At 39.7% G+C, this 246,074-nt stretch overlaps 6 protein-coding genes, 3 long non-coding RNA genes and 2 pseudogenes across 17 annotated transcripts; 6 read left to right on the top strand and 5 right to left on the bottom strand.

Annotated features, from left to right (window-relative positions):
- Positions 1-12,428: 12,428 nt before the first annotated feature.
- Positions 12,429-13,293, bottom strand: LOC112864977 (microtubule-associated protein 1 light chain 3 beta pseudogene; annotated as a pseudogene).
- A 3,265-nt stretch (positions 13,294-16,558) lies between these two features.
- Positions 16,559-24,163, top strand: SIKE1 (suppressor of IKBKE 1). Its single transcript, XM_025935191.2, has 5 exons — positions 16,559-16,795; positions 17,033-17,138; positions 18,006-18,148; positions 20,256-20,369; positions 22,208-24,163. Exons 1-5 carry the CDS (start codon positions 16,637-16,639, stop codon positions 22,307-22,309), a joined length of 624 nt encoding a protein of 207 aa, XP_025790976.1. The 5' UTR covers positions 16,559-16,636; the 3' UTR covers positions 22,310-24,163.
- A 10,624-nt stretch (positions 24,164-34,787) lies between these two features.
- On the top strand, positions 34,788-73,489 carry CSDE1 (cold shock domain containing E1). Of its 4 annotated transcripts, none has more exons than XM_025912329.2 (21): positions 34,788-34,942; positions 43,710-44,096; positions 50,314-50,460; positions 52,123-52,321; positions 53,591-53,700; positions 54,101-54,193; positions 54,812-54,909; positions 57,779-57,860; positions 58,213-58,341; positions 58,451-58,576; positions 59,434-59,646; positions 61,279-61,419; positions 61,503-61,667; positions 64,011-64,118; positions 64,714-64,889; positions 65,447-65,559; positions 66,688-66,807; positions 69,612-69,790; positions 70,504-70,667; positions 71,661-71,793; positions 72,162-73,489. In XM_025912329.2, exons 3-21 carry the CDS (start codon positions 50,323-50,325, stop codon positions 72,207-72,209), a joined length of 2,535 nt encoding a protein of 844 aa, XP_025768114.1. In that variant the 5' UTR covers positions 34,788-34,942; positions 43,710-44,096; positions 50,314-50,322; the 3' UTR covers positions 72,210-73,489. The 4 variants fall into 4 exon arrangements, with proteins under 4 accessions (XP_025768114.1, XP_086574031.1, XP_025768115.1 ...); XM_086717904.1 differs by having other exon boundaries at positions 34,894-35,038; XM_086717905.1 differs by lacking the exon at positions 50,314-50,460.
- A 122-nt stretch (positions 73,490-73,611) lies between these two features.
- Positions 73,612-84,172, top strand: NRAS (NRAS proto-oncogene, GTPase). Its single transcript, XM_025912206.2, has 7 exons — positions 73,612-73,744; positions 74,249-74,376; positions 76,569-76,747; positions 79,422-79,581; positions 80,083-80,206; positions 80,545-80,586; positions 80,694-84,172. The coding sequence occupies exons 2-5, from the start codon at positions 74,266-74,268 to the stop codon at positions 80,200-80,202; spliced, it is 570 nt and encodes a 189-aa protein (XP_025767991.1). The 5' UTR covers positions 73,612-73,744; positions 74,249-74,265; the 3' UTR covers positions 80,203-80,206; positions 80,545-80,586; positions 80,694-84,172.
- An 11,788-nt stretch (positions 84,173-95,960) lies between these two features.
- On the top strand, positions 95,961-119,334 carry AMPD1 (adenosine monophosphate deaminase 1). Of its 2 annotated transcripts, XM_025912185.2 has the most exons (16): positions 95,983-96,071; positions 97,391-97,402; positions 100,830-101,010; positions 102,110-102,275; positions 104,632-104,797; positions 108,999-109,218; positions 109,736-109,865; positions 111,341-111,535; positions 111,830-111,961; positions 112,608-112,771; positions 114,694-114,820; positions 115,003-115,166; positions 115,842-115,962; positions 116,624-116,797; positions 117,056-117,166; positions 117,525-119,334. In XM_025912185.2, the coding sequence occupies exons 1-16, from the start codon at positions 96,050-96,052 to the stop codon at positions 117,681-117,683; spliced, it is 2,244 nt and encodes a 747-aa protein (XP_025767970.2). In that variant the 5' UTR covers positions 95,983-96,049; the 3' UTR covers positions 117,684-119,334. The 2 variants fall into 2 exon arrangements, with proteins under 2 accessions (XP_086574027.1, XP_025767970.2); XM_086717901.1 differs by lacking the exon at positions 97,391-97,402 and having other exon boundaries at positions 95,961-96,071.
- On the bottom strand, positions 99,083-120,333 carry LOC112848463 (uncharacterized). 3 transcript variants are annotated; one of them, XR_015255013.1, is made up of 5 exons: positions 119,900-120,333; positions 111,413-111,533; positions 103,535-104,295; positions 99,630-99,809; positions 99,083-99,295 (listed from the first exon to the last, which is right to left on the bottom strand). It is a non-coding gene; the product is annotated as an uncharacterized LOC112848463 (long non-coding RNA). The 3 variants fall into 3 exon arrangements; XR_015255014.1 differs by lacking the exons at positions 99,083-99,295; positions 99,630-99,809 and having other exon boundaries at positions 102,060-104,295; positions 119,900-120,066; positions 120,156-120,313; XR_015255012.1 differs by lacking the exons at positions 99,083-99,295; positions 99,630-99,809 and having other exon boundaries at positions 102,060-104,295; positions 119,900-120,316.
- Positions 120,334-120,426: 93 nt separating this feature from the next.
- DENND2C (DENN domain containing 2C) lies at positions 120,427-210,974 on the top strand. Of its 2 annotated transcripts, none has more exons than XM_086717900.1 (19): positions 120,427-120,558; positions 169,624-170,635; positions 171,157-171,293; positions 171,888-172,000; positions 172,641-172,811; positions 177,378-177,474; positions 183,029-183,073; positions 185,822-186,009; positions 189,023-189,132; positions 191,126-191,195; positions 191,818-191,895; positions 192,494-192,634; positions 193,262-193,410; positions 194,124-194,301; positions 200,058-200,099; positions 201,009-201,114; positions 207,101-207,337; positions 207,577-207,663; positions 209,096-210,974. In XM_086717900.1, exons 2-19 carry the CDS (start codon positions 169,815-169,817, stop codon positions 209,125-209,127), a joined length of 2,802 nt encoding a protein of 933 aa, XP_086574026.1. In that variant the 5' UTR covers positions 120,427-120,558; positions 169,624-169,814; the 3' UTR covers positions 209,128-210,974. The 2 variants fall into 2 exon arrangements, with proteins under 2 accessions (XP_086574026.1, XP_086574025.1); XM_086717899.1 differs by having other exon boundaries at positions 207,098-207,337.
- On the bottom strand, positions 158,431-158,747 carry LOC147578271 (cytochrome c oxidase subunit 7C, mitochondrial pseudogene; annotated as a pseudogene).
- On the bottom strand, positions 207,501-211,852 carry LOC147578270 (uncharacterized). Its single transcript, XR_015255015.1, has 2 exons — positions 211,405-211,852; positions 207,501-208,193 (listed from the first exon to the last, which is right to left on the bottom strand). It is a non-coding gene; the product is annotated as an uncharacterized LOC147578270 (long non-coding RNA).
- A 72-nt stretch (positions 211,853-211,924) lies between these two features.
- Positions 211,925-221,621, top strand: BCAS2 (BCAS2 pre-mRNA processing factor). 2 transcript variants are annotated; one of them, XM_025934826.2, is made up of 7 exons: positions 211,936-212,127; positions 212,236-212,328; positions 215,500-215,570; positions 217,442-217,603; positions 219,058-219,108; positions 220,228-220,308; positions 221,318-221,621. In XM_025934826.2, exons 1-7 carry the CDS (start codon positions 211,966-211,968, stop codon positions 221,442-221,444), a joined length of 747 nt encoding a protein of 248 aa, XP_025790611.2. In that variant the 5' UTR covers positions 211,936-211,965; the 3' UTR covers positions 221,445-221,621. The 2 variants fall into 2 exon arrangements, with proteins under 2 accessions (XP_086574029.1, XP_025790611.2); XM_086717903.1 differs by lacking the exon at positions 219,058-219,108 and having other exon boundaries at positions 211,925-212,127.
- A 104-nt stretch (positions 221,622-221,725) lies between these two features.
- LOC147578269 (uncharacterized) lies at positions 221,726-229,925 on the bottom strand. The gene is made up of 2 exons (XR_015255016.1): positions 229,848-229,925; positions 221,726-222,293 (listed from the first exon to the last, which is right to left on the bottom strand). It is a non-coding gene; the product is annotated as an uncharacterized LOC147578269 (long non-coding RNA).
- Between the last annotated feature and the right edge of the window lie 16,149 nt (positions 229,926-246,074).

Below are 246,074 nucleotides of genomic sequence, written 5' to 3'. Positions count from 1 at the left end.
GATATATTGTTCCATTGTATGGAACATTACTCAGTCATAAAAAGGAATGAGGTTCTCCTACACACCACAATATAGACAAACCTTGAAAACACTATGCTAAGTGAAAGAAGTCAGACACAAAAGATATATATTCTATGATTCTGTTTAATCTGAAATACTCAGAATAGGCAAATCATTAGAGACAGAAAATTGATTAGAGGTTGCCAAGGACTAGGGTGAGAGGGAAATGGGAAGTGACTGCTAATGGTTATGAAAGAAATTTCAGGTAATGAATGTCCTAGAATTAGTGTTGATCAATACACAACTTCTAAAATCTACTAAAAACCACCAAATTGTATGCTTTTAAAGGGTGAAATTCATCATACATGATATCTCAATAAAGCTAGTATTAAAAAGTAAAACAAAAAACATGACTTGGGTTATTGCTGAGTGAGGTTATATATAATCTTTAATACCCATGTTAAATCAATATGCATTTATTTGCTGCAGAAATCTGTTTAATTTTGAGTACTTCCCCAGACCCTGCCAAGGGTGTTCTATAATATCAATATTATAGATCTCGGTGCCTCCGTAAAATCTTAAATTTTCTGAATCTCAGAATACATGGGACCCAAGATTTTTAGTAAGGAATTATGGGATTGTATAACCAAAACCTGACTTATCATAAAAGTCTGAGCTTGACAGATAATACTAAAGCTCTTTCATGCATGAAGTAGGAAATAAAAGTATCTAATACATGGGGCTGGTCCGAGTGCAGTGGTGTTTATAATTAATTGATCATAGCCAGTTACAGATTTCTTTGTTCCCTCTCCACTCCCACTGCTTCACTCAACTAGCCTTAAAAAAAAAAAGAAAAAAAGAAAAAAAAATCTAACACATAGGATAATCATGAGGATTAAGTAATTAATATAAAGTCCTTAGAACAGTGACTGGCACATAGTAAGCACTTATTAAACATCAGTATTGCTATTATTCTTGTTGAAGTAGGAGTTTGGTTCCAATGACAGCTCTTCTGGATCTAATCCCTTCCATTAGACCAGGTATCAGAGATGTTTATGGTTCTATAAAACCAGTATTCTCTTCTGTAAACTTTGGCTTCCCATGTCAGGAGAAGGGGGGCAGGATGTAGGCCTCCTGAGACACAGTACAGAATGGTAATAGGAAAAAATATCACAGAATAGCATAATGAGAGGTAGAATTCAATGGAGTTGGTTATCTCTGTGGCTTTGAATGGACCCAAAAAGTCGTCTTCCAGATTTTGATAGGAACAGATTGTACAAGCATAGCAAAAGAATTAGACAGGGACTTCCACAAGACTGCCTCTCCTGTAGGCCACTCTCTGTTGTGCATACTGAAGCACTCTGCTTTGTATAATGTAGATGTGCTGGAGGGTTGTGGTTCAACAGTGTGGGAAATTGTGGGAGAGTACTGGAATTGTGGGCTTTAGTAAAAAGTATATTAAAGTATTGTTTGCAGTTCTGCAGTGGTGAGGTAGAAGGACCAGCAGTGTTATCTAGAGTAGATATGGTAGTGGAATTTGTCTTCCAGAATTCTGTTGATATAATCTGTTTGGCAAATTGGTCCTAAGGTGATTGGCAATGGACATGTGGACATACACAAAGGAATCTGACATGATTACCAGAGTCATAATAAGTCTGAGGGCCACAGGTAAGTTGTTAGTAAATCTCTGGAGATAACTCTTTAAAACAGTGGAGATGACTACATCAATCAGGAATCTAGAATACGGGCCTTTTGATTAGAACCATTTCTTTCAAAATTCAAGGGGGAAACAAAAACAGTTTAATGTATTTTTCAGCTAGGGCTGAAAGCTGCAGAGTTTTCAAGAGTTCTCAGGGAACCTGCACGGCTTTTTGTCAAAGCTTATAAACAAACCTACGTTCCCCAGTTCTGGCTGTATGCATGATGTGAAAGGCAAAACTTTGATAAAATTGCCCATTTTATCTGGCATAGGCTAAGCATTTTCATTTTTCTCTGAGTTGATGCAAACCAAGGTGGTCAGACTTCATCATCTCAGGATTCCCATTTCCTTCAAAGTAGTTTTGAAGACAACTTGACTATCTTCTTACCACTTCACAGCTTTGCCTCAACCAACACAGTCTTCCTTACAAAGGCATAACAGTTTCTTATAGAGTAGACTCTTAACATTCCTGAGTGAAAAAGCCTGAGACTTTTATGATACTGCAAATTTGAAAAGATGACTGCAGCATATAATTTTCCCCACAAAATGAATACAAAACCACATATGCAACAATAAAATGGTGCCAGTGCAGAGTTAAGTTGTTGCTTAAACCAACTCACTAGCTAAGCAGAGACCCTACACACTAGCTTGTAGTAGAAAAATCACCATACTTCATGGACTGTCACGATCTTTTGAGAATACTCAAAGGTCACGAATGCTAAATCTTCAAATTCCAAGAATCTTCTGTGATGTGGCTCTCCATACGATGGAAGGGGATCTGTCACTGTTGGTTATATGTTTCCATAATTTAGGGACACACTGATCAGTCAAGGATGAGGGTAAGGGTGATAAATCTTTTGAATCAGAACACAGTGCCTACCCATTTAGGTGGGCCCATGTTACAGAGTGAACTATTTACAATCTCATTCATGTTTTACGGAACATTCAGTAGGCTTTGGAGCCAACTTTGCCTCTTAACCCAGGTTGATACTCTATATTATACAGCGATTCATATGTCACCTAATTCAGTGTTTCTGCTGACAACTAACTCCATAACTTCATAACATATATTGCATTTAGAAATAATACCTCATTTGCTTTCTTATTAATCAACTGGCCTCTCTTTCCTTTCACTTTACAGTTCCAAAAAGGAGGGAGGGGATACTTTGGGAGTGTCCAGGCCTGAGAGGAAGTAGAAAAAAAAATCTTGCCCTTTCTGTCAGGGTGGACTCTGGGAAAAATCAGAAGATTGTGGGAAGACACAGACACATACAGGTCCTGACCTTTCTTCTGTGAAGTCCCAGGTTAAAGTCCAAAATAGAAGAATGTTTTGTCCTGCTTCCCATTTGAAATTCTATGCAGATATAAAGCATTCCATTCCATACCCATTATTATTTCTTCTAGTAAAATTTGACCTCATCGGGTCTGCTCTCTCATATAATACTAATTTAAATTAAATTAAAATTAATTAGTTAAAATTCCAGAATCTAACCTTCTTAATGCAAGTTTTCTTTCTTTTTTTTTTCAAGTTTTAATTTAAATTCCAGTTAGTTAACATACAGTGCAATATTACTTGCAGGTGTAGAATTTTGTGATTCATCACTTACATACAACACGCAGTGCTTATCACAAGTGCCCTCTTTAATACCTATCGTCCATTTAACCTGTCCACCCCCACCCCCGACTTAGGTAGATTTCTTTTAAACAAAGAGTTTGATAATCTGTATCTCGTTAGTTAAAGAGGAGGACTCCTTGCTGGCCCCACAACAACCATTGCTGACATAAAGAAGAGAAATGGTGGGGCACCTGGGTGGCTCAGTCGGTTAAGCATCTGACTTAGGCTCAGGTCATGATTTCACGGTCCGTGGGTTCAAGCCCCACATGGGGCTCTGTGCTGACAGCTCAGAACCTGGAGCCTGCTTCAGATTCTGTGTCTCCCTCTCTCTCTGCCCCTCCACTGCACTCTCTCTCTCTCTCTCTCTCTCAAAATATTAAAAAAGAGAAAGAGAAATGGTGATCACAACATGGAAGACACCCAGATGTTCCCACTGGCCTCTAAGGAAATGAGAGCAGTAGCTGAGAAACTGGCTAGGAAACTTACCAGAGGAATTCACTGCAACATCAGGAGGTACCCAGGTGGTCCTATAACTAAGGATTCCAAATACTGCCTCAGCCAGGAACCTATTGAGAGGTATGGCCTTAAGGAGGTATTAGATGTATAAACCCCTCCCCACTGCTGCATATGGGTCAGGGAGGACTACTAGGTCCCGAGTCTAGAGAGGAAAGACCAAGCTTTCTGAGGGATGGAACCAGACCAACCACAGACCAATCACACCTCCAAAGCCTGGGGTTTGCAGGGGACACTCTTTGCCCAACACCTCCAAATACCCATACTCCATCATGGGTCGAAGTGGGGAAAGGGGGATGAAATCTGAAAAACAATCACACATAAGAATCTGATTTAGCTGAAGAAACTGTTAAATTACTTAATTAGACTAAGTTTATCAGACTCAACTAAAAGCTAGGGTTGGGGTTTTTGCCCTATTTTACCTAATAAGGTGGGCATGGGGGTTCACAAGAAATTGCAGATTACAGAAAATAAGCTACAGTTTGTGCACATATCTGTAATAAAAGTAAATTTGTGACCCTATTGCATATAGTTTTACAAATTGATCAGAATTGGTCAGCACACTTGTGAAAGATTTGGAGCACATTAGATGATAAACACTGGATTATACACAGAAGTGTTTTTTAAAAATAAACAATTAAAAGCATAGTCAGCCACCCTTTGGTCTGCAATGACTCCACCATTGTTAATAGGACTTTGGGGCTGCATTCACCTGCCTTCCCACTCTGCCAGGGAAGCAGATTCAGCAGAGTCTAATCCAACAAGAGGTAGTTTGGGTTTCATAACTAGGACCACCCATCTTGCTGTTCTCCCAACATTGTGATAATACCCCAAATGCCTGTTTCTTGGATTCCCTCGTTAATTTAAATAAGAATAGGCTGAGATCGGGAGGGAAGATGGCGGCGTAGGAGGACGCTGGGCTCACCGCGCGTCCTGCTGATCACTTAGATTCCACCTACACCTGCCTAAATAACCCAGAAAACCGCCAGAGGATTAGCAGAACGGAGTCGCCGGAGCCAAGCGCAGACGAGAGGCCCACGTAAGAAGGTAGGAAGGGCGGCGAGGCGGTGCGCGCTCCACGGACCGACGGGAGGGAGCCGGGGTGGAGGGGCGGCTCGCCGGCCAAGCAGAGCCCCCGAGTCTGGCTGGCAAAAAGCGGAGGGGCCTGACGGACTGTGTTCCGACAGCAAGCGCGACTTAGCGTCTGGGAGGTCATAAATTAACAGCTCTGCTCAGAAAGCGGGAAGGCTGGAGGACAAAGGGAAGGAGAGCTGCTGAGCCCCTGGACGACAGAGCTCAGTTTGGTGGGGAACAAAGGCGCTCGTCAGCGCCATCTCCCCCGCCCATCCCCCAGCCAAAATCCCAAAGAGAACCAGTTCCTGCCAGGGAACTTGCTCGCTCCGCGCAAACACCCAACTCTGCGCTTCTGCGGAGCCAAACCTCCGGCAGCGGATCTGACTCCCTCCTGCTGCCACAGGGCCCCTCCTGAAGTGGATCACCTAAGGAGAAGCAAGCTAAGCCTGCCCCTCCTGCCCCTGTGCACCTTGCCTACCCACCCCAGCTAAGACGCCAGATCCCCAGCATCACAAGCCTGGCAGTGTGCAAGTAGCCCAGACAGGCCACCCCACCCCACCCCACAGTGAATCCCGCCCCTAGGAGAGGGGAAGAGAAGGCACACACCAGTCTGACTGTGGACACAGCGGTGGGCTGGGGGCAGACATCAGGTCTGACTGCGGCTCCGCCCACCAACTCCAGCTATACACCACAGCACAGGGAAGTGCCCTGCAGGTCTTCACCACGCCAGGGACTATCCAAAATGACCAAGCGGAAGAATTCCCCTCAGAAGAATCTACAGGAAATAACAACAGCTAATGAGCTGATCAAAAAGGATTCAAATAATATAACAGAAAGTGAATTTAGAATAATAGTCATAAAATTAATCTCTGGGCTTGAAAACAGTATAGCTGACAGCAGAGAATCTCTTGCTACAGAGATCAAGGGACTGAGGAACAGTCACGAGGAGCTGAAAAACTCTTTAAACGAAATGCATAACAAAATGGAAACCACCACAGCTCGGATTGAAGAGGCAGAGGAGAGAATAGGTGAACTAGAAGATAAAGTTATGGAAAAAGAGGAAGCTGAGAAAAAGAGAGATAAAAAAATCCAGGAGTATGAGGGGAAAATTAGAGAACTAAGTGATACACTAAAAAGAAATAATATACGCATAATTGGTATCCCAGAAGAGGAAGAGAGAGGGAAAGGTGCTGAAGGGGTACTTGAAGAAATAATAGCTGAGAACTTCCCTGAAGTGGGGAAGGAAAAAGGCATTGAAATCCAAGAGGCACAGAGAACTCCCTTCAGACGTAACTTGAATCGATCTTCTGCACGACATATCATAGTGAAACTGGCAAAATACAAGGATAAAGAGAAAATTCTGAAAGCAGCAAGGGGTAAACGTGCCCTCACATATAAAGGGAGACCTATAAGACTCGTGACTGATCTCTCTTTTGAAACTTGGCAGGCCAGAAAGAATTGGCACAAGATTTTCAGTGTGCTAGACAGAAAAAATATGCAGCCGAGAATCCTTTATCCAGCAAGTCTGTCATTTAGAATCGAAGGAGAGATAAAGGTCTTCCCAAACAAACAAAAACTGAAGGAATTTGTCACCACTAAACCAGCCCTACAAGAGATCCTAAGGGGGACCCTGTGAGACAAAGTACCAGAGACATCACTACAAGCATAAAACATACAGACATCACAATGACTCTAAACCCATATCTTTCTATAATAACACTGAATGTAAATGGATTAAATGCGCCAACCAAAAGACATAGGGTATCAGAATGGATAAAAAAACAAGACCCATCTATTTGCTGTCTACCAGAGACTCATTTTAGACCTGAGGACACCTTTAGGTTGAGAGTGAGGGGATGGAGAACTATTTATCATGCTACTGGAAGCCAAAAGAAAGCTGGAGTAGCCATACTTATATCAGACAAACTAGACTTTAAATTAAAGGCTGTAACAAGAGATGAAGAAGGACATTATATAATAGTGACAGGGTCTATCCATCAGGAAGAGCTAACAATTATAAATGTCTATGCGCCGAATACCGGAGCACCCAAATATATAAAACAATTACTCATAAACATAAGCAACCTTATTGAGAAGAATGTGGTAATTGCAGGGGACTTTAACACCCCACTTACAGAAATGGATAGATCATCTAGACACACGGTCAATAAAGAAACAAGGGCCCTGAATGAGACATTGGATCAGATGGACTTGACAGATATATTTAGAACTCTGCATCCCAAAGCAACAGAATATACTTTCTTCTCGAGTGCACATGGAACATTCTCCAAGATAGATCATATACTGGGTCACAAAACAGCCCTTCATAAGTTTACAAGAATTGAAATCATACCATGCATACTTTCAGACCACAATGCTATGAAGCTTGAAATCAACCACAGAAAAACGTCTGGAAAACCTCCAAAAGCATGGAGGTTAAAGAACACCCTACTAACGAATGAGTGGGTCAACCAGGCAATTAGAGAAGAAATTTAAAAATATATGGAAACAAACGAAAATGAAAATACAACAATCCAAACGCTTTGGGACGCAGCGAAGGCAGTCCTGAGAGGAAAATACATTGCAATCCAGGCCTATCTCAAGAAACAAGAAAAATCCCAAATACAAAATCTAACAGCACACCTAAAGGAAATAGAAGCAGAACAGCAAAGGCAGCCTAAACCCAGCAGAAGAAGAGAAATAATAAAGATCAGAGAAGAAATAAACAATATAGAAGCTAAAAAAACTGTAGAGCAGATCAACGAAACCAAGAGTTGGTTTTTTGAAAAAATAAACAAAATTGACAAACCTCTAGCCAGGCTTCTCAAAAAGAAAAGGGAGATGACCCAAATAGATAAAATCATGAAGGAAAATGGAATTATTACAACCAATCCCTCAGAGATACAAACAATTATCAGGGAATACTATGAAAAATTATATGCCAACAAATTGGACAACCTGGAAGAAATGGACAAATTCCTGAACACCCACACTCTTCCAAAACTCAATCAGGAGGAAATAGAAAGCTTGAACAGACCCATCACCAGCGAAGAAATTGAATCGGTTATCAAAAATCTCCCAACAAATAAGAGTCCAGGACCAGATGGCTTCCCAGGGGAGTTCTACCAGACGTTTAAAGCAGAGATAATACCTATCCTTCTCAAGCTATTCCAAGAAATAGAAAGGGAAGGAAAACTTCCAGACTCATTCTATGAAGCCAGTATTACTTTGATTCCTAAACCAGACAGAGACCCAGTAAAAAAAGAGAACTACAGGCCAATATCCCTGATGAATATGGATGCAAAAATTCTCAGTAAGATACTAGCAAATCGAATTCAACGGCATATAAAAAGAATTATTCACCATGATCAAGTGGGATTCATTCCTGGGATGCAGGGCTGGTTCAACATTCGCAAATCAATCAACGTGATACAGCACATTAACAAAAAAAAAAGAGAAGAACCATATGATCCTGTCAATCGATGCAGAAAAGGCCTTTGACAAAATCCAGCACCCTTTCTTAATAAAAACACTTGAGAAAGTCGGGATAGAAGGAACATACTTAAAGATCATAAAAGCCATTTATGAAAAGCCCACAGCTAACATCATCCTCAACGGGGAAAAACTGAGAGCTTTTTCCCTGAGATCAGGAACACGACAGGGATGCCCACTCTCACCACTGTTGTTTAACATAGTGCTGGAAGTTCTAGCATCAGCAATCAGACAACAAAAGGAAATCAAAGGCATCAAAATTGGCAAAGATGAAGTCAAGCTTTCGCTCTTTGCAGATGACATGATATTATACATGGAAAATCCGATAGACTCCACCAAAAGTCTGCTAGAACTGATACATGAATTCAGCAAAGTTGCAGGATACAAAATCAATGTACAGAAATCAGTTGCATTCTTATACACTAACAATGAAGCAACAGAAAGACAAATAAAGAAACTGATCCCATTCACAATTGCACCAAGAAGCATAAAATACCTAGGAATAAATCTAACCAAAGATGTAAAGGATCTGTATGCTGAAAACTATAGAAAGCTTATGAAGGTAATTGAAGAAGGTTTAAAGAAATGGAAAGACATTCCCTGCTCATGGATTGGAAGAATAAATATTGTCAAAATGTCAATACTACCCAAAGCTATCTACACATTCGATGCAATCCCAATCAAAATTGCACCAGCATTCTTCTCGAAACTAGAACAAGCAATCCTAAAATTCATATGGAACCACAAAAGGCCCCGAATAGCCAAAGTAATTTTGAAGAAGAAGACCAAAGCAGGAGGTATCACAATCCCAGACTTTAGCCTCTACTACAAAGCTGTCATCATCAAGACTTCATGGTATTGGCACAAAAACAGACACATAGACCAATGGAATAGAATAGAAACCCCATAACTAGACCCACAAACGTATGGCCAACTCATCTTTGACAAAGCAGGAAAGAACATCCAATGGAAAAAAGACAGTCTCTTTAACAAATGGTGCTGGGAGAACTGGACAGCAACATGCAGAAGGTTGAAACTAGACCACTTTCTCACACCATTCACAAAAATAAACTCAAAATGGATAAAGGACCTGAATGTGAGACAGGAAACCATCAAAACCTTAGAGGAGAAAGCAGGAAAAGACCTCTCTGACCTCAGCCGTAGCAATCTCTTACTCGACACATCCCCAAAGGCAAGGGAATTAAAAGCAAAAGTGAATTCCTGGGACCTTATGAAGATAAAAAGCTTCTGCACAGCAAAGGAAACAACCAACAAAACTAAAAGGCAACCAACGGAATGGGAAAAGATATTTGCAAATGACATATCGGACAAAGGGCTAGTATCCAAAATCTATAAAGAGCTCACCAAACTCCACACCCGAAAAGCAAATAACCCAGTGAAGAAATGGGCAGAAAACATGAATAGACACTTCTCTAAAGAAGACATCCGGATGGCCAACAGGCACATGAAAAGATGTTCAGCGTCGCTCCTTATCAGGGAAATACAAATCAAAACCACACTCAGGTATCACCTCACGCCAGTCAGAGTGGCCAAAATGAACAAATCAGGAGACTATAGATGCTGGAGAGGATGTGGAGAAACGGGAACCCTCTTGCACTGTTGGTGGGAATGCAAATTGGTGCAGCCGCTCTGGAAAGCAGTGTGGAGGTTCCTCAGAAAATTAAAAATAGACCTACCCTATGACCCAGCAATAGCACTGCTAGGAATTTATCCAAGGGACACAGGAGTACTGATGCATAGGGGCACTTGTACCCCAATGTTCATAGCAGCACTCTCAACAATAGCCAAATTATGGAAAGAGTCTAAATGTCCATCAACTGATGAATGGATAAAGAAATTGTGGTTTATATACACAATGGAATACTACGTGGCAATGAGAAAAAATGAAATATGGCCGTTTGTAGCAACGTGGATGGAACTGGAGAGTGTGATGCTAAGTGAAATAAGCCATACAGAGAAAGACAGATACCATATGGTTTCACTCTTATGTGGATCCTGAGAAACTTAACAGGAACCCATGGGGGAGGGGAAGGAAAAAAAAAAAAAAAAGAGGTTAGAGTGGGAGAGAGCCAAAGCATAAGAGACTGTTGAGAACTGAGAACAAACTAAGGGTTGATGGGGGGTGGGAGGGAGGAGAGGGTGGGTGATGGGTATTGAGGAGGGCACCTTTTGGGATGAGCACTGGGTGTTGTATGGAAACCAATTTGACAATAAATTTCATATATAAATTAAAAAAAAGGTCAAAAAAACACTGTTTTTTCATTGTTAAAAAATAAATAAATAAAAATAAATCTTTAAACCAAAAAAAAAAATAAATAAATAAATAAAACATTGTTAAAAAATAAAAAAAAAATAAGAATAGGCTTTTTGTTTACTTAAGAAATATACCCATCACAGTTTTTGTTTCTTTGTTTTTAATCTCCATACATGAAGGAGAAGAAGGGTGAATAATGGAAAGGCATGGGATAGATTTCCTCAGAGCCTCCAAAGGGTATCAACCCTGCTGACACCTTGACTTCAGACTTCTGGCTTCCACACATGTGAGAGAATAAACTTATGTTGTTAAGCCACCCAGTGGTAATTTATTATGATAGCCCTACAAAACTGATACACACATATAGTTGTTTTGTTTTTTGTGGGTTTTTTTAAACGGAATCAGAAGAACATCGCCAGTGATCACCAATGATGTTCTTCTGATTCTGTTAAAACACACACACACACACACACACACACACACACGCACACAAAACAACTATATATGTGTATCAGTTTCGTAGGGCTATCATAATAAATTACCCCCGGGTGGCTTAATACAACATAAGTTTATTCTCTCAGATGTGTGGAAGCCAGAAGTCTGAAGTCAAGGTGTCAGCAGGGTTGATACCCTTTGGAGGCTCTGAGGAAATCTATTCCATGCCTTTTCCCTAGCTTCGGTGGCTGTAGGCAAACCTTGGCATTCCTTGGCTTGTAAACACACCATTCCAATTTCTACTTCCGTCACATGACCTTCTCCTCTTTTTGACTCTGTGTGCCTTCTTCTTTTCTGTCACTCTTTTTTTTTTTTTTAAGATTTTATCTTTTAGGTAACCTCTACACCCAACACTCAAACCCACAACCCTGACATCAAGAGTCGCATGCTTTACTGACTAAGCCAGCCAGGTACCCCCTTTTCTGCCACTTCTAAGGTCGACTGTCATTGGATTTAGGGTTCATCCTAATCCAGGATGATCTCATTTTGAGATCCCTTTTTTAATTACAAATGCAAAGATCTCTTTCCAAGTAAGGTCATATTCACAGGTATAGGAAGTTAAGGCTTGGACATATCTTTTGGGGAGACATATCATTTGGGGAAAGATCTCTTTCCAAGGAAGGTCACAGTCACCAGTACAGGGAGTTAGGGCTTGGACATATTATTAAGTAAAACAGCAAATCAGAATTACAGACTTCATAGATGTTAAAGGTTATTTTCACAGACCATAGCAACAATCTCTGAAGTCAGGGTGTCTCTTAATTAGAATTAACATTTACAAGAAGTTTTATGATACAAAATGAGTATCTGCTTTTCTGACTTTCTAGAAGACTAAACATTTTTCCTTATCTTACTGAGATTTCTTTTACCATAATTATGAAGGTCTGTGGTTTTTCAAGACCAAGTCCTAGAAAGCCATTAGTTAGCAACAACATGAAAAAAAAATAGGTATGAGAGCTCAAAACTTACCATATGGAGGACAAAGGAGCAAAATAAAATAGACCCAGTTTTCTTTTTTTTTTTTTTTTAATTTTTTTTTTCAACGTTTATTTATTTGTTGGGACAGAGAGAGACAGAGCATGAACGGGGGAGGGGCAGAGAGAGAGGGAGACACAGAATCGGAAACAGGCTCCAGGCTCCGAGCCATCAGCCCAGAGCCGGACGCGGGGCTCAAACTCCCAGACCGCGAGATCGTGACCTGGCTGAAGTCGGACGCTTAACCGACTGCGCCACCCAGGCGCCCCAATAGACCCAGTTTTCTAATCTTAGACCAACAATTTCATTCCAAATGTCTCCTAGAGGCATATACCATATACCAGAAACCATTTTCATGCTTCTCTCTTTCATACACCTCATAAATTGGCATGGATCCACTCACCATGCTGTGTCCATTCACAACCAGGAAGAAGACTTGATTAGCATTGAATTGTAAGAGCCTGCTAATTATTTTGATGAGTTCACTCATTTTGATGTGATCAGGTGCAAAGAACTCAGTTTTATCCAGGATAGGAAACTGCTTCTCACCCTTTCTTGGTTCTATTATCACCGGGATTTGGGTAGGATACTGCTCTTGGGTAAATTTGGCATCTTTTATTCTTTGTTGCAAGGTGCAGAGCCACTTGAAGGTCTTCTCCAAGATCTTGGCATAGGAGATTGAGATAGGATGGCAGCAGCAGTGGCTCTGACTGTGGAGATAGTAACTCCTGAAAAAATTTATTAAATAGTTACTATGTCCCTTTTCTTCTGGTTCTTCCTCCTTCATACGTCCCCCTCCTCTCTTTTAACTCTTCCTCCATTGGATCCTTCCCATATGAAGGCTATAAACATGCTCAACACTTGTTCATAAAAATAAAAGCAAAAATGGCAACAAAAACCCTGTATCCTGTTTTAACCACTACTAGAATCATAGTATTGGTCAAGGGTTGGAGTTTACTGTTTGCATTTGGCTTTTTAAAAAAGTGCACAGAGGCACCTGGGTGGCTCAGTTGCTTAAGCATCCAAATCTCAATCTCAGCTCAGGTCCTGATCTGAGCCCTGTGTTTAAGCCCCATCTTGGGCTCCACGTTGGGCATGAAGCCTACTTAAAAGAAAAAAATATATATAAATATACACATATATAGTTAATAATTAATGTATGATAATTATACATAACATGTAACATATTATATAATAATATGGCTTAGTATATATAATAATTAAAATATATTATTGATCATTATTAACTATATGCACAGAAATTAAGGGTACTAGAGAGACTGTGGTTCACATTGGCTATCATAAGCTCCCTGTCTATTCAGGGAAAGAAAATTAGAGCATAACAAAATAATCTGATAGGTAGAGAGATTATGACATATTCAGAAATGAAAGAGCTGGATGAGGTCAAAGAGACAATAGTGGAAGAAAAGGCTGCAAGAACTAGACAGATTAAAATAAAGGTTGCAGTCAAATGATTAGATATGAAAGTTTAAAATCCTTTTTTTAAATGTTTATTTTTAAGAGAGAGAAAGAGCACAAGTGGGCGAAGGGCAGAGAGTGAGGGCGACAGAGTATCCAAAGCAGGCTATGCACCAACAGCAGCGAGAAGCCCCATGCGGGGTTTGAACTCAGGAACTGTAAGGTCATGACCTAAGCCAATGTCAGATATTCAACCCACTGAACCACCCAGGTGCCCCTGAAAGTTTAAATTCCCGATGAGGAAAAATTCTTAGTGAATGATCAAGGGTGTGGTCATGGATGCCCAAAATAAATTCAATGTCTCTTGAAATGAAAAGGCCAAGGAAGACATTATATAAATTGTCCACATAGACATGAATGTCACCCAAGATGAGAGCAAACCAATGAAGTAATCAAAAAGACTGTAAGCCAATTCCTTATTCCTACGAATAAAGGGGACTATCCAAGGTAGTCAGTAACTGACAACAATGAGGAGGGACAGACGATTCTTCAGCTGCATGATGTAAACTTCAAATAAAGTAGAGGTTGTAATTACACAACCAAGTACAAGTAATGGTTTGGCAGTGTCATTGGGGAATTACAATGACAGTCTAGTTTTCAGCCCTAACATGGGTGGGGCATAGAAGAATAATTGCCACCATGGAAAGGGCAGCATGGCTTGTGGTGTCCTTAAGGGAGAGCTATTAGAGAAGAAGAAGACTTGAGGTAGGGACAAGACCAGTTGGGAGACTGTTGCTGCATCTGGGTGAGAAAGGATGATGGCCCAACTACCCAGTAGCAGTGAGAATAAAAAGAAGGAAATATGTCCTAATGGTATAAAGGAGATAGACTGCTTTGATAACTAATTAAGTGTAAAGAATAAATAGGAAGGATAAAGGACAACTTTCAGGATGCTCTTTTGGGCAAATGGATATATGAATATGCTCTTTACTGAAACGGGGAAGAGCAGGTATATAAACATCAATAATGAGATCGGGTTTTGATCTTCTCCCTCTGCGAATACAAATATATTCTAGGTTCATGGAAAAGATTGGGGCTACAGAGATGAATTTGAGAACCATCATCCCTGAATAGAAGTCAAAGGCAAATAAGTGAAAGAGATCACTTAGGGAGGGTATTTTGTTTTGTTTTAATGAATGAATGAAACCTCTTTGTATCTGTGGCTCTACATTATTCTTTATTCTGTCGGTCAGTGGTCCTGATTTGTTATCTTTGTTTAACTTGTTCCCCATCACCCTCTTGACAATCATTGAATGTCTCCATTGTGCCATGTGTTGAAATACAAAAGTAAAAAGCATAGTTCTTTCCCCGCTGCTTCTCTAACCTGTCACTACTTCTCTGAGGCACTTGCCTGTTTTACCAGCCTCCTTATGCTGTCATGAACTTCAATTATTCATAAGAGTATGAACTCTTTCTCCCATTAGAATATAAACTCCCTAAGGGCAGAGACCTTGTGTCATTTTCTGAAGCATTCTCAGACACTAAACAGTGCCTGAACCAAAGTAGTCTCACCAAAAATATTTATTAAAGTAATGAATGAAAAAGAACAAAGATTGGCATACAAGCTTGATATGGTAAACTCTTATAAACCAATATAACAAATAGTATGGAAGTCAGTGCCATTCTGGTTAAATTTATTATTTGTTAATTGAATTAGAAAGGAAAAATAAGCAAGCAGAAAATAACAATGACTGCATCTCATACCCATGAAGATGGCTATCAAAAAAAAAAAAAAAAAAAAGAAAGAAAGAAAGCACCAAGTGTGGGCAAGAATGTGGGGAAATTGGAATCCTTATGCAATGTTGTTAAAAATGTAAAATGGTACAGCCACTGTGAAAAACAGTATGATCTTTCCTCAAAAAAATCTAAGGCAGAATTATTATTATATGAGCCAGCAATTCCACTTCTAGTAAATACCTAAAAGAATTGAAAGCTGGGACTCAAACAGATAAGCAAACATCCCTGTTTACAGTGGCCAAAAGGTGGAAGTGTCCCTCAGTGGATGAATGGATAGGCAAAATATGGCACATACATTTGATGAACTATCATTCAGCCCTAAAAAGGAAGTAAATTCTGAAATGCATAGATAAACCCTGAGGACACGTTAAGTGAAATAAGCTAGTAACAAAACAACAGATATGATTTGTATAATTCCACTTACTGTACTTGAGGTATCTAAAGTAGTCAAATTCATACAGACAGAAAGTAGATTAGTGGTTACCAAGGGCTGAGAGGACTGCAGAATAGGGAGTTAGTATTTAATGGACATATTGTTTCCATTTTGCAAGATGAAGAGTTCTGGAAATGGATGGTGGTGATGGTTGCATAAGGAAGGCAATGCACTTAAACAGTACTAGAGTATACATTTAAAAAAGGTTCACTGGGTTAAGCGTCCAACTCTTTATATTGGCTCAGGTCACGATCTCACCGTTGGTGGGATGGAGCCCAGTATCCGGCACTGTGCTGACAACGTGGAGCCTGCTTGGGATATTCTCTTTCTCTCTCTCTCTCTCTCTCTCTCTCTCCCTCTCTCCCTCCCTCCCTCTCTCTGCTCCTCTCCGACTTGCTCTAGCTATCTCCCAAAATAAATAAACATGAAAATGCTTAATATGCTACATTTTATGTGTATTTACCACAATTTTTAAGAATTAATTTTAAAAAGAAACCAAGCACAATTAAAAAAAAAAAAAGATGACTGAACAGCAATCCACATCAGTCAGAACCCACTGGGAAAAAAGACACGGACCAGAAGCCAGCTTGACTACCTGGCCATCGGAACCAGAAGCCAGAGGCGGGGCCAGGCGGGGCCAGGCCCTGGGGCTCCGCGCAAGGCGGGGCCGCACAGCGAGGCTGCTGGTAAACTGGGTCACCGGCGGACTGGGCCGCCACTGCGCAGGCGCATATGGCGGCTGCCTAGGCGCCTTTTAAACATACCGGAAGTGACGTCTGTAACGCTGAGACAGGTTCAGGGAAGGTTCGTGTAGGTGAGCAGGGCGGGGGGCCGTGGTCCTGGGCCGCTATGAGCTGCACCATCGAGAAGATCCTGACAGACGCCAAGACGCTGCTGGAGCGGCTGCGGGAGCACGACGCGGCCGCAGAGTCGCTAGTGGATCAGTCCGCCGCGCTGCACCGGCGGGTGGCCGCTATGAGGGAGGCGGGGACGGCGCTTCCGGACCAGGTCGGGCAGAGGGTAGGGGGCCGTGCCCGCGGGTTCTGTGCACCGGGAGGGGTGGAGGGCATAGGACGGTGGGAACCCGGCTTTAAATTTATGCCTGCTCTCAGAGGGCGGCGGTGAGACCTTTCTGCGGGGTCGGGGCTGAGAATGTTGCCCTGGAGCCCCGACCCCAACTTCTTCGGTTGCATCCGCGGCTGTTTTCCTGTTAACGGCGCGCTTAGTCTGTCTCTGTTTGTCCAGTATCAAGAAGATGCACCCGATATAAAGGACATGTCCAAATTCAAACCTCACATTCTGCTGTCCCAAGAGAACACACAGATTAGAGACTTGCAGCAGGAAAACAGAGGTTAGTCAGGTCTTTTTCTGTAGTTATTATTTTCTAATATCCAATAATGTTTCAAAAGTTCTTGCCAAACTAACTTCACATCTTATATATATCTCCGGATTAGTACTTTGAAAAAGCGTTATCCCTTGCTGGCCCAGTAACAATAAAGTTTACGTTACCCTTTTTAAGGTCATCTGACTGATTTTGGCATTTATAGGCTGCTTACCAAAGGGGGTGCTTAGTAGAGTTGAATTATTGCATGGCTTATTTGTGTGTCCCCATATGGATATTTGCATAAGAAAAGAGTTAATATCCTCAAGAGCTTAAATTTTTTTTTATTAATTGACATAAACACTAAGATTGAAGAAGTTTTTTAAATGTTCTTGTGCAAGGTGGAAGAAATGAATTTTATCCTCAGGGTATATATTCTCAGGTTTAATGAGTAAATTATCAATGATAGTATGAAGTTATTTGTATGTCAGTTTACAGAGAGCTTTCACATATATCATCACATTATATTCTCATATCTTCATTTTGAGGTAGATAAGCCAGTATTTAATATTACAATGCAGTTAATAGGCTCAGAGAGGTTAAATGATTTGCATAGGAGTAGTAGTAAGCTAGTAGCTCACAGAATTGAACCGAAACCCATGTCTTCTGGTTCTACATCCCATGTTGTTTCTACCAGACTATGCTGCCTCTGCCTAGAAAGTTATTTTTCAGATAGACCTTAACTGTTGAGTTTTGTGGACTTAAACACTGAGTTATAACTTTGCATTCACAATATCTCATGGACTGTCATAAAATTCCAGCTTTAAGAGCTTTGGCTTTGAGAGCTCTCTCTCAGACATCACTGCCAAGTGATTTTATTTATTTATTTTCTTATAGAGCTATGGGTTTCCTTGGAGGAACACCAGGATGCTTTGGAACTCATCATGAGCAAGTACCGGAAACAGATGTTACAATTAATGGTTGCTAAAAAGGCCGTGGATGCTGAACCAGTCCTGAAAGCTCACCAGTCTCACTCTGCAGTAAGAAATTTTGATGAATAAGTTCTAAATGAACAGGATTGAAATCTTGAATTGTTTTAAATTGTTTGCTTGTTTTTGAAGAAAAGTAAGCTTGTTTTCCTTTCATGTTTATCATATTTGCTTTGATTTCCCTATACCTTTGTAAGGATATGAATAGAAAGAAGGGGGGTAAGGGACTGTTCAGGTGCTTTTCTCTGAGTGGGATTAAGGTTCTTCCCTTCCTCACCAAGATCTCTTTTCAAGATTAATGGATGCTTAGGGGCGCCTGGGTGGCGCAGTCGGTTAAGCCTCCGACTTCAGCCAGGTCACGATCTCGCTGTCCGTGAGTTCGAGCCCCGCGTCGGGCTCTGGGCTGATGGCTCGGAGCCTGGAGCCTGTTTCCGATTCTGTGTCTCCCTCTCTCTCTGCCCCTCCCCCGTTCATGATCTGTCTCTCTCTGTCCCAAAAATAAATAAACGTTGAAAAAAAAAATGTTTAAAAAAAAAAAAAAGGGGGCGCCTGGGTGGCGCAGTCGGTTAAGCGTCCGACTTCAGCCAGGTCACGATCTCGCGGTCCGTGAGTTTGAGCCCCGCGTCGGGCTCTGGGCTGATGGCTCAGAGCCTGGAGCCTGTTTCCGATTCTGTGTCTCCCTCTCTCTCTGCCCCTCCCCCGTTCATGCTCTGTCTCTCTCTGTCCCAAAAATAAATAAACGTTGAAAAAAATAAAAAAAAAAAAAAAAAAGATTAATGGATGCTTAGTTCCTTGACCAAACATAATGCCAGGTAGTGCTGAAGGTGCTCAGTAAATATTTGGTTGCTTATTAAATTTTTTTTAAATGTTTTATTTATTTTTTGAGAGACAGACACACAGAGTGAGCAGGGGAGGGGCTGAGAGAGAGAGAGAGACAGAATCCAAAGCAGGCTCCAGGCTCCAAGCTGTCAGCACAGAGCCCAATGCGGGGCTCAAACTCACAAATCACGAGATCATGACCTGAGCCGAAGTTGGACGCTCAACCCACTGAGCCACCCTGGCGCCCCAATATTTAGTTGGTTATTATTGTACTTTCACTAACCTATAAGCTTCTTGATTGTAAGGAGCATGAATTCTTCTTTTATCCCTAACATAGTACCTGGCACATAGCAGGCAGTCAGTAAACCTTTATTAAACTGAACTACATAGCATCATACTATGTTGTCAGAAGTATGGTTTTAAAAAAATACATGGCGTAGTTTCTATAGTTTGGTTGCTTATGATTTAATTTGGGAGACCTAGTAATTGTGCTTATGTTTGTAGAGTGCTTCATAGTTGTCATTGTACATTCACATGTACTATATCATTTAAAACAGGATTAAAAGATGGGCACCTATTTGCTCCAGGGAATTTATGAAAGATAAGTTGCATCTTATATTCCTTTGAAAGCATTTTACTGACTTAACAAAAGTCTTAGGGAGCAGGAATATTTTAAATATGTGAATAGCTCTCATCTAGAAGAGAAAAATAAACGATTTTCTGTTATCTGGAGGAAAAAACTTGAGCCTTAAAAGAGACAGTTTAGTTTGGGGCGCCTGGGTGGCTCAGTTGGTTTAGCATTGGACTTCAGCTCAAGTCATGATGTCACGGTTCATGGGTTCAAGCCCTGCGTCAGGCTCTGTGCTGACAGCGCAGAGCCCACTTTGGATCTTGTCCCCCTCTCTCTCTTCACCTCACTCACTCTCTCTCAAAAATAAACATTTAAAAAAGAAAAACAAAAAATACAGTTTAACTCACATGAAAAACTTGCGAAAAGATATGTCCAATGATAGAATAAGGTACCTTGGAATGCGGTGAGCTTCCTGCCAATAAATATACTCAAATTTAAGTTAAACAGCCACTTAGAGATGTTGTTCAATGGCCAGTGGTTGGTTAGACTAGAATCAATCTTTTGAAAACAAATTATTTATTTGTGAGTACCACAAGATAACTTGATTATGTCTTTGCCTCTTCAGACTCCGATTGTGATGAAACTCCTGTGTAACTTCTATAGCATAGATTAAAGGAATTTTTTAACTCATAATGCATATGTTCTCGTGAACATCTATAGAAAAGATAACTTTTCACCTTTGTCTTTTCTTAATCTTAATCTTTACAGGAAATTGAGAGTCAGATTGACAGAATCTGTGAAATGGGAGAAGTGATGAGGAAAGCAGTTCAGGTGGATGATGACCAATTTTGTAAGATTCAGGAAAAACTAGCCCAATTAGAGGTAAGATTGTTGCTATTATAGGGTCACAATATTCAGGGAGTTTTCTTAGAGTCCAGAAGGTATGCCATTGCTATCCTAGGCAGTGTATTGATGTTTTCTGTGTGTTCATGATTTAAAATTAAAACTCCTGTTCTACATCCTTTCCAAGAAAGTAAATACAATCAGCAGCAAACAATGAAAATGCCAACTATGTATTGGCTAGAAATTGAGATATTATCATATTGAGAGGGTAGAGAGAGTAGAAGAGACAGATTACATGTGAGCTAAAATCCCTCCTCTGCTATAAAAGGAAGTCAGATAATGTCTTAAATTGATCATCAAGAAATAGCAGTACAGGGGCACCTGGGTGGCTCAGTTGGTTAAGCATCCAACTTCGGCTCAGGTCATGACCTCACGGTTCATGAGTTCGAGCCCCACATTGGGCTCTGTGCTCACAGCTCAGAGCCTGGAGCCTGCTTCAGATTCTGTGTCTCCCTCTCTGCCCCTCTCCCACTCACACTCTCTCTTTCAAAAATAAACATTAAAAATATATATATAGCAGTACAGGCATAATAATTACTATTAATTATTCATTTATTAACTATGGAAGTAAGTACCAAAAGAAAAGATAAAAGTTTTAAAAGTAGTTGCCCTTGGGGAACAAAGCCAAGGGCATGCTATTTATTTTATAAGCCTTACAGTTTTGATTTTTTAAAGGCTCTTTTCATGTAATGTTTTTATTATAATAGCAATAATTTACCAAGGGGAAAAAAAAGACCTGGAGGTATTAGAATCCCATAAAATTATTAAGAAAACACATAACAGTAAATCATTTGAATGTTGCTTATTACAAGATGCTGTCATGGCCCCTTTGAGAAATATCAGAGAGAAAGAGAGGATCCCTGCACAGAGTCTACTGAAAGGAATAAGACTAGTACTTATATGATATGAAATGGTTTGTACATGCTAGGAGAGATGCACAGTACTAAGGGAAGCACTTTATATGTTAGACGATTTAATGACCATGGACGCAGACTCTTGATGAAGCCTAAAAATGCTATGGTTTCCTAGAATTTCCTACAGAGAGAATGAGGATACAGAGTGCAAGCTGCCCTAGCTGGAAATCAAAGGGAGAGACAAGGTCCCAAGTAGGAATTAGGAGTTAGTTAAAACAGTAGAACAACCTTGTCTATACTATCCCTGATGTACCTCAACTATGGAAATAGCCCTAAGGAAATGTGGAACAAATTTTACTCAGTATTTTAAGTGGAAAGGACACCAACATCAGATTGAAACCCTAGCAGTATCACATCCACGTTGTCTGCGTTTGGACAAGTTTTTGGACTTTGGTGAGCCACAGTGTCCTCGTCTTCTAGAGAACATGGATGTAGGGAATGGTACCTGCCCTACATGTTGTTGTGAGATGATATATGTAGGATACCCACTGGTACCTGGCTGTGGACCCATGAGTAGTTTCTTCTCCTTTTCTTCCTTCCTCCAAAACTGTAGCACATTCAGGAGAAAAGACTGAGCACAGTAAAAATATTATTAGGAATTTAAAAGGTAGAAGAAATAGTAGTAAAACTAGTGGGAACCACAAAAAGTACAACAAGCACCGAATACCTCAGGTGGAGAGAGACTTTGGTTTTTTTCCTTGTAATCCTAACATGTGGTTTATATAAATTACTCAGTAAATGTATATTAAATGATTAATAATTAGTATTTTAGGAAATTCTCAGTTATTTTGTTTCTTTCAAATGTTTAAAATTAATATGCTTTCTGTTCCTGGCCCAAAACAATGTATTCTGATACAGTTTGACAATCAAAATACTGAAATAAACATACCGTTTTTTTTCCAGCTTGAAAATAAGGAACTTCGAGAATTATTGTCCATCAGCAGTGAATCTCTTCAGGTCAGGAAGGAAAACTCAATGGACACTGCTTCCCAAGCCATCAAATAACTCCACTTCTGAATGACAGCTGGAGATTGTCAAGGAAGGAAGTTATTATCTTTCTATTTGAGTATTGTCCATGTAATGTCTTGCCTCAGACTTGATTTAGTGTTGATTAAAGGTATCAGGTGGCAGTTCAGAAATTCGAAATCAGATTGGCTGTCCACAAAACAGTTTTTGGGTGTGTTCGTGAAAATACACACTGAGTTTCACCATTCCTTTCTCTGAGAGACTACTTTTAATTTTCAGTTCTGGGACCTTGATTTATATAAACTGTGTTACCAGTTCCTTTTTGTTTGTTCATATCTCTGAAACTTAGAGCCTTTTATTATAAGCCAGCAATTTTATTTTATATAGGATTGTAAATTACAATTCTAAAAAATTTTTAAAAGAGATTAGCTTTTTAAATCTACTTGGCATACACCTAGATTTTTTTTCCAGTTGAGAAAAGTAATACAATTCCATAGAACTAGATTAGTAGATTCTCTGATTTGTAACATCATTCACCTCCCATGAAGTTTTAAGTCTCTCTGGTGCTAAGAGTTGGCACTTTATGACCTGGTGTCTTTACTCTTAATTTGAGAGAACCTACTGCTAGTCCCCAAGAAACATACTTGAAAATAAGTCCACCTTTTTTCTAGTGATAGTAAAGTCATTGTATTGTTCAAAGAATCCTGAGAAATTTGTCCCGTGTATGTGCATATACACATGTACTCTTAGTTAAATCCTAAAGGTAGCTTTTATTTATTCTATTTGATATTAATAGTCAGTTTTTCAATATTGTCCTCGTAGGAAATCTTCAACTTGGGTGATTCACCCAGTTGAAGAGCATACAATAGGTTTATTCACATCATGGTTTTTAATGTACAACATTCTGTTTACTATACATAGAACTTCTTTTTATAGTTGAGTACCATCACTTACTTGGATGTCTTTCATTATTAGTACTGGCAGTTGGCTTTCTTTTTAGATCCACTTTTCACAAGGAAGCAAAAGTTTATCACCTAATGAGAGTTATTACATTCATCGTGTTGTGCAGACAACAAAGCAGTGTTGAGATTCAAATGCTGAGTGGTCAACTAGGCTCACTTATCAACTCATTCTCCCATCTCAATTTAGTCACATGTGATATTTACAAATTACTTCATGTTATACTGTCAGATTAGGTTTGCCTAAAAATAATTGAAATAACAAATCCTAAACCTGTCCACATTTTCCAGTAGTACTAAGCACCATACTGCATAGGAGAGACCCAGTATTAAAAAGAGTTGTTTGTGCTTTGTGTGATGTAAACTTTCATACTGCCATAAAGAATTAATTCCAATTAAAACAATAAAACTTCACTAAGATATCCTAAAAGCATCTGATCCCAGTAATACTGAAATTACTTTGCCTATAGTGGTGGTCTTTAATAATCAGGTATTTTAGAATTTGTCAAATTTCTATTCAAAGTCCTATACAGAATTTGAAAAATACTACCACCCCCAGTGTAGGCATTTTTATCTTGTTTTCCAAGAGTAAGTAAACCTTTAGTCCAGCCATTTGGCTTGAAGTATATACCCTAAGTGCCACTGTGTGTCCCACAGTTCCACTCAGGAGGCAGTGGACTATACAGGGCCATCAAATGGCCCATTAAAATATGACATGGTGTCTCTTTATCTGCCTTATGTTCCTTTAAAGGTGTTTATAAAGTACTTTACATCTTAGATATCAGGATAAATGTCTATGTTAACTTTTCACCCTGGCAAATCAAAAGCTTGAAGTCTGAGTCTAAAGAGCTCTCAGCACCCTACATAATGTAATTCTGGCTAGTGTTAATATGAATGTTTCTAATAAAAACTTCATTTTGAGAATAACAGTTAATTTTATTCCGCAGTGAGTCTAATTATCAGGAAATACAAAGGTCTATTTTTCACATAATAGCAACATGTCAAGTAGACAGGGCTTTTCATAAATATTTTATAATTAGCATAATGTAGTCAAATGTATAAGTCTACAAATAGTTGCATCTAAAATGGTTTTAGAAGGGTACTTCCATGGCTCAGTCGGTTGAGCATGATTCCAGCTCAGGTCATGATCCCAGGTTTGTTGGATCGAGCCCCACATCGGGCTCCATGCTGAGCTTGACCCTGCCTGAGATTCTCTCTTCTCTCTCCTTCTGCCCTCTCTACCCGGCTCATGTGCTGGCTCTCTCTCTCAACTAACTAAACGAACAAATAAATGAATAAATAAAATAGTTTTAGAGATTTCCTCATGATTTAGAAATCCAAAATTATATGATTACAAATCAAATTACAAAAACTGAGTTTAGAAGTACCTTGAAAAATGCTTAAATATTACTGATCTTACCTTAATACCTTTTACCTTGACTTATATTAATAATTTTCACATAATTTGATTCAAACATTGAAGGTCCATTCCGTATTCCCCAAAATTGTTTGCTGACTACTGAAATAGAAACTTAGGAATGGGATCCAGGAATTTGTATTTTATAATCATCCCAGATAACTTCTACGGATACTAGTTTGAGAATGTCTAATCTGCTATGTACCAGGCACTTCATTTGGAGTTACGAATAGAAAAAAGGTGAGGGAAAGGCGTTGACACTGTTTTTGAAGAAAAATTTGGTAGAGGAGACAAGTATACATATAATTACAGGGCAGTGATAAATCCAATATGAGAATGTATAGGATACAGAGAAGGCTCTATGAGGAGGAGAAAGCTTGGTGCTTTCTAGTTATTCTATCATCCATTTCAACTATACCTCATTTTACATACACTCAGGCACAAGGAGGTTTTGCTATCTGTCTAAACTGGAACCAAGATTCCAACCTAGAGAGACCCTTAAACATACTCTTAACCACTAAGTTAGGATGCCTTTAAATGCCAAATACGGGTCAGAGTTCAAGTGGTTCTTGATTGGCAAAATCTATTTTTACTAATAGTGCAAAAGAAACACCACAGCCCATATGTTAGAAAATACGAATTCAATAAATGGAGTCTTAACTCATGAGACGTAATTGTCCTCTCTTTTCTTTTTTTTTTTTTTAATTTTTTTTTTCAACGTTTATTTATTTTTGGGACAGAGGGAGACAGAGCATGAACGGGCGAGGGGCAGAGAGAGAGGGAGACACAGAATCGGAAACAGGCTCCAGGCTCTGAGCCATCAGCCCAGAGCCCGACGCGGGGCTCGAACTCACGGACTGCGAGATCGTGACCTGGCTGAAGTCGGACGCTTAACCGACTGCACCACCCAGGCGCCCCATGTCCTCTCTTTTCTAGAGTGGTGCAGCTGAGACCATGTGTACATACGATTAAACAATGTTTAATTGGTGGTCTTACCTACATACAAAGAGTGCAGTGCTGTCTTTCAAATCCGCCTCCTGAGCACGCCATTTTTCATCCTTCATGCTCTTTTCTTGTGGTTGCAAGTTCGGTGCTGTGCCAGATTCCATGTCCCTACTGAAGGCAGGAAGATAAAGGGAAATGGCCTGTGCCAGCTCTGTGTATCCTCTTTTACGAAGGAAAGCAAAGCTTTCCCCGAAATTCCAGACAGATTTCCCCTTGTCTTAATTTGCCTGCCTCTTTAAATGGTAACTTCTATCTTCAAAGGAGGCTGTGTACATAGCTGCCTCAGATAAAGTCGGTATTCCATTAGCAAGGAGGAAAGAGTATTGAGAAAGCAACTAACAAGGTCTGACAAGTCCTTTTACTCTGAATCATTCTTAATAAGTGAAAGTTGAAGGTGTTGGTGTTGAGTGGCCAAGAGTGGCTGTGGCAGACAACTGTCATTTCTTTCCTGGCTGCCCAATATCATTCGTATCCTGTTAGGGAGTCCCTCACCTAATGAGGCAGAGGCCTTCCTCCCTCCTAAGAAATTTAAGTGTCAGATGTTTTCCCAGCCTCTTTTGCAGCTAAGGAAGATATATCTGCTTTAAACTTTAAAGTTAGGCATACAAAGAAGCAGGGAACTATGCAGAATTCCTTTTGAGTAAAGGCCTACAACACTGGCTACTATGTCCAGTTCCACAGAGGAACAGCCCAAGCGGCTTTAGTGACAACATTTCAGTATCCAGTGTCCGCAAAGTCAATGGTGCGGCTGCAGTGTCTCTGCCACACAGTGAGATCGTCAATGAAGCAATTATCTGAAGTGATTAGAGGCTCTGTAGCCTCTCATTTTGGTTTTCTGCCTGTCTTAGAGATCCTGAGGATTGCCTTTTAATAAAATCACTTTTTGTTAAAATTAACCTGACTTGCCTCTAATTAAGAACGCTGATCAAATAAGCATAGTCTAAAAAACAACTGTGCAAATACAAATTTTGCCAATACTTTATACATAATTTTGCACTAACGTTTTAATATTTAACACTTAGAAAAGGATATGTAACATGCAAATAAGCTATCAAACATAATCATTCATCACCTAACTTAAGAATTAGAACATCACCCATACTTTGCATTTATCTAAGCTCCTTTCCTATTCTCCCCATCTCCCTACTCCCTCTTTTTGATAGTTCTACCACATGCAAAAAGACCTAAAATATGTATGCATCCCTAAAGTGACATTTTTTAGTTTTGTTTCATTTTGATTTCTATAAAAATGGTACCATATTTTACATAGTCTATAGGGATTTGATATTTTCAACTGAACATGTTTCTAAAAATAGTTTTGTACATAGCTGTCATTTATTTCCACTGATGTTCACTATTTCATTGTGTGATCATATAATGTATTAAGAGATACATATATAATACTACAATTATGCATTTTGTAAATCCTTGCTAATATCTGACTTCCTGAATTTTAATTCTCCGTCCACCTTTATATTAGATACATTTCGCAATAAGCAGTTATATTGCACATTTTTCAGTATTTCACTTGCAGGTGTCTCAGCAACTTTTAGAGGGAATTAGGGACTATTATCTGCTAATATAATGGAAAGCAGATGATGCCTTTTCTTTTGTCACCCACAAAGAATGCTAAAGAGGAGGCAGAACCTTCAGAGCTGAATGAACTGCAATTTACTCAACATTTCATCTAGCCTAAAAATACAAGAGGAATTGATGGAAGTGGATTTCTATATGTTATTGATCCTAAGCTTGATTTTTATTTCATATGTTAACATCCCTGTAATTGGGATATGTCTTACACATGTAGGGGTTTGTGGTGTAGTTGACTGTAAGCATAAGCATAATTGGCTGTGTTCCTGGTGGCATGACTGGACAAAGGTAAGCTCTTGCTATTTTGGTCAAGAAACTATTTTAAGCACTATTTGAGAAGGGAGTAGGGGTTCAGCTGTTTTCTGTGAACTTTCCATTCATGTGAACCTTCTGGTAAGATCAAGAGAGTGCCAGCATAAGAACTTGGGAGTATGGCTATATTCATTCTTTACTGCTATATAACAGATGACCACAAATTTCCCACCTTAAAACAATGCCCATTTCTTCTCTTACAGTTCTGTAGGTCAGCAGTCCATGCAGGGTTTAACTAGGTTCCCATCTAATGATGTCACAAGGCTGAAATCAAGGTGTCAGCATAGGCTAGGCATCTCATCTGAGGCTCTGGGCCCCCTCCCAAGCTCACATGGTTGTTGGCAAAATTCATTCCTATACAGGTGTAAAACTCCCAGGACTTCAAGGCCAAAAGGAGATCACTCTCCAACCTTCCTTGTCTCCCATCTCTAGACTCCCTTTTAAGAGCTTACGTTAGGCCCAACCAGAATAACCCCCTCTTGATTAACCCAACTGATTGGAGATCTTAATTACACCTGCAGTAATCTCTTTGCCATAAAGGAGATATGAGGTATCCTCTAATATCCACAGGTCTAGCCCATGCTCAAGGGCAGGGGACTATACACAGCATGTACACCACCAGGTGGTGGGATTCTTGGTAGCCATCTCACAGTTCTGCCTGCCACACAGCTTTTGCTAGCTTGAAATAAAATTCTGGACACCACAATGAAGCACTCTTAGGAAATCCTGTGTTACCAGTATTTTTGGTGGCCTAAGAATAATCCTGTGTGGAAAAACCTGCACATCTATGAGCCAAAAAGAGATTCAGTAAGATTCATCAATGTATGCTGTAATCAGTGAACTAAAGTGTTTTTTTTTTAACATTTATTTATTTTTGAGAGAGCACACATGAGTGGAGGAGGGGCAAAGAGAGAGGAGGACAAAGACCCAAAGTGAGCTCTGTGCTAACAGCTCAACTGACTGAGCCACCCAGGTGCCCCTAGTGAACTAAAGTTTAAACAGAAAAAGGTATTTGCTTAGCTTCTATTAGTTTCCTAGAGTTACCATAACAAATTACTACAAACTGGATAGCTTAAAACAACAGAAATGTATTCTGTCACAGTTCTGATGGCTAGAAGTCTGAAATTAAGGTGTTGACAAGGTTGGTTCTTTCTGGAGGCTCTAAGGGAGAGTATGTTCCATGCCCTTTTTCTAGCTCCTGCAACTCTTGGCATTCCTTGACTTCTAGATACAGCACTGCAATTTCTACCTCAATCTTCACATGATTTTCTTCCTGTATGTGTGTGTCTGTATCCAAATATCCCTCTTCTAAGAACAGTAGTCATTTGATTAGTTGTTGCTATAATTCAGTATGACTTCATTGTAACTTGATTACATCTGCAGAGACCCTATTTCCAAACAAGGCCATGTTCTGAGATTCTGAGTAGATATAATTTTGAGAGGACAATTCAATCAAGTCCCAAAGTATCTCCCCCAAAACATTTAGTAATTATAATGGAAAAATAACAAGTTTACTATGAATAATCCTGGCAGACACCACTTTAACCAACTGATTAACGTAAACATCACTAATAATAAATTTCAACATCTTATGCCCCCTGGTATAATGCAATGAGAAAGGTACATCACCTCCATAACATTCTTTCAAATAATGCATCACCTCAATCTAACCCAGGGAAGCATCAGACAAAAACAAGTTGAGGGATGTTTACAAAATAACTGATCAATGTTCCAAAGTGTCCAGGTCACGAAAGGCAAGGAACTGTCACAGAATGGAGGAGAGTAAGGAGACAACAACTAAATGCAGGGTGTGATCCTGGATTTGACTGTGGAAGAGAAAATGGATATCAGGGAAAGAACTCATGAAACCTGAATTAATTTTGTAGTTTAGTTAATATTGTGTCAAGGTTAATTTCCTCGTTTCGAAAATTGTCCTATGGCTAAGTAAGCTTAACATAATGGAAAAGTGGGTGAAGTGTTTATGGGAACTTTCTATATAGTTTTTGTAATTCTTTTGTAAGTCTAAAACTATCTCAAAACAAAAATGTATTCCCTGGATTACTAATGAGGCTGAGCATAATATCAAATGATTATTTGCCTAACAGTTTTCTTTTTTCTAATTTTAGAGAAAGAGAGAGAGACAGAGCTCGCACACGCCGGTAGGGGTGAGGGAGACAGAGAACCTTAAGCAGGCTCCATATTCAATGCAGAGCTCCATGCGGGGCTCAATCCTGTGACCTTGGGATCATGACCAGAGCAGAAATCTAGAGTCAGACACTCAACCAACTGAGCCACGCAGGCACCCCGTACCTATACAGTTGTTCGTTTGTTTGTTTTAACATTTATTCATTTTTGAAAGACAGAGAGAGGCAGAGCATGAGCGAGGAAGGGGCAGAGAGAGGGAGACACAGAATCTGAAACAGGCTCCAGGCTCCGAGCTGTCAGCACAGAGCCCAACGCGGGGCTCAGACTCATAAACTGCAAGATCACGACCTGAGCCAAAGTCAGACGCTCAACCGACTGAGCCACCCAGGCGCCCTTAACGTTTTTTTTAATGTAGACATGCAAGTCATTCCCCCATTTCTTTTCTTTCACTTTTTCCTATTTATAGGTATTTAGTATATATTTACGAGACTAATACATTATCAGTTTTACATGTTGCAAACATATATATTCTAGTTTCTTGATTTTTTAAAGTTTTTAATGCTGTCTCTTGATGAATGGAATTTTTAAAATACAGTCAAATTTATTACTACAAAGAAAGATTCAGAAGTTAGGTTTCGTGAAGAAGTTTTAGGAAGACCACCAATTTACTTTGCTTATTTTTTTTTTCACTTTATATACACACAAGAGTGACACATGATGAAAATGTTTTTAAAGTTTTATCTAATTAGACCTAAACCAGGTCTAAATAACTTTAAAGGAACTCCATTAACAAATATAAAAATTGTAACCAATGACAGTATTATGTCAGAGTGAAAATGGCAACATATTTTCTTCTTGCTGATGCACAAATAACGATGTATGGTACAATCAATAATGTCTTAGAATTAGTGAAATGGATAATTCATCCATTCGATGAATATTATTAAGTACTTACTGTTATGTCAGTCCCTGTCCTAGATTTAGGGGATGTAGTGATGAACCAGAGAACTGAAACTTGGACTATTGTTTAGAAAGAAGGGGAATAAACAACTAAATTCATAAATGTGTTAATTTTGGACAGCAATACATATTATGGAGACAATAAAACAAGCTAATACTGTGGAGAGCGATGGTGATAGTGGGTACTTTTACTTTAGAGAAGATCTTTGTGAGGCAGTAACATTTAAGCTAACAAGTTACTGATGAGAAAGTCACAAAGTGATAATTTGGGGAAACAGCATTCCAGACAGCAGCAACAGTAAATGCAAGTTCTGAGTAGAAACAAATCTGCAATGTGGGAAAAACCAAAATAGCAATGGAATTGAATCACAGTGAACCAGAGGTTAGAGATTTAGTGGGAACTAGGTCAGTTAGGGCCTTGTAGGCCATGGTAAAAGAATTTGGATTTTATTCTGAGTACAATTGGTTTCATTAGGATCTAAATTAAGTTTAACTAACAATATTCTTTTGCTCCACCCTTCCCTCTGGCTGATTCCCAGAGCTAAAGTGTTATGGTGACTACTTTTAATGCAGCAGCTTAGCATATAATTCTTCTCTTATGTGCAGTGTTGACACTTTAAAGGGAAGCATAGGGGCACCTGGTGGGTCAGTCGAGCGACTGACCTAGGCTTAGGTCATGATCTCACGGTTTGTGAGTTTGAACCCTGCATTGAGCTCTCTACTGTCAGGGCAGAGCCCACTTGGGATCCTCTGTCTGCCATCCCCCACTCATTCCCTCTCTCTCTCTTTCTCTCCCTCTCTCTTTCAAAAATTGAAAAAAAAAAAAAGGGGGGAAGCATTATACAAAGTTTTTGCATTATTCTTATTTAAATTCTAATATTTTATTACACGTTGTTATCCTTATATCATTCTTATTTACATAATGCATTTTAACTGTTAGAGGCTTGTTAATGAATAAAAAGTTTTGGAATGCAGGGTTCTAGGATTAAATCTTATTTACATTCTTGTGGAAATAATGATTCCTTATGAAAGTTTCTGCTCTAAATTGTGTTTTTCTGTTCTGAAATCTTGAATGTGGATACCTTTACCAACCACTATTAGCAAAATTTTATAAAAGTCCCCGGGGGTGCCTGGGTGGCTCAGTCAGTTGAGCATCCGACTTCGGCTCAGGTCATGATCTCCCAGTCTGTGGGTTCAAGCCCTGTGTCAGGCTCTGAGCTAACAGCTCAGAGCCTGGAGCCTGCTTCTAATTCTGTGCCTCACTCTCTCTCCGCCCCTCTCCCACTCATGCTCTGTCTCTCTCTGTCTCAGAAATAAACATTAAAAAAAATTTTTTTTTTTTTAAAGTTCCCTTTAGGGGCGTCTGGGTGGCTCAGTCGGTTGAGCATCTGACTTCAGCTCAGGTCGTGATCTTGCGGTCCGTGAGTTCGAGCCCCACGTCGGGCTCTGTGCTGACAGCGCAGAGCCTGGAGCCTGTTTCAGATTCTGTGTCTCCCTGTCTCTCTCTGACCCTCCCCCATTCATGCTCTGTCTCTGTCTGTCTCAAAAATAAATAAACGTTAAAAAAATTTTTTTAATTAAAAAATAAATAAATAAAGTTCCCTTTACCTCCCCTAAATAGGAAAGACATGTCAGAATGAAAACAGCCCTTAGAATCTTGAATAAGTTTAGCCTTATTTTTTAAAAAATCTCTACATTGACCTAATATTTCTCATTTCACAGAGAACTGACAAAAATCTCATCCTATACAGTTGCCATCACTGCTCAAGAAAAACTTACAAATGTGTAAAAGATGCTTTTGATTGTCAAATAGATTCGAGAGATATGTGCTTATTGATAATTGTAGAGAGAAAAAAACACAATCATAATCAATTTCACTATCTATTTAAGTTTCTCAGGGAAGAAAAATTGGGATGATAAATACCAAAAAATAATGTAGGCATTTTTTTTGTTTCAGTTTATTCCTTACTAGAATAAATATCTCCTCAAAATCCATAACTACCCCATTGCATAGGAGATGGTTTCCCAAGTGACTTCACAAGTTTCTGCTTTAACTTTGGTTTTAAAAAATAAACATAACATGATAACTACATTTCAGTTTTTTAATTTCACTTCAAAATTAATCTGAAAAAAAATTATTGCCCTAAAATGTAGCGATCTTCTAAAAATGAAACCTACCTCTAGTTATGGGTAATACTTGTAAAAAGAATAAATCACATAAGCTAGTGATTTAAATCAAATGTTTCCATCTTTTACTTTCTTTAATGCCTTCGATGCTAAAATGTATGCTTCTGGGTGTATGCATATTTGCATTTTGTGTTTAATGTAAATTGATACTAATTATGGATCATGGAGGAATTTAAAGGCAATTGAGACATAATCAGAATGATGAGGATGAATGGTTGTATGATTTAAGAAGGCATTTAGAAACTATGTGTAATAGTAGAAATCAAGACTTATTCTTTCTTATTAATAGGGATTGTATATATAGAATTTAATGAGACTATTATTTTTTACATTGCCCATTACTGTGATATTTGAGAATGCGTGCTCTTAGACCTAATTCTACTTTTAGCCCAGCTTCACATGACCTTGTTTCTAGTGCAAGAGCCCGGGGCAGTTTCTCTGTAACATTAGATTAGAATATCCAGACTAGATCTATTGCTGAGAAGGAGAGATCTCAATTTAAGAACTGGACAAAGGAAACAAAACAGCTGGTTTGATAGATGAAACGTTTTGTACTTCCCCAACAGAACACTCTAATTTCTAACAACATCCTACACTATTGTTCAGTGCTACTCATTCAACAAGCTTTTGAGAGTTGTCTATGCCAAGTACTGTCAGAAACTAGGGATGCAAAGATGAATGTCATTGGTCCTGTCGTAAAGTATCACTAGGTGGTATAAACCAATAATTACAATAGAGTGAGCTATGAAAACATTGAAAGCAAATATGAAGCAAATATCTTACCTTGGAAGCATGGGAAGGCATCAAAGAGAACAAAGGCAGCTTGGAGGTGGAATGGAATTGGACTAATAGCAACAGAGTTCAGAGAAAAATCTTTTAACATCATAACTAGAATACTGCCTCCTCTTAGAATTCAAAATAATTTGCTCAGAATTGGAGGCTATTTACTCTTAACTCTGTGCATCTTTCCTTCACTGCACTTATGTCTCTGTGTACGTTTAAATTTGTTTTTGTGATTACTTAATGGTGCTAGACTGAAAGTTCCTTGAGGCCAGAACTATATCCATTTGTCTTGAGAACTGTATACACCCCAATGATGACAGATATGAGATGCAGAATAAATGTATCTTGAAAGCGAAAATAAAGCGTAGGGGAGTTCTCAGGAGCGTGACTGGTCATTGTTTATCCAATACTGTCAAGAGGGAGAGCCACAGAATCTGGGGAAAGCATTCCTCTCACCAGAGGGTACTGCCCTATTGTTTGACAAGGGATAACTCATTGAACTTTTCTGTGGCCACAATGAACTATTTTCTTTCTTCCCCATACCCCGTTGGATTAATCATCATTTGCCCTGATTTCAACCTTTTGGTTACTGATTCAGCCTTTTTGATTACCAGATACAATACGAATATCTTCTGGTGACTAAAAGGTCAGTTGAAGGAGTTTTTTGTTTGTTTTTTGTTTTTTAATGGTTATGCTGCCTTGCTCACTCTTGTCCGTCTGTTGCAAGCACTGCAGTTTCTTCGAGACAAAGGTCTCACGTAGAACTTCCAAACTACCTTACTAAAACCTACTCTATACTAACGAAAATTCCAGTATATTATAGCAGACAAGAGAAAAAAAGCCTTGCGCTGTGAGGAGAAACTGGGGTTTGGGGCTTCTGAATGATGTCCGAGAAAACAGAAATCCTTTATATGACATTCCTGCATATGCCCTCCAGATTGTTCCTCCTCAAAGTTTAGCCTGGTCTCTCTGTCTAAAGCATATTCAGGTTTGCAAAGATCAGAGACGCCGAAAGTTACCCGCCACCCCGCCCCATGCGTCCCAGCGGAGTCAGTAAACACGGAGATTGCTTCCCGCACCTCAAGGGGGAGGGAATGTAAAGGAACGTGGGCACCATCTTGGTTGTGGTTAAGCGCAGCGCACTAGTTGGCGTCATTCAGACCTCATGCGCAAGCGTATTAGGAATACGCTCCCCCTCGCTTCCCGTGCACGCGCTTAGAGCCCGCAACTCTCGCGAGAGAAGCGAGATTTATTCCTACGTACCGGGCCGTGCTGCTTATGGCGGCGCTGGAGAGGGGGCGCTGAGCTGTTGGGGTGAGTACGACCTCAGGGTCCAACTGGGGGTAGTAAGAAGCCAGGCTAGGTGCGGATGAGAAGACCAAGACTAACAGGAGAGACTTCTGAGTCAAGGTGGGCACTCCTAGAGCTCTGGGCAGGGAAGGTTTCACTCTGAGTCTCTACCCCGGCTTTTCCACCTGGCCCCCGTTTAACTGTCTAAGCCTCACGTCAGGCCGCAGAGCTGAAAGGAAGAGTCGAGGCCAGGCAGCCGCGCGTGGTGGTGGTGGTGGTGACTAAAGTGGGGGGAGGGAGCGAAAATGGAGGCTCCGACCGCAGCCAAGATGGAGGCAGGGGTGCGGGGCTCGGGCGCGGAGGCTGCTGGGAATTGTAGTCTGGCCACTTCCTCCTCTGCGGCTTGGCGGGGGAAACGGGAACTACAAGTCCCGGCGGGCGGGGCGAGGGGGGGTGGTGGCGCGGTCCTTTGTGTGAGGCTGGAAGAGCCGGAGGCAGAGGGGCCTGCTTTGACTCCGGACCCCATAGTTTACTGGCAGTCACCTGCTTGGGGATCTGACTACGAGTACCAGAGCGCAGTGCGGTAGTGGCGCCTCCTTTGTGTATGGACTGAGACCCCGCTCCGTCTAAATGCTTAGAGACACCCCTTTCCCCAGCCACGTCTGACACAGTAGCGTAGCCGAAGTGTCATCTTTACTTCCACTCATCTAGAGCTGTCTGTCTTGATTCTGAACACCCAACATTCCCTTCTTCGCTTACCCCTCGGCTTCTTGAGAAAGGGAACCAGCCCCTAATCGTGGGCACGTGGCTCTCATTCCTTCATCCTGGGGTTAGGGCGTACTCTATTAGAGCTCTGTGGAATCGTCCTTAGCACCATCTCTGCCGCTTATGGTGCCAGAGCCTGGCCCCTGTTGAGCAGCGAACGACTTGGCTTCGTCATTCTCTGTAGAGTGAGTTTTTTTAGAACCCTGGCAGGAGACCCTTGAAGATTTTAACCATCGATCGATATTTTATCAGTAGGAAATTTGAGGCGCCTGGCTGGTTGAGTCGGTAGAGCTTGCAAACTCTTGGTCTCAGGGTCGTTTTTAAACCCCACCTTCGGTGTAGAGATTACTTAAAAATCTTTAAAAAAAAGAAAAAAACACTATGACAATTTTAGTGCCTTGGTTCTTTTGGTTTCAGGTTTTCCTTTAGAAACACCCAGATGGCTCCTCTCTTGCTTGACTCAAAAGTGAGGCAGGGAACACTCCCTAAAACAGCCTTCAATCTGCAAACACAAAAATCTGAACACTGTTGTAGGAGGTAGTTGTTTTGCACCTAAAGTGAGTGAAAGAATGGTCCTCTAAAGAGTTTAGAGACAGGGTTAGAGGGCGAGGGAGGACGTCCAAAGACACTGTAGTAAAATTTCTTTTGAGAGACATAGTTTTTTATCAGGATGATATGAACTGCCAGCTCTTGACCAGAGCTACTGGCCTAAAAAATGCAGGTACCAAATTATAGCTCATAAGTTATTCAATATCAAAATGCTGAGTAATTTTCATTTTGAGTTTCTAGAAGGTAGGCATTTTCAATACTACATGGAGGGGCAATATAATACCTTGGTGCTTTTGGGGTACTAATGAAAAATAGGTGTTCTTGGTGTGGGTTAAGAAGAGGGTTTATATGCCTGAATGGTTGTGTGTGTATGTATGTGGATATATATATATATATGAGTCATAAAATCTGGGTAAATATTCAGCCTTGTTTCTTTTTGTTTCCTTTTAGCCTTAGGCTTGAAATAAAAGAGATGGTAGTGGTTTGAGTGATTTTGCAGCTGCTCTGGATGTTTACCATTGGGATGAGTATTTATAGCAGCTGAGTTGAAAAGTAAAGTATTTGAGGCGCAGAAGATAGGTTTTCTTTTTTTGTAAATAAGTTCTGACTTAACAAGTATGACCTTTAGAGTGTGGTTGAAAATTCTGGTAAATTCCTGCAAATCAAAAAAGGAGAGCGTGAAAGCTGACATACAGTCCTGCTTTATTCCACTCCTGTTTTCCCCTCCATCCATCTAAAGACATACTGTGCAGAGCCATCCAACTTGTAAAAAATATTTTTTCTGGGGTGCCTGAGTGGCTCAGTTAAGCGTCTGACTTCAGCTCAGGTCATGATCTCAAGGTTCGTGGGTTCGGGCCTGCCTTGGGCTCTGGGCTGACAGCTCAGAGCCTGCAGCCTGCTTGGAATTCTGTGTCTCCCTCTCTTTCTTCCCCTCCCCCACTCGTGCTCTCTCATGGTCTCAAAAATAAATTATAAATGTTAATAAAATTTTTTTAAAATATTTTTTCTTCTAAGTTGTCGAAAAATATACATAACATAAAGTTTATAATTTTAACCCCCCCTTTTTTGTAAAGTGTATGGTTCAGAGATAATAACTTCATTCACATTGTTTTGAGGACCATACTTTTGGCAAGGTAGCTGAAACATGGAAATGCTGTTTGGACAGATTTTTACGGAGCTGAACTGTAGGACTGTATTATAAAATAAAAATCTTGATTTTGTTAAATAAACACAAAGAACTCTGCCTTCTTAGCTTTTGTCTTTTCAAAAAATGAAAGGGAAACTAATTTGAGATCTTTGACTCAGACTGTCTTACGGAGAGCTGTAAAACCTGGAGGATTTTTCATAATAGAGAATTACAGCGACAAAAATTACAACTTTTTAAAGACTTCATAGCTAGAATATCTACGGGGTGAAAATGCTTTGGTAGGAGTGACTTGTTTTCTTGAATTCCATCATTTCTTGATGTTAAATTCTTTTTGCCAAGTCAGGATTTTAAAAATTCCTTTGTCTTGATACTGGAATGTTTCCACTTCTATGTAGGAGTACCTAGTTAAAAACAATACAAAACTTTTTTTTCAGTTCGTACTGCCAAGTCTGAGGAATTATAAAATGTATTTTTCATTAAGGTTATTAAACTGGGGTATGATGTTCTAGGCAGTATTCTGTTGAGAAGTACTGAATGGGCATTTTATTTTTGAAGCGTTTTTATATTTAATATGTCCTTTAATGCTGAGGTTTAACTGTGTAGTTGAAAATAAATTGATTAGCAGTTTCTTCATGGTTAACATGTTGGCTATCCATTGGTTTGTAGCCCTAGCCAATAAATAACCAGTTAGTTATTTACACTTTTGCTTCTCAAAATGCAGTACGTACAAGCTCTTGCTATGGTCAGGTTTGCTAGATACTGCCTCCTTTTATCTGTGAAAGCCATTGCCAAAGAGCCTTTTGTTTTCTGTGTATTGGGCATGCCAGTACCTTTTTCCCTCATGAGTCTGTACCTGCTGTGACCAATTTGGTAGTCATGTATGGCACTTAAACTGTGCACAATTCTGAATTGAAATGTGCTATAATTGTAAAATAAACATCAGATTTCAAAGAAAACTTTTTAGATTGACTACATAGGGAAAATAACATGTCAGATGTATTTGGTTAAATAGACCTAATAAAAATTAGGTTCACCCTTTTCTCTCAATTTTAACATGATTACCAGAAAATTTTAAATTACATGCATGGTTTTGCACTATATTTCGCATGAACAGTGCTGGTCTACACTATTTTCTGGTTTTGTGTTTGGAGCATTTAGCTCCTTCCTACACTGGCATTTGTCCTATTGCAGAGTGCTAGTGTATTATAAAAGCGGTTAAGTGATAGATGTAGATAAAACTTTAAATGTCTTAGCAGCTATTCAGGTAACTAACAACCCAGCGTAATTGTTCTTACTGAACATATAAAAAAAGATAGTTGCAGTAATTTGATTTTCTCTAATTTCTGCCTGATATGATGGCTTAAATTGGTTAATTATCTAAACTTTATCATTTTCCTTAGATTCTAAAGCAAAGGTGAATTATAATGTTAACCACTTCAGTTATACAGGTAATAGCAAAATATGACACACTTAAATTTGTCTTGAGCTAAAGCATCTAGAAATATGAACTAGTGCTGCCTAATTGGATCGTTGCTCTTCTCAAAAAAAAAAAAAAAAGTATTTTCTGGGCACCTGGGTGACTCAGTCGGTTAAGTGTCCAACTCTTGATTTTGGCTCAAGTTATGATCTCTCAGGGTTTGTGAGTTTGAGCCCCGCGTCGTCCGGCTCTATGCTGACAGCGCTGAGCCTGCTTGGGATATTTCCCCCCTCCCTCCCTCTCTCTCTCTCTCTCTCTGTCTCTCTCTCTCTTTCTCTCTTTCTCTCTCTTTCTCTCTGCCATGTCCCTCTCTTACGAGCACCCACACGCGTTCTCTAACATTTTTTTTAAAAAAATTAAAAAAAAAACTACTTTCTGAACAAAGTGGGTTAGGTGGGAAGACTTACAGCCTAGCCTGTCATTAACATTGTCTCCAGGTGAGTGCTGTACAGACTTTGAGAATAACTTGTCAAAATGACAAACTGGGTTATGTGATATATTTTAGATGGATTGTTGGCCACGTAAGTGTAGTGGTTCAACATTTATTATTTAGTGCCTGCTGTTTGCTTGTCTTCTACTAGGCCTTTTGAGATAAAACAGCAAACAGGTGATGATAATTTTAAGACCGTTGAGATAGGAATACCTATTTGGATTATCAGTTCAGTTAAAAGAATTAGCTTTTAACTTCCGACTGAAGCTGTGTGACATAATAGTTGATAATTAACTAGTGGTGATACTGTTTCCATACAAAACAAAGGAAAAGGGAATTGATTACTTAGCAATGAGGGAGGCTCTGAGATCAACATTTAAACTGTTCCTTAGTATTTTGGTTGGTACTTCTTTCATGTGACTTAAGTATCTAGCTTTTGGGGGCTAGAGGGAATGCACTGCATTCTTAGGGTTAAGGCAGAAGAGTTGTCAGTACCGCCCATGAATGTTAATAATCTTGGCATGAGTGCATAGCCAATTTTATTAAAATGCCCAATGGGTACTTTTTAAGTATTTCATTAAGTGTTAATTTGACTGAAAAGTGTTTTGTTAACCATAGAAGTCTCACAGCTGTGAAGATACTAATGAAGTAAAATTCAGCCACTTTCAGTTATTTTTGATAGCTGGTGCATTTGTTTGAGCTTTAATAGATCCTAATAGGCTTCATTAGTGCCCCAACACTAACTCTGCAATGCTCCAGATTTTAGATTCTGGAAGTCTCATTTCTGTGTTACTAAGTGACAATCTGGACAGTTCTTAACATAATACAACACCCTAGAACTGGGTTAATCCAAATTTTTCAAGATAAGTTGTTTCAGAAAAAGACAAATATCATATGATTTCACTCGTGAAATTTAAGAAACAAAACAGATGAACCTAGGAGAAGGGAAAAAAGGAAGCAAATCCTAAGAGACTTAATGATAGAGAACAAACAGGGTTGATGGAGAGAAGGTGGGCAGGGAATGGGTATTAAGGAGGGCACTTGTGTTGAGCAATAGGTGTTATATGTAAGTGATGAATTACTAAATTCTCCTGAAACCCAATATTACAGTATATATTAACCAACTAGAATTTAAATAAAAATTACCAAAAAAAAATTCTCATCTCTTTTATCAGATAGCACTTTTGGGGTCTTTGGGTTTGTAAATAGAAGTTGGTAGAACTGCTGCACTTGAATTGTGGTGTCCTTTTCCTATTATGGACTAACTGCATTTTTTGCTGTGGTAGTTTCTGCTGTGCTTAAGTTTGGCAGTGCTGGATTAGGTGCTGAAGGGGGCTGTGATACAGAAATAAACTTGTGGGGCACCTGGGTGGACTTTTGATTTCAGCTCAGGTCATTTCACGGTTTGTGGGTTTGAGCCTCGAGTTGGGATTCTCTCTCTCCCTTTCTCTGTGACCCCACTGTCCCCCCCCCCCCCACTCATGTACACTCTCAAACTTAAAAAAAAAAAGAGACTTGTTTCATAATTGGAGGAACAAGACACATAGCATGAAGTAAGCAAAGTGCAGAAATGACTTGGTACCAAAAAGGATGATATGATGTATGCAGTGGGAGTTACTGCCTCACATAGTGGGAATTAAGGTATTAAGTCTGTACTGGAAATGGTACAGAGGAAGCTGTTTTGTCACTTTGAAGATGGTAATATTATCTCTTTGTGGGAAGACCCACATGCACAAAGAAGGCTAGAATTCAGGAATCTTCCAAGGGTTATGTTTAAGAATTAGGCAGGAAAATGCACCTATCTAGGAGACCTGGAGAGCAATTGAAGGTAAAAGGTGGAAAGGTAGAATAGAGAACACCTTAAAATGGTAGTTCTTAAATCCTGCCACGAGTCAAAATCATACGGAGAAGGGAGAGAGAAAATATACCAATTCCTGGGATGTAACCCTCGTGAAATTGAATTAGAATCTCAAGGTAGGATCCAGGCTTTGATTTTTTTTTTTTTTTTTTTTTTTTTTAGGTTGCCCAGGTGGTTGGGTTGGATGTGTAGCCAGGATTAAGAATTTCCCATCTAAAGTGCTAAAAAAATAATTGAAGATTTAGGACAATGAGATGAGGTGAAATTGGAGTTTTAGATCAGTCTGGCAGTATTGTGTGACAGAAAATGGAAAGAGTTGACACTGGAAATTAGAAGATGTGTTAGATACTTATACTAAAATATGTGTCATTTAGGTATCTTGAAGGAAATATTGATAAGACTTGCGACACTGGATGTGGAAGTAGAGAAGGAGGAATCAAAGATCATAACGGAAGTAGCCTCACTTTAGGCCAATTAAATTACTTTTTTTTTTTAATGTTTAGTTTTGAGAGATAGAGCAGGGGAGGGGCAGAGACACAGAGAGAGAGGGAGGGAGGGAGGGAGAATCTTAAGCAGGCTCCTCATTTTCAGCACAGAGCCCAGTGTGTGGCTCAAACTCACGAATCGTGAGATCATGACCTGAGCCAAAATCAAGAGTTGGATTCTTAGCCAACTGAGCCACCCAGGCACACCATAGGCCAATTAAATTACTCTTTGAGGGGCGCCTGGCTGGCGCAGTCGGTTAAGCGTCCGACTTCAGCCAGGTCACGATCTCGCGGTCCGTGAGTTCGAGCCCCGCGTCAGGCTCTGGGCTGATGGCTCAGAGCCTGGAGCCTGTTTCCGATTCTGTGTCTTCCTCTTTCTCTGCCCCTCCCCCGTTCATGCTCTGTCTCTCTCTGTCCCAAAAATAAATAAACGTTGAAAAAAATAAAAAAAATAAAAAAATAAATTACTCTTTGAGTGAGGACGGGGCTTAGGTATTTTTTAAAGCTTCCCAAGTGATTTGAGAACCATTGGCCTAAGAAATATCTAGTCTGGGAAATAAAATGATCCAAATAAAAAGAACAGTATATAACAGCATTTGATATTTCAGGTAATAATACAAAGTCAGGGAACGTAAGGTATAGCCACAAAAAAACAAAAAACAAGCCACAGATCAGCTCTTGATGAGTTTTCATTTTGTGTATGAGAAACCAGAATTTAGAGAGATGAAATGATTTGTTCAAGCATTTTACTAGTAAGTGTCAGTGGATGGACTGGGGCTCTCCTGGTCTAAGCTATTTCACAATCTCTGACCTCTCACCTTATAGACATTCTTATTTCTGAGGTTTCTAAAATACACTATTCATCTCTCAGCATATCTAAAACCAAATCTACCTTTTTTTTTTTCTCCCTGTGTAAATCGTTTTGCTAACAGCACCAGTTAATATTTCGGTCAGTACAGAAGAAACGCTTTTATGGCTAATATAAAGCACGATTCTGTGGTTTTACCTATAAATATATTTCGCTTCCCATCTCTTCTCATCTTAATTGTTTCTTTTTTATAGATATTTTTCTCTATTTCTGGCAACAGCTCAGAAATAGAGATTTCTCAGAAAATGAGATTTCTGTTACCTTCACTAACTTATCTCCCATAGGATTTCAAGACTTAATATCCTTTCATCAAGAACTAAGGCTCTCTATTTCCTGTTATATCAAGTTGAAATACGTCATAATCTGACTCCACTACACCTGTCACACCACGTATCCCATTTCACTTTAAGCCAGCCCTCTGTTCTGGCCAGACTAGACTGTTGATTCCTCTGAAACAACAAGCTGCACTTGTTGGCCATAGTCATTCATGTAATAATAAACCTCCCTTGATGTCAGGCATCAAAAATCATATACATGGTCCCTGCTTTCAAGGAACTTATGATTCAGTGGCATACCCTGGCTTCGCATACCCCGACATGCCTAGAATGCTTGACTGTTTTATTTCTTTTAAAATTTGCCTATGTCTCTAAATTAAGCCTGTCTCTTATTAAACTCCTTCTCTGTGCTCACCATGTTGTTTCAATGCACTTACAGTGGTGAAGAAACAACAAGTAGTAGCTCTAGTATACTGTATGTCATAGTACTCCGATATTGGTTGGGCAAATTAATTTTTGGCATTTGGTCCTATATTCTAGTTTTTCTCCGTGTATAACTTATCTTCTCTGCAAGAGTGTAAGTTATCTGATGGCAGGAACTTCTTTATTTTCCATAATACCTACCATAGTACTAGATGCTTATAAAACACTTGTATTCAATTGAATATTATGCTTTATAACTTAGAACTTAAGGTGTGGAAGTGTCAATTAAGGACTGAAATTCCTGTTTTGAGTGTATGACACCAAAGGGGGTATCCATTAGCACTTGAGAGATTGCTCAAATAACATCAAATGAGTGTGCTTTCAAGTTTCTTGCATTCCTTGTTTAGCCAATGAGTGATTCTAACTTTATGAAATGAGCTTGTCACCTCTACCCACCCTCTGTCTTGGTTCTTTTATGTAAGTTATACTTAATGTCTTCATTTTTTATCTCTAGTATGAAGTGTAACAGAACAGATTTTACCACCTGAAACTGCTGCTTCAAGTTCAGATCAGGCAAGGAACAAACCTCGAAACAACCAACAAGACCAAAGAAGAGTACACTTAAGTTGAAGACACAACACTTGATCTGAAACAAGAAGTTTGTGCCTACTCAACAGCTTTGAAAGAGCACTTCCCAACGCTGCTAGTAGTCTTTGTTTTCTTCAGTGCTGTACTGTGAGATTGCCCGGTGCAGCAGCAGTTGTATTCTTTATTAGCTTGATAGATCATTTTCTCTCGCTCTTTTTTTTAATACTAGCAACTTTCATCCTTTGAAACGTGTGCTGAAAAAGAAGAATCAGCAAATACTACTGAAAGTGCAATATTTGATTATCACTGCGAGGTAGGTTTGTAGTTTCCTTTTGGCAAAGGATCTGTTTGTAACTTCAGAAATCCTGATTGTTTTGGCCAAATATAAAATCTTATTAATGTCTTCTTTTCTAAAGCTATTCTGAAAACAATTTATATTCTCAGCCATTTAGTCTGAAAATGTCAACACTAGATTATTTAATTTATTATCTCTTACTGGACAAGGACAATATTGATGGCCAAACTATGGGATTTTTCAAACAAGATTACATTTGTTAATACATGTGGATCTCTCTTAATGTATCGGTCTCTTAGAAAGGAAAACTCCCATTGCACTGTTTAAAAGTTAGAATTTCAGTTGCATTCTGTTCAGCGATCTCTGTAAAGGTAAAGAAAGCCTAGAGAGAAGGGACATTTGAAGGCGAATAGTGCTTTAAGAGGGAGAAGAGTCTTCGTAGAGGCAACAGAATGAGCAGATTCAGGGAGATCTGAAAGCATATAGTATATAATGAGTGGTCTATTATGAACAAAGTGGGAGATACAGTTTTGTGGGTAGAGAGAGTAACTAGAAAGGAAAACTTGCTGGAGGAAGGTTCTGAAGGTCCCAATGTATTTGACTTCGTTCTATAGAAAAGTCGTCAGATGTTTATATTTGTAAGCAAGGGCTTAATGGGTTTTTTAATTTCAAAACTGAGATAGCTTTATTGCTTCAGGTTTTAAAATTATATTTTCAGAAGTGTATCTTTGAAAACAAGTAGAACAACTTTTTAAGAGATAGACTGAGGGTGGGAAAACCTGTTAAGAGCAATGGATAGAATATAAGGAAGATAAAAGCTAGGGTATAGGCAGAGAAAGAGACAGTAGGTGTTTTCAGTGGTAGAAGTGATAGGACTTGATAACCAACTGAATGTGAAAATGAGCCTGGAGGGAATTGACCTAGTCTACCCAGTTATAGAAGCTTGAAACCTTTTTGTTCATAGGACTGGGGAACTTTACATGGGGACTTGTTGAAAGCATAATATATTGTGGAACTCTAGTGCATTCATTAGATAGTAATCTGAAGTTGAGGAAATATGCTAGCATGGAATATTAAACAGTGGTTATTTGGGGAGGGAGGATTATAAAAGGCAATTGTCCTTTTTAGTCAGCTTTCTAAACTGTGTAGAAATAGAAGCTTGGAAATCAGAAAGGAGTCCTCGCTTTATAAGTAATAAATGAAGAAGTACCAAAGAAGAGAATGTTCAAAGAAATAAAGGTAGCCAGGAAGGAACACCGAGGAAGATCATTTTAAGGAGAATTTGGTTGATAACCCTTTTTTAAAATGCTGCAGTAATCAAACAGAATGAGGAATGAGAACATTAGGTCATTCCTAGGTTGTCATCCTACAAAAGCTTCCTCACCATTTCAAGAAGCACTTGGGCCTTTAATCTGTAATTTATTTAAAAGTTGATGAGCCTGATGTGGTAATGATCATACTGTGGACCAAAATTATTCCTTAACTGTGAAAATTACCAATCATACCAATTTATTTAAATTATCTGTGTTCTGTAAACAGACAGTTACTCAGTTTTAAAGTTATTGTACCATTTGCTTCTTCTGTTTGTTTCTTCTTAACCTCCTCATTTGATTTTTAAAAAATAATTTTAGATTGTTATCAGTTGTGCTGGATTAGATAAGGTAATGCAAATTGAAACTGTACCATTTTCTTTAGTCTTCAGAAGAGTAAAAGACTAGGCACCCCAACATGAACTTTTTTTTTTTTTTTTTAGTGTTTATTTTGAAAGACAAAGAGTACATTCATGAAAAAGAGGGGCAGACAGAATCCCAAGCAGGTTCCACGCTCAGCAGGGAGCCGGATGTGGGGCTCAATCTCACGACCAAGGGATCTGAGCCAGAATCAAGAGTCTGTTGCTTAACTGACTGAGCCTTCCAGGCACCCCTCCAATTCTTCTTTGGTAAAGGGGTGGGTTAACGTTAATGACTTTCCAATTTTAAAAATAAATATGTAGGGAAGTTGGGAATTTTTATCTGTTGGATTCTCTATATGAACGCAGCCTAGAACAGTATTGATGTAGGCACTAAAATTCTTTCATGTATAAGGCAGCGGTTAAAAATGTGGGCCATGGGGGTGCCTGGGTAGCTCAGTTGGTTGAGCATCCAACTCTTGATCTCAGCTCAGGTCTTGATCTCAGGATCTTGAATTCAGGTCCCACTTTGGGCTCAGTGCTGGGCATGGAGCCTACTTAAAAGATAAAAAGAATGTGGGCCATGGAGGGGTCCTGGCCGGTTCAGTCAGTAAAGCGTGCAGCTCTTAGCCTCAGGTTGGTGAGTTCAAGCCCTATATTGGGCATGGAGCCTATTTTAAAAAATAATAATAATACGGGGCCATAGTATCAGTACTGTATTCTGTCCCCATTTACCATTTTAAGACACCTTCCAAGTGTTCTCTTGAGAAATCCGTGAGCATTAGATTAGACTTCTCTGGTCTTTTTAAAAATACATTTGAAATCATATTGTATAGATAATCTCTCTTATTTGTCATTTCATATTATAGCATAAGCATATTTGTCCATCCTTTCTAAAGACTGCATGGCATTTATACAAATTGTTGTGACTTGACCCAGTGTTAGACTAGATTGTTTCCAGATGTTTGTTATTAAAACATATCAGTGAACACATTGGTGCATCAAGTGTCATTCACACATTTCAGATTGCAGGTTTCCTGCATTGGAATTATTAAGGAAAACAACTCCACATTTTGATTCATGTTGCTGCATTTCAGAAAGGTTGCACCAGTTTACCAACATAAAAGTATTTGAGCATATTGTTCTTAGCCTACTTTCTCACTATTTTTAAATCTTTAATCTTTGGTCATTTGATAAATGAATAATTTGCTTTATCAAAATTTTGATGGTCAAAACTGAAGTTTTTCTTGTATTTTATGTTAAATGAGTGGTCTTTAAGACTAATTTATTTGTCTAAATGCTTGCAGTATTTGACAAATGAGTGCCTAATATGTGCCAACAACTGTTTGTCTAGACTGTAGGAATTTAACTTTGAACAAAAAGTCCTTGCCCTCATGGAGTTTATAATCTAGTACAGTAGGCCTCCCCTTATCAACAAAGGGATATGTTTCAAGACTCCCAGTGGATGTGTGGAACCTCAGTACTGAACCCTGTATAAACTGGTTTTTTTCTATTCCTACATATCTGTGATGAAATTTAATTTGTAAATTAGGTGCAATAAGATATTAATAGTAATTAACCCAATTATATCAGTATACTATAGTTAAAGTTATGTTGAATGTATCTCTCAGAACATCTTATTGTACTGTACTTGCCCTTGTTGTAGTGATGTGAGAAAAAATGCCTACATGATGAGCTGAAGTGATGAATGACATTTGCATGTGGTATAGTGTGAGGCTGCTATTGACCTTCTGACAATATGTCAGGAGGAGTATCACATGCTTCCAGACTGTGGTTGGGGGGTAGGGAGGTGGGTAACAAATTGCAGAAAGCAAAATGTGGAAAAGGGGTGACTTATAGTTTAATTCCACTGATTTGCTTACATTTCCTTAATAATAATGCTGATACCTTTGTGTTTGCATTTGTTTTCCTTAGGTTTGGGTATAGAAGGTTGTCCTTTTTGTATGTAATCATTGACTCTTTGCAGTTTTTTCTGTTTTCAAATCTAGAAAGTCTTCCTTCCAAAAATTTTATTAATATGCATGTTTGTATTTAATATCTGTTAGGGTATTTAGGTCTATCTTGATTATATTTTTGTATGCTGTAAGGTGAACAACTAAATTGTTCCCCCGCCCCCATTTAAAAAAAGCCAAATAACATTTACACTCTGGTCCTTTCCTTCCATTCCCCCTCCCCCCTTTTTTTTGATGTGTCTTTATCTTAATTTTTTACAAAGAAGCATCTGTTGTTGAGCTATCTGTTTTTTCCATTGGACTTAACACTTTTATGTAATTGGCGTTTTGTGTGTGTGTGTTTAATGAACTTTCTTTTTGTTTAATGGCACTTCTTTAAAGTTTTAGTGGTGCTGGTTAAGAAAATCTTACAGTGCCATAGAAATGTAGTTCAGTCTGAATTGTAAAGAATTCTTTGAAGAGAAGGGTGTTAACATATTGCTTTATCTAAAGTTGCTCCAGTGCCATGTTTTTCCTAAAGGAAAGATGAGGCCCCCCAAATGGATAAAGGCTAGAGAAAGAAACTTCAGTCAGGAAAGATGGGAGGAGAAAGGAAAGACCCTTTTTCAATTCTGCTTTGATACTCATTTTGAGGTGAGATGAGACTAAAGAGCAATACAGTCCAAGTTCCAGAACCTTTGTTGGGGAATAATAATCTTAGAGGGAAAGGATAGCTCTGATTCCTTGTATTTCTGTTTCATTTTCCCTTAGAAAAACAAGTCTGACCTTGTACCTGCAGGAATATGTGATAGGACTGGAGACTTGAGAATGTGGTTTTTGGGACTTCATGGCCTGTGTGTTACAAATCACAGTATTGTGTTCTTACCTGTATGGTAATAACTCTAGTCCAAATAGCACAGCTTGAAAGTCATGATCCAAGACATGTCTTGGATCTAGAATATGGTCTTCAAATTAGTTTGATCATATTGTTAGTTAAAGCATGTATAGTCAGTGTGTATATGTGTAGATACTTCTAAATCGTGTAATTATACTAGACACATCGCATTTGTGTTATAAAACATAGTCCTACAAATAAGGAAGATAAAGATGGAAAAGGTGCCTGGTTGGCTCAGTCAGAAGAGCTGGCAACTCTTGATCTCGGGGTTGTGAGTTTGAGCCCCGTGTTGGGTGTAGAGATTACTTAAATGAATAAAAACTTCAAAAGAAGAAAAAACATCTAACTTACATTTTGGGATGTCTGGCTGGCTCAGTCGATAGAGCATGTGACTCTTATTAATCTTAGGATCGTGAGTTAAAGCCCCACATTGGGCATGGAGCCTACTTAAAAACAAAAGATGAAATAAACAATACCATAAAAATAGTTTACCTATTAACAGTACAGAAACTTCCCCCTCGCTAAAAATGTTATGTCTAAATGCTTAGTTTATAAGTGTTTTAAAAATGTATACCATCACGAATTAATATCAGAGGGACAGTTTATGTGCAGTGTGTTTTATTGCTACTAGTATAAGTCTGTATCATAGTCTTGATATTAACGTTTGGCAGACTTATCAGATCTTAAATTAGATGATCATTTTACGTCATGTAGAGGTTAAAGAACTAATACTAGGATTAGAAGTGTCAGGGCCCATTTTCTTTGCTGGTGCTTGCCTTATATTAACATTTTTTTTTCTATCTAAGAGTCTTGTGTAGCAATCTTTTTCAACCGTTTGTCTTTTTGTAAAAAAAATTTTTTTAACGTTTATTTTTGAGACAGAGACAGAGCATGAACGGGGGAGGGTCAGAGAGAGAGGGAAACACAGAATCCGAAGCAGGCTCCAGGCTCTGAGCCGTCAGCACAGAGCCCGACACAGGGCTTGAACTCATGGACAGTGAGATCATGACCTGAGCCGAAGTCAGACGCTCAACTGACTGAGCCACCCAGGTGCCCCCTGTTTGTCTTTTTGTGAGGGCTGTTTAAACTAGATAGCTACGTTTGTCCACTTAATTGGGCAAATATAAATTGTAATATACTGAAAGTAAATGAATGAGGGCTTCACTGTCAGCCTCTTGTGGAGTTTTTCACCCTCCCTCAGAACACCTAAGTAATGTATGCGCAGTGTGATATTATCTAACATACCACTCAGTCCTTTCCTGAAAATATATGATATTTATAATAAAGCTAAGTTTATCTATGGGCAAGATAAATAATATAGTTGTAATATTTTCTTCCACATCCTATTGGATTATTGTTGTGCATACTCTGAAGAGTCAAATAACTGAAAATACTGGATTCCGCGTGAAGTTGTGAGACGTTGAGAAGAAGTTGGGCTGAATTGTGTCATTGTAGCAACCACCAGTGACTCATTATGGCATTTAAAAAATTGTAAATGTTGTGGATTAGGGATTGTGAAAGGGCTTTAAAAGATACATTTTAGCTTGACCTCTTAATGTTAACACTATAATTTCTTTTGTCAATAGAAACCTGATTCAATGAATTCTGTTTTGCTGAAGTAACCTAAGGGTAAATCTGTAAAGGTATAGAAGTTGACTATCAAGTGTGTGTTAAATTGTTATTGATCATAGTTATAAACATTGTGCTATGTTACCACAGCTGTTTGAGATGGAGAACGTTTTTACTGTATCATCAGATCCTCATCCCCCTCCTGCAGCCCCTCCTTCACTTTCTTTACCTTTATCTTCATCTTCTACCTCATCTGGGACTAAAAAACAAAAGAGGACCCCCACGTATCAGAGATCTGTAAGTCAGGGAAACAGTCATCCCAGCTCATTTTGCTTTGTGTTAAGAGCATGACTTAGGAGGGCCACTCACTTTGGTTGAAGTAACCTGCAAACTCACTTTCTAACTTCTCTAGGCATTTCCTTCACCCTGAATCATGAAAGATAAGTAGTTTAGGCCTTGCTACTCATAGTGTGTCCAAGAATCTAAAGCATTGGTACCACCTTGGGAGCTTGTTAGAAGTGGAGAATCTCAAACTTTAACTCCTGCCTCCACTGCAATCAGTATTTTGTATTTTAGCCCTAGTTCAGAACCCAGATTGTAGAGGTAGGCCTTCTTGGTTTAAATCCTCTACCATTTAACTTTGGCAAGTCATTTAACCTTTCTGTGTCTGTTACCTCATTAGTAAAATGAGGATAATATTACTTTCTCTTGGGCTTTGTAAAAAATTAAATGAGTTCATGCATGTCAAACAGAAGAATGTCTAGTATGAAAGAACTAGAACTTAATTACCTACAGATTTAATGGCTTTGATTTGCATGGTTTGGCCATCCCATGTACTGTTTAACTACTCATACTTGGGTTTATTGTTCTACAGTCTTAGTCTTTTTATTTTCCTAAAGAAAAATATTTTTATTAATAGTGCCCAACATCACATTTAAATGAAAATGCTTCTTAATAAGTCAAATTTTCAATGGAAGAGTCTAAAACTAGTAAAGATGTGGATATGTTGCTGTCATAGTAAATCAGTTACAGACCTAATCTCTCCTAGGGATTTTTCCTCTTTTTATCCATCACTTACATTAATAATTTGTTTTTATGGTTTTACTCAAATAAGGCAAAATGAAATCTCCAATGTGATAGACTGTATTTGATGATCTAACATGTTCCATTGCATTATATTTAAATAGCTCTTTTCACTAAAGAATGTTTTCCTTTGTTTTACCTGATCGTAGAAGCAAATGACAGTATTTAGAGATTTCATCAGCATCTGAAACGGGTGAAAAGATTTCTTTAAATATACTGTGAAATGATTAAAACATTTTTAGATTTGAAGAGTTTTTGTTGTCATGGACTTCTGTCTTAGAAAAATCCTGTTTTCTAAGGGTTATCTTTCACTGAAGAATCTGTTGCATTACTCTAATATTTTGTAGTTTGAAATAAGTATTGCATACAAAGTTTGTTTTGTTTTCATCTCTACTAATTTAAGTAATTGCCTTTGGATGCATGGCTTACCATATAGTGTTGATTTCTATTTAAGTTTCAAAGTAGGTGTTAGCAAATTTCTTAAAGAAGTGTTTTGGTAGTCTGGGTTGCCATCCCTTGAATATCAGTTACCTTTGTTCTGAAATTATTGTTTTAGTAGTAATTTGAAGTTAACATAAAGGCAGCTTATACTTAACGTAGTTGCTTTACCTTAACACTAAACTCCAGAAATCCTATTTGTCTGGTAAGTGAAAATTCTACCATAAATTGGGGCAGTTCCTTAAAATAAATGGAATTATTTCTTCTGAAATATTTTATTAGCTAAACTAACATTTCAATAGTAAAATCCCATAAACTTTGCTTTACCGATTTTATCTTTATTTGCTTGTTTATATTAAAAATTTAGTGATTTGTTAATCATAAAATGCTTTAATGTACAGATCTGAATATATTAAGTTCTTTTTCTTCTTAAAACAGATGAGCTTTGATCCAAACCTTCTCCATAACAATGGACACAATGGGTACCCCAATGGTACTTCAGCAGCACTGCGTGAAACTGGGGTTATTGAAAAACTGCTAACCTCTTATGGATTTATTCAGTGTTCAGAACGTCAAGCTAGACTTTTCTTCCACTGTTCACAGTATAATGGCAACCTGCAGGACTTAAAAGTAGGAGGTAATCTGTCATTGACTATTCTTTTTAAAAAACTAATCACAGATTTCTCTTGCATATCATCTTGCTCGTGACAGTGTTCTACTACTTTTGGCCTTTTCATTGTCCCAGTTACTGAAATGTATCTCTGTAAACTAACAGAATCCTGATTTCTCTTGTGGTGGTGTCTTTTTGAGGGATAAAGGACTAATTGACTTAAAGATATCTTTGAATATTTTTTCAATAGATACTTGGAAGATCTAATTGTTCTCCCCCATAATAATGATTTTAGCTGTATATTAGATTTTAAACCAATGAAAATATTAGACTTTTATAGTGTTAGTTTTGACTATTTTATTAAGTACTAATTTTGGTAGTACCTGAGAAAAATAACTCCTACAGTGTCACCACTTGAACTATTCATCTTGGCTGACACCATAGAAATTACTTTCACATGTGAAAATGTATGGCTTATTGGAAGACTGAAGTTACAAGGTGTCAAGGTGTGTGTGTTTAAAGATTTTATTACAATTTTTTTAATGTTTTTATTTATTTTTGAGAGAGAGTGAGGGAGCATGAGCAGAGGAGGGGCAAAGTGGAAGGGGACAGAGGATCCAAAGCAGGCTCTGCACCTACAGCAGAGAGCCTGATGCAGGGCTTGAACTCCGAAACCAGGAGATCATGACCTGAACCGAAGTCAGACACTTAGATTCAACCACCCAGGCACCCCCTCGGTGTGGTTTTTTTTTTGTTTTTTTTTTTTTAAGTATATTTGGGAAAAAAGAGCAGTAGTTTACATGCATATTTGGCATACCAAATACTCTAAACCCTGCAAGAACATTATTTTGGTTAATCCTTACTTTGCAGATGAGGAAACTGAGATACAGAGAAGCTTAAGAAAGAAGAAAAGTTGCCAAAGGTCATGATCTTTATATCGCCTCATTTTCAGTATTTGTTAAATGTGAAAACTAAGACGTTTCTATCTTAGAATAAAACAGTGGTTCTGAAGCATTAGTATGTATCAGAATAACCTGGAAGGCTTGTCAAAACAAATTGCTGTACCTGGTGCCTAGAGTTTGTCTTTCAATAGGTCTGAAGTGGGGCGGGGCCCAGGACTTTGCATTTCTGCTAAGCTACCAGGTAATGTGCTGCTGCTGCTGCTGGTCCAGGAACTGCACTTTGAGAAGTCACTGGTCTAAAACATCTCAAATGCTACATTAAGTTTGGCTTGAAAGTGAAGTACCATTTTGCCAAAATTAGTCCAACACATACAATACTTATACTTTATTTTAGATGATGTTGAATTCGAAGTATCATCTGACCGGCGGACTGGGAAACCCATTGCTGTTAAACTGGTGAAGATAAAACCAGAAATCCTCCCTGAAGAACGAATGAATGGACAAGTTAGTGGCTTTGATGCTTTGTGTTTTCTTAGGGCCCTGCATTTGCATATCTTTCACATTAGAAAAGGAAGATTCTCCCCATCTCCTCAGTTTGCACGCAAGAGAGCTATAGTATATAAAGATTACTATCTTAAAATTCTAACAGAAGCACTGGCATTTCTTGACCTGAAATAAAATATGGTCAAGACTCAATTTGGGTTTTTACATATAACCCTAAGACTACACTTACAGTCAGCTTATGTACTGTAAGTTTGAAACTTGGCAGCATGACATCCTCTTGTGGATCATATTAAAATGCATCCCTATGTATAGTATAGAGGATATTAAAATTCAGTTAATATTGCACAGTGCTGCTCCTGAAATGATTAGCAATGGAAATTTTTTTTTTTTTGACTGGTAGGTTGTGTGCGCTGTTCCTCACAACTTAGAGAGTAAATCTCCAGCTGCCCCGGGTCAGAGTCCAACAGGGAGTGTATGCTACGAACGTAATGGGGTAAACTTGTGTATTTTTCTTAAACCTTTGCCTGATCCACCATGTGATCTATAAGCGTACTTTAAAATTCAAAATAGAAAACGTAAGCTGCAGTTGATAAATTCAGTTTTAAATTTGGTTTCTAAGAGACTTCGAGTGCAGCATAATCAAAAACTTTAAAAGGAAAAAAATCCTTAGGACTTCCAAGTGTCTTAGCTTGCCCAAGTGTGACCTTAGTTAGAACATTAAGGTAAAATGTTCCTTTTACTCAAATTTTTGGGGGTTGTGGGAGGGGATCTTTTTTCTGGTTCTTTTTAAGCACTAACTCCATCTTTTTTGTTTGGAATGCCTTACATAAAAATTGTTTTTTTGAAATGTAACTACAGTCTCTGGGCAAATGCTTCCACGTGTGTAAGCTTTTTGAAGTTGGATTGCTGCTCAGCTGTGGACTCGCAGAAGTCATCAGCATCATGGAGGGGAAGTGTGTGTTTATATGAATAAAACAATGTACTTGTCATAAAGCATTGTTAAGACATTTGGTTTAAAATGCCAGTTTAAGAGTTATTTAACAAAGTAAATCACAGTATACAGAGAATATGCATCCTGCCAGTATAGTAATAACAACTTATTAATTCACAGGAAGTGTTTTATCTGACTTACACCCCTGAAGATGTCGAAGGGAACGTTCAGCTGGAAACCGGAGATAAAATAAACTTTGTAATTGATAACAATAAACAGTAAGTTCTTTTTTTCCACTTAAGTTGGGAGTTTTTGTTTTGTTTCTTTTGTTTGTGTGTCTTCCTCCTCCCCCCAAGGAGAAGAAAATTGAAGTACGTTGAAAACCTAACTTGTAAATTTGGATAATTTTAATGATAATTTTCATGATCTTTTTTTTTTTAATGTTTATTTATTTTTGAGAGAGAGAAAACACAAGCAGGGGAGGGGCAGAGAGAGGGAGACACAGAATCTGAAGCAGGCTCCAGGCTCTGAGCTATCAGCACAGAGCTTGATGGGGGGGCCCAAACCCACAAACCGTGAGATCATGACCCGAGCCAAAGTCAGACGCTCAACCGACTGAGCCACCCAGGTTCCCCTTCATGGTCTTTTAAACTTTTCATCAGCTAAGCATTTGAGGGTCTATGCTATGATGGGCACTGTGCAGCTGTCAAAAATAGGAATATAAAGTTATGGTCCGAGCTTTCAAGGAGCTGTTCTAGAAGTCCGTGAAAGTTGCGCAGTGCTAAAGAGAAGTTTTGAGGGAAATGGTGTAAAGTCACCAGGGAGATGAGGGGGAGGAAATAGCATTCTGAGTAGAAGTGTAATTTTGAGGAAATGGCCAAAAGTTTTGAGTTTGATTGAATTGATTGGATCATAGGAAGATGAAGTTTGAGCTTTATCCCATAGTCCTAGGACTCTGGAGGGATTTTAAATTGGGCGGGGGGGGGGGGGGGTGGCGGCAGGGTAGGAGCAGAGATGGAGGTATGATTGGTTTAGATCATTGAAGTGGTGGAGATGGTAGACTTTTGAAGGGTAGGTATACGCTAGACTAGAAGCAGTGACTTGAGAGTTAATATGCAAGATGAGTGTCTATGCGTAGGCCAAGGATGGTTAGGTGGAGAAGTTAAGCCATTGATTAGATAGAGGTGTATATTGGAATTAAGGAGAGTTCCAAATGCCACTTTTCTGGCTACTGGACAGATGATGTCATTAACCAGAAGATACAGCAGAAAGTACTAAATGTGGGAGAAGAATTATACTTATTTTGGCATTTTTTTAAATAAATGTTTATTCGTTTTTGAGAGAGCAAGAAGTGAGCAGGGGAGGGGAGGGGCAATGGGGAGGAGCGGACAGAGGATCCGAAGCAGACTGCGCAGAGAGCAACGAGCCTGATGTGGGGCTCAAACTCATGAATCGTGAGTTCATGACCTGAGCTGAAGTTGGGCCCTCAACCAACTGAGCCAAACCAGGCTCCCCTTGTTTTGGCATTTTATGTAGGTGAAGATCATAAATATGTAGTTGCATGTAGAAGTCTGAAACAAGCTTAATGGACAGGATATACAGCTGTTGAATTCATCAGCATGAGCAGTTAAGGAAAGTGTAGTTAAGAAAGCTTAAGGATAAGGGGCACCTGGGTGGCTCCATCAGTTAAGCGTCTGACTCTTGATTTTGGCTTAGGTCATGATCTCATGATTGTGGGTTCGAGTCCCACATCAGTCTTTGCACTGACAACGCCAGAGCCTGCTTGGGGTTCTTTCTCCCTCTCTCTGCCCCTCCCTCCCTGCCTCCTCCCCCCCCCCCTCCTTCCCCCCCCTCTGAAAAATAGGCTTTAAAAAAGAAAGAAAGCCTAGGGAAAATTATTTTTGTACAAGCACAGAAGGAAGTTAAAAGTGGGAAGTTGGAAAAAATGCTAGGAATGCACTTTACAATAGTGTAGAGAAAGCAAAGTCCCAAGAGCATGTGCAGAATTATTAGCCCTGAATCTTACCTCTTGTCAGACTAAAAGGAATCAGATTGAGTTGGTGGGTATGTTAATAGTTTCAGTCTAAAGCCCTCCATTTGATCTTAGATAGGAATCTAGGGGATAATTTATTAAGTTCCTGTATGCCGAGCACTTGTACTAAATGTATATAATTGTTACTTCTGAGAACAGCTTCACCTGATCAGTGTCTTCATCTGTAACACAGAGTATGTTCTCATAAAGTGACTTGCCTAAAGTCATACAGCCTGTAAATAGCAGGTCTTTGAACCCCAGTCTGGCTCTAAAGTCTTTCACTGTAGTAAGTTGCAAAGACAAATAGTATATTTTCCACTGTCTTCATTAGTCTGTTAAATTTTTGAAATAAAAACCCCAATTGGGTGACAGTTTGTCCGTGAAGAATTTACTTAGTCTTTACCTTTTGTTAAAACAACTACACCAATAGCCTGCACCATCTTTAAAATGAAATCAGATTTACATTTTCCTGCTCAAAGATGAGGACAGGATAACAACATGTAGGGTCTAATGGGTTTCAGTGAAGGTGAATGTCTTGTTTGTTTGTTTTTGTTTTTAAAGCATAGGAAATTTCTCCTTTAATCACATTTATTCAACCTTCTTTTATGGCTGTTTAATCAGAAATCATTGATGGGATAGCTAGTAAATTCAGCACTCGTTGCAAACAGGGACCACCAGTCCGTATCCATCTCTATATCCCCGGTACCTTTAGTTTGCGGCACAAGATACTCAAATGTTTACCCAATAAATGACCTTCCTAAGACTTTAGATTACCCTATTTGGTTGCATTCAGTTTATGACTTTCTTTTGTTGTAATAGAAAAGCATAGGGTATCTGTGATACTCTTTTAAGATTCTAAGAGAAAAATGATATATATGTGTGTGCCCAATTTAGAAGGCTAGAGAATTTGAGCAAAAAATCCTTTGCATATGAAGCCATGTGAAAAGGATCATGTGTCAAAAACTTTATATTTGCTCTTTGTGTTGACATAAAATTGAGCTCTCAGAAAACTAATTGTTTCTCTAGATTCCTCATATCTAACCAAGCCAATGCATTTTTTTTTTTTTTTTACCCCTTTTTGATCCCCCCACCCCCACCCAATTATTCCTTTCTAGTACTGGTGCTGTAAGTGCTCGTAACATTATGCTGTTGAAAAAGAAGCAAGCCCGCTGTCAGGGAGTAGTTTGTGCCATGAAGGTAAGTGTCATCAAATGTGAAAAATTTGAGGTTTTTGTTCTTTGACTACTTTCAGTCCATACTTCAAACCCAAGCCTTTGGTTCTTTCTTTTCTTTGTCTTCCTTTTAAAAATATTTCACTGGTAATGTCAAAAGTAATCTTTTAAAATTTCTTGGTTACTAATTCATATTTTCTTTACAATGGGCCATGTAATTGATACTGTTAATATTAGACCTAGCCAAATATATTGTTTCCAGGGCAGTATAATTTTACAACAAGGCTTATTGACTGTAAATTGTAATCATAAATATGTACACTGAATAGTACCTAATGTTCCTATTATTTTTTTGGGTTTTGCTTGTTTGTCTTTAGGAGGCGTTTGGCTTTATTGAAAGAGGTGATATCGTAAAAGAGATATTCTTTCACTATAGTGAATTTAAGGGTGACTTAGAAACCTTACAGCCTGGAGATGACGTGGAATTCACAATCAAGGACAGAAATGTAAGATAGTTGACTAACTTGATCTTCCGCCTTCTTTTAAGGTCAGTAGTGAATTACATTTTTAGGAAACACTTAAAATTATATGATCTCCTCCTCCCTTCTGATTTAGGGTAAAGAAGTTGCAACAGATGTCAGACTATTGCCTCAAGGAACAGTCATTTTTGAAGATATCAGCATTGAACATTTTGAAGGAACTGTAACCAAAGTAATCCCAAAAGTACCCAGTAAAAACCAGGTAAATAGTCTTTTTCAGAAGAGTTTTCTATTGTCTCATCAGTAGAACAGTTTGATATACAGAAATTTTATTCAATTAATATAATTTTATGGTGGTGGAACAATTAAATATTTCTCTTTTTATTTATTTTTTAACACTTATTTATTCTTGAGAGAGAAAGAGCATGAGCGGGGGGGGGGGGGGGGGCAGAGTGAGAGAAGGACACAGAATCCAAAGCAGGCTCCAGGCTCTGAGATGTCAGCACAGAGCCCAACACAGGGCTCGAACCCATGAGCTGTGAGATCATGACCTGAGCTGAAGTCACACGCTTAACTGACTGAGCCACCCAGGCACCCCAAATATTTCTTGATATATATAATTAAGCTAAACGAGGGACCAGTGATTGATATGTCCATGAATAGGTTTTGTTTTGTTTTGTACTGGGTGATCAGGAGAAAGGGAAAAAAGAAATGCTGGTTAAATTGGGAAAAACCATTTTAGGTATGCATTTATTGGGGTTCTCTCCCACCTCCTCCCCCTCCTCCTCCACCAGTTTGTTTCTTTTATGTGGGAGGTAAGGTGAGGAGAGGAGACTGCTGGCGTCATTGCTAAAGAAATGTGAAACCTAAAAGACAAATTCTTTTCCTTAAATAAAATATCTCTGTCAGAGTGCAGGATCTTAACTGCAGTGTTGTGATTTTATCATGTGACCACAGAACACAAAGTTTGCAAATTGGGCTTATGTTGTCAACATTTTTTTTCCCTGTAGGGAACTGTTTATTATAAATAACATGGGTTTGCTGTGTGTTCTTCTTGTTTGACTTAGAACTAGGAAGGATGAGAAATCTCCAGCTAAAATAGTTTTTCCTTCTCATCAGAATGACCCATTGCCAGGACGCATCAAAGTTGATTTTGTGATTCCTAAAGAGCTTCCCTTTGGAGACAAAGATACAAAATCCAAGGTGACCCTGCTGGAAGGCGACCATGTTAGGTTTAATATTTCAACAGACCGACGTGACAAATTAGAACGAGCAACCAACATAGAAGTTCTATCAAATACGTTTCAGTTCACTAATGAAGCCAGAGAGATGGTGAGTGTTGGATATTATTAGATATTTGTATTCAGTATGGGGGCCTAATATTATATTCAAATTTGTAATGCTATACTGAAAAGCATTTAAGTTAATGATGACATGGGGAAGCTTCCTTGTGAAGTGACTAAGAACCAGATATTTCAGTCAGTCTGGGTTTGGTAACTGACTCTGCCAGTTATCTTGAAACAGATGTGAAAAAGTTTCAGAATGGAAATGTGTACAGGAGGAATTCTAAGATCTTTTGAGAGTCTGTTACTTTGTGGACCTTAAATATGAAGACTGAGAAAATTCAAGTCTATCGTTGTAGAAAACAGATCTTCCCAAACTGTTCCATGTTTAGTAAACACTTGATAAGGTTAAGTAGGTTTTGGATTTTTGGCTTTTACGGCAGGAATTTGCAAATTCTTTTCAGTGGGTATATGTCCAGGAGTGACCTGCACCAGAAATGTTTCCCAAACATGTTTTATAAGCTCTGTTTTCATAAATTAACTGCCTCAGATGTAATTTATAGTTCTGTTGGGATCGTAACATGAGTGGTATATCTCCGTGCGGTCAATGGAACTGGGTACATTCAATGAAAATTTAAGTTTCTTGGGACTTAGAACCTTTATCTTTGGAGAACTGATCTTGTTTGATACTTGCAATGTGCTTTTAACTTTATAAATTTTGAGAACCAAATGAATGGGGTGTGTGTGTGTGTGTGTGTGTGTGTGTGTGTGTGTGTGTGTGTGTGTTTTAAACAAAAAGCTTCTCAGGTAGGGTCTATTTTGCTTGACAGTATAGACTACATTGTCGAGTAGCTTGGCTGCCATCAAGATTTAGCCAAAGATTAAATGTCAGGATATTATTTATGCTATATTCAAAACTGGTTATAGAATAGTCGTCAGTAATAATACAAATAAATATGCAACATGTAAGTCATTGGTAGGTTGATAATAATTGTTTCAGTAAACTTCTGAGTACCTGCCATGTGCCAGCTAACTCTGGATGTAATTGCCCTTACAAAGCTGATAATTTAGTAAGGGGGAAAAATGAGGAAAGGATTTCGTATATTTTGTTTATTCTTCAGACCTTAATCTTAAGCCTTTCCTGCACCTAAACTCACATAAAAATTTTTGAGATTGAGACTAAAAAAAAAGTTCCCTTTAGTCGACTTTGGAAGTATTTGAAGTATTTGTGTAGATTTTTAAAATTTCTAGATGTTGTCATAAAGCTTGGGCCTTAGGATCCATAGATTTAGAATCTTTGTTTTCTACCACTTATTAGCTGTGTGCTTTGAACAAACTGCTTAACTTCAGCCTCGATTTCCTCATCTTGCAATACAGGGTAATAATACCAAGTTCACAAATTTGAGAATGAAAAGGAGTATATTGTGTGCATGTGTTAACACTCAAATGTGATAGTTTTTTCTATGCATGCTGACCGGGGGGTAGCATCTCAGACAGTGGCTTAGAAGTTAATTTACTGAAAGCAATGAGTTTGTATTTAAATAGAAAAATTAAAAAGTGGGTACAGATTTTGAGTCATTAATTCAGAGAATTCCTAATGAGTTTAACTTGATGCCTCCAAAATTGAGTATTGTTTTCTTGGCAAGCTTCGCAGCCAGTGAAAATATTATCTGGATTTCAGGGTGTAATTGCTGCCATGAGAGATGGATTTGGTTTCATCAAGTGTGTGGATCGTGACGCTCGTATGTTCTTCCACTTCAGTGAAATTCTGGATGGGAATCAGCTCCATATTGCGGATGAAGTAGAGTTTACTGTGGTTCCTGTGAGTACTTTTTGAGAAAGAATGGGATGGTTTCTTGATGCTTCCTTTTTCAGTTTAAAGTTACTTTTGTTTATCATTTGTAGGATATGCTCTCTGCCCAAAGAAATCATGCTATTAGGATTAAAAAGCTTCCCAAGGGCACGGTTTCGTTCCATTCCCATTCAGATCATCGTTTTCTGGGCACTGTAGAAAAAGAAGCCACTTTCTCTAATCCTAAAACCACTAGCCCAAATAAAGGCAAAGAAAAGGTAAGTTTTACATGATCAAAATGATTTGTGTAGCTCTTTATTCCTCTCTTTCAAGGAAACCACTGTCCACACAGTAATGGAATGAAGTATTGTCTCTTTTGGAATTCTCTGTAACATTAAAAGTGAACTGATCTAAAAGAAGGTTTTTAATCTCCACATTATGACTTGGGGGGTGGGGGGCTGTTCTATGGATTGTGGGATGTTAAGCAGCATCCCTGACCTTTACCCACTGGAGGTCAGTATCTCTCTTCTCCCTCTGTGTGACATCCGAAACTGTTGCCATATCCTGCAAGACATCCCCTAATCCCCAATGAGAACTGCTCATCTAAAATGATAGTACTGATCTTCCCAAGCAGTTTAAAACTTCCAAATTTGTGTGGACTCCATTTACACATTTGAACTCCATTTTGAATAGTCCACAGAATAAAGATAGAATGATGTCTAACATGGCTTTTGCTCTCAAGTAAATAATAAATTGAGGGTTGTACAGAAGCAGGTAATTCATACAAAATATAAAATATTGCCATAAAAGATCAGTGAGAGCACTGTGGCGAAAATAAATTCTAATGTGGCAGGATCTGGGATGGTATCACTAAGGCACTGACACTTAATAGGTGGGTATACATGAAGAAAGAACATTCCTCACAGAATAGAGGTACAAATGAGAAAAATTCAGGATTTCTTTAGAAAGCACTGAGTAGTTAAACAGGAAGATAGGGTTTTTCTTTGGTGGGTAGAATAGGGGAAATAAGATGAAAAATCAGGATACAGCTAGATGGAGAAGGTTCAATTGCTACTCTAGCGAATTTAGACTTTGTTCTGTACTCAGAGAAGATTTGTGGAAAGTGACATCAGATACGCACTTCAGGAAGAAATGGCATAGTATGAACCCTAGATGGGGGTGGAGAAAGACAAAAGATGAAGAGGCCTGATACGAAATGAGTTTAGGTAGACCTTGAACTGGGAGCAGATATCATGGATCTAGACAAGAGCAGCAGGTACGTGTGGGAGATATTGGAAGGTAATGTAATTTTTAAAATGGCTACTTAGGATCCTGAGAGAACTGGAACAACATCTTGCTTACTATTTATTTTGTAGCTTAGGAAATCACTTCTGAGCTTCAGTTTTTAAACTGAAAAAATCATAGTCTCCTGTTACGGTGAAAAAGCCCTCACAAGGCCAGGCCCATAGTAGGAATTTCACAAATGCTGCATTTAACAATAATAAAAATAAAAGAAAATCAGTGGGGCTTGTTTTTAATGGTTTTTAAAAAGCTCTTAGAATGCCCTGCTTCCCAAATGGCTTTGACAAAACTGAGTTGATCAAGACAGCCTTTGAATGAGACTTTTCCTGCCCTTTTATTGTTCTGTTCTTCTTAGATCAACACTAGACCCTAGTAAGTCCTTCTGTCATCACGCTTATTTATAACAGTGTATTACAGTAAGGAATATGAATGGTAGAAGACTAGAAATTAATTGGTTTTGTATAGTTGAAACCATAAAAGTGGTGTAATTTGTGAGGTAGTTGAACAGTGTCATTTACAGTATGATTCTGTATGGTATACCAGAAATTTCTTAGACTTTTGACGAGTGAATCTTTCTGGTAATCAACAATGTTTTAAATTCTGTAAGCGTTGAATATCAAATGCTCTGAACTGTGCTAGATCCTCTACCGAATTAAATTTTCGTGCATTGGTAAATACGCTCTCATACAAAACACTGTAAGGTACTATGGGAGATTCAAAATAGGTGATACAAAAAGCTTCTTGCCCTATAGAATTTCTGTTTATTAAAAATACATGCTAGGGGCTTCTGGGTGGCTCAGTCGGTTAAGCGTCTGACTTCGGCCCAGGTCATGATAGCACGGTTTGTGAGTTCGAGCTGCACGTCAGGCTCTGTGCTGACAGCTTGGAGCCTGGAGCCTGCTTCGGATTCTGTGTCTCTCTCTCTCTCTCTCTCTCCCCCTCCCCAGTTCATGCTCGCACTGTGTCTCTGTCAAAAATAAATAACCTTTAAAAAATTTTAAAAAATACATGCTCAGTTTAATTTTTGGCTGGCTATGAGAAGTATAGAATGGGTGTGTTATAAATTTTCAGTAAGCTTTCCCTCCTCAATAATAAAAATTAGATTCTCGGAACTAAAAGACCCAATTACAGTATGTTGAATCAGTCCTGGGTTTAAGGTAAGACTATCTTTTATTCATATGAAAAATTGGTTACTGTTAGGGAACCCCAGAATAGGACATTTGTACAGCTGTGCCAATTCTTTAGCTCCAGGGTCTAAAAACTGTAACTGCTTATTGCCTTTTTGTTCTTGATTCTTTTCATTGTATCCTGTTTTGTAGGAGGCTGAGGATGGTGTTATTGCCTATGATGATTGTGGGGTGAAATTGACTATTGCTTTTCAAGCCAAGGATGTGGAAGGATCTACTTCTCCTCAAATAGGAGATAAGGCAAGATAATTCTGCTTATTTGAGAGGAGAGTTAAAGGTTGTCATCTTCATCATAAGTCCTGCAAAATGTCTTTGGGGTTTTTTTTTAATCTTACCAAGTTTTGCTAAAAAAAATTGTGTGTTTACAAGTTTAATATAAGAACGTCTTCCCATTTACAAGCAGCTTATTCAGAATAGGGTCTAAGACACCCTTTGTTAAAAGCTTTCTGAGGAGTCCGTAAGCACTAGAGAAGATCTGCCTAAGTCAATTAACTTATAATATTATAAGCTAAACCAGTTGCTGAAACATTATCAAAGTAAAATCATACCCAAGATTTTATATGGCTGTGCATTTTTCTCCTCACTATGTCTGGTTTTCTGATAGCCCTGCTTTAGAGAAATTGACAATCTATAAGGAATACACACTGGAGAACAAAACTTGATCCCCTTATGAAAAGTGTGAATGAGACCTAAAAGTATTAGTTTTGGTGAAAATCTCTTCCATCAGAGTATTTAACACAAAGGATATTTGGAGTGGGAAGTTGTAGGTCCTAAGGTAAGGAGCTTGGTGTGGGAAAGACATGATATTAAATATGAGTGTCCTTATTTTTCACAGGTTGAATTTAGTATTAGTGACAAACAGAGGCCTGGACAGCAGATTGCAACTTGTGTTCGACTTTTAGGTCGTAATTCCAACTCCAAGAGGCTCTTGGGTTATGTGGCAACTCTGAAGGATAATTTTGGATTTATTGAAACAGCTAATCATGATAAGGAAATCTTTTTCCATTACAGGTGAGGAATGCCTTTTAGGAACTTAGAGCTTACTATCCATTGTTTGGTTTTGTTCGAAAACATTTAGTATCGGGTGGTTATATATTTTGTAATTCCAAATTTCATATTGGTAAAATTATGGCACTATATAAACAAAAGTTAATCATGTGTATAGGGAACATGTGGCCGGAAGATAAAGGCCTGTACCTGCTTTGAACATTGGGCAAGAACTTTCTGCTTCAGTAAAAGAATACTGTCTTCTATGTTGCTACCAGAGAGTTGTACATTTAATATGTGTCAGTTAAGGGCATGGGCTCTTAGATGGTTCAGGTTTGAATCCTGGCTCTGCCACCTAATTAACCTCCTAGTATTTTAGTTTCATTGTCTTGAAGCTGGAGATAATGGTGCCTTTTCATTGGGTGTTTCTGAGGATTAAATGAGTCACTGCCTATAATGTGCTTCAAACAGTATCCAGCATAAGTAAGCACACCATGAATGTTGTTACAGAAGAAGTAAATTTATTTGCTACCGTTGATGTTTGTGGTGATTGCTTATTCAAATGTTTCCTTTCTTCCCAGTGAGTTCTCTGGTGATGTCGATAGCTTGGAACTGGGGGACATGGTCGAGTATAGCTTGTCCAAAGGCAAAGGCAACAAAGTCAGTGCAGAAAAAGTGAACAAAACACACTCAGGTAATGAATTGTGGTTTCTACTTATTTAGTCTAGGCTTTTGGTGGGAGATGAGAGACAGCATGGGAGAGGAAGCAAAAACCCAAGATTAGTGGTCCCCCAGGTGTGATACCCAGATACAGTAGCATCACCTGGCCACTTAGAAGAAATACAAGTTCTTTGACCCCACCCCAGAGCTACTAAACTTAGGATGGGCATTCTGTTTTAACAAATCCTTTAGGTGATTCTGACGTACGCTAAAGTTTGAGAACCACTACATAGATAGTTTAGATCATTCACTTTATTTTCAATTCAGTACCTCTTTCTTAAAAAATAACCCTAAGATGTAAATATCCATGGGAATGGGGAAAGAGGCATTCTTCGAGGACGCTGTTTTGGAGAAGAATGAGAAAAATAATGGGAACTTAAAATGGTTGCTGTTTAGGATCTCTAACTTAAAAAAAAAAAAAAACCCGCAACTTTTGACTTTGATCTCAACTCCTCAAATAATACTTCCTCATGGTGAGACCTAGAGAAATGACAGCCAAGAACGTTCATTTCATTTCAATAAATATCTAAGCACATGCTGTGCTTTAAGTACTGGGGATACAGCAGTGAAGAAATCAAAGGCAAGAAACCTGCCTTTGTTGAGTTTATTTTTTAGTTTGTATTTATAGGCAAGCAAGATGAGTAAAATTTTGTGCTTAGAAAGAAAGATAGTAATATATATTACTAACATATTGAGCTTAAAATAAAGGGAAGTGTATAAGTGTTGGGGTTGCATTTTAGAGATTAGAGAGAGAGAGAGAGAGAGAGAGAGAGTGCGAGCAGGGGAGGGCCAGAGAGAGACAGGGAGACAAAGAATCTGAAGCAGGCTCCAGGCTCTGAGTGTCAGCACAGAGCCCGATGTAGGGCTCGGTCCCATGAACCTTGATGAGCTCATGACCTGAGCTGAAGCCCAATGCTGAACCTTCTGAGCCACCCTGGCACCCCCAAATTAACATTATTTTCATGATAATTTAGCAATAGTTCAAGAGTAGCAGACCAGCCAGCAACCCTCTGTTAACATTTGTTCTGATGATTTTTGCTTTTTTCCCGTGGAATGGAGTTACAATTGTTGAATAAGAAGTATACATGCTTTTGCTTTGTAGTGAATGGCATTACTGAGGAAGCTGATCCCACCATCTACTCTGGTAAAGTCATTCGCCCCTTGAGGAGTGTTGATCCAACACAGACTGAGTACCAAGGAATGATTGAGATTGTGGAGGAAGGTAAGAGCAGCCCTATCAGATTGTTTAAAATTTGTTTTACCTTTACATGAGCACTTGGAACATTTTAAAATGTGGTGGTGTTGGTCGCAGTCGCTTTCAGACTCCTTAGAAACTGAAATTAAGGAAAAGTGCCTCTTCCTATCCTCCCCCCCCCAACCCTTGGTTTTTATGATCATCATCCTGGGTTTATGTTGTGAACAAATGACTGTTATGTGAGCAACTGAGTTATACTGAAATAGAACAAAATCTCACACTAAAAGTACTCATCTAATGTTGGATGATAATCAGATATTTACAGTTGGCTGCATTTAGTACAACTTTACAGTTTTCTTGTATTCTGTAATTATTTACATCAGTATTAACAAATTTTCCTAGTAGCCAATTCACTTCTATAAATATTTTGCTTTCTGTAAATGTCCTATATTTATTTCTTAATAGCTAGGGTTCCATGTGGATCCTAACAACTTGTTTCTGGGCCATGGCTCTCTATGTTTTTCATTTACTGCTTTTTTCTCCCCATCTTCAGTAACTCCCTGATTTCTGGTGTCATCCCAACAATTAGTACCAAAAGACAACTTTGTTCATAAAATAAGTTTGCAATAGGAATGATCGTAAGGACCACTGATGATTAGTAGAGCTAAATTACCATAATGATGGGGTTGATGAGAAGAGGGTTTGAATTTCCAACCAAAGATGATAGCTTGACTTAAGAGAATAAATTTTGTGTTATCTAGGAGTCAGAGGGCATAAAGTCATTTGAGAACAGGTTATTTGAGAGAAAGAAATGAACCTTGATAACATACATGCTCCTTGTATGAGGCCCTTAGGAGTTTCCGCTTTACATAGAATCGGAGTACATCCAGTTCTCCCCAACACACACACCTCCAGATAGGAATAGATTTTATAGCAAATCAGTCTTTCATTTCAATAAATCACTCCTTTAGTTGATTCAGATCTAATTCAAATTAATTTTACTTTTTTTTTTTAATTTTTTTTTTCAATGTTTTTATTTATTTTTGGGACAGAGAGAGACAGAGCATGAACAGGGGAGGGGCAGAGAGAGAGGGAGACACAGAATCGGAAACAGGCTCCAGGCTCTGAGCCATCAGCCCAGAGCCTGACGCGGGGCTCGAACTCACGGACCGCGAGATCGTGACCTGGCTGAAGTCGGATGCTTAACCGACTGCGCCACCCAGGCGCCCCTCAAATTAATTTTAAAATAAACTTCCTTTGTTCTGCTTTCTCATCTTATAGCTGACCCTGGTGGTTAAACACACTATTTTTTAAAAATCATTCGGTACAAATCTGGTCTTTTGCAAATCAGTATTTTAAATGAATGACATGATTACACCATACTCCTAAAAGGGCCGTGGGGACTGGGCAACTTACTCACCTTTGCAGTACTTCCTCTGTAACATTTCACTTTGACTTCTTTTTGTGTTCCCAACCCCCAATCCACTTACTCTTCAACTCTGGCTCTAGGATATAGTCAAGCAGTGATTTTGTGGGAAAGGAAACTTTTCTGAACTCTAATAGACCTTAGAGGGTTTTGAGACTAGACAGGTTACATTTTCCCACTTGATAGTGAGAACAGCTCTTTCATTCAGGAACACTTTGAAGTAGGGCAAGGCCTAGATCCGAACACCACCTCTTCCACTTCTACCTGTATAACTTTGGACAAATTACTTAAATCTCTCCTAGCTTAGTTTCTTCATCTTTAAAATGAGGGTAATTTCTTTGAGAAGATTCTAGAATGATTAAATATGAATCTGTAAATGTTTAATAAATGACTGCTTTAATAAAACTGAATCAGACCAGCTGTCTCTAGAGAATGCTTGTGTATGACTTTGTTGGAAGTGTATCCTCAAAAGTTTGTGGCTCCTGTATGTTTGAAAGGAAAACCTTCCCTTACACCTTATAATCTATAAAAGAATTGTTAAAAGCATTTCCAGTTCTGAAGCTTCCACTTCCACCTCATGTTTTTTTCTCCTCTTCACCTTTGTTGATTCAGTGGCTTCCCGTTCAGATGAACTGATATGATAAGCAACTGAACCTTCGGCACAGTTCTTATTCCTAGCCTGCATTCCTCTCCAGCCAATATTTTAGTCTAGGGCAGAGCTCAGCAAATAGGGTGGTTTGTTTCTGTAAGTAAAGTTTTCTTAAAACAGCTATGGCCGTAGTTTACATCTTGTGTTTGGTTGCTTTCCCACTACAACAGCAAAGTTGAGTAGATGTGACAGAAATAGGATGATTTATAAGTCTAAAATATTTACTGTCTTTTCAGAAAGTATGCTGAGCTCTGAACTAGGAGAAAGTGCCTGTTGGTTTGAGGGAGCCATAATCAGAACAAAGAAAAGAGATTAGAATGCCAAGGAAATTTATCCACATTGTTTTTGCCTGTGCCTGGCTTGTTTAATGCCCAGTTGAGTATGGGTCAGAAATATTTTTGACTGGTTGGCTCATACTGTGAACTGGGGAAGAAGATAATTCAGAGGATCATGCTAGCAACCCATTCTGCTTAAAATGCCCACATATTTAGGTAATGAGGTTGAGTGCCAGTGTTCCTTTTAATTTCGTAAGGATGGTTTAAAACTGTTCATTAGCTAGTAAAGTACTACTACAAGTTCTCATTTGTTTTCTTGGTAATATTTCATTGAAGCTTTAAGGTAGGAGTTCTCAGGTATTAAAACATTTTTCTTAGGTAAGAATACATTCTTAGCAACTTATCTGTAAACTTATGACCATCAGCATAGGATCATTCTAAACTATTAGTTTTCAGACTTTATACCTGTCTCTCATTACAGGGGATATGAAAGGTGAAGTCTATCCATTTGGCATAGTTGGGATGGCCAACAAAGGAGATTGCCTGCAGAAAGGGGAAAGTGTCAAGTTCCAGTTGTGTGTTCTGGGCCAAAATGCACAGACTATGGCCTATAACATCACACCCCTGCGTAGGGCCACAGTGGAGTGTGTGAAAGATCAGGTAAGTGGTAGTATCTCTGGATCTGAATTTGATCCTTTTATGAGTTGGTACACAAGTGGTAACCAAAACCTTGAAATTTTTTCAGCCAAGGGAGAACCATCAGTACTCATTTCTCCTTTTTTCATTGATTTGAGGTAGCTTGTAAAAATATGAAGAAAATGACATGATGAAAAGGAAAAAAATGGTGATATGAGCAAAAAGAAAGTTAAGAGTGCTATTGATAACATTACATGACAGGGGAAATAAGTTCGGAATGAGATTTTTCAGAATAGAAAGACTAGGATTTTGTATGCTTGAGCTCGGGACTTCTTTTGCAGACCACACAACGAAAGCATATGTAAAGGTGTTCATAAGATAAGTTTAGGGCAAACAAAACTATTCCTCATATTGAAATCTCAGTGTGATTTTGCTTAATTCAAAAACTTCATATACTATATGAAGACACAGGCAACCTTTGTTTCAGACAGGCTATGATAGATTGAATGGCAGTGATTTCAAAGATACATTTCCTGACAAGTTTTTCAGACCCATATGCTGTTACATTATAGCATGAGCAGTTAAACTGGAGTATCAGCATTAATACCATGTTTAATAAATCCCCTTCTAGTTAGGTATTGTGCTTCATTCACAGTGAGGTACTTTTCCCCTCTGTAGTATGTCCTGTTTTTAGTTACTGTCTTTTTTAATTTTTCCCTCCCCCCACCCCCCCTCAGTTTGGCTTCATTAACTATGAAGTAGGAGATAGCAAGAAGCTCTTCTTCCATGTGAAAGAAGTTCAAGATGGCATTGAGCTACAGGCTGGAGATGAGGTGGAATTCTCAGTGATTCTTAATCAGCGCACTGGCAAGTGCAGTGCTTGTAATGTTTGGCGAGTCTGGTGAGTTTGTTGTTGTTGGATTGGTAAATTCCCTGGACTGTCTTTAAACTTTCATAAACTCTGGTTTAATCACACTTGTTCACTTTTCATCGCTCCTCTTTTTATCCTGCTACTTTCTGGCTATTTCTTGATCTTTCCTCTGTGTGTGTGTGTGTGTGTGTGTGTGTGTGTGTGTGTGTGTGTGTGTAGTTTTTTTGTTTTTTTTTTTAATAGGTTTGATTTTTTTTTTTTTTGAAAGAGTACAAGTGGGGGAGGGGCATAGAGGGAGATTGAGGATCTCCATGCACTGACAGCAGAGAGCCCGATACAGAGCTCGAACTCCAACCATGAGATCATGACCTGACCTGAAGTCGGACACTTAACCAACTGAGACACCCCTACTGTGTCTTTTTTACCTCTGGCCTTCATTTTCTAAATTTTAGTCTTACAAATCTGGCCTAATGAAACATTAATTGGGTACATTCTATGTAATAGAACTTATAATAAGATTATGTAGTCCTTATTCTTCAAGGATTCTGCTTAGCTTTTTCTTCCATTAAGTTATTTATATGCTACTTAAAATTCTAATTTTATAGTTTAGCAGTGCTTTCTCTGTGCTTTAAAAAAATTTTTTTAATCTGTAATATTGTCATGAGAGGAGCTGGGAGTCTCTTGAAATACTTCATATTTAACTTGTCTAAGGTTTTTCACATCTTATTACCTCGTTTTGTGTGTCTGTGGAACAGGTTTTTCTAGGTGCAGACCAGTCCAGGGATGACCCTCACCCAAATGATTCTTCCGTTCCTCCACAGTGATAAACCTTGAGTTAGGAATAAAAACAAACAAACTTGTCTGTCCTGTCTTGCTAGCTATAGCTAGGTGGCTAGATGAGGCAAGAGTCTCCTCATTAAAACTGAGTCATTTGGGTAGTTAGATAGAAAACATACTCCTCTGCAAGTACTTGCTTTCTTCCCACCAAGAGTTGCTGCTTCTCACCTCTTAACTTCATTACAGCGAGGGCCCCAAGGCTGTTGCAGCTCCACGACCTGATAGGTTGGTCAATCGCTTGAAGAACATCACCCTGGATGATGCCAGTGCTCCTCGCCTAATGGTTCTTCGTCAGCCAAGGGGACCAGATAACTCAATGGTATGAGGGCATTACAAGGTTTGGGAGGTGGGAGTAGGGGCAGCTGACAAACAATATGCCTATCAAGTTCCTATTTCAGCATAGCTCGGAGCTTAATGGCACAGGGAACTTCAGTTTTCTTTTTCAGTGTTTCAATATGCTTATAACTAGTTAAAACTGCATATACATTGGTTCAGCCCCTAACAATAATGATTCCTCACAGTAAGCAGCACATTTTCTGGTCTTCCTGATCCTTTGAACATAATAGATAATAGATCAGGAGGGCTTATTAGGGATTTCCTCCTCTGGGAAAGAAGTGGTGGTGGTTACGATGATTAAAAAGAAGTACTGCTTTTGTAGTGATTAACTGTAATTTTACTTCTTCACAGGGATTTGGTGCAGAAAGAAAGATTCGTCAAGCTGGTGTCATTGACTAACCACATCCACAAAGCACATCATTAATCCACTATGATCAAGTTGGGGGGATTCTGGTGAAGGGTTCTGAATATCCTCCTCTTCATCCCTCCCAAAATCTGGAATACTTATTCTATTGAGCTATTACACCAGTTTTAACACCTTCCTCGTGTTATGTTTAAAAAAAAATAAATTAAGAAACCATTTTAAAATTATGCACAGTTGCAGCCTGGAAAACTTAAGGTGGCGCCTTATAGTATCAATCTTAGGAGCTTTATTTGGTGCATTTAACGCAACTGGTAATTGCAAAATCCACTTCGCCTGTGTAAGTGAAAAATATAGACTGTTATCTTGTTGGCCCTATGAAATTCTGCACTTGGTATTTAGCATATACTCTACCTTCATTACTATCTGGCAAGATGTTCTGCCTTAGCACTCAGCTGCATTCTTTTCCTTTTCTTTCCTGTTCATTATGCTTTAATTCTGAGGACCATATGAGGGTAGAATATATTAAAAATTACAAAAATTATAAAAATTTGTATAGGCAAACCATTTCCTTAAGTTGATGGCCAAATGTTAAAATGTTATTTTTCATATCATTTATAATCTTGTCACAGTCCACTTAACAAAGTTTGGTTAGATTTCAGTGAAAATTATCTTCCAGAGTAGTTTTTTTTTTTTTTTTTTTTCCTGGGATTAGGGAGGGGGGTAACTTTACTGCAATTAGTATGTATGGTGCAGAATTTCATGCAAATGAGGTGTGCCAGCAGTGTGGTAATTTAATCGTATTTAAACAAAAACAAACAAAAAAAAAACGAATGCACAAACTTGCTGCTGCTTAGATCACTGCAGCTTCTAGGACCCAGTTTCTTTTACTGATTTAAAAACAAAACAAAACAAAAAAATAAAAAAAGTTGTGCCTGAAATGAATCTTGTTTTTTTTATAAGTAGCCGCCTGGTTCCTGTGTCCTGTGAAATACAGGCACTTGACCCTTGGTGTAGCTTCTGTTCGACTTTATATCACGGGAATGGATTGGTCTGATTTCTTGGCCCTCATCTTGAATTGGCCACATCCAGGGTCCCTGGCCAGTGGACTGAAGGCTTTGTCTAAGAGGACAAGGGCAGCTCAGGGGATGTGGGGGAGGGCGCTTTTATCTTCCCCGTTGTCGTTTGAGGTTTTGATCTTCTCTGGGTAAAGAGGCCGTTTATCTTTGTAAACACAAAACATTTTTGCTTTCTCCAGTTTTCTGTTAATGGCGAAAGAATGGAAGCGAATAAAGTTTTACTGATTTTTGAGACTCTAGCACCTAGCGCTTTCATTTTTGAAACGTCCTGTGTGGGAGGGGCGGGTCTGGGTGCGGCCCGCCGCGTGACTCCTGGGTCGGGGGCCCACGTGGCTGGGGCGGGGACTCCGACGCCCCGGGCGCCGACTGATTACGTAGCGGGCGGGGCCGGAAGTGCCGCTCCCTAGTGGGGGCTGTTCATGGCGGTTCCGGGGTCTCCAGCCTTTTTCCCAGTTGTTCTAAATCAGTTGGAAGCGGAGGCAGCGAAGTTTGAGGTAAGGCTCTGTTGTGTTTAGCGTTCGTCTTTGGCGCAAAGAAGCAACTCGTTGTTGCCAGGAATCGAACGGAATCTGCAGGCTGGAGACAAAGGCCCTTGGGCGGGGGTCCTTCGTTTTGAGCGTTACGGGGGAGATCTTTGAAGACCGGCGGGGGAGTAAGACGAGGGGATGGCCAGGAGGCTGCCCCACCAGAGCGGAGAAGACTTGGGGGAGGAGTAGGAAGAGGGGTTTCCTTTACCTTAGGCTGAGGGCGGGGCCCAAGGGCTGTTGAAAAATACCGAAGGGTGGGGGTAGTAGCTAGGAGACTAGCCAGAATTCTGAGGCCCGCAGTAACCTGCCAGTGCTTTTGCACTCCTGAAATCACTGAGAACCAAGTGGAGGGTCACGTGTATGGAACCCACATATTTCAAACTCGGGCTTTAACTTACTATTGATTATAGAAAGCTTTGAAGTACTGTGGATGTGACTCGCCAGTTAACCCTGATTGCTGCTTTCCCACAGGTTCTCGCTGGTGTGAAATGACTGAGTACAAACTGGTGGTGGTTGGAGCAGGTGGTGTTGGGAAAAGCGCACTGACAATCCAGCTAATCCAGAACCACTTTGTAGATGAATATGATCCCACCATAGAGGTGAGGCCCAGTGGCAGTGTGCTGACCCTACCTCTGGCTTTTGGCTCACCCTTACCCATATCCTTTAGCTTGCTGTTTAGCTAAAGGAATAATCAGGAGACAGAAGTAAAAGTTATTTTGGGTACTGCGTTCAGCAATACAGTAAAGCTTTCCATGTTTGTGGAGAAGTGTTCATTTTTATTAGCTGTTAGACTTTTTCTAAAAACTTGACAATTTAGCAGTTTAATAAACTGTTGCATACTCGTTGAACTCCTATATGACAGCTCTATTAAAAAGAAACCAGCGGTGGGAAGAGTGACTGAGTAATAGGATGGAGATAAAGGATTCAGAGATCTAGATAGTCTGCAATTTTCATTAAAAGTTGAAGCAGCTGAGACTGGGCTGGAGTAAGAAAGAACATGAGATTTTGAGTCACTACCTAGATTTTTTTCAGTCCCTGTTGGCAGTTTATTTAGTTATGTTATATTGAACAAAACACTTAAACTCTCTGAGCCTCATTGTCTTCGTCTATTAAATTATTATAAACATGTCCTGCCTATCACACACAGGGATGTTGAGAAAAATCAGTATGTTTAAATTTTTTGTGAGTCCACGTTCTAGATTGGCTTGAATAAATGGCATCTAAGGTCCTTTAAAAAAGGTTGTGTAATTTTATTCAATTTAGAAATGTCTGACTAGAGATTTTTTATTTTAATCCACATCCTGGTCTTCCTACCCTCCCCCCACCAGTTGGTGAGTGTTTAATGGAAGCTAACATAGCCATTATTAAAAATTAGTAAGTCCTCGGCAAAATTTTATTTAAGCTAAACAGCTTTAGTGTTAATAGTTAGAACCTTTTAATATTTTGCTGAGTTTTAGTTATTGAAGGGTAACATACATACAGTAAAATTCACAAGTATATCTACAGCCTAGTGACTTAAAATTTCTATTTTAAGTACTTCCATAATCACCACTCAGAAATATAGACCGTTTCCAATACTCCAGAGAGTTCTCCCATGTCCCTTTCCAGTCAGTAAACCCCCACACTGCCAGGAAATAACCACTTCTCTCTGACTTCTATTAACCTAAGTTAGTTTGACTCAAACCTACCTTATAATTTTAATTTTGCTCATTTCCTCGAACACTCGTACACTTAACCATATTTCATACTTCAGGCAAGTTTTGGCAATGTGAAGTCTATGTTAATTTGAAAGTATATTATAGTCCCACAATGAAGTTGAGAGGCACTGATCAATGAACTGGGAAACCAGCTCGCATTTGTTTCTGGAGCTAGATCTTTACCAGGTGTGATGGGTTGTTTTCTTTGAACTGAATTCCCAAAATGTAAGTATCAAAATACAAGTAAAATTTTTGCCTTAGAGACAAATTGAAACCATGTATATATTCTATGCATGTCTGTCTTTCTAAGGAATTATAACTATATACAGTAAAACCTTGGTTTGCGAGGTTAATTCGTTCCAGAAACATGCTTGTGATCCAAAGCACTTGTGTATCAAAACGAATTTCAAGAACCATTAACCAAGTTGTGATCGTGTGACATTCGGCATCACATATTGCAAGATGTTGCTAGTTAATAAAGTTAAAATTTAGTATAAATGTTTGCTCGTCTTGCAGAACACTCACAGAACAAGTTACTTGCAATCCAGGGTTTTACTGCACCTTGTTTGGAACCTTTAGGAATTTGATTCCAGAATATTTTCCAAAGGTAAAAATCCACTATGATGAGAAAAATATTTTGGTGTTATAATTTTGTCTGAAATGAAAAGTATTTGTGTGTTTAGTTATAAACACAAATGATACTGTGTCCAAGGCCTGGTATAACTGGTGGAAGTATGTTTAGAATTTAAATGTACAATAAACAAGAAAATTCCAGTTTATACCTTGGTAAAATAACACCTTGAATGCTAATCTCTAGTCTAACTGCTGTATAGCTGTCTTTTGAATTACCAAACTTTTTTTATCTTTTCCAAGAACAGAGTGACCACATTTTCCTTTCTGTAGGCTTTTTTCTTAGGGTGACATTAAGTACGTTCTGTTTGTGATTATATATTAGGAGTTTGAGGGACAGAGAGATGGAAATAAACTTAGGAAGGAGCTTATCTAACTTTGGCAATAGCATCGCGTACCCTGTGGTTTCTAATAAAAATGAAATCTTCCTCTCTCCCTGCCGTCTCCCACCCTTCGCACCCCAGGATTCTTACCGAAAACAGGTGGTTATAGATGGTGAAACCTGTCTGTTGGACATACTGGATACAGCTGGTCAAGAAGAGTACAGTGCCATGAGAGACCAATACATGAGGACAGGCGAAGGCTTCCTCTGTGTATTTGCCATCAACAATAGCAAATCATTTGCAGATATTAACCTTTACAGGTACTAGGAGCATTATTTACTCTGAAAGGATGATTGATAAGTGTGTTCTGAAGCTTTGTGAGGGGATGAGGATACCACACTAGGAAAGATAGCATCTTTAATTATGAAGAGAGTTGGTTTTAGGTTGTTTAACATTGAGGATCTGGGGTTACAACTGGAAGTTAATATTGTGACATATTTTATATAATGCACTATGGCTGGAATGTGAAGCTTCCTAATGGGATGATTCAGGACCACAGGTGGTGTTAGAGATCCCACAGGAATTTCAGAGATGAAAACACCTCTGAGAAGCAGTCGTCAGTATGTGACAGAAGATAGAAAATGGTAGGAAGAAATGAACAGGCAGTAAAGAGAGATGAAAGGTGGTCTTTCTCAATAGAACCATAAAGTTTCAAAGCTCAGTCAGACCATAAAAAATTCTGGCACAACATTCTTGTTTTACAGAATCAGATATTGAGTTCAGAAGGTGTTTTGTTAGGTTTTTAGAGTCATGGTTGTTATTAGTAGCAGAGCGGGACCAAAAACCCAGGGCTCCTTTTTCTTAGCTCCATGTTCTTTGAGCAGAGTAATAGAACAGGTTGAAACTTGGCTCCATCATCCATTAGCCATGGGACTTCGGGGCAAACTACCAAATGGCTGTGATGCAGTTTCCTTATCTATAATATGGAGGTAATAGTACCTACCAAGAGTTGTTTGGAAAATTAAACAAGATAATATAACATGTTAATCGCCCAGAAAAGTGCCTAGCACATGGTCAATGTGAGTGTCCTTCCTACAGCCTACAGGCATATTATACTCCATCCATTGAAGATGTCTGCTCATGGAAACAAACTAGTCCAGAAAAGTCACTCAGCAGGGAGAGTGGTTCATTGGTTTCTTTCTTTCTTTTTCTTTCTTTCTTTCTTTCTTTCTTTCTTTCTTTCTTTCTTTCTTTCTTTCTTTCTCTTCTCTTCCTTCCTTCCTTCCTTCCTTCCTTCCTTCCTTCCTTCCTTCCTTCCTTCCTTCCTCTTCTTTCTTTTGTCTCTCCCTCTCTCTCTTTCTCTCTTCCTCCCTCCCTTTTTCTTTTTTTCTTTCTTTCTTTCTTTCTTTCTTTCCCTTCCTTCCTTCCTTCCTTCCTTCCTTCCTTCCTTCCTTCCTTCCTTCCTTCCTTCCTTCCTTTTCTTTCTTTTGTCTCTCCCTCTCTCTCTTCCTCCCTCCCTTTTACTTTTTTTCTTTCTTTCTTTCTTTCTTTCTTTCTTTCTTTCTTTCTTTCTCCCTCCCTCCCTCCCTCCCTCCCTCCCTCCCTCCCTCCCTCTCTCTCTCTCTCTCTTTCTTTCTTTCTTTCTTCATCTTCTAGAGAGTGGGAGGAGGGGAGGGGCAGAGGGACAGAAAGTGAATCTCAAGCAGGCTCCACCCCCAGCACAGAGCCCCAATGCAGGGCTTAGTCTCAGAAACGTGAGATCATGACCTGAGCAAAATCAGGAGTCAAGACACTTAACCAACTGAGCCACACAGACACCCCAGAAACAAACTAGTCCAAAACTGACTTTGGTGGGGTTTTTTCTGCTTAAACCTGCTCTGCTTTCCATTTGCTGTCTGGAAATAATAGCAATGCATAAGAAAATGTCCAGTACTTGGCAAGTACCTAATGTTGAATTTCTAGAAGTCATTTTTCCTCTTAGGCTGTGTTGTCTTACATTATCCTTTAAAATAGGCTACTGCCATTACTCCAAAGGTCGGTTCTGCAGATAGCCAGTGTAATGAATTTTAGGTGCATGATTGTGTGTGTACCCAAGGGTAGAGTCTGGAGTAGTGCTGTGCAGTATGGTAGCTACAACCTTACGTGATTATTTCAGTCAATTAAAGTTAAATATAATTGAAAGCTCAGTTCCTTGACCACATAACAACTGACTTCTTAAGTGTTCAACAGCTACATATGACTAGTGGATATAGTTGGACAGCACAGATAGAGAATATTTCCATCATCATGAAAAGTTCTGTTGGACAGTATTGGTCAAGAGAAGCTAGAGCAGTAGTTTCCAAACTGCTGTGTGGTGTGTCTTACATGTCACTGAAAGGAGTGCTGTAAGTTGGGAGTTCCCAGATCCTTTAGTCCCCCTTTAAGAAGAGCACTTCTGGTGTTTTCTATTTTATATCTCGGACTTCCAGCGATAGTATCGTTTGAAGAAAATGTTTGGACATCACCCATCTAGAGAAGTGGATAGACTGTCTTTCATTAAACACTGTCACTCAAGGAAACTTCAAAAAGTTATTTTGAGGCAGTAAGCTTTACTTTTCATACTTTAGATCTTAATCTAGAGTATGATTTCAGGTTGCCAATTAAATCCAGAGCCAAGCTCTTTGGAGAATCAGGGAGTGTAACAGGGGTATGCGTCAAGGTAGAATAGCCATCCATTTCCACTAGAAGGTGAACCAGTACTTGGCTGCCTTATGGCTGCTGCATCAAGTCTAAACCAGTCCACTGTTGTGCATGGTTTTTTATAATTAAACCAAAAGACCATTAGGCATCATCTTTTATAATCCGTGGTGGGGGGAAAGTGAAACTCCATACTAGATCAATACTAGAAGCTAACAGGCCTAGATAAAATTGGTTAGATTCTTTTTCCATCTGTTCATTTCTTCCTAAAAACTTACTCTTAGGTAATGATGATATGTTCCTTTTTTTTTTTTTTAGGGAACAGATTAAGCGAGTAAAAGACTCCGATGATGTACCTATGGTGCTAGTAGGAAACAAGTGTGATTTGCCAACAAGGACCGTCGACACAAAACAAGCCCACGAACTGGCCAAGAGTTATGGGATTCCATTCATTGAAACCTCAGCCAAGACCAGACAGGTACAGCAGAGCTTTGAACACCTGGCAAGCATTCATTTAAGGCAGAAGAATTTGATTACTAGAGATAATGATCTGCATTCTTTGTTGTTACGGAATTTTTTGTATTTTATTTTTTTTAATCCTTCGTCTAAACCCCAAATGAACCGATTAATATTTTGGTGTGGCATTTTAGCCTCACGTTAATATGCACAAATATTACTAAAATGAAGACCCTTGATTAAAATTAGTTACAAACATTAGACCTTCCGCCATCAACACCAGCTAGTATTTAGGGATTTTGCTCTCGTGAATGGAATCTTTAGATCTGGTCGTTCTCTATGTCCCACGTTACCCATTTTCCTGTGCTTGAGTATAATTTTTCAAAATTTGCCATTTGTATATATCAGTCTGTTGATGTAATTCAATAAAAATGCTAAATTTGGTGTCCCCAAGAAGTACAAGTGAGATAGTTCACATCTTGGATCGTGTCTATTAAGCCGTCTTTATCATTCTCTTTTACAGGGTGTTGAAGATGCCTTTTACACACTGGTAAGAGAAATACGTCAGTACCGAATGAAGAAACTCAACAGCAGTGATGATGGGACTCAAGGTTGTATGGGGTTACCGTGTGTGGTGATGTAACAAGGTGAGCATGCGGTCTCTTGGCGTCATAATCATAAATTTTATTATTTAGCATCAGGCAGTTTGGAGGAGATTGCTGTTATTTTTTCTGTGTTGCTATTTGAGAGTTTCTACTTGCTCACAGCTGTAAAATATTTTCCTTATGGCACCCTTTCTGAGAGTACTTTTAAAGCATTTAAGTATTTTATAGACATCATTACACTTTCAATAACAGTAGAAACCAGAAGACATTATTATGAAATGTATGCCTACCATACCATATTCTTGCACTGATTAGGAATTGGAAGAATCATTACATCAAAACTAGATTATAATGACATGGTGTGTGTTCTTTTCTTATAGATACTTTTAAAGTTCTAGCATCAGAAAAGAGCCACTGTCAAGGTATGACAAGCTTGGAAGCGAATGTGTTATCGTTCATGTTGATTTCTTAACCATGTTTTTCTCATAATCTCCATGTGCCATTTATACAGATTCTGTCTTTATTTTAGCTGCACTGACACCCTGGTCCTGACTTCCCTGGAGGAGAAGTGTTCCTGTTGCTATCTTCAGTTTCACAAAGAAGCTCCTGCTATTTCCCCAACTCTCTGTAGATCAGTACATTATTCTCTGTTTGAGAAGTTCTCCGAATAACTACCTCCTCACTTGGTTGTCTGACCAGAGAAATGAACCTCTTGTTACTCCCCACTGTTTTTCCACCCTGGTTCTCCCCCAGCACATATAAACAAACCTCCCAGGTTTTTCATCTGAAAAGTAATTCATGCTCTGAAACAGAGAACCAAACTGTAGACATGAAATTCTGTAGGAAACAATGTCTTGAGCTCTAAAGTAGCAACTGCTGGTGACTTTTTTTTTTTTTTCCTTTTTACTGTTGAACTTGGAACTATGTTGGTTTTTGGAGAAATGTCGTAAGTTACTGTTTTGCTGAGTATATAGTTAAGTTTACCATTCGGTTTGTTTGTAATGTTATTGGCTATACTCTATACCTGGCATCTGCTCTGCATTCATAAAAACAAAAGTGAATTCTGACTTTTGAGTCTATCCTAGTGTTCTCAACTTCCACATAATTAAATCTAACTTTTGCAGCAAAGTGCCTTTTTCCTAGAAGTGGTTTGTAGATTTGCTTTATAATACTTTGGTGGAATAGATGTCTCAAAAACCATTATACATGAAAATGAATGTCTGAGATACGTCTATGATCTGTCTCCCTTTGAGGGAAAGATATACCGACATAATAGCAGATGCCGTGTCTTACGTGTATGAAGTTGGATTTCCAGAGACCTGATTTGGGTCTCTTCCAAGAGAAAGATGAAACTGGAAACAATTATGAATAACTTCACTTAATTTTTACCTAATCTCTACTTCGGGGCGGGGGGGCAGGGAGTAGGTTACCACTTACAAAATATATGCAATTTGTTTCTTCTAGCTTACTGATAATGAACTTCCATTCATATTTAAATTTAGGTCATATCCTAAAGCTTTACATTTGCAGGTGTTCGAAATTGTAAGTTTAATGCAGTTTTATTTAATAGCTATGATCAATGATTTTCAAGCCTCAGAGGTATTAACGGACACATTTTCACTGCGTATTATGATATTTTAAGGATGTATATTATAACTGCCCTCATTCCCCTTCCCATCCCACCGCAATGGCGGCTTGGTTATTTCAGTTGAGTACAGCAAGGTGCTAATAGACCAGGGTCACAGTTTCAAAACTTGAGCAAGCCGGTTAGCATTGCAGAGAGAGAAATTCTTCCACATTTGCTCATTGCACCAGTAAACTCCAGCTAGTAGTTTGGCCAGATGCACACTGTTAGTCCTGCAAGGAAAGAAGAGGTCAGTTAGCACAGATCCTTTACCATGACTGGAAAAACCTGCTGTCTTGAGGAGGGTCAGCTTAGAAATTTTTATAAATAAAATCTGTAGACCATTTTTAGCCATGTGGAAACTCTGAATTAAACCAATATTTTTTCTCATTATTTTGAGAATGAGGATGCCTCAGATCAAAATTTTCAAAATTTTCTTTCTTCATGATGTCCTTTGAAGGGTTTAAAACCAGATGTTGATGAATTCGTCTGTGTATACCAGATAATAAGCTGATGGAGTTTGCTCAGAAGAGAAGTAGCCTTTCTATAGAAATTGCTGTTTGAGAAGGGACTGGGAAGTAGAACTAATTGTTAGTTATGAGGGTTTGGAGGTACGGCGTTTGCATTTGCAGATAATTTCCTGGTAATTCCAATGAAAAGGAGACTTGGATAACTTTTGATGAGAGATTAGTTCCCAGATGGCCGCTTCCTGTTCTGGTCTCCTCTGGTGTGTACTTACTGAGGTCCTCTATCTTCTCAAACGAGCTTTCATTTAAGGAGACTCCACACTGTCTCTAAATGGATTCAGAAGAGGGCAAGAACCTGCACTGTGCCCAGAGCGAACAAGCCCAGAGAGTTGTGTTCCTTAGTGTTAACTTTGAGAGCTTTCACATACTGTCAACAGCTGTAAATAGAAACTCCCGCTGCTGGGTTTCTGCTCCTTTTGGAACATTGCTGTGTGACTTTCTTGAGGCTAGATGGAGTCTTGTCACCTCAGCTGTCATTGTCTTCCACCTCTTCCTCCTCTTCTCATCTGTGTGACTGACAGTATGACCCTTTTTGTAATATCAAATTTAGGGAAAAAGATACTCATTTTTGCCCTTATATGTATGTACCTTACAGTTTTTTCAAGTGTGTCCTAAGCACAGAATTATCTAAATGGGGCCAAAATTCAGACTTGAAAATGTTCTTTTAATAGCTTGTTAAGAAGTTACACATAGGTGTGAATTTTGGCACGATAGAGTGACAGACTTACAGTTAAATGCTGAGTAACTTCAGTTGGTGTGAAGTAAAGTGTGGTTGTTTAGAATTTGTTTGTAATTGCTGAAAACAGTTCTAGTTTACCTCAGAATCTGAAAAGTCTCTTCCCCCAAGTTAAGTGCCTGGCCAGCTGTCATGAATTACATACTACTTTATGTGTGTTTGTGTTTTAAGGGTTGCACACCCAAGAGTGTGAAAATAAGATGTTCTGTGTAAAGGCCACCATGCCTAGTCTGTAAATGAAACTGTTAAGTGCTGTATTTGCTCCAGCAGCTTACTCTAGAATGTTACTTGGTAATACAATATCATGCTTCTTACAGTTTTCACTTTAGTGTAATAGGTAAAGTTATTCTCAGTATGTCTTTTAGCAGGCCCATGTTTAGTCTTTCATCATCCCTTAAACTGCTGTGAATTTTTTGTCTGACTTGAAAGCAAGGATGGAGAAACACTTTGAAGAGACATTTTCGTTTTTTCCCATTCCAGAATTTGTGAGCATGGTCATATTTTGCTTTTACATTTACAGTCATGAACTCTCAAGCTGGCAGCTACAACCAAGAACCAAAAAATGGTGCATTCTGCTTCTTGTAATTCATCTCTGCTAATAAATTATAAGAAGCAAGGATAATTAATTAGGGAAAATATTTTATTTAGGTGGTTTCTGTAAGCAAGAGACTATAATTCTTGTACATTATTTTTCATCTTCGCTGTTTCTTTAAGCAGTGTAATGTGCCACAAAATTATTTTTAAGGTGTTTCCTGTTAGGAATTGTTTTAAACGTGTTCTCATTATCAGAATAGTTGTAGATATGTTTCAGAATACAACTGGTGATTTTTAAAGGCCTGAGTACTGACCTAAGAAGCAACTGGATGAATTCTACTCTGGAGGGAAGGGAGGATCTCAGTGAAAGTTGTATGACTTTTATATTTCTGTGCCATCAGATATAGGTAAAAATACCAATTGTGCAATTCTGTTGTTTAAACAGAACTATTGGCCTCTTTGGCCCTAAATTAAGGGGCTGATATTTTAAGTTGACTATTTTATTGTAAATTAATCCATCCTAATTTTTAAAAATTTGGTTGAATGTTTTTCTTGTTAAATGTTTAAAAAATAAAAACTGGAAGTTCTTTGCTTAGTCATAATTCTTTTTTCTACTGAAGTGCCTTTCTTGAAAGTTAATATTAATTTTAGATTTGGTTTTTTTGTTTTTTTAAATAAGTTTTATTTTTATTTATTTTGAGAGAGAGAGAGAGAGAGCACGGGAGGGGCAGAGAGAGAGGGAGACAGAATACCAAGCAGTCTGCCCTGTCCTCCCAAACCCCTAAGGTTCGAACTCATGAACTGGTGAGACCATGACCTCAACCAAAATTGAGAGTCAGATGCTTAATTGAGCCACCCAGGCGCCCCTAATTTTAGATTTTTGGATGTGACATTTGGACAGTGTTCGAAGATCTGAGTTCCTCATTTTATCTCCGTGTAAAATATGTCAAAGCCTGCTTTTAAACTCTTACCTTGGGGGTGATTCATAGCCATGATCCATAGCTATATGTCAGATTCTAACATAATAATATAAAGTGCTTGAAACTATCTTTGGAAATATTTTTTCCTGTTTTCACATTTACTGCACAGTCTATCTACCAACCTTGGTATCATTAGAACATAGTTCTAGGAGCCAAAGAACATGGGTTCCAACTATAATTTTGCTACTCTGGCCCATACATAGTTTGTTCATTTGCAAAATAGGAAAGTTGAATTAGCATGTTTCAGGTTTCCCAACCCTAATTAAGGAGATATAGTTCTAAAAAAACCCAAACAAAAACTTCACACCTAGAATTTTTCACCTAACACTGAAATACTGTGATTATGAGGATCTTGGCTTGTTCTACCAAAGACATCATTTTTACTTTCACCTTTTCTTCAAAAGGGGGCAAAGAGGGATATTGATACTTGGCTGAATTAAACTTGAGAAAAGCAAATTTAAATGACAAAATATGTTTCTAGATAGGACTACTAGGACATATAAACATTTTAGAATATAAAATATAAGTGAAAAAAATTATGGGCTTTGTGTATCTAAAGCATTTGCACCTAAAATTGATCCCCTATGCCTACCATCATTTGTTGTTTGCTAATTTTGGACCCGGTGGTAACTGAGAAAAGAATGTAGAAGAGGATGTTTTCTGGATTCTGCTGATGGCTGCTAATTCTGTTTGGTAATATGAAGCTACAAAGAGACAAATGGTGAAAAAGTAGCGTAAGAAGCTTGTTTCTTTGAAATATGTGGAGACTTCCCACGCATCTCCGTGCTGTTAAGATTTCTGCCTTAGAGCAAGCAATACTGAAGGTTATTAAAAGGACAACATAGTTACATGAGTTATTTATATCCATAGATACATGTAAAGGGGCCAAGAGGCCATGCTAGTGATCACTTTGCAAAACTAAGACATTTCAGAGAGTATCCAACTCCTGTCATGACCCGAGGCCTAGGATCGATGTCCAGTATCCAAGTGGGAAGAATATGCTTTGTATTGCTTTAAAGTTGACTCTGGGCAATGAAATGGGGTCTGGAAAAGAAAACTAGACCTCTAGGAACATACGAAATACAGGAAACAAATACCCTTTTCAGTGCCAAAATGAGCATTAAAAGTTTCAGATTCATGAACTAGAAGGAAACCTGGTGAATTGATCAGTCTTATCTGGAGAATTTGTATCCATGATTTACTTCACACTTGCACCGAAATAGTTTATTAACCTGCATGTTATTTTTCAATTTAAAAGGATGCACTTAGTCTCTTCTTAAAATAATAGTATAAATAGGGGCACCTGGGTGGCTCAGTCGTTAAGCATCTGACTTTGGCTGGGTTCATGATCTCACAGTCCATGGGTTCGAGCCCTGCATCAGGCTCTGCGCTGACAGCTCAGAGCCTGGAGCCCTGCTCCACATTCTGTGTCTCCCTCTGTGCCCCTCCCCCACTAGTGCTCTGTCTCGCTCTGTCTCCCAAAAATAAATGTTAAAAAAATTTAATAATAATAGTATAAATACAGTGTACCCTCAGTTTACAGGCATGTGGAAAGAGAACGAGACCTAACACCCAATGTTGGGAGTTAAAATGATATTAAATGTTTCTAAAATGTTTCTAAAGATAGAGGTGGCTTCCAGCACAACTGTCTAATGGGGGAGGATGTGGTTGGAACTGAGCAGGTGCCTCCTAGAACCTTTAGGCACTGGAGCCTGAAATGTTATCCAAGTTAGGAAAAGAAATCTAGGATGGCTTCTGTGAACGTGATAAAACTGGCACGATGACCCTTTCTGTTAGAACTACAGATGTGCAAGTTACACTGAATATTTAAGTCTGAAAAAGGAAATTTGTGCATTATTTTAAAACATCTTAGTACAAATTGATTCTCCACGTTTACAGCTGAGACCCAATATCCCTGATGTTTTGTTTTTTTTTTAATCACTGGAATGAAGTCTAAAGACCTCTTCAAAATTAGATCGAGAACTCTCATAAATTTATGCTTGTTTTGCCTGTGAATTTGAGGAGTCTGACATTTAACAATTAAAGTCCAAAATGAAACTCTAGAATAGCATATGAACTAAAATTACCAAGGTCTGTGCCCGTGGCATCCCATCATTCTGTATCTGGTGTGACATTTCCTCTCAGAGAACCACATTTGGATCCCACCGTGACACAGAGCCACATGCTCTAACAAAATATATTTGGTTTGTTGGCTCACTCAATTTTCCTTATGACTTTCCTTCCTAATTCATTTCGCAAGTTTTTACTGAATACCTGCTATTGTGCCTGGGCACACCACTGCTCCGGACGTTTAGTAGCGAACCAGATAGGCATTGTTTTCCTATTCATCTTTTCTATTCTATTGAGGAGACATCACTAAAACAAAATTTCTTCGTTAGAATTTGGTGATCGTTTCAAAGACTCTACCCAGCTTTTCTGACTTCTCTGACTCCTTCCTGGTCTGAGAATGCTCAGGGATACCCAAGATGCACTAGAAACTATCTCATGCCTCATTGCCACTTGGGGTTCTCCTTTTTAAGTCAGGTCTTGGTAGAAATGGAAACTATACATTGCTTTGCGAGTTCAAAGTGGTGCTCTTACGGACTTCATCTCATTCAATCCTCAAGAACAAGGTAGCATAGGAATGGTCTCCCATTTTACAGGTGAGAAAACTGAATCCCCTAAAAATGGATGGATTTATCTTCATTTGAGCCCAGGTCTCCTGATTTTAGATCCCTTGCTCTTTGATTCACTTAGAAGTTTTCTTTTTTCTTTCTTTCTTTTTTTTTTTTTTAATGTTTATTTACTTTTGAGAGAGAGCACTAGCATGTAAGTGCGGGAGGGGCAGAGAGAGAGGGGGGACAGAGGATCCAAAGAGTGCTCTGGGCTGACAGCAGAGAGCCGAATGTGGGGCTCGAACTCACAAACCGTGAGATCATGACCTGAGCTGAAGTCAGACGCTTAACCGACTGAGCCACCCAGGTGCCCCTGATCCACTTAGAGTTTTCTTTTTCTTTCTTTCTTTTTTTTTTTTTTTTAATGTTTATTTTTTGAGAGAGAGCAAGCAGGGGGGAGGAGTAGAGAGAGGGAGACAGAGAATCTGAAGCAGACTCGGTGCATGGCAGCACAGAGCCCGACTTGGGGATCGAACCTACAAACAGTAACCGTGAGATCATGACCAGAGCCGAAATCAAGAGCCTGGGCGTTCAACCGCCTGAGCCACCCGGGCGCACCCACTTTGTAGTTTTCAAACCATGTTTCTCCAAGCCCTTCCAGTCCCATAAAGACTTCCGGGAAAGCCTGAGTGGGTGGAGCCCAGGCCTTCCTCCTTTGTCCCCCTACTTTAACTGAAGCAGTCCACTTCTGTCTGTTTTTCCATTTTAGGCTTTCATTCAAGATTTAATTTGAAGATTTCATAAGAAAAAGTTTAAATACCACTTGATGTCACCAATCTGCTTCTACAACCATCTATCACCAAGTGGGGAATCACTAGGTCATACCCTCACGTCTAGTCCAGAACCCAGTACCCTCTAGGTACAGTCATGGTCATTGTACAACTAAATGGTGAGGCAGGATATAACACAGTGGTTCACAGGCCCCACGCTGCAGCCGGAATACCTGGGCTACCACTGACCACTAGCTGTGAGCCTTTGGGCAAGTCAACTTCTTGTAAAACGGAGGTAACAATAGTTCCTTAAAACACTATAGTGAAAATTAAAGGAATTGATATATGCTTAAGGGGGGGGGGAAGATACTTGAAACAGTACTCAGCACAATCACCATGGCATGGATCCTATGAGCATGCCTCCCTCTTCCAACAGAACCGCTGTGTGCTGTGAAGTTTAGATGGTTTTGTTGAAAGCAAATTGCTGAATTTCAGTTCCATTCAGGAGGCAGGAAATAGTCAGTTTGTCTCATGGAAAAGGATGAGTCTTATAAATTTGACTTCTTTATTTTTAGGCACGTATGGGAAATTATTACTGACAGGAAAATGAGGCTGAAAAAAATACCATAAAATTCCATAGGCTTGGTTTTACGCCAAACTAAAACTGACTACTTAGGTAAAAACTAACTTACATACCTGTAACAGGGTAACAAAAACAGCCCATGGTTGCTGCTGGCAAAAGAGGTATACTCCCAAACCAGAAGCTGTAATGAGCTCAGAACTGCTCCCACTGAGGAAATGTAGCAAAAGATTAAGCTGATCCTGAAAGTTCACTCATGGCAACCCTGAGCCCCATAGGCAGCTTTGGTAACTCTGAGCCATGAGTGACCGAGGGCATCGAGCAGGGTGGGATGGAAGGCAGGTTGGAAAAGGGTGGGGATGCCGGCAGGTTTCACAGCAGGGAGGGAGGTCTGCTATAGCAGAACAGAGGGGCTTGCTGGACAAAAGAAGGCAGGCGGCAGTGATCTGTTTAGAGCCGATTCCCGTAATGTGTCTGTCATCTCCTTCCTGTACAGACTCAGGTTACCGATCTCTCTAACTCAATGAAATTCAAGAGATCTCCCCCTTTTAAAAATGTTTGTAAATTTCTTATTTGGAACTCTGGATGTTTTCCATTGGAATAATATTCTAAGTGATGGTTAGGTTCCCAGGTTGGCTCCAGCTAATGTAGTCCATAAGGTAGCTGAAATATTCACATTAACAATTTACAAGCATGTTTTTAAATATTTATTTATCTTGACAGCGAGGCAGAGAGAGAGCATGCAAGCAGGGGAGGGGCAGAGAGAGGGAGAGAGAGAATCCCAAGCAGGCTCCATGCTGCCAGCACAGAGCCTAATGTGGGGCTCAATCTCACAAACCCATGAGATCATGACCAAAATCAGGTCGAAATCAAGAGCCAAATGCTTAACCAACCGAGCCACGCAGGCACCTCTCATATTAACAATTTTTAAAAGAAAACAAAATAATATATTTTTTTTGCTAAAAACTAAAGCAAAAAATAGAATTAAATAAGACTAGTTTATCTTATATATTGAGGCTTGAAAAAAAAGCAAGCTTAATTACAGAAAAAGTATGGGTAAATAGAGACTTGTCCCATTGAAGGAAGCTTCTGAGGGTTTTCCCTTAAAGGCTGTAGGTGAGGACAGGATCAAGATTTGTTTTATTTCATTTTCCTTTAAATTCAGGTTTTATTTTTCTTATGGTATAAATAACACTTGTTCATGGTAGAAAATGGAAACAAGCCAAAAGAAAAAAGTAAAAAATCACCATCATCCCACTACCCAGACAGAACACAAATGTAAGTCGCCCAGGCAGTTTATCAATGTCTGTAGTGATATTTAAATTAAATACCTTTCGTTTGTTTACACAAACAAGCTTATACTAGGTATACATCTCTGTACTATGTTTTCTCACTTAATAAAATCTTTTATTTAATGTTTCCTATGTTACTATGTATTCATTCACATCACTAAGTTAATTACTGTTATTTTGTGATGATTGCACCATCCTGTAATCAGTCTTCTAGTTCAGACCTCTCAGTTGTTCCTACTTTTTGACTCTAGTAACGATTTGGCTACAGTTAACATTTTGAAGGACATTTTTGAGTACTTGTATAATAATTTCCTTAAAATAAAGTCATAAAAATGAAATCGTATCAATGGAGGAAGCACACTGTTTAAGGTTTTTTTGGTAAATATGCTGCCAAATTCCCTTCCATAAAAGCTAAAATCTTATACTTTCACACCATTATTGTGACTGTTTCCCTATATATTAAGCATTATTATCAAGAAACTGGTTCCCTTTTTATATCAAATTCATTTCAAAACTGTATGGGAAACAGAAACAAATTGCAAATGATTTAAAACACACACACACACACACACACACACACACACACACACACACACACACACTAAATGTTAGAAGATAGGCCATTTTAGAAATTCCTCAGAGTATAATGAATCTTATTTTTCAAAGCTGTATCAGGTGGAATTCACCAAAAGACAAGTCTCTTCAGATCTTTTCATTTTTAACGTGATAGTAAACACTAAAGATAGTAAATCTGTTCTTCTCTTTTCCTAATTACTTACATCTACCACCTTGTGTCTGGACATCTCTATGTGCTAACAACTTTATATTCATTAACTCATTTACTCAGTGAATCGGGAATATTAAAAATAACACAGGGCTTTAATACCCCAAATACTATCCCCATGTCGCAAAATTCTCTCTCTCTCTCTCTCTGTCTCTCTGCATCCTTCTCCCTTCCTCCACTCCAGACTCAGAGGAAAAATCCCTCTCTTTTCTTCGAGTCTCACTTCCCCCTCCTCCCATGTCCTTCAAGACTGGAACCTTGTTCTGTCCTTGACGTTCCATTCTCCGGTGATGTTTATATTCCTCCATCTATAAATATATTCCCTTGACCCTAGATCCCTCTACCTGTCTTTCTATTTTTTCTCCGTCCACTCTCTGACATTGTTAGGAAAGAAGGGTCTCCACTTCATCATCTCCCATCCATTCGTCAACCCACAACCACCAAACCTCCTCCACTCCTATGACTCCTCTAAAACCTCCCTAACAGTTTGGCAGCCACAGAGCCGGGACAAGAGGTTCTTGAACTTGACCTGAGGAGCAGGCTGACAGCTTCCAGCTGCCATAACGTTTCATTTGCAACCCTGAAGCCATGCTCAGTACCCACACTCCCTACCTCACAGTCAGTGACTGAACATGGTGAGGGTACTAGAGTGGGGCCAGTTTTCTCCCTACAGGACTCCTTGAACGGGCAATCCTTGTGGGGAACGCCCCGCTGGCCTGGCCAAGACTTTCCCAGACTAAAATCTGAGGCTCTTTCAAGTCATCCTCCTTCCTTCCTTCTCTCTTCTTATACCTGTCAGATCATCATCGCACCATTGTCTGAAGACTTTCCCTGCCTACCCCGGCTCCCTCCTCTTTTATCCTTCACAGGCATTACCTTAAATGCAATAAATCTCTTGTATGTCTCATTCTCTCTGGGCATCTTCTTAAAAGGAGCTGAACTGACCCATGGTGATCACCCACTTTCCTAATCGCCGAACCTATGAACTATTTTCTGTCCTTTCATGAAGTCTCACAACATTAAGCCCCGTGACTTGGTTTCAGATTGCTTTTCTCCCAAAGCTTCCACGATACAGTATCTTCTTCTTCTCCTCCTTCGTCCCCCATCATTTCAACTTTTTCTGTGGTCTTTTCTTTCTACAACCAATCCTTAAATATTGGTTTTCCTTAAGAATCTTTCCATGGCCCTCTGCTCTTTGCACACGTTCTGTCTCAGTGCTGTAACTGATTATCAGAGTTTTAACCAAGATCGTTGCTGATGACTCACAAGTATATCTCCAGTTCAGGATTCTCTCCTGAGTTCCAAAGCCAAATATCCAACTGCCAACTGGACATTTCCATTTTGAGGAATTAAGCCAAATACATTGGTTTGGGCTTTAATCCTATCTATCCTCTTGTATTATCTTCTTACCAATCAGTCACAAGGAAACTTAAGACTTATTCTCAACAATTCCTCTTCCATCACCCCTATATCCATTTTGTGGTTTGATAGTCTTGTCTTCAAAATAGGTCATATCTGTCACTTCTGCTGCAGTTCTACAGTGATTGTTTCCATTTAAGCCTTCATCATTTTTTTAAAAACTTTGTAAAATGCTCATTTTTGAGAGAGAGAGACAGAGACAGAGACAGAGCACGAGTGGGGGAGGGGCAGAGAGAGAAGGAGACACAGAATCCGAAACAGCCTCCAGGCTCTGAACGGTCAGCACAGAGCCCGATGTGGGGCTCGAACTCACAAGCCATGAGATCAGGACCTGAGCCAAAGTTGGATGCGAGGTATCTAACTGTGAGGTATCTAAAAATCTACACTAGTAGTCTAAATAGTTCTGAGAAGAGACCTACTCCTGTCTTCAGTTATAGAATTCTCATCAATAGAAATCACCTTGTTTTGTTTTCTTCCTAGCATCCATTACTACCTGAAATTACCTTATTGTATGTTGCCCATTAGAATATAAACAGAGGCTGTGTGTTTCTTGTTCACCACCATACATATGCCACTGCCCAGGACAGTGCCTGGTTAGGTTTGCAAAAGTTGAGGCCACACAACTAGTAAAAACAGGAGATAAGACTGGAGCCGAAGTCTGTCTGAAATTACCCACAAACTCGGTGTCCTTGAGTACCCAATAAATATTTGTTGAAACAACAAATGAAGTCAGTGAACTTTTGTAAGTTTATTTATTTATTTTGAGGGGGGGGGGAGAAGAGAGAGGAGAGAGAGAGAACCCCAAGCAGGCTCTGCACGGCCAGCTTGGAGCCTGAAGCAGGACTTGAACCCAGGAACCGTGACATCATGACCTGACACAAAACCAAGAGTCAGATGCTTAACCAACTGAGCCACCCAGGTGCCCCTCGGTGAATGTTTTTAAATGGAGAGTGTAGGGGTGCCTGGGTGGCTCAGTTGGTTAAGCGTCCAACTTCTGCTCAGCTCATGATCTCACAGCTCATGGGTTGGAGCCCTGCATTGGGCTCTGTGCTGTCAGTGCAGAGCTGGCTTTGGATCCTATCTCCTTCTCTCTGCCCCTCCCCAACTAGAGCGCACGTGCACACATGTTCTCTCTCTCAAAAATAAACATTAAAAAAATGGAGAATATAGTGGTGTTTTATTTGTTTATGTTTATTTATTTTTGAGAGGGAGCAAGAGAGAGTGCATGGATGCATGTGAGCGGAGGAGGGGCAAAAAGGGAGAATCCCAAGTAGGACCCTCGCTGTCAGCATAGACCCTGACTTGGGGCTCTATCTCACGAACCATGAGATCATGACCTGAGTCAAAGTCAAGAGTCAGACAACTAACCAACTGAGCCACCCAGGAGCCCCTCAAAGTGATGTTTTAAAAAGATTTCATCGGGAAGTATTTTGCAATGTGATTTGGAGGCAGCAAAAATAATTAAGAATCTATTGCAATCATCTGAATTTGAGGTGACTAATGATTTATGAAAATTACATTAGCTGCTAATAACCAAAAAACCTGAGTAATCAATTTCTAAAACAAATTTATTTTTCTTATATACAGGTAAGCCTTGAACAACATGGATTAAAACTGCCACTTATACACAGATTTTTTTTTTATAAATACTGTAGTATAAATGTATTTTCCTTATGGTTTTCTCTTCTTTAGCTTACTCTATTATAAAAATACAGTATACAATATATAACATGCAAAATATGTGTTAATCAACTGTTTATGTCATCAGTAAGGCTTCTGGTCTGTAGTAGGCTATTAGTAGTTAAGTTTGGGGGGAGTCAAAAGTTACATGCGGATTTTCGACCATACGAGGGGGCAGCGAGAAGGATGTCAGTAACCCTAACTCCAGCGCTGTTTGGGAGTCATCTGTTTTAGAAAGCCTGCAGGGGGGCAGTCCAGGGCTAATATGGCGACTTGAGGATATCTTCAGGGACCCTGGCTCTTTTCTTCTGCTCAGGTATTTCTTCACATGTGGCTTTTGTCCTGCTCATCACTTGTGTTACAACAATGGTTGATTTGCACTCACCCAGATATATATATATTTTATTCCAGAGAGGAAGAAGAAGACTGGCAAAAAAGCAGAACGTATGCCATGGCACCCAGCAATTCTGTTTATATCCCATTGGTCAGACTGTACTTCATGGCCACGTCTAGCTGCTTGGAGGTTTAGCAAACACAGTTGATTTCGGCTGAGTACGTTAGTGCCCAAACTAAAAAGGGCTTTATTAATAAGAAAAAAAAAGGGAAAATGACTTTTGAGTAGATAGCTAGGGTATCTGTCACAAATGGAAGGGGAAAATTGAAGGATAACATATAAAGATAAGGATCGCTAAAGAGGAAGGAAGATTGGGGAAGGAAATGTTTAGTTTGGATATATCAATTTGTAGATACCCCTGGGAAGCCCAGGTGGAAATTATCACCAAAAAAGTTGGAAAGGAATGAACAAATGTTTTGGTTCAGTAACACCATTGTAAATGTGTTTTCATGTTGCTGATGAAAAGGAGGCGATCGCCAAAAACGTAGGCAGCAAACTATTCAGTTTTGCCAACAAAAAGGCTTGTTCCAATTTTCCATAGGAAACAGTTAATAGTGAAAAGATTATTCAGTCTACATCCACAATTCTGTTGTAATCTGAAGCTCCAACTTGTGCTACTGTCTTTAATATAAACTGTTACAACTGATAAACTCTGCTGAATCTCAGAAATACTTTCTTTACCTAACAGTAATTATCACATAATTAGCCACAGCAAAGACTCTCTGTTATTGTCGAAAGATCCTAAGATTTTGGTCCAGAGGGCCTTAGCTTTGCCATTTATGAGTAGAAAGCCTTCGGGCAGGATACTTCACTTTTCAGAGCCTCAGTTTTCTCATTTGGGAAGCAGGGATAAAGTACTTATAGGATTGTAATTAGGATCCAAAAGATAATGTCTGAAAAATGCTTTATATACTATAAAATGTTATATAAAAGGAAGATATCATTCTTTTTATAACAATATACAAAGGAGGGGTAAATGAGCACTCAAGATGGAAGTTTAGTTTCTCTAAGATTTGAAGTAAGTTTACTACCTAATTCATTAAATAAATTTTGTCAAGGGGATTTCTGTTAAACATAGCCCATTTCTTCTTTTTTTTTTTACTTATTTTTAAAATTTGTATTTAATTTATTTTTTTAATTTACATCTAAGTTAGTTAGCATATAGTGCAACAATGATTTCAGGAGTAGATCCCTTAATGCCCCTTATCCATTTAGCCCATCCCCCTCCAACAACCCCTCCAGCAACCCTCTGTTTGTTCTCCATATTTAAGAGTCTTTTCTGTTTTGTCCCCATCTCTGTTTTTATATTATTTTTGCTTCCCTTACCTTATGTTCATCTGTTTTGTATCTTAAAGTCCTCATATGAGTGAAGTCAGAAATATAGCACATTTCTAATGAAAGTGTGGGTGTGTGCATGTGCACACACGTGTGTGCCTGTGTGTGTGTGTGTGTGTGTGTGTGTGTGTGTGTGTGTGTGGAGAGAACTTGATGAATACACCAGCATATACATCAAACTCAGCAAGCTGTTCTCATGACTGAAATCCTGAGGACTTTGACATCCAGAGCCTATAAGACTTTGCTGTATTTCACCGGGGTGAAAAATAATCATCACTGGTGAAATCATGTAAGAAAACTACACCTGAGGAGAATCCGATGCATAGGAAGATTTAGAAAGTACTGAAATGCAATTCCTGACCTAGCACATATCTTTTCTGAAATCCCAGGGTAAAGACTGAAGGCTTCACCTGTTTTTCTCTGTCAATTGCCTAAAGCTATAAATAGGTCTAAAACTCATCTCTCTCTTTTTAGCAGAGAAGGGTCAGATTACAGATGCAAAGCAAAATCATAAAATGAATGTCAGGGTATTTTATAGTGTCAGGCAGTCATCCCCACAGCCTCCTCTCTCCTCCTTTCTACTGTGCTATCCTAGAATCAAGGACCCCGGCAACAATGCCTCTGTTGAAACTTCCAGGTAGGTGTGCAAAAGTGTTTTGAGAGCTCAATTCTTTTAAATGCAGCCATTCCTTTGAGTATATCATGTCAGCTTTGACAATCCTTTATTTAGGGTTCAGAGTACCACTTAATTATACTTTTCAGGAAGAAGCAAGACAAGATTTTCAAGGATTTTTTCTTCTTCTTAGTTTTGGAAGGGAGATAATTTTCTAAAACTGTATCATGTGGTAGCATCTTTGATGATCCCAGGAGAAAACGGTGGAAGATATTTAAAATCTACTCTGCTAGTCTAAACAAAGCCTGTGCCTGTTAGAGTTCACAGCAGTGTCCTATATAACGTCTCTAGCTATAGTGTTAGTTGAAAATCACAAGCATGATGGAAATGTTAACCCAATCTGTGTATTTTGATGGCTCACGATCCAGGTTTGTACACATAATGATTTTTAGAATCATACTAAGTCTTTTTCATTAGGAAGGAAATACATATCTCCTGTGAAACGAGAAATAGAAATTCCACTGAACATAAAAGTAATAACACTCATTTAGAGAACACGAGAAATTTAGGAGAGCAGTACTAAGAAAAAAACAACCACAGTCCCATCATCCAAAGATACCACTTTTCACATGTTAGTGTTTTTCTTTTCAATCTATTTTCTATGCAACTTTAAGGAATTTGTAAAAAAACATAGCTGTGATTATATAATACATGTCACTTTATAGCCTGTCTTTTTTTTTCCCTTAACATTATGACTTAATCATTTATCATGGTATTCTAAACTCTTCCTAAACATCATTTTAAATGGCTGGGTAATATTCAAATCTTCTTAACTAATCCCTTAGGTTCTTTACAGTTGGGTAAGTAAAATTGTATTCTGACAACAGTATTTGTACATAAAGTTTTTGCCATTTTTAAGAATGGAAATCAGTAGGGTAGATTGTCAGAAATGGCTGTTTGGTAGGTGTTGCTAAATTGCTTACCAAATGAGCTCCTTCAGTTTGGCTGAAACCAGCATCGTATGAGAGTTTCCATTTCTCTAGAGCAGATGTCTTTAACATCACATTTTACAAAGCGTACCTCTTTACGCTTATAAACATAAATTTAAGGAGCCATATTAGAAAGGGAAAGAAAAGAAAGGGGTGTGTAATGACCACATTCCCAGAGTTTTTTGATGACAGCAAATTGTAGGTAAATGGAAGAATGAGCTGTAATAACACATTCCACCTCCCCCATTTCTTGTACCAATCTACACATTTCTACCCCAAAGCACAGATTAACAGCCACTATGATTTCTGAAAGTTGTTTATATATTTTATCTTGTTTTATTTTACTTCAAACAGCTAAAGAAAAACGTGAGTATTTTGGACAATTTTTCCTGCCATTTGCCAAAGTATCAATGAAAAATAGTACTACTCATTAATTCAGAAACATGAGTATTTTCCAGCAGTGTTTATTAAATGATACCATTGAAAGCCAACAAAGATTAATAATAACCATAGATATCCCATAGCATAGCAAATGAACTCATGGATTTTCTGGACACCCCCCGCCAAAAAAAAAAAAACCAACCAAATCCATTTTTTAAACAGAACATCAGAGGGGCGTTCATCTGATGTTTTAAAATAAAATAGTATTCTTTAGATATAGGTTAGCCAGCGGGGCCTATTGAGTCTTGCCTTAGGAAATCCTCAACTCCAAAGCAAAACATTTCATGGTAAATTTCTGTGACCGGGTCAAATAAAATCTCACTTCAGATAAAACTGGAACCTTAAGTTATGTTTCAAATTAGACTTGTCCTTAGGCTGACTGATAGTAAGTAGGTCTGCCTCGGAGAGGCATAGAGGGGATGAGATGTGGCAGATGAAACACCTACGACCTGTCTTTTCTACCCATCAATAAAGCACTGCTGGGAAATAAGCATGCTCTTCTGGGTCTCAACGTTGAGTGAAGAAGCCAGCATGACATTCCCCTTCTCAAGAGCCTTGCACTTCCCATGTTAATAGTAATAATCCCCAACTTCTATATAGCCCTGTGTCATTTTTAAAGGATTTCTTGTTTAACATTTATGGCAATGCTCTGAAGTTGACATTATTATTATTAGCATTCTCTTGTTATGATGATGAACACTGAGGCTCCTTGTGATTATGTGGTTTCTCCAAGGCCACCCAGCTGTCACAGACACTTTTCCTCACTCCTAGTTCAGTGTTCACTCTCCTTCATCTTTTTACCACTTGTTTCTATTCTCGTGTCTACTCCACATGTAAATGAAGATGTCCTGTCATCCAGACATTTCCACTCAGGTGCTCCATTATCTCAAATGTAATATGCTGAAAAAAGAACCCAACAATCAGCTATACAAACACAAGGGACTCATCTCCCCTTTACTCCCTGAATTCAGAAGTGTCACCAAATCTTATCCACTCATCTTTTGAAATACCAGTTTCACTCTTTCTTTCCCACAATCATCGCCACTCCCTGAAATATTTTTGAAAGGCAGAGCTCTTGAATGAGGAGTCAAATTTCAGCTGTGGCTGCATGAAGTCAAAACAACTGGTTGATTCAGTGGAAGGAAATATCAACCATGTAATTTGGGGGCATCATGCAAACCACATCTTAGAGTAGAGTTTCTAACTTTTCAATCATCTCTAGTGGCTTAGGGAGATGGAACTCAGTAAAAACAATAACATTTAAAACTATGAAACAAATGGATACGTGCAGTCCTAGGTAATGACTGTTTGTTCTGGACAAGCCAGATCTCAAGCAAGTAGGATTTGGTTTCTGAGCATCCATTTCCATGCCGTCCTTCCTGAGGCCTCCGGCAGCATTGTCACAGACCCATCATGACAAGCCAGTTGCATCCTTGTCCTCATCATCATCATAACCAACTAGCCCCTTTTCATTTGCGTTTCATGGTGCATGAAGCCTCTTCTAACTTCTGCTTGCCATTCATCCTTGAGGTGCATGTGCTTGCTTGCATTCCTGGAGGAATGACACTAATCTCTGGGGATCAGTTGGTAGTGGGGTGGGGAGGCATTCTCAGGCCATCAAACATATCTATTTAGAGTCCCATTTGGTCCTTTGTGGAGTGTGGTACTTGTCAAAGAACTACTCCATAGCATCCAAAGACGGTCTTCAGTTTCAGGAAGTGCTTGAGTTTAATGAGGCAGACAGATGCATGAAGTTCAGCAATACAGTGGGTTTCTGTTATTCTTTTGTGATAAGCCAGGTTTTGAAAATAGGCTGACCTGACAGTGGTGATGAAGTTATGATTTAATTACTATCATTTCCAATGTACGCTTCAGCCTATACTAAGTCATATCATTTATCATTTCCTTAATAGCCCCAAACTAACCCCAAATACCAGATATCTGTCTGACCAATGCTACCAAATTGCATCATTCAGTTTGATCTGGTGCTTTGTTGTCTGTAAAGTATTTCCCTGTACATTATTACCACAACAGCCTCATGAGTGAGGTTCGGTAGGTACTAGTATTCCCACTTTACAGATGAGGAAACTAAGACAGAGGAAGGTGGAGGTGTCGGTAAGTGCAGAACAAGGATTTGAACACATGAACTTACTCAAGTCAAAATCGAAAATGTGGCATTTTGGAGATCTGTAAGGACACTGATGGGGCGGCAATGAGGGGATCTTTCTCTTTGCATGCAGTTTGCTCTGTCATCATTTGAAGAGTGTTCTGTCTTCTGTTGCTCCAAATAGCTAACTCTTTGCCATTCTCATTATTTGCTACCTGCTCTTTTCTGGAAATATGAAGAGATTTTAGAAGTATTAGAAGTAATGACTATTCAGATGAAAACAATTGGGTATGTGGAAAATGCAGTGGAACTTACCAGAAGAGCAGATACTTGATGGCCATTACTACGCTGTATGATGAAATTAGTTCCCTTACATCCGGAGAGTCTTGGGGTTATTCATTGCCAAACTAAACGTCACCCCTCCACCCATTCTAAGAATGGGAATATTAAGGGTGCCTCAGTCGGAAGAGTATGTGACTCTTGATCTTGGGGTTGTGAGTTTAAGCCCCACGTTGGGTGTAGAGATTACTTAAAATAAACTTAAAAACAAAGGATGGGAATATTAAGGCATGTAAAAGTAAAATTGGCTTTCCAAGGGCCATTCGTTATGAAAAGCCACATGTCCACAAGAAGTGGGACTCCCAACACTGGGTAGTAACTTTCAATGGCCCCCTTCTCCCACATACCAGCATATCATCAAGTTGTCAGGATTTGAAATAATGTATGAGAGAAACACAGTATCTGTCCTATGAAGAAGAAAGGCCCAAAGTACATGTTTATTTCTCAAAACTACCTAGATCACTACAATCTTTCTAGAAAGAAAAGCTCCAAAGACCAACAATCCTATTCACACCTTCACAGCCATCGGAAAAACTCCACCAGTCTAATGAGAAAGATTATGCTGCATGGTTACTATGAAATCAGACTTAGCCCTGCCAGAAACAGGTGATCTTACATTAAGTGCTAATCTTGCAAGAGACCAATCCCACCTTTAGGACCTCCTGAAATGTGCTGCAAGAATCTGACCTGTGTTTCTGAGAATGGATTTCCAAGCTACCCACACAGAAACCTCTAAAGAGACAGTAGAGCGGCACTGAGCTTTGACATGCTTCTGGGGCACTGGTTAGAGTATAGGGGAGCCAGGCACCCAGGGCAGTCCTTAGCACTGTGCCTCACACATAGCAGGAACTCTCTGATGACTTCTGAGAAAGGGCTTGAATACTAATCCATGAAAACCTCTTTTAGAAATTGATGATGAAATACGTAGCTTGGCTGAAAAAGTATTTGCCTCTGAAGTCAAAGACGAGGGAGGCCGTCAGGAGATTTCCCCCTTTGATGTGGATGAAATCTGTCCAATTTCTCATCATGAGATGCGAGCACACATATTCCACCTGGAGGCCATGTCCACCTCCACAGAAGGCAGGAGGTAAGTGGTGTAAGGGAATGTTGGGACATTGGGACACAGGAAGGAGAATTGTCAGGGCAGCTGGTTCAGTCTGTCTGAATGATGGTTCAACTTGGAGGAAGAACTCTGCCAGAGCTAAAAATTCTTCCCTTTCACCTATACCCCCCACCCCCGCACTGTGTAAGCTAGGGCAAGGTTAGCAATGACTAAAAAGAAGAGAAGAGTAGACATCCTGTGCTCATGCACATCTTCCTTTAGTTGAAGCCTCCCTATCTGCCCAAGCAAGAGGACATGAGCTCCTGTGCAATTGTTCCAAACCAAGGTAGGCTGATGGCTGCTGGGCACACACTCAACTTACACAGAATGGGTACGGAAACCAGAACTCAAGAGCCTCATCTTCAGAGTTCATTTTTAGCCAACCTTCGCATTGTGCTATCTGATATGAATATAGCCCTCAGGCCAGTCTGACCTCCTCCAGGCCCCAGGGATACAACACTCCATTTCTGCCTTCCTGCCCTGGCCATCCTCTTTATTTTGTCTTTAAGGAAAGAACAGTGATCCTCCTTGTTCAGCATGCCCCATAGGACCTAACGTAAGTCTTGGGTCAAAGCAGAAACTCAATAAATACTTGTTGATCTAAGGAAGTAATATTGACTAAGCAACTTATAAACTCTGTACACTAAATCTCACAGAATTCCTTTAAGGTAGGCATTATTACACTATTTTTTTCATAGGGGGCAACAGAAGCTCACAGAGTTTCAGAACAAGCAGAAAACAACACAGGTAATAACTGACATAGCCTGTGCTTGTTGTGGTTCCCAGACTGCCCATCTGCTAGGAGTGGACTGCCCGTGAAGAATAAGGTCATGCTGAAAGCCTTCTTGTATGTTCCCAAAGGCCAACGGTCCCAAAGGATACCGGGAAGAAGGGAATACAGTCATGTGATACCTCTTCCCATATGGTTGGATCCTGTTTCTGACAGACAGCTGACATTTTAATTTGCACTTTTTGTCCTCAAAATGAAATTGGATAGTGAAACACCAATCTATCACAACGCAACTCCCAATGAGTCCCAATGAGGACCAAGTTAAGTTCTTTTATTTTTGTGTTTCAAACCCAGAAAAAAGCGTTTCCATGGACGGAAGACTGTTAATTTGTCCATTCCACAAAGTGAAGCATCTTCCACTAAACTGTCCCATATCGACGAATACATTTCTTCATCTCCAACCTACCAGACCGTGCCTGATTTTCAGAGAGTGCAGATCACTGGCGATTATGCCTCAGGGGTGAGTTGCTCTTTTTCCCTTCAAATGTCGCTGCTGAGAAGACACAGCTTGATTGTTTCAGCTTCCTTACCTTCTTGCCTTTCCTTCTGAGGAAGGTGTTAGTTCACTTGTCCTTTGCTGTACTTCATTATTGCATTTCAATACTGATTTGCCATGACTTATATTTCTATTTTGTTTTATCATCCCACATGATCTATCCTTCTCTATTCCATTTGCTTGCACATGGACAGTATGTAGTGGAATGCAGTGTGTGTGTTACAGAATACACTAGACAAATTTTGGCACAAGAAACAAGAGAGCACCTGGTGGGCTAATCTCACTGAGGATATCGCAAGACAAGACAGGGAGCCTCGAGGAGGCACAGGGGGCTCTTGGGAAAAGATGGATCCCGGGCAGCCCTAGAATAGAGACAAGGACTTCAGGGAGCATAAACCAATCCAAGAAAACAGCTTGGAAGAAAGAGAGGGAGATGAGAAAAGAAGAGTGGAGAGACCAGAGAAAAGAAGAAAGATGAGAGAGAGCCTAGGAGATTCTAACGGGGCTATTGTTTTTTTTTTTTGACCAACGGTCATCTCCAATTTCATTGCAGATGCTTACACGGTAGATTATTGCCTGGAATAGACTCTAGTTATGCCACAGGGATAGTAAACTCCTGTCACAAACAACTTGACCTTCCTGTCCTGTCCAGGACAGTTGGGCAATTAATAAATCTCTGTCACATGAACTTGCAGAATCAGCATCATATTGGTGAAACTGATGTGTAGCTATCAGTCTATGCTCCAAATATAGTTTTAATGACCAATCCTAAGCCCCCTTCTCATGTAACTGACCCACTTAGGGTCAGTCCCAAGATATTTAAAAAGAGACAGAGCAAGGAAACAAACACAATTCTTGTTTATTCACTTTCTGTGTGATGACATGACTGCAAATGGCAGGCATTTTAGATCATAAATGACTGAAAGGAGATGTTCAATAGAGCTGCCGTTTGGAGAACGCAGGAGTTCAAAAAAACATAAAAACTAAGAGGCAAAGTTGATACTGCTTGTGCTTGGTAGAAACAAACACAAACGAAAAGAAAGAGGATGGGAGGAAGGAAAAGGTTCACAGAAGTCAGGGAGTAGCTGTTTCTCCTCTGAAAGCTGGAGGGCACCTGAAACCATGACATGGAGTCTTTGAAGAACCAAGCGTGTTGGCTGAATGTGGCTGAGCTGCTGAGCAATAATCAGCTGGTTGTATTCTGTGCCCCCATCCATTCTCACCTTGTAACTGAACAGAGAGGTAAGGGGGATCAGGACTAAGTTTCCAAGGCCATCAATCCCTGATAATCAGTTGACTCCATGTAATCAATTCTTATTGAGCACCTACTGTGTGCTATGCATTGTGTGCCAAATGCTGAGGACACCACGGTGAATAAGATCCAGCTCTTATCCTGGAGAAGATAGACCGGTGGCCCATTAGGTGGCAAAGGAACAAGCATGCCATTAGAAGCAGACCTCTAGTTCCAGCACCTGTGCCAGAATCTCTCAGCCAAGGTCAGCAAGCCTTTAAAAAGAGTTCAACTGGTTAGGATCAACATCCGGGCCTCAAACATTCGGAACAAGCTTACATTGGTCCCAGAAAGTCTTTGGGCTTTGATGACGATCATTCAGTGATTTCAAGTTATAACTCTTTGGGCATGCCGTCCCCAGCCCGGAGTCAGGGATGGGGCATGGGAGACAGACCAGCTTAGGAAATTTCCGGCAGTTCTGAGAAAATTTTATTCTAGAATCTCTCCATTTTTAGCCACAGATTAAGTTCTCTTTAAAACCATCCAAAGGAATGATAACTTATCATAAGATGATGTTCTGATCCATCCATAACGACAGAAGGCAGGGCATGCATGATAGGGTTTGAGGGATGTGTGACACCTTATTCATCCCCACATATTTCCCCCACTGACCAGAAAGTGGTTTGAATTCTCAAATTAGAGTCACATGGTCTTTCAGTTGAGATACCGTCTTCAGAAGCCCGTATGTAAAACCTGGAAGGAAGAAGGTATTTTCCATGTTAGAATGGGTTCTTTTAATCACACTCACTAGATAATCACTGCTTTCTAGCAAACACCAAACAAACACAAGACTGTCAGGAAAGACTTGTAGACCAGGTGAGTTTTAGTAGAAATGAAAGAGGGCAAGAAACTTCAGGACCTGCTCCTGGAGGAAGACCCAGGGCCCAAGTCACGTAAGGGAGCAGCCACATGGGCAGGTGGGCTCAGCACGGGCTACAACACCCGGGAGAGAGCAGGGGCATACCCAAGACAATCCACTTCTTGGATTTTCACAGGAGTGACTCTGATGCTCTAACACTTTCTTGGCAGGTGACAGTTGAAGACTTTGAAATGGTTTGCAAAGGTCTGTACAGGGCACTGTGCATACGGGAGAAGTACATGCAGAAGTCATTTCAGAGATTCCCTAAAACCCCTTCCAAGTACTTGCGGAACATCGATGGTGAGGCTTGGGTAGCAAACGAGAGCTTCTACCCAGGTACGTCAGAAGTAATTTTCTTATGCAGCATATGAAATAGATCTTTTGGTTTAACTACTCAATATTAAGTATGTCCCTAAATTACAGTAGTCTCCCCCCACCACCATTCCGTGATTTGGCTTTCTTCAGTTTCAGTTGCCTGCAGTCAACCGAGGTCCATACATAGATGGTCCTCCTGATTTATTGTCAGAAGGTCAGCAGTGGCCTGAGGAGTCCAGGTGGCTTAGTCGGTTAAGCATCCAGTTCTTGATCTCAGCTCATGTCTTTTTTTTTTTTAAGTTTATTTATTTACTTTGAGAGAGAGAGAGAGTGGGGGAGGAGCGGGGGGCAGGTGGGGGACAGAGGATCTAAAGCGGGATCTGTGGTGACAGCAAGAGTCTGATGTGGGGCTCGAACTCATGAACCGTGAGGTCATGACCTGAGCCGAAGTTGGACTCTTAACACACTGAGCCACCCAGGTGCTCTCAGCTCAGTTCTTGATCTCAGGGTTGTGAGTTCAAGCCCCATGTTGAGCTCTGCACTGGGCATGAGGCCTACTTAAAAAAAAAAAAAAAAAAAAGAGGTCAGTGGCCTACTGCTACCTCACAAGGCCTACCTTATTCACCTCATTTCATGTCACATAGGAATTTTATCATCTCACATCATCACAAGAGGAAAGGTGAGTTTAGGGCAATAAGATATTTTGAGAGAGACCATGTTCAATTAAAAAAAATTTTTTTTAATGTTTATTTTTATTTTTGAGAGAGAGAGAGTGTGAGCAGGGGAGGGGCAGAGAGAAAGGGAGACACAGAATCCAAAGCAGGCTCCAGGCTCTGAGCTGTCAGCACAAGGGCTTGAACTCGTGAACCATGAGATCATGACCTAAGCTGAAGTCAGACACTTAACCAACTGAGCCACCCAGGCGCCCCTCCTAATTTTTATTACAGTATGTTGCTATTATTGATCTATTTTATTATTAGTTGTAGTTGTTAATTTCTTACTGTGCCTAATTTATAAATTAAACGTGTAAGTTGATAGACCAGTGGCCCATTAATAGGTATGTATAGGTATATATAGGAAAAGACAGTCTGTACAGGGTTCAATGCTATCCACAGTTTCAGGCATCCACTGGGGGTGGTGGAACATGTCCCCTATGGATAAGGAGGGACTACTATCTAAGTAAGCCAGTCTAAAAATATCATAGTCGTCTTTGGCTCCCTTCTCTCTCCTGTCCACGTGCACATTCACATAATTAATTGCGTACAATACCTTTCAAAATCTCCCCTCTTTGCAATTCCCCAAACCCTAATTTAGGTCTATCTTTCACCTTGTCTAGGCTATTATCATAGTTTCTGACCCATTCTGTTAAATTCTTATCTCACTGTCTGTTGGTGAGATTCACTTAGGTCCCAGTTATTAAAACACAGATCTGAACATATCCCTCTCCTATCACAGACCTTTAATCGCTCCCATTACCTTCCAAATTGAGTCCAGTCTTTAGCCTGGCATTCAAGGCCTGCCACCAGCTGGCCTTCTAACTAGATTCTCAACCTATTTATAAACTTACCTTATCTACTCCACCTCTGTTCTGGTCGGAAGTGTTTCCTGTCTGCCTTTTGGTTCAGCACTTTCCTGCCCCTGTACTGTTGTCATGCTGTTCCCTGTGCCTGGACTGCCCTTCACTTTTTTCACTGTATGTCCATACGTCCAGATGCAACCTCACCCTTTGACGTGCAGCCCAGATGCTATCGTTACCTTCCTTCCTCTAACCTCTGGAGAACACGAAACTATTTGTTTTGACTTTCCATAGTACTTCATTTCCGTCTCTCACTTTTTACTTTCTGCCTTGTATGAAGTGAAGCACATGTTTTTAAATAATCAGATTTATAGAACTTCTCAGATTTCTATTGTATAACTGTATCATGTTTTATTTAACCAATTCTCATTTTTAGGCATTTAGATTTCCGACTTTTAAAAATTGATTTCCATTAAGGTTGCAATGAACAGCGTTAGAGAAACATCTTTGTGCAGTTGCTCGACATCTTCTGGAGTACACTTCTAGGTTTGAGATTTCAAGGGAGACAAATATTAAGGGTTTTTGAACTTGCAAATTGTTATGTCATTAAAGCTTTCCAGTTCTGTAACTTCTTCTCTATAATTCCTTTTAATATTAAAATCAGAGTAAACATGTATCCTGTTTGGCGATACATAAAATCGGTTTACCTCTTTTCTATAATACTGTCATTAAGATATTTGTTTTGTCTTTGCTTCTTCTAAATTGTGCTTTATCTATTATGTTCAAGTATAAAGATTCAAAAAATTAATACTCGACATAGCAAAATACTGTTTCACTTCTTTCGTGTTCCTTGTCTCCTAGTTTTGAATAGAAAATGCATGACTTTTTTCTTCCCATATTATTTTTCCCACTGTGGTTGTGAGTCATCACTGGCAAACTGGAGACTTTTCTGCTGCCTTGGGCACTTACTTGTTGAAAGTAGAAGGTTAAGCGCTTTTTTTTTTTTTTTTTTTTAAATTTTTTTTTCAACGTTTATTTATTTTTGGGACAGAGAGAGACAGAGCATGAACGGGGGAGGGGCAGAGAGAGAGGGAGACACAGAATCGGAAACAGGCTCCAGGCTCTGAGCCATCAGCCCAGAGCCCGACGCGGGGCTCGAACTCACGGACCGCGAGATCGTGACCTGGCTGAAGTCGGACGCTCAACCGACTGCGCCACCCAGGCGCCCCGAAGGTTAAGCGCTTTAAAGGCCATGACAACGTAGAATTTCTTTCTGGCTTTCTTAGGTTGAAACTGTTAGCACTGGAAAGAAGGGGGCATTTACCCACAAAATCCCTTCTCATTCCTTTGTAGGTGCTTTAGAAGGTGGATAGTATGTTATAATTACAATAAGAACTGGAATTCTTCTAGTAAGACTTTATTTTATATTTCCACTTATATTAAAACCAGTCTAGACGGAGCACAAAGGGTCTTTAGGGCAGTGAGACCATTTGTATGATACTCTAAGAGTGGATACATGTCATTGTACATTTGTCCAAACCTATATAATGTACAGCCCCAAGAGTGAACCCTAAGTTAAAGTATGGACTTTGGGTGATTACAACATGTCAGTTATGTTCATCAGTTGCACCAAATGTACCCTCTGGTGGAGGGTGTGCATAGTGGGGAAGGCAGTGCCTGTGCGGGAGTAGCAGTGAGTATATGGGAACTGTGTATTTGATGCTCAATTTTGCTATGAACTTAAAACTGCTCTAGGGACACCTGGGTGGCTCAGTTGGTTAAGCATCTGACTTCTGCTCAGGTCATGATCTCCCAGATTGTGGGTTTGAGCCCTGTGTCAGGCCCTGCGCTGACAGCTCAGAGCCTAGAGCCTGTTTCAGATTCTGTGTCTCCCTCTCTCTCTGCCCCTCCCCCGCTTGTGCTCTTTCTCTCTCTCTCTCTCTCTCTCTCTCAAGAATAAATAAACATTTAAAAAATATTTTAAACTGCTCTAAAAAATAAAGTTTTTTGAAAATAACCACTCTAAATTAAGACTTCTAGAGAGGTTGGTTTTATTAAGGACACAATGCAAATTCTACTTTTCAACTGTAGTTTGATTTTATTTCTATGCAAATATCTCATAAGCTAATAAAATGTTCTAAACAGGAAGCCTTTGATAAGCTACTTTAGTAAATAAAATTATTGGTAAGTAGTGTATCAATCATGTAAACAGTACTTCTAAAGGACTTGAAAATCATTCTTACACTAGATAAAATCTTATAGTTATTTTAAACTACTAATTTGGTCAGCTTTGAAAAATAATGTAGGAGCGCCTGGGTGGCTCAGTGGGTTAAGCGTCCGCCTTCAGCTCAGGTCATGAACTCGCAGTTTAAGGGTTGGAGCCCCGCATTGGGCTCTGTGCTGACAGCTCAGAGCCTGGAGCCTGCTTCGGATTCTGTGTCTCCCTCTCTCTCTGCCCCTCCCCTGCTCACCCTCTGTGTCTCTCTCTCTCAAAAATAAAAATATAAAAAAAATAATAATAAAGAAAAGAAAAGAAAGAAAAATAACGTAAAAATAAGCTTTAGCTTAGCTCTGGGTAAATAATTATAACTTATGACGTACAGGATTCCAAACAAATGAGATCTTACAGCATTTCATATTTTGGTTATTTTCATGTGGTCATTTGTCTTATTTCCTGATATATTACTCTGTGTTTCATTGAGAAAGTCTTTACCCCTCCTGCGAAGAACGGAGAAGATCCCTTCCAAACAGATAACCTCCCGGAAAACCTGGGTTATCACCTCAAAATGAAGGACGGTGTGGTTCATGTCTATCCTAATGAAGCAGCAGCCAGCAAAGATGAACCTAAGCCACTTCCTTATCTCGATATGGACACCTTCTTAGATGATATGAATTTTTTGCTTGCTTTAATTGCCCAAGGACCTGTGTGAGTGTTTAGTGATGCTACCACCACGAGTACTAACACTGCTCTTAGTAAGAATGAGTATTTACCAAGTGCTTACAATGTTCAAATACTGTTAAGCCCTTCAGGTACATTATTTCCCATCTCCTCACAAGCATTCTGCGAGGTGGGTAGTTTTATAATTGCCGTTTTGTAAGCGGAGACTCTGATGAGTTAAATAATCTCCCAAAGTCACACAGCTCCCTGAGATTCAAGTCTGCATCTGCCATCCCTAAAGCCAGGACCCTTAGCCTTGAGCAACGCTGTCTCCCCGGGGCTGTTAAATGCCTTCCCAAGTCTTCCCTCACTATTCTGTCCAACATGGATGAAAAGATTGAGCCCCTGGAGCCCAATACTTCTCAAGTGAGATTAACTGCAAACTGAAATGTTTGTTTCAATAATTGCTTCCTATGGGTAATAAGGGTCCTGATGGTTTTGAAACTGTGTCTGTTTTCCTTAAGTGTCTGAATGATTCAGAATTATGTGATTTAATTTTCCACAGTAAGACCTACACCCACCGGCGCCTGAAGTTCCTGTCTTCCAAGTTCCAGGTCCATGAGATGCTCAACGAGATGGACGAGTTAAAGGAGTTGAAGAACAACCCCCACCGAGATTTTTATAACTGCAGGAAGGTAAACGTGGGCACTGCTCAGGGGCCAGCGCTGGGCAAAAACGGGAGCCCAGTTAGCTCTTGAGTGGGACAAGAAAGAAACTGTTTTTAGTGAGAGCAAATGAATTATTCTAGAAAGTTAAAATGCCATTTCTACTGTTTTCTTTTTTTTTTTTCAACGTTTTTTTTTTTTAATTTTTGGGACAGAGAGAGACAGAGCATGAACGGGGGAGGGGCAGAGAGAGAGGGAGACACAGAATCGGAAACAGCCTCCAGGCTCTGAGCCATCAGCCCAGAGCCTGACGCAGGGCTCGAACTCACGGACCGCGAGATCGTGACCTGGCTGAAGTCGGACGCTTAACCGACTGCGCCACCCAGGCGCCCCATTTCTACTGTTTTCTACACAGAAGGGTTTACCACATTCTTGCCACAAAAAATTATAATGATCGTGAACCACAAAAATAACAAAAACGAACGAAATCTCAAAAACTGCTATTCCAGGCTTTGGAAGACCTTTCTTCTAGTCCTTTTTCTTCTACTTCCTGACTCTGAGATATAGCGGGTGATGATTAAATATTTCTGAGTTTGTTTCCTCACTCGTAAAATTGGAAAATATATCTGCTCAGTCTAGCTCACCAGAGGACGGTGGGCATCAGATGCGCTAATAAGTGTAGAAAACGAATCAACTTAGAAACACCTCTGAGATGTGTTCCGACCATTTGGGTGATTGAAAGAAGTGAGGATAGAAAATATACGAGCAAAGATTCAGGACCAAATCCTGGCTCAGCTGCCTGTATAACCTTGGGCAAATTCATCTATCAAATCTCCAGGCTATAAAATTATAATCATAAGAATATCTAGCTCAGGGGCGCCTGGGTGGCTCAGCCTGTTAAACATCTGACTTTGGCTCGGGTCATGATCTCGAGGTTTGTGAGTTCAAGCCCCACTTCGAGCTCTGTGCTGACAGCTTGGAGCCCAGAGCCTGCTTCAGATTCTGTGTCTCCCCCCTCTCTCTCTGCCCCTCCCCTGCTCGCACTCTGTCTCCCTCTCCCTCTCTCTCAAAAAGAAATAAAACATTAAATTTTTTTTTTAAATATCTAACTCATAAGTTCCATCGCTGTGTCAGTCATGGCTTTGACATGATTTTGATCTTTTCTCCCTTTGGGGCTGAAAGCTGTGGCAGCTAGTTTATTTCAGGGGTGGAGAATGGTCCCCGAGAATTTTGTATGGATCAAAGGTAGAGAGTTAATTGGATAGGCAGATATCCAAGAGAAATAGGCATTATAATTGCATCGCCCTAAACTTTCACATTCTCGCAAGGGTACAAAAAGGTGCTGCTGGTTCTTTCCTGCCGGGCCACCTTCACCGGATGTCAGGTCACATCCCTCTACTTATTCCTTTCTCTTGCCTCAATGGGGTTTGCAGGCACCATGGCCTCTAACAGAGCAGCATGACTAGGGCTGATTGTTGGTTTTCTTTCTCTGAATGTACACACAGGTGGACACCCATATCCATGCAGCCGCTTGCATGAACCAAAAGCACCTGCTGCGCTTTATTAAGAAATCTTACCAGATCGATGCTGACAGAGTGGTCTACAGCAGCAAGGAGAAAAATCTGACCCTGAAGGAACTTTTTGCCAAATTAAAGATGCATCCCTATGACCTGACGGTTGATTCTCTGGATGTTCACGCTGTAGGTTGAAAAAGATGATGTCAGCTTCATGCTCATACTCAGAACCGCACATGCCATTCTCCTATAACCTCCCACTTCTCAGAGCCCTCTTAACCGTGTTGGCTGACCGTGCTGACTGAAAGCACCCACAGACAATTTTGAGGTTCACTCATTGTCAACTGTGCCAGATTCCTTTCTTGGAGCCCACCCCCTTCCCCCCGGTTCCCAGGCCCTGTTCCTTGTGGCCATTCCCTCGCTCTCCATGTCCCAGCAGCTCTGATAATAATATACTTGTGTTCCTGTTTCCTGATTCAGGGACGCCAGACCTTCCAGCGTTTTGATAAGTTCAATGACAAATACAATCCTGTAGGAGCAAGTGAGCTACGAGACCTCTACTTAAAGACAGACAATTACATTGATGGGGAATATTTTGCCACTATCATCAAGGTGAGGAGGACCCAACCAGATCTATGGTACCTGGCTTGGTTCTTGAGGAGGGGGAGGGAGAGAAGGAGGAAAAGAAGGAAGGAGAAAAGAGAAGAGGAAGGAGGAAGAGAGGGAAGGAAAGGAAGGAGGGAAAGGAAGGAGAAAGGGTGCTATCCTTGGGGAAGCACCACAGACATGAATGCAAGAATTTCTTCAGAGGTGTCCACTGTAATGATTTAAAAGACTTGTATTCCGAGGCTAGAGAAGCTGAGGGTGTGGATTTGGGACTGAATAAGGACTCTTTCAGGCTCATGGCCTGAGCTCTAGCATGCAGGAATGACACAGTGGACTTGGGAGATGTGCGTTTTGGAAAGTAGGGGGTGTAAAAAGAGCTGAGTGCCGTTTGCAGGCCCCTTGGATTGGATATTTCAACATCCTTTCTCTGACTTTTTCACTCTCTAGACTCCATCACTATCAGTCTCTTCCTGACTACATTCCCCTCATCTCTCGATTTCCTTAGATCTTAACCTGGAATAGGTTCCCTCTGACCTCCTTTTACGCTTCCCCTGTTCTTGGTACCCACTTCCTCTCCCTAGACCCCACAGATTTAGACCCCTGAGGGACTTGTGGAAATTCCTGGCTTTGGACTCCTTTGTTGGCTTCGCAGGAGGTAGGTGCAGACCTGGTGGAGGCAAAGTACCAGCACGCCGAGCCCCGCCTGTCAATCTATGGCCGCAGTCCTGATGAGTGGCACAAACTGTCCTCCTGGTTCGTCCATAACCGCATCTACTGCCGCAACATGACCTGGCTGATCCAGGTCCCCAGGATCTAGTATGTATCTTCCCATCCGAGACGCGAAAGCCTGACTTCATCCCGCCTGCCTCGCCTTCTCTGCACAAACAAGAAAGATGTAGCGCCTCTAGACACAAAAAAGCTTTGTTAAAGCGGAGCTCAGAACAGGGTCCTGGGTGCTTGGTTTTGTCCAATCTGGGTTCAGCACTCCTGACCAAAGACAGGAATTAGGAAGATCATTTCAGTACAGTTTTCTAACCAAGTTTTGGGGTTTTGTTTTTTAAAACATGGGACTTCACGCAGATCACAAAATAACTTATTGAGAATATTTGAAAGCTAGGATGAGAACTATGTACATTTTACTATACTTTCCCTTTCTCCTGGTCTTTCTCTCTGTGTCCAGTCATTCTTTCCCATGCTTATCTGGACTGGGATGTAGCTTTCTTGTATCAGAACCTTTATTATCGGGATGCCGGCGTGGCCCAGTTGGTTAAGTGATTGACTCTTAATTACGGCTCAGGTCATGATCTCACGGTTTGTGAGTTCGAGCCCCACGTTAGACTCTGTGCTGACAGCTCAGAGCCTGCTTGAAATTCTCCAACTACCTGCCCTCTCTCTGACCCTCCCCTGCTCACCCACTCTTGCATTGCACTCTCTCCATCTCAAAATGAATAAACATTAAAAAAAAGAAAGAACCTTTACTACCATCTGACAATTGTCTCATTTACAAGTGTTCAAGTCCTCCACAATCAATGAGTATGTATCAATGGTATTACCATTGATAATTACTCATGACCCTCGGGGATGCTCAGCATCATTGATCTTCTATCTAACTTAAATGTTTATATATTTTCTGGCCACCTGCCTCTGTATGCCGCCCCTGCCCCCCACCCTTGTCAATGCAAGAGTTTTATCCTGTCTCTTGAACCAAAAAAGTAACTTTTTGACTGGGGTAGGGCTTCCTGTCTAATATCATTAAAGCAGAGAGGCAGTAGGTGTGATAAGAGCATGGACTCTGGACCTAGACTGGCTGTATTTGAATCCCAGTTTTACTATTTACTAGCAGTGTGACCTTGGGCAAGTTTCATGAGCTCTCTGCCTTTGTTTCATCATCTTTACAATGAGGGCATCTGGTTGGCTTAGTCAGTAGAGCATGGGACTCTTGATCTCCAAGTTGTGAGTTCAAGCCCCACATTAGGTGAAGAGCTTACTTAAAAATAAACTAACTAAAAAATAGGGTCATAATGGTAGCTAACATACTGAGTTGTTATAAGGATTAAATTAACTAATATTTCTGGCTACTTAAAAGAGTGGATGGCCATATGCTGAGTGCTATATAAGAGTTAGTTCGTTAGATTGTCCCTGGCTAAAGCATATCAGAAGTGTTTTGTTTTTGTTTTTCTTTTTTGAGAGACAGAGAGAGTGAGAGAGCGCACATGTGAGAGCTGGGGAGAGGGGCAGAGGGAGAGAGAGGATCCTAAGCAGGCTCTGCACTGAGTGTGGAGCCCAACATGGGGCTCGATCCCACTACCCTGGGATCATGACCTGAGCTGAAATCAACCAACTTGAGCCACCCCAGGCGCTCCAGAAGTGTTCTCGATAAATGTATCATGCTCACCATCTTATATACCACAAATAAGTCACCCAATCTTTTGCGACATAGTTCCTATATATACTCTTCATTTTCTATATGGATTTAGCTGTGAAGGTTAATATTTTTACTACAGAGGTTTTGTAGAAGAGATTGAGGCAACTGGTCCAGCAAGAAATGTATGTCTCTATGCCTCATCTAAACGGAATCCCTCTTTATGGGTAGCCAAAAAGAGTGTACCGGAGTGGACCTAGAATGGACACACTAAGTCTTTTTCTGAACATGGCATCTTGCCCTCTGATTCCTTCACACAGGGGCTGTTAATACTAAAACTATTTTCCTCGTAAATTCTCTTTATTCTTGCCTTTAGCGATGTGTTCCGATCGAAGAACTTCCTCCCACACTTTGGAAAGATGCTGGAGAATGTTTTCATGCCAGTGTTTGAGGCCACCATTAATCCCCAGGCTCACCCAGACCTCAGTGTCTTCCTTAAGCATGTAAGCATGAGCCTTTGGGCCTTCTCACTGCTGTGCGTGAGCTAGTATTGCCACAAGCTGTGATTCATTTTTGGTGCTTATCTCTGACGTTTGGTCCTTGCCTTTGGGAGCTGAAAGGTTTTCTGAGGACTGGGATCCTGTAGTCGAACTGACCCCATTGCATGGCCTACTTTTCCGGACAGATTACTGGCTTCGACAGTGTGGATGATGAGTCCAAACACAGTGGCCACATGTTCTCCTCCAAGAGTCCCAAGCCCCAGGAGTGGACCATGGAAAAGAACCCGTCTTACACTTACTATGCCTACTACATGTATGCAAACATCACGGTTCTCAACAGCCTGAGAAAGTAAGTAGACAGAACTGGAGCTAGAAGGAGATGATTCTATTTGACACACCTCTTTTGCTCAGACATTGGTGCCTTGGGTGGTCAAGGGCCACTGCACTGCACTGCTAGGACACTTTCAATTGGCCCGAATCAGAAATATCTTTCCCTTGTCTTTTTCTTTGGTTTCTTTCTTTATTTAGTAGCAGGAATGGATGTTTTGGAGCCTTCAGCAACTTTCACAGTTCCTTTCTTTGCAAGTTTAGGAATTTTCACTAATCACTGCACAATTTATTATCATACTCCATACACTTCACCCTTCTTGATATACCTGGGTAAAGAATAGAGGAATATTATAACGGGGTTTTCTGGAAACATCTCCCCCCTCAAGTGTGAGTAGGAGAAATGACAACATGGTACTTTTGGTAAATTTCCTGTTGAAACTGAAGGTAATCAAATCTTGACGTTCCTCCATACCCTCATATCTTCTGCTGCCTCTTTTTTCAGAAGGCTACGTTCGGGAAGAATTAAGATCATGACCTGGAATTGCCAGTTTTACCGAATCCTTTGGATGCCCCACTCTCTTTCAGAGGGTTAATTCTTTTCTTACCGATTTTCTTATAAATTACTCCATGCCCCAAATTGCTGCCGGGTCCTAGCCAGCCACCTGTGATAACTATGGCAGTTGCCTTTCCCTAGGGAACGAGGCATGAATACTTTCCTGTTCCGACCTCACTGCGGGGAAGCGGGCGCTCTCACCCATCTCATGACAGCATTCATGACAGCAGATAATATTTCTCATGGCCTGAATCTAAAGAAGGTGAGTTGGAGGCTCTCTTCCTAATATTCACTTTTATATTGGAGCTAGAGGAATAATTTTTTCCGTATCATTGTCTCCCAAGTCATTATCAACACTGGAATCAAATTAAAGTAGAGCAAAAAAAGATTTTTGAGGTTATTTAGTACAGTTCATTTCACAGAAGCCAGACAAGTAAAGGGAGCTGCTTACGATTACCTAACCAGTTAGCAGCAGAGATGAGTTAATGCAGGTCTTTTGACTTCTATTCTAGAACTCTGACAAGGGAGAATTCAGAGGTGCTTGGCTTATCTTAAACTAGTTTTTGCCAGATTTCTTGTTATAGCATGTTTTCAAATACCTCTTGTGAGAGTCAGAACTTTCTTATGAGGGATAAAAAAATGTTTCAAGGTGAAGTCTTTTCCCGAGACAGACCATGTACCTTAGGCAACTAAAACTCAAACATTTAGTTTGATTCAAGGCTACTGAAAATTGATGATCCCAAATACATGTATTCTAAATAGCATTTACATTTAAAATGATTATTTGTCTGTCCTCAGGGACTGAAAGAACATATGATCATTCTTTTGAAAGCTAAAACTTGCAGATCATGTAGTTATAACATTTCTCATTTGTATCCCTTTTTCAGCATCCTTAAATAATTTTTTTCGCTTTTCCTTTTCAGAGTCCTGTGTTACAGTATTTGTTCTTCTTAGCCCAGATTCCCATCGCCATGTCGCCATTAAGTAACAACAGCTTATTTCTAGAATATGCCAAAAATCCTCTTTTAGATTTCCTCCAGAAGGGACTAATGATCTCACTGTCGACAGATGACCCGATGCAATTCCACTTTACCAAGGTACACATATGGAATCTTGAGCAATACAGGCATATTTGGAGGGACTGTTGTTTTCCATCCAGAATTTCAAAGTCAAATCAAGGTGTTTCAATATACTTTTTCTGCTGGATGCTTGTTATTTTTTTTAATATGCTTCTTTTCTTCTTTCTTTCTTTCTTTCTTTCTTTCTTTCTTTCTTTCTTTCTTTCTTTCTTTCTTTCTTTCTTTCTTTCTCTTTTTCTGTTTCTTTTTTTGCCTCATTTAAATAAATAACCTAAGGAGCCCCTAATGGAAGAATACGCCATTGCTGCCCAAGTGTTCAAACTGAGTACCTGCGATATGTGTGAAGTGGCAAGAAACAGTGTTCTGCAATGTGGAATTTCTCATGAGGTAGACCTGTCCTTGGCTGGCTGTCCTTCTGTGCATAGGATCTGGAAACTGAGTAATGAAAAGATAGTTGGGGAAACACATGTAGAAAAATTATCCCGCAAATCATACGCAAATACTATGGCCAGGGATTAGAAAGAATTCTTCTATCTCTCTGGCTATGCCTTTGGGCAAGGAAAATAAAACACATTTGACTTCTCAGCAGACCATGTGTACTGAGGCACTGGATAAGTGCTTTTACTGGTTTATGTTTTCCTTTTGTCAGTAAGTAATATAAGGAAGGGATCTTTGTGGAAGATGTAATTACTGTCTATATCAGGATAAAAAGACAACAATCATTCTCCTTTCTTTTCTCTTACAGGAGAAAGCAAAGTTCCTGGGCGACAATTATCTTGAGGAAGGCCCTATGGGAAACGATATCCGGAAGACAAATGTAGCCCAAATCCGCATGGCCTATCGCTATGAAACCTGGTGTTATGAACTTAATTTAATTGCTGAAGGCCTTAAATCGGGAGAATAAAGCAAATAAACCAAATAATAATGTGGGTGAGATTTTCATTAGAGAATATGAATAATAATTACCAGTTACTGAATCCTTACTATAAACCAATGATTGTACTAGATATCATTCCACTGACATTATTTAATTATTTTCACTTTATGAAGTAGAAAATATTATCTTCATTTTGGAGAAGATGAGTAAACTGAAGTTAGTGAAGTTAATAACCTGCACAAGGACACATCTATTGAGAGGTAGCAATGGGGACGTAGGTTTGTGTGACTCTAGAGTCGCTATGACTTACAGGTGAAATATTTGGTAGTATTTTTTGCCCTGCCTTATTAACAATTAATAATAGTTAATAATACATATTATTATTAACATAATAACTATTAAGTCAAGGCAAAAATATGAGCAAGTGACTTGTTATTGGGAGAATGTAGGCTTAAAATATTTTTTTGATGTTTATTTATATTTGAAGGAGAAAGAAACAGAGCATGAGCTGGAAGGGATAGAAAGAGAGGGAGACACAGAATCCAAAGCAGGCTACAGGCTCTAAGCTGTCAGCAAAGAACCCAATGAGGGGCTCGAACTCAAGAGAGGTGAGATCAGGACCTGAGCCAAAGTTGGATGCCCAACCCACTGAGCCACCCAGGAGCCCCAAGGAGAAATGCAGGCTTTGGGTTTACAGAATGAACTTTGCTTGAGGCACTTAGACCATTGAAAAGTCCTTTTGACGGGATACAACTGGAGACTAATGCTCTTAGACAAAAACAGGTGTCGTCCAATATAGAAAATACGTACCTATGAGCTATTACACTTAGGTAGAATTTATCTTATCCAAAGATGATCAGTTTTAAGGATATAATTGTCAATAAAGTTATAGCCAGCTGTCATTGTACATTTTAAATAACTTTTTAGGAACCTATCTGTTACTCAAGGCCAGGTAGAATTCCAACTAGCTAGACTATACTTCTACATGTGCAACTGTGTTGCCATCTAGTGGCTGGGCTGATAGTTCATTTAACTTATTAAATAAACAATTACTGATGAACTGCTCAAGTATCAGGTAGTATTCTAGGCAGCAAAGGTGTAAAGAATAAGATTTCATTCCTACTCTCCTGTTGTTCACAGTGTGAAATGATAAAGTGAGTGGATACAAATGTGAAAAAGAACATTTTGTGAAACACCTCAGGAAGTAATGACTTCTCAAATGGAAAAACAAAAATAAAGGCAAATTCCTGCATGTTTCCACATTCTACACAGGTAGCTATAAGCATGGGTGTGATCCTGACAGCGTGTTTATACTAGCCCTAGTATAAGAATCCTCTCCCTGGTTTCTGAAGTTGAACTTCTGTTTGCTGAGTATTTATACGTCCCTTAGAGAACCTGATTTTATTTCTACCTTGTCCTCTATATCATCAAAATAATAGAGATTGCTAAATTAAACATTCTAGCCTCAGATTTAAAAGGCATTAACTACCATTAGTTATATCTCCAGATCACCCATGAGAGGGCAGTAGAATACACACATGTTAATTCATTTATTACAGACACAGAAACCATGCCAGATTTGGAATTCAATCTGCCTCATTTTGCCACATAATCTTCCTGAATGTAAAGTTTGAACTCTGAAATCAATTTGAATTTTGAAATAAAATTTAAAACCACACTATTCTAGCTTAAAATTTCATCTTAGACAATTGTTTGAGAAGTTTTCTAAATATATAAGTATGGAGGTGGGGTTGAGGGGGGTAGTCCATAAAGATCACTGCTCAAAATTTACTGCAAAATATATTGACGTTTTTTTCCTCAGTGAAACACGATTTTTAAAAATATCTTGTCATTACTCTCCCTCCCCCCCTCCCTCCCCCCCATTATAGAAGGTAATTCCTGTTTCATTGTCCACAACTCATGGTTTCACAACGGTGTGGGATATGCGGCTTTTACTGCTTTGGCTAAATTAGCTTGTGACAGTCATCTGCGATGTGTAACCAAACACCTCTTTCTGGCAGTCTTCTATTTTGGTACCTCTCTGTGAACAGATGTGGGAAGATTTTGGTCAAACCCAAGAGGCTCTGGTGGGGAGCGGTGGGGTGGGGTGGGGTGGAATGGGGCGGGACGAGGTGGGGTGGGGTGGTTGGCGAGTGCCTGGGAAACAGGCTTAACTCATCCTGACTCGCAGCCTTGGTGAAACTGGGCTGCTGCCCGCAGTAGGCACAGCGACATGCACATACCTGAGTGTGAGCGTGTTGCAGGCGTAGTGCTTAGGCATGTGTGTCACAACAGGGCGTGGGGGCCGACCTCAGGCACTGGGAGTATCAAAGGCGCCTTGCTCTGGGATTTCAAACCTCAGGTGTTCGGAGATTATTCGCATCTGTGTACGTTTCAAGTTGGCACTGGACTGCAATGGCAAGAGATAATTTTATGGCTTCCTTGAGTGAGGTTTCATTTGGATTCCTCGATTAAACTAGGTGGCCGTGAAGAGTCAACCTTCATGCAAATTCAGGTCCATCGCCGTGGGGTCAATGGGACCGTAGGCACGGCTACTGCGATGGGGCTTTTGCTTGAGATCTCGGCCGGCGTCCGGGCGCGTAAGGTCCGCGGGACAATGTTCTGGCCCCCGGGCCGACTGGAACGGGGCAGTTCCCCTCTCGACGGTTCCAGGGCGGTGCCGGGGGCGGGCCGGAGCGTGAAGGGTGGGAAGAGGAGCCAATGAGAGCCCGGCTTTTCCGGGCGGGGTGGGGCCGCGGCCGGGCGGGGCGGGGCCTTCGACTGGGCCTGCGGGGGCGGGGCGCAGCCGACTCCGAGTGCTAGCGCCGAGAGCTGGCGCCTCCGCGGTGAGAGCGAGAACCTCGCAGCCCGGCCGTGGGGGCGACGTGGAGGTCGAAGGCAGGTAGGTGCGGGGCGATCCTGGGCGGCCTCTAAGGCGGGTGCCTCGGTCCCTCGAGGCGGTGCGTGTCGCATGCTGGGCGTCGGAAGCGGGGCAGCGGGGCTGGCAGTGAGGGAGCCGGGACGCGCGGAGGTGTCGGCCGGGCCCCGCAGTCTGGGCGCCTCCCCTGCCCGGAGGGACACACGAGGGTCGGACCCGAGCCCGGCGACAACTGGCGTCGGGAGCCCGGCTGGTGGGCCGCGGTGGCTGTGGCGGAGCCTGGCGAGGCGTCTCTCCGCCGCTCACCTCGGGGCCCGAGACCAGGGGCCGGGGGCGCTCGGCAGTCTTAGGGACGGGAGAGGGAGCGCGCCATCCAGGAGGAAACGCGGGGCTGTCGCCGGGACTGGCCGGCGAGTTTGAACGTCCACAGGCTGAGACCGTGGACTTTTAAACATTTGTGTGTGTTTCGATTCTTAACAGAATCTGAGGAGCACAATATTGAAAGTCGTCAAGTAGGATTTTGATTTTAAAATCGGACAGTGGGACATCTAAGAACTTTTGAGTAACTAGTATAGCAGAGGATGATTAGATTGTGAGTCAAGGGCTGGAGTCTCCGCCAGGACCCACATAACACATGTGATACCTCAGTCAAAACTACTGTGAAACTGGGAAGCTCGCGCCCAGGGGTGTTGAGAGCCAAAGGAGATGAGTGAGAGTCGTCTGTAAATGTTAGGTATTGAAATTGATGCAGCAGCAGCATGCATATTCTGTAAAGAAACTACTAAACGCCAGACACGTAGTAGGCACTATGTAAATCTTTACCCCGAGGCTAGTGATTCACCTCCAAGTGTTTTAGATAAAAGTCTTAAATCTTTGTTTTCTGCGTAAATTGTTTAAGCTCCTTTTTTTCCCCCAGAATCGCCATTGCTTGAAGTGTGGTCCATTTTTAACTGATTAATAAATTTTTCCAGAATAGCACATATTATCTATACATTGTTACTGAATTATTTATCATGAAGTTAGGTAGCAATCGAATACGTAATTTACTTTTTTTGCTTTAGGTAAGTAGTTCTAGTTTAAGTTACCTGGTAAAGTAAGCTGGGAGTATGGCTTCAAATCAAGACTTTCATTTGCTTTTGTAAGATTTAAGTCCTTCAAAACAAAATTACTATGTAGCTGTATTTTTTTGTACATTTATTATAGACACCTGCGTTCTTTTCCATGGATATGTGAATGTATAAGGGGTTTTAGGGGGAGAACGGAAATAAAAAAAGGGAATAGCAATTTGTTACCATCAGACTTACTGGGGATATTTGTAGGTGGTTCTGAAGTAGTCTCCCAGGTAGAAACCTGGAAATATAGTAATTGTACCTCTTGGCCTTTCATCAGGGTTTTTTTAATATTGAATATGGCAATAGATTTTTAAAGACGCAGATATAAAGGAAGAATATTGGGTTTTTTTGATGTGACAATAGACAGTTTTCTAAACCTGGAAATTATATTTTAAAAGATCTGTAGTGTGTCTTATAGACAAGAATTTTAGACCAAAGGAGACTAAAAGTAAACCAGATGGAGTAGAGGGAAGGTTCCCAGTGAGCATAATTTGTGTGTTGCTTTAAAAGTTTTATGTTTCAGCAGTTCAGTGGAAGATAGGTGTTTTGAAACTACTTAAAACAATTTTAAATGTTTTAAATATGTACTCTGTATATAAATTTTGCTGTGATTTGTAATTTGTTGATTTTGGAGGTCTGAAGCCTTACTGTCACATTATTTATTGAGCACTTGCTATATTCCAGGGCACCGTTTTAGCACTTACATTGTATTTGGGTATGAGAAGAATATAATTCCTTCCTTCTAGGAGATTGCACTCTACCAAGTGGGCTAAAATAAGTAGTAAGAAAGCTGTTTTTAAAACTGATGATAGCATCAGTCAGCATTTATTGGGACCTACTTTGAGCCAGGCAGTGTTCTAAATTCTTTACGTGCATTACTTATTTAATCCTTAAGACAGCACCATGAGGGGTGTCATTATTTTGGTCTCCTCATTGAAAGACATAGAGGTTGATTAACGCCCCTGTCAAACAGCCTAGGCAGCAAAGCTAGCATTCGAACCAGACAGTTAGACTCCAGAAATCCTGATCTCAACCTCTGCATTATACTGAGTTTCAAATTCTGTGAGTGGAATACAAATCAAATCCAATGTGTATTTAGAAGAGAGTTCTGTAAAGAACTTCTTCAAAAAAGAAGCAGAGAGAGAAAGAAACTGGCATTGCAAGATGTAGATGAAAGCTTGTCTAGGCTACAGTTTAATTATACTTTGTATATAAGACCATTTTCCCCCCACCCTGGTGAACGCCTCGGGACTCTTTTTGTTTCTAAACTCTCAGTCACTCAGTTACTACAATTATGGTATTATCTTAATAATAGAACAGGTGATTATTTTTCAACAAGGAGTTTAAAATATCTGTTCTCAGACCAAAAGTGAAATGTTAGATTTAAGAAAAAAAAAAAAAAATGCTTCCCTGCCTTCAAAAAGCTTATAACCAGAGATGGCTGGGTGGCTCGGTCGGTTAAATGACTGACTCTTGATTTTGGCTCAGATCGCGATCCCAGGATCTTGGGGATTGAGCCCCGAGTCCGGCTCCGCACTGCACGTGGAGCCTGGTTAAGATTCTCTCTCTCCCCCTCTGCCCTCTCCCCTGCTTGCACTCTCTTTCTCTCTCTAAAATAAAAAAAAAAAAATTTGTTTCAAAAAGCATATAAGCAGACATGTAAATAAGTCCCTACAATTTCAGTGTGATAAGAGTTATAACAGAGATTGAGACAGAATTTAGTGGGAATAGTGATGAGGGAAAATAATTCTGTGTATGATAGGGAGGAAGATTGGAGAGGAGATACCATATTTGAATTTGGCTTTGCAGGATGAATAGCAGTTAACTGACTTGAGGAAGGAATTAGAAGATATGGATGAAAACAAGAATATTATGTGGAAGTTTATGGTATGTGTGAGGGATGTATTGTAGTTTATTGCCTAAAGATGAGAGTGTATGAAGATGAGAGGCTGGGCTAAAGGGGATGGTGCCTGGAACCAAGCTGGAAAAAGAACATTTCTGAGTTTGATTATGGTGGCATTAGGGTCACTGAAATTGCTAGAAATGAGGTGAGTGTGGGGTTTCAGTGTCTCTCCTTGGGAATAATGAAGACTTGTCCGGTTTGGCAAAGTGTTTCACTATAGAATATGGTGTTAAAAGCTGTTTTAATACTTTGAAGTACAAGAAGAGTCCTAAAACAACATACAGATTTAGCTAAATAAAAAGTTAGGACTCAGAAAAAAGAAGTTGGCTGGTGCCACGCGGTGAAGAGTTTCTGTATCATGTTAGGGACTTTGGACTCGATTCTAAAGACAATGGAGAGCCAGTGAAGGATGGTAGGTAATTAGGAAAGATAGTATGGTGGTACGGTGTGGAGGCTGGATGGGATGGAGAGAGGCAGAAGATAAAGAGATAAGTTAGAAGGCTTAACGCTATTGAAATCGTCCAGATAAGAGAGGATAGGGCCTGGAGTGGGGAAATCGTAATAAAGAGGAGAGGACATGTCAAGATGGAGAATTTACAGGGGCCTCAAAAGTGATTGGCTTTGAAGGTGAACAGAAAAAGTAAATGGCTTAGTTTCTTAGTTTGGGAAACCGTGGGTAGGAGAACTTGTTTTATTTTTTAATGTGAGAGGAAGATCATTGTTTCAGTGTTGAACACGTTGAGTTTGAAGTGTGTCTGTCTGGAGCATTCAGGTAGAGATGTCAGGTCGGGAGGATCCAGAGCCCAGGAGGGAGGCTGAGATTGGTGATCCAGATTTCAGAGTTAGCCAGTAAGTGGTATTTGAAGCCTTAAGAGCAGAGGAAATTGCTCAGGGAGAGCAATCATACGATATGATTCTTGATCTCAGGGTTGTGAGTTTGGGCCCCATGTTGGGTGTAGGGATTTACTTCAAAATAAAATCTTAAAAACATAAAATAGTAAAATAAAATTGTATTCGGGAGTCACTCATTTATTCCAGAAGTGTATTGCCTGAGGTATTATTGGAGTTCCTGTTTGTTAAAGCAAACAAACAAACAAATGAAACAACTTTATAGCAAATTCACAGCCATACAAGAATGTAGACCTTCTAGTTTTATTACAGAATTCTTTTTCCTCCTCTGTACTTTCTATTTCTGTGCATATATTGCCAATTTAGCTTGAGTCAAACCTATGAAAGCATATGACTATACCCTCACTCAATTGTTAGCTCTCGGAAGTCAGAGAAAGTGCTTTTTTTTCCGAAGAGATCTTCACTTCCCATAAATATGGATTATTAATAAATGTTTGTTGGTTGATTCATCTTCATAACCAACCTTACTCAATTTTGGCTCCAAGTAGCTTAGCCATCTCCAAAATTCATATTCATCCCCAAAGAATGAAGGTTTGCCACCACTGAGGAAACTCAAAAGAATGTGGTATGGCTTTGAAAGCATTTTCAAAAATGGACTTTCAGAAATATTTTCCTAATTTGTAGTATCATTAGAATAAACGTATGGTCTCTTAAGGGAGAAGGTGGCAAACTTTCTCTGTAAAGGGCTAGAATGGTGAATACTAGACTTGGTGGGCCATATGTCTCTGTCACAGCTACGCAATTCTGCTATAAAAAGCCATGGACAATACTTCAATGAATGAGCATGGGCTCTGTTCCAATGAAAGTTTATTTATGGTCACTAAAATCTGAATTTCATATAATTTTCACATGTCACAGAATATTATACTTCTTTGATTATTTTTTCAACCATTTAAAAATGTAAAAACCGGGCTTTGTTCAGAGGCCATACAGAAACAGGTGATGGGCCACATTTGGTTGATCCTGTCATAAGGAGTGTTTTTTTAAGTACTTAGATTTGTAAGTTTAGTTTTACTTATTTTTAACTTTTTAAAAATGTTTATTTTTTTTTTTGAGAGAGAGGAGACAGAGTACGAGTGGGGGAGGGGCAGAGAGGGAGACACAGAATCCCAAGCAGGCTCCAGGCTCCGAAATGTCAGCACAGAGCCCACGAACTGTGACATCATAACCTGAACTGATGTCAGCCACCTAACCAACAGAGCCACCCAGGCGCCCTTGTAAGTTTAGTTTTAAAAAAAGTTCTTCAGGGGCGCCTGGGTGGCTCAGTCGGTTAAGCTTCCAGCTTCGGCTCAGGTCATGATCTCACGGTTCGTGAGTTCGAGCCCCACATCGGGCTCTGTGCTGAGAGCCTAGAGCCTGCTTCGGATTCTGTGTCCCCCTCTCTCTCTGCCCCTCTCTTGCTTGTACTCTGTGTGTCTCTCTCTCTCTCTCTCTCTCTCTCTCTCAAGAATAAATGAAACGCTAAAAAAAATTTTTTTTAAATAAACAAAAAAAATAAAAAATAAAAATAAAAAAAGTTCTTCAGAGTTATACCTCCTGCTTTTAAATTCTAATACATTTCTTGAAACCTATGGAAATTTTAAGTTCATCCTCCTTTTCTTTCATATAACAGGTGGAAAATATTCCCCTTATTGTTTTAGAACCTGAGACACAGAGAAGTGGATTAACTTGGACAATGTCAGGATCAAAAATACGTTTGGAAATATTTTCAGTATTCAGTGCTTCTTACTAAATTAATAAAATGGCGGTCTGTTTGCCTCAGTGAAAGTGGGGGTTTTGAAAACTGGGTGAAATAAAAGACCAAAACTTGAAGGATTATCCTGCACTGGTTCCAAGAGGGTTAGACAGGATGGAATCTTTGATCTTTTTCCTCTCTGACTTAAATAAATAATTTTTATCCTAAAGAAAAGAAAACATGCAATTTTTCTTCACTTCATGGGCATTAGAACGGGTTGTGAGATTGAAGTATTAAGTAACTGATGGTGAGGTAAGAGAAGGAAATGTAAAGGACTTACTTCTTCACATCTAGCTATCTCAGATGTTTCTCTTATACCCCCTGTTTTTGAAAAGGAAATTCAATATTTTTATCCTTATAAGTCTTAGATTCCTGGGTAGCAGCCTGAGAATGGACTCTTTAGCATTCGACTTAGGCAGTATTAATCCACTTATATTAGTTAAAGTTTATTATTTATGCTCTATTTTTTTAAAGTTCGATTTCTTGGGGTGCCTGGGTGGCTCAGTCGGTTAAGCGTCCGACTTCAGCTCAGGTCATGATCTCAGGGTCCGTGAGTTCGAGCCCCGTGTCAGCCTCTGTGCTGACAGCTCAGAGCCTGGAGCCTGCTTCAGATTTTGTGTCTCCCTCTCTCTCTGACCCTCCCCCATTTATGCTCTGTCTCTCTCTGTCTCAAAAATAAATAAATAAATAAATAAATAAATAAATAAATAAATAAATATTGATAAAAAAAATAAAGTTAGATTTCTGACTTTGGAAGTGTTTACAGCAGTGATAAATGTTTACAGCAGAGGACATGGAAGAAAATTATTAATTTTCCTTCAAAGTTACAAATGGCATACGTGTGGATTTTTTTGTGTGGATGTTATTTTTTTTTAATTTTTTAATGTTTATTTATTTTTGAGAGAGAAAGAGACAGAGCACAAGCAGAAGAGAGGCAGAGAGAAAGAGAGAGGGAAACACAGAATCTGAAAGAGGTTTCAGGCTCTCATAAGTCAGCACAGAGCCTGACATGGGGCTGGAACTCAGGAACCGTGAGACCATGACCTGAGCCAAAGTCAGATGCTTAACCGATTGAGCCACTCAGGCACCCCATGTGTGGATGTTAAATTTTAGGACAGATTGCGGTGTGTGTGTGTGTGTGTGTGTGTGTGTGTGTGTGTGTGTGTGTGCGCGTGCATGTTATTCTTGCAGCTACTTACTTAAAAGAGATGTGCTTTTTTTCTTTCTTTTTATCTACCAGAGTAAAAAAACAAAAAACACCAGCTATCTAGAATATGTTTGAATTGGTTACTTAGCAATATGAAGCATAGTTTTATATTTAAATTTTTTAATGTTTATTTATTTATTTTGAGAGAGAGAGAGCCAAGGAGGAGGAGAGAGAACCCCAAACAGGCTCCACGTTGTCAGCACAGAGCTGGACACAGGCCTTGAACTCACAAACTGTGAGATCATGACCTGAACCTAAATCAAGAGTCAAACGCTTAACCCACTGAGCCACCCAGGTGCCCCGATATTTAAATATTTAGCTGTATTCTTTGGTACTCTGATTATTTAAGAGTCTGTTAAGGCCGATGATAATAGGACCTGCTGGGAGGAAATGACACAGCCGGCTCTACAACAGCATTCACTCAAACTGTCTTTTCCCTGGTCCCTACTTAAACTGGAAGGGGTAACATGGAACAGAAGAGGAACGTTATGTGAACTAAAGTAACGGCCCATTTGAGTGTGATCATAGCGCAGTGGTTATCATCACCCAGTTCATTTAGATGAGCAGAATTCAAGGTCAAGCAAAATGTAGCAGAACTGTATTGGCCTCTGGTGAAAATGGTGAGATGCTGTCTAACCAAGTCTTATTTGTGAACTTTAAATGTGTTCCTAAAGTGTAGTATTCTTAAGAGTTCAGTGATAATGATAATTTAAGAGAAAATGAGATCCATTTGTCCTTAGAATTTATTACTTAGCTATCAGAAGAAGAAGGCATGAAGTAAAGAATACAGAAACATGTTCAATAGCTGCATTTGGATGTACAAAAATGTTGAGAAAATAGTGAATTGAGAAAGAGTCTAAGACTTTTAATGAAGATTATTTAAAATATGGGTTTATCAAATGTGCAAAACCTGACTAAAATGACAGACTCTGTATTTGTATTAATGTTGCAAATGAAAGTTAAACATCTTTAAAATTAAAAAAGACTCTTGGAAACATAGCATACTGGACTTTTCAGTAAACCTTTCCAAGTATTTTCAAAGAAAAAAATGTAAAATGATCACAGTTTCCTTTTTATTCATGGACCTTTCCTGGAAGAGACTCATTATTGTTTTATTTTGTTGTCTATCAGTGGCGGAAGAGAAAAATGGCTACATACCTCTTGGAAAAAAGTATTCATCTAGAATTGATGGATGTTATGTTTATGATTTTTGATGATATATCAGCTGAAAATTAAAACTTCACCTCTTAGTGATGACATACCCCCATTCTATACCATTATGGGACATTTCATCATGCTGATGAGGTGGCTAGAGTGAGATACAGGTATCACAGTCCAGATATTATAAGTTGTACTATACTTTTAGTTTGTCAAGAAAATGACTTCTTGTGGCTTAGTTCTTCATTTACTCTGAAGAATGAGTCTATGACATTGCTTACTTATCATCATTTTGTATTATGGCCAAATAATACATTTCTAAATTGCAAAGTAGAAAGAGTGTAGTACTATTTTTGCCATTCACATCAACTCATTGTTTCAAGGAGGATTTTCAACCCTGACCCAATTCAAAACAAAAGAATAAAAGACTCTAGTGATCCTGATAAGTACGTAGCATTGTGTTTGTGTTTTCCAGACTGGAATTAATTTATGAACAGGAAAAGTCACCCACTGCATTACATTGGATCTTTGTTAATTGTATATTTTTTATACTATATTATATTATATTATATTATATTATATTATATTATATTATATATAATTTATTTTATATTACTTATTTTGGAATTTTAAATGTATTTGCATAATGGGAACATAATATTTGATGTTCACTTTATGTTTTACTTTATCATATGGTAATTATTTTGTGAAACTTCTATTTCAGGTGTGCGCGTGTGTGTGCGTGTGTTTGTGTGTGTATTATGACAAAACATGTATTTCTTGCCATGGGTTTGGTTAGGGCAGTTCATGAAACACTGGCCTAAGAAGGACTTGATTGAATAGGCAGTCCTCTCTCACTAAGCAGGCTAAAGAACTTTGGCAATTGTGTGTGTATGTTCTATAAAACCAGACCGACATACACTTCTGCTGTTACTGCCGGGAGATGATCCCGTTTTGATTTTCCATTCATTCCTCCCCAGAAAAACTACAATCACCTGCTGTATCTCCTCCTCTGTTGATGTTATGTGTTCCTGTTTCCTTGTGTTTATTAATTTCCTCAAACCCAATTTCTCCCCACAAACATGCCTCTTCTTCACTCAGTACCCAAGACTTCACTTTTGCCCTCATCATATCACCGGGTTCCTTGGCTCCACTGATCTTCCATTATTTACACCGAAAGCCAAGGCAAGGCATTCCCCTGAGTGGAGAAAATGACTAGTTTTTCTATCTTTGGCACTAGTCTATTTTGTTCACTCTTGTGCCCAGCTTTAGGAGAGAGATGAAGAGTCATGTAGGCCAGACCCTCTATGAATTATGCTATCCAACTTCAATCAAATGTCCAGCCATTAATCTATTAACTATCCACCTTGTTGTTGAGTAGCTCTTAAAGATTTTATCCTCAAGTAGCCAGGCTTCTTCTCTAAAATGGCCGGGCTATTTTATTTTCGTAGATTACAGCCTGGTACACCATGAGCAAGCTTCACTGACTTGGTATGAGAAAGTTTACCTTTCTTGGTCTGAGCCTTCATTACACTATACATACTTTTCTTGTCTTTTTCCCAGTTCTGTAAGCGCTGCCATCCTTCTCAGACTCTTAAGCCTCTTTCTTCCATGAGACCTAACCTGCCTCAAACCTCTTCCATGTCTTCATCCTTTGTGGATCTTGTTTGTTTGTTTTGTTTGTTTGTTTTTGCTGCAATTTAAAAACATGTATAGGCTTTTTTCCCCAACTTTAAACTATTGTGTTTGAGGTTGCTTGCCCCTTTTGTTTTTATTTTTTCTCACCAATTTTACAAAAAAATGTTCTATTTGTTTGCTCACTGATTGTCTTCGTAAGCTGTAGCTAGCTGTTAGCTGTCCTTACCGTCCCTTTGACACCATTTATTTAATGCCCTGTCATCAAAAACAAGGACCTTTCTCAGTCGTTAGTCTCCTTACTTATAAAACACTGATGTGCCTCTTCCTTTTCTTTTTAGGACATTTTCCTCCCATCTTGTCTGTGATCCACATTCTCCTGGTTCTGTTAGCTCTCCCCAGTCTTGCCCATTCTTTATCTGGTTCTGTCTTTTCCTCTCATTTACAGTTTCTTTTTAAATTTTTTTTTTCAACATTTATTTATTTTTGGGACAGAGAGAGACAGAGCATGAACGGGGGAGGGGCAGAGAGAGAGGGAGACACAGAATCGGAAACAGGCTCCAGGTTCCAAGCCGTCAGCCCAGAGCCTGACGCGGGGCTCGAACTCACGGACCGCGAGATCGTGACCTGGCTGAAGTCGGACGCTTAACCGACTGCACCACCCAGGCGCCCCTCATTTACAGTTTCTAATCAAGATTCATGTTCTCAAAGGTTTAGCCCCTACCTCTGCTTTTTGAAAAACTCTCCGCTTACCTCCCATTTGAGACTTTTGCTTTACTGGGATACAGAATAAAGTGATATAGTTATTGGCAAATACGTACATACATACATATATGCATAAATCATACATACATACAAACTCTCTGCTTAGGGAACCTGTAGGTTCTTGCTTCTTTTTTTTCAATTTCACACCTATCTTAAACCTTCTTTACCCTCGATTTTTCCATCTTTCACTTTACTCCCAGCAGATAATCGCCCTTGTTATCTCAAAGAGAAAAGAGCAGCCATCAGAGGAGAGGTTCATCAGCGTAAGGCCCCTACACCTACATATATACCTGCATCCTTACCTTTCTTTCCTCATTACCTTCTGTTCCCAGGGAAGCACTCTTCTTCCTGACAAATGCTAATCCCTGCAGCTCCAGTTGGAGGCCACACCCTGCCTCCCTCTTGGGGTTTGCTCTCAGACCTTTGTTTCTTCTCTACTGATTCCTTTCCACCACTGTTTAAACAAGCTTAGCTCTCCTCTATCCTTAAAAAAAAAAAAAAAAAAAAAAAAAAAAAAAGGCTTTCCTGAGCTCCGTATTCCTGTTCAGCTACCACTCTGTTGTCCACTTGCCTCCCTGGATAAACCCCTTGAAAGGATTGGCTGCAGTTGCTGTTTCCATTCTTTTTTCCCACCCACTTCTCATTTCACTGTGACCCCTGCCATGCCACTGAACCTGCACTTACCCAAGTTCTTATGACCAACAGACACTCAAGTCTTTACCTTATTTGACCTTTTAATGGTGTATCTGTCACTGTTGACCATTCTTTTCTGTTTAAGGATTCTCTTCCTTTGACTTCCACGACTCTACACACTCCTGGTATTTTCTTCCATCTTTTATCTACATTTATGACTTAAATTGCCATCTTTGATAGAAGAGAACTGACCTAGAATGTCCTAGAACTGACCTGTTTTGGATTAGTAATATTTTTAGAGTGTATAATGCTTGATGCCAGCAGAACGTGATGATCTACAAAAGTCATTTAAAAAAATAAATTATGATTCTGTGGTGACAAAGGATGTGTGGCCTGGTATGGTAAGAAATAAATTAGTTTGTAAAGTTTGTGCGGATACCACAGTGAGATGCCACAACGTTAACAGAATGGCTAAAATCAAAAAGCCTAATAGTCTAAGTCCTGGTGAGATGAAGGAGTGGCCAGAACTCATACACTACTAGGGAGGGTGTAAATTGGTACAACCCCCTTTGACAGGTCTTTGGCAGTGTCTGTTAAAGTGAAGTGTATGATTGACAGTAGCCAAACTATGGAAAGAGCCAAAATGTCCATCGATGGATGAATGGATAAAGAAGATGTGCTATATATATATATATATATATATATATATATATATATATACACATATATATATATGTGTATATATATATGTGTGTGTATATATATACACACAATGGAGTATTACTCAGCAATCAAAAAGAATGAAATCTTGCCATTTGCAACTATGTGGGTGGAACTGGAAGGCATTATGCTACGTGAAATTAGTCAGAGAAAGACAAATATATGACTTCACTCATATGAGGACTTTAAGATACAAAACAGATGATTAATTAATTAATTTAAAAAAATAAAGTGAAGTGTATGTCTGCCCTATAACCAGCAATTCTACTGCTAGATAATACCCAAGAGATTTAAATAAGTGACTATATACATTAAAGACACATAGAAGAATGTTTATAAGAGCTTTCCTCATAATAGTCAAAACTGGGAACAAATGTTCATGTCTGTCAACAGGAGAATGAATTAATAAATGCTGGTGTTTCTATTAGATGGAATAATACTCAGCAAGGGAAAAAAAACCCTGCTGTTATATACAATAGCATGAATGAATCCTACAGATACTATTTTGCACAAAAGAAACCATACACAAAATACTACTACTGTATGATTTTGTTTAAATGAAATTCAAGAAAAGGCAAAACTAATCCGTGGATTGAAGTCAGATGGGTGATTCCTTCTGGGGGATGGTTACTGCCTGGAAAGGGACACGAAGGAACCTGAGGTGTGACGGGTGGTTTACACAGGGTATTCATATGTAAAAGTTCTTTGAGCTGTACGCTTAGGATTAGTGGACTTTATGTGCTTTATATATGCTACACTAAAAAAAAGAAAAAAATTTACACATCTTAGAAAACTCTTGGCACATAGTAAGTGCTTCAGAAGTATTGGTCTGGTGCCTGGCTGGCTTAGTTGGTGCAGCATGCGACTCTTGATCTCCGGGTCATGAGCTTGAGCTTCACGTTGAGTGAAGAGATTACTTAAAAAAAAAAAAAGAAAGAAATATTTGTTACTGTTGTTCTATTTGTCAGGAATGCCTCTCAGTTTTGTTCTTTTGGTAGATGCTTTCTCATCTGTCAAATTTCATTTAATAATAAACTGCCTATAATTATATATAAATGTCCTGTAAGTGTGTTTGTATTTTATTTTCATGTGTATGATTTTCTAATGGGATATAGTATGGAGTGAAAGGTACATAGACTGGTTTCAGAGTATGGTTCTGTCACTTAACCACGTGCCTTTGCACCTCTGTTTTCTGTCTGTAAATGAGGACAATAATACCTGCCTGTGGCACAGATTTTTTTGCCAACTCTAATGTCCATTCTCTTAAGACACAGAAGTCAATTTTTTGGCTGGGCACATTGCAGGATAAAAAGATGAATGATTACGGTGCCTGGGTGGCTCAGTCGGTTAAGTGTCCGACTCTTGGTTTTGGCTCAGGTCATGACCTCGTGGTTTGTGGGTTCGGGCCCCACATTGGACTCTGTCCTGACAGTGTGGAGCCTGTGTGGGATTCTCTCTCTCCCCACCCTCTCTACCCCTACCCAACTCGTGCTCTATCTCTCTCTTAAAATAAATAAACTTAAAAAAAAAAAAGGTGACTTATTATGTTTCCCAGTCTCACATGTATCTAGTACATGTGACTAAGTCCTGGTCAGTGGGCAATCAGCAAAAGCATTATATGGGACTTTCAGAAATGCTGCTTTAATAGAGCTGCCTTTTTCCCTTTCTACTTCCTGGAATGCACGTGTAATAGCTGGAACTCTAACAGCTCATATGAACTATGAAGTGATTGTGAAGATAGAAGCTATGCGTTGGGGATGGCATAGCAGAAGCATTGGAGCTCAAGGACCTTGGGGCACCTTAGGCTGCTACTCACCTTCCTTCCTTCCTTTCTCCTCTCCTTCCTTCCTTCCTTCCTCCCTCGTTTCCTTCCTTCCAGTAAGTCTATGCCCAACGTGGAGCTCGAACTCACAACCCAGAGATCAAGAGTTGTGTGCTTCACCAACTGAGCCAGCCAGGTGCCACTCTCTCTTTTTTTAAGTGGAGAGAAACAGACATCTCTTTGTTTAAAAACATTGGCTTGGGGCGCCTGGGTGGCGCAGTCGGTTGAGCGTCCGACTTCAGCCGGGTCACGATCTCACGGTCCGTGAGTTCGAGCCCCGCGTCGGGCTCTGGGCTGACGGCTCAGAGCCTGGAGCCTGTTTCCGATTCTGTGTCTCCCTCTCTCTCTGCCCCTCCCCCGTTCATGCTCTGTCTCTCTCTGTCCCAAAAATAAATAAACGTTGAAAAAAAAAAAATTTAAAAACATTGGCTAAGCTCCTGCCATTTTCAGTTTTTAAGTGATCTGTACACAAACTTAATCCTAACTGATATACGACCTCAAAGAGGTGCTCCAAAAATCGATATAAAGTGACTGAAATGGTTGGCATATAATAGTTACTTAATAAAGCTCAACTGCTGTTACTGCTGTTTTAGTTCCCAAAATGCCTTATATGAAGTAGGTGTTCAGAACATATATGATGAATCTTCTAAAAGTAAGTTATCTTTTTTTTTTTGAAACAAATGTTGTACAAGTGATTTATGTTTATTTTTAAAAATTAGAAAATACAGGGGCGCCTGGGTGGCTCAGTTGATTAAGTGTCCAGCTTCAGCTCAGGTTATGATCTTGTGGTTTGTGAGTTCAAGCCCGGCATCAGTCTGTCTGCTGTCAGCACAGAGCCTGCTTCAGATCCTCTGTACCCCTCTCTCTTTGCCTTTCCCCTGCTTGCGTGCTCTCTCTCTCTTTCTCAAAAATAAACATCTAAAAACTAAAATTAAAAAATTTGAAAGTAAAGATTAACCAAAAGAAAACTCACCATAGTTCTATTACTTAGAGATAATCTCTGTTAACATTTTGGTATATATCCATGTTTACTTTTAAATTTTATGTATTTATTCATACAGATTTTTGAATTATACTGCACAGTCTTTTATAACATTTTTCTTTTGCTTACTAGATTTTGAACAGGGTATAACTTAATAGTATTTCAGTCTATGGGTTTGCCATAATATTGTACATCTAACGTACAGTAAATAAATACATTTAGTGATAGTCCCTATTAGAAATTTATTTTCCATTTTACAGTAATCTAAATCCACTCTTTCATATACATTTGTGAATTTATCCAGCGACTTCCCTTGGATAAATTATTAGAAGTGATATTTCTGCAATATTATGTGTGTTCATTTTTTTTAAAAAGCATTAAGATTTTAGTATAGAAAAATGTAAAGAATGCAATGTAATTTTTTTTGTTTTTTTATAAAGTTTATTTTTGAGACAGAGAGAGACAGAGCATGAACGGGGGAGGGGCAGAGAGAGAGGGAGACACAGAATCTGAAGCAGGCTCCAGGCTCGGAGCCATCAGCCCAGAGCCCGACGTGGGGCTCGAACTCACGGACCGCGAGATCACGACCTGAGCTGAAGTCGGACGCTTAACCGACTGAGCCACCCAGGTGCCCCAAGAATACAATTTAAAAGAGCCATTTTTCCACCATCCAAATAGATCCTGTCTTAACATTAAAAAACAACAACAAAAGTATGTAATACCAGTTTAAAAAAAAAGGTTCAAGCTTTATAAAGTTATAAAATGGAGAGTAAAAAACTTGTTTCAAGTCCTTGCTGGTCTCATCGTTGATGATTTCTTGCTTATCCACTATAATGCAATAAGCAGCGTCCATAAAATTTAATCTTCCAAAACACTGAGTCATGGTATTACAAAAACAATACAAAAAAAAATGTTTAAAGTATGGTCTGATTGTATAAAAAGTATCGGTGTGAAGATGATGAAACTTTTACTGACAGAACTGACCTTATACTGAACCTAGAAAATCCAAATGATGGTAAGATGATCACTTCCTAACTACCCCTTTCATTCACTTTGAGGAAGAGAAAAGGCCTAGTCCACCCACTCCATATCAGAGAAGGAGGCTGGACAGAGGAGGAGTCAGTTATATAATATTCAGTTCACATGATGGCAAGGTGTGTGTGTGTGTGTGTGTGTGTGTGTGTGTGTGAGTGTGCATGTGCACATTTGTTTGTGGATGGGTATGTATATAGATATATGTATATCTTTTTTAAAAGGGTATAGAGAAGGAATCATACTAGAGAAATTGTTTCCCCCACTTTTATTTTGCACATTTTCCCATATCTACACATAGAGCTCTACCTCATTCTTTTTAATACTTGCATGGTACAGGTAGGTATCTCCCATTTTTTGAAAGTTCACATTAGGCTGTTTGCTTTTACGGGCAATCTACCTGTGTCCCTGTTTTTGCTAACTGAAAGAAATCTGAAGAGGACATTCACTGCCACAAAGAAAGGCAAAAAGTGAAAGTAGCGTTCAGCATTTATTTTGCATTGAACTGAGCTATTATAGACACACTCAGCTAGAGTGTCTCCGCGGAGCTCCTGCCCCTGGAACTACACTCCGCATCTCAGCATCAGCCACCATGGCTTTGAACTGCATCTGTGAGCATCTATACTTTAGCTCAGTTTATTTTGTGCATCTATTAGCAAGATGTGTGCTAAGGTATCAGAATCCTGAGAGAGGCTATTTTGGGGGGTCTGGGAAAGCTGAAACAATTTTCCTTATAAATTAATGGTAATTACTTTTTCACTTTATGCCAATTTGGGTTATGAAAGGTTTCATAGAAATGCCCTATTTTCAGATGGTGGGGAGGCCTGTATTCAATGGTCAAGGTGTTCTGTTTGAGTGGCTTGTCTGTTACGCATAGGCACCCAGCTGACAGGCTGAAACCCAGCCTGAGGTTCACTTGTCAGTACTCGGTGCCAGTCTGCCCCCACTTCCTCACCCAGCCCTGGCTCTAACAGTCCACCCCGGCCACTCATCAGCTTGGCTGCCCCCTCATTCTGCTCAGGTATTAACATCTGCAGGGCCTGGCCTCTTGACCTTGTTCAGGCCCTGTCTGCTACACCAACAGCCCTCCTATGCGCATGCTGTCCTGACTCCCCAAGCTCTGGTGCTCTCACCGCCCCCCCCCCCCCCCCCCCCCCCCCCCGGCTCTGCTCTGATGTGGCTCCTTAGCATCAGGCATGGATGCCTGCCTTACACTCAGTTCCCCCTGACCCTTTAGTTCCGAACAGGCCAGGAGGAGAAGAGGGAGAGTAGTAACTATGATTGCTTCTAAGTGATATTGTTGGGCCTGAGGGTTTCATACATTACAGACCTAAAACTTCGTGTGTTTTAAATGGTAATTTGAGGAATAGGAGACATGTTTAATAACTATGTGAATGTACTTTGTGTTGCTTTTATATTGTCAAGTGAGATAAAATATCCGTTGAATGTATAATTTTGGGATGATTTGCAAACTCGAGAAATCTGTCTTCTGGCTTTTTGGCTTTAGAATAAGATAGGAAGTTACATTGTTCAGGGGATATGAATGTACGTTTTTAGGAGAGACTGTTATGTCTATAGTTTTAAATCCTTGAAAAGTACGTTGTTTATATAACACTAAAAAAGGCAGGATACGAGTTCGTATATACTATAATTGCTACTATATAAAAATGTGCTTATGAAAAAAAAGACAGGAAATATACTAAAATATACTAGTGATTACCGGAGATGGTAGGCTTACAGGTATTTTCCTCTCATTTTCTCTCTTTTCAAAATTTCTAAAAAGTGGTAGTAGTACTTTATGATATTTAAAACTTTAAAAAAATGTTTCTTTTTACTTTCTGGAATTTTTTCCCAACCTTTGAACACTATAGGAAGTAAGAATTTTGCTGTCTTTATTTCCCAGTGTCTTGCTAAGAATTTAGCCTAGATTTAGTTTGTGATGTAAAAACTGTGTTACTTGGGGGCACCTCGTGGCTCAGTCCATTAAACTTCTAACTTCGGCTCAGGTCATGATCTCACGATTTGTGAGTTCAAGCGCCCCCATTGGGCTCTGTGCTGACAGCTCAGAGCCTTGAGTCTGCTTTGAATTCTGTGTCTCCCTCTCTTTCTGCCCCTCTGCCCTCGCGTTCTGTCTCTCTCTCAAAATAAATAAACATTAAAAATAATAATAATAATAATAATAATAATAATAAAACAAGCTATTTTGAAGCTATTTGTAAAGTATACAAGTTCTAGTTTGGGACAGTTATTTCTTTAGAGGAGGTTTTGAAAAGGATGATTAGATCAAAAAATTAAGATAAACCACTTAATTATTTGGATGGTTACTAACATTGCATTAATTTAATGAAATTGTAAAGTTTCATGTTATTAAACTTACTTTTATATGTAATTTTTCACACTGTGGCATTTTATAAAACTTCCTCTTCTGCTGAAACATTTAATTTGACCATTGTACCTAAGCAGCCTTTAAAATTTAGCTATGAACCAGCATTTTTTATCCCGCTCAGCAGGGGTGGATACCAATCCCTGTGTTTCTCCTATTCTGGGTAGAAGTTAAGCACTTTGAGTGATTATCTTAAGCTTCCAGTGCCTTAGTGTGAGGTGGGCAGGAAGTACCTCCCCCTTTTCCCTTAGGAGGCAAGGAAACACACACCGCCCAATTTCTTTAAAGAAGTTCTTTCTTTATATTGTCCCTCGTAACCCTTACAACTAACTAATTATAATTCCTTTTACATAGTTTTGACAAGGGTAATGAACTGATGTTAACACAGCCAGTTTGGGGCTGCCCTACTTCATAAGCCTTGCACTTTTCTTTAGAATATGGAAGTGTTGGACTCCTATTGTTTTGATCTTGGCCTTTGAGGCCCCTGCTGAAACTCTGAGAGGACAGGAAAAGTTGCATTTGACATCCTGTTATATTAGCTGATATTATTGTTATGTCTGCCCACAAACAAGTAATACGTACTGGTTAAATGCAGAAGCTTTGGAGTAAAGCGGAGCTAAGTTTGTGTTACCTGGGTAACATACCCAACCCGTTCAGTCTCAGCTTCCTCATCTACAAAAGGGGGGTAATAATAACTATTTGTCAGAGCTGTGAGAATCAAATGTAATAATGCATGTAGGTACTAAGCACAATGCTTGGCACCTGAAACATTTAATAAGTGATAATAACGATCATTTAAAATATCACATCACCTGGGGTGCCTGAGTGGCTCAGTCGGTTGAGTGTCCTACTTCGGCTTAGGTCCTGATCTCCCGGTTCGTGGGTTTGAGCCCCGTGTCGGGCCCTGTGCTGACAGCCTGGAGCCTGGAGCCTACTTTGGATTCTGTGTCTCCCTCTCTCTCTGCTCCTCCCCAGCTCATGTTCTGTCTCTCTCTCTCTCCTTCAAAAATAAATAAACATTAAAAAAATTTTTTTTAATAAAATAAAATATCACATCACTATGCAAAGATACCTCTTCTGTGCCACCTGGATTTTTTTCTCTTTACACTACATTTGCTAAAAATATTTGGGTTGTGGTAATTAAGTTCTCCTGCTGATAAGAGACATAAGAACTGAATTAGAGAGGACCGCTTTGACGTCGGTCATGCTGTTAGTGACACTGAATACTCTCTTGTTGACTTACTACAGCATTCTTTATGGGACAGGAGCAGTGGTGTGAATAACAAATCATATCATTAGCTTATTTGGAAGATATCTTTTAAAACTTAGGGATTATGAATTTAAGAAACAAAAAACAAATGAACATGGGGAAGGGAAGGAAAAATAAGATAAAAACAGAGAGGGAGGCAAACCATAAGAGACTCTGAAATACAGAGAACAAACTGAGGGTTGCTGGCAGGGTGTTGGGGGGGGATGGGCTAAATGGGTGAAGGGCATTAACGAGGGCACTTTTTGGGATGACCACTGGGTGTCAAATGTAAGTGATGAATCAGTAAATTCTACTCCCGAAACTATTATTACACTATATGTTAACTCACTTGGATTTAAATTTTTTAAAAATGAAAAGAAAAAAAAAACTTACGGATTATATTATGTATTTTTTTCAAAGTATCTTTCTAAATTTATTTTTCTTATTTTCCTTGGTAAATTTAGTTGAGTATCTTTCAAATGTATTTGGTAAAACACTACTTTATAGGCTAACTGCATTACAGTAGTATTCTATTTAGTATTATGTTCCAGTCCAAAGATGTGGTCTCAACAGCATACTAATTAACATATGTGTTATAACAGGGGGTGTACTGTAAGAAAATTAGTTTGCATTCTTTTCACAAACATAGCAGGAAGGCATGACGTAGAAGCCAATGAAATGGCTTGACAAAGTTGGGCAGAATATTAGATTTGAACAAATACTAGATTTGAGCAGGGCATTATCATATTGTGGGTCAACTAGATAGTCATAATCGAGTTTTGGTGAGTGGAGTGCCAACTGTATAAATTAAACTGTTGTCATCCTCTGTAGGCAGAACAATACTTTTACGTCTCTGTTTTGCTACCTCTAACATCTACACCTCTATTTTGCTCTGTTTTGCTACACCTGTGTTTCATCTTCAACTGTAGCACTTTTACACCTTTCATATCACAAATTGAAGGTGCATCCCAAAGAGATTTTGAGGTTTATAAAGGAGACAAATAGGACAAGGCAAGAGTTGCTGGGAGCTTGGTCCCTGTACTCCTGATACGAGAATCGGGTAAGGACTTTTAGTGCGCACAGCACTCCTGGCTCCTGTGAATCTAAATCCAACTCTTTATTGGTATCTGTGCTCCAGAGTAACTCTTTGGAAATCCGAATTGTCTCCTAAATTCTAAGAGGTATGGTTAGCTGAAGAGCCTGCTTCTACACTCCTAGGGATTTTGAATTTCTCTGTAAGCTCTGATATAAACTTGGCTAACTTCATGGTTTAAGATGTTGGTTTGGGAACTTAGTTCTACTTTAAGGCCTGTTTTACCAGGGGCCCATACAGCCTCTTAGGACTGGTACATTTCTGGATATGGTACACTATACAATTAACCATACCTAGCATGGCTCTAAACTAGATTATTGACCGAACACTAGATTGAAGTCTAGCTGCAACAGAAGCACAGCTACTAATTTGATTGCCAGCCTCCTTGAAATGTAGACGGAGGAACGCTTTTCTCAAATCGCATTCTTCTTTCCTCCAGCCTCTAGTGCATGTGTCCCCTGCTCCCCCAGGCTTCTTTTGTGTTTCCCTGTCATTTGGGAAAAGCCTAAGACTGTCCAGATGTAAATGACCTCTGTAGGCATGTATTTTGCACCTTTCAGAAGACAGTTCTTGGTGAGTAGTTAACAATACTGTTGCTAAGAGAGCAGATCTTAAATGTTCTCGATACAAAATAAAATAGTAATGAGTTGATGAATGTGTTAACTAACCTTATTGTGATAATCATTTCAGAGTATATGCACTTACCAAATCATGTTGTATGCCTTAAACTCACACAATATCCTATGTCAGTTATACCTCAATAAAGCTGTGGAGGAAAATACTTCTTACATCTTCTCTGTACCCTGAGTTTCAAAGGAAAGAGTTGTTTGCATTTTATACTCATAAAACTTTTGGTCGCCTGGTTACTTTAGCAGACCCCTGAATATTCTCAGTTTACTTGTGTAAAATGGTAAACTTTAAAGGTAATACACGTGTAAGTTGGAATACTTTACTCTGTACTCATGGTCTTCTACAGGTGCACAAGGTGATACACTGAGATGAAAAGAGCATTAACATTGTTTTTGTATCAGTTTTCATCTAAAAAAGCAATAAATTAGGCTGTACTAAATTAATGTACAGACTGACACTGATGCCTTCACTCCTGTCAGAGTTCATTTATGGGATTAATCCCCAGGGAAAGAGTGCTCATCCCCCAGCAAAAAGGAGTTGACAGTGACATCCTCACTTTCTGTTTACTTTTACCTGTTGCAACACATAGCAGTTTTTATGTGTCCAGCTTATGTGTGTCTAAGTAGGTAGATTTAAAACTTATATTTTATTTAAATTTTTTAAATGTTTATTTATTTTTGAGAGAGAGAGACAGAATGCAAGCAGGGGAGGTGCAGAGAGAGAGGGAGACAGAATCCGAAGCAGGCTCCAGGCTCTGAGCTGTCAGCACAAAGGCCAACGCAGGGTTCGAACCCACAAGCTGTGAAATTGTGACCTGAGCCAAAGTGAGACACTTAACCGTCTGAGCCACCCAGGTGCTCCTTAAGATTTTATTTTTAAATAATCTCTATACCCAAAGTGGGGCTCTAACTCACAACCCTCAGATCAAGAGTCACACATGCCACTGACTGAGCCAGCCAGGTACCCCTACAAATTATATTTTAAATGGTAGAATCATTACAATCCTTTGAGAATAGGATGAACAATAGCCTTGAAAATAATTTGTATCTCAGGGGTGCCTGGGTGGCTCAGTCAGTTAAGTATCTGACTTTGGCTCAGGTCATGACCTCGTGGTTGGTGAGTTTGAGCCCCCCATCAAGACTCTGCTTTCAGCACAGAACCCGCTTCAGATCCTCTGTCCCCCTCTCCCTCTGATTCTCCCCAACTTGTTCTCTCTCTCTCTAAATAAACTTAAAAAGAAAAAAAAAGAATTTGTATTTCGTGTAGTTTCTTAGTTTGTTATGGAGAAGTATTTTTAAAAGTTTAGAAGTTGAAAGTTTAAAAGTTTAAAATATTTCCTTTACCAGTAGAAAAGTTCCAGAACTGTTGGGTTTCTGTAATAACAATTGATTATTGGCAGAAATTTTTAAAAATATAGACACATTCAATATATCCCTTCAAGGTAAAAGTGATGTTTTAAGAATGAATGAGAACTCTATTGTTTTTCTGAAGAATCTCATGATTTAGAGAGAGGATTTGGTGTTTGGAAGTGTTTTCATTGCTATTTATTGTTGCCCAAAACAAAGGATGTATATCATCTATAAAAGCTTCATATCTGCACACTTAGGACCCTTGGAAACAATTTTCTGGTCTGTTTTAAAATCTTTCAGGGGTACCTGGGTGGCTTAGTTGGTTAACTATCCAACTTCAGCTCAAGTCATGATCTCACAGTTTGTGACTTCAAGCCCCGCATCGGGCTCACTGTCGTCAGCTCAGACCTGGCTTTGGATCCTCTGTCCCCGCTCTCTCTGCCCCTCCCCGCCACTCAAAATGAGTAAACATTTAAAAAAATTAAATCTTGGGGCACCTGGGTGGCTCAGTCGGTTGAGCGTTTGACTTCGGGTCAGGTTATGATCTCGTGGTCCATGGGTTCAAACCCTGCATTGAGCTCTGTGCTGACAGCCCAGAGCCTGGAGCCTGCTTTGGATTCTGTGTCTCCCTCTCTCTCTGCCCCTCCCCAACTTGTGTTCTGTCTCTCTCCCTCTCTCTCTCAAAAATAAATAAACATTAAAAATTTTTTTTTAATAAAATAAAACCTTTCAAAGTAGTTCCAATGGATTTTTAATCAGTTTGTTAAAAATTTAAATAATTTAACATGGACCAATTAGTTTGCAAATATAGTCCATAGACTTTGGAGAAGATGGAAATACACCAGCCAGATTTCAGCAGAAACTTTTGCTTAGTTGTGAATGGAATTCACGGATGAGGATTTCTTTTTTTTAATTTTTTTTTTCAACGTTTATTTATTTTTGGGACAGAGAGAGACAGAGCATGAACGGGGGAGGGGCAGAGAGAGAGGGAGACACAGAATCGGAAACAGGCTCCAGGCTCTGAGCCATCAGCCCAGAGCCTGACGCGGGGCTCGAACTCACGGACCGCGAGATCGTGACCTGGCTGAAGTCGGACGCTTAACCGACTGCGCCACCCAGGCGCCCCACGGATGAGGATTTCAATTCAGTCCACAAAGCTCTTCTTTCTTTGGCTCCTAGGTATTGTGGTGAGCTATCTTTTTCAACTCCTATAACCCTTTGTATTAGTCAGCTCAGCTGCCTTAACAAAGTACCACAGACTCAGTGACTTAAACAGTGGAGTTTATGTTCTTACACTTTTGGAGGGTAGATGTCTGAAATTAAGGTGTTGGTTTCTTCTGGGGCCTCTCTCCTTGGCTTTATAGATGGCTGTCTTCTCCCTGTGTCTTCACATGGTCTTCTTTCTGTGTCTGTGTCCCAAATTCCTTTTCTTATAGGGATACCAGTTATATTGGATTAGGGCCCACTCTAGTGATTTTATTTTAACTTGATTACATTTTGAAAGACTGTCTCCAAATGCAGTCATGTTCTGAGATACTGGGGGTTGGGACTTCAACACATGAATGAGGGAGGGGATGGGGGAGAGACACGATCCGGCCCATAACACACTTAGAATCAAGCAGAAAATATGCTGAATTTAGATTTTTTTTTTTTTTCAACGTTTTATTTATTTTTGGGACAGAGAGAGACAGAGCATGAACGGGGGAGGGGCAGAGAGAGAGGGAGACACAGAATCGGAAACAGGCTCCAGGCTCCGAGCCATCAGCCCAGAGCCTGACGCGGGGCTCGAACTCACGGACCGCGAGATCGTGACCTGGCTGAAGTCGGACGCTTAACCGACTGCGCCACCCAGGCGCCCCGAAAATATGCTGAATTTAGAACTAGATATTTGAATCATTGTTTCAAGAAAAAAAATCATGTACAATCACATTGCTCTTACATAAAATATTTATAATTTATAATACTTTAGTAAGAATGAAATGGTTCTTTTGTCCTCCATCTATATAGTTAATTTTTAACAAAGCTAATAAAATAAAATTATTTTTAACAATATCTCATGCTTTAGGGTGCTTGGGTGGCTCAGTTGGTTAACTGACCAACTCAGCTCAGGTCATGCATGATCTCATGGTTCGTGGGTTCGAGCCCCGCGTTGGGCTCTGTGCTGACAGCTCAGAGCCTGGAGCCTGCTTCAGATTCTGTCTCTGTCTCCCCTGCTCATTCTCTCTCTCAAAAATAAAATAAACATTAAAAAATTTTAAAAAGTATATCTCGGGGCACCTGGGTGGCTCAGTCGGTTAAGCGTCCGACTTCGGCTCAGGTCATGATCTCACGGTCTGTGAGTTCGAGCCCCGTGTCGGGCTCTGTGCTGATAGCTCGGAGCCTGGAGCCTGCTTCAATTCTGTGTCTCCCACTCTCTCTGTCCCTGCCCTGCCTGTGCTCTCTGACTCTCATAAATGAATAAATGTTAAAAAAAATTTTTTTAATTAAAAAATATATCTCATGCTTTAAAATTTTTCATTTTATAATATGCATATTATTATAGTTGTGTCTAATTTATAAATATACATAAATCATTTTTTTCATAGGAGTTTCAAATCAGAGTTTGGAGACCTCTGACTTTAGATATGTCCCTTATCAAAATGTCTTTATCTTGAAGGTAATATGCTATTTGCTAATAAGAACAAGAGTTTTAGAGTTCAAATTCCAGTTTTTCCACTTAATAATGTAATGTATATGACCCTAAAAAGTTATTCAACCCAGGGTGCCTGGGTGGCTCAGTCGGTAGAACTTCCTACTCTTGGTTTTGGCTCAGGTCATGGTTTGTGGGATTGGGCCCTGAATCAGGCTCTGTGCTGACAGCACGAAGCCTGCTTGTGATTTTCTCTCTCTCTCCCTCTCTCTCTGCCTCTCTCCTGTGCTCGCTCTCTCTCTCAAATAAATAAACATTTAAAAATGTTATCTAACCCTGGGATGCTTGGCTGGCTCAGTCAGTAGAGCATTGGACTCTTGATCTCAGGGTTATCAGTTCAAGCCCCACTTTGGGTGTGGAGCCTACTTAAAAAAAAAATTATCTAACCCTGCTAAGCCTCAATTTTCTCACCTAGAAAATCAAAATATCTTCCTCCAGAGATTGTTGTGAGGATTAAATGAGATGTGTATAGTGCCCAACAAATCATAAATATATAAAAAGGACCTTACTATTGTGGTGCTTGTTATCATTTTAAATAAGCTGTTTTGGTGTTACTCATTTATCCTTAAAGTATTTTAACATGTTTTCCCCTCCTACAAATGGGGCAACTTCAAATCATTAGAAACTCTTAAAGTAACAGGCACTGCTGATTTTCATAAACCTTTCCTCTTTTTACATCCTTTTTTTTAATTTTATTTTTTATTTTTTAAATTTACATCCAAATTAGTTAGCATATAGTGCAACAGTGATTTTAGGAGTAGATTCCTTAGTGCCCCTTACCCATTTAGCTCATCCCCCCTCCCACTCCCCCTCCCCTAACCCTCAGTTTGTTCTCCATATTTATGAGTCTCTTGTGTTTTGTCCCCCTCCCTGTTTTTATATTATTTTTGTTTCCCTTCCCTTAGGTTCATCTGTTTTGTCTCTTAAAGTTCTAATAGGAGTGAAGTCATATGATATTTGTCTTTCTCTGACTGACTAATTTCACTTAGTATAATACCCTCCAGTTCCATCCACGTAGTAGCAAATGGCAAGATTTCATTCTTTTTGATTGCCGAGAAATACTCCATTGTATATATATACCACATCTTCTTTATCCATTCATCCATCGATGGACATTTGGGCTCTTTCCATACTTTGGCTATTGTTGATAGTGCTGCTATAAACATGGGGGTGCATGTGTCCCTTCGAAACAGCACACCTGTATCCCTTGGATAAATGCCTAGTAGTGCAATTGCTGGGTTGTAGGGTAGTTCTATTTTTAGTTTCTTGAGGAACCTCCATACTGTTTTCCAGAGTGGCTGCACCAGCTTGCATTCCCATCCTCTTTATACATTCTCATATTTAGGGTTTAGTCATTAATTCAGCAAATATTTATTGAGGGATTACTGTATGGGGCACACTCTTCTAGGTGCTGGGAATATAGTCGTGAACAATCTTATGTTCCAGTCGGGAAGACAAACAAGAAGTGAACAAACAAATAATGGAATTTCAGGTAAATGATTAGCTCTATGGAGAAAATATAGCAGAGTGAAGGCATAGAAAAATATGTGGGGGAAGAAGCCTTATTTTTATTTTTTTTAATGTTAATTTTGAGAGAGAGCGCACACACAACTGGGGTAGGGATGGAGGGGCATAGGATCTGAAGCAGTCTCTGCACTGACAGCAGAGAGCTGACACGTGGCTTGAACCTGAGAACCACAAGATCATGACCTGAGCCGAAGATGGATGCTTAAGTGACTGAGACACCCAGGCGCCCCAAAAGAAGCCTTACCTTAGATAAGATGGACAGGAGATGTGAAAAATGAGTAGAAATCAGAAAACAAGAGAGGGAGAAATGATGGCGTGGATTGGTGTGGTAGCAATGAAGATAGTGAGTGGTCAGGATAAGAGGTATGTTTTGAAGTTGGAATTACCCTTTGTCTAGTCAGCTTAGGCTGCTATAACAAAAATACCATCGACTGGGTGGCTTAACAAAAATTTATTTCTCACAGTTCTAGAGGCTGAGAAGTCCAATATCAAGGTGCCATCCAGTTGGGTTCCTGGTGAGGGCTCTCTTCCTGGTTTACAGATGGCTGTCTTGTTGTATCCTCCCATGGTGGAGAGAGAGATCATCTATCTCTCTTATGTTTCTTCTTATAAGGGCACTCATCCCATTCATGAGTACTTCATCCTCATGACCTCCCAAAGGCCTCATCTCCAATACCATCCCATTGAGGATTAGGGCTTCAACATAGGAATTTGGGGGAGGGGGGACACATTCAGTCAGTAACACCATTGGGTTAGTTATGAGAGTAGTTCCCAGGGTTACGCAGCTTTGTTAAGTAAAATCTCCATCAGTACCCATTAGATTCAGTGAACAGCGAAGAATTGTAGTCATTTGGAAGTTTTTTGAAGTGTGGATAACCAGCCATTTAACACAGTCACGAAGTTAGCATTATTCTAATTCTTTGACTTGTGCCTCAACATCTGAATATAATCTGCATTAAGTCAACTGTCATTTGTCATCCTTTCATTTAAAAAAAAAAAAAAAAACTCAGGAAGGGGCACCTGGGTGGCTCCGTCAGTTAAGTGTCCGACTCTTGATCTCAGCTTGAGTCTTGAGCTCAGGGTCGTGAGTTCAGGCCCTGAATTGGGCTCCATGCTGGGTGTGAAGCCCGATTGAAAAAAGAAAATAGCTAAAAAACAAAACAAAACAAAACCAAAAACCTCAGAAAATGACCATGACAGAGGTCTTAAGAGAGTTGGTTGAACTATTAAGGCATTAAATTTATTTTTTGAAGAATCCTATTGCTTGTTTTGCAGTTAAGCACAATAACTGTCAAGAAGTTTATATTGTCTATTATTAGTAATATTAGGGTTTTTTTTTTAAGTTTCTTTGCTATTTTGAGTATCATTTTTAGTTACCTATAAGGCTGTTTCCTCTGATTAGGAGTGAGATAAAAGGCTGATATCCTGTTTGTGCTTGCTTTGAAGGTTTGTTGCTCAAGGAACAGTTGACAAGCTGGTAAAAGTTTGAGAGGTAGAAGCCAGTTTGACATTTTTTTTTCTCTTTTGCTTTAAAATATTTGAAGCAAATTCAATGGAGAATTTTATTGGCCTCTGTGCTGACAGTGTGGAACCTGCTTGAGATTCTCTCTCTTTCCCTCTCTCTCTGCCCCTTCAGTGTGTGCACTCTCTCAAGAAAGAAAGAAAGAATGAATGAATAAATAAATAACTTTAAAAAGTAAAAAAGTAAAAGCACACATATGTGTACCTATGACATTTTTAAAAAGCTGCGTGATTGGCTTGTCCACAGTTTCTACATAAATTTTTGTTGGCCCTGTGTTTATTTGTTTTGCCATTTTGTCAGCATTGACCAACACCACAAATAGTAGCAAGAATCAAATGTTTCAGGTGTGTTTGTGGAGGAAAAAACTTAATATTGAGGAAATTCTATCCACTAATTTAACTTATTTCTGCAAACTAGTGTGTAGGATGTTACTTAGTTTTTATATCAGATCTTAGAAGTCCATTGTTCCTTGGGAGCATGTTGTGATAACCCCTTTGGTAAATTATGGAGTTCCTCCAAAAGGTCTTAACTGTGACTTGATCTTAGATATCTAAGTATTAGAAATATCACTTTGGCAACAGTGTTGGAAGGAGGTGGATATTGGAAGCAGGTAGGCCATCTAGGAGACTACATCATGGTAGTTCTAGAAGAATGAAAAGGACATGAACTGAGGTTGCTGTAATAGGGATAGAAATAGACATTCAGGAGGTTAGATTGGTGAGAATGTGTACTGGCACTTACATACGTATAATATTTAAATAAGTTGTGACAGTAGTGTCATAACTGTTCTTGGGCACTTACTTTGTTTAAGACACTTTATTATCTCATTTGATCCTTGCAGTAACTCTACAGGTGAGTGTTATTCCCTTGTTATAGAGTAAAGCTTGGATGGGTTAAGAGTACAAGGCACACCATTAAGTAAGTTGCAGAAAAATTGAATCCAGGTGTCCAGCTCTAAAGCCCGCACTCTTTGTATCCTATACTATGATGCCTCCCTTATAAATATTATGGTCTCCACCTATGTTTTTTTTTAATTTTAATTATTTTAGTGTTTATTACTTTTGAGAGAGAGAGAGAGCATGAGCAGGGGAGGGGGAGAGAGAGAGGGGCCACAGAATCTGAAGCAGGCTCAGGCTCTGAGCTGTCAGCACAGACACCCATGCAGGGCTCAAACTCATGAGCTGTGATGTGAGATCATGACCTGAACCAAAGTTGGATGCTTAACCGACTGAGCCACCCCCAGGAGCCCCTCTACCTATGTTTTATAACATTTGGTTTGTTTCATAGATGCTGAGTTAAAGGTGACTTCTTCTGTTCACCTAAGAATAGCTTTCTTACATTCAGAGTCTTTTTGTCTCTTTCCCTCCAAAAAAAGAGAGTTTAGAAATATTTTTATTAAAGAAGCCAAATATAAGAGGAGCACATTCTCTCTCCAGAATCTTTCTTTGCATTCTTAATCTAATAATAGCAATCGGTAAGCAGCAAATTGAATTATAATACATAGGCCCAGAAACTGGCTTTAATAAAAACCAAAGCCTGGTGGTTATTAAAATATCTGGATGTATTTTATCCTTCTCTAACATCAGTTGCCTATTGTGATAATTTATGCTTTGTGTATTTTTCCAGGGACTTATTTTGTTCCGTGTTGACATGTAAAAACTTTTGTGTTTCTGAAATGTTTCAGTGCCTGAAATCCAGCTAACAGTAGACAAATCTCTTTAAAGATCAGTGTCCTTTGGGTAAGTGGCCAACTTAGGCTCAGGTCACGATCTCATGGTTCGTGTATTTGAGCCCTGCATTGGGTCTTTGCTGTTGGTGTGGAGCCTGCTTCAGATCCTCTGTCTCCTTCTCTTTCTGTCCCTCCCCCACTCATTGTCGCTCTCTCAAAAATAAACAAACATTAATAAGGGGGGGGATTAGTGTCTTGATATCCTTTCTCTAAACTCCATTGTCGCTCTCTCAAAAATAAACAAACATTAATGGGGGGGGGGATTAGTGTCTTGATATCCTTTCTCTAAACTCCTTGCCTTGCACTGAAGGGACTTTAATGTCCCTAGACAGACTTGCTAATTTTTTTGACCACACCTCACCATTATAAATACGTTTGCAATCCATAGCACACACACATACCTGAAACAAACATTCTGAAGCGATATTTACCCTTACCTTCATGCAGTACATGTATTCTGATTTATTCTGTTGTTCACCATTCTATTTCGTTAAAAACATTTGAAGACTTCCTCTTCCAGTTAGAATGTAGTAATACTTGAAAAACATTTGCTTCCACAGTAACAAGAAAATCCTGGACAAAATAAAAATCATATATTTCTTGGGGGTCAGTGAACAGTAGTGGATGCAAGGAAATGTTGATGAACTGAATTCCAAAGTGAATTCCTTTGAAAGTGAGCAAAGAGCCATAACAATTTTCATACCTGAGGACAAGCACGTAGTCTGGATACAGGTAGCCCTGGCATAGATGGGGAGGCTTTACAGAGGCAAGGGGAAATCTGCCAAGTCTTAGTTAATGGTATGGACTCTTGGAATTGGAGAATTGGAATCTGGAAGAATCCAAAATGCAAAAACAAACCACTTGGCCCAATAATTTTCTACTGTTCCAGTTTTTACTAATAAGAAAGCAGCATTGCAGGAGGTAGGGAAGGCACAAAGAAGTTTTATATCCCACATATTTGTGCAGTGATATCCTGCCAGAGTTGGATCCAAAGTTGAACCAAAAATAACTGAAACTGTAGCCAAGCTCTTTCCAGCTCAAATACTGACAAGATTTAAGAGGTAGCAGCAGCTCAGGGGGTTAGAGGTTGAGCTAATCCCAGGTGAATTCTGGGGCACCTGCGTGGCTCGGTCAATTAAGCATCTGACTCTTCGTTTTGGCTCGGGTCATGATCTCAAGGTTCGTGAGTTCCAGCCCTGCATCAGACTGTGTGCTAACAGTGCAGTGCCTGCTTGGGGTTCTCTCTCTCCCTCTCCTTCTGCCCCTACCCCACTCACACATGCTCTCAAAATAAATAAACTTAAAAAAAATTAAAACAATCCCAGGTGAATTCCATGTACTAAGACCTGCTATCCAGCCTCAGTTCAACTTGACTATAAGAGGAATCTGAATGATTAGTCCCTCAATTTAATTATCACACAGAGGAATGCTTGCAGTCTCAGAAATATATAAAACAAAACAAATACAAAATGTATCTTTTTCTCTAGTGTTCTTTTATAGACAGTGCTAAGAATATGATTAAAAATTATAAGGAACTAGAAGAAATAGGAAAATGTGAACCATAGTAAAGAAAAAAATGGGGTCAGTAAAAGGAAACCTAAAGATGACCCAGCTGTTGGCATTAGCCAACAAGGACTTAAAGATTTTTATAATAAATATATTAAATAATATATAGGAAAAAATGTAATGGGTGAAGAGATGGAGTATTTCAGAAGAGCAATGGAAATGTTAGAAGAACCAGATAGAAATTTGAAGCTGGAAAATACAATATCGGAAATAAGAGTTATTAGATGGGCTTAAAATCAGATTGGACTTTGTTTTATAGAATGTTTAGTGCACTTGAAGACAGGTCAATAGAATTCAAGCTGAAGCAGAGCAAGAAAAAGTAAAAAAAAATAAATGAGCAGAGAACAGATAACCTGTGGAATAATAATATTAAGTTGTCTAACATATGTGTAATTAGAGTCTCAAAAGGAGAAGAGAAAGAATGGGTCAGCTGAAAAATGTATTTGATGGAAAACAACTCAGAATCTAAGAAACTCTATAAACCTCAAGCAGGATAAATGCAAAGAAGACCACACTTAGGTTTATCATAGTTAAATTGCTGAAAAGCAAAGATAAAGAGTAAATCTTAAAAGCAGCTAGAGGGGAAAAAAAGCCACATAACATACAGGGGAACTAAACATAAGAATGGCCGCAAACTTCTTATTAGAAATGATGCAAACTGGAGTGCCTGGGTGGCTCAGTTGGTTGAACATCCGACTTTGGCTCAGGTCACAATCTCATGGTTCATGAGTTCGAGCCCCGTGTCTGGCTCTGTGCTAACAGCTCAGAGCCTGGAGCCTGCTTCAGATTCTGTGTCTCCCTCTCTCTGCCCCTCCCCTGCCCTATCTCTCTCTCTCTCTCTCTCTCTATCTCTCTCTCTCTCTCTCTCTCTTTCTCTCTCTCAAAAATAAATAAACATAAAAAAAATTTTTTTTAAATGATACAAACTACAAGCCAAAGAATAACAACCTAGGGGCACCTGGGTAGCTCAGTTGGTTAAGCACCTGACTCTTGGTTTCAGCTCAGGTCATGGTCTCACAGCTCCGTGAGTTCAAGCCCCATTAGGGGCTCTGTGCTGACAGCACAGAGTCTGCTTGGGATTCTGTCTCCTCTCTCTACCCCTACCCTGCTCACTCTGTCTCTCTCAAAAATAAATGAACATAAAAAAAAAGAATAACAACCTTAAACTAAAGAAAAACAAAATAAAACAAAACAAAAACCTGTCAACCTACAATTTTATATCCAGCAAAAATAACCTCCAAAACTGAAGGTGAAATAAATTTACTTTAATAAAAGAGGAGGAAATTTGTTGACCACAGATATGCACTACAGGAAATGTTAAAGGAAGTCCACAGAGAGCAGTGATAAATCAGAATTTTCAGATGAGAAAACTGAAACCTAGAAAGGTAAAGTGACTTTGCTAAGGTTACACAGCTGGTTAAGCTGCAGGGTTAGGACTAAACTCCATTTCTTCTGATTTCAGTCCAGTGTACTTTGTTTGGGGGGCAGTCTATCACAGTGAGTGGGAAAAGCAGTGACTTTGGGAGTAGTCATATTCAGATCTGAATCCCAGCTCCACTAGCTGTTAGAACCTTGGACTACTGGGAACGTCACTCATCTCCATTTTTCAGATGAAGAATATGGCACAGAGAGATTAATATCTACATCATTGTTGTTGAGAAGAAGATTATGTTTGTTAAAGTACCTTGCACTTTATTTATGTCTATTTATTGTAAACATAAAATCAATATTAGTTTTCTTCCCCTCTTTCCACTATGCTGCCTTTTTTTTTTTAACCGGTAGAGATTTTGTGGGGGGAGGGTGGAGGTGATCATCTTTCCCAGAAATTTTGTCTTCTGTCTTATTTCTTTCCTGAATTAAGTCACCCTCATGACACCTATAGTGATTGTGTTTCCATTTGGCTGACTGTTCCTTCTCATAGCTTAGTAGTTGGAATCCTCTTGGCATCCATTTTCTTTGGTAAACAGGCACTAAACCTGAAACTCGCATTTTAAACATAGGCATCTATATGCCTCTTCACAAAAGAACACATAAGAGCTCAAGGAAAATCTGCAACAAGTGGTATAATATTCTTGGGAGCTAAATACGTTAATGAGGAAGAAATCTCAGATTATTTAGATGTTTAAGAGTATGGTTAACCAAGTAACTAGAATGGGGGATATGACAGAGACTACAGATACAAAGTATAAAAGAAAAGAATGACATTAATAGATAATGAAATTTCCTTAAATATTCTTCCTTTTAAAAGCAAAACAATGCATTTTTTAAAAGCAAATAAAATGTATTTGTATTTTTCTAATTATAGTAATTTGTAAATTTTATTAAAACTGGTAACATCTATAATCCCATCAGCCAAAAAAAAAACCATTTACCATTTTAAATGATCAGAATATCTTTCTATACCACATACACCTTTCAATTTTAGTATATGTGCTGCCGAAGCGAGCACTCTATACCACATACACCTTTCAAATAAATAAAAACATTATTCTACACACACACACACACACACACACACACACACACACACACAAAAGAGTATGGTTATATGATAACTTGTTTTAGATTTCCTGATCAAAATCTGTTGTTTGGAGAAAGATGATACTAGTTCTACAGAATGTAAGCTTGAGTACAAAGAGTGATTTTTTTTAAGTCTATTTATTATTTTGAGAGAGAGAGAGAGAGAGAGAGAGAGAGAGAGAGAGCATGCACAAGCTGGGGAGGGGTAGAGAGAATCCCAAGCAGGGTCTGGGATATCAGCATGAAGCCCAACACAGGGCTCCATCCCATGAACCATGAGATCATGACCCGAGCCAAAATCAAGAGTCAGACGTTCAACCGACTGAGCCACCCAGGCACCCCAAAGAGTGATTAAAAAAACAAATTAATGTATCTTATCTAGCATACATTCACTGTTTCCAAAAGGTCTGGAATTCATTACAAATATGAACCCTTGTTAAGTCCTTTGTCCCCAAGCAGTGTGCCTTATGTGAAAATTGAAAAGAAGATTGTTTTGCTGAAAATTAAATTGTCCCCAAAGTAAATTCACTGTGTTTGGATTTTGTTTACTTTAGTAACAAATTTATTTATGCTATTTAATTGATTGTCACTTGATTATTAAGGATACAGAAGACCAGTAGCACCTGCTCTGAGGAGACCATTTGTTTTTGAGTTTGATGTTGGCATTGTTTTCCCTTAAAGCATTCAGATTCAAGGGGTGCCTGGGTGACTTAGTCGGTTAAGCATCCTACCTCAGTTCAGGTCATGATTTCATGGTTCGTGAATTCGAGCCCCACATCAGGCTCTGTCCTAATAGTGCAGACCCTGCTTGGGATTCTCTTTCTCTCCCTCTCTCCTTCTCTCCCTCTGACCCTCCCCCACTTTCATCCTGTCTCTGTCTCTCTCTAAATAACTTTAAAAAAAAGCTCTCAGATTCAGGAAATTAAATCCTGTTGCCTCTTTTTTTTTTTTTTTTCTTTTTTCTTTTTCAGATGAAAAACAATTGGAGAGCTGAGTGACTCTGGCTCTGGCAGAGGAAAAGGAAGTTGCAATTAACTGTCATATTTTTATTTTATTTTATTTTATTTTATTTTACTTAAAACTTTTTAATGTTTATTTATTTTTGAGAGAGAGTTAGAGCATGAGCAGAGGGAGGGGCAGAAAGAGAGGGAGACACAGAATCTGAAACAGGCTTCAGGCTCTGAGCTGTCAGCACAGGGCCCAAAGCAGGGCTCTAACCCACAGACGAGATCATGACCTGAGCTGAAGTCAGATGCTGAACCAACTGAGCCACCCAGGCATCCCAACTGTCAAATGTCAAATTTTTAATAGTAGGTGTGATATAGAACACTTTGGGATTTGTAACCTACAAATTAATTGTTTTATTTTTTGTTTTTTTATTAGAGAGAGAAGAAAAGCATGAGTAGGGGAGAGGGGTAGCAGGAAAGGGAGAGAGAGAGAGAGAGAGAGAGAGAGAGAGAGAGAGAGAGAGAGAGAATCTTAAGCAGGCTCCATGCTCAGTGCAGAGCCCAATGCAGGGCTTGATCCCATGACCGTAGGATCATGACGTGAGCCGAAATCAAAATCAGATGCTCAACTGACTGAGCCACCCAGGCGCCCCTATTTTTTTTTTTTCAAAGTAATCTCTATACCCAACTCAACCGTGAGATCAAAAGTCAGATGGATGCTCTACCGACTGAGCTGGCCAGGTGCCCCAAGATATAATTTCATATGCACCCATTTTAAGTGTATGGGAAATTAGTTTTGACAAATGTATACACCTAACAAGATATATAATATTTTCATCTCCCCCCAAAAAGTTCCCTATACTCTTTTGTAGTTAGTTCTCAACCCCTGGCCCTAGACAATCACAGATTTGCTTTTTTTCATTATAGATTAATTTTGGCTGTTCTTGAATTTTATATAAATGGAATCATACTATATGTACTTTTTTGTTTCTGCATATTTTTGTGAGATGTCCACATTGTGCATATTGTTCGTTCTGTTCCTTTTTATTGCTGAGGAATATCCTTTTGTATGAATACATTATAATTTGTGCATTCACTTGTTGATGGCCTTTGGTTATTTCTAGTTAGGGCTATTCACGTAGAAGTATGTGTGTAAACATAACATTTTCTTTCATAGGAAGTACCTACAAGTGAAATTGCTACTTCATTTGGCAATCATATGTTTAATTTAATTTAATTTAATTTAATTTTTAATTTTTTTTTTTTTACATTTATTTATTTTTGAGAGACAGAGACAGAGCACAAGTGGGGGAGGGGCAGAGAGAGAGAGGAAGACACAGAATCCAAAGCAGGCTCCAGGCTCTGAGCCATCAGCACAGAGCCTGATGCGGGGCTCGAATTCATGAACCATGAGATCATGACCTGAGCTGAAGTTGGATGCTCAACCGATTGAGCCACCCAGGTACCCCGTTATGTTTAATTTTATAAGAAACTGCCAAACTGTTTTCCAAAATGGTTGTACCATATTATACCAGCAGTGTTTGAGGGCTCCAGGTGCTCTGATACTTAGTATCAGTGAGTATCTAGTGAGTATGTAGTGGTATTTCATATTTTCATTTCATGTCTTTAATGACTAGTGATAGTGTAAATCTTTTCAGGTGTTTCATTGTACGTATTGGCTACTCATAAAATCTTTTGTAAAATATCTGTTCACATCTGATGCATGTTTTTTTCTGATGCATATTTTGTTTGCCTTATCATTCATTTGTAATAGTTCCTTATATGTTATAGGTTTAAGTGCTTGTCAGATATATGTATTTTGAATATCTTCTCGCTGTTTGTGGCTTGCTGTTTCATTTTTAAAACATCTTTAGAAGAACAAAAGATCTTAATTTTGGTGAAGTTCAATTTATCAGTTTCTTGCCCCCATGATTAGTGCTTTTTGTGTCCTAGCTAAGAAATCTTTTCCTTCCCTAAAGATTTTTTTTTTCTATTTTTTCTTCTAGGAGGTTTATAGTTTTAGCTGTTAGGTTTAGGTTTATGGTATATTTCAAGTTAATTTCTTTCTTTCTTTCTCTTTCTTTCTTTCTTTCTTTCTTTCTTTCTTTCTTTCTTTCTTTCTATTTATTTATTTTGAGAGAGAGAGAGAGAGAGAGAGAGAGAGAGGGAGGGAGCGCACGAGTGGGGGAGGGACAAAGAGAGGGAGAGAGAGAATCCAAAGTACGCTCCATGCTGTCAGCACAGGGCCCAACATGGGCCCGAACTCATGAACTGTGAGATCATGACCTGAGCCAAAATCAAGTCGGCTGCTTAACTGACTAAGCCACCCACATCCCCCTTAAGTTAATTTTTGTAAATGTGTGGGTAAAGGTAGAGGTTAATTTTTTCCATAGAGATATCCATTTGTTCCAAAGCCATCTATTGAAAAGATTATTTTTCTCCAACTTTGTGGAAATCAAATGACTATGTAAAGTGAGGATCTATTTCTAGACTCTGTACTGTTGTGTTGATCCATTTGTCTCTGCTTTCACTGATGCACAGTGTCTTGATTATGGTAGCTATTTATAATGTCTTAAAATCAGTAATATATGTTCTTCAACTTTCATATTTTTAAAAAATTTTTAGGCTATTTGAGGTCCTTTGCATTTCCATATAAATTTGAGAATCAGCTTGTCAATTTCTGCAACAAAACCTCCTGTGATTTTGATTAGGATTGTGTTGAATCTACAGATCAATTTTGAGAGAATTTGTTTCTTAGCAAAATTGAATATTCTAATTCATTAATGTGATATATCTCTTTGTTTATTTAATAGTCCTTTAATTTTTTCTCTTAGTGGTATCTTGTAGTTTTCAGTGTACAAGTTTTGTACCTCAAAGTATTTGATGATTTTTGTGCTACTTTAAATGTTATTTTGCATTTCATTTTCCAATTTTCTGTTCACAGTATGTATAACATACCACTTATATGTTGACTGTGTCCTGAGACCTTGCTAAATTCTAGTAGTTTGTAATTTTAGTAACTTGTAATTTTAGATTTCTTAGGATTTTCTATGTATACAATCATGTATACTTCTTTTCCTTTTTTTTCATGCCTTAAGTTTATTTACAAACATATTGAGTATGTTGAATTTAAGAGTTTGATCCATTTTTCAAAGAGATTGTACCTCTTAAAATGCTCCTTTTCACATCTGTTTAATGGATTAATTAAAACATCCTTATTTCTTAAGCAGTTGATGTCTTACTATAAAAAAAAAAAAAGTGCAGCAAATCCCAATCCAAAGTACACAGTCACCACTTGTTTTCCACTGAAAATGACAAATTCTTCCCTAGGCCCTCCTCATAGAGGCTCCTACAGACCATAGAGGTAGTGAACTTCCAGATGTTCTGTCCCAACATAACACTGTTGGAAGTTCTGCAAAAGGCACAGAGACCCAAGGTGTTAGAAATGGCAATGCCACACCAAGCCCTCCTCTTTTCACAACATTGTTCCCTGGGCTCTTTGCCAATGTAAATACCTTTTATTTCATTTTTCTTGCCTTATTGCATTGATTATGACTTCTCATATAGTCAACAACTCATATAGTGTTGAATAAAAGCAGTGAAAGAAGACACTTGCTTTTTTCCTCCGTCTTAGGGGAAAGGTGATCAATCTTTTACCACTTGGTATGATATTGAAGTATTTTTTTCATTATTGCCCTTTATCAGATTGTGCAGTTTCTGATTTGATAGATGGGTTTTTTTTCCAATTATGAATAGATGTGAAATTTTTTCAAGTGCTTTTTTGCATCTCTAAGATATCCACAAGTGGGTTTTTTTTCTTTATCTCATAAATATGATGACTTGAAAACATTTTTTTTAATGTTTACTTAATTTTGAGAGAGACTGAGCACAAGCAGGGGAAGGGCAGAGAGAGAGGGATACACAGAACCCAAAGCAGGCTCCAGGCTCTGAGCTGTCAGACCAGACCCTGACGCAGGGCTCGAACTCATGAACCACAAGATCATGACCTGAGCCAAAGTTGGATGCTAAACTGACTGAGCCAGCCAGGTGCCCCAAATATGATGATTTTTAATGTTAAAGCAACTTTTCATTCTCTTATTAACTCTATTTAGTCATGACTTAGTATCTCTTATATTTATTTATGGATTTTATTTACTAACATTTTTAAAAGACTTTCACATTTATGTTCATGAGCTCTATTCTCTTGTTGTAGTGTCTTTGGTTCTAACTGGTAATATTGGTCTCATAAAATGAGTTGGAAAATGTTTCCTCTTCCTCTGTTTTCTGAAACAGTTTGTGTAAGATTAGTATTTCTTTCGATGTTTAATAAAATTCACCAGTGAAGTTGTCTGTACTTGGAGTTTTTATGCAAAAGATTTTAATTAAAAATTTAATTGTTAAAATAAATATAGAGGGGTGCCTGGGTGGCTCAATTGCTTAAGTGTCTGACTCTTGATTTTGGCTCAGGTCATGATCTCATGGTTTGTGGATTTGAGCCCCATGTTGGGCTCTGCACTGACAGCACAGAGCTGCTTGGGATTCTCTCTCCCTCTCTTTCTCTGTCTGCCCTTCCCCCATTCTCTGTCTGTCTGTCTGTCTGTCTCTCTTGGTCTCAAAGTAAATAAACTTAAAAAATTAAATAACATATAGAGGTACTTAGAATTTCTGTATCATCTTGTGTCTGTTTTAGCAATTTGTATCTTTTAAGGAATTTGTCCATCTCATTTAATTTATCAAATTAACTCTAATAAATTTATTTATAATCATCCTTTATATCTTTTAATGTAAAATTTGCAGTGGTGGCCCCCTTTTCATTTCTGATATTGCTAATTTGTGCTATTTCTTCTCTTTATTTGTTCAGTTCTCCTAGATGTTTATCAATTTATTGATGTTTTCAAATAACTTTTTTTGTTTCATTGATTTCTCTGTTGTTCAGTTGTTGCTATTTCATGAATATTTACATCTTATTATTTTACTTGCTTTGGGTTTAATTTATTTTTTTTTCTTCTTAAGAAACAACCTTAAATCATAATCATAATAATAATCATAACATTCAAATTTCACTATAGGATTTAGAAGGGTGTAATAATGAGAAGGATGGTACATTTTGTGCAGGATGGGCAGTAGGATCATTCAAACCGGGGTTAACCTAGAGCATTTAATCTGGAGAATAATGAAAATAATATCTTGAAACTTAATGGGATAAAAATGTGTTTTAACACTAACCAAGATATAGTATTTTCATTCATTGTTTCCAAACTCTTTTCTTTTGTAATCTAAGCATTTATTTCCAAATATGTTGGCATTTTCCAGATATCTTTTGATTATTTATATCTAATTAAGTTCCATCATGAGTTAAAGAATCATTCTCAGTATACATTCTCATGTATACTTGAATGTATATTCTGTTGTTGTTAGGTGTAGTGTTCTAAAATATCACTCAGTTTGGGGCGCCTGGGTGGCTCAGTCAGTTAAGTGTCCAACTTCAGCCCGGGCCATGATCTCCTGGTTCATGAGTTCAAGCCCCGTGTTGGTCTCTGTGCTGACAGCTCAGAGCCTGAAGCCTGCTTCTGAGTCTGTGCCTTTCTCTCTCTCTGTTCCTCCCCTGCTCACACTCTGTCTCTGTCTCTCTCTCTCTCAAAAATAAATAAAGATTAAAAAAAATTTTTTTAATAAATAAAATTATCACTCAGGTCAAGCTGATTAATGGTGGTATTCAGTCTTCTATATATTTCCTGATTTTCTGTCAGTTACTCATGAAGAGTGATGAAATCCTCAGTAAAATTACAAATTGGTCCATTTGTCTTTGGTTCTAACTTTTTTTGTTTCTTACATTTTGAAACTCTGTTATTTGGTACATGAACATTTAGGATTGTTCCATCTTCTTGATGAATTGACTCCATTTTTGTTTGAAATGTCTTTTTTTTCTTTTTTTAATCTTTTTTTAAAGATTTATTTATGTCTGTATGTATGCATTTTGAGAGAGAACATGTGTATTTGGGAGGGGCAAAGAGAGAGGGAGAGAGAGAGAATCCCAAGCAGGCTTTACCCTGTCAGCTTGGAGCCTGACATGGGGTTCAAACTTGCAGAACCATGAGATCATGACCTGAGCCAAAGCCCGGAGTCACATGCTTAACCGACTGAGCCACCCAGCTACCCCATGACATATCTTTCTCTCTTTGTCTCTGCTAATATTTCTTGCCCAGAATTCTGCTTTGTCTGATAATAATACAGTTAATCTAGTATTCTTATAACATTTACTTCAGCATTTGAATCTATTTTAACACAGCTATGTCTTCAAAGTGCAGTGTTGTTTTTTTTTTTAAGATTTTATTTTTAAGTGATCTCTAAAGCCAATGTGAGGCTCAAACCCACATGCCCCACTGAGTGAGCCAGCCAGGTGCCCCCAAAGTGTAATTTTTTATAAAAGTGCAGAGTTAGGCCTGCTTCTTTATCAAGTATGATCATCTTTGCCTTTTATTTAGAATTTACCTCATTTACATTTAACATAATTATTGGTGTGGTCAGATTTTTAACTGTACAATTTTGCTGTTCATTTTCTGTTTGTTTCACATGGTTGTTTGGTTGTTGTGGTGGTGGTTCTCTTCCTCTCCCCCAACCCCATCTTTTTATTCATTGCGTATTTTTTAGAATCCCATTCTTTTAGTGATTGCTTTAGAGTTCACAACATACAACTTTAATCCATCCCCTTCAAATAATGTACTACTTCATATATAAAGTAAGAAATTTATGGTACTATATTTCCATTTCTCTTTCCCTCCTATGTGCTTTTGTCTTAAATTTTACTCCCACATTATTACAAATTCCACAATCATTATACATTATTATTGTGTATTCCACAATACTTTAAACAATCATCTTTTAAAGAGATTAATGAGAAAAATATGTCTTTTTTATTTATGCATGTGTACCATTTTTGGTTCTCATCATTCCTTTGTTTATATCCAGATTTCCATCTGGTATCATTTTTCTTCAATTTGAGTAACTTTTTTTTAACATTTCTTATCATGTAAACAAGGGCCAGCTTCATAGGCAGACAATCAATATAGCTGTACAGCATCCTGCATTCAAAAGGGCCCTGTGAGGTTTTATGCTCTGTGGTAGCCATTTTGAAATTCTGGTAACTTAATCTTTGTATTTGTAGAGTGTTTTGTTTTTTTTTTTTTTAAAGTAATCTCTACACCCAATGTGGGACTCAAACTCACAACCCTGAGATCCAAAGTTGCATGCTCTACCAATGGAACCAGCCAGGCACCCTCAAATTTGTGTTCTCTTGGTGAAGTCTGATTGCATAATGTAGGGTGCACTGGGAGTTGGAGCTTCAATTCACACAGGGTCCTGCCTCCTGCCACTTCCTGAGGATGGGTTCCCAGCTGCCCTCTCTCCAGCTGGCCCTGCATGGCCCTTCCCTACCTATACCCTGTGACCACTGTCACTCTCTGCTCTTGGCAGAAGCCTTGTGTGTGAGGGATGAGGCTGGGCATGTACACCTCATGGTGTCTTGAAACACGGCATGACAATGGGTATCCTGCTCATGACTGGCAGCACCATGGTATATCTGATGAGCAGCCAACTGGAGGCCTTGGTTTTATGGAAGCAAGCCTATTGCCCATCGTGATCCAGATCTCAGGTGTGTTCTGGGCAGAGTTTTATAGATCCTTGGGGGCTACCTGTCTATCATGAGTTGGGGAGGCAGACCTGTGGGATGTGGAGACACCTGGCTATACTTTCCCAGACCCTGCCTCAGCCAGAGTGTGGCATATTGGTTTGGTGGCTGGCAAGAGGGAGATTCTAGCAGCCATTAGGCCCAAACAAGCATGTGCATGCCCCACATCACAGTGCTGGGCTCCCAGGTTCATGTGAGAATCTGCACTTGTTCCACAAGTATCCCTAGACCTCACAACACTCTCTTGGTTGGTTCCATACCTGAGGGAACCCTCTCTTTCTCCTTCAAATCTTCTGAATCTGACTGTGTTTGTCTCTTCCATCCAGCTTTAGGCACCCTTTAGGACAAGCCAAAAATAGGAATTTTTTATTTTCAGTGATTCTGCATATAAGTTAAATACGCTGATATTTGCATTTAAAATGACATTGCACAGCAGTGCCTGGGTGGCTCAGTCAGTTAAGCGTCTGACTCTTAGTTTCAGCTCAGGTCTTGATCTCAGGGTTGTGAGTTCAAGCCCCATTTTGGGCTCCATGCTAAGTGTGAAACCTACTTAAAAATAAATGAATAAACAAATGAACAAACAAATAAATAAATAAGGGATTGTACAACATATAGATGAATGATAAATTCATGCAAATAACTTAAATTTTTAATTTTTTTACTTAAAACATTAGATAGTAAATAAAGAACACCATGACAAATCCAAAGCCTACAGAAGAAAGGGAAAAAGCTTCATATCTACCTTTAAAGCCCTTTCCCTGCATTTGAACAAGGGGCCCCACGTTTTCAGTTTGCACTGAGACTCACAAATTGTGTTCAATACCCTGAGTACAAGTCTGCTGCTGACAAATTCTCCTAACCTTTTTCAACTGAAAATGCCTTTATTTCAACCCTAATTTTGAAGGATATGTCTAGAATTCTAGATTCCCAATCCTGTCCACCTGCCCTGCCAACACTTTAAATATTTTCCATTGTTTCCTGCTTACCTCTTTATTTCTGAATGTAATGTGTATTTTTTTTTCCTCTGGCCATTTAAGAATTTTCTCTTTATCGCTGATTTTCAGCAGCTTGATTATGGTTTGCCTTGATGAGGCCTTCTTTGTGTTTATCCTGTTTGAGATTTGTTGAGCCTCTTGGATTTATAGCTTTAGAGCTTTCATCAAGTTTAGAAAAACTTCAGCTATTGTTTTTTGAAATATTTGTTCTCTGCCTTCCTACCACCTTCACCCTGGGATTCCCACTTTATGTAAGGTGAACTGCTTGATATTGTTTCAGGGAGTATCTGGTTTTTGTTTTTGTGTTAGCACTAGGTTTGCTTCAGTTTTTGTGTTTGACATTTTCTTTCACTCCTTATTTCACTTTGTTGATCATTTCTTCTTCAGTATCTAAAATAGCGGTTCCACCCATCCAGTGACTTTTTCATTTCAGATAGGGTATTTTTAAGTTCCAGAGGTTCTGTTTGCTTTCTTTTTTTACATCTTCATTTCTCTACTGATTATTTTCGTGTTTTCTTGTAAGTTTATGAATGTATTTAAAATATTGGATCAGAAGTCTTTGGCTACTCTGTATCTGTCATTTTTGTTTCTGTTTCTATTGACTGATTTTTCTCTTGATTTTTCCCACCTTTAGTCTTCTTTACCTGTTTTGTAATTTTGAACAGATGCTGCACATTGTGAATGTTACATTGCTGAGTGTCTACATTTTGATGTCTTCATATAAAAATTACTGAGTTTAATTTGGGGGGGGTACTTCACTTATGAATAAACTTGATCCTTTTAGGGCTTTTAAAAACTTTGTTAGGGTAGCTCTAAAGTAGCATAAAGAGCATAGTAGCTCTAAAGTACAGTAAACTGTAGGGCTAGTTTAGTCCTACTGACAAGCCATGACCTCCTAACGTATCTACTGAATTCCCTGGATATTGGACAAGTCTGCTCCTCTGTAGATCATTGGAAGTTGAACATTTCCCAGACCTTTGTGAACTCTGGATATTAGTCATCTTGCAGGTCCCCTGTAGTTGTTCCTTTGCCAGTAATTTATTTCCAGCCTTGTGTAGTGTTCAACCCTGTGCATTGGCAACTTACTTTTCAAACCAAGACTCAAGAGGATCCTATGTAGATTTCTGGAGCTTTTTCTGTGTTGCTTCCTCCTTTCTGATACTCTGCCCTGAAAATTCTGTCTTCTCTAGCCCCTTCAAACTCTGATCTCTTTATCTGTAACTCAGCAAGGCTTTCATATTCTGTGCTGTTTTCTGGAAAGAACCTCCAGGGTGAAAACTGGGCCAACATAGTGCCTGCTTCATTTGTTTTTCTTCTTTCAAACACCACAGCCCTGTGTTGTCTGTTATCCAATATGTGAAAGCATTTATTTAATATATAAGTCTTATTTTATAATCCTTTATGTTGGGAAGGTGAGTCTAGTTCAGTTACTCCATCGTGGCCAGAAGTAAGAGTCTTCCTGGTCCCTTTCATCAGTTTTCTTTCTAATTGAGGTAAAATTCACATAAAAAAAATATTAATCATTTAAAAGCATACCCTTTCATCAGTTTATGGGACACCTGGGTGGCTCAGTTGATTAAATGTCTGACTCTTGATTTCTGCTCAGGGCATGATCTTACTGTCATGAGATTGAGCCCCATGGCGCAAGGAGCCTGCTTAGGATTCTCTCTCTCCCTCTCCCTTTGCCTCTTTCCCACTTGTGTGCATCCACACTCACACTCTCTCTCCCCTAAAATAAATAAACATTAAAATAAATAAGTAAAGGCATATCCTTTCATCAACTTTTAAACCAACTGTTAGAATGTTCCATATTCTTCCTATTTTGTCAGATACTTATATTTGATCAAATAAAATATTTTACAGGATTTGGAGCAAGACACTCTCCCATATAAGACTTGAGTTAGTAAAATAGAGCGTCAGTATTCTCTTTCCCAAAGAGTATTTCACTTACCCGAATGGATTCAAATGGGTTTCTTTTAATATGCTGGAATCAGAATCTTATATATGATAAGTTATAGTATACATTACATTTTAAAATGATAAACTACAGTTGATGGGTTTCTTGGGTGAAGTAAATATTCAGAAAAGAAAAAAAATAAAAACAAGGAGGCATTATTAAGGATCACCTCTTTGGGAACAAAAAACAGAAAAAAGAGTTTGATTCGTATCCTTTATTTCAAGCATGCTGTTTTATTTTGAACTTTTAAATCGTGCCTGATTTTTCATATTTGTACTTCTGCTCGCTCGAGGAACTGTTTCTTCAGTTGAGATGCCCATTGTGGTTATTGAGCGCTCTACCCCCTCTTTTTGTGACTCCTCCCCGACTTCAGTAATCTTTAATGGATAGAGAAGGCTGACTCATCTGACTCATTTCATGCTATGAAGAGAAAAAAATTTTTTGAAGAATTGTTGAAGCGGTCATATTCTCTCAGTCTGTGTTTTTGTTAGATCTCTTCAAGCAAACTTGAGAAAGAAATCTCTAGGGACAAATGTGTGAGTTGGCTTTAGGGAGTTTTCTGAAGATGAAACTGTGGAGAGATCTAGGACTTGAAAACTGGGCCCCCATTTAGGGCTTAGAGTGTCCATGATAGTGGAAGTCAACACAAGAAACTGGGGAGGTGGGTGTGGGGTATAAAGGATCACACGGAGCCACATGAAGGAGGTGCTGAGGTGCAAGGTGGCTCCGAATTTAATTAGGTTAAAGTCAGACATGAGATGCCTATAGGAAAACAGCTGAGGCAATTCTTGGCTTAGTGAGCGATTCTTATTTTTTGGATGGGACAAAAACAGAACGTGTATATAGCTTATATATAAGAACAGGGAAGCCACATTATAAAGAGTTTGATCTGTCAAAACTTGGAACTATGAAATCAGATATAAAGACAGATTCTCTATACTATCTATATAGGCGGCCATCTAGAATGCATTAAAACGTTTTTGTTTTTGAAATATTTGTCCACTTTTTGAAAGCTACAGTGTATTAATACATACATTTAGGAGCAAGTAGCATTTCTCTTTATAATTCCTCCTGGGGCGCCTGGGTGGCTCAGTTGGTTAAGCATCTGACTTCAGCTCAGGTCGTGATCTCAGGGTTTGTGGGTTCAAGCCCCACGTTGGGCTCTGTGCTGACAGCTCAGAGCCTGGAGCCTGCCTCGGATTCTGTGTCTCCCTCTCTCTCTGCCCCTCCCCTGCTCATGCTGTGTCTGTCTGTCTGTCTCTCAAAAATAAATAATAAACATTTAAAAATATTTATAATTCCTGCATATGTTAGGAGTGTCCCATGTTGCTCCGCTACTCCATTGCCACTGAAACACTATCAGTGCACATCATTCATATTTGTGTGTGAATCTCATAAAGTCAGCATTTGTTGCTAGCAATTTTCAAGTTAAAAGTTTCTTTAGCCCTAAAAAAATTTTTGTTTGTTAGCTTTAGCAGATTTCATCTTTCTTCCCAGTTTGACCCATTCATACATTACATACATTCCTGCGTTACATACCTTCATGTATTAACAAAGGAAAAGTAAAGAAAACATCAACAAGGACTGCTGACAACCTCTACTGGGCTCCTAGGAGAGAGAAAAATACTGTTGACCCTTGAACGACACAGGTTTGAATTGTGTGTGTTATAATTCACTTATAGGTGGATATTTTTCTATAAATACAGTACAGTACTGTAAGTATATTTTTCTTCCTTAAATTTTCTTAGAATTTTCTTCTCTCTCTGTTTATGGTAAGAATACAGTATACAATACATAGAACATACAAAATATGTATTAATCAGCTGTTTATGTTATCATTAAGGCTTCCTGCCAACTGGAGGCTGCTTTTAGGGGGGAGTCAAAAGTTAGACGCAGATTTTCAACTCTGCGGAAGCTCATCCCGACCTCCATCAAGGATCAACTGTACTCCCATCTTGTCTATAGTGAAGAAAACCCAAGACTCAAGGACACCCTAAAACCCTTAGGAATCCTCTGTAAACATCAGAAACAACAAAAGGATTTTCAGTTTTAGCAATGAGCAATAGCTGACTGGACCTTCAAATTGTATGCGTTAGTCTTTTACTGAGAGTTCTGGGCCTGGGTGCCAGATGGTGCGGGCGGGTCACACACAGCAGGGGCTGGGAGCTGTGGTGGCAGCAGCAAAAAAAAAAAAAAAAAGAGAGAGAGAGAGAGAGAGTTCTGCAGCAACAGCTTTGGTATTTCGGGGTTTGGGAGTTTTTTTCTTCCCACTCACATTAGTTCAATTTCTTAAGGTTATGTAGAATTTTCCTGCATTGGATCCTCATCAAAGGTTATTTGCTGGCAAAGCTGGTTTTCCTAGAAACTTGTAGGAATGGTTTAAATGGAAGTTGATAGAAGTCCTGATGAGTAGCTGCCCTGCCTGGAAGAAATTGTGTGTGTGAACTGTCAGCTGCACTGACAGAACTGGGCCAAGATATTTTCCTGCCTGTTAATCAAGGCCCCACAGACAAAGCTCAAGGAAGGATGACCCCTGCCTCAGGAAGTTTTGAATCAGCTACTATTTATAACCAGTATAGTCTGACTTGAGATCAGGTCTTTGCTCACTTGATAAGAAAAGTTCTTTGCCACATTTTACATTTGAGGAAACATTTATGAGCCTAAATGAGTGAAGCCTGTATGTGAAAGGAAGGAGTGTGTCAGTGGCTGTAAGTATTTTTGCCAATTTGGGCCAAGGGTGTGGTGGCAGAGATGTGGAAAGTTCAGTCAGTGACAAAATAGGTTATTATATTTTAAAGCAGCTAATAGTTAATGGCACATTGGATGGTCTTTAGCACTGTGCAGACAGAGTCCTGTGCTGCTCACAGTAAAGCCGACATAAGAGGATGTGAAACGAGGGCTAGTGTTGTCCCCAACATAGGACAAGGGGAAGAAATCAGGTATTCACGTGCTTCCAGACTAACTGGCTCTTCCTCTGGATGCATACATAAACCTTTTAGTTATTCGAGATGTATTTCAGTGTGTGTGCACTTTTTTTAATACTCTGCTGGTCTTTGTTTCCTTAAGAGAAGGTCCCATAAAGAATTGATTTTAGGGGCGCCTGGGTGGCTCAGTTGGTTGAGCATCAGACTTCAGCTCAGGTCATGATCTCGCGGTTCACGAGTTCAAACCCCACGTCGGGTTCTGTGCTGACAGCTCAGAACCTGGAGCCTGCTTCGGATTCTGTGTCTCCCTCTCTCTCTGCCCCTCCCCTGCTTGTGCTCTGTCTCTCTCCACCTCTCAAAAATAAATAAAATGTCAAAAAAATGAAAAAAAAAAGAATGGATTTTAACATTGTATACTACTACATGTAATCTCTTATAAAACCTCAGTCTACCTAACTTTAGGAAATTAAATAAGGCAGAACATTAAAGCTGATAATTTGAGAAATATCACAAGTTAATATTTTCTCTGTATTATATCACCATCTTAGGAATGCCTTTATGGAGTTGAATTACTTAATGGATGACAGGCACATTTTTGCATGTGCAATGTAAACGAATTATTTAGGGATAGATAGAGGCAGTGTTTTAGTAGTCTTTAAATTAGGAAATTCTAAAACTGTGTTAACATATTCTTGTCTCATTTTAATAGGAACATTCAAGATAAAGTTGTAACCATTTTCAACAAGGACCAGTGATCAAAATCCTTCTTTTTAAAAAGAGACTTCCAAGTTAAACATGAAAGGAAAATACTAGAATTGCTTGGATTCTAACTGACAGAATAAAGAATACAGTATTTCACGGTTACTTATGATGGAACCTCAGTAGAATTCACACTTTGTCATGCACCCAACTGGGAACATGGATGCCGGTTTTTCTCGTTCTGCTCTTCAGACCCTGTCAAGAAGCCACTGCAAAAATATCAAACAAAAAATTTCTCAGTGGGAAGGAAGAACGAATGGTATATCTAACCCAGAAAGGTGGCATCCAAAGGACTTTGGAGTGAGGTATAATAACTGTCATCAAGAGATTCTTGAGAAAAATCCTGTTGCTGAGGGAAAGAGCAAAAAGTTGGATGCAGCCAACTCTCAAAATGTCGGTCTAGATATCAATGCAGATGCCAAAAGCCAGGACCAAACTGACGGTGAAAGTGAGAAACATGAAGATGATCGTACACACCCATTTAGAAATGAATCAGAATCCAGTTGGGTATGTTCTCAGGTCAAACAGATTGAAAGCTGGAAAGACGTTTTGGATGCAGAGACTTCCTTACCTCCAGGAAATTTCTATACCTCACAGATACTGTGGAAGAAAATAGAGGCACTTCCCCCAGATAAAGTCTTCAATTTGGCTTTAGAACATTGTGACTCTTCAGAAAAAGAACTGAATTTCCAAGTTCCGGATAGTTCATATGGAATAACCAAGAGCTTAGAAAATATTTACTCTGAACCCGAGGGACAGGAATGTGGACCTTCTATAAATCCTTTGCCCAAGCCTCGTAGGACGTTCAGATATTTATCTGAGTCTGGTGTTGTGCCATGTAAAGAAAGAAACTGTGACAGAAAATACTGTGAAAATAATTCTTGTGCAGAGTCTTCTTTGGCCTCTTCTCAGGAACCCGAACCAAAGAAATATGGCAGACAAATCAGAGGGAGATCTAAAAGGTATGTTTTTATTTGCTAGGTGATGATTTCTAAGCATTGTCCTTACGGAACTACTTCCCTGCATGGGTTAGAGGCCTAGGTTGATTCTACAGATGTTGATTGACCCGAGGGGAAAGTACCTACAAAAGGAAATAGAAGTATAGGTAATATGTAAGACAGTGTATGGACCCAAGAGCATCAGAAAGACTTGAGTATTATATTTTTAAGAATGTGTAGGGATGTAAGTACATTCTTCTGCTTCATTTGGGGCATGCTGGCTTTGGCTTCACTTTTCACTAGTGGGTTAACTTAATAAAGGTACACGATAAAGAACACGAATGTAATTAGCCAAAAGCCTCCAATTTTCTCATGGTGCATGCCTATAGGGTACCAGCCTAGTTTATTATTCTCAAGTATCTGATAAAGCACCTTTGTAATTTTGCATGCAAGTCCTTTACTTATAGATGTCTCACTATCATACCAATTTAAAGAATACTAGAGTTTTAAAACATATAACTTTAAAACATATCTCCTTTCTTAAGGAAATCCTTTGAATTTGAGGATATTCAGCACTTTCGAAATCGGAACTCACAGAAGATTCATGAAGAACTTGGAAGAAATTCTGGCTCAGCACTTTATTATACACAGTCTGAGGACAATATCTATGAGGATATCATATGTATGTGTCCACAAACTTTGCAATTAAATTTAATGAGTATGTATTTGGTGGTGGAACTCTTAACTATAGGATGGTATTTTGTTTTATAACCATGCACATCTTGCTGGGGAGAGGGCTGGGGCGGGGGGGAGAGGGAGAGAGAGAAAGAATCTTAAGCAGTCCTCACGCCCAGTGCAAAGCCTGGCACAGGGCTTGACCTCACGATCCTGGGATCATGACCTGAGCTGAAATCAAGAGTCAGACACTCAACCAACCAAGCTACCCAGGTGCCCCTAGATATTTCTTTTTAATACGGTAACTTTAGTCATATAAATTCTTTTGTTCTTGAATGGTTTTTACAGTTAGTTTAGTGGACTGCTCAGTTCAGAAGTAGATGTTTAGGTATAGTATTTTGAGAATGCTTTTAGCTCGGTTAGATGCCTGAGTGGTCTATAAACTTAAAGTGCCATTGATTTTGAGACCTACATCCCTATAGCAATATAGAATACGAAGCTGAACATATTCAGTCAGTTCTTTATTTCTTTTCCTAGCTGTAGTCACTTTGTTTCCATTTAACTATGTTTCTCTAAACTTTTTTTCCCATTATTTTTTAAGATCCCTCCAAAGAAAATCCATATGAAGATATTCCAATACAGCCTTTGCCCATGTGGAGATCCCCTTCGGCCTGGAAACTACCGCCCCCTAAAAGTGCTTTCAGAGCACCAAAGGTATGACCAAAGAATTAGTGTAAGAAAACGTTAAATATAATTAATATAAGAAAACATAAGAATCTTGTTTATGATCTCCACAAAAAGATTAAAATGGTTTAACTAGGGCCAAGATGAAGAGGTTCTGAAATATGGGTTTTGTTGGTAGTGGTGGGTTTTTTGTTCTTTGGGGGGGGGGGTTTGGGCAGCACACAGCTTTTTGTGTGCTTTGGTTTGGGGGGAGTGTTTTTGTTCATTTACTAGCAGTTCAGAAAAATTAGAAAATGAACACCTTTAAACACGCCATGAGCTTTTCGTTCCACTGTAGTTAACCACAGCTCCCCCTTAGTCTCACGACAGTCTGTGGCCTAAATTACCTGTCTCATCCCTGAAGGCATTTGTCACCCCTGCAGGCAAAGGCTGTCTGAGTTAATGAGGACTCTGAGCGGTTGTTTTCTGGAAATTTGATTACCTTGTAGTAGAACTTGGGATTAGAAGCCTGAGGAATGTCTTTACAAATGGTCAAAAAAGGAACTATGGTATCCTCAACTGAGATGACTTTAAAGACAAGATAAATCTTTTTCTGAAATAACTTGGCCTTGAGAACATAGGCATTACCTAGATGATCTTACCCTTACTGGTACATCTTCTCCTGTTTTAGCTTCCTCCCAAACCTCAGTTCCTGCACCGGAAGACTATGGAACTGAAGACCTCCCAAGCTTTTTTACGGTCAAAGCTCACAAAGGATACCACTTTGCCTGTCACTTTAACGGAATGGAAGCTTTTCCGAGCTGGAGAAGTTGCAAACAGGAAAAGGAAAAATCTTCCAAGGGTAGGGACTCCAGTACTTTAATTCTTTGACCCTTACTTCATTTCCATAAATGAGAATAAATAAACTTTAGACTGGAACGAATCCTAGGTTAGAACTGATCTATTGGGATGAGAAGATTTGGAAAGCGGCCTTAAATTTTAGGTTTTTGCTCATGAAAGAAAAATGCGTGAGTGGCTTTTGCCAGGGTTTCTCTATGGATTTGGAAAATTGATTTTAGATGGAGGGTTCACTTCATTTACCTTAGCTCTCATTAAAATCAGCTGCCTGTGTCAAGGAAGCACTAGAATCTCCTATAAGAGGACATTCTACGATGCTGGCTTCAGTGTGGTTATTCTCACTCATATATATAATTGCTGAAGGGAACTGTTTTGTGCCTGAGTTTACACATTTTCAGTAATAACAAAATATGTACCTTTAATTTGGGGCAAAAATTTCCATTCAGCGGGAAGAGAAAGAAAATTTGACTCTTGGGAATAGAAATTATTAGCGATTACATTAAATAACTGATATCTCTCTCAAGGGGGAAAAGGCAATAAATCTAAATTATGTTGACTATTAGAACCAAATATTAGCTATTAGAACCAAAATGAAGAAACTGGGATTATTTGTAGACAGATACATGTTTTTTAAGACAGATATATTTTTTTTAAGGAGGGACACTTCAGAAACTGCATGACATTTTTAAATGTTTATGTTACTTGGTTCTTCTGTAATTCAGAATGTTTTCAGGGTAACTATGTAGAAATGAAAAAAAAGAGCAGATCATTTAAATAGTCTTCCTTAATCCCATCTGAATTAGCAATATGTATCCATTTAGCACACAATTTTTGCACCTGATTTTAACATTAAACAAAAGTCACAGCTGTTTCTTGGTTTAGTAACTGCTGATTGGTTCCTTGGGAAATATTCTGTTCCACAGTACTTTAATTCTTCTGATCTATTTCCTGCCCCTCCCTCCTTAATATGTGAAGAGTTAAAGACACACAGTTTTAAAAAAGCACTAAACAGATCTCTGTCAGTGAAACCAAAAAATCCTCAGCTGTTTAATCTCCTGTGTATGGTGAAGAATATGTAAAATCAGATGTTTAAAGAGTTGCTGGGCATTCTACAGTAGTCCTCTGATATATCATGCTGGCACGACAAAGCAGCCTCCCACATGCCCGGAGACAACAGATCATGTGTTCACAGGGGTGAGAATACAAACACAGAAGGAACTGCATTTAAGATATTGTCCTTGGAATGACATTAACAAAATATTTGGGAATAATAGATTGTAGATTTTAATGAGATTGAAGGAAATTTGCAGTTCTTTTAATTTCGTGCCTCAGTATTTTAGGTAATGTGGATCCCCCAAGTACTCAAAGCTTATTCTCTTTCTGATTATGGGTGATATTATCCAACTTTCCTTTTCTAATTTTTCCCCAGTGGTCTTTTTGAGAAGTGAGGTGGGAAAATATGACCATGAACTCTTACTCTTGACAGTCAGGCAGGAACAAGCTGTTAGCATTTCTACTGCGACCCTCCTTGGATTAAATCCTATTAGCATGTTCTACTTGCAAATCAGATTTTGACTTCTCGGTATCTTCAGCAACAACATTCCATCAGGAAAGCAGTTTTCATTTACTTCCCCTTTGATGACTAGAGCTATCCCTGGAAAGGAAACTGGTTTCATAGTTTGAAAATCACTGATCTAGTCCATATGCCTGTTCCCCACCCTTCCTCTCTTTCCCTCCTGTGAAAGCCTGTGTGGGATTGTTTGCTACAATAGATTTCCTAATGTCTCATATTGTCGCGTCAAGTGTGTATAGCAATATGGTTTCTACCATTCCTTAGGAAGAATATTCTACAACATTTCCTACAACCGCAAGGTAACTCTTCCTAACTCATAACCAAGATTTCCATTTTGTTACTTTATCTCATAGTTCTAGAACAGATAGTTCCTTTCCTTTATAATATTTGAGTCTACTTTTGAGTATAATTTTCAGATGCTCATTAATAATTATACTATTTCTGTTCATTATGTCCCCAAAATACATGTTTACTTTCATATGTCTTTCCTTATAGCCCCTAACAATACCTTTTTATGTTGGATTCTCTTGTTTTTTTACAATGGTAATATTTAAGAACACTGGTAATTTTTCACTTGAATGGCAGCTACAAAAATCTTTAAAAGAACAAACGCATCCAAAATGTGGGAATAATCTGCATATTGGAAGCACATGTTTCTCACATGTTATTTTTCTTGTGCTGGACTGATTCACCGCCTATGGATTGCCAGGATTGCTGGAGAAACAAGGACAAAAGAGAAAACAAGAACATTCTTCTCAAACTTTGTTGGCTCTTATGTTCCTAACAGTTGTAATTTGAGGCATTAAATATATTAAATCAGGATTAATAATTAAGAAAAAGCTTGGAATTTTAAGAAGAAAGAGAAATAAACATGGAAAACTAATGAATTCCTCTTTTTTATTTTTTTAAGTTTGTTTATTTAAGCAATCTCTTCACCCAATGTGGGACTCAAATTCACAACCCCAAGATAAAGAACCGCATGCTCTGACTGAGCCAGCCAGGCCTCCCAATTCCTCCTTTCAAAAGTGGCTGTTCACTGGGGTGCCTGGGTGGCTCAGTCTTAGGCTAAGTGTCTGACTTTGACTCAGGTCCATGACCTCACGGTTTGTGAGTTCAAGCCCTGCATTGGGCTCTGTGCTAGCCTGGAGCCTGCTTCAGATTCTGTGTCTTCCTCTCTCTCTGCCCTTCCCCCACTCATGTTCTGTCTCTCAAAAATAAATAAAAACATAAAAATTTTTTTAAAAAAGTTGCTGTTCATCAGCTTGATTTTTTCCTCTTTTTTAAAAAAATTAAAAAAAAATTTTTTTTAATCTTTATTTATTTTTGAGAGAGAGAGAGACACAGAGTGCAAGCGGGGGAGGAACAGAGAGAGAGGGAGACACAGAATCCGAAGCAGGCTCCAGGCTCTGAGCTGTCAGCACAGAGCCCGATGCGGGGCTCGAACTCACGAACCGTGAGATCATGACCTGAGCCAAAGTTGGACACCCAAACAACTGAGCCACCCAGGCGCCCCTGAAATATTTTTTTACTTGAGTATTGTTGACACATATTTCCTCCTTTTTAAAAGTTTTTTATTTTAGAGAGAGAGAGATATAGCACGCATGCACAAGTTGGGGAGAGGGGCAGAAGGAGAGAAAGAATCCAACTCAATCCCAGGCCCTGGGATCATGACCTGAGCCAAAATCAAGAGTCAGACACTCAACTGACTGAGCCACCCAGGAACCCCATCTTTCCTTTTTGAACCCTACTCTGTGTATGTGTGTCTGTGTTTGTCGGTGTCTATCTGTCTCTTTGACACACACCTCCCAGCAGCAAAGGAGAAAATTCTGAGTAATGTTTTTTAAATGGAACCTGGTTTTCATCCTAAAGCACATTTGAGAGCCTCCTATTTTTATGACATTTGTAAAATAAATTGTAATATTAGTGCTCCCAGTAGCAAAGAGAGTATTTGCTTTAACAAAAGCTTTGTCAGCGTGATTATCTTTTTGTGAAGAATTCCTGGGAACAGAAATAACTGAGCCTTACCCCACCTTCCAAGTGGAAGGAGTATTCTGCTTCTTACTCTGGGTGATAGGAAAGGCTTGGTCAACAAATAGAGTGCATGGGACACCTGGGTGGCTCAGTTGGTTAAACGTCCAACTTTGGCTCAGATCATGATCTCACAGTTTCTGAGTTCCAGCCCCACATTGGGCTCTGTGCTGACAGCTCAGAGCCTGGAGCTTGCTTCAGATTCTGTGTCTCCGCCTCTCTCTGCCCCTCCTGTGCTCATGCTCCGTCTCTCTCTGTCTCTCAATAATAAATAAACATTTAAAAAATTAAAATAAATAAATGAATGAATTTAAAAAAAAAAACAGAGCGCAATAGGCAGGTCTCTTGCATGTTGTGATGTGGAGTGACAAGGAATCTCTCTAAGAGCCTGTGCTGGGTCCTTCTGGAAAGAAGATAGCCTTTCCTCCTTCTCTACCCATGTTATATGGATTTTCTATTAGAACATATCATATTACTAAAGATCAGTTTAGATTCAAAATTGAAAAAATGTCAAGGTTTTTACTTTTAAAAAGGATCTTTCTCTGAGTGAAAATCATTAGTAAATTAATATGAAAACTTGGTGTTGAATCTTTAAAAAAAAAATAAAAGGGAGGTACCCGGCTGGCTCCGTCAGTGGAGCATGTGACTCTTGATCTTGAGGTTGTAAGCTCAAGCCCCACGTTAGGCATAGAGATTACTTAAAAATAAAATTTTTATTATTTAAAAAAACCTTTTTAATGTTTATTTATTTTTGAGAGAGAGGGAGAGTGCGTGAGCATGGGAGGGGCAGAGAGAGAGGGAAGCAGAGGATTTGAGGCAGGCTCCGTGCTTTCCGCACTGAGCCCAATGTGGGGCTTGAACTCACAAACTGAAAGATCAAGACCTGAGCCAAAGTGGGACGTTTAACCAAATGAGCCACCCAAGTATCTGGTGTTAGTTTTAACTTGTGCTTTGTTGGTCTTTTTTCAGCTCGTATTGAAAATTGCTGATGTATTTGAGTCTAAGAGAGGGAAAAAGAGGGTAAAGTTACACCCATACACTGGAAAAGACGTACCTCCCTCAAAAGGTAAGAATTGTTGCAGCTGTCCAGAGCTACCAGCATTTGAGGGGAGAGTCATATAACTTAACATTTAGGTAAATTATAATTCTTGGTTTACTTTCATATCTATCCCACTTAAATATAACTTCTTTAAGATAAGGGATTATTTCTTATTCTTCCTCAAATCCCTGCCAATGAGACTAATTTTCATAGGCAGATTGCGTTATTTTATAATCCGACTGATTTATAGTCTCTTTCAATATAGACTCTTTCAGTTAGACTCTCAGTAGAACCGAGAATATTAGGTATATAGAGACCACAGGTATGTGGCACAGAACTGGTAGTCATCTACTAAGTTCAGTAGTAGTTTCATCCTTCAGATGCCTAGATAAAACCTACATTGTCTTTTTTTAAAAAAAAAAAAATCAATGTTTTTTTATTTTTGAGAGAGACAGAGTGAGCAGGGAAAGGGCAGAGAGAGAGGGAGATAAAGAATCCAAAGCAGGCTCCAGGCTCTGAGCTGTCAGGACAAGCCTGACATGGGGCTCGGACTCACAAGTGGTGAGATCATGACCTGAGCTGCAGTTGGACACTTAACCAACCGAGCCACCCAAGAGACCCAAACCTTACATTGTCTTAATTAAGAAACTCCGAACATCCATAGTGAATTATTAGAATTTTCTGAGCCTCATGCAAGATTCTTAACTTGGTTTTCTGACAAAGAACATGCAGAATTTAGCAGTTTTTGTCAAGCGAGAAACAACAGCCAAGTCATAACCAGAGAAGAATGTTTCCTATTTTTGCCAACGTCCAAAGACAGAAATTTCTTAATTTCCCTTGAAAATCTGTTCTGCATTCCAACAATTACTATCTGAAAATAAAATCCTCCCTGCTCCAATTTGAGCCTCTTTCTTCTTACTCTAAAATCAACTAGTCACCATTTTAGATACAAGTTTCCATATTTTCAAAAGCAGTGATCAAAACATGTTCTCATCTTCTCTGCCGCAGAAGAAATCATTTTGGTTATTGCTGCTAATAGGAACCACTTACTGAATGAAGTAATAGATTTTCTACATACTTTATCTCATGTGTAACATATGACAACACTAGGACGCAGGGACTGTCCTTATTTTACAGAAGAAGAAGCCGAGCCAGTGGAGGGAGGAAGTGTCGGTTTGCAGAAAGGAGCATGGTACCATGAAGTCCTACCCTTTTCTGTCACCAACAGTTACTCGCCATTTTTCTCGTGAATCTTGATTTTTAGCAGTTTAATGATTTCTCCATGTGTTTTTTTTTTTTTTTTATCCTCAACAAGGATATTGTCAAAGGCTTTTTATGTGTATATTTCAGAACTAGGTACAGAAGATGAAAACTGGTGCCAGCTATTATTCTGGACCCTTTTAGACGCATTATCATTAATCTTCTAAATAGCCTTTGTGGCAGACATTATTGTCAACTGTTTCTAGATAAGGAAATAAATTGTAAATTGCAAATTATGTAAGATTTCAAGACACTGGGGCCGGGAGAAATTCTTCTGAAACATTACCATTTTCCTAAATTAATAGCAGTCTACTGGCAGCTACATTCTCGATGCTTATGCCGCACTAAGTAGGTTCTTACTGATCTCTTACTTTATTTGTATGTCTTATGCCTTATGGATTAGGAACATTTCAGTAAATGTGGCTCTAAGATAAGTTTTGAAAAGCCAAGTCTTTTTTTCTCTGTATCGTTATTGGAAAAAACTCCACAGAATGAATTGCGAACTTACAACAATCCCTAAGTTGTAACTCTTCCCCACAAGTGTGTTTTTCTTTTGCAAGGCTCAAAGAAAATATGCATTTGCCCAGCCTCTGTAACCAACTCCTCCTGTGGGCCTGAGGAAGTTGTCTCATGCCTGAGGATCTCTTGGCTCCACAGTTACATTTTCAGATTTTGTTTTCCTCCTTAAGCTTTTGTCTGTAGATCAACAATGACTGGTAGAACCAGATAATTGTATTTACCTACTCTGTCAGTACATGCTAGGTTTTACTGAATCTGTTCCAACCTAAACATTTCTTAACTTTTAGTTATCAGTTGTTACAAAATGATTTATTGCCCTTCTTCAGTTCTGTCATTACAATTTTGTGTGTTGAAGTCACGTGTAAAAAACGGACAACCTATTTCTTTTTTTTTTTTTTTTTTTCAACGTTTATTTATTTTTGGGACAGAGAGAGACAGAGCATGAACCGGGGAGGGGCAGAGAGAGAGGGAGACACAGAATCTGAAACAGGCTCCAGGCTCTGAGCCATCAGCCCAGAGCCTGACGCGGGGCTTGAACTCACGGACCGCGAGATCGTGACCTGGCTGAAGTCGGACGCTTAACCGACTGCGCCACCCAGGCGCCCCCAACCTATTTCTTTTTTGATCCCTATAGATTCTAAATAGATTTTCCTCTTGGCTTGTAAGCAAGCCCCTTAACCATCATTCAGTTTCTTGGAACACGGATCATCAAAACCTACAGATGTGAATTGAGGAAAGCCACCCAAATGAGCTTTTGTAGGGTCTCTTCCAGTTGTATTACTTTTCCTTCCTTTCCCCTTTCGTTTCTTTCTTTCCAGACACTTGATAGGCCCCTAAGAAGTGCCTGATGCTAAGGACACAAACAGGACTCAGGAGCTCACGGTGTTTGTTCCTTCATGCTGAGTAATATGTCATAGCTCCAGTGTGCTTTCTATCATGGTGGTTAATTTGAAGTTTAAAGCCTATAAGATGGTAGCTACACTTGCAGTGAGCACAGCATAATGTATGCACTTGTCAAATGGCTATATTGCACACCTGAAATGTATACAAGAGCATGGGACTATTGGCCATGAGTTCAAGCCCCACATTGAGCATGGAGCCTACTATAAATAAATGAATTTTTAAAAATATTTTAAGTTTAGGGGCGCCTGGGTGGCGCAGTCGGTTAAGCGTCTGACTTCAGCCAGGTCACGATCTCACGGTCTGTGAGTTCGAGCCCCGCGTCGGGCTCTGGGCTGATGGCTCGGAGCCTGGAGCCTGTTTCCGATTCTGTGTCTCCCTCTCTCTCTGCCCCTCCCCCGTTCATGCTCTGTCTCTCTCTGTCCCAAAAATAAATAAACGTTGAAAAAAAAAATTAAAAAAAAAATATTTTAAGTTTATTTATTTATTTTCAGAGAGAGAGAGAGAGCACAGGCATGTGAGTGGGGGAGGGGCAGAGAGATAGAGGGAGAGAGGATTCCAAGCAGGTTCTGCACTGACAGCGCCTGATCATGACCCAAGCCAAGATCGAAAGTCGGACACTCAACCAACTGAGCCACCCAGGTGCCCCTAAAAAAGTTTTTTTTTTAGTAAAAGAAAAAGGGGGTGCCTGGTAGGCTCAATCAGTAGAGCATGCAACTCTTGATCTCAGGGTGGCGAGTTCAAGCCCCATGTTTGGGTATGGAGCCTACTTAAAAAAAAAATTCAAACCCCCCAAACCTATACAGTACACAGTATTTAAATAGGTACTTTTTCTGTTACATGTCTTATGAGGAAGCAACATTTTTTAGCATTCTCTTATTCCTTATCATAAAATTTAAATGAGCACAGCAAATATTGAAATAATGTAGAATGAGAAAAAAATGAAAACCCAAGGTTTCCCAAACCTCCTACTACTCCCAGAAAATTTTATGCACATGCAAATAGTTTTTCTACCCAAATAGTTTTTTTTAAAGAGGAGTGAATAATTCAATTGTGTTGTTTATTTTTTAAATGTTTATTTAATTTTGAGAGAAAGAGAGAGTGCTCGTGGGGGAGGGAGTCACAGAATCCGAAGCAGGCTCCTGGATCCAAGCTGTCAGCACAGAGCCCAGTGCGGGGCTCAAACCCACAAACTGCGAGGTCATGATCTGAGCCAAAGTCGGACACTCAACTGACTGAGCCACCCAGGCGCCCCTACCCAAATAGTTTTTTATACCATTCAGACTTTGTATATCTTGCTTTAAATAAAAAAAAAAAATTAATTAATATATTTCAGAGCTCTTTTAGTATCAACACATAGTAGACATTTTGGTTGTTTCACACTTTATTTAACCTATGGATATTGAAGTTCTATGTGTGTATATATTTTTTTGCTCTGCAAACAATGCTGCATTATATATCTTTTTGTATATAACTTTGTATATTGGTAAGAATACAGCTATAGAATCAGTACCTAGCATTGGACTTAACCAAAAAATATGTACATGTAAAATTTTTATGACTTCTGCCAAATTGCCCCACAGATTATAATAACTGCTTATATTTCTACGGAAAGCATTTGAAAATGACTTTTTCGTATAATCTTTACTAATACTGTGTTTTATTAAAGCTTTTTATTTTTTCCCATGGCACGGTTGAATATTGTAGCTTACTTATTATTTTAATTTACATTTCTTTAATTTTAAATTTGGACAGTTGTCATGCTTATAGAAAGTTATAAATCTTTTTGTATAGATTGTCTATTCCTACCCTTTATTCCTTTTTCTGTTGTGCTATAATTTTTCTAATTCATTTGTAACAGCTATTTGAATATGAAGAAATTTATCCTTGTGTCTGCAATGTGTATCACAGTTATTTTCCCAGTTTATCATTCACGTTTTGAATTTAGTAATTTTTATTAGGGAGAAATTTCCATTTTTATATCATCAAGCTTATATATTTTTCATTTATGACTCCTAGCCTTGTTTTTCTTGCTACAGAAAGTCCTATTTGTGTGCTTAGCATCACACACCCCTTAGTAACCTCTGGAAGTGTCTGGAAAGAAAGAAAAGGGAAAGGAAAGCAGGTTACAGAAAGATTTTTCCCTGTCTGTGCACTTTTAAATTTTGCTTTAACTTTTCAGACTTAATCTAGAAATTTTTCATTCACTTGTTCAGAAAGCTCTGTGTATAAGTGTGTGTGTATGTGTATGTGTGTAAATTGGCCATGTGTCTAGCACTGTGGTGCAAAATACCCCCTTGTAAAAGCATAGCTTCTTATAACCAAGGTACTTAAAATCTGGGGAAAATAAGAGCAGTTCAAAGCAGACTGAGCACTGTAAGAATTCGGAGTAAAGGAATGCTGAATTTGGCCTAGAAGTAGCTTAGAAGCACCATAAAGTAGCTCAGATGTTTCTCCGTAAATTTGTGTGGTTATCCCTCTGAGCCCCACATGTTCCTTTTACTCTGAATTCATGGTTAGTTCTGTGTTGAGGTTTTTATTTAGCCAGGTTGGTGTCTACCTTTGATATCTTGTTTGGGAATATAAGGACAAGGACATGAATGTAGCAATAGAATCTATTCTGAACCAGACTTCTTAGAATCAGGGATGAGCTTGGAGCTGAGGAGGGAGGTGGGGTGTGGGAAGGAGCTAGAGTAGATTAGTTGCCCCTCTGGTCGTGAGCGGCTGTTTTCTTTTGTGACTGCCCTCCCCTGTTGTAACCAGGTGGTCTGGGGAACGGCTCAGCATCCTTATTACCCCTGACTCCAGGGCTCCCGGCCCATGGAGACTTTTACACTGTTCTCATCCCCATGGACTCCCTACTGTCAAACAAGACAAATAGAAACTCTTTCTCTCTTTTCAGGTGAAACCAGTGGGAACGAAAGTGATGCGGAGTATCTGCCAAAGAGTGAGTGAGTCAGTGGGGCTGCTCCCTTTCTCGTGATGATCATGGTCATGGGTGGAGTAGCACCTGCCTTTGGGATTGAGCATGTTTTTCCCACATTCAGCTTTATTTAGTGGGTGATATTTTTATGATAAGACCTGCTGAAATTTGGGGGACTAAGCAGTACACTGTTAGATGTTCGACAGTGTTAAAAACCTCCCGTGGTGGAATGAGGCAAACAGTACGGCTCTTAAGATGGAGTGTTCTTAGGGGAGCAGCGAAACTGCATGTTCAGACATAGGTGCAGGAGTTTCCCAGCAGCCAAAACAGAGTATGTGAATCATCCTCTGAGACAAATACATACCATTAAATATCTAATTTTTCATAATCACTCAAGTGTACTTATTTAACTTTGACATCTCTGATACTGAGATAGGAAATATCGATCTATCTCTCATTTACAGACATTTACTTATATTTCAAATTATTGTGCCCTTTGCTTTCTACTAGCACATAGAATCTGCCATACATTTTTTGACTGTATGTGTTCAAACATATCATGGTCTCTGTATCCTTCACGTAATGGATTTTTATAGCAAATTATATAGTTCCTGTTTCACTGACTGACATATCGAGGCATGGAGACAGAGACATGAATTGTCAAAGCTGAGTGTAGGGCAGTTCCGAGTCTGATACTCGGGTCTTATGATTAATAGTCATGTGCTCTCTCCGTTGGCCTGATTGCTTCGGGTGTTTGATTCTGGAGCCTTACTAAGGTGAAACTTAAGTCATCATCAAGTTCAGCCTGGATGTGTAAGGATGACAGAGCTAATGCCGTTGCTGCTGAGAAACAGGACGTAAAATTTTCTTGATTTGAACTGAGCTTTGCCTAGAGCACTAAATGTACTGGATAGTTCGGGGGAGCCATTTCGAGATGAATTTTGAAGTGTTCTTAATATTTGATCCGTGGTGTAACTTCTTTGGGGGCAGAGTGTGTCACATCTCAAAAGAGAAGCAAACAATTAGTCAGAGGCTGCGTCTTTCGATCGTGGCTCAGAATAACACATCATCAACTCTCTGGGCCACTTAGACTATTTCTTCTGCAAGTTCTGCATTTCCTCTACAGGAGACTACCCCAAATTGTCCACAGTTTGGAGATAAATGAGAATAAAGGATAAATGCTACCCAGTTTTGAGTGGAATTTCTCATATTTAAGTAGTATGCTTCCATAATTTCATTCTTTTGAGAAATAGTCTATTAATAGGTGTCTTCTTTTGGTTCATTTTTCCCCTCTTGGATTTAACACCATATATTGATGTAAGCATGTGTCCGTTGTCAGTAATATATGCCAAGGAGAGAAGGGTAAAAGGCAGTTTCTTTAATGTGAGGATATTTATTTTAATTTTATCAAACTCATCCTTCTGTGTACTTAGCCTCTGTAGGACTCTGTTCTTTTATCAGATCTTCCCCCCAGCGTGTACACACACACACACACACACACACACACACACACACACACACACACACGTGATTTCATGGTCCCAATGATGAGGGAAACAAAGGCAAGAGAAGTGCAGCTTAAAGTAAATTTCCTTACAGCCTGCAGCCCACTGATAGACACCTGAAACATGCAGAGCGTGGCCTTCCTCAAGGAATTCATGGCTGCCTTCCTGCCTTAATGTTTATGTTTTATTAAAAACTAAAAGTAGAGGCACCTGGGTGGTTCAGTTGGTTAAGCGTCTGACTCTTGATTTTGGCTGAGGTCATGATCTCACAGTTTGTGAGTTCGAGCCGCACATGGGGCTTTGGGCTGGCAGTGTGGAGCCTGCTTGGGATTCTCTCTCTCCCTCTCTCTCTGCTCCCCTTCCCTCAAAATTAATAAATAAACTTTTAAAAAACTTAAAAAAAAAACCTAAAAGCAACCTTATCTTGAGAATAGTTACATCTTCAGGGTCCTGGAAGACCCTGCCTTTAGCATCCGGAAATTCCTTAGAAACTAAGTTCATCTGGGGCGCCTGGGTGGCTCAGTCGGTTGAGCGTCCGACTTCAGCTCAGGTCACGATCTCACGGTTCGTGAGTTTGAGCCCCGCATCAGGCTCTGGGCTGATGGCTCAGAGCCTGGAGCCTGCTTCCGATTCTGTGTCTCCCTCTCTCTCTGCCCCTCCCCCGTTCATGCTCTGTCTCTCTCTGTCTCAAAAATAAACAAACATTAAAAAAAAATAATAAAAAAAAAAAAGAAACTAAGTTCATCTCTATCCCCCCTCCCTCCACACACTCAAAAGTATATAATCAGTCTCTCCTCACAACCCCAGTGCAGCTCTTTCTGCCCACGGGTCCTGTGCCCATGCTATAATAAAACCTCATTTTTGCACCAAAAACGTCTCAAGAATTCTTTCTCAGTCGTTTACTCATGAACCCCGTTTCATAATTTCATCACCAGCCAGTGGCATCTGTTGTCAGGCCAGTGCTTTTACCTGACGTTTTCCACGTATCCTGGTGTTACGCCGCGGAAGATGGGAGAGCACAGAATATGTGTTGGGACGCACCTAGAGTATCGGTTGGGACACCGCGGGCTCCTGGGCACTTGTGAGACTCTGTACTTGTTCCCCAAGTATGTCATAGCCCTCGCAGGGCTGTGTGGCAGACGTCGGTTAGTCAGCACTCCGTCAGCAATGACTGGGTGAAGATTAGTCCTTATGGGTCATGACCTCTGGGTGCTGGAGGGAAGATGGGGCTACAAAGGAAAAACAGTGCTCCCTGATTTCATTGCAGACCGCCACAAGCGCTTAGCCCAGCTCCAGCAGTCTTCCAAGAGGAATCCTCACTACCAGACCTTAGAGAGGGATCTTATTGAATTACAGGAGCAGCAGCTCTTTGAACTTTTTGTGGTGGTGTCCCTCCAGAAGAAGCCATTGGAAATAAGCTACATTCCCCAGGTCATACAGCAGTTCCCTGGCAAGGTAGGTGCAGGGAGACCAAGAGGCGTCCAGGAGTGTTCTCGTGTCTCTGTGTTTTATCTCCGCTCTTCTTTCTATTGTGATCTCAAGCAGCTTTTACTAATACTGTACCTTTTGTAGGATCTGGTAAGTGACTCTGGTGATGTCTCACGTCTGGCCTGAGCTGCAAACAAGGGCAAAATCTTATTATCCAAATTGTTTATTTTATTTTATTTTTTTTGCTCTGCTGTTTACTAAGTGCCCTTTAGCAAGTTGCAAAACCTCAGTTTTCTCATTCTTTTTTTTTTTAATGTTCGTTTATTTTTGACAGAGAGACAGAGCATGAGCGGGGGAGGGGCAGAGAGAGGGGGAGACACAGAATCTGAAGCAGGGTCCAGGCTCTGAGCTGTCAGCACAGAGTCCAATGCAGGGCTCGAACTCACAGACCATGAGATCATGACCTGAGCCGAAGTCGGACGCTCAACCAACTGAGCCACCCAGGCGCCCCTCAGTTTTCTCATTCTTGATGAGGGGAACAGTAAATATGACAGAACAGGGTAGCAGTTTAGAGCATGGACTCTTAAGCCAACTCTCTGCGCTTGCCACTAATTAGCACTGTGACTTTGAGCAGTTACTTAACTGCTCTGTGCCTTGGTTTCTTCATTTGTAAAATGGAGGTAATCATAATAATGTCTATCCCGTTGAGTTGCAGTGAGGATTAAATGAGCTGTATAAGGCACTTAGAATAGTGTCTAGCATATAGTTAGCACTATAGAATGTTATCCATGATTAGTGAGGGTTTAATAAGATAATGTATTTAAAGTGCTTAACACAGTCCCTGGCACATAGTAAGCACTTCATAAATGGTAGCTATTATTAACAAATATTATTTGATTTTCTCTGTCTTATGCCTGAGAGGGCATAACATTAAAAAGCAAACAGAAACCCCACACTGTAGATTGAGAGAGAAACCGCAGAAGAAAACAAAAAGTTTTATAGTTTATTTTGTATTTAATTTTTCCTGCTTTTTGAACAATGGGTCCACAGTTTCATCTTGCAACTGTGCTCTGCAAATTATGTAATGAGCCTTGGTAAGGCGTGATCCCTTTAAATAGGGAATCTCCTCACTCTCCATCTTAATACTTGGGCCATGTCTCTTATTTAAGTTATCTGCTCAGATGCTTTAGGAACTTGAGATTTAAACCCCAACTTATGTGTTTCACCAAAAAAAGCTAGGGGAGCACAACTGTACTGGAATGGAATCTAAGAGACATTTCCTGCATAAGTTCTCATTAGAAAAAAAAAAAAAGTGCTAGGGCACCTGGGTGCCTCAGTTGGTTAAGCGTTTTAACTTTGGCTCAGGTCATGATCTCGTGATTTGTGGGTTTGAGCCTCGCATTGGGCTCTGCACTGGCAGTGCGGAACCTGCTTGGGATTCCTTCCCTCTCTCCCTCTCTTTCTCCACCCCTCCTCCGCTTGCTCTCTCTTTCTCTCTCTCTCTCTCTCTCAGAAAAAAATAACCTTAAAAAAAAAGTGGTCAACAACATTCCTACTGTAAACATAACTGTTTAATTTCTTATAAAATTCTTCAGTGTAGCCTGAGAGCCACAGTGTCACAACACTGAACCATGGAAGTCTAAAATGACGTAATGCAGATAGTCTTGAAGAGTCCAATTTCCCATAAAGAGAAGCTTAATTTTTTTTTCCGATTTTTCAATCAGTCTTACCTTTGCAGAAATCTCGAGGTTGAACATTGTTTTTCAACAAAGCCTGAATTAACGGGCTCAGAGCCAGATAAGGACCCAGCTGAGTCTGGCAGGGATTGAGGGATGTTTCTAAGCAAATTACTTAGCATCCTTGTGCATTAGGCTCCCATAAGTTAAGGAGGGAGAGAGCTGACCAAGTCTCTCTTGATTGCGTTGTGGAAAACCATAAATGAAGACAATTCCGAGTCATTTAACAATGTAAAAATAATAGAAGGTGAGACAACTGAACTTTTGTTAGAATGCTTTTCCGTTTCTGAAGAGCTAAATGAACGTCTAGGTGACTCAGAATGGCTGCATGTTTTGTTTCAGAAATTAAATTAAAGGATTAATTTGTATTAGCTACATGAGGGTGCTACGGCTATAATAGACTTATTTTCTGCTTGTTTCCATACTAATTTTTAAATGTCTTTTGGTTTAACTAAATTTAGATTGTTCTTTTAAGTATGATACCAGACTTGCACACAAAGGCCTTCCACGCTAAAATTTCACAGGAAGTTGCAAACTAGTAATTAGTTAGCAAAGATTATATGCTAAAGGAAATGATTATATATGGGATAGATTCTAAAAATAGTATCTTTTCTTTTTTTTTCTAAATTTTTTAACGTTTATTTATTTTTGAGACAGAGAGAGACAGAGCATGAATGGGGGAGGGTCAGAGAGAGAGGGAGACACAGAATCTGAAACAGGCTCCAGGCTCTGAGCTGTCAGCACAGAGCCCGAAGTGGGACTCGAACTCACGAACCGTGAGATCATGACCTGAGCCGAAGTCGGACGCTTAACCGACTGAGCCACCCAGGCGCCCCAAAATAGTATCTTTTCTAAATAACATTCAAAACACCTTTGACTATTGATCAGAGAGTGTCTGGCACTAACTGGGCTTTTGCTATCAGTGTGCTATAGAATAGGTTTTTGTTTTATGTCCCATGATTTATTAAAATATTGGGTTTCCACTAGTATATGAATCCTGAATTACGATTCTACCTCTAGACTAGAAACTATTTTCAGTCACTCCTCTTACATCAGATTATAGGATCTCCACAAGTAACCATTTCTATGTCAAAATAGGATTCTTTATTCTTAGTAACCGTGTTCTCAGTGTATCTTCAGTGATTACTGGCCTTGGCCTTCCTGTCATGTGAAACAACACAACACTGTGCTGAGATGACTACTTAGGCTTATCAGAGACCTCTTTTCCCATGACTAGGCTGTTTTGTATATATAGTCTCTGCTTACGTAGAATATTAGTCACCTATAAATGTTCCGTTTTTCAGGGTGATCATGGCTTTAAGCAGTCCAAAGACACCGAAGAGAGGCTCAAAGTTATCCCCAAGTTTTGTTTTCCTGACTCAAAAGACTGGGTGCCAACCTCAGAACTCAAGAGGTAAATGGGTTTCTTAATCTGATTTCTCATTTTTGGAACTGCAAAAATAGAATCCGAATGTTTGCGAAATGGGTAGAGCCAGCAGTTAAAGCTATGTGGACACTGTAGCAGGTCAAGGATGCAGTGGGAGGAAAGGAAGAAACAGAATTAGAACATTTCCTATGTGAGTTCAAAAAAGAAAAACATGGAATAGTTTCAGTGTCAAAGGGAAAACGAGTTTGAGAAGCTCTGCAGTTGGCCAGTTCTTGGGGGGGGAAAGTTCCGTTTTATATACAATCAGAAATGCCACCAAGTGGACAGAAAAGGAAAAAGGACTTGGGCTTAGGGACCCTACTTAGGAGGTAAAACAGTGGTGTCTGCACCTTGTTTCTCCTTCAAGTTGACGGAAGTCACAGCCCAGAGTGTACGTTCCCCTGCGAAACTTGTACAAAGGGAGGATCCAGATTGGGAGGTGTGAGCATTATTGAGAAGGGAAGATAAGGAATTTCTTCCTGGTATCTCGAGGGAACTGTGTTCAATTAATAAACAGTTATCCTCCCTGAATCCTGCTTGTAAGTAGATAACTGCTCCGTTCAGAACTGTAATTATTGACCGTGCTATTTAGGCCGAAACGCGTGATTCTGGAACCGTGTCACATGCAGATAACATGCTGGAGGAGAGCCTCGGCTGTTGCCTAAGTAGCTGCTCTGCCTTTCTGCCTCACCTTGTCTCCAGTCTGTGCTGCTGTCTCGCCTAACCAGTTTGGCCTGATGGCCACTCTCCTCTCTGAACCATCAATCCTGATGGTCTTAAGCTGTCAGGTGCACTGCTAACTGCACAAGCAGCTTCTTTCATAATGGCCTGGCCGCTCCATAGCTGGCTTTTCTGCCCAATGAGTTATATGGGTTTTTTTTTTTCTGGAACATTTGGGAAATACAGAGGAATAAATAAAAAGTGGAAGTTATAAGTTGCTGGCATTCTGGCACTCAGAGATAATAACTAAATATGTTGGCATATTCCCTTTCAATCTTTGTTTTTGGCCATATATAGATGTATGTATTCACTGCTCAAATTTGGATTTCTTTGATTATTAATGAATTTCTTTCTTGGTCTTCTTTTTATAAACTATGCAGATGAATTTCTTTCTTGGTCTTCTTTTTATAAACTATGCAGATCTTTTTTTTAATGTTTTTTTGAGAGAGAGAGAGAGAGCACTCAAGAGTGAGAGAGAGTAGAGAAAGAGGGGGAAAGAGGATCTGAAGTGGGCTCTATGCTGACAGCAGAGAGCCCGATGTGGGGCTCGAACTCACGAACTGTGAGATCATGACCTGATCTGAGGTCGGAGGCTTAACTGAGTCACCCAGGTGCCCCTCTCTGCAAATCTTTTGCTTATGTTTCCGGTGAGGAGCTGATAATTTTCCTAGCAACTTTTATAGTTAAGGATATAACCCTTTGCCAATCACTGTTCCATAGGACCTCTCGGAACTAAATAGAAGAATTTGGAAGGGAAAAATACCTTTCCTAAATGTTAGACTTTATCAGATATTCACTAAAAGGAAAATAGGCTTTATTAATAGCTAGACTGGGTAAATAAGAAAGTAAAAGGCAGTGGCATCAGAAGGTCATCCTGTACTTTCTCTCTCACACATACAGTGTCAGGCAAGATATTCTCAGGCCTGGACATTCTTCCTCAGGAGGAAGGTGGCTTGCAATAAATGTGGTATTAATGCCTCCTCTTACATCACAAAATGACTGCTGTTGGACACTAATTTTAAATTGTTTGTTCTGGGGCGCCGGGGTGGCTAAGTTGGTTAAGTGTCTGACTTCAGCTCAGGTCGTGATCTCACAGTTTGTGAGTTCGAGCCCCACGTCAGGCTCTGCACTGTGTGGAGCCGGCTTGGGATTCTCTCTCTCCCCCCTACTCTAAACAAACAAACTTAAAAAAATAGTTTGTTCCATGAAGAATGTAATAATTAGTTGTTTAGATCTCACCTATCGACTATTTTTTTTTCAGTGAAACGTTCTCCTTTGTCTTAACTGGTGAAGATGGGAGCCGCTGGTTTGGTTATTGTAAGAAGCTCTTGGTAAGTACCAGTCTTGTTCTACAGGCAGAGCTGGGCAATAGAGTCCTCAGTAGAGACCAGGGACACCTGGCTGGCTCAGTCGGAAGAGTGTGCAACTCTCGATCTGGAAGTCATGAATTCGAGCCCCATGCTGGGTGTAGAGATTACTAAAAAAAAAAAAGAAACAATAGAATCAGACTAGGAACTTCAGAAACTCTATTTTTCTAGATGAGTTTGAGGGCTGCATAATCACCCATGGATTAAAGAAGCTGCATTAGCTTTAACTAGTAAGAGCGAGGTTGGAGTTAGCAACGAGTGTCCCAGAATAAGAAGGGTATGGACTTCTTTTATTACTTGTGTGTTTGTAATAGATGAAGAAACCAATGACAGAGTGGTTAAATATCAGCCTGGGTCTATTCAAGGGATGGCGTGAATTAAGCCATTCGCGGGAGCTCTGAGTTACTTGCTTCTTGTTTAGATGCTGCCACTAAACCTGGAATAAATCATGCTATCATTTTTTTTAGCATTTTCCAATCTAGCCTTGGTTCCTACTCTGTACTAAAGAGTACTAGGACAGTATTCATAGTTCAAATTAACAAAGACTTGTGCCGCGTCATTTTTGCTTTGATGTGTTTTGTTTTAGCCAGAAGGCAAAGGGAAGCGACTCCCTGAGGTGTACTGCATGGTTAGCCGCCTGGGCTGCTTCAACCTTTTTTCCAAGGTGAGTGCAGAATGAGCCCTGGGAAAGGTGCTGTGCTTCCTGGGCTCCGAGTACGTGTTGTTTCTGATGATTTCACTGGGCTACGTCTTGTGACACGGACTCTAGCATACTACTTTAGGAAGCGTTCTCAGTAGTAGATTAGAGCCACAAGTTTGAAGGTTTACATTCGTCTAGACTAGACTATGTTTACATTTGTCTAGTTCACCGGAGTCACTATGTTGTTGCGTCATCTCATTTTGACTTGCCAAACCTCCCAGCTTCAAGGAGAACGTAGCCTGAAGCTTACCTTGCCTCATGAGTCTCTCCCAGACCCCAAACTGCAAGATATCATGGTCGGTGTCCCCTTCTCTGCCCCTACCGTTGGGAGGTGGAAAGGAGCTCCTCTTCTAAAAATGAGTGGATTGATTTGAGTAACTTTTCTTGGAGATATAAAGATACCCCCAAGAGATACGAGGCCTTTAATGAACTTTTTTTCATTGAGGAAGCTTATCTGTCTTAAAATCTGTTGGTGTAATTTTCAAGTTTGTGCACCAAGTTTGGTAGTTCCTTATGTGTTTGAACTGAGTCCCTAATAAAGTAACATATGTTGCACGTGCAGATTCTGGATGAAGTGGAGAAGAGAAGGGAAATGTCTCCAGCCCTGGTTTACCCATTCATGCGAAGTGTCATGGAAGCTCCCTTCCCAGCTCCTGGACGCACCATCACAGTTAAGAGCTACCTCCCTGGGGCTGGCGATGGGGTAAGTTAGCTCATGTTGAAAAGGCTTGATAGCCACCAAAAAGCAGGCCTTACACTAATAGGCAGAATTTCCAGAAGCCTCAGGGCATAGATTTCCCTTTTCCATAAACCATGCAGAATGTGTTTTAGTACCAAAAATCACTGGTGAAATGGCCAGTTGTGAGACATTGTGAGTTGGTCCAGTTGTGAGATAGTCGAGCCGTCTAGGAGCTAGAGGTTTTCTGCCTTCTGTAGACTGAGCCCTGTTTGTAACAATAGCAGTGTGATAAATGATGATTATACGTGCTATTGTCTGGTAAAATAAAAGGTTTTACCAGAAACTTACAGCGTGAAAAGAAGTTATTAGGGGGCACTGGCTGGTCCAGTCAATAGAGCACGTGACTTTTGAACTCAAGGTTATGATTTTGAGCCCCGTGTTGGGTATAGAGATTATTTAAAAAAAAATAAAATCCTTAAAAGAAATAATTAGGTGTTAGGTCTTGGGAGTAGTTGTAGACAGCTTCACAAACTCTGTAGCAAAACCTTTTTCCTGAATTTCCCCTGTAAAAGAATGACAGGATCCATTAATGGTGTCATTATAGATTGTTTTCCAACCTGAACTCCCCTGATTCGAATTCTTTCATTTCAGTCTATTGAACTCTGCCGACCATTGGATTCCCGACTAGAACATGTTGACTTTGAATGTCTCTTTAAGTGCCTGAGTGTGTGCAATCTCATCCGGGTCTGTGCCTCCCTCCTTTTGGAACGGAGGGTAATCTTTGTTGCCAACAGCCTAAGGTGAGAAATTTGTAAAATATGTCACTTCCTACTGGTATTTCACTTGTTTTCACTATTTTAAAATTTGGGCATTTACAAAAACTGGAGGATCTCAGTTACCTAATGCCATAGTGACGTGGATAATTCCAAATGGTCAGTAATCCAGAGCTATTTTGCATTAGGCTATAGCCGTCACTTTGGGATTGCAGTGAATTTATCTTTCTAAATGTGTTTTACTTAAACCGTTGTTAAATGTTCATACTGCTGGAATGAATAAGTCATGGGATAAAAGGTACACCATGGAGAATATCGTCCATGATACTGTAATGCTAAGGTGACAGGTGGTCGCAACACTTGTGAGCATAGTATAATGTGGAGAGACTTGGAGTCACTATGTTTACACCTGAAACCAGTGTCACATTGGTGACACCTGAAACTAAGGTAACATCAGTATAGCGTGTCAACTATACTCAAACAAGAAATTAGTTGGCATTCCTTTATCTAAGTACACATTAACTTTTAGCAATATAAATTGTGGGGAAAAGCTGGTTAAGACTAAAACTTTTCTGTGAATTAAGTTAAAAATGTAAACAAAATGTCAAAAATTAATGAGTCCTCACAGAATCGCTCATCTGTGATCACTAACCGGTGTCAGGTAATTCTGTAACATCCTATCTGAACCATTCTCCACGTGTTGAGTGCGTCACACCGTTTCTGCTTTCTTCTCTGGCCAGCACCCTGTCAAAATGTGGCCATGCTGTGGTTGCCACACTGTATCCATTCACCTGGCAGCATACCTACATCCCAGTCCTACCAGCATCTATGATCGACATCGTGTGCTCACCCACTCCGTTCCTTATTGGAATCCTGTCTTGCTCCTTACCGCAGCTCCAGGACCTCCCCATTGAAGAGGTGAGATGGGAGAAATAGTACCTGTGGAAAAGACAGGGCACTGACAAATGAAAACAGATTGCCTTTAAGAGTGTTGGAGTCGTCATTCGTATTAAAAGACAATATTCATATACTATGCCATCCTATTTTTGTATCTTTTTATTAAAGTGAGAAAAATTCCATAGTGCACATGAATCCAAAGTTGTGGTGGTGCCATGGGCTCGTTCTTGTGTTATTCCGAAGGGCAGGTCTTTTTGTTTGTTTTAAGTCAAACACAAGAGCTACTCTGGGTTAACTTAAAAAGTTGTTTTAAGGGGCGTCTGGGTGGTTCAGTCGGTTGAGCGTCCAGCTTCGGCTCAGGTCATGATCTCATGGTTGGTGAGTTCGAGCCCCACGTCAGGCCCTGTGCTGACAGCTCAGAGCCTGGAGCCTGCTGTGGATTCTGTGTCTCTCTCTCTCTGCCCCTCCCCTGCTCGTGCTCTTCCCTATCTCTCGAAAGTAAAGAAACATTTAAAAAAAATAAAAAAAAATTGTCTTAAATATAACACACATATAGAGAAGTGTGGTCAAAACAAAATGAATTATCACAAAGTGAATGCTTACGTAAGCCACATTGGAATGGAATGGAAACATCACAGCGGTGGAGACAATGCCACCAACACCTTGAAAAGTCTCCATCAGGCCACCTTCTGTCACTGTTCCCTTCCCACCCCCATGAAAGGTAACCACTGTCTTGACCATTATGGTGTTCATTTACCTGTTTTTCTTTATAGTTTTACATCCTACCCATTTATTCCTAAACAGTATAGTTCAGCTTTGTCTGGTTTTAAGCTTGTTATAAATGGACTCATGTGCAGTGTGTAGACATATATCTTATCTGGCTTCTTTTTTTTGTAGCCAAATATATTACTTTTTATTATAATTACTTCTTTTTTTAACTTTATTTTTTATTTTTTTAAAATTTACATCCAAATTAGCATATAGTGAAGCAATGATTTCAGGAGTAGATTCCTTAGTGCCCCTTACCCATTTAGCCCATTCCCCCTCCCACAACCCTCCAGTAACCCTCAGTTTGTTCTCCATATTTATGAGTCTCTTCTGTTTTGTCCCCCTCCCTGTTTTTATATTATTTTTTTTTCCTTCCCTTATGTTCATCTGTTTTGTCTCTTAAAGTCTTCATATGAGTGAAGTCATATGATTTTTGTCTTTCTCTGAGTGACTAATATCACTTAGCATAATACTCTCCAGTTCCATCCACGTAGTTGCAAATGGCAAGATTTAATTCTTTTTGATTGCCAAGTAATACTCCAAGTAATACTTCTTTATCCATTCATCCATTGATGGACATCTGGGCTCTTTCCATACTTTGGCTATTGTTGATCGTGCTGCTATAAACATGGGGGTGCATGTGTCCCTTCAAAACAGCACAACTGTATCCCTTGGATAAATACCTAGTAGTGCAATTGCTGAGTCGTAGGGTAGTTTTATTTTTAGTTCTTTGAGGAACCTCCGTGCTGTTTTCCAGAGTGGCTTCACCAGCTTGCATTTCCACCAACAATGCAAAAGAGATCCTCTTTCTCCACATCACCAACATCTGTTGTTGCCTGAATTGTTAATGTTAGCCATTCTGACAAGTGTGAGGTGGTATCTCATTGTGGTTTTGATTTGTATTTCCCTGATGATGAGTGATGTTGAGCATTTTTTCATGTGTCGGTTGGCCATCTGGATGTCTTGTTATCTGGCTTCTTTTGATTAACCTTGTGTCTGTAGGATTCATCCCTGTGGATGAGTTTAACAGCTGTTCCATCATTCTAATTGTGCGTGTTATTCCATTGTGTGAATACCCATCCTACAGTTGATGGACTTTTGAGTTGTTTCCAGTTTAGGGCTACTACAAATAATGCTGCTATAAATATTCATGTGCATGACCTTCGGTCCATATGTGCATGCAATTCTAGGGTATATACTTGGAAATGGAATTGCTGGGTCATGGATAAGCATATCTTCAACTTAAGTAAATAAGACCAAACTGTTTTCCAAAGTAGCTGTGCCAAGTGAAACCCCCTCCACCAATGTATGAGAGTTCCTGTTGTTCCATATCCTCCTGACACTTCTTATCATCAGTTTGTATGATGTAGCCTATCTGGTGAATGTGGAGTGGTATTCTCGTTGAGGTTTAATTTGCATTCCTTGATTACTGTTGGGGGTGTGCATCTTTATTGGCCATGTGAATATCATCTATTATAAAATTCATTGTCTATCTTTCTACTGGATTGCTTACCCTCACTGATTTGTAAGAGGTATTTTTATATTCTGGGTATCAGCCTCTTTGTGGCATGCCTTTTTATTCTCTAAAATGATGTTTTTAATGCACAAAAGTTATTAATTTTAATATAGTCATAATTATTGGTCTTTTCCTTTTATGGTTAGTGTGCGGTGCTATCTCCTCTTCCCTTCCCTTCCCTTCCCTTCCCTTCCCTTCCCTTCCCTTCCCTTCCCTTCCCTTCCCTCCTCTGCTCTCCTCTCCTCTCCTCTCTTCTCCTCTCCCCTTCCCCCCCTCCCCTCCCCTCATCTCATCTGCACTGACAACAGCATCTGACGTGGGGCTGGAACCCATAAGAGCTGTGAGATCATGACCTGAGCCAAAGTCGGAGGCTTAACTGACTGAACCACCCAGGTGTCCCTTTGCCTTTAGTTTTTAATTTTTTTTGTATATGATAGGAGGTAAGGATCTTTTTTTTTTATTTTTATTTTTTTTTTATTTTTTAAAATTTTTTTTTTTCAACGTTTTTTATTTATTTTGGGGACAGAGAGAGACAGAGCATGAACAGGGGAGGGGCAGAGAGAGGGGGAGACACAGAATCGGAAACAGGCTCCAGGCTCTGAGCCATCAGCCCAGAGCCCGACGCGGGGCTCGAACTCACGGACCGCGAGATCGTGACCTGGCTGAAGTCGGACGCTTAACCGACTGCGCCACCCAGGCGCCCCGATCTTTTTTTTTTTTAATATGGACAGTGAACTATACTAGTACTAGTATATTAGGAAGTATATTGAAGTCCTCAAAAAATTTAAAATAGAACTACCATGTGATCCAACAATCCCACTTCCAGGCATATATCCAATAAAAATTAAATCACTCTCTTGAAACGATACATGCACCCTCATGTTGAAGAGGAAAACCACTGTTTTCCATAGTGGTTGCACCAATTTGCATTCATACCAACAGTACATAAGGGTTCCTTTTTCTCCAGCATTTGTTATCTTTTGTCTTTTTGATAATAGCCTTTCTAACAGAGATGAGGTGATGTCTCAGTGTGGTTTTGAGTTGCATTTCCTTAATGATCAGTGATGGTGAGCACCTTTTTATGGGCCTCTTGGCCAGTTTGCATGTCTTTGGGAAAAATGTCTATTCAGTTCCTCTGCTCATTTTTTTTTTTTTAAAGTAAAGTCTATACCCAACATGGGGCTCAAACTCACGACCCCAGGATCAAGAGTCACATGCTGTACCATCTGAGCCGGCCACATGACCCTCTTCTGCTCATTTTTAATAGGATTATTTGGTGTTTGTTTTAGTTTTTGGTCATTGTTGGGTTTTGTTTTGTTTTGTTTTTTGCTATTGAGTTGTATGAATTCTTTATGTATTTTGGATATTAACCTTTTATCAGATATATAATTTGCAAATATTTTCTCCCACTTCGTAAGTTTCCTTTTCATTTTATTGATGGTTTCCTTTGCTGTGCAGCTTTTAGTTTAATATGCCTCTACTCGTTTATTTCTCACTTTTGCTACCTTTGCTTTTGGTGTCAAATCCAAAAAATTCATTGACCAAACAAGTGTCAAGATGCTTACCCTTTATGGTTTCAGGTCTTAACGTTCAAGTCTTTACTCCAATTTGAGTTGATATTTTTTTAAGTTTATTTGTTTTGGGTTGGGGGAGGGGGTGCAGAGAGAGAAGGAAAGAGAATCTCAAGCAGGCTCTGTACTGTCATCGCAGAGCCCAGCATGGGGCTTGAACTCACAAACTGTGAGAGCATGACCTGAGTCAAAATCAAGAGTCAGACACTTAACCACTGAGCCACCCAGGCACCGCATTTTGAGTTGATTTTTATGTATAATATAAGATAGAGTCCAGTTTCTCTTTTTTGCATGTGGCTGTTTTTCCCGACACCATTTATTGAAGAGACTGTCATTTCCCCATTGCATATTCTTGCTTCCTTTTACTGTAAACTGACTATGAATGAGTTTATTTCTGGACTCTGTTCTGTTCCATTGATCTATGTGCGTTTTTATGCCAGTACCATACTGTTTTGATTACTGTAACTTTGTGACCTGGTTTGAAATCAGGACGTGCGATGCCTCCAGATTTGTTATTTCTCAAGATTGCTTTGGCTATTCAGGGAACTTGGAGTCCCATAGGAGCTTTAGGATTGTTTGTTCTATTTCTATGATGAATGCCACTGGAATTTTGACAGGGATTGCATTGAATCTGTGCATTGCTTGGGGTAGTATGAACATTTTAATAATATTTATTCTTCTCATCTACGGGCACAGAATATCTTTCCACATACTTGTGTTCTTCAGTTTCTTTCATCAATTCTTACCGTTTTCAGTGGACAGATCTTTCACTTCCTTGGCTAAATTTATTCCTAATTATTCTTTTTGATGCAGTTGAAAATGGGATTGGTGGTGTTCTTAATTTCTTTTTCAGATAGTCCATTGTTAGTGTATAGAGACACAGCTGATTTTTGTACTAACCTTTTTTTTTTTTAACTTTTAATTGTGGAAAATTTCAAACATAGTAAAAGTAAACAAAAGGTTAAAATAACTCCAATTACCCTACTTCAGCACTTACCAACTCATGGGGCCATCTTTACCCTTACCCACTCCTCTCTACCATAATTTTTGAAGCATATCCTGATATAATTTCGCTGTTAAATATCACAATATAAATCTCTATAACACAAGGACATTTTAAACATAATCACAATACCATTATCACACCTAAAATATTTAATAACAATTCTTTTAATATTAATACAATCCAGTGTTCATCTCTCCATTTCATAAATGTTTAATAGTTTGTTTGCATCACTCCCAAATAAAGTCCACTCTTGTATTTGCTCAGTATGGTTTGTCACTTTAACATATAGATGTGCCTGCCATCATTCTTTTTTAAATGTTTATTTATTTTTGAGAGAGGGTATGCGTACATACATGACTAGAGAAGGGGCAGAGAAAGAGGGAGAGAGAGAATCCCAAGCAGATTCTGCATTGTCAGCACAGAGCCCTACACGGGGCTCAATCCCATGAACTTCAAGATCATGACCCAGGCCAAAGTCAAGAGTCAGACGCTTAACTGTCTAAGCCATCTAGGCACCTGAGATGAGTTAACTTTTAAATGGGCTACAACTTGGGGCGCCTGGGTAGCTCAGTCGATTGAGCATCTGACTTCAGTTCAGGTCATGATCTCACCACTTGTGGGTTCGAGCCCTGCGTCTGGCTCTGTGCTGACAGCTCAGAGCCTGGAGCCTGCTTCGTATTCTGTGTCCCGTTCTCTCTCTGCCCCTCCCTAGCTCATGCTCTGACTCTCTCTCTCTCTCTCTCAAGAATAAATAAAACATTAAAAAAATTTAAATGGGCTACAACTTGAACTTAATTTTGTTTAAAACTATTTCCATTGCTTGAAAGAATCAAACACTCTTCCTGATCTAGCAGTGCCTAATGTATGTCTCTGTGAATGTCTCTGGTTTAACTTACCTAGCTCCTTTATCCCATAGGTGCTGATAGTTGATCTCTGTGCAGACAAGTTCTTACAGGAGGTAAGTAACAAATGAGGTGATTACATAATATTTGGGGATAATTGGACAGAAAATATGTGAAAGTACTTAGAGAAGATGACTCAGGCAAGACTTTTAGTTCCTACACATACTGACACTGTGGCCAATCATACAAGATTGACCTGAAAAACTGGGTTAGGTTTATAGCTGTCTCTCCCAAAGAAGGAAGGAGGAAAAGATTAAATGTCATTCTCAAAAGAGGTAACCCTCCTTTGACATCCAGATGGGGTGATGTATAAGGATCTAATTTCATTGAATGTAACAAGCATCCAACATTGATTATGTCGAGATACTCTGTTAGAATCTAAAGGTAAGATGCAGTTTGAGCCCCTCAGACCTTATGATCTAACAATGAGAAGGGGGAGTGGACATATGTATAAAGTTTTAGAAATCGTGTAATAGAGATTTCCACATGGTACAGTAGGGGCAAAAAAAAAAAAAGTGGTCATTTATTCTGGGTCTTGAAAGTGGAAGGGAGAGTTAGCAAAGCCTGCTTAGGGCAACACTCTGTAGCCTGTATATAAGTGTGTGAGCACTCAGCACAGGGTAAAAAAGGATGTTTCCCAAGACTTTGTCTCTTTTCAAAGCGTTTGAAACACTGTTTATTTGTGGATGATCTTTGTAATACAGTGTTAGACTTGTAGATGAGAGATATTTGATGGAAAGGTACCAGAAAATGTCGTAAATATATATATATATATATATATTTAAAGACAGTTATGTATACCATAAACATCCTGAATTCTGCTGAATGTAGGGAAAGAAGGTTCAGACTGAGTCTTTAGCCAAAATCTATACAAAGTCACCGGTGAAATTTTGGGGATTTAACTGGTATATGTTTGAGATTTTCTCTCTCAAAGGTCCTGAAAAATCTCAATTTCGTCCCTTAAGGTATCTGATGAGGGTGAAATTCTACCTCCTAAACTCCAAGCTGCCTTGATGCAGATTTTGGAAGAACGAAATGAAATCTTGGCTCAGGAGCAGAATTTTTCACAAGGTATGAGATAAATGGTCGAAGACTCAAAGTCAAGGTGGTAAATACTTACTGAATGCCCAGCACCCTACTAAAGGATGTACAAAAGTATCAGATTGCCTGTGATCTGGAAAGCTTATAATCAGCTTCCTTGCTGACCCTCAGATGTACTGGTCCCCTTCGGTTTCAGTACTTTTTTATTTTTTTTATTTTTTTAACGTTTATTTATTTTTGAGACAGAGAGAAGACAGAGCATGAACAGGGGAGGGTCAGAGAGAGGGAGACACAGAATCTGAAACGGGCTCCAGGCTCTGAGCTGTCAGCACAGAGCCCGACGCGGGGCTCGAACCCACGGACCGTGAGATCATGACCTGAGCCGAAGTCAGCCGCTTAACCGACTGAGCCACCCAGGCGCCCCCGGTTTCAGTACTTTTACACTTGCTCTGTTCCATTCATAGAATGCTTTTCTCTAGATAATACACATGGCTCAAGCTCTTGTTTCCCCACAGGTCCATGCTCAGATGTCACTTTCTCAGTGAGGCCTTTCCTGACTGTCCTTTTTATTTATTTTTAATGTTTTATTTATTTTTGAGAGACAGCATGCAGGCAGGGGGGGAGAGGGAGAGAGAGAGGGAGACAGAGGATCCGCAGTGCACTCTGCTCAAAACAAGCCGGTGTGAGGCTAGAACTCACGAACCCCTGAGCCAAAGCCGGAAGGTCAACCGACTGAGCCACCTAGGCGCCCCCTGACTGTCCTTCTAAAAACTGTACCCACTCCTTCAAGGCTCCCTATCCTTCTCCCTGACCTTAGTTTTCCCCAGGGCTTTTATCACCATCTGATGTACTAGAAATGTAAGGTCCATGAGAGCAGCAACAGTCTGTTTTGCTTTATCTCCAGTACTTGAAACAATAGTCAGCAAGTAGGTACTCGATAAATATTTGTTGAATAAATGGGCGAACAATATTTACTGAGTGGCTTACTGTGTCCCAGGCATTGTGCTCCACACTTAGCATACATCTTATTCCATCCTTGTAATGTCCTTATGAAGCAGGTATCATTATTTCATCCCCATTTTACAGATGAGAAAACTAAGGCTGTTTACTGATGGAGAATATGAAGGGAGGAGCAGCTTTGGAGAAATAATTAAAAGTTCAATTTTGAATATTGAGATACCTACTGGATATTCAATACACAGCAGACATTCAACTAGAGATATCAAGTAGACTTTTTAAAAAATATTTATTTATTTATTGAGAGAGAAGGGGAGAGAGAGAGAGAGCATGAGCAGGGGAGGGGCAGAGAGAGAGGGGAACAGAGGATCTGTTCATTGACAGCAGCGAGCCCAAGGTGGGGCTCGAACTCACCAACCGTGAGATCATGACCTGAGCCGAAGTCGGACTCTCAATCGACTGAGCTCTGGGTGCCCCCAAGTAGGCATTTATATACATGAATTTGGGATTCAGATTTGAACTGAATTTGCTATTTTAAAGCTGTGGGACCAAATGAGATAACCCCCTATAGAGTGAGTATAGATAGAAAGTAACAGATTTAAGGATTGAGCTCTTGGGTTGGCTGGGAATGTTGTGGTCAGATTTCCGATGTTTGGCAGCAGGGAACAGGAGCATCCAGCGCAGGGAAACTACAAGAGCAGCTAGTGAAGGAGGAGAAAAAACCCAGAGGAGTAATATTATAGAAACTGAGTGAAGAGTGTATTTCACAAGGAAAGTAAACAGTGTGTCGAATGATACGAAGAGGCCAAGTAAGATGAAGACTGAGGATTGACCGGTAGATCTGACAATGGGAAGGGCTTAGAGACCTTGTAGCGGCAGATGCTGTGAGATGGTGAGAAGGAAGCAAGACTGGGGAAGGTTCAAGAGAGAATTGGAATGTCATTCAGCTTTTTGTAAAATTTCTTTTTTAATGTTTGTTTATTTTTGAGAGAGAGAGACAGAGTGTGAGTGGGGGGAGGGGCAGACAGAGGGAGACACAGAATCTGAAGCAGGCTGCAGGCTCCCAGCTGTCAGCACAGAGCCCGACGCGGGGCTCAAACCCACCAACCGTGAGATCCTGACCTGAGCTGAAATTGGACGCTTAACCAACTGAGCCACCCAGGCGCCTCAGCTTTTTGTAAAATTTTAATGGAATTAGAAAGGGCCAAGAATAGTTAAGACACTCCTGTAAAAGAACAACATTGAAGGGGCTGCCCCACAAAACACCGATTAATCAGAAAGTCACAGTAATTAAGATCATTCGGTTTTGGTTCAGAAATAAACAGAGCAAGGGAAAGAAAGAACAGAAACTGTGTAAGCATAAGGAAACTTAATTTGTGTCAGTACCAACATTGCCTATTAGCAGGAAAAGAATGAACCATTCAGTAAACAATACTAGGGCAACTGGTTTTCCATATGAAAAGAAATGAATATGATCCATACCTCAATCTGTACCTAAAACTAAGTCTGATGAATTAAAGATTTAAATGTTAAAAGTGAAGGGGGGCCTGGGTGGCTTAGTGCAATTCTTGATCTCAGGGTCGTGAGTTCAGGCCCCACATTGGGCACTGAGCCTACTTAAAAAGAAATTGTAAATGTTAAAAGTAAAACATTAAATGTCTACAGAAGAATAGAAGAAAATATTTTAGGGGGCACCTGGGTGGCTCAGTCGGTTGAGCATCTGACTCTTGGTTTCAGCTCATGGTCTCACGGGTTTGTGATCGGAGCCCCATATTGGGCTCTGCGCAGTCAGCATAGAGCCTGCTTGGGGTTTCTCTCCCTTTGCCCTTCCCCAGCTTGTGTGCACGCACATTCTCTCTCAAAAAAATAAATAAACATTAAAAAATAATTTATGTTTTGGGACAGTAATGGATTTCTTAAATGTGGCACAAAGAGCAGGAACCCTAAAGTAAAAGGTTGATTAATTTGACACATAAATTGTTTAAACCTGTTCATTAAGGGTCACCATGGAAAAGAAATGTAAAACAAGCTACAAACTAGGTGAAGCTATTTTCAACAAATATAACTAATAAAGGAATAGTATTCAGAACTTATTTTTAAGAATTCCTACAATTTGGGGCTCCTGGTTAAGCATCTGCCTTTAGCTCAGGTCATGATCTTGCTGTCCATGAGTTCAAGCCCCAAGTCAGGTTCTGTGCTGACAGCTCAGAGCCTGGAGCCTGCTCCAGAGTCTGTGTCTCCCTCTCTTTCCACCCCTCTCCCACTCACACTCTGTCTCTCAAAAATAAAGAAACATTTTAAAAAATAAAATTAAAGAAAAATATAAATAAAAAAATAAAAATTCCTATAATTCAGTAGTTAAAAGATGAACAACTTGGGGTGCCTGGCTGGCTCAAGTTAATAGAGTGTGTGACTCTTGACCTCAGGGTCATGAGTTCAGGCCCCACATTGGGTGTAGGGATTACATAAATATAAAATCTTAAAAAAAAAAAAAAAAAAAGATGTACAACACAATAGAAAAATGGGGGAAACATATGAACAGTCATTTCATAGAAGAGGAAATGTGAAAAGCCAATAAATATATGAAGAGGTGTACACCCTCATAAAAATCAGGGAAATGTAAATTAAAACCACAGTGAGATACCATTTTATACCCACCATACTGGCAAAAGTTAAAAAGTCTGACAATATCAGGCATTGAGGAGAATGTGTAAATTACTTCAGCTGCTTTGGAAAAACAATTTGTCTTCATTTAGTAAAATTAAAGGTGTATATATTCTGGGGCACCTCGGTAGCTCAGTTGGTTAAGTGTCTGACTTTGGCTCAGGTCATGATCTCACGGTCTGTGGGTTTGAGCCCCGCGTTAGGCTCTGTGCTGACAGCTCAGAGCCCAGAGCCTGCTTCAGATTCTGTGACTCCCTCTCTCTCTGCCCCTCCCCTTGCTCATGCGTGCATGCTCTCCCTCTCTCTCTCAAAAATAGACTTAAAAAAATTTTTTTTAAGGTGTATATATCCTATAACCTGACAATTCAACTTTAAGATATATACCCTAGAGAAACTCTTAAACATGATAATTAGGAAACAAGTAAATAGTCTTCATAGCAGCATTATATGTGATAGCAAAACTGTTCATTGACAGGAGAATGTTGCCTTAAGAAAAGCGTCTTACAAACATCTGTTTTATATAAGGTTCAAAGACATACAGAAACCTAAAAATATGTTGTTGGGGTGCCTATGTGTATAGAGAAACTGTAATCTCAGGTTAAGGGAATGATAAATATAAAATCGCAGAGAATCGTCGCCCTCTATTGGAGAGTAGGGGAAGAACATTTCAGAGAGGGCATCACACGGAGCTTCAGAGATAACCCTTGATGATCTGATCTATTTTAAACTTTGGGGTGGGTACTGGTGTGTTCATTTCACTCGTGACCTTATGAAATATTTATACATATAAAAGAATGTACAAAGCATATACACTAAAACAAACAAATAATTGAAGATAAGTTATAGAAATGCATAATTTTTAGAACAAAGGGAATTAGATTAAGAAAGGGTACAACAGGTATAAACAACTCTTGAAAAGTTTTGCTGTAAAGTGGAAGAGAAATGGGAGAGTAACTGGAAGGGGTGGGAGACGGGCACAGGTGTTGACAGTAAAAGCAGTGATGGATCATGGATTCTCAGCTACAGAAGGAAAGAGATGAGAAGGATGTCTGTTGAACAAAATATTTTAAAAATGTACTTTAAAATCAATGTAATGCCAGAAGAGACATTAGTGGTCACCTCATCAGCCACCTCATTGTACAGATATGGAAAGAGAGGCTGTGGGGTGGGGGGTGCAGGTGTAAAGCAACTTGCCTCCCATTATACTGCTGTTTCATGGTAGAACTCTGACCAAACCTAGGTCCGATTCCCAGCCCAGCACGGAGCTAATGGAAAGAGCAAGAGATATCATGAAGGGGGAAAAAAATACTACTAGAAATGGAAGAAAAAGGAGGAGTTTAAGTTGAATCTGAGGTTTGAGCCTGGAACCTGAAAGGCAATATATTTCATGTTACAGTGGTTAAGAATTACCTGACTTGGGAGTCTGGCAACTTCTCCCTGTAAATAGATGAGATGACCCTGGAGAATGTCTTTGTTTTGAGCCTCATTACCCTCAGCTGTAAAAAGGAAATAATACCTGGACCACTGTATCATTACACTTACAAAAGCTCTAAATACAGTGCTTGACATATCTTAAGCACTCAAATTATTCTAGAATAATAATGGTTATAGTATGAAACGGGAAAGTTGAGAGAGAAACTGATTTGGTGGAAAAATAGAATGAATTTGGTTTTGAACATGTATTGTGTATTTTACCAATTTCTCAAAAGGACCTGATTTGACTTTTAGACAGAATTTAAGTGGTAATGGGACAACCAAATGATGATTACCCATCATGGTAATGATAGGTAGGTAACCTGAGTTCCGGTGACATATCAGGGCTACAGATGTAAGGTTGAGAATTATCAACATGGAAAGCCAGCTCTATCTCTATGCCAGTTAGCTCTTTAAGGGTGGGAATGCTGAAGAGAGGTGGTCTGAGGACCATGCTTAGGGAGAGGAAGAAGAGGCAAGAGAAAAACAAATGCTTGGTCATAAAAGCAGGAGAGGGATCCAAAAAATCAGGAGAATATAAAGTTGTGGGAGGCAAGAGGAGGAATGAGGAGGGGATTCGCATAAATGCAGCACAGAGTTTAAAGGAGAGACGAATAGCGAAGCAGATTAAATTTGGCTGGTTCTCACTGGTGGCCTTTGAAAGAGCAGTTACAGTGAGATCACGGATATGCAAGCCAGGCTGAAAGATGTAATAAGAGTATGTGTGGGAAGAAAATGAAACTAAAAATATAAGCCATTGACTTTTTGCAGGTCATGGAGTGTGCAAGAGAGCCAAGAATCGGGATTCTCAGTCCTTTGATCTAGGATTTCCTGTACATGACTTTCATAACCATTTCCCATAAACACAAAACTTAGGGTTTTTCTTTTCTTTCTTCCTTATTTTTCTTTCATTTTGCAGCAGACGTGACACTCAACTCTCTGGTGTCTGAGGCATTTGTGAGGTTTTTCGTGGAGCTGGTGGGACATTATTCTTTGAGCATGACTGTCACTGAGCGTGGGGAGCGTGTATTCCAAAGGGAACCATTCCGTAAATCCCACACCTCCCGAAGTGTACGCCACTTCCTGGATCTCTTCATGGAAACTCAGATGTTTGCAGGCTTCATCCAGGACCGAGAGCTTCGGAAAAGTGGGGTGAAAGGTCAGTTTCATCATAAAGTTATCCCTCTGTATTTAGTGAGCACTTGGAGCATTTGAAAATAATATAAACAAAAAATGGTATAAAGCCTAGGGCTCAAAATCTAGGTTGTTATTATGGAAAATATTTATCTTATAATTTTGTTTCAGCTATGGAATCACACTGGTAGAAAGCACAGAGGTTTATTTAAGTGATTTTCAGTAAGTATTGGAAAATTTCACCAACATGAGTTTTCCTTGTAGGTTTGTTTGAGGTCCGGGCCCTCCAGTATTTGGAAACAATTCCAGAGTCTGAGCCCAGTGGGATGAATAGAATTTTGCGGAGTCTTGGTGAGTTGCTTTTTCTTTTTGGATAATGTGACTTAAAAAAAAAAAAAAAAAAAAAAACCCTTTTGCAGTAAGTATGCCTCATCACAAAAGCTTTATAATCAAATCAACAATATGACCTCAAATACACTGAACATAAACCATGACTTAGTTCCAAAGTTTTTTGGAGAAAAGGAAGTGTTTCTCAGAGGTCAGGATTCTCCAGCAGAGTTGTCCTTGGGTCTGTTTTCCTCAGATAACATAAGAATTTGCATATCATGATTATTAATCTTTTCTAGGTCACATCACTGGGAAAATCTCATAAAAACTGTAGATCTTTTCCCCAGAAAAGTATGCTTAGAACATACAATTTTTAGGGGTGCCTGGGTGGCTCAGTCAATTAAGCATCCGACTTCAGCTCAGGTCACGATCTCACAGTTGGTGGGTTTGAGCCCGTGCAGGGCTCTGTGCTGACAGCTCAGAGCCTGGAGCCTGCTTTGGATTCTGTGTCTCCCTCTCTCTCTGCTCCTCCCCCACTCAGGCTGTGTCTCTCTCTGAAAAATAAAAAAATAAACATGAAAAAAAGAACGTACAATTTTTACATATAATTCTAGGGTATTCATGGACCCTCCTGAAGCCCATCCATCAACTCCAGATTTAAAACACCCAGTTTAGAGGGCATCTGAGGCAAAAGAGGATTTCCTACAACTCTAATTTTACACTTCATAAAGAAACACAGATGTTTATGATTTTCCAATTATAGCTAACTTTTTATTATCCTTTGTGATATTGGAGAACAGTGATGTGGTACCCCAAAACAATGAAGAACCTACATTCCATGGTGTTTATATTGGTCTTTGAAATATGTATCCCCTGGTAACTAGACTTACCATAGGGATCATTTTATAATGTATAAAAATGTCAAATCACTATGATGTACACCTAAATCTAATAGGACATTGTATGTCATTTATACTTCAGTACAAAAAGAAAAATACATGCCCCTAATTAAAATTAGGCCTTATCCTTAACTAGCTGAGAGACCATGGACAAATTATACCTTGAGCTGTTATTTAATCTTTATACCATGAGGTTAGATCAAATCAGTGATTCTGAACTCTGACTACAATGTTTTAATCTCTGGGAAACTTAAATGAAAATTTCCTCCACGCTAGGCTCCAAGAAATCTCTGGGGATCAGGCCAAGTGATTTTAACCTATAGTCAAGGTTGAAAACCACTGGATTAGGTGATGTCTGAGTTCTCTTCTACCTCTATAATTAGACATTTGGGGTTGGCTAGTTGGTTTGTTTGGTAACCACATCCCCTGATAGCTTTGGATGGCGGCTTACTCCTGGGCTGTTCTAAATGACTAAATAGTTAATCCCTTTCCTGAAATAATGTACAATAAATAAAAATGAACTAATGAGAGTTCACTCTACTTTTTTCTCTCTTTAGGAAGTAAAATGAAATTTCTGCAGAAGAAATGAAATCTTTGATAGACTGTCTTCATCCTAAATAGAACAGAAAGTGCCAAAGAAAATATTTTTCCAAGAGTCAGGAGGCCCTGGAGTAGCCTACAAAATCCTGGAAAATTTGAAAAGGTTACAAAGCAGGCCAGGTCCTTGGAGGAGGATTCTCCTGCTGCTGCTGTAGTAATCACTGGAGAGTTGTCGAGAGTAGTCTGGAACCAATGTTCTAATTACTCTGCCTCCATTCCCCACCCCCAACCCCCCCAGTAGCCTTTTCTATTGAATTCTTAGGCTCATTCTTTGTGTTATGTGCTTAGTCTGTGAAGGCATTTGTCTTTTACTAGGGAAGGATTTGGTGTTGCATTTTTAAAAACTGCTCAAAGAGGAGGGGCACCTGGCTCAAAAAAATAAACGAACAGCTCAAAGATGAGCACAATAAGAGAAATTCTGAGTTTCAGGTACTGGGGAACATGATGGAAGTGCAGAATATGCCCTACACACGTAATTCTCATCGCTGAAATATCATGGCAGCTTTAAACCTACGGGCTGTTTGAGCTGAGGCAAGGAATATGCTCATTTCTGTAGCTCCAGCCTAACGTTCTGTTGAGGGGATCGCACTTCCGTGGAAACCCTATTTATTAACACTGTTTTTGAGAATCTCATACAAGTAGATACCTTGTGGCTTCTCCACATTGTGTGGCACGTGAGTAGCCTGTCAACATTAAACTTTGTAGAACTGGAACAGGAAAACATCCTTGCAAGGGCATGAGACTATCCCTCCCCCCTTTTTTAGTGTCTTCCATGTGCCATGCATGATGGTACCTGTATGTCATCTTATTCAGTCTTCAAGTCAACTTCATGAGATACTTGCATCTTGCATTTTACTAATGAAGAAACTGGAATTCAAAGAGGTTGACTAACTTGCCCAGAGTTCTGCAGTAGAGCCAGAACTGAAGCCAGGACTATTCATTTGTGAACACAGAGAAAGTTGATTAGTTCTGCAGATGGAAATTTGAGCTCTGTGGGACCACAGCTATCAAAAAAGTTCTCTTTGAAGCTCGAAGCCAACTCTCAGCTCTGAGAAGGGACTTCAAACTACAGGTGCCTAAAGGAGACTCATTTTTGGTTCCCCTACAATTGTTGGACTTTTTGCCCTAATTAAATTGGGACTCAAGACTGAACATTTCCTGGACATTCACCACATAATCACCCCGACTCTTAATATCTAAAATCGTAGTAGGAATTTATCAGTGATGGTGTGTTTTCAGTGATAAATGTTATAGACGTCCGTTTGTTTTTCTTCAATTCCTGCTGATGGGTTTAACTGGCATAAAAATATTTATTCCAACTAAACCAAACCTTACAAGTTGTATTATGATGCAGTTTATTGACTTGCACAGTATTGTCATTACAACCCATTCAGGTGCGCGTGAATGAATCTGAAGCAGATACCATTTAAGGCTGGTGCTATATAATTCTTATGGGCCTAAAAAATAGAACTGAGCCTGTATCTTTTGTAAAATGTTTATTAAGCAGCTAACCCCAGTGGGGCTCTTAGCAGACATCTCCCCATTTACCACCCCAACCCTGAAGGAAAATCAGTAATTGGGAATTGCTTATAAAATAGGGGTAGGAGGTATTACGGTGGTGAACACTGACCGTCCCTCTGTGAGGAGACCTTTGTATCAGGGATTGAGGTCGTATTTTATCCCTGTGACCTGAAGCTACTTCCTTTTCTTAGGTCTGTTTTATTTTGTTTTTGTAAAGTATAACGAATTCTGGACATATCTGTAAAAAGAGTTGCTCAAGATTTGTATAAAATGTTGTTTATAGATCTTTTAATGAATAAACAAAAATTCCATGGATCTCTAGAATTTTAAATAAAATTGCTTAAGATGTAAAGACCTTCTACACTACTTAAATCTATAACTAGCACATTTATCTGATGATAGTTCGAAAGACCATCCGAATCAATGCTAGACTAACCCGACTTAGTAACCGTGGCCAACATTTCTAGGCTCCTGGCAGACAAAGCCTGGGTCTGGATCGCACACACACAGGGCAGGGCATATAGTCCGACGACCTTATTTGGTATTGGCCTGCTTAGTCAAAGGGAGCTGGGAGACCGGGCCCAGAGACGGTGCTGCGACGGCAGCAGGAGTGGTTGGAAGGCAATGAGCACAATTCTATTTCCGGACACCCTAAAGGCAAAATGACTGGATTTCATAGACGTCCTGAAGGCAAAATGACGCGATTTTGTTGAATCTGGATTTGGTGGGCAATCATTAATCTCACCTTGGAAGTTCCTTTTGTTACGAAGGCCCTTAAGCTTCGCAGCTTTAACTGGAGACTGGCGCCAACTTCCAGAATCTGTGAAATAACTGCATTTATCCAATGCAAGGGCTCTCAGGGGCCGAGAACGAAAGATAGTGGGCGGGTACAGCAAGGAGCTCAGGGACAGAGAAAGACTGCCACGAAGAGAAAAGTTTAAGGGTTGAAGGAGGGAAGTTAGGGGAGCAAGCCGGGTGGGAAACCAGTGTCTCTCTCTCCCCGCCAAATCCCACTGCCAGTTCCCTCCAAAAGTTTTAAGGCATTCCCCCGCCTAGATATCAGAGTCCTGCCGGCAACAATAGACCTAACTCCCCTCCAAATTGCTCCCAGTCGGAGGCCAAAATGGGGGGCACGCTGGGGGACAGGAAATTGAAGAGTTCCTCTGATTCTGGGAAATCCCGACGTGACGTCACGTCCGACCAAAAGAAAATGGCCGGGCAATTCCCAACCCCTGGGCGAGTGCGCCTTCAGAATGGACAACTAAGCATGCGCTGGAGCCAATGCGCAGGCGACGTGTATTACGTCATGGCGAGCGCAGGCGTAATGAACGGGCCTGAGTCTGCGCAGACTCAGAAAATTTCGGCAAGCCTAAGAATGGCGGGCACGGGTTTAGTCGCCGGAGAGGTTGTGGTAGACGCGCTGCCGTATTTTGACCAAGGTTACGAAGCGCCCGGTGTGCGGGAAGCGGTAAGTTCGCGCTGTCGGTGTAGCTGAGTCAGCGCTGTCTAGCCCTTGGTGCTGAAAAAGCACCTTGCAAGTTGCTATCCCTGTCCTGGCCCCTGTTCTCGTTTCTAGGCTGCAGCGCTGGTGGAGGAGGAAACCCGCAGATACCGACCTACTAAGAACTACCTGAGCTACCTGACAGCCCCAGATTATTCTGCTTTTGAGGCAAGTGTGAAGTCTTGGGTGCTGTGAATATTTTGAGAGTTCTAGCCACAGAAAAGTGAATTTTAAATGCCACCTTTAACTATTGCTTGTTTAGCTATTTATCGTGTAGGTGTTATCGGTCCATTGAAAACAGCTAGATAAACGTTTTCCATCTTTCTTATTCTGAGACCCACTGAAGGACTTTCTGGGGCTTCGCGATCTAACAATGCAAAAAATAGCGTGTACGTTTTTCAGACATTGGCTCCTTGGCGTAAATTTTCAAAGGTATGCCCTATTCGCAAAGGTCTACACTGAAACGAGTAGGCATTTTTAATGTATGTAAGCCTAATTACTTAGGTTCCTGAGAACCACTAGAGGGCGGCCTTTGTATCACAGCCTAGATATTTACCGAACATATGCGAATGACTGAAGTGACAAACCGTATAGAAATAAAATACTACTTAAATATTTAGCCCAGAAGTGCACCCAAGATACTACTTAGGGTGTAATCAGCTAAATGTAATGTGAAGCATTACTTCTAAATTAATAGATTCTGTTAGGCATTTAAGTATATACATATTTGAGTTTTTACCCCCCATTATAGGTAACCATATATTTAATGAAAGAATTCTGTTATGAAACGCAGGGCCCCTGAGTGGTTCAGTCGTCTGAGAATCCGATTCTTGATTTCAGTTCAGGTCATGATCGCAGGTCATGGGATCTAGCTCCTGGTGGGACTCCTTGCTAAGGACGGAGCCTGCTTAAGATCCTCTGTCCCTGTCCCCCTTCCCCATGCACGTAAGCGTGCGTTTTCTCTCTCTCTCTCTTTCTCTCTCAAACAAAAAATGCAGTATTTATATTGAAGTAATGTTGGTGGGGGGGAGTTGTTTAAGTTTTATTTTTTTTTAATTTTTTTTTTTTAACATTTATTTATTTTTGAGACAGAGAGAGAGCATGAACAGGGGAGGGTCAGAGAAGGAGGGAGACACAGAATCTGAAACAGGCTCCAGGCTCTGAGCTGTCAGCACAGAGCCCGAGGCGGGGCTTGAACTCACAGACCACGAGATCATGACCTGAGCCGAAGTCGGCCGTTTAACCAACTGAGCCACCCAGGCGCCCCAAGTTGTTTAAGTTTTAAATAGAGAGAGGTGCTCCTGTGATATGGTATTTTCCCATGCATTTTCTAAATGTTACCCAAATATATAATGTTGCTACCCAAATATAGATGGGCCCACACTAAGAACTAAGTACAGGGGTGCCTGGGTGGCTCAGTCAGTTAAGCACTGACTTCGGCTTGGGTCATGTTCTCAAAGATCGTGGGTTCGAGCCCTGCACTGGGTTCTGTTTTGACAGCTGGGAGCCTGGATCCTGCTTCGGATTCTCTGTCTCCCTCTCTCTGCCCCTCCCCCGCTCATGATCAGTCTCTCTCTCTCAAAAATAATAAACATTTAAAATATTTACAAAAAGGGGCGCCTGGGTGGCGCAGTCGGTTAAGCGTCCGACTTCAGCCAGGTCACGATCTCGCGGTCTGTGAGTTCGAGCCCCGCGTCGGGCTCTGGGCTGGTGGCTTGGAGCCTGTTTCCGATTCTGTGTCTCCCTCTCTCTCTGCCCCTCCCCTGTTCATGCTCTGTCTCTCTGTCCCAAAAATAAATAAAAACGTTGAAAAAAAAAATTTAAAAAAAAATAAAATAAAATAAAAATAAAAAAAATAAAATATTTACAAAAAAGAACTAAGTACAGTAACGCTTCCTTATTAGACTGGCTCTTGAAAATTTCAGATAACTTGACCCAGTTTTCCTTTCAGCTCTCTCAAATACAACAGATGCCTCCTTTTGTTATAATTAGTATACTGATTATTTAACCCTTTTTTTATAAATAGGAATTAATAACGTACAAGGCTCCCCATCTCAGTCCTAAAAACAACCCTGTGAACTATATAACTATGTTTATTATCCTAATTTTTTAAATGGGAAAACTATAGCTTAGGGAAGCTAATTTGCTTAAGACCTTAACCACTCCTCAAACTGCTTTTGAAACTGGTCTTCCCAGGTGCCTGGCTGGCTTGGTTGGTAGAGCATATGACTCTTGATTTCTGGGTTGTAAGTTTGAGCCCCACAGTTTTACTTAAAAATAAAATCTTTAAGGAGCCCCTGGGTGGCTCAGTTGGTTAAGTGCCCGATTGTTGATTTCGACTCAGGTCATGATCTCACGGTTTGTGGGTTTGAGCTGATGGTGTGGAGCCTGCTTAGGATTCTGTCTCCTCCTCTCTCTGCCCTGCTCGCTCGCTTGCTCACTCACTCACTCACTCACTAAATAAATAAATAAATAAATAAATTTTCTTGGAAGAAAGAAAGAAAGCTCTTGAGTTAATTCATTAAACAATTATTTATGGGGACAAAACCTATTTATGAAAGTCTATTCTATGCTAGGAATTGGATAGCTGAAATACTACTATAAATGAATACCTAAGCAGTTCTTTATACTCAGGCCAGGAAATGTGCAGAACAGAAATGGAATAGGATATTGACCAAAACATTGGACCTCAAGGAGTGGAGCTCTACCATAGCTCCCAGCTATCCTTTTTTAATTGCACAATTGTTAGAACAGATAGCAGAACCAGTTTCTTTTTCCCTTTCCCCATTTCTCATTCTTTGAAAAGAGTAAAGTTTGAAAATGGCAGCCAAGACCAAAAAGAAAGTATGGGTTTAGGCTCATAGCCCTAAAGCAAAAGCAAATTTTTTCATGTCCAAGTCCTTTCCTCCCCCCCCCCACCCCACCCCCAACCCTGTGAATACTTAGATCACCACTGGCTTCACTATACAGTCAACTGATAAGTTAAAAACAAATGATAATAATGTCCTATCTCCACCTCAGAACACTTAAATGGGAGTGGGAGAGAGGGGTAAGATGTGACTGGGATTGAAATTGTTTTCAAAGCTCCCAGCTGGGACTGAGAACCACTGGTTGAGGATTTATCCTTTTCTCTGTGGGTCCCTTTACATATGAAGTATGTGGTCTCCTGACCCTTGAGAGCATTTAACCCAGAGAAGGCTTGGTGGGAAGGGAAATGATCCATATTAATGGATAGCATAAAGGACAAATATTTAAGTAGGTTAGATTTATTATTTGTTTGGCGGTTATTAATTGCAATTTGTCAATATGATTTTGGAAATAATTCTTTCTCCAAATCAGACCGACATAATGAGAAATGAATTTGAAAGACTGGCTGCTCGACAACCAATAGAATTGCTCAGTATGAAACGGTAAGTTCTACTTCTGGGTTCAGCTGGACCCAAATCATTGTTCAGTTTTAAGTTACTAGTAAAACTGCTGTAGCTCTGTTAAAATGTTGCAAAGAAAAAATTCCTATCTGATTTTATATATTTATATTTTTTCATGTAATAGTGGTTTTTATAGTTCTGTGTTAATGTTCAGATATATTTTTGCACTGTTATTTAAAAATGAAAAACATTTTAGGGGCGCCTGGGTGGCTCAGTTGGTTAAGTGGTCGTGAGTGCAAGCCCACATCAAGTTCTTTTCTGTCAGCACAGAGCCTGCTTCAGATTCTCTGTCCTCTCTCTCTGCCCTCCCCTGTGCATGCTCTCTCTCATTCTCAAAAATAAATAAAGATTAAAAAAGAAATACAAACGCTGTATTTTAAAATCCAACAACAGAGGAATAGTGTGAATTGTAATGAGGTTCATGTTTTAAAAATTTTTCAAGGACATGTTCCTAATTAGATCTCTAGTTCTTTGCTCATAACATATCTGGGTGAAACCATGTTAATGGCTTATAATGATTCCTGCTTCACTCTTACACAAGGCAGCATTAGTAAACAGAGTGCTAGGATAGTTTGATTTTGGTTCCACTCTCTTCCCTCCCCTGTCACTTTATTTCAAAATTGCTTCTCTCTCAGGGGTGAAAAACCCAAACTTCCTTTGTTACTTTTTCTAAAATGAACAATTGGATTGCTTAACATCTGAGATCCCTGTTGACTTTAAGATCATTCTGGAATTGTGAGAACTGCTAAGTAATCTGTCACAGCCCAGTCCTTTGAGAAAGGGCCACATGCACGGTAGGTTCGTCCTCTCAGCATATGTGTAGATTAGAAGAGGGATTTGAGTCTGTAGAACCAGAAGACTATATTGCTTCTTCTCTTGTGCTCTATTTCCTGTCTATCCTGAGTGATAAAGGCAGAATAAGTTCCAGGATTCCTCACTTCCTCTGTTTCCAGGTCCTTCTGCTCTATAGATATTCAGGACAGTAACTCCTTTATGGCAGTATGTCTCAAAGCCTTAGACCCATTAAACAGTGGATTGTGAATGAAACTTAATAAGATATCACAGCGTTTTTTAAAGGAAATAGATTAGGGGTGCCTGGGTGCCTTAGTTGGTTAAGTGTCCAGCTCTTGGTTTTGGCTCAGGTCATGATCTCATGATTTGTGGGATTGAGCACAGAGCCTGCTTGGGATTCTCTCTCTCCCTCTCTCTTTGCCCCTCCCTCCACTCACACACGTTCTTTTTTTCATAGGAACAATTTGGGGTTTTTACAGTAGCTAGTCAAAATATTAAAATGGAAATTAAAACTTCATCTGTAAGTAACTCATCAGTAACAAGCTGAGATTTATGAAGAGTATTGGCTATGTCGGCAGTGTTGAAGGAATGTGTAGTGAGAGAATAGAGTTAGGTCCAAATGCAAAGAATTAACGATCTCTCTTCCATTTTTTTCTTTAGAGCGGTGTGGGTATGTGGGTGGAAAGCTGGATGAATGTAGGTGTGTTTTACAAAAATGATAGCATAGTTTTTTTCGTATCCTATTTTTTTCTCTTAATATTATAAACGTGTTAATGTTTTAAATATTCTTTAGTAGCATTCAGTAACTAGTATAACAATCCTTCATATGAACATACTCTAGTTTATTGAATCACTTCATGTTGAAGTAAACCGTTTTTTTTGTTTCTGTATATAATGAATGTTAAATCTTATTTGTGAAAGAATTGTTTCTTAGGATGAATAGGTTTCTTATTACCGCACAGTCTACATCTTCAATCTTCTGTAGATTTTACATTGTGCATAGGCCTGTGAAGCATTCTATTGGGAGGAAAGGTAAAGATTTTATTGTTGTTTAATTTCAGATATGAACTTCCAGCCCCTTCCTCAGGTCAGAAAAATGACATTACTGCATGGCAAGAATGTGTAAACAATTCTATGGCACAGTTAGAACATCAAGCGGTTCGAATCGAGAATCTGGAACTAATGTCACAGCATGGATGCAATGCCTGGAAAGTATATAATGAGTAAGAAGTTTTTTGTTTTTATAAACCCATCCTACCCACAGCTTTGGTTTTTTTTTTTAAAGTGTGGGGGGGTGGGTAGGGTGCCTGGGTGGCTCAGTCAGTTAAGTGTCTGACTTCAGCCAGGTCATGATCTCACGGTTCATGAGTTCGAGCCCCACATCGGGCTCCGTGCTGACAGCTCAAAGCCTGGAGCCTGCTTCAGATTCTCTGTCTCCCTCTCTCTCTGTCCCTCCCCAACTTGTGTTCTGTCTCTTTCTCTCTCTCCTTCAAAAATAAATAAACATTAAGAAAAAGAAATTTTTTTAATCACTTCAAAGAAAGATAAGCCTGGGGAGACACAGCTGTTTGAAGACTGACTCTTGAGAGAATTGCAGTTAATAGGGGGAAAAAAAGTAGAGAAAGAAGAATATTTGAGTCACTAAAGCCAAGAAACAATATTGGATCTAGAGCAAGAGAATAGTAGGGCCAGTGTGGTTCAAATGGACCCTAAAGGTGATTCTCTACTGCGTTGAGGAAATTGATAGGGTTATGTGAATTATATCTCAATAAAGCTTTATTTAAAAGGTGTGGAGGGGTGTTGGCGACTGCCCTTGAATCACTTCTCTCAGGGTCACCCCGGGTGGCTTAGTCGGTTAAGTGTCAGCTCTGGTCAGGTCACAATCTCACAGCTCATGAGTTCCAGCCCCACATAGGGCTCTCTGCTGATGGTGCAGAGCCTGGTTTGGATTCTCTTTCTGTGTCCCCCCCCCCCCCCCCCCCCCGCCCCGCCGCTTATGTGCATGTGCGCTCTCTCTCTCTCTCTGTCTCTCAAAAACAAATAAATAAACACTTAAATTTGTTTTAATCACTTCTCTCAGGATGATAGCTGCATGCTACTGTATATTGCTCAGATTTTCCGCTGTGCTAGTGAGAGCCAACTTGCACGAAATCTAAATTTGCAGCCTTCCATGACAGTTTTGTCTTCTCTCTCTAGTTAGCAATAGATGGGAGGGGAGAATGACACGATAAATGTGGGTACAGAAATAGGGAGATAATAGGGATTTGAATGAATACAGTCGTGAGTTATTTTCCATTCTCTCCATGGAAAGTAATGATAGTTTAAGAAGTGACCTAACTATATGAAATCACGGTATCAGTAAACTGGTTGATCTTGAGACGTTAAAAGACCTGAAGTGGAATTCAACTGACACTTCTCTGTGTTACCGTGACCAAGTTACTTAATCTTCTAAGCTTAATGTCCTCACATGTGAGATAGGGGTAATCATACCTACCTCAAAGAATTCTTAGGAGAATTAAATTAGCTAATAGTTACATATAGAGTGTCTAATGTGGTGTTTGGCACAGAGCTCAATAGCAGAAGAACTTGAACTTGTATCAACTAGATAGTTCACTTTTAGTTGGTATTATTACATTTTAATGTATATTAATCTGGTTTTCCTCTTTTCCTTCCTTAGAAATCTAGTTCATATGATTGAACATGCACAGAAAGAGCTCCAGAAGTTAAGGCAAGTTTGTTTTTCCTTTTACTTTTTTTTCCTATTTATTTATTTAAGTTTTTTTTTAAATGTTTGTTTATTTTTGAGAGAGAGTGCATGCGAGCGGGGGGAGGGGCAGAGAGAGAAGGAGACAGGATCTGAAGAGGGCTGTGTGCTGACAGCAGAGAGCCCAATGAGGAGCTCAGACTTACGAACCGTGAGATCATGACCTGAGCCAAAGTCGGATGCTTAACCAACTGAGCCACCCAGGTGCCCCTTGAGATTTTATTTTCAAGTAATGTCTCCATCCAGCGTGGAGGTCGAACTCACAACTCAGGATCATGCGAGATCACGAGTCACGTGTTTTTCTGACTGAACCAGCAGGTGCCCTTATTTTCCTCTTACTTTAAAGTTTAGGTGAATCCTTATTAAACAGACTGAGAAGAAAAAGGGACCCATGGACTGTACTCATACGAGAGTAGTACTAGATGATCTGTATGTCCAGCATCCAGTGCTGGGTTTGCCTTACTAGAGCAAAGAAGTAGACTTGAGATCTGAAAACATCTCTACCAAGTCATTTGCAATTTGCAAATCTGCAAACATTGAAAAGGCACTTTTAGATGGAGAAAATGTTGTAGCAGAACATGTATAATCTGATTTATGTAAAAAGAATTCATTTTGGGGCATCTGGAGTAGAGCATGCAACTCTTGATCTTGGGGTCATGAGTTCAAGCCTCATGTTGGGCATAGAGGTTACTTTAAAAAAAATTAATCTCTTCTTGCACATATACATGTAGAAAGAGTTTGGAAAGAGAGGGAGAGGGAGGGAGGGAGAAAAGGGAGAAAGAAAGACTGGAAAAACACCCACCGAAAACTGAACAGCAGTTAGTTAGAAGGAGAGGCACATGGGAGGAGGGACTTCTGCTCTTTAATCTATGTGTATGTGTACTACATGCTTAATTTTTCATGATGAGCATGTTTTATGAAATTTGTAATTGAAAAATAGAAAGGTAATTCTTGGGGTTAGTCTATTACTGTATCTGTCCCTCTCAAGGAATTAAAGATGTTATATTACATCGATTATAGATTTTCTGTTGATTTTCATGTTATATTAAAATGTAGGTGGGTCATATAAATAATATTTTACAGGAAACATATTCAAGATTTAAACTGGCAACGAAAGAACATGCAGCTCACAGCTGGATCTAAATTAAGGGAAATGGAGTCAACGTGCGTATCTTCAGTTCCATCATCTTTTAAATCGCTTAGCACATTTTAAGATCCAGATTTAATAATGTGATTCAACACTATTCAAATGCAATGCCACAGGTGTCAAACAAATGCTGTTTTCTGAATCCCGCTCTTCACTGCCTCTGCCTGTCTCTTGATATGTGGGCTTGGAAGGCACAGAGAGGGGCGGGACCACTGCTGTTTGCTTCTGGTCTCAGAACGCCCTGTCTCCAGCGCAGGGTTTCTGCTCTGAAAAGGATTCTACTTCTACTCCTTGAAAAGGAAAAACACTTACCTATTTTTTAACTCATGAGGAAGGGAGATTTCATACTTTGATAATTTGTTTCCACTTTTTTCCCTGTGTTCATTTTTTTACTTTTAAAATGTTCTTCATATACACTGATAAATTTATATGAGTCCCTAAATACAATCAGGAATTTTTGTATCATTTCTCTTTTTTGCTTTGTATTTCCCTTCTCCCTTCCCCGCCCATCATTCTCCTTGTTCCACCTTCTCCTCCCCCTCCATGTACCCCGTGTTATTAGTCTACTCATCTTTTCACATTTTTCTTCAAGCTAATAGAATCTCCCAAATATACATGTGTGTTTCTTTTCATTTGTCACAGAGATTTTTTTTCTGTGGGATTATTTCTTATTCTAGAAATTCCTCCATTTTTAACTATTGCCTCTGCCCTGTTTTCTCCCCGTTTATTTAATCCCATTAAATATTATCTTCCATCACCTTGTCCTGTCTCTTCAACCATTTCTGATTTGCTTTAAAAATTTTTATTTTGAAATAATCATAGATTCACATTCAGTTGTAAGAAATATTACAGCTAGACTTGATGTACCCTTTATCCACTTTCCCCCAGTTGTGCCTTAGTTTTTTAAAATGGAAAGTTAAAGTGGTTCACAATATGACCCTGAAAGAAAACGTATATGATAAAATCTTCTAGGAGAAATTCTATATTAAGTAGTTTTTCCTTTTTTTTTTTTTTTAACTTGTTTAGTTGGGTATCCCTCGTCAGCAAGAATTACGAGATTGAAAGGACTATCGTGCAATTAGAAAATGAAATCTTTCAAATGAAGCAGCAACATGGAGAGGCAAACAAAGAAAACATCCGGCAAGACTTCTAAAGAGACAGATGAATTTGATGGGTAGAAAGGAAGGCAGACTGGGCTTTCACAGGAAGTCAGGCATCTGAGCTGTGAAGGAGAACAGCATCTTAAGGAAATATCAGTGGTTAAATGTTTACTGTAGAGTGTGGACTGTTATATTTGTATGTTTTAGCAGAATAAAAGCTTTCAGCTTGGTGGGTTTTTTGTTTTGTTTGCCATAAAAAAACAACTTTAGGCTTTCAAAATAAGTATGAATTTAGAATAATATTATAGAATTAATTTTGAACGACTGGACCAAATTTTGTATCCAAGAGATATTTATAGAAAGTTTTTAACATGTACAATCAGTTGGAAACTTTTGGTTTATATAGTTTCAAATAAAGGGTTAGTTCTAAACAGATTTTTGATTGCCATGCAAGACTTCTGAAATACAGTGTCCATCTGTGTCGTCCGTTGTTATCATCATCAGAGGTAACAATTTCATGAAGCTTGGACCCCCGTTCTAAGCACTTGAGGTAGGTGAACTGACGTGAATACAAAAATCATTTGATCCTCACAGAAACCCTAGGAAGTAGGTACTGCCATTCCCGTACACAGACTTATAGTGGGTGCTGATGAAGAAACTTGTCGAAGTTCTATAGCTAGAAAGTCATCCAGGTGTTTGATCCAGTAGCGTAGCTCCAGAGTTGTGTTCTAACCCTCCACTTGTAAGGAATTGACGAGTATAAAAGATGACTTCCTGATTCAGTACAAAATCTTTGCGGCACATCTGCTTGCAGCCTCCTGTAATCTCACCGCTGTTCTTTGGGTTCCAGGGTCTCCTTATCCCACGTCGAGCTGTAATGCAGCGTTGAGTTTATTGTGATTCTGAAATAAAAGGTAAACAGCAGCAAAACCCATTATTGGAGGAGGCGGTAAGTTGGGAGTTTTAAAACAATGTTTCTCAAGTTTTTGGGTTTTTTTATTTATTTTGAGAGCACACAAGCGTGCAAGGGAGAGGGGCAGAGAGAGAACCCCAAGCAGGCTCCACACTGTGCTCACTAAAGCCTTAATGCGGGGCTCGATCTCACAAACTGAGATCATGACCTAAGAGCCCTGATCAAAAGTGGGATGCTTAACTGACTGAGCCACCCAGGCACTCCCCCCTTTTTGTTTCTTAGGTAGGCTCCACACCCAATGTGGGGCTTCAACTCATGACCTTGAGATTGAGTCGCATGCTGCACAAGTCGGTGCAGCCAGCCAGGTGCCCCAGTGTTTCTCTGTTTTTTCTTAATGGTGGAGAGAGAATACATCTTGGGAGCAGAGGGTTACTGGTTTAAGGTCATAACTTGAAGTGACTTGTGACACCAAATATTTCCATCTTTTTTTTTTTTTTTTAATTATATTCTTGCTCCACTGGAAAATTCATTCCACTAATGCCTAATCCAATTTGCTTCACCTTCTCAGCCCCAAGAAATTGTATCTTTTGCTGTTCCCTGCCTGAGAGACTAGACTTTAGGTAATCCCGGTCCCTTACCACACTCTGTCCAGTGGTATTCCCTTTTTCGCTATTTTGCTAGTAAATCCCAGTCTAGTATAGTGACCAGCTTACAGAGCTTGTGTGTTTCCTTGGCCAAGGTGAGTTTGGTGTGCCAGGTTCAGAGTGCATTACTCCACAGAAAGCAGCTCAATGACAAATCTGTAAATTAAGATTAATAGTTCTCTTTCTCTAGATTGATCATACTCATAAAGTTTGTCCCATTAATTGAGATTCCTCTCATTCATAAATAACTACACAGAGTTTGAGGATGCCTCCAACAAAGCTAAGAGAAAACAAGTCTGCAGGACATTGGATAAACTGAGCAAGGTCACTAGCCCCACCACTAGGCCAACGTGAGCCAGTGAACTTACTGTTTTACAAGTCAGTTTGAATTGGATTTTTTTTATCCTAACTTAAGCCTTCCTAAGGCTTAAGTTAAACCATCCTAACTTAAGCCTTCAAGATAAAATAACCAGGTATTTTTTCCTGAAGATCGTAACACTACATGCAACAAAACACTTGATTTTTAGAGTGTTTGTCAAACAGTATACAATGCAGATTGAGATCTCTTTGGTTGTCATCCTACAAGGGAAAATAATGAGCAGAGAAAAGTGTGAGATAGTTAACCCTTTATCAACTTTAAGAGAAATGGAGCTTCCTAGCCCATATGAAAGACAGCTTTCAGTTACCATCAATTTCACAGACATGTTTGTAAATTGTCTTAAATATTTTAATCACAGAGGTATCTGGCTGGCTCAGTTGGTAGAATGTGCAACACTCGATCTTAGGGTTGTGAGTTCAAGTCCCATGTTGGGTGTAGAGATAACTTAAAATCTTTAAAAAATTTATTTTAGTGGGGGTGCCTGGATGGCTTAGTTGGTTAAGCATCCAACTCTTGATCTCCGCTCAGGTCATGATCTCAGAGATTCATGAGTTTGAGCCCTGCATCAGGCTACTCACTGTCAGTGTAGAGACTGCTTGGGATTCTCTCCCTCTCTTTCCATCCCTCCCCTGCTCATGTTCTCTCTCTTTCAGAATGAATAAATAAATAAAGAAAAAATATATATATATATATTTTTTTTTTCTTTTTTTCTTTTTTTTAGGGGCGCCTGGGTGGCTCAGTCAGTTGAGCGTCTGACTTTGGCTCAGGTCATGATCTCATGGTTCATGAATTCAAGCCCCACATCGGGCTCACTGCTGTCAGTGTGGAGTCTGCTTCTACACTTTTTTTTTTATTCCTTTACTCCTCCTACCCCTCTTCCTTTCTGCTGTTCATTCAAATCCAGTATTACTGCCACCCCAGACAAGCATTTATGATATCTTTCACAGTTCTGGGGATTTACTGGGCTTAGGTAGAAAGTACTTAAGGATTTTCTTACAGTTGTGGTCAGAGGGTGTCCGGGACTAGTGTTTTCTCAATAGATTCACTTGTATCTGACACATGGGCTGGGAAGAATCAAACAACTGACAGCTGACTGGGACTTTCAGGAATCCTTGGGCACCTCTCTCTCTGTCTATGTGGTTTCTCTCGCATAGAGGCTTCAGGGTAGCCAGACTTCTTACGTGACAGCTCCTCCAAAGGCATATGTCAGAGAGTCCAGCATAAGATGTATTACCTTCTGTGACTTGGCCCCAGAAGTCACACTGTTACTTCTTACCTGTTGTGTTTGTTCGAAGCAAGGCAGTAAAGCCAGGCCGTATTCAAGGGAGAGGAATTAGATTCCATCTCCGTTGGGAATAATGTTGAATTTGTAGACATATTTGGTTTTTCTAAACTTAGACATGCTTTAATATCCCTCCCACTCCCTTTCCAACTTCAGTCCTAAAGTCATTAGATGGGGCAGAGCAAAGTAGGTACCCACAGAGAGGATGGGCCCTAAGTCCATTCTGGTGCTGTCCTGAGAAGAGGGGAAGACACACACACACACACACACACACGGAAGGCATTGTGAAGACAGACCAAGAGAGCAACACCACGTAAAGACAGATTACAGTGATGAGTCTACAAGCCCAGGAATACCAGGGCTCGCTGGCAACCACCAGAAACTGGGAGGATGTATTCTTCCTAGAGCCTTCGGAAAGAGCATGGCCTTGCTGACACCTTGACTTCAAACTTCTAGGCCCCAGAACTGTAAGACAGTAAGTTCTGTTGTTTTAAGACACTCGGTGTGTGGTATGTTCTCACAGCAGCCCTAGGAGAATAAAAGAGGTTATGTTACAAGAAAGAGCCACAGTTCAGTTGAAAACAAGCATTATGTCAGTGGATACACAAGGCTGTTACCCGTCACGCCATCCCCTGCTCTCGGCCCTCTCTCAGCACGAAATAGAAAGTATTTGGAGAACCTGACTAGCCCAAGAGAAAAAAACCCTGAAGTTGTTGAAATTGACAGTTTTTTAACACATGACCCAGCCAACGGGGCGCCTGGGTGGTTCAGTCAGTTGAGCATCCGACTTCGGCTCAGGTCATGATCTCAGGGTCTGTGAGTTCAAGCCCCGTGTCGGGCTCTGTGCCGACAGCTCAGAGCCTGGAGCCTGTTTCGGACTCTGTGTCTCCCTCTCTCTCTGACCCTCCCCCGTCTCTCTCTCTGTCTCAAAAAAAATAAATAAAGGTTAAAAAAAATTAAAAAAATGACCCAGACAAGTCACTTAGCAGTGATGCTCAACACCCCTCCCACTCCAACACATAGAGCTTTTAAATAAAATTAGAACATGAGTGGGGGAGGGCAGAGGAGAGAGAGAGCGAGAGAGAGAGAGAGAGAGAGAGGTAGAGAATCTCAAGCAGGATCAATGCTCAGCGCAGAGCCTGACACAGAACTCAGTTCCACGACCCTGGGATCATGACCTGAGCCAAAATCAAGAGCTGGATGCTCAACCGACTGAGCCACCAAGGTACCCCTCACACACATAGCTTCTAATCTGTGTTTTACTTCCCCACTCTTGAATAAAAAACAATCAAGGATTACCAGATAGATAGCTAGGAAACTTCTTTATCAAGAAAGACAAGGAACAAAAACAGAGAAAACCTTGTGGGGAAATTAACAGATGGAGAAAGAAAAATAAAACCTTTTGATTTTTAAGAACTATATCCTCAGATGGGGTGCCTGGCTGGCTTAGTCAGTAAAACACATGACTCTTGATTGTGGGGTTATGAGTTCCAGCCCCACGTTGGGGATAGGGTTTATTAGAAAAAAAAAGAAGAAGGGGCGCCTGGGTGGCTCAGTCGGTTAAGCGTCCGACTTCGGCTCAGGTCATGATCTCGCAGTCCGTGAGTTCGAGCCCTGCGTCGGGCTCTGTGCTGACTGCTCAGAGCCTGGAGCCTGTTTCCGATTCTGTGTCTCCCTCTCTCTCTGACCCTCCCCCGTTCGTGCTCTGTCTCTCTCTGTCTCAAAAATAAATAAACGTAAAAAAAAAAAAGAAGAAGAGGGGCGCCTGGGTGGCGCAGTCGGTTAAGCGGCCGACTTCAGCCAGGTCACGATCTCACGGTCCGTGGGTTCGAGCCCCGCGTCGGGCTCTGGGCTAATGGCTCGGAACCTGGAGCCTGTTTCCGATTCTGTGTCTCCCTCTCTCTCTGCCCCTCCCCCGTTCATGCTCTGTCTCGCTCTGTCCCAAAAATAAAAAAAAAAAACGTTGAAAAAAAAATTAAAAAAAAAAAAAAGAAAAATATATCCTCAGAGAAGTCAGAAGATAAAAAAAAAAAACAAAAACTGTTTTGTTAAGGAACACCTAGAGAACAAAACAGCTCCTAGGAATTAAAAAGCATGGTAGCAGAAATTAAAATTCAATAGATCTGTTAGGAATGTAAAAGTTGACAAACTCTTCCAGAAAGTGTAGCCAAAAATGCAAAAATAGAAAATAGAGGGAAAAAATAAGAAGACTAATTGGGAAGATCAATATCCAAATATTTTTGAGAGAAAAACAAAAAACGGAAGGAGGAAATCATCAGAAAAATAATTCAGAATTTTCCAGAACTGAATGATATGAGTTTCCAGATTTCAAGGTCCCAGAACAACAGATAAGAATAAACAAACTTCCAAGCATGTTATTTATGAAGTGTCAGAACACCATGGACAAAAAAGATTCTGGAAGATCTTGGAGAAGCATATCAAGAATCGAGAATCAATAATGCTCACTAGAACAACATTTGTGGTGTCCTCCGGACCAAAGATGGGGATGGTGGTGCATTTGTTTTTGAGCTCTTTGCCATGAACCGAGGAGGGCCCTGGCAAGTATCTGGGTGTGATCTCAAGCATCCTCAAGATGATGCCAGTGAGCCATTCTTTTTTTTTTTTTTTTAATTTTTTTTTTTTACATTTATTTATTTTTGATCAAGAGAGACAGAGCATAAGTGGGGGAGGGGCAGAGAGAGAAGGAGACACAGAATCCAAAGCAGGCTCCAGGCTCCGAGCTGTCACCACAGAGCCCACGGCTCGAACTCACAAACCATGAGATCATGACCTGAGCCTGAGTAGGACACTTAACCGGCCACCCAGGAGCCCATTAAGAATGGCGTGGGCCATTCTTAAATGTTTATGATAACAAAGGATATGAGGACACTTCCTGATGGAAGAGAATACAGAAACAACCTTGAAAAAAAATCTAGAATCAAAACATCTTCAGGCTTCTCAGCATCAACTCTGGAAGCTAGAACGAAAGGAGCAGTGCCTTTAGAATTCTTAAGAAAATTTTCTAACCTATAATTCTATAACTAGTCAAATTATTAAGTTGAGGATAGAATAAAGACTTTCAGTCAAGTGAGATCTCAAAAACACCTACTACCTAAGTATCCTTTCTGAAGGAGCTGCTGGTGGATGTACTCTTCTGATTAGTGCCCTTGTAAAAAAGACCCCAGAGAGTTCCTTCCCTCTTCTGCCATCTGACACAGTGAGAAGACGGCTGTCTTCTAAAAAAATTGTTTTTAATGTTTTATTTTTGACAGACAGAGCGGGGCAGGGGCAGAGAGAGAGAGGGAGACACAGAAACTGAAACAGGCTCCAGGCTCTGAGCTGTCAGTACAGAGCCCAATGTGGGGCTCAAACCCACGAACTGTAAGATCATGACCTGAGCCGAAGTCGGACACTTAATCGACTGAGCCACGCGGGTGCCCCAAAACGGCTGTCTTCTAGACACCTTCTCTGTACAGAGCTAGGTGGTGCTTGCTTCTCAGTATTTATATTAATTACCTTTCATATTTCTTTATACTAGATCTTTATAGTAGGCTGAATAATGGCCCTCACATGTTCGGATCAAAATCCCTGGAACCTATAAATGTGTTAACTTTCCTTGGCAAAAGGAATTATGCAGATGTAATTTAATTAAGGTTCATGAGATGGGGAAATTATCCTGGATTAATCTGGGTGGCCCAACGTAATCCCAAGGGTTCTTACAGGAGGGAAGGTGGAGAAGTGGGAAGTCTGGAGTTGCCTTGGCTTTAGCTCCTGTTGTACAGAGGAAGCTCCTCTTTAGATGGAGAGAATAAGCCAGAAAAGACTGGGAAATCCAAGACATCAGCAGATTTGGTATCTACTGAGAGCCCACTTCCTGGTTCACAGACAGCCCGTCTTCTCAAAGTGTCATCATATGGCAGAAGATGGGGGAAACTCTCTGGGGTCTCTTTCACAAGGGCACTAATCCTGTTCCTGTTCTACCCCCCAGGACCTAATCACCTCCCAAAGGCTCCCACATCCGAATACCATCATATTGGGTATTAGATTTCAACATACGAATTTGCAGACGGGAGAGGGGACACAGATATTCAGTCTATAGCAGAAGGCAATATTTCAGCCATTGGTTGAAGGCCCCTGAGAGAAAATAAACTAAACAATCTCTGGGTCTTGTTCTGGTTATGGCTTCGCTGACAGCTACAAAAAGTCTATTCTGGGGAAATTAGGGAACAAGGTTGTAAGTGAATCCTGGGAAACAGAGGGCTTAGCATTGTTGGGGTTTCTGGCAAGGCTAGGATGCAGGCTAGTACTGCACACTTGGCAGGAATGTGAGATCATGACCTGAGCTAAACTCAAGAGTCGGACACTTAACTGAGTCAACCAGGCGCCCGATAAGTGTCTTTTTAAATATGTTATACAGATTCAAGATTCTCCCTATAATATCTATCTTACTTGGGTAGTTTTTTTTTTTGTTTTGTGAGAGAGAGAGAGAGAGAACGCATGGGGGAGGGGCAGAGGAAGAGAGAGAGAACCTTAGGCAGGCTCGAAGCCCCAGTATGGAGCCGCACATGGGGCTTAATCTCACGACCTTGAGATCATGACATGAGCCGACATCAAGAGTCAGATGCTCACTGAGCCACTGAGGTGCCCTTACTTGGATTCTTACATGTCTTTTGAGAAGGAAGGAGGGTAAACTCAGAGCACACTCTCTCAGTGACTTATTGTAGCAGGGCCACCACTTGTCCCTCTAACATATGTTATCCCCTTCTATAATAATAGAAGTTTTAGCTGGGCACATGGCTGCTTAGCTAAAAACTAATTTCCTAGTTTCCCATCCAATCATGTGCATACCCCATGTGACTAGGTTGTGTTCAGTGAGATAGGGCCTGAAGTGATGTATGCAACTTGTGAGTCATGCCCTTAATTTCCACGTTCACCAGCCAGGAATCTTACACCTGGATAGTGAGGACTTATCTAACATCACACTATGAATTACTGTCAAGCTAACATTAGAAGAAAGGGTGGCACATAGACAAGGAAAAAGGGGAACGCTGTGCTGATAGTGATGTGAACAATATGCTTTGTATTTTACTTACATGATTAAATAGTCTGTCTACGCTCAGTAGCAGTAAATTTCCATTTTAATGAGATTTGGATACAACATAGCAATTCATATTCACTAAAATGAGATTTTACTCTACATTAGACACCATTAATATCAACTGCAACATTATGACTTACCTTCTGTTAAACTTTGGTTTCCCAAATCTGATTTTGTACCATCATAAAAGTATTAATTACAAGAGAAGATCAAACCAACTGAAGAGAATAAAAAGAAGTACACTAGTAATATTAGTTTATATACAATTTGCTACAAATAAAAATGCCTTTTTTTTTTAAGATTTTTTTTTTTCAAAGTAATCTCTACACCCAATGTGGGGCTTGAACTCACAACGCCGAGATCAAGAGTCACACGCTCCACTGACTGAGCCAGCCAGGTGCCCCTAGAAATGCCTTTAAAATAGTTATTAACATCTTTCTATAACGAAATTTTGTTCACGTGAATACATAATCTCATTATGCAAAACTTAGAAATGAAATGGGAAGTACTCTAATGTTGCATTATATTTCAGTAAGTGAAAAGAAATGTTTTAAATATAGTAGGAGAAGGGGAGGTGTTAAAACCCTAAGATAATTTTCTCTCCAAATCTTGAAAGTTTTTGGTCAAGTAATTTGGGTATGAGTTTAAGGTTACATAATTAGGACAGTTAAAAGTTCAGCTTTACCTTTCATCAGTGTTCCCTTCCCCTACTATACAATCAAATCCTTTCAATAAGATGTGTGTACAGCTTAGAAAGTAGCTTTCTTAAACTGAATTTTGTTAATGACCGTGTATGTTAGGCTTTTGCTGACAATTGTAATTAAATTTGAACTGCTCACTAAAAATGGCCCTGAGGACACCTGCTTTGCCACCCTTCCATGTCCTCTGCCTTATTTTATGTCTTGTGCTTTTCACTAAGTTTGAAGGTCTCCCCTTCAGTCCACATTGTGTTATTCTCTCCTCCTTTTAAAAAAGAAACTGCCTATTTCTTGTAGTATTCTTGTTTGACCATAGCGGGTACAAGGTCATTAAAAAGTCAAATGAATTGCTCATGCAGCAATTCATACGACCTGTCTGCTCTCCATTCCATGACATGAGAAAATGGAGATAGTTAATTTACTCTGATGTTTCACATATGGAAGAATTCTTCTGTTTTTTCCCAGAGGTTAAATTTAATCTCACATAGGTTTTGCTTTCATTGTTCAAACTATAAAGGGTGCCCAACCCACCAGAAAAATAAAAGATGATCAACTTAGCCTGCTAAACTGTCAAATTCACCCTGGAGACCTGCAAAGAAACAGAGTCCTACTGTATATAAAGTAGCAATTACTTCGCCACCATTAATCTCCATTTCTAACAAAAAATAAACAATAGTAGATATTGATGTACCCCATTTATTAGTCCTTTTGCATTATTTTGTTCTATAAAAAATGCAAAAAAATGAAGTGCTAGTATTACAATAGCACAGGAAAAACAGATTAGAAAATTAGAAATCATAGTAGCATAAAACAATGAAAATTGTAGTATAACTAAGGACATTTTCTTTTTTTATATTTATTTATTTATTTTTGAAAGAGAGAGAGCATGAGCAGGGGAGGGGCAGAAAGAGAGGGAGACAGAATCTGAAGCAGGCTCCAGGCTCTGAGCTGTCAGCACAGAGCCCAACCGGGGCTCCAACTCATGCACTAGGAGATCGTGACCTGAGCCAAAGTCAGACGCTTAATCGATTTAGCCCCACTAAAGAAATTTTCATCATGGGTAACAATACAAATTCCCAGTATGCTTCTAAATTCCCTGAATTTAATCAATTATAAAAAGAAATTTAAGGGTGCCTGGCTGGCTCAGTCAGTAGAGCACATGACTCTTGATCTTGGGGTTGTAAGTTCAAGCCCCCTGTTATGTGTAGAAATTACTTAAAAATAAAATCTTTTTGGGGTGCCTGGGTGGCTCAGTCGGTTGGTTAAGCATCCAACTCTTGATTTCGGCTCAGGTCATGATCTCACAGTTTTGTGACTTTGAGCCACACATCAGGCTCTGTGCTGACTCTGCAGAACCTACTTGGGATTCTCTCTCTCTCCCTCTCTCTCTTTCTCTGCCCCTACCCGGCTTGCTCTCTTCTCAAAATGAATAAATAAACTTAAAACAATTAAATTAAATTAAATTAAATTAAATTAAATTAAATTAAATTAAATTAAAATCTTAAAAAAAAAAAAAGAAATTTTAGGGGCACCTGAGTAGCTCAGTCAGTTAAGTGTTTGACTTTGGCTCAGATCATGATCTCACAGTTTGTGTGTTCAATCTCTGCATAGGGGTCCACACTGCTGGTGTGGAGCTTGCTTGGGATTCTCACTCTATTTTCTCCCCTGCCCCTTCCCCACTCATATGTTTTATTTTTTTCTCTCTCTCTCAAAATAAATAAATAAACTTAAAAAAAAAAAAAAAATGGATGCCTGTGTGGTTCAGGCAGTTAAGTGCCGGACTCTTGATTTCGGCTCAGGTCAGGATCATTCTGTCATGATCTGGCGGTTCAGAGCCTGCTTGGGATTCTCTCTGTCCCTCTGTCTCTCTGCCCCACCCCTCTCTCTCTCAAAATAAATAAAGTTAAAAAAAAAAAAGAAACATTTAAAAGAAAGGAAATTTAGAGAGGAACCAGATATCTTAATACATCACAGCCTTCTTGTGACATAAGAGAGAATAATAAAATGAGTGTATCTTTTTATGTTAATACCAACTAATCAATTGTAATTGGTATAATTACTACTTTGCTATTTCCTCCTAGTATTCATTATTGCTGAATACACAATTCAGCACAATGATAGCACAGGATATAATTTATTCTTTGGCAATATGTCAATTGCAGGCGCTGCATTTTCAATACATGTTTCCCGTTGCAGAATTTGTATGTGTTATAAAGAGTGCAATATAAGTCTACATACTTCAGGGTTAAAAACTTGACAGTTTTCCTGGGCAGTGAATGTTACTTGTTTCTAAACTACATCTATTCATCTTGTAAAGGAAGGGACGTTTGAAAAACAAGGCATCGTAACGACAAAAAAGTGACGTAGGCCATCAGCAATATAGATGCTCAGTCTCTCCAATCCCTTTTCCACAGCAGTTCCTTCCCTCAAAAGCTGCCAGACCGATCACTGTCTTAGCAAGATATTTTGCACGGGCAATTGGATGCTACGGACGCTTCAAGGCAACCATTCTAACATTGCTAACCACTTTACCACCAATCTTTGAATGACAATATCTTGTTGCCCGTTTTTATTGCAACTTTCAAATTTCCGAACTTTGCTCCTGGTGCTTAAAAACTAAAGGAGAATAATGTGCTTAGCTGAGAGGCATCTGATAGTATAATGGTTGGTGTGTGTGTGTGTATATATATATATATATATATATTTTTTTTTTTTTTTTTTTTTTTAACGTGGTGCTAGGTGCAAAATCTGTAAAAAAGAAAAAACTCAAATGGGGTCACAGTTCCTTTGTGACCTGAAACAACACTTTGTAAAATTTCCAGCTACGGACTGACCACCTCTGCATGACACCTGTGACCTCCAGGTGTATTACTGTACAAGGCACCCAGCGATGTGCTCCATTAGCCAAGAGTATATCCTGCCAAGACATGGTTACCACTAACTCATCACTTCACTGTGTTCGGTATTCATCATGTGCGCTTAGCTGTTTGTGGCTATACTCCCCTCACAAACCGAACTGGGGTATACTGCCAAAGGGGTATTGTGATCTTACAATTGCACATTGTATAAAAGGTGGCTCTCGGTGTTCTTTTTTTTTTTTTTTAAATTAACTTGTTTTATTTTTTATGTTTTTTAGATTTACATTCAAATTAGTTAGCATATAGTGCAGCAATGATTTCAGGAGTAGATTCCTTAGTGCCCCTTACCCATTTAGCCCATCCCCCCTCCCACACTCCCTCCAGTAACCCTCAGACTGTTCTCCATATTTATGAGTCTCTTCTGTTTTGTCCCCCTCCCTGTTTTTATATTATTTTTGTTTCCCTTCCCTTAGGTTCATCTGTTTTGTCTCTTAAAGTCCTCATATGAGTGAAGTCATATGATTTTTGTCTTTCTCTGACTGACTAATATCACTTAGCATAATACCCTCCAGTTCCATCCACGTAGTGCAAATGGCAAGATTTCATTCTTCTTGATTGCCGAGTAATACTCCATCATGTATATATACCACATTTTCTTTATCCATTCATCCATCGATGGACATCTGGGCTCTTTCCATACTTTGGCTACTGTTGATAGTGCTGCTATAAACATGGGGGTGCATGTGTCCCTTCAAAATAGCACATCCGTATCCCGTGGATAAATGCCTAGTAGTGCAATTGCTGGGTCTTAGGGTAGTTGTATTTTTAGTTTTTTAAGGAACCTCCATACAGTTTTCCAGAGTGGCTGCACCAGTTTGCATTCTCACCAGCAGTGTAAGAGAGATCCTCTTTCTCCGCATCCTTGCCAACATCTGTTGTTGCCTGAGTTGTTAATGTTAGCCATTCTGACAGGTGTAAGGTGGTATCTCATTGTGGTTTTGATTTGTATTTCCCTGATGATGAGTGATGTTGAGCATTTTTTCATGTGTTCACCACCCGGCTGTCTTCTTTGGAGAAGTGTCTATTCATGTCTTTTGCCCATTTCTTCACTGGATTATTTGTTTTTTGGGTGTTGAGTTTGATAAGTTCTTTATAGATTTTGGACACTAACCCTTTCTCTGATATGTCATTTGCCAACATCTTCTCCCATTCTGTTGGTTGCTTTTTAGTTTTGCTGATTGTTTCCTTCGCTGTGCAGAAGCTTTTTATTTTGATGAGGTCCCGGTAGTTCATTTTCGCTTTTGTTTCCCTTGCCTCCGGAGATATGTTGAGTAAGAGGTTGCCGTGGCCAAGATCAAAGAGGTTTTTGCCTGCTTTCTCCTTGACGATTTTGATGGCTTCCTGGGTTACATTTAGGTCTTTCATCCATTTTGAGTTTATTTTTGTGCATGGTGTAAGAAAGCGGTCCAGGTTCATTCTTCTGCATGTCACTGTCCAGTTTTCCCAGCACTTCTTGCTGAAGAGACTGTCTTTATTCCATTGGATATTCTTTCCTGCTTTGTCAAAGATTAGCTCTGGTGTTCTAAACTGCGACCATCAAGGTCGTTGAGGAAAACTGCTCAAACCAAAATCTGGGCTTACAAAATTTCTTTGCACTTAAATTGGTAAGCAGTATAGATGAAAAGCTGCGTGAAAATGTAATTATTGTGTGTGTTGCAGTTTGGTTCCCCAGGAGAAAAATCTGAAATGGAAATTAGCATGCAGGGTGTTTATCAGGAAGTGTCCTTGGCATGGGCACCTTTGGGGGAATGAAGGAAGAAGGATTAGGCAAGAGAAGTTGAACTGTGATGCAGTTGCCCCCAAAGCCTCAGTTGCCTTCTGGGAGGTCTGGAGCGGAGAGGACGCTGTGGAGTCTTTCTGCAACTGGGTCGGGGGTGGGGGTGGGGGGTCAGGTGGGCCTCTGTTAAGCCCTGTCAACCAGCTATTGAATGTGGGATGCAGCTGGTGAGGCGGCATGACATTGGGACAAGGTGGCTCTCCTCAGCCAAGGGCAAGTTCCAGAGAGGGACTTAGCTGAGAGTTGTCAGGGGTCTACTCGCCAAGAAGCTAGAGTGCTTCAGACCCATCTGGGCGTGCGCTGGGCAGCATACCACAGCGTGGTCTGGAATTGGCAATGGGAAGAAGTGTAATAGCAGCAGACATTTGGTGTAGTAAAAATAGCTGAGCTCAAACTACCTACGTCTTGTATCTTAAATATGTCACAACCCTGCCCAAGAAGCTCCCTCCTGCCACCATTCAATTCTAACCCCATTCTCTGGTGTATAAGAACCACCACAACCTGCCTTACCCTACCTGTCCAAAACCCTAATTCCCATGTGTTCCCGACTGAGATCTTCAAATTCATCGAGGTCAGTGAATTCACTTCTTTATTTCTGCCCGGGCTCTTCTCTTCTCTACCTAAATCCAGTAAGCTTCCATACACATACTATGGTACTCTCTTCCTTTACTGGATTTTCAGCCCACAGGCTATGCCACAAATTCACCCCTTAATTATAAATGATCTCTATCTCCAGCAGCTTTTGGTGTGTTTCAATCCAGTAGATTGAAAACTCCTCCACAGCAAGGGTTGTGCCTTGTGTCTTCTCATACCATCTACCGTGTTAGTGGGCATGTGACTGGACACTGAATAGATTCAGAGGTTTAGAGACAGAAGAGACTTCAGGGGCCACTTAGTCCAACCTGATTTTACAGACGATTTAACAGAGGCTCAGAAAGATTAAGCTGTAATCCTCCTCTGAGCTCCCTCATTACATTGTTTGTATGTTTTTTTAATGGTATTTATTGCTTTCTATTTTCTATGTTAATTATCTTCCTACCTGTTTTACCAGTTTTTATCTATATTTTTATGGGCTATTTCTCTCCTGCCTGTTACTTACATGCTGGTGTTCCCTAAGGCTCTGTTGGGTTGTTTTACCTGAGCCATCCGTTTCCATAGGCATCAATTACCACCAATAAACTGAACGACTCACTAATCTGTATCTTTAGCTAGAACTCTCCCCCCAGTAGTCCATGGACAACTCCACTGGATGTTCTGCAAGATTCTTGTACTTAACTTGTCCTCGACACCTCCCTAATCCTGTATCCAAAAGACCACCCAATTGTACTCATGTACTTTGGAAATGTCGGCTGAATCCCGATCTCCTCTGCATTCACTGCCACTTGTCATGAGTTCAGGTCTTCCTCATCTCTGAAAAACAGGAACAGGCTTTTCCCTCTTCTCCTTATAGCCATTCTTTTCCTACTACTTCACCCTCAAAGCTGCTACCAGAGTAATCTTCCCTCCAAAGTTAACCTAATATGTCACTCCGTTCTACATCTTCTTTAAATTTTTCTTTAAAAGTCTTCATTGGCTCCAGGTATCTGGGTGGCTCAGTTGGTTAAGCATCCAACTCCTGATTTCAGCTGGGGTATGATCTCATGGTTTGTGGGTTCAACCCTTGCGTTGGGCTCTGCACTGGCAGTGTGGAGCCTGTTTGAAATTCTCTCTCCCGTTTCTCTCTGACCCTCTGTCCACTCACGCACTCTCTGTCTCAAACTGACTTAAAAGTCAGTTTAAAAATTAAAAAAAATAATTGATAATGCTCAGTGTTGCAGAAAATATGAAAGAAAAGAACTTTTGGAATGTTGAGGGTACGGATAGAGAAAAAAAGTGCTATAAATTATGATAGCCGTTTGAGAAGGCAATTTTTTTTAATATCTTTTTTTTAAGGTAATCTCTACACCCACCACGGGCTCGAACTCACAACCCCAAGATCAAGAGTCACATGCTTTACCGACTGAGACACCCCTGAGAAGGCAATTTGATAATACATATAAAAATTTTTTTGAATGCATGTACACTTTGATCCAAGAATGAACTCTATAGATTTATTTGCACAAAAACCCAATGATCCATGTACAATGATGTTCACAGAAGTATTGTTTGTAACATTGAAAAGCTGGCAATATTAAAAATGTGTTAATGCAAAACTGGTTAAATAAACTACAGAACAGCCATACTGTGAAATCCTTGACAACTGTTAAAAAATAATGAACACAGAAAGTATTTAGTGACTACAAAGTGTCCTTGACACTTTTGAAGAACACTGATGAGTTATTTCATAGACTCCTGCAATTGGGATAATCATCCCACAGTTTTGTGATGTTTTTTATGATTACTAAGGTTCTGAACTAGTGGGAAGAATGCCACAAGGAGCCCTGCTCAGTGCATCACATCACAGGTACAATGTGATGTGTCTGTTTCTTACTGGTGATGTTAACCTTGATCACTTGGTGTCCACCAGCATTCTCCAGTTATACAGTGTTTTTTATTCGGCCAAACTATCTTTCACATATAAAGGTTACAGACAGTTTTAAGCCAGAAGAAGTAAGCTCTATGCCCAATGTGGGGCTTGAACTCATGGCCCTGAGATCAAGAGTCACATGTCTTATTGACTGAGCCAGCTGGGAAGCCCAAAACAGGGTATTTTAGATAGCAGAACTACAGTAACAATAACAGCAAAAAATATAGAGAAGACAAAAAAAAAAAAAAAAAAAAAGAGAATGAAACTTTGAAGAATGAAGTTTCATTCTTTTTTTTAAATTAAAAATTTATTTTGAGAGAGAAAGAGAGCATAAGCAAGGTAGGGGCAGAGATGGGGAGCGGGGGTGGAGAGAATCTCAAGCAGGCTACATCCTGTCAGTGAGGAGGCCAATATTTCACAAACTGTGAGATCATGACCTGAGCCGAAATCAACAGTCAGTTGCTTACCCAACTGAGCCACCCAGGTGCCCCTAATTAAATTTCTTGATTACTAAATATAAAAGATATACAGAAAAATACCTGAAGTATGAATTACAAAATAACCAATCATTATGAGGCACATACTCACTAAACACTACCCAAGTCAGGAAATGCAACATTACTAGCATTCCTTCTTGATAACCACTAGCCTTACTTTTATGGTAATTATATACTTTATATACATAACTATATATGTCTTATATATATACATATATATTCCTGGTTTTGCTTGATTTTAAGCTTTTTAAAAAAATGTATTTAATTTTTGAGAGAGAGAGAGCAGGAGCTCAGGGAGGGGCAGAGAGAGAGGGAGGGAGAGAATCCCAGGCAGGCTCTGCCCTGTGAGCCTGGAGCCCAACTTGGGCTTGATCTCGTGAACCCTGAGATTATGACCTGAGCTGAAATCCAGAATCAGACGGTCAACCAACTGAGCCACTTAGGTGCCCCTGATTTTAGACTTTATATAAATAGACTCACACTATATTTTTTTGTAACATGCTTTGTTTATTTAAAAATGTGTTTTGGGGCACCTGGGTGGCTCAGTTAGTTGGGTGTCCGACTTTGGCTCAGGTCATGATCTCATGGTTCATGAGTTTGAGTCCTGTGTCAAGCTCTGAGTGGACAGCTCAGAGCCTGGAGCCTGCTTTGGATTCTTTGTCTCCCTCTCTCTCTGCCCCTCCCCCACTCACATTCTGTCCCTCTCTCAAAAATAAATAAATATTTAAAAAATAAATAAATGCATATTTTTAAAAATCTGTTTCAAGATTCATCCATTATAGGGGTGGCTGGCTGGCTCAGTTGGCAGAGCATGCAACTCTTTTTATTTAAAAAAAAATTTTTTTTTAATGTTTATTCATTTTTGAGAGACAGAGACAGAGCATGAGTGGGGGAGGGGCAGAGAGCGAGGGAGACACAGAATCCAAAGCAGCAGAACGTGATGCAGGGCTTGAACTCACGGACCACGAGATCATGACCTGACCTGAAGTCGGACGCTTAACCAACAGAGCCACCCAGGCGCCCCACATGCAGCTCTCGATCTCAGGGTTGTGAGTTCAAGCCCCATGTTGGGCATGGAGCCTACTTAAAAAAGATTCACGCATTACGTTACTTGGATCTTTATGCATTTTCTTGGAAGGATAGTATTCTCTTGTCTGAACATAACAATAATTTATTTACCATGCTTCTGCTGATGGATATTTGCATTGTACCCCAATGGATGCGTTGTGGTAGCTCACTTAGAATTTTCTTTGCATTTCACTGATTACCAACAATCTTAAGCAGTTCTTCATGTTTGTTAAATGTGTTTTATGAGGGAGCATATGGTAAACTGACACCCCACAAACCAACTTTCCCACCCCACAACCCCCTCCCCACCAGGTGGGATATATGTGACATTCCTCAGGCACTCCTGGTTGCCCAAGGACAAAGGAAAGGTTAACCAATGGTTAACTGATAGAGATCACAGTCCTGCAGGACAAGAGTCTCCATCAGTATACAAATATCTTAATAAAATTACAAGAAAAAAAGGGCAATCTTATCAACAGCCTAATCTCCAGGAACTGTCTTAATGCTAATGATTTGCCAGAGGGAAAAACCTTAGCTTGACAATAGCTAGGCCTCCAGTAATCTATGAGTCTTCTTTAGCCTATGGAAATACCTTTAAGAAACTTCCTCTTGACTTTATCTCCCCCAGCTCCATAGTATATAAACTTCACAACCCCAGTCAAGCTCTTTCTGCTCACGGGTCCTGTCCCTGTGCTTTACTAAAAGAACCTTTTTTTGCACCAAAGATGTCTCAAGAATTCTTTCTTGGCTGTCGGCTCTGAACCCCCATCACTCTAAAACCCCTCATCCTCATTTATGAAATGCCTATTCAGAATTTTTTGCCCGTTTTTCCCAATGGCTTGCCTTTGTTTACTTACAGACTTTTAAGATACCTTTATATAGTCTATGAGCCCTTTGTGAGTTATATAAGTTATAAATATCTTTCTAATTTTGATAATTTTGATAATTTGTTTTTGGATGAATAAAAGTTCTTATATTTAATGTAGGCCAATTTATCATTTTTTTTTTCCTTCATAATTGATACTTTTTGAAACTAGATTAAGAGGGCCGCCTGGGTGGCTCAGTCGGTTAAGCGGCCGACTTCAGCTCAGGTCATGATTTCGCGGTCTGTGAGTTCGAGCCCCGTGTTGGGCTCTGTGCTGATAGCTCAGAGCCTGGAGCCTGTTTCAGATTCTGTGTCTCCCTCTCTCTGACCCTCCCCTGTTCATGCTCTGTCTCTCTCTGTCTCAAAAATAAATAAATGTTAAAAAAAAAAAAAAAAAGGAACTAGATTAAGAAATAATTCTCTATCCTGAGGTCATGAAGATCTTCTTCTGTATTATCTCCTAAAAGCTTTATAGTTTTGTCTTTCATGGTAGATCCATAACCTTTCTGGAATTGATTTATGTGAATGGCACTAGTGACTTTAAAAGGCTGAGAACAAGAATTGGTCAAGACCATATAGAGAGTAGTTAGACCCAACAGGCCCCTTCTCCACCTGGGTGTAGTCTGGCTACAAACTTTTGGGATAGATGATGTGAGAAGGGCTCCAGATTTAAGTACAGCAGACACACCTGAGGGCGGGGGTTTGCCTTTGGGCTAAAAATGGAGGGAACTGGTGAAAGGTCAGTCTCTTTTCCAGCTTTGGCCCCTGAACTCGGGCAGCCAGGCATAAGCATTCTGGGAGATTGGGAAATTCTTCTACAAAGAAGTTGAATGGCCCCAGAAACAAGACCTCCAGATAAAAACATTTGTGGATACTAAATACACAGGTTCCCCGGATCACCTTCCATGGTAGCCCACTGTATAAGAAGTTACTCCAAAACAGAGTGGTTTAAAAAAACAAACATATTATCTCACAGTTTCTGTGAGTCAAGAATCAGGGCATGGTTTAGCTGGGTACCTCTGGCTCAAAGTCTCTTGTGAGATTGCATTCAAACTGTCAGCCAGGGCTACAGTCTCATCTGAAGATTCACCTGAGGTGAGATAGACTTCCGAGCTCATTCAGGTGGTTGTTGGTCCCTTACCACGTGGGCCTCTCCACAGGGCTGGCCCAGGACAGCCATCTTCCTTCCTGGGCCAGCAACATGAGAGAGGGCACCCAAGATGGAAGCTTCAGCCTACTTTATGAACTAATTTCAGAAGGGACATCCCATCACTTTTGTCATATTTTGTTATAAATGAGTCAATAAATCCAGCTCACACTCAAGGGGTGAAGATTACACAAAAGCAATGCAAATTTTGGGAATCATGTCTAACACCAGCTGCAAACTTGGGGGCTCCCCAGACCACCCTCAGTTTTGATAATTTGCTAGAAGGACTCACAAAACTCACTGAAAGCTGTTACATTCATAATTATGATGTATTATAGTAAAAGGATACACATTAAAGTCAGTCAAGGGAAGGGGCACCTGGGTGGCTCAGTTGGTTAAGCATCCAACTCTTGGTTTCAGCTCAGGTCATGATCTCACAGTTTGTGGGTTTGAGCCCCTTATCAGGCTCCATGCTGGCAGTGCAGAGCCTGCTTGGGATTCTCTTTCTCTCTCTGCACACATAAACTAATAAACTTAAAAAAAAAAAAAAAGCTTTAAAATCACCCAAAGGGAAGAGGAACATATGGCAACATCCATAAGAGTTTTAAGTGCAGATCAGCATCCGGTGTCTTCTCAAAGTGGAGTTGTGTATAGAGCACTTACTTCCCACAGCATCAATATATACACATGGGGCATTGCCACTAGGAGAGCCCACGAGCCTTTGTGTCCAGAATGTTTAGTGGGGCTCAGTCATGTAGATGTAGACGTGATTGAATGCCTGGCTGACCTTAGTCTCCAGCTCCTCTGGAGGTTTAACTGCTACTGCATGGTCCAAAACTCCCACCACAAATCACACTGTTAGCATGGACTATCTGACCTGGCCCAAGGCCCCCAGGCAAACAAGACACTCTTATCAGGTAGAACATTCCAAAAGTTTAGGGATGCCTCCCAGGGCAAAGGTCAGACCTCTCTTTGGGAAGGGTTAATTTTTCCCCTACATAGGCAGAACTACCAGGAGGTGAGAATGGCCGCCTGCCACGCCCACCATTTAGAAAACTCCCCACTTGGGAGCCCCCCCTCCTTCAGCTTCCATCCTTTAAGATCATGAACAAGATAAGGATGCCAATTTTTTGTCAGCTCTATCCAGCCTTGTATTAGACGTTCTAGCCAGAGAAATTAGGTAAGAAAAATAAATAAAAGGCACCCAAGTTAGAGAGGAACAAGTAAAACTATCCCTATTTGCAGATGACATGATCTTATATATAGAAAATCCTAAAGCATCCACAAAAAACTACTAGAGCGAATAAATTCAGTAAATTTGCAAGATACAAGACCAAAACACAAAAATCAGCTCTATTTCTAAATCCTAGCAATGAACAATCCAAAAAGGAAATTAAGAAAATATTTTTTTTTGATAATTTCATTATCCAAAAGAAAAAGATTTCTAGGAATAAATTTATCCAGGGAGGCGAATGGCTTATACACTGAAAACCATAAAATATTGCACAAAATAACCTCTCCAGCCCCTTTTCCCCTTCCCTGCTTTATCTTTCTTCACAGTTCTTAAAACAATCATGAACATTTTTTTTGTCTGTTTCCTACATTATTAGCACGTAAGTGTCATGCAGGCAAGAATTTTTGTTTGTTTGTTTATTTATTGAGAGGGAGAATTTAAACATGAGCTGGGAAAAGGCAGAGAGAGAAGGAGAGAGAGAATCCCAAGGAGCCTCCACACTGTCAGTGCAGAAGCTGATGCAGGGCTCAAACCACGAACCATGAGATCACAACCTGAGCCAAAATCAAGAGTCGGATGCTTAACTGACTGAGCCACCCAGGTACTCCAAGAATTTTTGTCTGTTTTATTTATTATTTCTAAACTATTGCTACAGTGCCTAGCACAGAATAAGCAGAAAATATAAATGGTCACAAGCCACTTTAGCTTGTAATGTCCCACTATTTTTATAAGGATAATGTGTTCGTATGCCACTTGTCAAAAAATACTAATTTTAGGAAAAAGAAAGCATAGTGGCCTAATGAGGACTTGAGAAGATACAATGTTTGCCAGTAAGTTAAAAGGAGATGCCTAGAGAATCTCTGAATAGCAGGGAAAGTGAGATTGAAGTTGAATAACAGGAATCTGCACAGAACCAGGTCTAAAAAGGAACCATGTAACTGTAACAATGGACCCCCTGATTGTCTTCTGAAGAAGCTTTAATTAAGGATTCTTTTCTTTTTTAAAAAAATGTAAACGTTTATTTGTTTTTGAGAGAGACAGAGAGTGATCAGGGGAGGGTTAGAGAGAGGGGGAGACACAGAATCTGAAGCAGGCTCTAGGCTCTGAGTCATTGGCACAGAGCCTGATGGGGGGCTCGACCCCACGAGCTGTGAGATCATGACTTGAGCTGAAATCAAGAGTTGGATGCTTCACCGACTGAGTCACCCAGGTGCCCCTGATTACTATTTCTGATCCATTTGTTCTAGGCTCTTCTTCAGCAACATCACTTATCTGTGGGTTGGCTTTCTACCCTCTATCCTTCATAAGCACCACTTTCTCTTCTAGTTTCTTGGTATTGTTTTTTTCTTTTGCACTTAGGAAGAGCTTCTTAAAAATTTTTTTAATGTTTATTTATTTTTGAGAGAGACAGAGAGAGTGAGTAGGGAAGGGGCAGAGAGAAAGGGAGACACAGAAGCCAAAGCAGGTTCCAGGTGAGCTGTCAGCATAGAGACCAACAAGGGGCTCAAACTCGTGAACTGTGAGATCATGACCTGAGCCGAAGTCAGGTGCTTAACTGACGGAGCCACCCAGGCACCCTGATATCTTGACTATTATAAATAGTGCTGCAATTGGCACGGAGGTGCAAATATCTTTGTGACTCAGCCCGGGCTGCTATAACCAAATACCATAGACTGAGTGGCTTAAACAGGGATTTATATTCACAGTTCTGGGGCCTGGGGAGTCAAGATCAAGATCCCGGTCAATTCAGTTCCTGTTAAGAGCTCTCTTCTTGGTTTGCAGATAGCCACCTTCTTGCTGTGTTGTCATATGGCACAGAGAGAGAGAGAGGACTCAAGCTTCCCAATGTCTCTTTTTTAGAAGGGCACTAATCCCACAGTAAGGACTTCACCTTGATGAACTTATCTAAACCTAGTTACTGCCCCAAAGCCCCACTTCCAAATACCATCACATTGCAGATTAGGGCTTCAACTTAAGAATTTTGGTTGGACACCATTCAGTTCCTAACACCAGTGGTCACACTTAGCATCCCCATAGTTAGACAACCTGATTTATATGCCCTCTGATGTTATACACAACATCTAGGAGCTGGAAAAGACAAAAGAGTCCAGCTGAGACCTTGATTGTAGCCAAGGCACAGACTTCTCACCTCCAGAACTGTAAGGAAACCATCTCAGTTGCTTACGTCACTAAGTTTGTGGTTGTCACAACAGCAATAGGAAACTACTACAGGCATTTACTGGAAGTAATAAATATTTGTATACTGCATTATCTGAGATATAAATCACACATTTTAGAATATTACTTTTTAAAAATCTTTTTTAACATTTATTTATTTTGAGAGAGAGTGTGTGAGCTGGGAAGGTGCAGGGAGAGAGGGACAGAGAGAATCCCAAGCAGGCTCTGTGCTGTCAAAGCAAAGCCCGATGCAGGGCTGGATCTCATGGAACTGTGAGATCATGACCTGAGCGGAAGCTGGATGTTGAACTGACTGAGCCACCCAGGCGCCCCAGGTTTTGATGTTCTTAACTCTCTATTCCCCCCAAAATTTCCCAAGGCAAAGACAATTCAATGTATTTACCAAACGAGTTCATTTTTCTTTTGAAAACATAGACTATGTGAAAGAGTACATATCCTAGTTGATCTTTCAGTTAAGTGGGGCCATTTGACCAGTTTTGCCCCATGGAAACCAGGCAGGAGTGATATATGATCTTCCATGCACAAGACCGCTCATCCGTCTCTCCCTTCTCAGTGGTTAAAGGTCCCCTGTTGGTGGCTCCAATATGAATCAGCTTGAATATACCCTTACCTCTTACTTGCCTACCCCTGCATTGTACTGAGATAATGAAGGTGGAGGAAACATTGAGTTCAGCTACTAGAATTTTGGGGATTGTTACAGCAGTTAGCCTGCTCTAGTATATATTCCAAAATTTTGTTAAATTCTTTTAAAGTATACTGTATGTATATACATATATGTACCTATAGATGCATGTAACTTTGACATATGATTTCTATATTAGTTAAAACTGCACTTGGCTGTGGAGATTATGGAGGGCACCTGTGATGAGCGCTCGGTGTTGTATATACGTGTTGAATTATTAAATTCTACAGCTGAAACTAATATTACACTCTGTGTTAACTGACTGATATTTAAATAAAAACTCGAAAGAAGAAAAACACAGCTGAGCGTTACCAGAAAACTTTTTTTTTAAGTTTATTTATTTTGAGAGAGAGAGAGAGAGAGGATGAGTAGGGGAGGAGCAGAGAGGAGGAGTGGTACAGAGGGTCAGAAGCAGGCTCTGTGCTGACAGCAGAGAGCCTGATGCGGGGCTCAAACTCACGAACTGTGAGATCATGACTTGAACCAAAGTCAGACACTTAACTGACTGAGCCACCCAGGTGTACCAAAAACATTTTTCTAAATGCTTATTTATTTATCTTGAGACAGAGTGAGCAGGAGCAGGAGTGGGAGCAGGGGAGGGGCAGTGAGAAAAGGAGACAAAATCCCAAGCAGGCTCAGAGCTGAGAGTGCAGTCTGATGTGCCTTGATCTGATCTCATAGACTGTGAGATCATGACCTGAATTGAAATCAAAAGTCAGGTGCTCAACCGACTGAGCCAATTAGGCGACCCATCAGAAAAGTTTCTTAAAACAAGA

Source organism: Puma concolor, chromosome C1 (assembly GCF_028749965.1).
Source record: "Puma concolor isolate L17-30 chromosome C1, mPumCon1.1.hap2, whole genome shotgun sequence".
Lineage (NCBI taxonomy): Eukaryota > Metazoa > Chordata > Mammalia > Carnivora > Felidae > Puma > Puma concolor.
Note: the sequence above shows the minus strand (reverse complement) of the source record. Positions and strands in the feature narration are given on the sequence as shown.

Excerpts from the sequence above, each read along its gene's own strand:
- CSDE1 (XM_025912329.2), top strand. The coding sequence starts at position 50,323 with ATGGAGAACGTTTTTACTGTATCATCAGATCCTCATCCCCCTCCTGCA. Across the intron at positions 64,119-64,713 it reads CTCCTCAAATAGGAGATAAG|GTTGAATTTAGTATTAGTGA; the intron begins GCAAGATAATTC and ends TATTTTTCACAG. Across the intron at positions 70,668-71,660 it reads TGTAATGTTTGGCGAGTCTG|CGAGGGCCCCAAGGCTGTTG; the intron begins GTGAGTTTGTTG and ends ACTTCATTACAG.
- NRAS (XM_025912206.2), top strand. The coding sequence starts at position 74,266 with ATGACTGAGTACAAACTGGTGGTGGTTGGAGCAGGTGGTGTTGGGAAA. Across the intron at positions 74,377-76,568 it reads AATATGATCCCACCATAGAG|GATTCTTACCGAAAACAGGT; the intron begins GTGAGGCCCAGT and ends TTCGCACCCCAG. Across the intron at positions 76,748-79,421 it reads GCAGATATTAACCTTTACAG|GGAACAGATTAAGCGAGTAA; the intron begins GTACTAGGAGCA and ends TTTTTTTTTTAG.
- BCAS2 (XM_025934826.2), top strand. The coding sequence starts at position 211,966 with ATGGCGAGCGCAGGCGTAATGAACGGGCCTGAGTCTGCGCAGACTCAG. Across the intron at positions 217,604-219,057 it reads GCCTGGAAAGTATATAATGA|AAATCTAGTTCATATGATTG; the intron begins GTAAGAAGTTTT and ends TTCCTTCCTTAG. Across the intron at positions 220,309-221,317 it reads TTAAGGGAAATGGAGTCAAC|TTGGGTATCCCTCGTCAGCA; the intron begins GTGCGTATCTTC and ends TAACTTGTTTAG.
- SIKE1 (XM_025935191.2), top strand. The coding sequence starts at position 16,637 with ATGAGCTGCACCATCGAGAAGATCCTGACAGACGCCAAGACGCTGCTG. Across the intron at positions 16,796-17,032 it reads GGACGGCGCTTCCGGACCAG|TATCAAGAAGATGCACCCGA; the intron begins GTCGGGCAGAGG and ends CTGTTTGTCCAG. Across the intron at positions 17,139-18,005 it reads CTTGCAGCAGGAAAACAGAG|AGCTATGGGTTTCCTTGGAG; the intron begins GTTAGTCAGGTC and ends ATTTTCTTATAG.
- AMPD1 (XM_025912185.2), top strand. The coding sequence starts at position 96,050 with ATGCCTCTGTTGAAACTTCCAG. Across the intron at positions 109,219-109,735 it reads TTAATTGCCCAAGGACCTGT|TAAGACCTACACCCACCGGC; the intron begins GTGAGTGTTTAG and ends AATTTTCCACAG. Across the intron at positions 109,866-111,340 it reads ATTTTTATAACTGCAGGAAG|GTGGACACCCATATCCATGC; the intron begins GTAAACGTGGGC and ends ATGTACACACAG.
- DENND2C (XM_086717899.1), top strand. The coding sequence starts at position 169,815 with ATGCACCCAACTGGGAACATGGATGCCGGTTTTTCTCGTTCTGCTCTT. Across the intron at positions 193,411-194,123 it reads TTTGTTGCCAACAGCCTAAG|CACCCTGTCAAAATGTGGCC; the intron begins GTGAGAAATTTG and ends TTCTCTGGCCAG. Across the intron at positions 200,100-201,008 it reads CAGACAAGTTCTTACAGGAG|GTATCTGATGAGGGTGAAAT; the intron begins GTAAGTAACAAA and ends TCGTCCCTTAAG.